Source organism: Ahaetulla prasina, chromosome 6 (assembly GCF_028640845.1).
Source record: "Ahaetulla prasina isolate Xishuangbanna chromosome 6, ASM2864084v1, whole genome shotgun sequence".
NCBI classification, from domain to species: Eukaryota; Metazoa; Chordata; class Lepidosauria; order Squamata; family Colubridae; genus Ahaetulla; species Ahaetulla prasina.
In genome coordinates this window covers 25,004,836-25,248,628 of record NC_080544.1, presented here as the reverse complement: position 1 = coordinate 25,248,628, position 243,793 = coordinate 25,004,836, and the positions used below count along the sequence as shown (strand labels likewise).

Below are 243,793 nucleotides of genomic sequence, written 5' to 3'. Positions count from 1 at the left end.
AAGAAGAGGAAGAGGAAGAAGAGGAAGCAGAGGACACAGAGGAAGAAGAAGAAGAAGAAGAGGCAGCGGCGGAGGAGGAGGTGGAGAAGGAGAAGAAGAAGAAGAAGAAGAAGAAGGATGATGATGATGGTGTAGCATCTGTATGGGAAGGGAACAGGACAGATGCTATCTGGGGATCATGCCGGTCCCCCGTTCCTGACTCCCTCTTCTCCGCCGCCGGGATGGGCTCCTTCCCCCCCCCTCTTTTTTTCTTCCTTTTTTTTTTACCACCAGGTACCGTGATGTCAAACGTGATGCGGCCGCTCCTGTGACTTAAGCCAGCCTCTTTTGGCGCAGACTCCGTCAATCCTCCCCGGTGCTGGCGGAGCTGGCTTTCCGAGCGGCGCATCTGCAAAGCCGGTCGCCTTTTGCAAAGCGGGGCTCTCCCACCCTCCATCCTCGCCTGCCGGAGTCCGGGGAGGGGGAAGAGAGATTGGAGCCCGAAGGGTGGGAGCGGGTGGTCCGGCCGGATAAAGAAGATCCGAGGCGCTTTGGCTTGGCCGCCGATCCAAGGAGGAGGCAGCTCCAGCCGTCCCGAGATGAGAGCCCCGGGCTGCTGTCTGGTGGTGGTGGTGCCGCTCCTGCTGGCCGTGGCTTGGGCGGAAGGAGACGGCAAAGCGGCTAAAGAAGGCGACAGCCCGGGCAATTTTATGGAGGACGAGCAATGGCTGTCTTCCATCGCCCAGTACAGCGGCAAGATCAAACACTGGAACCGCTTCCGAGACGTGAGTTTCCCCGAGCCGAATCTGCTTATCTCTCTCCCCCCACCTCCCCCCTACACACACACACACACACACACTCCGGTTTCTCCCGGGCGATGCACCGCAGAAGCATGTGCAAAGGGCGGGAGGCTGCCTTTCGCTTCGCAACTTGCCACAATTTGCTCCTTTGGCGGAGCTGGGGTTGAGCGGAAGGTGAATTGCGCGCAAAGGAACGGACCCGACCCGCTTAGCGGCTGCAACACTCCGGTCCGGGCTCCGAGCGGCGCTGCGGTTGAAACCAGCAACGGGCGGACGGGGAAAGGATGGGGTGGGGCGTTTTTTTGGGTACCGGTGCCCGGTTTGTCCCCGGGAAGGCAAACCTTTGGGGAGGGGGAGGTAGCTGGAAGTGGGGAAGGAGTTGGAGAGAAGCCTTATTTCTGATGAATTCGTTCCTTATTCAGCCTCCCGTCCTTCCCAGGTGGGTCAAATGAGGACCCGGAATTTTTTGGGGGTGGTGGTGGTGGGGCAACAGGCTGACTCTGTAAACCGCTCAGAGTGGGCTGGAAAAAGCGCCGGGAAGCGGTTTATAAGTCCTAAGGGCTCTCTGGCTCTCTTTTTTTAAAAAAAATTGTTTTATAATCTTCCATTGCTATGGGGGTTTTTTTGAAATTTTTTTAAATTTTTTAAAGACATACAAACATAAAAACATCTTTCATTCAAATTTCTATACAACGTGTCGGTGCGTGGATTACATTTTTTGTGCAAAAACAATTCTCTATCTTCCATTGCTATGTTGAACAGCGCGTTTTCTAGGGGTCCAAAGTGTTCACACATAAACAGCATCAGCATTATCAGCATCAGCATCGTTATGATCGTTGGGCTCTGGCTCTTGCTTACCGTCGTTCATCGGGATAGCGATCGGGCGGAAAAAAAGGGGACTCTGGATGCAGCCGCCGGAGGGGGAGGGAGGGAGGGAGGGAGGGGGGAGCCTTGGCGGCGTGTCACTTTGCGAAAAAACTCGCCCGGCTGCAGAATTGGCGATGCTGGGTTTCGCCAGAGGGATCCGCCCTGCCAAGGGGTGGATGGGCGACCGGGCGCAAGTGGGGCAGGGGAGTGCAGTCGCCACCGAGACCTTCCTCCCCCACCGCCTCTCGGACGTCTCCTCCATCTCTCTCCCCTCTTTCACCCCCCCCCCTCAACCCCAGACGTTTTTAAACCCTCTGGGCATGGCATGCTTCGCCAACCCAGTGCCCGCCTGGCCACAAGAGTCTTACTGACGGGGATGCGGACTACCTGAGGCTTTTTTTTTTTTTTTGGAGGGCGCCAGATCTTTTTGGGGGGGGGCTGCCCACCCCTGGGAGGAACGGGGAGGGGGGGGCGAGGGGGGGACGGACGCGGAGAATAGGCTTCACATGGTGATGCCTTGGGCCAGGCGGGGCTCCCGGTGCTGCAGTGGTGAAGAACTCGCCTCTCTCTCTCTCTTTTTTTTAATTTCCCTCTGGTGACTGCTGAGAGGGGCGAGATGGGGCAGGGAAGAGAGAAAAGCCTCCAGCAGTAGGAGAAACCGGCCCCTCCTCACCATCAATCGCCAGACTGGAGCAAAAAAGTCATCTAAGGCAAAAAAAAACACCCCAAAAACCCATCCATTCAATAAATGCCTGCTGGTTTCCAGTTGCCCCTCTTTCTTGGGAATTCAGCCTCAAGTCTCTCCTACTGCAAAAGGATCTCTGAAGGAAACAGCTCTGAAATGGGGGACGGGAGGGAGGGAGGGAGGAGGACTGTTCCTCAGCACAGGAGACCTTGAAGAAGGTGGGAAAGCTGCAGGGTGAGACTCCTTCAGTGGAGAGCTTTAAGATGGGACCCAGACTGTGTGGATGGGATAAGGGAGGGGAGGGGAGGGGAGAGAAGCAGGATGCTGATAAAAGACACCCAAGCAGTTATATGAAGAGGTGCTTCTTTCTCTGTCCTTCCCTCCCTCCCTCAGAAATTCCCCTGCCTGGAAGGCAAAGGAGAAGTTTGAAATGCCACCCCCTCCGCCTAAAATGATTTGGCTCCCCTTGGTTGCAACTTAGAAGAGATGAGCTGCCCCTTTTTGTGTAATTTTGCTTCTTTCCGAGGCAAGCTGGTGGCCCTTTTCCTACCGCACCTGGCTCAGCTGATGCCCTGCAACAAATTAAAACAGCCTGGCTGCGACTGTTGGTGCTGAGAAACGCTGGAGCTCAGGGATGCAAGTAAGGCGAGGGTTGCTACGTTTAATAACCAAATACACTTGCACCAGCTTGATCCCCGTTGCAGAAAGACTACCCTGGATTTGGCAAGGTTTCTTCCTAGATTTGCTCCCCTAGGATAGGAAAGCTGGATCTCTCTTGATTACTTCCGTCCACGTTCTCACACGAATAATCTCTTTAGCATAAAGGGATGTTTTTCTTTTAAGTTCTTTGTTTGTTTATTTTTGGAACACTAAAAGGCAACTTGGCTCAGACTCATGCAGTCGTATTATTAATTCGCATCTCCTCCCAGTCTCTGAAGATGTATTCTGTAGGATCTAGAACGGAATGAAAGACAGAGCAATCTAGAAAAAAAATGAGCGGAAGGAAGATCTTGTTTCTTCTTTCAACTGCTTGACAGTCTAATTCCGGTTACACTTTCGTGCCGATAAAACCATAAAATGCATGAGTTTTCAGACCTTTTTAAACTTGTCTTAAGCCAAATCGGATCTTCTTCCGCTCTTAAATTTAGCAAATGAAATCTCGGCCGCGTTTCGTCATGCCAGGTAAAATTTCGCCTGCATAATTTCTTGAGTGCCGAACGCTAGAGACATAGAGGGGCCTTGAAAAAAATGAAGGGAGATCCCCCATCTAAGTTGTTTTCAGCTCCTGGAGGGGAAAAAAAAACAATGAATAAAGTTTGCAATTTTATTCATGGTCCCGGACTTCTGCAGCAGATGGTTTAACATCTGTACTAATAGACGAAAACATACTAGCAATTCCTGCGGGCAGTAACCGAAGCCCACTTAAGATAGAAATGCCTTTCTCCCTCAAAAGATTTTGCCAGCCCCGCTCTTGATTTTGAATCACGTTATGGTTAAACGTTGGATTTCTCCCAGCCACAAATCAAGATCCAGCTGCATCCTTGTGAGCATCGTGGGAAATTTAATCCATAAGGGAGAGAAGCAGCGAAACATTGCAGAGAAACCTCGAGTGCAGCCAGTTCAGCCAGCTAGCTAACTGTGCTACCTTCGAGAATATTCTCCTCTGTTAAACGTCTTCTTTTCTCCTCCACTTCATCCAAGACCGAAGTCTTTGACCAGCCTTAACTGCCGGTAGTCCAGGTTGGCTTGTGTTGGGTTGCTTCACCTCCATATTTATTTTTAACCCCATACATTTTTGCACTCGTGCAAACCTAGAGTTGCCAATTGCCACCCCCCCAATTGAATTTAACAACTAGGCCCGTGATGGCGAAACTTTGGCACGCGTGCCACAGGTGGCACGCGTAGCCATATCAGTGGGCACGCGAGCTCAGCTCCAGCGCCTGCATTTCAGGCCTTCTGGGCCCACCAGAAGTAGGGAAACAGGCTGTTTCCTGCCTCCAGGGGCCTCAGGGAATGGTGGGGAAGGCCTGTTTTTCTCTCTCATCTGGCTCCAGAGCTTCTCTCTAAGTCTTGGGAAGTCCCACCGGAAGTCCCACCAGTCCCACTGGAAGTTGGCAAACAGGCCATTTCTGGCATCCAGAGGACCTGGGGGGGGGAGTGTTTTCGCCCCCCCCCCCGACTCCTAGAAAGGCTCTGGAGCCAGGTGAGAGAGAAAAACGGGCCTACCAGGCTATCGCGTGCCAGGAGCAGGGAGAGTGGGGAGGGGTCACATGTGCATGCATGGGGGTGGGATGCATAGAATTATGGTTGTGTGCGCACGACCCCCTCCGACCCCCTCCTTCCTGGCATGCGATGACAAAAAGGTTAGCCATCACTGAACTAGGCATTCAGAATCGTGAGAACTTATCAGCTCCTCCGTTTCAATCCCTTCCTCTTAAGTATTAGGAAGGCTGGGCGTTTGAGCAGATATTTTCCAGCCTCATCCCTGGTCATACTTGGTCTGGTCTGTGTAAAAGCTCATCCCAGAGATGAGACTGCCTGCTCAGCTAATGGGAAGAAAGGCCTGGAAGCAGCTGTGGTTTCACTTGATGGCAGCTTCATCCATAGGAAAAAGGCCATTTTATTTAAGCAGTAAAACTCAGAAAAGCTCCCTTTTGCCCCTTTGACTGTATCTGGAGAAAGACTTCATTTTTTCAATCACTGCCCTTCCTTCCCTGATTTATTAGCAAATGCTTTCCATTAAAGGGGTGGGGGCAATGGTGAAATGCAATTTTTTTTACTACCGGTTCTGTGGGTGTGGCTTGGTGGGCGTGGCTTGGGCGTGGCAGGGGAAGGATACTGCAAAATCCCCATTCCCACCCCACTCCAGGGGAAGGATACTGCAAAATCCCCATTCCCACTCCACTCTAGGGGCAGCCGGAGGTGGTATTTGCTGATTCTCCGAACTACTCAAAATTTCGGCTACCGGTTCTCCAGAACCTGTCAGAACCTGCTGGATTTCACCCCCGGGTGTTGTGGGGGAGAGGAGACATTAAGCAGATTGGATCCCATTCAGTCAAGATCACGAACATTACCCTGCCATAAAAAAATAAAAATAAAAAAAAGACTACGAAAAGCAAACAACATGCAAATGATTTGAGCGAATCTTTAGGATGGCTTGGCATGCTTGCCCGCTTTGCAAAACCCCTTCTTTGCTTAGGATCGACGTTGTGGGGTCGCTTGCAGGTTTCGACAGCCTCAGCCTGCCTTGCCGCTGCAGAGGGATGTTGAAATAGGGAGAAGGCATTTAGACTCGCAGTGGTGGGATTCAGCCGGTTCTGTCCAGTTCGGGAGAACTGGTAGGGGAGACCGCGGAAGGCTCCGCCCACTCACCTGGACTTAATGCGTGAGCACTGTGTGTGCATGTGCACGCGCACGCGCTCACATTTTGCGAACCGGTAGGGAAGGTAAGTAAATCCCATCTCTGATTCGGAGCCATTCACAAGTCTTCCCAGCTGCAGTATAGATTCTGAAAGACAAAGCTAGGATCCCACCACAGGTAGTCCTTGGCTTACAACAGGGGTGAAATCCAGCAGGTTCTGACAGGTTCTAGAGCCTCTGGTGGCTCAACAGACTAATGCAGTCTGTTATTAACAGCAGCTGCTTGCAATTACTGCAGGTTCAAGTCCCAACAAGCCCAAGGTTGACTCACCCTTCCATCCTTTATAAGGTAGGTAAAATGAGGACCCAGATTGTTGGGGGCAATAAGTTGACTTTGGATAATTGGATTACAAATGGATGAAGACTATTGCTTGACATAGTGTAAGCCGCCCTGAGTCTTCGGAGAAGGGCGGGATATAAATGCAAATTTTAAAAAAATGCAAATAAAAAAAAAACACCGGTAGTGAAAATTTTGAGTAGTTCAGAGAACCGGCAAATACCACCTCTGGCTGGTCACAGAGTGGGATGGGAATGGAGATTTTGCAATATCCTTCCCCTGGACTGGGGTGGGAATGGAGATTTTGCGGTATTCATCCCCTGCCATGGCCACCAAGCCACACCCACTAAGCCATGTCCACAGAACCGGTAGTAAAAAAAATTTGATTTCACCACTGGCTTACAACACTTTTTTTTAGTGACCGTTCGAAGTTACGACAGCACTGAAAAAAAGTAACTGATGACCATTTTTCACACTTACAACCATTGCTTGGCAACTGGTTCATATTTATGACCGTTGCAATGTCCCAGGGTCGTATTTTCTGATCAGCAAAGTCAACGGGGAAGCAAGATTCACTTAACAACCTTGGGACTAACTTAGCAGCTGCAGTGATTCACTTAACGACTGTGGCAAGAAAGGTCATAAAATGGGGGGGGGGCAAAACTCACTGAACAAATGTCTCGCCTGATAAGATTATAAGATGCCAAGATTACAGTTGGAAGTATTAGGAGGATCATGCAATGTCGATACTTTATGCACCGTTGCTCTGCAAGAGATCATACATTAAGAAATATAAAAAGAATAGGGAAAATCTCTTTTAATTCTTTCTTAACTAAATCTGCCCTACTATTAATCTTCTCATTGTTCCCATCACCCATCTCCTTCCACTTGTGACTGTATGACTGTAACTTTGTTGCTTGTATCCTTACGATTTATACTGATATTGATTGTTTCCTGATTGCTTAATTGAAGCCTATGACTATCATTAAGTGTTGCATCATTAAGTGTTACATTAGTACCCTATGACTATCGTTAAGTGTTGTAAGTGTTATACCTTGATGAAGGTATCTTTTCTTTTATGTACACTGAGAGCATATGCACCAAGACAAATTCCTTGTGTGTCCAATCACACTTGGCCAATAAAAAAAATCTATTCTATTCTATTAAGAGGGTTTTTCAATTTCTTTTCATGCCCTCAAGTCAATCTTGACCTTTGGGAAGCACCTGAGCAGTTTTTCTTGAGTTTTCTTAGCAGCTTTTTGCTTTGCCCTTGTAGGATAGAGAGAGGGGGACTAGCTCAAAGTCAGCCAGTTAGTTTTATGTCTAAGATGGGATTAAACCTTACAGTCTCCCAGTTTCTGTGATGGGCTGAAGGGGTGACCTTGATAAACAGGAGAAAGAACTGCAGTCAAAACAACCATCAGATAAAAGAAACTCTGAGCCGGAGGCAGAAATATAATTTGAGAAAGTGGTTCAGACTAGACACGCCCTGGTTCTCATGTGCAAAAGAGAGGGGGGTAAATTATTCAGATTTGCAAGATTTGTTTACATATATGGGTAATAAAAGTAGTATTCACATTTATAACTTTGATTTTCTAGTCTGATCTACCTTAAAGGACTATCAGTTTCAAGGTTTGTGCCTTAACCACTACACCAAAACTGGTTCTCTAGCAGCTGCCAAAAAAGCCAACACAGTGCTGGGCTGCATTAACAGAGGGATAGAATCAAGATCACGTGAAGTGTTAATTCCACTTTATAATGCCTTGGTAAGGCCACAGTTGAAATACTGCATCCAGTTTTGGTCACCATGATGTTAAAAAAGATGTGGAGACTCTAGAAAGAGTGCAGAGAAGAGCAACAATGATGATTAGGGGACTGGAGGCTAAAACATATGAAGAACGGTTGCAGGAACGGGCTATGTCTAGTTTAATGAAAAGAAGGACTAGGGGAGACATGATAGCAGTGTTCCAATATCTCAGGGGCTGCCACAAAGAAGAGGGAGTCAAGCTATTCTCCAAAGCACCTGAAGGCAGGACAAGAAGCAATGGGTGGAAACTCATCAAGGAGAGAAGCAACTTAGAACTAAGGAGAAATTTCCTGACAGTTAGAACAGTTCATTAGTGGAACAATTTGCCTCCAGAGGTTCTGAATGCTCCAACACTGGAAGTTTTTAAGAAGAGATTGGATAACCGTTTGTCTGAAATGATATAGGGTTTCTTGCCTAAGCAGTGGGTTGGACTAGAAGACCTCCAAGGTCCATTCTATTCTATTCTATTCTATTCTATTCTATTCTATTCTATTCTATTCTATTCTATTCTATTCTATTCTACTCTACTCTACTCTACTCTACTCTACTGTATTTATAATGCTCTCATATATCTATCCCTCTATTCTGTACCTCTTTTTGAATTCAATTTATATTTTCTGCTGATCTACAAGGTGGGAATCAATCTCCTGCACCTTGGGTATAAGGCATTCTCTACCCTCCCACTATTAAAATATGGCCTGAACTAAACCCAATGTCCTTGCAATCAACCATCTAATAATTTTAATTTTAAAAAAAACCATAAAGGACCTTCAAGCACTTTTGTCTAGCATTATGATAAGCATGAATATGATAAAAATATAAAACTGCAAGGGAAGGCACATCAAAGCTATAATGAAATGACACACACAATGAAAATCTTCCTTTTTAAAAACAACAACTATTTTAAATTTACTATCTTTGGGCAGAAAATCAAACATGATGATTTGGTGTCCCTATGAAATCAAAGTTAGCACTCATCATACAATTTTTGGGAAGACATTTAAAACCAGATATTGCAATAAGAAGGACCTGGTTGTAAATGTGTAGTATGTTTAGCCTACAAACAAATTTTGGAGAAAAGTATCTCCTGAAATACTATAACAGGTTTGGTGAGGTGATAAAGGACAAGTCATACTGTCAAATATTTTTAACTTCAAGTTCTAGCACTTCAAATGAGAACCAGTGTTTTGAATTGAGATAGGTGGCAGAGACAGCCAATAAGTTTTCCAAAGGACTGAAGTCACATACCTCTTGTAGAAAAAGGCATACAATCTGTGCCCCCAACACTATCTGTAAGATTAGAAATGTTGAACACCATCAATTCTTCCAAAACTGCCCCCACAATGCACATTTTACAGTGACAGAAGAGGAAAACTATGAAAACACATTAAATGTACATTAATATTAAATGTGTTTTAATGCTAACTAAAATTAAACAGATATGAAAGTAATTGAAGTTTAGTTTTTGACTGGGCCCCAACCATTTAGTTCTCCTGCTGATGTTTACTTTTTGAGATATGACTCTGGAAAGTCAAATACAGAAAAATGATCTTGAGGGTTTCACTTACTTTTGCTACTGGCTGAGGAACTCTGGGAGTTGAAGTCCACAAGTCTTAAAAGAGCCAAGTTTGCAGACTCCTGCCCTAGACCAACAATAAAGAAATGGTTTGAATATGCTGCCTTCTTCTGGGGGTATGTAAAATGTAAATATTAAAAGAGCCAAGTTTGCAGACCCCTGGTCTAGGGGCAATGTGAATATCACATCTCTATTCAGTCACTAAGAGCTGAGTTTGACTCAGAAGAATCTATCCTTACCCATCCCTGATATAATTGGTACTAATTCTAGTTTCTGAATCATTACTGAAAATGTATTGAAGATGTCAGAATAATCACATCCTTAGTAGGAGCATTCTTAATATGTGATGAATCATAGGCTAAGGAAAGAAGAACATTGTTAAAAGACACCCCAAATTTTGGAGTTCGCAAATTGTTATATTTAGGGAGTCAGTTTAGAATAGAATAGAATAGAATAGAATAGAATAGAATAGAATAGAATAGAATAGAATAGAATAGAATTCTTTATTGGCCATGTGTGATTGGACACACAAGAAATTTGTCTTTGGTGCACATGCTCTCAGTGTACATAAAAAGACAAAATACATTTGTCAAGAATCATAAGGTACAACACTTAATGATTGTCATAGGGTACAAACAAGAAATTGAATCATACTAGGAAACAATCAGTATAAATTGTAAGGATACAAGCAACAAGTTACAGTCATGCAGTCATAAGTGGGAAGAGATGGGTGATAGGAACGATGAGAAGATTAATAGTAATGCAGACTTAGTGAATAGTTTGACAGTGTTGAGGGAATTATTTGTTTAGCAGAGTGATGACGTTCGGGAAAAAACTGTTCTTGTGTCTAGTTGTTCTGGTGTGCAGTGCTATATAGCGTCATTTTGAGGGTAGGAGTTGAAACAGTTTATGTCCAGGATGCGAAGGGTATCCTGGTAAGTGCAGCGGTTGAGGCATCAGGGAAGAAACCAGGAGATACTGTGAGTTCTAGTCCCTCTTTAGGCACAAAGCCAGCTGGGTGACCTTGAGCCAGTCGCTCTCTCTCAGCCCTAGGAAGGAGACAGTGGCAAACCATTCCAAAAAACCTTGCCAAGAAAACAGCGGGGACTTGTCCAGGCAAACTCCAACAATTGGACACAATTGAATGGAAGCTGGGGGAGGGGGAGAGGGAAGATATATTTACCAACAAAGGTATTGGAAGAATTCTTCAGAATCAGCTCTGGTTGATATGGGCACTGAATCCATTAATCTGGGTAATTTTCCAGTATATCTGAGAACACTCACCTGTTCATGGATATACGTAACACAGATACTTTCCTTCCTGTGTGAACGATGTTACTGCTGCTTTGTCATTGACTTTTTTCATTGTTAAGACATGCTGTAATTCTGCTGTGCTTTGTCAACGTGTTTTCCTTTCATCAAAGGAATGTAGAAGGAAAAGGTTGTTTTACCATCACGGTTTTGTGTTTAACTTTGAGAGAGTAGACAAGCAAATGTGTCTTTGTGCTGGATGTTGTGGTCCACCAGCAGCCTGCAGAGCTGGCAATGGAGTCAGACAGCGATGAGACTGAGGTGGGGCAAGAGCCATCGAGAAGTGAGGTACGGACTCCAGAGCCTGCAGAGCCTGATAGTAGTGAGGCAGAGGAACAGGAGGAGCCTGTTCCTAATGCATGCATGAGAAGAGCTGCCAGAAGGCAAGAGCAGCTCAAGCAAAGAGGACATCTCGGGAGTAGGACCAAGAGATGATTGGCCCCTCCCATAAGACTTAAAAGACCAGCAACAGTGTTTGGGCTCTTTGCCAGAAAACAATGTTGGTAGCTTCGTCTTCTTGCATTTATTTTTGTATTTGGGACTTCTGAACGTTTGCCAAGAAAGGCCTTTGGCAGTTTGCCTAATTGGACCAAGGTTTGCGATAGGACTGAGGAATTTGTGTTGGGAGGAATTTGATTTAATATTTAGTTGAACTACGCTGAGAATGAAGTAATTCTCAGCTGTTCGAATAAAGTTTACTTGGGCCTGGGTCACAACACTGGATTACAGCCATGGTGCCTACAGTAGCTGCAGGAATTTTGTGGTGAATAGTTACTGGTGAAAGTGTCACACACACAATTATTTCATGTGTAAAGAGTTGTCTTTCCCACACTTACATGTAAAGCCCCCTCGAGCTATGAACAATTCCCAGAAATCTTTTTAAGCAGAAATGAGAGGAAATAGTGGCTGGTGGGTATAAACGGAAGGTAAACGTAAGAAGCAGACACCCTCCAGAGCAGGGGTCTCCAACCTTGGCAACTTTAAGACTTGTGGACTTCAACTCCCAGAGTTCCTCAGCCAGCTTTGCTCTGGGAGTTGAAGTCCACAAGTCTTAAAGTTGCCAAGGTTGGAGACCCCTGCTCCAGACTGTAATGTTACAGTCTATAGCAGGAGTGATACTAAGGACTGGATCTGAGAGAGCTTTGGGGTTTTGTAGTACAGCTAGTCCTCAACTTAAACAGTTCATTTAGTGACCGTTGGAAGTTACAACTGCACTGGAAAAAGTGACTCATGGCACTACGACCGCTACAGCATTCCCACACTATTTATTGTGATCGGCATGTAAAGCACCGTGATTTGCTTTCGGATGCTTCATATTTATGACGGTTGCTTTGTCCCCGGGTCATATGATCCCGTTTTGCGACCTTCTGACAGACAATGGGGAATCCAGATTCACTGAACAACCGTGTTACGAATTTAACAACTGCAGCGATTCACTTAACAAATCTATCAAGAAAAGTCATAACATGACTTTGCTAACTTACTTAGCAAAATGTCTCACTTAGCAACATCAATCTTGGGCTCAACCGTGGTCGTAAGTCGAGGACTATTGTATTCATGTGGGTAGGAAATCCATAAAATGATGATATTTACATCCTACATTTCCCGCCGAAGACAATTTAAGGACTTATTTTTATTTATTTATTTTATTTATCACAACAGTATATATAGGCATAAGCATGAAATAACTATACGATATATAAGCATAAATATAATCATAAGTGTGTAATAACTATATGAAATTGGATATAATCAAAGGGACTTGTCCGCATGGAGCATGGTTTTGCTCTATAAACTTTTAGAAAAGTGATTGTGCCCTCCTGCAAAGGTTTTTAACCATTTTTGTGCCCAATAATAGATTGGCCGGTCAATACCAGGTTGCAAAAAAATGGCTATACCAGTCCATGCCTTGCTCTGCTTGTTTTAGCAGCAAAGCAACATGGCGCTGGATTGCAGGAGGGAGGGGGATACCTGAGGAGGCAGAGCAAGGGAGCATCTTCAACCAATGAGGAACCGACCACCCAATAGGAAGCCCGGTCCTGAGGACAAAAAGCTCTGTAATAGTGTCCTCTGGAGAAGCAGCTGAACTACATGTTACTCCTCTCTGTTCCTGAAGACCTGTGAAGCTGTGAGAAAATGGGTGTGGCATTGATGCTGAATCTGCGCAATGAATTCCCTCAATGTGGAAGAGAATCGAGTTTCTGAACAACCAGGGCAGGGAGAGGCAGTTGTACAATACTCAGAGAATTGGTGCGGTTGTATTTCTTCAGGAGATTGTCTTCCCTACGTTAAATGTGGCTTCATCTTCATAGCAATGTCGTTTTATTCTTCCTTGTAATACTTCAGTGTTATATGTTCACTTCAGTGTTATATGTTCACTTCTTCCCTGGGATGTGGATAATCCACCGATCCTGGAACAGAATGTTTCAGAATATTCTATGGAGCACCAGACCATGCTGTTTCAAGGATGGCTCAGCAGTTTTCCAGAAGTACAGCTTCTGAACCAGGCTTGTTTCATGGTGATCCAGAGACATCCTGGATAAACCAGGTCCATTTTGTACCAAACCCAGGGGTGGGCTTCAAATTTTTTAGCAAGGGGTTCTCTGCCTGGTTGCTGGGTGGGCATGGTCATGGTGGGCGTGGCCTAGTTGGCCTCCTGCACCACAGCAGGGGAGGGGGGTGTTTTTGCCCTTTCCTTGAGCCTCCAGGAGGGCAAAAATGGCCTCCCCAGGCTCTGGAGACCCTCTGGAGTTCCCGAACTTCCAGTAGGCCCGTTTTTCGCCCTCCCCAAGCTTCCATGTGCACCCTGCACTTACCTGCATCTAAAACAGGCCACATGGGGACTTCTGGGAGGGGTGGGGTGGGCGGAGCCAGCCAGGAGTGGGATTTGGAGGTTCTCTGAACTGCACAGAATCTTAGCTAGAGGTTCTCCTGAACCCCCAGCAGCCCACCCCTGGCCAAACCACTCCAGAAATATATCCAGTCTCTGAGGTTTTATGTCTGGCAAGCTAGTAAATCATTTCCTCCAGAACAGAATGATCTGGAGAAGGTTGGTATGGTCCAGTGAAAGAATGCTCTTTTTCTATCTATCTATCTATCTATCTATCTATCTATCTATCTATCTATCTATCTATCTATCTATCTATCTATCATCTATCCGTCCATCTATCATCTATCATCTAAGAAGATTTGTATGACTGTCACTCACTCTCAGTGATTCTGGTCAGCTTACAAAAATAAACACCCAATATACAAACAATAGAAAACGATAACCCTCCACCCCCCACCCCACCCCGGTGACAGCCATCAATCAAACAAGCCACTTGATGGGCTCCATCCAGTAGTGGGTTTCAAACGCTGTCGCTGCCTGTTTGCTTGTGGGTGCTCATGTGCAACACTTCTCAGATGCATAGAAGCTTCTGCGCGTGCGCAGAGACATCCAGGCGGGTGGGCGGAGCCTCCCGCCGCTGCCACTGCCACTACCGGTTCACCCGATCCAGGGCGAACTGGTAACAACCCACCACTGGCTCCATCCCACTCTGGCTTCCTCAGGCCCATTGGCAAAACCAGTTCCTTTTTCTGAAACTCTTTTGCATATTCCTATTTTATGACACTTTGTGTAGATTAAGTATTGTGATTCAGGACAAAAATCCAAGTAGATGGCTAGAGATGACCATTGAGAAATCAGGATCAAGAGAAGGCACACATACAGCGTGTATCTAAAACCAGCTCTTTCCGATCTACTTCACAGTAAAAATAGAAATTCCCCCATGTAGCAATGTTTGCTCTGGTCACATGGGAGTTATAAACCAGAACTGGAGATGATAATCTCTCATCTGTCTTTGCAGTATCTTTAGCAGCTTTCCCTTTCTCCTATTTTCAAGTCATTGGAACCCATAGAGAGAACCATGAAATCCCTCTTCTCTATTTTTTATTAAAGATCACCCGGAAGACAGACATTGTGCAATTTGGAAACTGACAAAATTGGCCTGAAGTGGACAATTTTCTCCAGGAAAATTTACCACACACGTCTCTAGCTAGAATATAGCCTTTTATGTGGTTAACGGGCATACCGTATTTTTCGGAGTATAAGACGCACCTTTCCCCCCCCCCAAAGGGGGTGAAAATTTGGGTGCATCTTATACACTAAATGTAGCTCTGCCCACCCATTGGCACCTACCCTTTGGCCTCTGCCTCCCAGCAATTTACCTCCTTGTAGCAAGCAGCAAGAAAAAACAGCCGATTTCAGCTTCAGCACAGCCTAATTAGCACAAGTTTATTGTTCCCGACTCTCAGCTGTTTCAGGCTGCAGGGATTGCCATTGCCTATTGCTGCACAGACCTCTGCTGCTTGCTGCAAGGAGGTAAATTGCTGGGAGCAATTTTTTTTTTCTTGTGCTAATCAAGCTATGCGGAAAACGAAAATGAAAGTAAAGCAGGCTGTTTGCTGTTTGCTGCAACAAGGCAAAATTGCTGGGAGGCAGATTTCTTTTTCTTGTTATCCTCACCAAAAAAGGTAGGTGTGTCTTATAGTCCAGTGCGTCTTATACTCCGAAAAATATGGTAATTATCTTGCTTATCGTCCTTCGAATAAACTCAACATCCTGACATATTCAACCTGACAGATGGAAGTGTGTGGAGCAGCAGTGGTCACGACCTTTTCATTTGGTTAAAAGGAAAACAGATCACTTCTGAGGATAGCCTCTTTTGAATCTTCCCAGCCTTAGAATGTCCTGATGTTACAAAAAGCATCTTCTAATGGTTTCAACCTTTTGAAGTTCAAGCTGTTCTTCTGACCTCCGAGAGGAACATTCAAAACAAACAAAGGCCCCTAGGATACTGTTCAGCAGCTGTACTATTGCAGCTCCAAATGTTCTTCTCCAAGGAGATTTGCCTACAGCAGGGGCATCAAACTCAAGGCCTGGGGGTCGGATGTGGCCTGCAGGGCTGCCATGGAAAGAGCAAAGGACCAGCCCGCAGTGCCTCTGCCAGCAAAAAAAGAGCTCGGGAGGGCCGTCCTGAGCTCCGTTTTCATTGGCAGAGGGTTGCGGGATGCCGTTGCAGCCAAAAATCGAGCTTGGGAGCCAGTGGTGAAATCCTACCTGTTCACACTGGTAGTGAGAAAAGCTGGTCCGAACCGGTATTTCAGACGATCAGCTGTGCCGTATGATTTAAAATCGCTGGAAAGGAGGAAATCCTGCTTTCTAGTGGATCTAAATCGAACGGCAGAGCTGTTTCCCTCCCCTTGCTGTTCTACTTACCTTAACAAGCCTCCTTTTTCCGCACGCAGCACGTGTTTGCTGCGTATTGTGCATGTGCGCACAGCGTGCATTTGGTGTGGATTGCACATGCGTGCGCAGCACGCATTTGGCACACACCACGCATGCGTGGGCAGCGAACCGATGGCAAATCGGGGAGGATTTCACCACTGTCGGGAGCCCGTTTTTGCTGGTAGAGCGCTCAGGCCACCACAGGTATCCCCACACATGAGTGACGTTGACCCCCCCAGGCCCCCTGAGATCAAACACAACCCTGATGCGGCCCTCAATGAAATTGAGTTTGGCACTCCTGGCCTACAACATGAGTAACTGCCTTGGAATATAGAAAGCTGCCTTATATTGAGCCAGATCATTAATCCATCAAAAACCCCTGGTGTTTCCATACTGACTGGCATCAGCAGTGCAGGCCTTCAAGTCGATAATTGAATCTGGGATCTGCTCTTCAGAGGCATGCTCAGAATGAAGGACTCCTGCAAACTCAAACAGGTAACGGTTTATTCTTTCGCACTCGGTATGTAACTTATTTTGGTTGCGAGGACAAAGTGTGGCTCTGCAAGGCTAATTAAGGAAAAGTGTCCCATTTCTCAGGCTTTGAGGAAGTCCAAAAGCGGAACAAGGGAAGAGAATAACTTCTGCAGCTATTTTTAGATCAAGTGTGGAGAGCCTGCGGGTTTCATGATTTCACTGGATTTCTCATTCAAATGCAGCAATATTTAGCAGGCTTGTTATCCTTTGAACAACCCCTGAGTGGTCACCCATCAGGTTCAGGCAGTGCTGAAAGGCAGTTTCACTTGTATACTGGTCTTCATTGCTCCAGTTGCATTCAACTGGTCTGACTATGTTTAAGGTCAAATTGAGGCACATCGAAAAGCGTTAACGTGAGGTTAAGCGGATTCAGCAATGCAAAACTCTCCTATATCAACAATATCTGTGTTCCTGATACAATCAGTAATGGGAATTTGTGAGGTTTCTGTCTCCGCTCTCTCCATGTTCCCTTCCTGGTTCTAGACACAACAACATTCTTGGTGGTCTGATTAAGCAGAGCCAATGCACCCTGCTTAGTTAATTTTCAGTTTTCAGTGTTTAAAAATGACTGCCAAAGCTAGTTGGGTGCCATTGGGTCAAGTCCAGGGGTGAAATCCAGCAGGTTCTGACAGGTTCTGGAGAACCGGTAGCAGAAATTTTGAGCAGTTTGGAGAATCGGCAAATACCACCTCTGGATGGCCCCAGCTGCGCGGGTGATAGAGGGAGTCACGCGTAGCTCACATGTGACACCTCTCCTGCGCAGACTGCACTGGCTTCCTGTTGCCTTTCGGGTGCATTTCAAGGTCTTGGTAACCACCTTTAAAGCGCTCCATGGCTTGGGACCTGGGTACTTACGGGACCGCCTTCTGTTACCTCATGCCTCCCACCGACCCGTACGCTCGCACAGAGAGGGCCTTCTCAGGGTGCCGTCTGCCAGACAATGTCGGCTGGCGGCCCCCAGAGGAAGATCCTTCTCTGTGGGGGCCCCCACTCTTTGGAACGAACTCCCCCCTGGTTTACGTCAAATTCCTGACCTTCGGACTTTTCGCCGCGAACTGAAAACATATTTGTTTGTTCGTGCGGGGCTTTCTTAAATTGTTTAATTTTAAATTTTAAATTTTCTCTCTGGTTTTAATTGGGGGTTTTAGATTCTTAATTCTTAATTATTTCGGCCATACTGTATAATAAGTTTTTTAATTGTATTTTAACTGTATATTGTTCTTTTTTATCCTGGCTGTACACCGCCCTGAGTCCTTCGGGAGAAGGGCGGTTTATAAATCCAATAAATAATAATAATAATAATAATAAAAGAATGGGGTGGGAATTGAGATTTTGCAATATCTTTCCCCCAGGAGTGAGGAGGGAATGGGGATTTTGCAATATCTTTCCCCCAGGAGTGAGGAGGGAATGGGGATTTTGCAGTATCCTTCCTCTGGAATGGGGTGGGAATGGAGATTTTGCAGTATCCTTCCCCTGCCACGCCCACCAAGCCATGCCCACAAAACAGGTAGTAAAAAAATGTGGATTTCACCACTGGTCAAGTCATACCCAAAGGACAAAAGCCTGCCATCTCAGTTCAATGTTCTCTTTCAAGAACTTTCCAGTCATGTCCATCCACCAAGTCATTGTCTTTTCCTTTTACATCCCTCCCCTTTCTGAGTGCAGCCATTTCGTCCCCCCCATCCCCACCCCACTACATCATGCACTCACATCTCATACCCAAAATATGCATATTTCTCCTTGCTGATCATGGCTCGAAGGGAGCAGTCAGCCTTTTGGTTTGGTGGTTAAGACACTGGACTAGAAAGTGAGAGACTGTGAGTTCAAGTCCCGTCTTAGCCATGAAAGCCAGGTTGGTGACCTTGGCCTAGTCCAGGGGTGAAATCCAGCAGGTTCTAACAGGTTCTGGCGAACCGGTAGTGGAAATTTTGAGCAGTTCAGAGAACTGGCAAATACCACCTCTGGCTGGCCCCAGAGTTGGGAGGGAATGGGGATTTTGCAGTATCCTTCCCCTGCCACGCCACCAAGCCACACCATGCCCACCAAGCCACCTCCACAGAACTGGTAGTAAAAAAAAATTGGATTTCACCACTGGCCCAGTCCCTCTCTCCCAGCCCAACCCACCTCACAGGGTTGTTGTTGTGGGGGGGAAATAGGAGGAGGAAGGTGTCTTGGATATGTTCTTTGCCTTGCATTATTTGTAAAAATAATAAAGGAGGCATACAAATAGATCAATGAACAAAATACTTGGTTCTTTTTGTGGTTCCTGGTACCCATAGTAACCGTCTCCAAATCCACAAATGGAAGGGGTCTCTCTTCTGCCGCTTGCTCTTAGCATCCAGCTTTCACAGCCATCAAGTACCACAGCTGATAAAAAATACTGCTTTAACTAGTCCGTCCTTGTTGTCATAGAAATATCCTCATCCTTCTTGGTCCTATGTTTGCATTGTTTTCCTCTGTTGGATTTATCTTTTTACTCCTCCAACCCACTCTCCTTCTATCTAATCAGAAACCAAAAAGGGAAGAAAAAAAGCCCGGTGCCTGTTTCACTTCTCATGTCAGATGTAGTTTTACCAAACTGTTGAATCCGATGATGGAAGAGACGGACACAGCTCTTTCAGTAACAACAGCTCTTTATTAGTAGACCAGTACAACCCAACAGAGTGCTAGTCTGGCAGTGTCCTCTTTATATAGAGCAGTGGTCACCAACTAGTGGCCCGTGGACCACTGGTGGTCCGTGGGAAAATGTTGGTGGTCCGCAGAAAAGTTATTTGCATTTTTTATATTGCACTAAATGCTACTTAACTTTTTAAAAAATTCATATTAGTGGTCCGCAGGATTTAAAATTAGGAATTTAGTGGTCCCTGAGGTCCGAAAGGTTGGTGACCCCCTGATATAGAGGGCTGCCAGGCAGCTTAGCCAATGAGATTCAAGTGTTTTCCCGCCTTTTTGGAGGACCTGAGTGAAAACTATAGCACACTCCTTATATGGTATATAACACAAACCTACAAGGTGATATCCCTTTATCTTTGGAATACAGGTAATCCTCAATTAGCAACCAGTCGCTTAATGTTTTGAACTTATGATAGCTCTCCCAAAAGCCACTTAAGCAATTTCAAAGTTATAATGGCCATGTGTACGCACACACGCACATACAAACGCACACCCACACCCACACCCCACAGATGCACACACAAAAGCGATCACATTTTGGGCACTTGGCAACCGGCTCACCTTTTGGGCTGCTTGCAGCATCCTATAGTCATGTGACTCAAAGGTGCTTTTTTTTTTTTCAAGAGGCAACTGGGCCTTTTTTGTTTTTCTTTGAAGATGTTTCATTTCTCATCCAAGAAGCTTCTTCGGTTCTGACTGGTGGAGAAATCAATCAGAACTGAAGAAGCTTCTTGGATGAGAAATGACATGTCTTTGCTGGCTGAGGAACTCTGGGAGTTGAAGTCCACAAGTCTTAAAAGAGCCAAGTTTGCAGATCCCTGACTTAAGTCATGTGACATTGAATTTTTGAGGTTTGTTTTTTTTTGCAACTTTCCGGCATTGACTTATGATTTTGGTAAAAAAAAAAACAGAACACCCATTGGATAAAATGGATTGAGTTAATGATTACAGCATTCCCTTAATAACTGCTGCAACCATCCTACCAGGGGTGAAATCCAGCAGGTTCTGGAAAACCAGTAGCGGAAATTTTGAGTAGTTCAGAGAACTGGCAAATACCACCTCTGGCTGGAATGGGGTAGGAATGGGGATTTTGCAGTATCCTTCCCCTGCCACACCCACCAAGCCACACCATGCCCACCAAGCCACACCCACAGAACCGGTAGTAAAAAAATATGAATTTCACCACTGTCCCCCGCCCCTGAAAAATTAGATACAATCACATGATGCTCTGACTTACTAGAGCAATGGTTTACAACCATAATTCCAGGCTCAGTTATGGTTGTAAGTCGAGCAAATTGTAGTCAATCACGTTTTGTTCTTTCTGTGTTTAGTGTCAACGAGGAAACAAATCAGGAAAGAATGCTTTTATTTTCCAAAGGATTTCAGGGAGACCTGCTCAGTTCTGTTTCGTCTTCTCTGCCGGACTGGATGCTGAGTTACCAGATCAATTTTTCCTTGCCATATGGAGTTCTAGAATTCTCAGTCAGCATTTGTAAAGGATGTTTTGCTGGGAAAAGTTGCCGCAGAGTGAATAGTGGGGGTGGGGGTGGGGAAGAGAGAAAAATTATATAAAATTAAAATTATATGTAAATTATATAATTATATAAAATTAGGAGCGAATAAGTATTTGGCTAAAGAAACCCTGGTGCTTACAGTTAAGTCTTTATTTTTTTTTCCCCTTTCTCCGAGATAGACATTTTATCCTCCTGTATTTGATAGCTTGGGTTTTATTTCTCTTTGCTAATGCTTAATAGACACAATTGCCCTCCGATGCCTCCTTCCAAATAAATTGGATGTACAGTATGCTGAGAAACTGCAGTGGGCTGAATGGAGGACTGACTTGGAAGAGGCTAGTGATATATCTGGGCTTCAGAATTATGCAGGAGCTGGGTTGACTATGATTACTTTATTTGTTTTTAATCTGTGGGAAGAAATTTATTGTGTTTACAGGCTTTTGGCTCTGCAAGGATAATCATTCCTCATCCCTACCCACTGAGTTAATCACTTCTTCTTGCGATCCAGATGGTTTTCTTATTCTTCTTCCTTTTTCGGTGCAAGAGTAGTCAGCTTCTAAATAGCAGAAGGAGCTGCATTATTATTATTATTATTATTATTATTATTATTATTATTATTATTATTATTATTATTATTATTATTATTATTATTATTATTATTATTATTAACTTTATTAATTAAACATGAAACTCAGTCAACTTAAGATTGAAAATGCATCACAAATACCATTGACTGATGCTAAAGGTTGATACGGGTTGCTGCCAGCATCCTAGGTATCAATCAAGTACCTTCTTAAGATGTACGATGTTCCAAGTAGCACAGTTTTTTGCAGTTCCGCTGGTGTTATTGCAGGAAGCTGCAATTTGTTGATGTATCTTATAAAATTCTTAGACATGGTACCAAGTGCCCCAATGACAATGGCTATCACTGTTACATGTTTCATCCATAGCTGTGTAATTTCAATGGCCAGGTCGCGATATTCCATGATTTTTTTTCCAGTTCTTTTTCTTCGACTCTGGCATCTCCTGGTACCGCGATGTCAATAAATTGTATGTTTCGGTTTTCAACAATTGTGATATCTGGTGTGTTGTGTTCCAAGTGACAATCTGTCTGTATTCGAAAGTCCCACAAGATCTTCACTTTCTCATGTTCTATAACTTTTTCCACTTTATGTTCCCATGACTTTTTGATTACAGGTAAGTCGTATATTTTACATAATGACCATATTACATATTATTATTATTCTTTTATTCATTAAATGTGATACTCAGTCAACTGAATGTGTCACAAATATGACTGACTGGTGCTAATGGTTGATACGGGTTGCTGCCAGCACCCTAGGTATCAACTATTATATTTATTATTTATATTTATTATTATTATTTGCAGTAATGGATATTATTGCAGAAAGCCTGGAGCTTCTTTTGTGTTGTGAATGCTCCAACACTGGAAGTTTTTAAGAAGAAATTGGACAACCATTTTTCTGAAATGGTATAGGGTTTCCTGCCTGAGCAGGGGGCTGGAATAGAAGACCTCCAAGGTCCCTTCCAACTCTGTTCTATTCTATTCTATTCTATTCTATTCTATTCTATTCTATTCTATTCTATTCTATTCTATTCAGAAATGACTGGTAAGACGAAAAAAAATCTGCCCTACAGGTATTCCATGGTGTAAATTCCATTCACATTGATGGGGCTGACTTCTAAATAAGTAACCTTAGGTTCATTTATTTATTTATTGTTATTTTTACAAATAACCCAAGGCAATTAACATACCCGACACACCTTCTTCCTCCAATTTTCCCCACAACAACAACAACCCTGGGAGGTGAGTTGGGCTGAGAGAAAGTGACTGACCCAAAAGTCTCTCCTCTGGCTTTTATGGCTAAAGTGGGACTAGAACTCCTGGTCTCGTGGTCTCCAGCTTGCTGCCTTGACACCCAAAACCAACTTGACTCTTTTAGCTTGCATTGCAATCCACCATCACCCGGGGTAAATATGCAGAACCCATCATTATTTAAAGGTAGCATCTTTTCCAAGCTGATCTCGACTAATGCAGAGCAGCAACACGGCTATATAGTGTCACATCTGTGTGGACTTTTGTGGCAACAATAAGGACACAGATTGCTAATGCCTTTCTTTAGAATGGTTTTCTAAATTCCTCACCTTGTTTCCATTCCTAGGATTTTTCTGGTAGCGTCCCTTCAAACTATCAATCAAGGCCAATTCCGTTTAGCTTTCGGAGGGCAGCAAAGAGCCGCCAACTGATTGGGCTCATCATTAAGCAAACTCTGTTAGATAATCAATACAGGGATTGAAGTTGGATTTTATTTTAATGGACCAGGGTGATTGATTAAGCAATGGATTTTGTTCCATCAAGTTATTGTTGACTCTTGATGATCACACAGATAGACGTTCTCCAAGACAATTTGTGCCTAACCTGGACCTTCCCCTCTTCCAACAGTGTTCTCATTGCTGCTGGTCATCCTCTTCTTCTTTTTCCTTTCACTTTTCTCAGGATTGGAACTTCTCCTGAGTGCTGAGCATTCACATCATGGGTGTGGTAATATTGAGCCTGGTCATTTGTGCCTTGAGTGAGAACTCTGGGTTCCTTTCTTTGATGATCTTTCTGGTTTTCAAAGCTGTCCACAAATATTCTCAGGAATCTTCCAAAGTTCAAAAGTATCAACCCCCTTTCTACCCACAATCCAACTTTCACTTCCATGGCGTTTCAGAGGGAATACCAAGGCTTGCATGATTGCGGTTTTTCCAGGTGTAGTCACATACAGGGGTGGGCTGCTGGGAGTTTTCAGGGGTTCGGGAGAACCTCTAGCTAAGATTCTGTGCAGTTCGGAGAACCCCCAAATCCCACTCCTGGCTGGTCCCGCCCACCCCTCCCCTCCCAGAAGTCCTTACGTGGCCCGTTTTGGATGCATGTAAGTGCAGGGTGCATGTGGAGGCTTGGGGAGGGCGAAAAACAGGCCTACTGGAAGTTCGCACCTCCGGGGCCTGGGGAGGATGTTTTTGTTCTCCCGGAGGTTCGAGGAAAGTCTCCGGAGCCTGGGAGGGCAAAAACCCCACCCGCTGTGGTGCAGGAAGCCGGCTAGGCCACGCCCACCATGGCCCACCCAGCAACCGGGCAGAGAATCCCTTGCTAAAATTTTTGAAGCCCACCGCTATTCACATTACAACATTGGAATATTTTTTGTAACTCTGTTGCTTGTATCCTTACGATTTATATTGATATTGTTTGTTTCCTGATTGCTTATTTGTACCCTATGACTATCATTAAGTGTTGTACCTTAGAATTCTTGATGAAGGTATCTTTTCTTTTATGTACACCGAGAGCATATGCACCAAGACAAATTCCTTGTGTGTCCAATCACACTTGGCCGATAAAAAAAATCTATTCTATTCTATTCTATTTTACACAAAAATGGCTGCTTTATTAGGCGTTAGTCTGCAGTGTATTTTTTGACTGCTTGTTCCTCTATTGTTGATGAAGATCTTAAAAGGCAGAAGCTAACCACCACTGATGTCTTCATGGTCAATTCTAAACAGATGAGTGTAGCTGGTTGGCTTTTTTTTAATCTTAAATCTGTTGCTTTAAAAGTCAGAATAAAACAACAAGAATCACTGCTAAAAGAGAGCAAAAGACTAGGAAAACCTATTATACCATTGTTATTTTATATTTCACGTTAAAGGCTTACAAATAAGTCGAATTGAAATGTGCATAGCCAATACTGGTGGATGACACAAGATTCCTTTTGCTTTTTTTTTTTTTTTTTTAACCAATATAGCTTTGAGTTGTACTCAAAATATAGATAATGCTTTAAAAAAAATAAGGCAAGGATTTGTGTTGCATCTGGATTCTGATAAATGGAAGTTCTTATCATCTCCATGCTTTTAATCATTAAGCAACTAACCAGGGGTTCAAAAACACCACATTTTTTGTCCAGATGTTCCAAGTGTCCTCTCCCTTCTTGCATGTACCATAGCGAAATTTGGATTCTATAGGTTAAGGGTGTCCAACCTTGGCAACTTTAAGACTTATGGACTTCAACTCCCAGAATTCCTCAGCCAGCTTTGAAGTCCACAAGTCTTAAAGTTGCCAAGGTTGGAAACCTCTGACCTATAGGTGGAGGGTGTCCTGTTACCAGTAGATAAGTGAGAGGCAGTCTGAATAGCTGGTGAGGTTCCAAAATTCACTCTGAATTGTGGGAAATCTAAAATAATATCTGGGAGCTGCTGCCACCCATTCATGAAAGGAACCAGATAGGATCCTTGGTCAAAGTCTTCTCAAGATAGGATCATCTCTGTTTGAGAATTCTATAATGAGATCATTTGGTGAACTATGATGGACTTCTTTTGAACTTGAGTCTTATATTTTTGGGAAGATTAATTTTCATGGATTCACCATCCAGGGTCTACATCCTATATTCCAACATTGTTTGGTCATCATCCCAGGGCACCTCTGCAGCTGGGTAAAGCCAATGTGTTCAATTCCCCCCCCCCACATTTCATTGGGTGTGTTGGGATTTAACAAGAAAAACCAGTCCTTAAAGCGTCTCCCTTTTGCCTCCCCTAAAATCACAAAGGATACCAAAACGTTGCACCCATCCATTCTGACATCACCTTAATGTTGCAGCCATTAGCAACAAGATAGACAAACACTCCTGAGAATCATCATCATCATCATCAAAAAAATAATGATAATACATTTGCCAGTTGGCCCTTCCATCTGTTCTGGAAAAGTGCCAGTGCTAATAGGGTGTGATTCAAGGCACGCAGGATGTTTTTTCTGCACATACACTAATGTGAATAAGATGGAGGATTATGATATGTTTCCATGGCATCTCTTTGATAAAAGTACTCTGATCATAAACACGGTTTAAAAAAAGAAAAACAAAGAACTGGCAACTATGGGTTTATGGAAGCTTGTTTGTATTAAAAAGAAATAATGGGTGCATTTTTAATGTTTGTATCAGGACAGCTGTAGCAGATGGCGATGGAGTTATTTCTGCAAAGTCTTTTTCTCTGAAGTCGTTTAAATTGGATCTCTTTAATATCTCTTCCCCCCCCCGCCCCCACCTCAACCTGATATATTCTCTCAGGGTTTTAATTTTGCAAAGATGTGAAATTCCCTTCCACTTCACTTTAGCTTAAACAGATGTAAATACACCTTTCCTTCATTTGTATGAATAACCACTCAGATCCATGCTAGTTCTGCTTTGATTATAATAATTGTTAGCCCAGGTTCAACAGCTCCCCATACTTCTGTGAGAAGGCATTGCTTTTTATACCCAGGAAGTCTAAATCCCTAATTTAGCATCCACAACATACCAATTCACAGTAGAAATGGCACCCCGACAACTTTGTGCACGGATATATTATTAAAGCAGGTGATGGTTCTAGCTAGAAGGCAGGTGTTTTTATTAAAGATTTTCCTGGTTTCCTTGTTCTGCTGTAAAAAAGCAATGCTTAGATGTCTCTCTAGGGGACTAGGTGAAGGATGATCTTTGTGGTTTGCATGCCCGTTCCAGAATTACCTCACTGTGGAACTGTGGTTTGCTTGGGTTGCGCTTACTGTGTTGTGTGAATGCATCAGAGGTGGGTTTCAGCAGGTTCTGACCAGTTCTGGAGAACCGGTAGTGGAAAATTTGAGTAGTTCAGAGAAACGGTAGAAAAAATTCTAACTGGCCCCACCCCCATCTATTCTCTGCCTCCCAATTCCCAGCTGTTTGGGAGGAAATGGGGATTTTGCAGTAACCTTCCCCTGGAGTGGGGTGGGAATGGAGATTTTACAGTATCCTTTCACTGCCATGCCCACCAAGCCAAGCTACACCCACCAAACCATGCCACACCCACAGAACCAGTAGTAAAAAATTTTGAAACCCACCACTGGAATGCATCCTTGTCAGTAAACCATGGTGGGCTTTGTGTGAACTGGGACATTGTAACTTATTCTGATCAGAACATGGAATCATAAGGCTGGAAGAGACTTTGGAGATTTTCTTTTTCTTTTCTTTTTACTTTTTTTTATTTATTTATTCTCTTTTTTTTATTATTCAAAAAGTTTTACAGAAAATTTTTCCCCCTTTCCCCCACCTCCCCTCCCCCCTCCCTTCACAACCCCCCTCCCCACCCCCGACTTCCCAGAACGAGCACAAGGTACAGTTAAAAATAAAACAAACATATGCTAAAAAATTTTCGTCCCAACTTAATTATACCCCTACAATCATCAATTCCTAACTTCCCCCGAAAACAATAAAAAATAATACATCATAATCATTCAAAAACAGTCTGATAACTCTTAGTCTGATATCTACGTTGAATATAGTCAATCCATTTTTTCCATTCCTTTAAGTATCTTTCTTGCGTATTGTCTTTCAAAAAGGCTGATATCTTCGCCATCTCAGCCAAATTGGCAACTTTCAATATCCATTCTTCTATTGTAGGTACTTCTTTTTTCTTCCAGTATTGTCCTATTAGTAATCTTGCTGCTGTTATTAAATTTAAAATCAATTTAGTCTCAATTACTGTATAGTCCGTAATAATTCCCAACAAAAAAAATTGCGGCAGGATTCTCTTTTATTTCTTCTCTTATTTTCTCATTATTATCCATCATCTCCTTAAACTTTTCTTCAAAAACTTTCCCTTGTTCTTTAATCAAATCTTCTAAAGCTGGTTCAGAACCCCTTCCACCCCCAGTCTTAGGTGGTTTAGTAGCCATTTCAGTTTTTAAGATTCACAAAATATAAGTCTAGAAACTTCTCTTTTCCCCTTTAAGTATAGGAGAGCTCACTTCACTTCATTAGAATCCACAGATAACATTTCTTAGCTTCTTAGTTACACAGGCTGTTTAGAATTCCATTCTTCACTTTCACTCCCTTTCAGGCGCCATCTTAAAGAGTCAGTTGAAACAAAGAAAAAAAAGTTTCTCTTTTTAAAAGGGTAGAAGTCAGGAAATCAAAAATACTTGCAATCCAGTAGTTGTTCACTCCTGCTCATTTCGTCTGCTTATAGAAATCCATAAAGATAAGACAATTAGCAGAGATGGACACTTTCTTCTTTTCCAGCTTTTGCAGGCGCGCACTGAAGAACGGAGCTTGGTAGGATGATTTATGGGACTCGACCCTCAGGGCTCTGCTTAATAAAAAACAAAGCCCCTGGGGAGGTCTACCACACCCCCGCAGCTCTTATCTTTCCCTTTCATCCAGGGAAAAAGATTAAAGCCGGCGTTTTCCTGGCTTTTACGAAGTTCAGTACGGAGCTCCTTAATTAGGAACTCATCGAAGAAGGTGGCGCCACCGGAAGCCAGACCGTGGAGATTTTCCAGTCCAACCCCTGCTCAACGCACCTTATACCATCCTGGACAAATGGTGGTCCACTTTTTTCCTTGAAAATCTCCAGTGAGGCAAGCTATTCCATTGATTAATTGTTCTTACTGTCAGAAAACTTCTCCTTAGTTCTATACTGGATTTCTTTTTAATGATCTTCTACCCATTGCTTATTGCCCTGCCCTCAGATGCTTTGGAGAACAAGTCAATCCCCTTTTCTCTGTGACAATCCCTCAAGTACTGGAAGACAGTCACCGTGCTTCCCTTAATCCTTCTCTTCAATAGGCTAGACCAGGGATCTGCAAACTTGGCTCCTTTAAGACTTGTGGACTTCAACTGCTAGAGTTCCTCAGCAAAGCTGGCTGAGGAACTCTGGGAGTTGAAGTCCACAAGTCTTAAAGGAGCCAAGTTTGCAGACCCCAGGCTAGATCAGTGGTGAAACCCAATTTTTTTTACTATTGGTTCTGTGAGCGTGGCTTGGTCGGTGTGGCAGGGGAAGGATACTGCAAAATGTCCATTCCCATTCCACTCCAGGGGAAAGATACTGCAAAATGTCCATTCCCATCCCACTCTGGGGCCAGCCAGGGGTGGCATTTGCCAGTTCTCCAAACTGCTCAAAATTTCCACTCCCGGTTCTCCAGAGCCTGACAGAACCTGCTGGATTTCACCCCTGGGCTAGACATGCCTAGCTCCATCAGCCATCCATCCTGCAATCTAGCCTTCAGACCTCTAATCATCTTAGTTGCTCTTCTCTGCACACTTTCTAGGATCTCAGCATCGTTCTTAACATCATGATGGCAAGAACTGTACGCGGTTCAGTGGATGTTAGTTCAGTGTATATGAACCCTGTATATGAAGCTGCTGTGGTTTTACAAGGAGGATCCTGTGCAAATTATGTGATGGCATCAGCATTTTCTCATCCGCACAATAAAAATGAAATATTATTTTTTTTCTCATCTGAAATGTGCCAGGAGCAGGAGGGGAGGAAAGTATTTTTTGAAAAGTCAAAATGGTAGCTGCAACTGCATAATTGAAGCCAGCCAGGCCCTTTGTACAAGCATCTCCCACGCAATGAACGTTAGAAGAGATGCGACTTCAGTCACGTATCTGCAGCGGCCATCTTGTCTTTATGACCCTCCCTGCAATGCAGCCTGTAGAAAGAGAGGCCCACTCTCTGATCTGATCAAGCAAACGGTTCGGAAAACGTAGACATGTTTTTATTAGATTTGCCAATCATTTTGTTGGCCCTCTACGACTGTAACGCTTTTAAGAGCAATCCAAGATAAAGATGTCGATTTGTAGGCCGTTCGAAGTACAACCTCTTGAGTTGCTGAGCGTCCAAATCAGGCAAAGAGGAACCAGCGGAAATAGCCAATAAGTCTTAATTCCTCTGGCTCCTATCTTGTCTCAGCAATACTTTGCCATTCAATAACACTTTACAAAACTTTTCAGGAGAATTAAAATCGACTGTGCCCAGCAGGATCTGCCACCTGATTGAATTAGTTTCATTGCTCAGTTGAATTGTACAGGAACGAGCTGCGGTTGTGAAGTAGGAAAAGGGATTGAGGGGGGGAAAAAAGCACAAATGCAAATTAGGGGAAAAAAGCACTTAGGGGATAAGGGAGTCTTGGCTTGGCAATAATAATAAATAATGAAGGTTCTTGGAACCTTCTTGGTGATTGGAGGCTCTGTCAATAGAAGTACAGTTGTGTAATCCTGGCAAATAGTATTTCCGCTTCATTAAATTTTGGTCAGAATCCAACTTGAATTCTGTCTCCAATTTTGGCCTGCTGTGTTTCAAAAAAAGATGCACTCTTATCAGAATGGGTTCAGAAAAAAGTTATAAGGTTATCAAAACTGGAAACTAAGCATACAAAGAAATAAAGGAATGTACAGAATACCAAATAACAGAATTGGAAGAGACCCTAGTCTAATCCCATGCTCAAGCAGGAGACCCTATATTATTCTGGATAAATTGCTGTCCAATCTCTTCTTAAAAACCTCCAATGATGGAGTACCCACAACTTCCACACGCAAGCTGTTCCCCTAATTAATTTTTCTCACTGTCAGGAAATTTCTCCTTAGTTCTAAGTTGCTTCCCTCCTTGATTAGTTTCCACCCATTGCTTCTTTTCCTGCCTTTTCGTGCTTTGGAGAATATGTTGTCCCCCTTCTTTGCAGTCTTCAAGTCTTGGGAGACTGCTTATCATGTCCTCCCATTCCAGTGGTGGGTTGCTACCAGTTCGCCACGGATTCAGGGGCTGTGTGGGGCGAATCGCTGGCCCCCAGGGAATCGGTGCGCAATTTAGGCATTCTCCTGGATGTGTGGCTGTCTCTAGAAAACCATCTGACAGCCGTCACCAGGGGAGGTTTTTTATCAGGTTCACCTGATTCGCCAATTGCGCCCTTTCCTGGATTGGGACTCGTTATGTACAGTCACTCATGCCCTCGTTACTTCCCGTCTGGATTACTGCAATGCTCTCTACATGGGGCTCCCCTTGAAGAGCACCAGGAGGCTCCAACAGGTACAGAATGCGGCCACGCGGGGGATCGAGGGAGCTTCTCGTAGCTCCCATGTAACACCTCTCCTGCGCAGGCTGCATTGGTTGCCGGTGGTCTTCCGGGTGCAATTCAAGGTTCTGGTTATCACCTTTAAAGTGCTTCATGGCATAGGACCGGGATATTTACGGGACCGCCTACTGCCGTCAGTAACCTCCCATCGACCTGTGCGCTCTCACAGAGAGGGCCTCCTCAGGGTGCCATCGGCCAGACAATGTCGGCTGGCGACCCCCAGGGGGAGAGCGTTCTCTGTGGGAGCTCCGGCCCTGTGGAATGAACTACCCGTTGGGCTACGCCTTCTCCCTGATCTTCGGACCTTTAAGCGCGAGCTCAAAACCTTCTTCTTTCACCAAGCAGGGCTGGCCTGATATAATTTTAAATTGACTGTTTTAATGGGATTTTAAGGGGATTAATTTTATTTACTATTTTTATTCAAAATTTTTAATTTTCAGCTTATTGAATTAGATTTTTAATGGTTTATTGTATTTTAAATTTTTTCCGATATTTATGTTTTATTTTTGCTGTACACCGCCCTGAGTCTTCGGAGTAGGGCGGTATAAAAATACGAATAATAAATAAATAAATAAATAAACTGGTAGCAGCAGCGGTGGGAGGCTCCGCCCACCCACCTGTCACGTGCGTGCATGAGCAAACCAGTGGCAAACCAAAATGAAACCCACTACTGCCCCGTTCCTTCTCTTTGTTAGACTAAACATACCCAGTTCCCTCAAAAGTTCATCATAGGTTTAATTTGGAAAATGAAAGCTGAGAGAATATTGTAAGAGATGATGGTAGTAAAAAAGGCAAGATAGTAATCATAGCAGAATAAGGAAGCCATTTGTCAAAGTCACACACACACCAGGGTGGGTCATTGGTCGTGCTGCTTTGATCACTATTTTTTTTTAAAACCTCTGGTGGGTATCAACCAGGAGGAGATACTGATTCTTAAGGTTCCTGAAAGACAGAACAAAAAAGCACAGGAGAAATTCAAGGCCTGTTGTTTTTTATTATCCCAGAGTGCAGAACACAGTGATAAAATAGATTTAATTTAAAGTAAAGGTAAATTCCAAATGAATGTTAGGGAAAATTCTCCATCCGCAAGACCAGTTGGACAGAAAGTCCAGTTATCCAGGAAGGAGGTGGGTGGGCTGTTGATGGGGACAAGTTAGATGCTCTAGATCAGGAGTGGGGAACAATGGGCCTTTTATGAATTGTGGACTTCAACTCCCAGAATTCCTGAGCCAGCCATCCTGGCTCAGGAATTCTGGGAGTTGAAGTCTCCAACACATAAATGGGGCCATCGTTCCCTACCTCTGTCATTGTTTGTCAATCTGAACAGCTTTATGATGCATGGACTTCAACTCCCAAAATTCCCCAGCAAAGCAAAGCTGGCTGGAGTTTTCTGGAAGTTGAAGTCCATGCCTCTTAAAGTTGTACAGGCTGAGAAGCACTGCTCCACATTAAAAACCTTTTCCAGTTGTCTGCTTTTATAAAGATGTTCTCCTCTGAAGCAAAGCTTCTCTTCTCCATAAACATGCCCATTTTTCATCTTGCTGGGGGGTGGAAGAGTTGAAGTGACGGTAGTGTGACAGTGGAGATTTCTCCCATCAAGATAATGTCTTGTCTCCTTCAAAATTGCAACCCATAAAGCCGCTTTGAGATGGAGTCTTCTGCCCAGGAGGGGCTGTATTTCTACTGTCTTCTATTTCCCTTCCAGGGCCCTGCAGCTTTTTCTAAATTTGCCAAGTAGATGTGCCGCAAGAAAACGAAAGCGCTATAATGTTCCCCCTTTGTTTTTTCCATAGCTGGCTGTGCTGTTTACTCTTGTGACTGTGTGGCTGTTTTTATTGAAAGGGAGATGTTTGTGGTGTAAGCATTTTGTGTCTATTTCTGCCCTCTTTAATGATCTGACGGCAGCAGGATAGAACTGTGGTGCCGTGTTAGGGCCTCAAGGCACTACTTGATTAATACAGCAAGTCTTTTGGAACATACTTCTCTGCTGAGAAAGATTCTGTGCGTTGTGAATCACAGTTCGCTGTGTCACCAGAGTCACTGAGGTGGCATTTCCAAAAATTTTTTTTAAAAAAATCCCAACTCAAGGTCTTGCCTTCTTGTAGCGCAGAGTGGAAACAGAGGTGGTGGGAATCTGGGAAATTTATTTATTTATTTATTCAATTTCTATACCGCCCTTCTCCCGAAGGACTCAGGGCGGTTTACAGCCAAGATAAAACAACATGGACATAAAAATTAAAACATATTAAAAAACTAATTCTAAGATTGGCCAAGTAAGTTAAAACTATCCTAAAAACCTTCATAAAATCTTCATAAAATCCCCATTAAAATTTAGTTAGGCCAGCCCCGCACGGTGGAATAAAAAGGTCTTGAGCTCGCGTTTGAAGGTCCGGAGGTCGGGGAGTTTTTTTTTTTTTTTTTTTTTTTATTTGCATTTATATCCCGCCCTTCTCCGAAGACTCAGGGCGGCTTACACTATGTCAGGCAATAGTCTTCATCCAATTGTATACTATATACAAAGTCAACTTATTGCCCCCCAACAATCTGGGTCCTCATTTTACCTACCTTATAAAGGATGGAAGGCTGAGTCGACCTTGGGCCTGGTGGGACTTGAACCTGCAATATTGCAGGCAGTTGCTGTTAATAATAACAGGCTGCATTAGCCTGATGAGCCACCAGAGGCCCACCAGTTGACGCAACCCCGGAGGCAGCTCATTCCAAAGGGCAGGAGCCCCCACAGAGAAGACCCTCCCCCTGGGGGCCGCCAGTCGGCATTGTTTGACTGATTCAGTTTTTTAATATTATAATCTTTACTGAGGCCAAATAACTCATCGAAACAATGAAAACCACTCCTTCTAGCCAGTCTCTTACCAACACATTGTACCAGAGATGGGTTTCAGCAGGTTCTGACCAGTTCTGGAGAACAGGTAGCGGAAATGTTGAGTAGTTCGGAGAACCGGTAATAAAAATTCTGACTGGCCCTGCCCCATCTATTCTCTGCCTCCCAAGTCCCAGGTGATCGGGAGGAAATGGGGATTTTGCAGTATCCTTCCCCTGCCATGCTCACCAAGCCATGCCATGCCCCCCAAGCCACGCCCACGGAACCAGTAGTAAAATTTTTTGAAACCCACCACTGCATTGTAGCCATAAGTGTAAATTCAAAAAGCAACTAGCTCCTTTGAAGAAAGGTTGAATTAAAAGCCATGCTTCCATGGGTTCAATACAACAACAGTAGGCAATGTGGAAATACTCAAAATTCTGTTATATGCCCTCTCCCTCCCCCCCACAAACCCCCCCCCTGTAAAGATGGTGAACCAGGAAGAGTCATTTGCATGAGCAAGAACAAAGTGGACAGCCTATGACAGCAACTGACAAATTTAACATGAGGAATGTTGATAAGCGGACTAAGGACAATCACCAGATCAATTCAAAGCGAAACTGCTGTCAAGCTTGGCATTTCATAGGAACGTGCGGGTCACATTTTTGATGTTCTTCAGCAACAGAAGGCTTGTACAACATGGGCTCCTCGCACGCTGACTGCATAAAGAGAAACTTCAAGGGTTGAAATTTGCCAGCAATTATGGTCACACATCAAGAATTAAGAGGAGGGATTTTTTTCATGGCATTGTGACAACTAGCAAAATGTAAACTCTTCCGTATACTCCAGAAACAAAGCATCAAGCTTCTTACAAGGCTGTGTGTCTGTGCGCATGCAAGTGAACATGGGCAAGAGTGGTGGGTATTGGTGACGGCAACGGTGGCAGCAACATTGGCGGTGGTGAATAGAATTCCAGGCTTCAGCAGGAAAGCTCATGGTTACAGTTTCTGGGGATATAGATGGATTAATTTAAATTCATGGAGATCGTCTTGAATTTGGGACCACTATTAACTCCAACAGTTACATTAAAACACTCAAAACTTGGATGTTTGCGTGGTTTTTGCTTATTCGTGTCAGAAGCATGACAGTTAAAATAAGGCAAACTATAAGTCGTAAAATTTATAATATAATATACAAGATTAAAGTATGGACAAATAGAATAGAATTTTAGAATAGAATAGAATTTTATTGGCCAAGTGTGATTGGACACACAAGGAATTTGTTTTGGTGCATATGCTCTCAGTGCACATAAAAGAAAAGAAAAAGAAAAAGAAAACTTTCATCAAAGGTACAACATTTACAACACAAATGATGGTCATAGGTTGCAATTTAACCCTTAATGAAAGCAACAAAAAGTTACAGTTTATTAAACGGATCTTGCCCGGAAACTGGCAACATTAATTGTGTTCTGATGTGTTACCATGGGATCCTAAAGTGTACACTGATCGGGGCACAAGGGGCAGGTATACCTATGTATTGTTGTCTTCATGACAATCAGAAACAGCAGAAGCAACCAGATAGCCCAAGGGTCGGCAACCTGAAGCTCCAGAGCCACATGTGGCTCTTTTATCCCTCTGCTGCGGCTCCCTTCTTTCATCCTTCTGCTGTGAGCCTGCTAGCCCCATTTGTTCAGAATTTCTCTGGAACTTATGGTGATACCCGTGTACAGTCTATTCAATTATTTCTATACTTCCTAGCTTTCGTCTGATCCAGGTGCTGCTCTTCCATTGGTTCTATCCAGTGTTGGTTCTTTGTAGCATTCCATAGGTCCGTTCTGCTTGCAAAACCTTCAAAGTCTTCCGTTAACCTAAGGAAGCTTTTCCTGGATTTTAGTCTCTGTTGAGCTGGTTGTAGGCCATAGAGTGATTAAACAATGATTAAGCAGTGTTTGGAAGCATAAACAGCCATTTTGTTGCAACATGACATGACAATCTTAAGCCAACCAAGAGGCAATTGTAAAGTTAGATCTCACCATCTTTTCCATCTGTCAGGCAGCCCAGCCTTTGCATCATGCAACTTCCACATTTTCCTAAAACCGAAGGAATTCTTTTGTGGGCGTCTGTTTGACTCAGATTAAGAGGTAGAAATGACTCAGGACCTAGTTAAAAAGACAAAATATGTGGTGTTCTTTTGTGACAGCTTTAAGAAGCTTGTCCATTGTTGGCAGAAGGAAATAGTGAATAGCGGGGATTATGTAAAGAAGTAAATATGGTTAACAAAGAAGCTCATTTCAAGGATTACTTTCCTGTTTCATTAAATTACCCCTATTTAAACTAAGGCTATGAGGTAGAGACATTATTTTTCATCCAGTTATATTTTTCAGCAATGTCCCAAGCTTCCAAACACACACTTCAAGTGGAGAAGATAGTTTTGGAAGAGAAATAATGGACTGGAAGCAGAACTGCAGAAAATTGGATATTGGGACAAAAGAGAGGGCCTGCTTATCATACTGCCAACACACACATATATTATAGGTGTTGCTATGCATACGATTTTAATTATCCTGCTGTCAACCCTGAAGCTGCCCTGACCAAAGGCATCTTGGACGCTTCAGTATTGCCACAATGGATTGTGAGGGATAAGGAGGGGAGATTTTAGATAGCTGGGATTTTGTAGCCAAAACAAAATAGCTTCTCTTGGGAACCAAGGACATTCTCACACCTGGGCAGAGGAAGGCGGAGTGATGTCACCAGGCAACTAGACAGCGCTGTGATTGGACCATGTGACTGATTATTTTGAGAAAGTGACAAACTTTTTACTTTTAATTAGGTGAAAACCGCGGAAACCTTCAGAGTCAGTTTTCATGCCAATATCTGTGCCAATATCCGTTTGCAATGGGTGTATTCTTTGGAATCCTGACAGATATATCCAATAAAGTTATTCTTTGAGGAATCTACTTGCCTTGGATTTTTGCTTTCTGTGGGTCTATTACTTGGAACCCTGACACCTGTGCTTTTTCAATTATGTTTCCTTTTCATATTTTACAACTATTTTAGGAGTTTGGGTAACAAATGAGTTCAGAATTTTCTGCTGGGATTTGTTAACCTAGCATGGGTTTGAAGCTTGATCTGTCTGCAGATGATAGAATTTGATTGAGTTTGTTAGGGCTTGGAAACTCCATACTGTAGCACTGGATTAGTTCGAGGATACAAGACAATCTGGAGATACTGGATTATAGGCTAGACTGGGAAGTTGAAAAAACCATCCCAAAAGAAAACAGAATCTAGCCACTTCTGCAAAAATAACCAGATAGATGGGTCTATGAACTCGCCATGAGTTAAGCTTAACTTAACAGCATCTTTGCTCTTTGACCAAAATCACACTTCTTTCCACTAATCCCAGGGGTGTCAAACTCACGGCGTCACGGTGGCGTCACGTGACGTATCGGGACTTTTTCCCCCTTCACTAAACCAGGCGGGGCCAGCACATGGTGCGTCCTGCCCACGGGCCACAAGTTTGCCGCCCCTGCACTAGTCCATGTGATCCTCCCAAGATTTAGGTTGCATTGGTTGAGTTTAAACAGTGTCCAAGATACAGCAATTAGCAAGCTGTTGTCTTGCCAACCTGGAGCAATTCAATTATGTTGGGAGAACTACTTTGAAATTCTGCGCTGAGAAAAAGCCACACTGTTTTAGAGAATTTTAGGAATTTCTATTTTATGTAGTCGGATGCTCCAAGGCTAAAGTAGAGAAAGGGAATTTTGAGAAATGGTACCTGATTTAGTGCTTCCTGCAGTGCTGTATGGATACCAACCAAATATATCAGTTGGCAGCTCCCATATTTTAGCTGAGACTAATGTCATATATCAGGTTTTATTCCTTATGTGTGCACATAAGGGGATCCCAAATAGAAAGTTCGTAAATAAATAAATAAATACATTTTGATGGGCTTGATTCCCATTAACCACAGATACTTTTTTGAATGGGACACCAAGAAAAAGTAGAGGTTTTAGACACCTACTAGAAGCATCAGTGTGCAACAGGTTCTTTGCATCAGCTGACTTGTATACTTAAAAACACTATCCAGATGTTTTGATTACAACTTTCACCACATACAACCTATAGGCATTGATGATAGGATCTGAAGTTCAATACAACTAGAGGACTTCAAGTTGGACAAAACTGTGTTGAATATTCTTGCTGCTCCACTCGTTGTTGTCCTGAATCTCTTTTGAGTCGTTTGCCATTTATCCAATCTTGATCTAAATCATATGAAGCAGCTTGTTCTTCTCTTCCTTCTTGTTCTGTGCCCAACCTTCAATCTCATTAATTCTGGGTTATTCACTCTTGCTCTACCATTAGCAGTGATACAAAGATACAAACTTAGATCTCATTTCCATGGATGTTTTCCTTTCATTTTCCATGATTCAACAAACCCATTTTGTTGCTGTTAATTGTTGCTGATCATCTCTTCTGTGGTTTATCCCTGTACCTTTCCAAGCTAGTGTCACTGTTAAACTGAGTTTGCTGATCAAAGGATATTTTATTTCCAGAGTGTCTAGAGATGGGAAAGAAAAATTAGAACCAAGAAAATGTTTTCACGCAGAAGTAAAAAGATAGAGACATCTCCCTCTTTTGCTCAGGAACCTGGAAATGGTCCAATGAGACGAGTCATTGCTACTAGTCAAAGGACCCATCTCAGTTCCTTTCTAGCCAAGCCCATCTGGTAGATTTTGGGATTGTTTTAAAATCTATCTGACCCCAAATAAGACTGGCATATGTGCTCCTTAAGGGATGCAGTAGCTCAGTGGCTAAAACTCTGAGCTTGTTGATTGAAAAGTTGGCAGTTCAGCGGTTCGAATCCCTAGTGCCACATCATGGAGTGAGTTCCCGTTACTTGTCCCAGCTTCTGCCAACCTAGTTGTTCGAAAGCAGGTAAAAAATGTGAGTAGAAAAATAGGGACCACCTTTTGGTGGGAAGGTAACAGCGTTCCATGCGCCTTTGGCATTTAGTCATGCCGGCCACATGACCACGGAGACGTCTTCGGACAGCGCTGGCTCTTTGGCTTTGAAATGGAGATGAGCACCACCTCCTAGAGTCAGGAAGGACTAGCACAAATGTGCATGGGGAACCTTTGCCTTTACCTTATGCGCTCCTTGGGGTGTTTGCCTGGACAGGAACATTGGTGAGCAGTGTTACATATCATATTGTGATGGGCATCCAAATCTTTGGACTACCCTTCAGATCTCTCAAGCCACAGAAACCTCCTGAAAGATGGACAGGGTGAGAGAGAGACAGTCAGCAACACCCCGGCTTTTTTAGCCTGCTGGAGGCTTCCTCTGAAAAATTCCATGTTTGGCTTTGAAGAAGAACTTGAGCTGCAACAAATCCTCGATTCAGAAAAAGACACAATAGCTCAGAAGTGCTGCTAGCTGATGTGACCAGATTTATAATTAGATTACAAAGCTGGGTTTGTTGCTTGCTCCTTTTTTTCTTTTTTCTTTTTTGCATAAAGTTTTTTATTTTTTCAACACGTCAAAGTTTCATTTTCAATTAAACAGTGTTTTGTCTGGGTATAAATAGTTTGAAAGATAGTAATCAGGATGTTTATAACAATATTCGTTACATTGATATTAATGCTATAGTAATAAAAATAGCAATCATAACATTTACTTGTCTATTTTAACAAATCTCTCTTATTTCATTAATCTTTATATTAATTAATTATAATTAATTAATTATATTAATATAATCTTATATTTCCATATTTCTTACTTCTGTTTTTGCTATCTAACTATTGATAAAATAAATCCTTAATTGCAAGTGTTAATCTATTCATTTCTGCACATTTTAATATTTTTAATCACATTTTCATTTGTAAAGATCTCTTCACTTTTCCATTGTTGTGCAAATACAATTCTGGCTGCAGTTAATACATGTAGGATCAAATATGTATTCTTTTTATTATAATTATTCAGTAAAATACCCAACAGAAATATTTCTAGTTTTAAACCAATATGTTGCTTTATCATTTTTCCAACCATTTCTCCAATATTTTTTTGCTTTTGGGCATGTCCACCACATATGATAGTACAAACCAGGTATCTGATGGCATTTCCAGCATTTAACCAACATATTCTTTGCATATATAACATATAATTTTGAGGGTGAGAAGTGCCATCTATAAACATTTTATGTAAGTTTTCTTTATATGCAGTTGACTCATTAATTTGTAATTCCTATCCCATAATTTCTGCCACTTATCTAACTCTATTGTATAGCCAAAGTTTTTAGCCCATACTATCATTGTCTCCTTTACTTGTTCATCTTCCATTTTAATACTTAATAGATAACTATACGTTTTCTTTATTAGTTTTTCATCTGTCCCTGTTAGCATCTGATCTAGTTTTAATTCTTTATAAAAACCATACATTTTAGCATCTTTCTCATATCTAGATTGTATCTGCACTTGTGGTCACCATGCTATATATCAATCCCTTGACCACTCAGTTCCTGTTCAGTTTTGAGCTCCCCTTTTTCATTCAAAATATTTTTGTATCTAGTAATATTTCCCAGATTAATAACGTTTGGATGGATCAGTGCCTCCATTGTGGAGAGCCAGACTGGTATTTTCAAATAAGGTTTTTTCTTTGATTTTCTCCCATACTAATAATAATGCATTTCTAATATAATGTTTTTGAAAATAACCATGTATTTTGTTTTTCCCCTCCATAAAAAGGCATGCCAACCCAGTTGAGGATCATGTCCCTCCAAAGTCAATAATCTTTTATGCCTCAAACCAATCCATTCTTTCACCCAAGTAAGTATCGAGGCCTGGTAATACAACTCCCAATCTGGCAACACAAAACCACCTCTATTTTTCAACAACCTTGCAACATTTTCAAGCTTATTCTTGTTTTTTCCCCTTACCAAATACAGTATTTTTCGGAGTATAAGACGCACCTTAGTTTTCGGGGAGGAAAATAAGAAAAAAGCTGATTGGCAGGTGGATTGGCCTCCTGGAATATCCCCAATCAGCTGTTTCAGAGGTGAATTTTAGCAACAAGTTCCTTGTTGTGAGCTCTGTGCCTTGCTTTTTTTTTGTTGCTTTTTTTTCCTGCCTCTGAAAGCTTCCAAAACAGCTTTGGAAAAAAAGTCTCTGAAGCTCCGTTTGGGGGCTTCTTTTCTGAAGCTTCATTTCTGATGCTTTTTTTCAGCCTCTGAAACCTCCGTTTGAGAAGCTTGGCGGGGCTACATTTGAAGTATAAGACGCACCCAGATTTTCACCCTCTTTTTTGGGGGGAAATGGTGTGTCTTATACTCTGAAAAATATGGTATATCTTAATATTATTTTATTTAGTTATTCAAAATATCTTTTGTCCAGCTTTATTGGAATTGTTTGAAATAGATACAATAATCTCGGCAGGATATTCATTTTTATAGTAGCTATTCTTCCGGTCAGTGACAGTTGCAGGTTTTTCCACTTCTCCAAGTCTATTTTAATTTGTTGCATCAGTTTATAGCAATTTTCTTCTTTAATAGTTACACATCTTGCTGTTGCTTGCTCATTGATACTGTCAGATCTAAGGCATTTTCTTATTTGCCAAGGTTTCTCTCCCCCCACCCGCTTCCTGACTGCATCAGTCTCTAAATAACATCTTCAGGATGTACTAGTCTTTCTCTCACACTGTTCTCCTTTTTTAAATTTCTCACACTAATGCTGAACTCTTCTTCCCACTGGTGCTATGAAGCATGCCAGAGACTAAGTTGGCTTAACACCCAACATTAAGAAAACTAAGATCATGGCATCCGTCCCTCTCAATTCCTTGCAAATAGATGGGGAAGAAATGGAGGTAGCGACAGTTTTTATTTCCTTGGGCTCCAATATCACCACAGATGGGGACTGCAGCCAAGAAATTAAAAGATGCTTGCTCGTGGGGAGGAAAGCTATAGCAAATCTAGACAACCTACTAAAAGGCAGAGACATCACCCTGCCAACAAAAGTGTGTATAGTCAAGGCTATGGTTTTCCCAGTTGCAATGTATGGCTGTGAAAGTTGGAGCATAGGGAAGGCTGAGTGCCAAAGAATTGAGGCTTCTGAACTATGGTGCTGGAGAAGACTCCTGCGAGTCCCTTGGACTGCAAGGCGATCAAACCGGTCGGTCCTAGAGGAGATCAACCCTGACTGCTCATTAGAAGGCCAGATCCGGAAGACGAAACTCAAATACTTTGGCCACCTAATGAGAAGGAAGGACTCACTGGAGAAGAGCCTAATGCTGGGAACGATTGAGGGCAAAAGAAGAAGGGGACGACAGAGAATGACGTGGCTGGATGGAGTCACTGAAGCAGTCAGCATGAGCTTAAATGGACTCCAGAGGATGGTAGAGGACAGGAAGGCCTGGAGGAACGTTGACCATGGGGTCATGATGGGTCAAACATGACTTCGCAACTAACAACAAAGCTCTCCAGATTTGTAAATATAAAGCCTACCTCCTCATATAATGTTAAGCTCATTTCCTGCTAATGATGTAGACAATTTCCACATGGCTTTCTGGGCATGATTTGCCCTTTTGAGATATTTTTGCACCTTCCCAATCCACACTATAATCTTGGGTCCAATCATACTTAGCTCTAAGATTAGGTAGGATAGCCCCAGACATCCGTCATTACTAGGGATGTTTTCTAGGGATGATGGGAATTGTAGTTCAGCAACATTTGGCTCATCTTGGAGCTGAAGTCACAAGTAGCCACCAGATTTGTATTAAATAGATAGGAATTGGGGAATTGTAGAAAATATGTAGCAATTAATTATTCAGGAATTGGATATGTCTAGTTTAATGAAAAGAAGGACATGGGGTGACATGATAGCAGTGTTCCAATATCTAAGGGGCCACAAAGAAGAGGAGGTCAAGCTATTCTCCAAAGTACCTGAAGCAGGAGTGAAATCCAGCAGGTTCTGACAGGTTCTGGAGAACCGGTAGTGGAAATTTTGAGCAGTTCGGAGAACCGGTAGTGGGAATTTTGAGCAGTTCGGAGAACCGGTAGCGGAAATTTTGAGTAGTTCAGAAAACCAGCAAATACCACTTCTGGCTAGCCCCAGAGTGGGGTGGAAATGGAGATTTTGCCATATCCTTCCCCCAGGAGTGAGGAGGGAATGGGGATGTTGCAGTATCCTTCCCCTGGAGCAGGGTGGGAATGGAGATTTTGCAGCATCTTTCCCCTGCCACACCCACAGAACCAGTAGTAAAAAAAAAAGTTGGATTTCACCACTGACCTGAAGGCAGGACAAGAAACAATGGATGGAAACTAATCAAGGAGAGGAGCAATCTAGAACTAAAGAGAAATTTCAGTGGAATGATTTGCCTCAAGAAGTTGTTGGTGCTCCGTCACTGGAAGTTTTTAAGAAAAATCGAGCAGGGAATTTGACTAGGAGACCTCCAAAATCCCTTCCAACTCTGTTACTCTATTCTATTAATGTGTGAGTCATTACTGAGTAGACTCTGATATGTGTGCTACTATCAGTGGTGGGATTCAAATAATTTAACAACTGGTTCTCTGCCCTATGACCAGCTGGGTAGGTGTGGCTTGGTGGTCATGTGACCATGTGGGTGTGGCCAACTCAACATCACTCATGTCAATGGGCACTTCGCCTTAGCTGTTACAATGCCAAAATGGTTAACCAGAGAGGCAGTTTCTGTAAGCAGGGCAATAAAGATTAGGCTAGAAACAACACCAGAATGTTTCCTTCCTGCCTTCCTTACAGGATTAGCCCTGTAAAGTGGGAAAAAACAAAATAGAAACTGCTTAGAAAGTTAACAACCGGTTCTCCCGAATAGGTGCGAACCGGCTGAATCCCACCACTGGCTACTATGTTGGATAAGAGATTTAATAGTGTGAATTGTGTGTCTTCTGGTTTGTAGTTTTAGAGTGAAAGGCAAGAAGAGAGGAGTAAGGGCAAGTGTGGAGTTATTACAGCCTTCCTCTGGGTAATCAGTAATCAGTATTCCAGTAGATGCAGACACATCTTGTGTTGTTGTCTCTCAAGACAGACTCAAGAGAGGATTGTTATGCTACCTACTTGTTTTATTTACTCCTGTTGGGAGCCAAGCCTTCCTCTGCCTTAATGAGTGGCATCTGTTCTCAGTCCTTCATTGACAAGAGAATGAGGAATGGACCAAACAGGGCAGGCTTCAGTCAGAGATGACCCACGGTTGTGTCTTTTCCTAGCTCAAGATCCTGCAACAGGATTTGCTTCAAAAGAACAGACCTGGCACTAATTCTCCTACATTGAAACGGAATGCTGACAAGGACTTTATTCAAGACTGTGTAATGAGGTAGCTTCTGGAGGAAAAGAAATTCTGAAATTTCTGCCAATTGGAAAAGTTTTGAGGGACATTAAGCAATAGCAATAGCATTTAGACATATACTGCTTTACAGCCCTCTCTAAGCGGTTTACAGAGTCAGCATATTGCCCCCAACAATCTGGATCCTCATTTTACTGACCTCGGAAGGATGGAAGGCTGAGTCAACCTTGAGCCTGGTGAGATTCAATCTGCCAAATTGCAGGCAGACGGCAGTCAGCAGAAGTAGCCTGCAGTACTGCAGTCAAACCACTGTGGCACCGCGGCTCATTAAGAGGCTGGATTTCCTTCTCCTATTGAAAGCTTCAGCTACATCATCATCATCTCCTATCTTAGAAATATGTGTTTTTTGTGCTGCGAACTGGAGGATAAGCACCCATCCGCAGATCCTTTGAAATTTAGTTCCCATCAGGTTCAGAGAGCATGGAAAGGGATTGTGGGAGTTGTAGTCTAAAACATCTGGAAGGCATCACATTGCTTCTCCCTGCTGAATTGCCCATCTTGCCCAACCAGTACTAGGAATATATACTTGCACAGAGCATGACTGATTCGGTTCTTGATGAACAGAAATGCTGGCAGAGGAATTCTGCTCATAGGTTTGGAGTTCATGAGATAAAGATCTTAGCTTGAGATTATTGTCAGGGAGGTCATTTTTGAAGGACTGAAGGCAGGATTAGGGTTGCAGGGGTTTTAACCAATGGTGAAATGTAAAATCTGTTACTACGGGTTCTGTGGGCATGGCTTGGTTGTGGTGAGGGTAATGTGACTGGGTGGCCATGGACAACTATTTTTTTTACATTTAAAAGCATTTTTTCTACAACCTCTTCTGCCGAAGAGGTTCTTAAAAAAATGCTTTTAAAAGGCTCCTCTGACGATCCCAGCTGAGTTGCCTGATCATCAGAGGCTTTTCTTTTCTTTTAAAAGCATTTTTTTTGCCTTTAAAAGAAAAAAAAGCCTCTGACGATCAGGCAACTCAGCTGGGATCATCAGAGGAGCATTTTAAAAGCATTTTTTCTACAACCTCTTCGGCCAAAGAGGTTGTAGAAACAATGCTTTTAAAACCCTCTGATGATCCCAGCTGAGCCACGCAATCATCAGAATTGTTTTTTTTTTTTACTTTTAAAAGCATTTTTTCGGCCGAAGAAAAAATGCTTAAAAAAACCCAACCCTCTGATGATTGTGCGGCTCAACTGGGATCGTGCGGCTCAACTGGGATCGTCAGAGGCTTTTAAAAGGGGGGTGGGGCAGGGATTTTTGCTACCGGTTCTCCAAACCACCCGCCACCATCACCCGCCACATCACTACCACCCGCCACCATCACACCACATCAGGCGATCCGGTCCGAACCAGGAGCATTTCACCCCTGGTTTTAACATGGCTCAATTCCAGTCCAAAATGAACAGACCAACTCTTCCCAGAGTAATTGAGATGGGGATGTCTCCTTCAATTTCTTCACTTCTTCAAATAAAATGTGGGTGGATTTGACTCAAGAAGCTTTTGTGTGTGTGTGTGTGTGTGTGTGTGTGTGTGTGAAAGAGAGAGAGAAAAAAGCTGGATAAAATTACATTCACATGGGGAGAGGGGACACATAATTGCATATTCTTTTGTGGGATTTTTTAAAGAACCAAAAATCTCAGAACAATATAGAAGAGGGTTAGAACCAGTTAAGGGTAAACATAATAACCAAATAAGCAGACTGCTTCGGACATTTCCGGATTGGCTGCTTCATCGGAAGTAACTTTTGAGCAAAATAGGAGAGTTCTGTTATGCCGAAATAATGCACTCATTCTACCGGAAGGTTAGATTTGTTTTCATTCTGAAAATTATTAAGGTTGCCTTAGGCAGAAACACAGGATCAAATTTTCAACAGGGAAACTTTGCTGAGAGATAAAATGAATCCATTATGTACTGTGGACAATGACTCTGTCTCAGGATTGGCTGTTAGAATTGTGGAGTTCTTGGGATTTAATTCACAGCGTGTGACTCAAAATGCTGGAACATTGACCAAATCCCGATCTGCAACTCTCAAATGCATTTGTGTATTTTTTTGAGTTCTTGCAATTGTCCTTTGCAATTGCTACACAGCCCCCAAAAAAGGTGCAACCGATAGGAGAAGAATAGGCAGAACTGAGGGTGGGGTGGGGTTAAACAAGTCATCAGCTTAGAATTGTTACATTCCTACAAATGGTCAAAGTCTAACAACCTCTTGAAGTGTATTGACCCTTATCTGGCACCAATTTAGTGTCGATAGGCTTGAACAATACATTTCAGAACTGCTATTTAATGTATGGGCCTGCTCCTTTGAACCTGACATAACCCTGGGTGATCCAAAAGGTCTTCTTATGTGGTATGTGTGAAGCCTCCTGATACTGACCAGGATAATTCTTTCATTCAAAGTGTGCTCTTGAATCTGCAGTCTTCTTAATACACCTTGACGGCAGAGGTGGGCTTCACATACTGTCCCCACTGGTTCACCCAGCCCCAGAAATGTGCACGTGTGCCATCCGCGTACACGTGCGGCATCACCAAACATGGCAATTCGCTCACGTGTGTCATCCACGCAGGCGTGCGACGTCAAGCAACACAGCAATTTGTTCACAGGCGCTGTTTGCACATGAGTGCGGCATAACAAAAAACAGCGATATAGGATGAGATTGTTCCCAGGAGGGTGGGCGGGCCCCCCTACAGGTCACTAATGCCGGTTCACCCGAACCGGACCGAACTGGCTGAATCCAACCTCTGCTTGACGGGGAAATAAACCAAACCTAACTACCCTGTCCCAACCCCCAGGCTATGCTCCTTCATAAACTCACAATGCCTTATTGTTCTTCTGGTTCTCCAAATTGATGTGGAGCATCTGTGAGGTGGTGATGGCACTTAGCCCTGCATCCATCTGAGATTGTTCCTGTTGGATCAGCTGTTAGAAAGAGAGAAGAATATTAACCCACGCACAAGCATACCTATTGACACAGTACGGCTGCAGTGTAGAAGCAGAGAGCTGTTATTCATGCAAGCATTCATTGGAACACCTGCATCAGTGATTCGGTCCTAGTTAAGTACAAGCTGCTCCACCACACATGAGGCCAGTTTCATTATGACTCATCTTGCAAACAAATGATGGTACAGAACATATGGAAGGGATCTCGGCCAAATAGGCTGCATTAACAGAGGGACAGAATCAAGATCACACGAAGTGTTAATACCACTTTATAATGCCTTGATAAGGCCACACTTGGAATACTGCATCCGGTTTTGGTTGCCACGATGTAAAAAAGATGCTGAGACTCTAGAAAGAGTGCAGAGAAGAGCAACAAAGATGATTAGGGGACTGGAGATTAAACATATAAAGGACAGTCATTGGAACCGGGTATGTCTAGTTTAATGAAAAAAAGAACTAGGGGTGAGATGACAGCAGCATTCCAATATCTCAGGGGCTGCCACAAAGAAGAGGGAGTCAAGTTTTCTCCAAAGCACCTGAAGGCAGGACAAGAAGCAATGGGTAGAAACTAATCAAGGAGAGAAGCAACCTAGAACTAAGGAGAAATTTCCTGACAGAACAATTAATAAGTGGAACAACTTGCCTCCAGAAGTTGTGAATGCTCCAACACTGGAAGTTTTTAAGAAGAGATTAGATAACCAGTTGTCTGAAGTGGTGTAGGGTTTCCTGCCTAAGCAGGGGGTTGGACTAGAAAACCTCCAAGGTCCCTTCTAACTCTGCTATTCTATTCTATTCTATTTTATTCTACTGTATTTATAATGCTCTCATATGCCTATCCCTCTATTCTGTAGCTCTTTTTGAATTCATTTTTTTAAATTTATATTTATATCCCGCCCTTCTCCGAAGACTCAGGGCAGCTTACACTAAGTTAGCAATAGTCTTCATCCTATTTGTATATTTATATACAAAGTCAACTTATTGCCCCCAATAATCTGGGTCCTCATTTTACCTACCTTATAAAGGATGGAAGGCTGACTCAAACTTGGGCCTGGTGGGACTAGAACCTGCAGTAATTGCAGGCAGCTGTGTTAATAACAGACTGTCTTACCAGTCTGAGCCACAGAGGCCCATTTTATATTTTCTGCTGATTTCCAAGGTGGGAATCAATCCTCTGCACCTTACTCTTAATCCTTACACTTTTACTCTTAATCCTTGTACAGAGTTTTCACTGGCAACAAGTTGCAGGAGGCCATCACAGCCAAAAACGGAGCTCGGGAGCCTGTTTTCCCTAGCAGAGTGCTCAGGCCACCACAGGTGCCCTGATATGAGTGATGTCTAGGTGGCTATGCCCACCCTGGCCACACACACACCCAGCCCCCATGAGGTCAAACACAACCCTGATGCAGCCCTCAATGAAATCGAGTTTGATACCCCCGACGCCCTTGCCCGTAACTCTAATAGAAGGACAGAGGTTCTCTGTCTAGCAGACCTAAGAGCGTTCCCATTTTGTCTAAGGGGCATTTAAGCTCACCTCCATGCTCCATTGTATGAGAGAGGAAGGAGGGAGGGAGGGAGAGTTACTTCCTTTGAAACACACATTGCTTTCATCTCTTCTCTGCTTGGGAGCTCCATGCTGTGACATTTAATAGAAGTTACTGGCCATTCTCAGCCTTCCCCGCCCTGCTCGGTTGCCATTTCAGCTTCTCTTTTCTTTTTTTTCTTCCTTTTAACGGGTGACCCTACAAGGAATCAGGAGGGTCATCTGGAGGGCCTTGCGTTGGGGGGGGGGGTGAAACCAAGTGAGTCATGAGCCTCTGTTATGCACCTTTTCTACTTCTCCCTCCATTCTCTTCCCTTCAAGTAAAACGTATTAATGTTTCCTCTAATGGGCCTGGCAGAGCCGGGCTGTAATGGATACATGCCGAATGGGGTGACCTCATTCTGGCGGAGCTCGTAAGCTTGGAGGGGAGCAGCTCCTGCAAGAGGGTTAATTGCTTTTCCTGAACTAATGATGGCTACTGAAAGCTAATGCAGGGAGCTGCGGCTCGGCCCTCTTTTGTGCTCTCTCATTCTCTTCCTTCCTTCCCCCATCACCCGCCCAATAATTTTCAGTATTATATTTATGCAGCCAGGAATTTTGGGGAAGGAAGAGGGGACATGGGCAGCAACTCTGTTTTGCCTGAATCTATGGATCTCCGCCGATCGTACTTTTGAGGACGTTGCATGGCTCTCTCTATTTCTTTCTGGTTTTGCTTGGGAAAAGAGAAGTTGAGCAGGATCAATAGGTCATGTGGAAAAGGAAGCCCACTCCGCTCTATTTCAACAATGCGGTTTGAGGTCTTCACTTCACTTCTTTGACAAAGACATAAACCAGAAGGTGCTTTCAGGGAAAGAAAGAAAGAAAGAAACAACAACAGCAAGACAACAACAGACAACAAGTGGTCAAAACTGGCAACACTATATCAAATCCTGTTCCTGTCAAAAGTGGCGTTCCCCAAGGTCGTGTTCTTGGACCAACACTCTTCATACTATACATAAATGATCTCTGTGACCTCGTCTCAAGTTATTGTGTTCTCTTTGCTGACAATGTCAAACTATTTAATACTACTAACAATACTTCTACTCCGTCAACTTCCGGACCTCCAAACCTTTCGTCGCGAGCTTAAAACTCACTTATTTATCTGCGCTGGACTGGGTTAGTTTTTAAATTTATGGGTTTTTAATGGGTTTTTTATCTTAAATTTTTAATCTTGGCCAATTTAATAAGTTTTTTAATTGTATTTTAATTGTATTTATATTGTATTATTGTGTATTTTTTATCTGGCTGTGAACCGCCCTGAGTCCTTTGGGAGAAGGGCGGTATAAAAATTTAAATAATAAATAAATAAATAAAAATACCCTTCAAGAAGACCTCGACTTTGTTTCCGATTGGTCTAAAACTTGGCAACTCCAAATCTCAACCAGCAAATGCTCAGTCTTACATATTGGAAAAAAGAATCCTATCAACAAGTACAAACTTGATGGTCATTACCATACTGACGACCCTCACCCTGTCAAAGATCTTGGAGTTCTCATATCAAATGACCTAAATGCCAAAGCCCACTGCAACTACATAGCAAAAAAGGCTCTAAAAGTAGTAAACCTAATTTTACGCAGCTTCTTTTCCAAAAACTCTACACTACTAACTAGAGCATACAAAACATTTGCCAGACCTATTCTTGAATACAGCTCATCCGTCTGGAACCCATACCACATCTCTGACATAAATACAATAGAACGCGTCCAGAAATATTTTACTAGGAGAGTTCTCCGCTCCTCCGAAAACAACAAAATACCTTATACCACCAGGCTTGAAATCCTGGGATTAGAAAACTTACAACTCCGTCAACTCCGACATGACCTGTGTTTAACACACAAAATCATCTATTGCAATATCCTTCCTGTAAATGACTATTTCAGCTTCAATCACAATATTACAAGAGCAAAAAATAGATTCAAGCTTAATGTCAACCGCTTCAAACTTGATTGCAGAAAATATGACTTTTGCAATAGAGTTGTTAATGCTTGGAACTCATTACCTGACTCCATAGTCTCTACTCAAAATCCCAAAATCTTCAACCAAAAACTGTCTACTATTGACCTCACCCCATTCCTAAGAGGACTATAAGGGGCATGCATAAGAGCACAAAAGTGCCTACCGTTCCTGTCCTATTGTTCCCTTTATTATATCAATTAATATAGCTGATGCATATTCTTTACATATATATATATATATATATATATATATATATATTCTTCATGATATGTTTTTTTACTGCTTCCCAGTGCTTTACAGCCCTCTCTAAGTGGTTTACAGAGCCAGCCTAATGCTCCCAAAAATCTGGGTCCCCATTTTACTGACCTTGGAAGGATGGAAGGCTGAGTCAACCTTCAGTCGGTGAGAATCGAACTGCTGAACTGCTGGCAGCCAGCAGTGCTATTCAGCAGGTTATAACAGGTTCTGGAGAACTGGTAGCTGAAATTTTGAGTAGTTCAGAGAACCGGCAAATACCACCTCTGGCTGGCCCCAAAGTGGGGCGGGAGTGGAGATTTTGTAATAATGTTTTGTAATGGGTGTGTCAGGGGAAGGATACTGCAAAATCTCCATTCCCACCCCATTCCTGGGGGAACGATGCTGCAAAATCCCCATTCCCTCCCCACTCCTGGGGGTAGGATACTGCAAAATCTCCATTCCCACCCCTATTGTGGGGGAAGGAGTCTGCAAAATCCCCATTCCCTCCTCACTCCAGAGGAATGATACTGCAAAATCCCCATTCCCTCCCCACTCCTGGGGGAAAATACTGCAAAATCTCCATTCCCAACCCCACTCTGGGACCAGCCAGAGGTGGTATTTGCCGGTTCTCTGAACTGCTCAAAATTTCCGCTACTAGTTCGCCAGAACTGGTCAGAACCTGCTGGATTTCACCCCTGCCCCAAAGGTGTTTTTTGAAGAAGCAACTGGACTTTCTGGTTTTCAAGAGGCAACCTCTTCAGTTGCCTCTTGAAAAAGAACCTTTAGGACAACCATGACCTGGATGATTGAGAATCTCCATAGATATCAGAGACAGGTATTTTCAGAGTAATCATCTAGAACTCCCAGTCCATGGGCAAACACTGATCTGTGGCCTGTCAGAAACTGGGCCGCACAAACAAGCAAAGCCCCATTCTCAGGATGAAGGCAGCACATAAAACCATGCCCACTCACAGATAAGGGCCTCTGTGGCTCAGACTGCTAAGACAGTCTGTTATTAACACAGCTGCTTGCAATTACTGCAGGTTCTAGTCCCACCAGGCCCAAGGTTGACTCAACCTTCCATCCTTTATAAGGTAGGTAAAATGAGGACCCGGATTGTTGGGGTCAATAAGTGGACTTTCTATATAAATATACAAATAGGATGAAGACTATTGCTAACATAGTGTAAGCCGCCCTGAGTCTTCGGAGAAGGGCGGGATATAAATACAAATAAAAAAAAACAACCCACCCCCTCTGGTCCACAGAATAACCTCTCTCCTTGGGACTAGTCCCCGGTGCCCAAAATGTTGGGGGCCATTGATCTAGAATAAACCTGCTGTCATTGCACTATTTCCATGCTGTGAAACAAAACAGAACCCTGTACATTTAGAAGGGAAGTTATAGTTAGTATTCTAGTGCTAGTTGTCTAAATGCAATTTTTAAAAAGTCAAATTGTGTGGTCGTCGTTGTTATGATTCTTTGGGGGGGGGGCAGCGGCCTTAGAGCCGCTGAGAGCACCGCCGCACGGTTGCTGTGATTCTATTCCTACGAAGCCATATTACTGTTTCTGCGGCAATTAGAGAGGCCAGCTTGAAGCGGCTGAATCAGCGTGCCCTTTACAGCTTGCCAGAAGTGGCGTCCCCGTCCTTGCCCTGAAGAATTAGTTCTGAAAAGCAGTGACTGCGGGTCACCGTGAATTGTGTCCCTTTGCAGAGATGGTGCCGTCGCAAGAGCTCTCGATGGCCGATTGCAAACCAGAGACAGACACGCAATTAAGCTGAAGAGGAAGAAGAAGAAGAAGAAGAAGAAGAAGAAGAAGAAGAAGAAGAAGAAGAAGAAGAAGAAGAAGAAGAAGAAGAAGAAGAAGAAGAAGAGGAGGAGGAGAAGGAGAGCAATGAAGATGCTCTCAGTGCTGGGCCCCGCGTGGCCTTCCCTGAATAGGAGAGTGTCAAAGTGCCTCTGTTCTCAAACACACACACACACACCCCACACACTGTTATCTGGATTGTGAACTCAGATCCATCTCCTGGCTGAAAGCACCCTTCTGCTTGTGTGTGACTGTGCAGTCTTGTTGTGCTTCCAAAGCAGCGGGAGGATGCAGCAGCCGAATCCCTCTGCAGTCTTAGTCAGCAGGGCAAGAAACGAATCTGTTCATTTCAGCTCGGAATGTAAATGTTGCCTCACAGATCTAGACTGTTTATCCTGACAGGGATTAGGATTAGCTCTGCTGTACTGCACAATTTCAACCTACTTGGAGGGAAAACAACAGATTATCGTATAGGGAAGAGAAGATGGTGGGGTGTGGGGGGGAGGAATTAATTGAAAACAAATGCTGGATCTTATTGGCTATGCAAATGTTCGCCTACAGTTTCATAGGACGGTGTTATTTTCTTTTTAGACTTTCAGTCAGGCTTGAATTTAAGATGGCTGTCTTGGACAGAGATAGTCAGCCTAAACCGCTAGAGTATACCTGGACATTTTACAGCCCCCTGACCACATCTGGCCCTGTGTTGCTTTTATGTTGAAGGCAACTGAGATATATATATATATTAGTTTATGTGATGTGCGTGCATGCATGCCTCTGCATCTTCATGGCCCTATTGATTTGGGGGCCCCATAATAGTTGAAGTTTGTTATGTGCCCCCTTTAGGAAAATTAATTGACCTTCCCTACCTTCTAGGCCAGGGGTCTCCAACCTTAGTAACTTTAAGGCTTGTGGACTTCAACTCCCAGAGTTCCTCAGCCAGTTTTGCTGGCTGAGGAACTCTGGGAGTTGAAGTCCACAAACCTTAAAGTTACTAAGGTTGGAGACCCCTGCTCTAGGCCATACAATTCTTAATATCTGCTATCCAACTTCCTCTATCACTTAATCAGCCATCCCTTGAATAGCAGATTATTAAGAATTGTTTGTAGAGAGTTGACTGAGGAAGCAACGTGGGAGAATTTGTGCGGCCTAGTAGTTAAAAAAGGCATTGGGCTGAGATCGGAGGAAACATGGGGCCTCACTGGATAGTTTTGAGGGTGCCACACTCAGCCCAAACTATCTGACAATGTTATTGTAGTAGGGAAGAAATTGAAGAGACAGTGCTTAGCATACTGCCATCAGCTCTTGAAAGAAAAGGAAGATAGAAACCAAATAATTTAATACGGAGATGAATATGGCTTGGTAGAATTCTTCAGAACTTACCTGATTTTTTTTTTTTTTTTAAAAATGGGCTTAGGTATTTACAATACCAGTTGGCTTGTTTCCAGAAGTTGTGGGTGCTCCATCACTTCTTGTTGTTAATTGTGAAGTTGTGTCCGACCCATCACAACCCCATGGACAACTTCCCTCCAGGCCTTCCTGTGCTCTACCATCCCTCGGAGTCCATTTAAGCTCATGCCAACTGCTTCAGTGACTCCATCCAACCATCTCATTCTCTGTCGCCCCCTTCTTCTTTTGCCCTCAATTGTTCCTACCATTAGGCTCTTCTCCAGTGAGTCCTTCCTTCTCATTAGGTGGCCAAAGTATTTGAGTTTCGTCTTCAGGATCTGGCCTTCTAATGAGCAGTCAGGGTTGATCTCCTCTAGGACTGACCGGTTTGATCGCCTTGCAGTCCAAGGGACTCGCAGGAGTCTTCTCCAGCACCATAGCTCCAAGGCCTCAATTCTTTGGCGCTCAGCCTTCCTTATGGTCCAACTTTCACAGCCATACATGGCAACTGGGAAAACCATAGCCTTGACTATATGCACTTTTGTTGGCAGGGAAGTTTTTTAAGAAGAGATTGGATAGCAATTTGCCTGAAATGGTATAGAGTCTCCTCCTTGATCAGGGATTGGACTAGAAGACTTAGGTTGTGACCCAGGTTCCTGGACCTGGACTCCTGGACTCGGATGATTCAGAAAGTGAGGGAGAAGACCTGGCAAGCCCTGCTTCTCTTGGGCCCTCTCCCTCCCTGGCACCCACTCAAAGGGAGGAGGAGGGGCCGGCAAGGCCTGATTCTCTCGAGCCTTCTTCTGATTTGGCAATGCCCCAAGAACAGTTTTGGAGTGATGCAAGACTGCGCAGACGTGACCGGCGCGCGCAGCAGAAGAAGCGTTGGGATACAGCCAAGGAATGATGGTCATGCAGTGACATCTGCAGAGACTATAAATAGGAGGTGGGACTTCCTGGTTTTTTGTCTTGGACAAAGCAATGAATTTGTGCGGGCAAACTGTATCAATGGAGGGAAGAATATATTCTTGAGTAATTCTGGCCTTATCTATAATTTCCTCATTATCTCCAGAAACCTGGCAGGCCCGTGGGTAGACGTGGCCAGGACATTTATCTATGTAAATAAAGTAGAAGAGGAAGCCTTTGACTGACTCTTTGTTGGGAGTATTGGGGGAGGGAAACAGAACAACTTCCAAGGTCCCTTCCAACTCTGTTATTCTGCTAATTAGGCATGTTGAAAAAACAGGGGATATTTTCTTTTTTTACAATATTTTAACAAAATGTTTCACTTCTAGTACTTCCTCCTTTGAAATGATTCAAAGAATCTTGCTCCTATTCAAGAAGAGTTATTGATGTTTGTTTTCAGACCATAGGTAGGCTTCACATGAGTCCTAGTGCTCCTGTGTAGTCTGCAATTTGCCGTCAACATTTGACGATGGGGTTTAAAATTTTTAAATCCTTTTATGGTGTTTGAACATTATTTTCCCCTCTCTCTTTTTTTTACGGATTCTTGTAGAGGTGGAACTTAATTGCCTTCATTGAAGAAATCAGCTCTTTTTTTTTTTTATTGAAAGAGTTTTAAAAAACAAAAACATTTTCCCCCCTTTTTCCCCCCTCCCTCCCAAAAAAAAACAAAAAACAAAACCCCTCCCCCCCCCCCGGCTTCCCGGGTCAATCACAAGGTATTGTTATACATAAACCAAGCATAGAATAAAATTTTCCCTTCCAATCCAAATAACCACATCCAAAGCTTTTCATCTCCCAACCCCCTCCCCATTACATAAAATAACTTTCTAATTATTCAAAGGCAATCTGATATTTTCTTAATCTGATATCTGTTTTGTAGATAATCAATCCATTTTTTCCATTCAATTAAATATTTTTCCTGCATATTGTCTTTTAAAAACGCTGAGATTTTAGCCATCTCAGCCAAATTAATAACTTTCAATATCCATTCTTCTATTGTAGGTATCTCTTCTTTCTTCCAGTATTGTCCAATCAACAGTCTTGCTGCTGTTATTAAATTCAGAATCAATTTAGTCTCAATCCCTGTACAATCCGTTATAATTCTCAAAAGGAAAAATTGTGGCAGGAACTTTATCTTCTTCTTCAGTACATTTTGAATAATCCACCAAATTCTTATCCAAAAGACCTTAATTTTCTTGCAAGTCCACCAAATATGAAAATATGTAGCATCATCACAATCACACCTCCAACATTTCGCTTGGATATTAGGATACATACATGATAATTTTTTGGGATCTAAGTGCCATCTATAAAACATCTTATAAAAATTTTCCCTAAGTTTATATTGTAATATCACAACCTGATCTTCATTTTGATCCACTTTTTTCTGAACACCTTTCATTTTGTCTTCTAAATGCTTATTTGACTGAGAGATCTGTTGCATTTCCACTTCCAATCCCTCAATTTTTTTACTCAGTCCTTGAACTGCCATGAGAATATCTTCTCTTATTTTTGCATTAAAATTCTCCATCATCTCTTTTTGCCTATCTTCAGAAAGTTTTAATTGTTCTTTCAATATTTCCTCAAGACTTGGTTCAGATCCCCTTCTTCCAGAAGGCTTTAAAGGTTTAGCTGTCATTCTGTCTTCAAAGAATCAGGAATTCAAACTTAATAACTCTCCTTCCCTCCTTTCAGTATAAAAACTCCGTTTGTAACAATCCACAAATAACGCTGCTTCATCGTACTAAAAATTTTTACTTTCACTTTCAGACGCCATTTTAAAAGTCAATTAATCAAAGACAAAGAAAGGTTTCAAGTTTCAAAAAGGGAGTCGGTACTTGCCGTGCTGATTCTTCATCAAAGATCGAACGCTTGTGAAATTCCCGTCTGCTTAGAAAATCAATCAATTTAATAAGTCCTTTAGAGCAGAAGCGACATTCCCACTCCTTTTTCCTGATAAAAACAGGAGCGTGCTGAAGTTGGAGGGAGTGGAATTCGGTGGGGTCATAAATCCAGGAAAATTCGCTCTTGAGAGCAAACCCCCTGTCAGACCTGCCACTCTTCCACAACTCTAATAACCTCTTTCACCCAGAGATTATGCTAAGCTCAGTGAACAGTGATTTTTTTTCTGTTTCACTGACTTTTACAATCTTCTAACACGGAGTGCTCTGTTAGAGCACCCAGCAGGAGGGTGACGTCACTGGAGCCCGAAATCAGCTCTTTTGAGTGCATTACTAGATGCAGCTTTCAGAAGTCAAAGTCCTGACCAGAAAAATAATTGTCTCCCAAAGATTTAGGCATGAAGTTTGGTATGGGATGGTCAATGGTTAGATGGATAAGCCTCAAGTGAATTTCTTCACAGAAGCTGGTAAGAAAGAAAGTGGATTATGTAGGCAATAAATGAGAAGGGAAAGGGGGAAATATTTTCTGGTTCAAGAGCTGAATTTTGGTAAGAGGGACAATGCCATTGTAAAATTTTGTTTATGGTGCAAATACTGTACCTATAGTCCTTGGCTTAGGACCATTTGTTTCACAACCACTTAAAATTCTATGGCAATGAAGAAAATGACTTAGGCCTTTTTCCTCACACTTAGAATGGTTACAGCATCTCTGCAGTCACATGAACAATGTTTGGGCACTTGACGCATCGCATTGCACTTGTTGTGACCCAGGCCCAAGTAGGTAATAGAAAACTCAGTCAGTGTAAAAACAAACAAACTTTATTCAAACGGCTGAGAATTACTTCATTCTCAGCGTAGTTCAACTAAATTAAAGCAAATTCCTCCCAACACAAATTCCACAGTCCTATCACTAACCTTGGTCCAATTAGGCAAACTGCCTAAGAACTTTTGCCTTTCTTCGCAAAAGTTCAGAAGACACCGATACAAAATAAATGCAAGAAGATGAAGCTATCAGCGTTGTTTTCTGGCAAAGCCCAAATGCCATTGCTGGTCTTTTAAGCCTTATGGGAGGGGCCAGACATCTCTTGGCCCTACTCCCGAGTCATCCTCTTTGCTTGAGCTTCTCTTGCCTTCTGGCAGCTCTTCCAATGCGTGCATTAGTAACAGGCTCCTCCTGTTCCTCTGCCTCACTACTCTCAGTCTCTGGAGGCTCTGGAGTCTGCACCTCACTCCCCGATGGCCCTGGCCCTACCTCTGCCTCCGACGCAGAGCCCTCATCCGGGCTTTCCCCAGCCTCCAGAACTGGCCCGCATTCTTTCTCAGCCTCATCACTGTCCGACTCCATTGCCAGCTCCGCAAGCTGCTGGCAGACCACAACAGCACTAATGTTGGAAGCACTGAGGCACCTCCAGGTTGAAATGATTAGCCGGTGACATCAATGTTGCCCAGGGGATGCCCAGTTGGAGGCTCCTTTCAGGTCCCCAGCAGAAGCTGGAGTGAAGGACAGGAGCTCACCCTGTCCTATGGTAGCACTTGGATGTTGAACGCAGACTTGCTAACCTCCAACCCAGTGGCCTAATCACGTGAGCCACTGGGGCTCCGAGCGAGCCACCAGCATGCATTTATGATAGCTGTAGCATTCCAGAGTCATGTGATTGCCATTTGCAATCATTTAATAACCACCTTGCTTAGCCTCAGAAGTTGCAGTCTCAACTGGGGTTGTAAGTCAAGGACTACTTGTACTGGAGCTTCTGAAGGTACTCTTATGCCCAGTGTTACTCATAACTCCTGTCTGCAACAGAAATGATGCTCACAGCAGGTGGGACAATACATTTCCATTTCATCGGTCAAGGAATCTTCATGCTCCTTGTTCTGAAAGCATGATAGAAATTTGGGGAATATTTTGCTTGAAAATGCAAGAAGCTATGTTTCTTTGACATTTATGCCAGGATACATTTTGTCAGGGAGTGCAAAGAAACAAGGAAGCGAATGAAACGTTGCCTCTTTTTATCTCAAACCTAGGAATTGGAGCAGCAAAGTGGAAAGAAGCAGTAACTATGATTAATGCCAGATTGAGCAGGAAAAACCTGCCCACAAAACTCTCAGAAAATCAGGGTATGCATTGGCAGGTCACCTTCACGATAGGCAGTGGTGAAATCCAAATTTTTTTACTACTGGTTCTGTGGGCCTGACTTGGTGGGCGTGGTGTGGCTTGGTGGGTGTAGCAGGGAAAGGATATTGCAAAATGACCCATTCCCTCCCCACTCCTGGGGGAAGGATATTGCAAAATCTCCATTCCCACCTCACTCTGGGGCCAGCCGGAGGTGGTATTTGCTGGTTCTCCAAACTACTCAAAATTTCCGCTACTGGTTCTCCGAACTGCTCAAAATTTCTGCTACTGGTTCTCCGAACTGCTCAAAATTTCCACTACCGGTTCTCCGAACTGCTAAAAATTTTTGCTACTGGTTCTCCAGAACCTGTCAGAACCGGCTGGATTTCACTCCTGACCATAGGTTATAATGAAGTTTGAGACTGCAACCCCAGACTTCTCTTGCCCATCTGGTGCTATGTTCAGACTCTCACCCTTGGTTGGTGTGGCTGATCATGTTGTCTGCCGAAGCCAACTCTAGCCATTTTTATTTATTTATTTATTTATTTTATTTATTATTTAAATTTTTATACCGCCCTTCTCCCGAAGGACTCAGGGCGGTTTACAGGCAGATAAAATAAACAGTACTATTACAAAATAAATACTATTAAAATACCACTAAAAAACTTATTCAATTTGGCCGCAATTAAAATTTAGCAAATAATAAAACCCATTAAAAACCCATTAAAAACCCATTTAAAACCCCTTAAAAACCCACGAATTTAAAAACTAATCCAGTCCTGCGCAGATGAATAAATGTGTTTTAAGCTCGCGACGGAAGGTTCGGAGGTCCGGAAGTTGACGAAGTCCTGGGGGGAGTTCGTTCCAGAGGGTGGGAGCCCCCACAGAGAAGGCCCTTCCCCTGGGTGTCGCCAAACGACACTGTCTCGCTGACGGCACCCTGAGGAGTCCCTCTCTGTGAGAGCGCACGGGTCGGTGAGAGGTATCCGGTAGCAGTAGGCGGTCCCGTAAGTAACCCGGCCCTATGCTTCCTGAAGTGAGGGAAATGATGGCACCCCTCCCCATCTCTTCTTTTTACCACATAAATCCACTGAATTGGTAGTTGAAGTTTCAGCCCTAATGTTAGAATGGTATCTACCACCATCATGTCCAGGGGCGGGCTTCAAAAACTTTAGCCAGGGATTCTCTGCCCAGTTGCTGGGTGGGCGTGGCCATGTTGGGTGTGACCTAGTCGGCCTCCTGCATCATGATGGTGTGTGTGTGTGTTTTTGCCCTCCCCTGGCTCCGGAGGCTTTCCTCAAGCCTCTGGGAGGGTGAAAAACGGCCTCCCCAGGCTCCGGAGGCCTTCCCAACCTTCCAGTAGGCCCTTTTTTCACCCCCCCCACTCAGCCTCCATGCACACCCTGCACTTACCTGTATCCAAAACAAGCTGTATGGGGACTCCTGGGAGGGGCAGGGGGGCAGCCAAGAGTGGGATTTGAGGGGCTCTCACAACTGCACAGAATCTTAATTATAGGTTCTCCCAAACCCCTGTGAACCCACAGCAGCCCACCCCTGACCATGTCTGATGCAACAGATTATTTTAAGTGATCCTGCTCTGGCAGAAAAGCAGTGTCTCCAGTTGATGAGAAATAACAGAATAACAGAGTTGGAAGAGACCTTGGAGGACTTAGTCCATCACCTGCTCAAATAGGAGATGCTATACCATTTTGGACAAATGGCTATCCAATCTCTTTAAAAAAAAAAAAGCTTCCAGTGATGGAGCACCCACAACTTCTGAAAGCAAGCCATTCGACTGATTGTCAGGAAACTTCTCCTTAGTTCTAGGTTGCTTCTCTCTTTGATTAGTTTCCATCTATTGCTTCTTGTCAGCCTTCTGGTGCTGTGGAGAATAGGTTGACCCATCTCTTCTTGGTGGCAGCCCCTCAGATATTGGAAGACCGCTATCATGTCACCCCTGGTCCTTCTTTTCCCCTTGTTCTTCCCTTAACATCTGACGTAGTTCTTTCATACTTCCTAAAGGTAAAGCCAGCACTGTCATCTGACAACAAAACAAACCTCAAACAATACATATGTTAGGGTTCCAAGGAACACCCCCAACGAAATAAAGCTCTGAGGCTTGAGGTTCCTCAAAGTTCCAATTTATTAGAGATGTCATGTTGGCACAGCTGGGAAAACCTGAAACTGAAAGCTTCCAGGTTTTCCACATTCAGCTGACAGTTCACAGCCCTGCCCCACACCCACAAGTTCATCACATTGTCCAATCAACTCTTCACACTCAATTGGATAAAATCTTCAGGCAGTCTCCATCAGACACTGGATGTCCTTGAATACGGAATGTTATTATGAGTAACTTTTTACTGCTCCAACAACAACCCCCTCCCACTTCCCCAGCTAAATTATGTGGCAGTTAAGAAGCAAAAAGAAAATTGCCTTCCAAAACTGACACATATTTCTTCTCTGTCTTTTTCTTCCTCTTCTCCCTCTCTCCCCTCCCTTTCTTTCTTCAGCCAGTACAGGCAGAAAGTAGAACACTGTCTGCTGGTGTTTTGCAGCAGACTAGCCAATGTTGATCGCTCCCAATACTTTTCACACCAGCAAGCAAATAGATGGGGGATGGAAAGCACAAAATAAAACACATTTCTCTGTGCTTTGACTTGCTTTTTGCTAATCACTTCTCTCTTGCTCTCCATGTTCTTCATCTGTACTGTAAAATAAGGGGGATAAATTGAGCTGTTTGAGCCGGCCTTTGTATAGGAACAGTTTTGTGTTTAAAAGCACGAAGGGTTTTTTCACATAGAGATTTAAATTTGGAACAATAATGCACAATTGTGGCCCACTGTATAACTTCACAATCCCCTACTGTTATTTTATGGCTGGTATTCTAGCAAACGGAGAAAAAAAAGAGCAGTAGTTTCAGTCCAAAGCCAACTTCCCACCTCGATGTTTTATGATATGATGGTCATGATGCAGTGGAAGTCCTTCTTAATCTCTTTTATAAATTATAATCTTCTGTTATCTTTCCTCAACCTGCTGTCCTCCAGACTTATTCACATTGGCCACCGCTACAAGCAATGCGGAGGTCTGTGTTTTCTGTTTATCTCAGAGAACTATAAAATATTAAGGAAGGTTGAGCTGACATACTTCTTCTCCTTTTTGATTCCTTTTTTCACTTCAGCAGAACAGTTTCCAGCGGGTCTTGATTTACTCAAACCCATTAGACTTTAAAGGACTTCGAACAGATGTCAGACTTGCTGGAAAACAATTACTGGAATCTCTCCGGTGTTCCATAGTAGCTGGAAATGTTGTAGACACTTTGGGTCTGTGCCATAAAAGAGCCAAATTGCGTGTCCTTCGCCAAGGTGATGTATCTTTGTGAGAAGGCTGCAGTCCAAAAACTGGCTAGGTTGTTCAAATCAACACATTTAAATCATCACTATAATCTCTTGTTCTGCCTCCTCCACTCCCATGTTGCTATCCATGTCATAGCCCTGCACTGATTGAATTCTTCCATTGATGGTCAAGGCAGCCAACCCAGAAAAATCTCATGCTCCATTGGTCCTTTTTCTTACCATGTTTCTTAGTCCTTAGTGCTCTCCACTCATGACTTTAGTCACTCAATACATTTTAATTCAAACCAGCTTTCTCTCTAACCAGATTCATTGAGGACCTGTATACTGCACGAGTCAAAAAGAGGGCTGTGAAAATATTTACAGACCCCTCACATCCTAGACATCCTAAGGCCTCTGGTGGCTCAACAGGCTAATGCAGCCTGTTATTAACAGCAACTACTTGCAATATTGCAGGTTCAAGTCCCACCAGGCCCAAGGTTGACTCAGCCTTCCATCCTTTATAAGGTAGGTAAAATGAGGACCCAGATTGTTGGGGGGCAATAAGTTGACTTTGTATATAGTATATAAAATGGATGAAGACTATTGCCTGACATAGTGTAAGCTACCCTGAGTCTTTGGAGAAGGGCGGGATATAAATGCAAATAAAATAAAATAAATAAATAAATAGACGTAAATTGTTTCAATTCCTACCCTCAAAATGACGCTATAGAGCACTGCACACCAGAACAACTAGACACAAGAACAGTTTCTTCCCGAACGCCATCACTCTGCTAAACAAATAATTTGCTCAGTACTGTCAAACTTATTTACTAAGTCTGCACTATTATTAATCTTCTCATCGTTCCCATCACCCATCTCCTTCCACTTAAGACTGTATGACTGTAACTTTGTTGCTTGTATCCTTATGATTTATATTGATATTGATTGTTTCTTGATTGCTTTGTAGCCTATGACTATCATTAAGTGTTGTAAGTGTTGTACCTTGATGAAGGTATCTTTTCTTTTATGTACATTGAGAGCGTATGCACCAAGACAAATTCCTTGTGTGTCCAATCACACTTGGCCAATAAAAAATTCTATTCTATTCTGTTCTGAGTTGCCTGATCATCAGAACCTTTTAAAAGCATTTTTAATGATTTTAAAAGATTCTGGTGATCAGGCAACTCAGCTGGGATTGCCAGAGGAGCCTTTTAAGAGCTTTTTTTTTTTTTACAACTGAAGAGGTTGTTAAAAAAATGCTTTTAAAGGGTTCTGACGATCCCAGCTGAGCCGCACGATCATCAAAGGCTTTTTTTTTTACTTTTAAAAGCATTTTTGGCCGAAGAAAAATGCTTTTAAAAGTAAAAAAAAAACCTCTGATGATCATGCGGCTCAGCTGGGGCGGGTGGGGGGGGAGGGATTTTTGCTACCGGTTCTCCGAACCATCCGCCGCCATCGCTACTGGATCGGGTGATCCGGTCTGAACCGGAAGCATTTCACCCCTGGTGCAACTCTCATAAAAATATGCCAGTTGCCAAGTGCTTGGATTTTGATCACGTGACCATGGGGATGTTGCAACTGTCGTAAGTGTGAAATCCAGCCATCAGTCACTTTTTCGGTGCCTTGTGAGTTCAAACCACCATTGGATGAATGGTTGTACGTCAAGGACCACCATAGTGCAAAATCAAATTATCCAGCTGTCTAATTTAAGGATGAAGAGGTTATTGACTGCATTCTGCTTTCAAGTACTTTTGAGCCCCTGACTTTGCAATCGTTGATAATACTCGAGATATGCATCCCTGCTATGTTTCTTATAACCTGCCAAGCAGCTTTCAAGATTACAATTTCAAAATGGGCGAGTTGGCCCAATGAATCGGCAGTTTCTGAATGTCCTCTGCTCCACTGAAATCATGTGGGAGTCACAAAGTGACTTTCGTATGCAAAACAAGAGGGGCTAATCTTCCTTTTTGCACCAGATGGATGAAAAATTAAAGTCTTGTGTTTAAACTTGTATGTTTATAAATGCTTATGGGCAGAGGTGGGCTTCACAAAATTTAATACCAGATTCACCCAGCACTGAAAATATGTGTGTGCGCCTTCTGTGCATGCATGCGGCCTTCCGTGTATGCCCTTTGCTCGCGTGCGTGGCTTACACGCATGCACACGGCTTAGAAAATGTGGCTAAATAGGACAGCATAGCGCCAGGGCAGGGTGGTAGGTGGATGGGTTAGGATTGCTAGTACCGGTTTGCTTGAACCGGTCCAAACCAGCTTAATCCCACCTTTGCTTATGGGTTTGAGGCTGGATGGGGGAAGATTATATCCATTCAGGTTCATCTCATAACTCAATAACCATAAGTTCTCCGAGATACACAAAACAAGGTAACCTATTTCTGGTCAAAACCTCTCCTTTGACTGATGATTGGCTATCTGGAATCTGAGATGAGAAAGGATTTTGCATTTGTTCCTATCAGATCTTGTTATCTAGCAGAACTCTTGGGGCAGAACCTTGATTCTCAGGGTCCATAATGGTATGTAAAGGCTCCTTGCTACATCTCAGAAGTACCTAGTTGTCTGAGAAAAGGCTCTATTGCTTTTCTTTTGGTCCCCTCTTGTTCCCCTTGTTTAGCATTTATTTAAAATATCTCCCCAAGTGCCCATAAAATGGGGGAATACACCAGTATTTTTCAGTTTAATGACCTGAAAAAAAAGCTGAACAAGTCAGGCCTAGTTAGTACTCAAAGAGGAGAGTGCCAGGAGAATCCTGGAGCTGTTGGCTAGACTTGGGATTTGTAATATATCTTGGAAAAAACAATTGGCAAACTACTTTTGTAATTTTCTTGAAAAACTGGATGCATGCCGTTATTAGGAATGATATTCAACTTGAGATAGTAGGCATTCTAATGTCAGACAATAGGTTTCATCATAATAAGCATGCAATTAATTGCTGAAACACCAGAGTTTGCACAGTATAGTAAGCCTTAGAGATGGTTGCCAGGTGACTTGTTCTTCTTCCCAGGTAAGAACAATGATGCAGAGTTGAATTCTTCTGTGGATTCCCAAGAAATGGGACCTTAAGTTAATGGTGAAGCACAGGCTTAGAATCCATTTCCTGGTCTTCAGTTGTTCAGGTTAAAAATAAATAAATAAGGAAACGGGTTGGCATAGTTGATAAGAGTAGGCAACACAAAATGGAGAAATAAACTATGCTGTACTATGGTCAGAACACGATAAAGAAGAAATTTCCATCTTGTGAATTCCCAAGAAAGCTATATTGTATTCATTGAATCAGGGCGCTTTTTAAAAAATCTCTTTTAGCTTTGCTCAGTTCTCTTAAACTATAATTGTGAGTTGTTTTTCTCTCTTCTCTGTGTCTGTAGAAAAATGGATGCGAATGTTCCTCCTGATTGTTGTGTTGTGCTAATCCGTTGCTTGACCTTCCTTTCAAAAATGTTTGGTTTGGCCCAGTACATTGAGATAAATAAAGAGGTGGGTGTCAAAACCTGTGGCAAATGGTGAACTGGGGCAGATGGTAGCAAACCAACTTCTGCATTTTTAATCCCCAAATGTTTCCAGGGGGATAAGAGGGCTTATCATTAGTGATAGTTGGAGGCTTTTTCCTCTTTTGTTTTTGAATCCTGTAATCCTGATGTGGTTGGTGGAGCAACAGAGCTTCAACTGCAGTCATCCCTGCATTCTACCCTTTATCCATCCATCCATCCATCCATCCATCCATGAAAATGGCAATAAGAACCACACTCAACTTACAGCTGCAAAATCTCTTGTCCCTGAAATGTACTTCAGGAGTTGTTTTGCTGGACAGCTCCATGGGGAATAACTTGTTAGACTCTTGAACAGCTGAAGATTTTGAATATTATTATTTCAATATTAGGTGAGCCTTAAGACATGCATTTAATATGCCTTCTCATATAAGGATGTCTTCAGTGCAAGGTCCAGAATCATGAAAAGGGGGTACCAAATGGATATTGTTAATGTGGCAGAAAGAGAAACTATCAGACATGATTGGAGAGGAGAGGAGACAAAGTATGTTTAATTTGATTTTATTTCATATATTTACGTATTCATACTTTACCTTAATAAATATATGAAATGAAATCAAAGTTGGGATTTCATAGAATCACCAATAATAAGGGTTGGATGGGATCTTAGAGATCATCTAGTCATGCACAGGAATCCGCTACTGAAGGATCCCTGACCAGTGATTATCCTCAGATTTCAAGCAAAGTACACACACACATACACACACACACACACACACACACACACACACACACAGAGAGAGAGAGAGAGAGAGAGAGAGAGCAGTCTGCTATGTGTCATGTAACTTAAACCTATTGTTTCTTGTGCTGTTTTTTTGGAACAGTATTGGGCAATTTTGCCCATGTTCAAGTATCCTTCAAATACTTGAACACACAACTCAAGGACAAAATGGCCTACCAGAAGGTAGACATCCTTGTTTTATCTAGTTTTTATGAAGATTTGTATGTAAGAAAGATGGTTTTTCTTGCACTTTCTGATTTAAATCTTAGGTACTGCCATTCATAACCCTTCTTTGCCATTAAAAGGGAACCCTTGAAGACAGTGGTGAGATTCAACTAATTTAAAAAATGGTTCTTCCTAATGACCGGGTGCGCATGGCTGCAGGCGGTCATGTGACTGAGTGGGCGTGGCCAACCCGATGTCACTCATGGCAAGGAGGAGCAGCACAGTGGGTCAAAGTGGCGGTGGTGATGGCCGGAGCCTTAGACTTATCTTTATGCAGCAACAGCAGCGGTGATTCTCCGATGCCTCATCTCTTGCTGGGTCTTGCTACCTGACAGTCAGGGTTTTTTAAAAAAGATTTTTGCAGCAGGAAATGGCAGGCAGCTACTTCCATTTGGGCATGCAAGGAGGTGGCAGCTGGAGGTCCCTCATGCTGGCAAAGAGGCGATGGCTGCCACCTTGGTTCAGGCTGGCAAAGAGGCGGTGCCTGGAGGCCTCTCTCACCAGCAAAGAGGCAGCGGCTTTCACCTCAGTTCAGGATTGCGTCTGGAGGCCCCTCACACTGACAAAGAGGTGATGGCTGCCACCTTGGTTCAGTCTGGCAAAGAGGCAATGGCTGAAAACCACTCACGCCGGCAAAGAGGTGTCAGCTGGAGGCCGTTCATGCCAACAAAGAGGCAGTGGCTGGAGGCCCCTCCCATCAACAAAGAGGTGGTGGCTTGAGGCCCTTCGTGCCAGCAAAGAGGCAGCTGGAGGCAGCTCGCGTCAGCAAAGAGGTGGCGGCTGGAGGTGAAGGAAGGCTCATCAGGCAGGTGGACCATGTGGGAGGCAGCAGAGAATGGCGAAGGAAGGATCGGTAGGGAACTGGGCCATGTGGGAGGCTGGGGCAAAGGCAGGCAAGTGGGCTGGGTCACGGAGGCCATGTGATTAAGGCAAGCAAGCAAGCAAGGGAGCCAGAAAACAGCAGCTGCTATGCCATGGCCAAGGCAGGTGAGCTGAGATAAGGGGTTGCGGGGTGGGCGGGGCACGTGGAGCGGGGCCAGCCAGTGGTGTGATTAGCTGGTTTTCTGAACTTGCAAAAATTTAACAGCCAGTTCGCTTGAACCGGTTCAAACCGGCTAAATTCCACCTCTGCTTGAAGAGTATCTCACAGTTGGAAGGAATCCTGCTTATTTCTAACCACAATGTTAACTCATTTCCTCAACAGATATTTGTATGTCAATCCCCAGTATTAAGTTTAGTTCCCAGGTTGACTGGAAGCTATAAAAGTCAACATATCTGGGAGACATTATATTGGAAAATGAAAGTACCATTAGTGAACTGTAGCATGTTGGTGTATGTTTGAGAGAGGGGAAGGTTTACGAATGGGACAAGGCCTGTCAGCTTTGCAAAGGTTCATTTTTATGCTTCTTGATAACAAAGTCATGATGTCTGTGAGTTGTCATGCTGAATAGTGAATTTTTTAAGACAACCTCCTGGAAGGTTGAAAGAAGATACCAATTAGCATTTCAAGTAGTCATTAATAAATAACCAGCCCAAGAGATGGCTCCCAGACTTTTCACACTGATGTGTATTTTCTTCTTGTGTGTAAAGTTCAGCCTTTGAAAAACCACCATTACAGAAGGATTGTCACTCCTGAACCAATCTTCAACAACGGTATGTGGTAATAGAGTGATGAGTCTTGATGTGACTGATGGTATGGAACTTCAAAAAATGAAGGTGGCTATATGCTCTGCTCTGGGAGTTTGTAATCTCTCACCATTCATACATCTTTCCTCCATTTCATGCTACTTTCTAGAATAAGACTTTTGGTAGTCAATTTCGTCTTTTTGCTTTTTGGGATGACACATTTTCTCTCTGGGCTTTGGTTCATTACCTTTAGTTTGAAAGCATTTGCCTGAAGGAAGAAATTGGCTGGCTTTCTTTTTAGGATGATCTGGTGCCCAAGTTAGCTCTCCTGTTGCAAATAAAAGGATGGAAATGTGCTGAAGCTCATAATAGATTATGAAAGACATCCATCCCTAACCTGTTATCATCTAGAGGTGTTTATATCTGCTATTTGGCTTGGAGCAATATTTCTCAGCCTTGGCAACCCTTAAGGTGTGTGGACTTGAATTCCCAGAATTCCCTAACCATCTGGCTTAGGGACTAGAGCTGCATCCTCATTATTAACGATGAAAAGGCTGCTAAAAACCAAATACATTTAAGCAGGTATCTGCAAAGTGATTTGCAGATAGGACTGGAAATTAGAAATTTAGAAGTTTGTGGCCCTATTTATGTTGTTGTTGTTAGTTGTGAAGTCGTGTCCGACCCATGGCGACCCCATGGATAACGTTCCTCCAGGCCTTCCTGTCCTCTACCATCCTCTGGAGTCCATTTAAGCTCACGCTGACTGCTTCAGTGACTCCATCCAGCCACCTCATTCTCTGTTGTCCTGTTCTTCTTTTGCCCTCAATCTTTCCCAGCATTAAGCTCTTCGTGCGCACGCATACACACACACACAAATACACACACACACACACACACATATACACATATACATATATAGCTACATACAGAGATACATACACACATCTCCCTCAACCTATGATTCCTCGTCACCGTTTTCCTCCTTCCCATAGGAAGGCCAAGCTGCACCCATAAATATGCTGAGCTTAGGTAACCATATCCTCTAGTCAAGCACTAACTGCATCCTGATATCGTGATGAACATCTTGTGTTTCCTCCCTTATGTCTGGTATCAGTTCCCCAATGTCTAGTTCTTGGAATTATAACCATATATGGAATGTAACATGCTAAACAATGTATACGCTGCCTATACTTATTTATTTATTTATTTATTTGATTTTTATACCGCCCTTCTCCCGAAGGACTCAGGGCGGTGTACAGGCAAGATAAAACAATACAATATACAGATTAAAATACCATTTAAAAAACTTATTTAAATTAGCCTAACATTAAAAAATTTCCATACTAAAAACCCCGTTTAAAAATTGATAAAAAATAAAATTCAAGACAGCCCCGCGCAAATAAAAAGATGCGTCTTCAGTTCGCGACGGAATGTCCGAAGGTCAGGTATTTGGCGTAAACCCGGGGGAAGTTCGTTCCAGAGTGTGGGAGCCCCCACAGAGAAGGACCTTCCCCTGGGGGCCGCCAGCCGACATTGCTTGGCGGACGGCACCCTGAGAAGTCCCTCTCTGTGAGAGCGTACGGGTCGGTGGGAGGCATGTGGTAACAGCAGGCGGTCCCGTAAGTACCCAGGCCCTAAGCCATGGAGCGCTTTAAAGGTCGTAACCAACACCTTAAAGCGCACTCGAAAGGCCACAGGCAGCCAGTGCAGTCTGCGCAGGAGCGGTGTTATATGGGAGCTACGCGGAGCTCCCTCTATCACCCGCGCAGCTGCATTCTGGACTAACTGAAGCCTCCGAGTGCACTTCAAGGGGAGCCCCATGTAGAGAGCATTACAATAATATACGTAACCAAAAAGTATATATATCCGTGTTGGAAAGTCCCTGACTTTCTTCAGACCCTCAGCATTGTTCTGTTCCCTGAACCTGCGCATATAATAAACCTTTCCTTCCCAGAAGAGCTGGCTTGTGTCTCATCATCCTACAACAGATATATAGCTACATACAGAGATACGTACACACATCTCCTTCAACCTATGATTTCAATTGAGACTGCAGTTTCAGTCACTTAGCAATGCATTTGTTAAGGAAGTCATCACATGACTCATTATACCACTATTTTTCCATTGTTGGTAAAAATCATGTGGTTATTAACTAAATCCAACTTCCTTTGTGGAAGTTAAAATGAGATAACGGATCATGTAGTACAAGATGTGCTGCAACTGCCAAAAATGTGATCTGGTTGCCAAGCGCCTGAATTACAATCACATGACCGCAAAGGTGATATGATGGCCTTAACTTTTAGGATGGGTCGTAAGTCGCTTGTTTGAGGCCGCTGTAACTTTGGACCCTCATTAAACAAATGGCTGTAAGTCAAGGACTACCCGTGGAAGGGCTACCACAGCTGAAGTGCCATTTCGAGAATCCCCATGGTTGCTGCAAAGGGTAGTTCTGCCATTACATACAGAGTAGATCCTTTGGCAAGTCTTGAGGGAGATCTACTTCAAAGGTGAGTTGCTTGATGTGGCTGGCAGGGCGTGAACCATCGTTTGAGCTCCCCACATACTCTTGCTCAGCAGGGAAGACTTCTCTTCAGTACTGTGAAGCAGGGGTCTCCAACCTTGGCAACTTTAAGCCTGAAGGACTTCAACTCCCAGAATTCCCAACTAGATTGGATGTTCTATCGCAGATAAGAAAGAAATCATACTTCTTGTTGTGGTCCGCCAGCAGCCTGCAGTTGAGTTGGACAGTGAGGTGAGGACAATGGGTCAGTCCTGGAGTCAGGGGAAGGCCCGGATGAGGGCTCTGCTTCAGAGGCAGAGATGGGGCCAGGGCTATCTGGGCGCGATGTGCGGACTCTGGAGCCTCCAGAGGCGGACAGCAGAGAGGCACACATGCGAAGAGCTGCCAGAAGGCAAGAGCAGCTAAAGCAAAAAGGAAGACTTGGGAGTAAGGCCAGGAAATGATTGGCCCCACCCATAAGGCTTAAAAGAGCAGCAACGGCTCTTGGGTTCTTTGTAGGAAAGCAACATTGCTACAATTGTTTCTTGTTGGTGTCTCCTGTTTCTTAACTTTGTGAGGTTCTTGCTAAGAAAAGCCTTTGGCAGGGTGCCAAAGAAGACAAAGGTTTGTGATAAGGCTGCAGGACTTTTTCTGAAGGATTTTGTTTTGGAATTAATTTGGACTAAGCTGAGAATGATGTAATTCTCAGCTGTTCTAATAAAATATGTTTGTTTAGGACTGATTATGTCTGTTAATAACTTCTTGGGCCTAGGTCACAACACCTGTGTAGAGGATTTACCTGCTGCAGGACACAACAATACTTCAAGCTTTGAGAGTTGGAAACTTCTGTTCCATATTTACAATGTCAGTTGTGTCTGGCCTGGAATATTGGATAACATTATCTGTGGAATTCAGTTTGCAGTTTCCATCACTAGGATCTTTCTACCTTTCTCTTAGCCTCCCCTTTTTTGCATTAAAACAAATAGAATAAGGTTAGTATCTGTTACCATATTTTTTGCACTATAACTTCCCCCCCAAAAAAGTGGGTACATCTTATAAAGCGAATATTGCAGCAGGGGGAGGGAGCGTGTGGTGATAGCATTTGCTGCCTCAGGGGAACATTGGAGCCTTTGCTGCTGAACAGCTGATTGGCAGTTTGATCGGCCTCCCAGAATACCGCTTATCAGCTGTTCTAGGCAGGGTGGATCACTGCCGCCTATTGCCGCCGCATGTTTGCCGCCACCTGTTTGCCAGCACCCATTTCCCGGTGGTGATAGATGGCAGTGAACGGGCAGTGGTGATTGACGGTGGCAATTGGCAGCTGTGAATGGGTGGCGGTGAACAGGCGGCAGCAAATGGGCAGCAGCAGCGATTGGTGGCAGCAAATGGGTGGCGGCAAAGAGGTGGTCATAGGCGGCGGCAATCCTCACTGCCTAGAACAGCTGATTGGTGGTATTCCTAAAGTGACCAGATTTCAGCGATGGCAAAGCGGGACACCATTGACCGGGGGGGGGCGCACTGCGCATGCGCGCTGAGTCTTGCCACCTGCCTGAAGGAGGAGAAGCAGCTGCTGCTTCTTCGCTCTTCCAGGCAGGCTCGGCTCTCCTCTCGGCTCTTCCAGGCAGGCTCGGCTCTCCTCGGCTCTCCTCTCGGCTCTTCTCTTTCTCTTGGGTGAAGTCAAGCGGCGTCTCTCCTCCCTCTCGCGCCCCCTTCTCCGCCACTCCCCCTTCTCCGCCTCCTCCTCTTGCGTTGCCGCCTCCCATTTTCAGAATGGGAGTGAAACAAAAAAAAATCGGGACTTTTTGGAATTGCCGTGGGACGTGGGACAAATTATTAAAAAGCGGGACTGTCCCGCCAAAAGCGGGACGTCTGGTCACTATAGGTATTCCAGGAGGCCAATCCAACCTCCAATCAGCTGCTTGGCAGCGAAGGTTCCAGTGTTCCCCAGCAGTGGCAGCAGGTCAGCTCAGTTGACCGGTGGTGGGTGCAACGAGTGGAACCCTGATGAGCCATGAGGCAGTGATAATGTGCTGAAGCTAACCAGGCTGTTTGCTGTTTGCTTCAAGGATGCTAGCCAGATGAATACTGGGAGGCAGAGGCAGATTTTATTTTTCTTGTTTTCCTGCTCTAAAGCTAATGTGCGTCTTATAGTCCATAGCATCTTTTAGGGCGAAAAATACGATATATGGGAAATCATGTTGTATCTGCCAAGTGGAGACAGCAAAGGTTTCTCTTCTTCCATATCTTCTTGACGTTCAGAGGTTTCCTCTTCTTCCATAGCTTCTTGACATTCAGCATCTAGGAAACTCTAGGAAACTCGATTAAAAATCTTGAGTTTCTTTATTTCGTCTGCATGTCTTTAAACAATCGGTGTGGAATTGGAACAATCGCTGTCTATGCAATATTGTGTCAACACTGATATTCCAGAGAGAAAAACTAAGCAAGAGAGTATCAAGATCGCCCAAGAACAGCAGACAGAAGGATGGATCGCCACCTCTCTCCCATCACCTCAAATCTGTCTTCGGGGTTACTTTTTTCCTAAGGGTATTTTGACAGGGTGCCAGATTTGACAATGCAGAGTTTCCTGTTGGGCAGAGATGGGAGAGAGAGGGAGAGAAGGAAGGAAGGAAGGAAGGAAGGAAGGAAGGAAGGAAGGAAGGAAGGAAGGAAGGAGAAAGAAAGAAAGAAAGAAAGAAAGAAAGAAAGAAAGAAAGAAAGAAAGAAAGAAAGAAAGAAAGAAAGAAAGAAAGAAAGAAAGAAAGAGAAACAGGGTTTATATGCTCACTTTGGGTTGATGTTATTGAAAATGCACCCAACGGGAGTGCAGCAGGCTGAAAGGCTCTAGTATTGTTTTGAGCGAACTTGTTTTGTTCTCTGGCTCAGAAAAAAAAGCTGGGAGGGCAGATAGGGACTCCTAATGCATTTGAAGGATGCCATAGCATGGCTTTTTCCAGCTGCAAGGATCCTTTGTCTCACAGTTTGGGAATTCCAGCTGGGCTAAGAGGACTGTGGCGGAAGATGGAGGGAGATGCCACCATGGCATTTTAAAAGGAAAACAATGGGAGAAGAGCTATTACAGGAGTGAGTCAGGGAGATAAATGGCTTGGCTAGACAGTCCTTTACAGAGTGGCAATGAAAGAGGCGATGATGTCTCTGTTGAAAAGAAAACTTGCCCGGCTGAAAATAAAGCCCTGGGAAAGACTAAGAAAAATATGAACCTCGCTGGAATGGAGGCTTGCTGTTTTTGATTTGTTGTCCATGTCCAAGTAGGCCATTCTGTTTCCTTTGAGGCACACTTGGCTGATCTCATAATTTGGTTATTTTATTGGGTTGCAAATGTCTTAGGTTTCTGAAGTCCCAAATAGCATCGCAGGGAAGGGATAGGGTAGTGGTGAAATGTAAAATTTGTTACTACCGGTTCTGTGGGCGTGGCTTGGTGGTGGTGGTGTAATGTGATTGGGTGGGCGTGGCCAACTTTTTTTTTTACTTTTAAAAGCATTTTTTCTACAATTTCTTCGGCTGAAGTGGTTGTAGAAAAAATGCTTTTAAAAAGCTCTGACGATCCCAGCTGAATTGTCTGATCATCAGAGGCTTTTTTTCTTTTAAAGGCAAAAAAAATGCTTTTAAAAGCCTCTGATGATTCCAGTTGAGCCGCCCGATCATCAGAGGCTTTTTTTTTTACTTTTGAAAGCATTTTTTTAGCCAAACAAAATGTGCTTTTAAAAGTTAAAAAAAAAAACCTTGGATGATCACGCTGCTCATAGGGGTAGGGCAGGGATTTTTGCTACCGGTTCTCCGAACCACCCGCCGCCATCCCTACTTGATCAGGCGATCCGGTCTGAACCGTGAACATTTTACCACTGGGATAGGGGAACTTGTTCTGAGGGAAGAAATTTTTTTTTTTTTTTTAAACTGGGACTAGATTTGGGGATTCAGTTCCTGGCCTCTCTTAGTTCCAAGGGGCGCAGAGGAAAAGATTTTCAAAACTTTTAATGTGAAGGCAAACCAGAGGTTAAAAGCATCCAATAGAATAATTCATTTGACTGTGGGGTTTGGCCTTTGGTTGTAGCAATGGTCTTATCTCTCTCTATGTATGAATCTGCTCAAGGAAAATCGCATCAGGTGAGATGTTAACTCTGATGGTGCCTTATCTTCTAAGGACTATTCATATGTTCCTATGATCAGGAGTTGCTGCTATCCTTTTTAAAAACATAATTTTATTTTATTTTATAAACAAACTAACATACACTATATAATCAATCATTCAGTGTATCATTTGGATGTTTCTATTGTGTCTTCTTCTTATGCCTCCGATCTTCATCTTTTCTTTATTTTTCCCATTTCTTTATAATACCGTTCTCCCCATACTTCATTTATTATAACATTTTTTTGTTTACTATTAATACGTTTAACTATATCTCTTCTCTAACCAATTGTAAAATTGTCTCCATACCTTGTAATATTTTGAATCCTCCCTTTCTTTAATTATCAAAGTCAGTCTATTCATTTCTGCACAATCTAATATTTTCATAATTACTTGGTCTTCTGGTTTTCTCTACTTTCCATCTTTGCGCAAATACTATCCTCACTGCAGTTATTACATGTATAATCAAATATACCTTTTCTTTGCTAATTTTCTATGGAAGGATACCCAATAGGAACAGCTCACGTTTTAAATCAATATATTTTTCAAGCATTTCTTCTAACCATGTTTTAATTCTAATCCAATAATTTCTCGCTTCTGGACATGTCCACCACATATGATAGTACGATCCTGGTATTTGATGGCATTTCCAACATTTAGCTGATTTGTCTTTAAACATTTTTGCCAATTTTTCAGGCAGCATGTGCCATCTGTAAAACATTTTATAGGCGTTGCTGCGATCCTGAAGTGCTGAAGCTATATCAGGAAAACAGTTGCTAGGATCGGCTTCCTTAGGAAAATCTAGGAAAGAAGCTTTTTCTAGCTGGATTTTTTTTTTAATCTAATTGGTTCCTTGGTGTAGCAGCTAATTATGGCTGAACTAGATGACCTGCTGAGGCCATTAGACTCTAATCTAGAGTGATATTTTTACAAAAATAGACAGTTTCATTTTGCAGACAGAAGGATAAGCTTTCCACTTTAGTGCTTGCTGAAAAAAACACTCCTCTTAGCAATGTTGGTGGTCCTCTGCCTCTCTGCTGTCCAACTCTGGGGGCTCCGGAGTCTGCGCATCACTCCCAGATGGCCCTGGCCCCATCTCTGCCTCTGAGGCAGAGCCCTCATCCGGGCCTTCCCCAGACTCCAGGACTGGCCCATGTTCCTCCCCAGCCTCCTCACTGTCCGACTCCGCTGCCAACTCTGCAGGCTGCTGGAGGACCACAACACAGAGTGGCAACAGGATGCTCATGAAATGCTCACTAGCTGGGTAGAGCATCATTGCCTCCTGTAACCCTTCCAACAGCTGCTGCTCTTGCTGTAGCCTAATAGCTATTCTATTCTAATTGACCAGTTCTTCTAGTAATGTTATAGATATTAATTCCTATGGAAGGATACAGGAGGAAGTATGATTGGAGTAGATACAGATAGTGTTATGTCCCTGGTATCCTAATATACTCGCGCCTGAAGTCTAATAGCCAATCGGAGCGCAGCGGCTTCTGCAGACCGGAGTGTAGCCTGGACACAGCAGATAGTCCTCGAGTTATGATTATGGTTGAGCCTGGTAATTACAATCGTGCATTGCGACTGTCATAAAGTGGATCACCATGTGACCAGACCTGATTTTACGACCTTTTTTGCAGTGATCATTAAGCGATTACATTAAGCCATTAGTTGAATCCATTGTTCGCTATAGGGCAGGGGTGTCAGACTTGATTGAGGGACGCATCAGGGTTGTGTTTGAGCTTCGGGAGGTAGGGGCGTGGCCAGGGTGGGCATGTCCAGCTCGACATCACTCGTGTCGCAGACACCTGGCCCAAGCGCTCTGCCAATGAAAACGGGCTCCAGAGGTCCGTTTTTGGCTGTGACCGCCTCCTGCAACACTCTGACAATGAAAACGGAGCTTGGGAGGGCCTCCCAGACTCTCTTTTCATTGGCAGAGGCACCATGGGCCGCTCCTTTGCTGTTTCCAGGGTGACCCCATAGGCCAGATCTAAGCACCCTGCAGGCTGGATCTGGCCCCTGGGCTTTGAGTTTGACACCCCTGCTATAGGGTTGTTGGGTTTTTTTTGTCAGAAATTGGAAGTAAACGTCACTTTGTTATAAATTGTGATCCTGTGACTGTCGGGCACTGCAAAAGGTCACAAAGTGAGGCCAGTTGCCAAGTGCCCAAAATCCGATCACATGACTGGGAGACCAATGTTGAACTTCAAAACTGGTTAATAAGTAGCTTGGGGAAGGTCTGTTGGAACTTCAAATAGTTGCTAAACAACCTGTCGTAAATGGAGAACTACCTGAAGATAGAAATAATACCAAAGAAATATGTATCTATTAATATACATATACATATACATATATATATACATATACATATACAAGGTAAAGGTTCCCCTTGCACAGTCATTCCTGATTCCAGGGGGCAGTGCTCATCTCCATTTCAAAGCCGAAGAGCCAGTGCTGTCCGAAGACATCGCTGTGGTCATGTGGCCAGCATGACTCAACGCCAAAGGCACACGGAAGGCTGTTACCTTTCCACCAAAGTTGGTCCCTATTTTTCTACTTGCATTTTTTACGTGCTTTCGAACTGCTAGGTTGGCAGAAGCTAGGACAAGTAACGGGAGCTCACCCCGTCACATGGCACTAGGGATTCGAACTGCTGAACTGCCGACCTTTCGATCAACAAGCTCAGTGTCTTACCCACTAAGCCACTGCGTCCCTATACATAAACATATACTTATATATAGACACACACACATATATAGACACATACATACATACTATATATATATATATATATATATGTAGATCTTTGGTTATTCGGGTTTTCTCCCGTGTAAAATTGGAAGTGTCTTGGCCAAGACACTTCCAATTTCGTGAGAAACCAATAACCAAAGATCTACATACAAACACCCGTGAAAACCTCAGAAAACAAATACATATATATATATATATATATATATATATATATATATATATATATATATATAAACATATATATATATATATATATATATACATATATGCACACATACATACACACACACACACACAAACAAACACATATACACATGTGTGTGTGTGTGTGTGTGTGTGTGTGTGTGGGGCTGAAAAGTTTACTGGGAAAAAATTTATGACTCATATTCCTCTATATACAATTATTTATATAGGTAAAGCCTATTTAGAGATTATGCAATCCATACATTACAATTTCATGTCTGTTTCCTCATGCAGTACATTGAGCTGGTCCTGTAATGCTTTGGTGTTATTTGCAGAGGAAAATGGAGAAATAAGCAAGTGTACACATTATTGGGACTTTCAGAGTATGAAATATGTTGCACAACTTCAGAAGAGCCTGCTGGGAGTCCGTACTTCACACCCCAAAGGCAGGAGAAAACCTCTGGAGGAAGTTGTTGCTGCTTAACAAATGTCCTGTTTTGATTAATATTCCTTTCGACTTCAAGACCTCACTGCAGTTGTTACAAATGACTTAATGCCTTTCAACTGGACAAACAAATCAAAGCAAACCTTGATTTATTTATTTATTTATTATTTCAATTTATATAGCTGTCCATCTCAAATTCATGATTCCGGGTGGCCCTATAAAATAACCCCAGCAGAATGGTTAATAAAAACATCATTTACGGAGAATGGATTTTGATGTTAATAGAAATTTACGCTGTAGGAAAAAAACCCCGATTGGTTACTCTGCCCTGCTGGTATGCATTTTAACCATATTGTACTTGCTTTTTTGTGCACAAAGAGTTGGATTTCAATTTTTTTCACTTCTCTTTTTCTCTCTCTCTCTTTCTGCTGCCCTTCTGCTGCGGTCTGAATTTTCCAGGAGGTGGAGGTCAGTATAGATTTCTTTTTTAAAATCAACTTTTCATTTCATCAGTCCTGTACCATCTTCCTTCCTTTCGTCTTCTTTAACAGTGCTTTGAATTGGGTTGCTTTTAAAGGTCATTCTCAGTGGTGGAACATTGTCCATAAAAAATGGGCCAGAATCAGGAGTGGGATTCAGCTAGTTCGAACCAGTTTGGGCAAACCAGTAGCTCCGACGATCAGTTGAGGGTGAACTAATTTGCTCCAAAGATCAGCTGGGCCCACCCACCTGCCCCTGCACTATACCAACCTATATTTCCTTTGTTTGAAACCCAGCTGATAGGCACGGCAATCTGCTCTTCTGCGCCGCAGCAAATCGGCTGTTACACAGGTTGAATCTCGCCACTGGCCAGACCTTCCCGCCTGCTGGGGCTCGCCTATAAATTCTGATAAAACACAAATTGCTAAAAGTCTATGTGCTGTCTCTAAATCATCTCCACAGCCAATTCACAGATGTGAGTCAGGTCTCTCGCTATTTTCTTTCTATCCAGTCCTTTTAAGAAGCAGCAATTTTGACACTTCCCGAAAAGCCGTTTGGATGGGAACAAAAAGCTTCTCTTTCCAAGCCAGCCTCTAATTTTAAAGATTGGCAGGAAAAACAGAGAGCGATGTGCAGCACCTTGTCATCTTCCCTTAAAGAGGCTGCTGCCTGGAGTCAAAATATCTCCTTTTTATACTCAAGTCCACCCACCTCCTTCTCCCACCTCATCCCTTCAAGGGAAATGGTGCTTGGCAGAAATGCCATCTTTGAGTGATCACAAAGAAAGCTTATTTTACACATCATACATTCCTTTGTTTTCTCTCATAAACCCTTAAGACGGCATGAAAAACCAGCGCAGACATCACCCTGTCTCACTTACAAAAGCAAACAGCTGTGAATATTATGACATGTTATGTAGGGCATCGCTTAAGATAAATGCAACTTTTTCCTTTCAGACAACCGCTTGTCTCTGTGATCATTTTTCTCATTCCAGGTTTCCCATTGCAAGTTCCTCACCGAAGTAGACGGTTTACGTTAGCGTTTTTTGTTGTAATGCCTGGTTCTCTTAAAATACATTGCTGGCTGACAAAGCTGTCAGTATGTTAAGTGTAAATCAAAAGATCTTGTAGACTGGGGCCTTGTTCTACAAGGTTGTGCCGATCCTTTGCAAATATATTCCGCAAGCATGTCTTGCCAAAAAATTAAAAAAAAAACATTTGCATGTTTCTGGCTGTCCTTTGCTGATTGACAATTTTCTCCTTTTACCAGTAGACTCATAAAACTGTTCACCACCCTGGCAAGGTTATCAATTTTCATCATATAGAAATTAAATGAGGAAATGTGGATTTTTTTTACTTCACAAGATCACATCAATGCTGGGTTTCAAATGGTTTTGCTACCGGTTCTGTGGGTGTGGCTTGGTGGGCATGGCAGGGGAAGGATACTGTAAAATCTCCATTCCCACCTCACTCCAGGGGAAGCAGTGGTGGGATTCAGCCAGTTTGCACCACTTTGGGAGAACCGGTTGTTAACTTTCTGAGCAGTTTGGTGAACTGGTTGTTGGAAGAAATTATGAGGGCAGAGAACCGGTTGTTAAATGACTTGAATCCCACCACTGAGGGGAAGGATACTGTAAAATCTCCATTCCCTCCCCAATTCAGAGGAAGGTTACTGCAAAATCCCCATTTCTTCCCAATCAGGTCGGACTTGGGAGGCAGAGAATAGATGGGGCGGGGCCACTCAGAATTTTTACTACCGGTTCTCCATACTACTCAAAATTTCTGCTACCGTTTCTCCAGAACTGGTCAGAACCTGCTGAAACCCACCTCTGGATCATATGTGGAAATTGAGGAGAGAGAGAGAAAAAAAACCCACAATGATGTTCCAGAAAATATCACGTCAATCAATTCTAAGCTTCAGCAAAAAAGATTGCTGAGATTGCGATGAAACAGAATAGCCATCCTGTACCCCAAGGGCCGCGGCATTAAACCATTTTTATTTTGTTCCTCTGGCGGAGTGACTATGTTTATCTTTAATTGCACAAGACTTTCAAACCAGAAAATGTCAAATTGATTTTCAATGGGTTGTTATTTTGTTTTGTAGCTTGCCACTTTGGGAAAGTCTCATTAAAAATTGTAAGAGGGATGAAGGTATGGTCAGATGTTCTGGAACTCCTGGCTTAAACATTTTAATTGAACCTGGGCAGATTCCCTGGGTTAGATTTTGGTCATTTCCTTTTCTTTGTGCAGTTTCTTTTTAATCTCCTTTACATTCATTTATTTATTTTATTTATTTATTTGTCAAATATTTGTCAAATACATATTAAATAAAATATAAGTATAAGCATGAAATGAATACATACAACTAAAGGGAACATTAGGACAGGAACGGTAGGCACGCTGGTTCACATTCTTCTGGTGCAACAAAATGAGATCGGACAGAAACCATAGGCAGTTCGTGGTTTCTTTTTTGGGAATTAGGTCTATCCAGAAAGTACAGATAGTCCTTGACTTATGGCCACAGTTGAGCTCAAAATGTCTGTTGCTAAGCGAGACAGTTATTAAGTGAATTTTACCCTATTTTGTGACCTTTCTTGCCACGGGCGTTAAGGGAATCACAACAGTTGTCAGGTTAGTAACACGGTTGTGGAGTGTATCTGGATTCCCCTTTGATTTTGCTTGTCAGAAGGTCGTAAAAGGGGAACACATGACCCTGGGACACTGCAACCGTCATAAATATGAGTCAGTTGCGAAGTGTCTGGATTTTGATCACGTGACCATGGAGATGCGGCAACAGTCGTAAGTGTGAACACAGGCACTAGTCACTTTTTTTCCCCAGGGATGTTGTAACTTCAAATGGTCCCTAAACATAATGTTGTAAGCCAAGGATTACCTGTATCAGATATTGCACCCTCTGAATTAATGTTCCTTCTAATGCAATGTATCCCAATTCAGTACTCCTTGAATGTGTTAAAACTAGAGATTTCCCCTTACTTCCAGTCCAGAGGTGGGTTTCAGTGGGTTCTGACCAGTTCTGGAGAACCGGTAGTGGAAATTTTGAGTAGTTCGGAGAACCGGTAGTGGAAATTTTGAGTAGTTCGGAGAACCGGTAAATAACACCTCTGACTGGCCCTGCCTCCATCTAGTCTCTGCCTCCCGAGTCCCAGCTGATAGGGAGGAAATGGGGATTTTGCAGTATCCTTCCCCTGGAGTGGGATGGGAATGAAAATTTTACCGTATCCTTCCCCTGCCACGCCCACCAGGCCATACCACGCCCACCAAGCCACACCCACCAAGCCACACCTACAGAATTGGTAGTAAAAAAAAATTGAAACCCACCAATATTCTAGTCCTATAGTGCTGTGCCCAAGAACACTTTTGATTTACCTGGCATTCTGAATAACAAGATTTTTTATTGCTGACATTTTCTATAGTCTAACAGCTTAACATGTCTTTTTTCCTTCTCCCTAACAGGATGACTACATCAAGAGCTGGGAAGATAATCAGCCAGTAGATGAGGGTAATTTCCCCCCCCTTTTTTTATAGTGCTTATTTTTTTTTTTTTAGTGCTGTTAGCTCCAAGAAAATAATGGCTGAAGTTGTTTGGAAAGAAAGGTTTTTCTGCAAATTACTGAGAGCTAGGAGAAATGGAACTGCTTGTTATCCATTCTATAAACATTTGAAAATAACTGCATGCCAGGACGATCCTACAGACAAATGTAAAGAAAAATGTTCTTCTGTTTTATCAGCTAGGAGTGCATTTTACAAATTGCAACATTCCTTGTGGATGAAGGCTATTATTTTCCTTTTTATCTTTAACGTTTGGTCTTTCTTTTCTTTTCTTTTCTTTTCTTTTCTTTTTTTTTTGGGAAAAGAACCAATTTAAATATTAGGACATATTGAGTGCCAGGAGTCAAGAATGGATTCCAATTTTTCTTTTCTATAGATAAAAATCCATCTCTCTTGAATGGCATCCTTGGTAGTTTTATATTTTCTAGTAATAGACCTGTGTTCCATTTCTTTTTCCAATTGCATTGGAAAACGTCTTGTTGTATAACATATATTACAACAGAACACAGAGGCTTGCAGTTCTCCCTGTGTTCATTTAATTATAGTGCCCTCTAACAATATGCTGTTGAATATTTGTGTTTAGGATTTGCTATAAACAATAATAAAAAAAAATCCTTTGGGGGTAAACATTGCATTTTGAACTCCAAAGTTCCAACTGTTACAACTTCCATTCATATACAATCTACCTGCTATTGTGTATCCTCAAAATGATTGAATTGGGACTTGGACACAGGATGTTTTTACCGTTTCTTTCCCTGCTCTTGAATTCAATAGACTTGGCTGTCCATGGCTGTTCATACATTGTTATTTTCTGAGTGAATTTAGATTGTGTTCCAGGTTTTAATTAACTGCGGTGCAATCCTACGCAGGTCTATTCAAAAGTAAGCCCTGTTGTTTTTAATGGGGATTATACTCCCTGTTAGATAATTGTACAATTGAAGTGCTAGTCTTTTGTTTGTTAAGTGGGGTGGGGCTGCAGTAAGCCATTGATTTAGTTTTTGGGTGGGGCAGGTGTTTAGTAAGGCGGAATGTCTGCTAAATGGCAAAAACAGAGATTTTCGAGACCAAAAACAAATTTGCTCATGGCAAAGCTTACTTTTTTGATAAGTCAATACCAATTTTTTTTTTAATTTGAATTTATATCCCGCCCTTCTTCGAAGACTCAGGGCGGCTTACACTGTGTTAAGCAATAGTCTTCATCCATTTGTATATTATATACAAAGTCAACTTTTATTGCCCCCAACAATCTGGGTCCTCATTTTACCTACCTTATAAAGGATGGAAGGCTGAGTCAAACATGGGCCTGGTGGGACTTGAACTTGCAGTAATTGCAAGCAGCTGTGCTAATAACAGACAGACTTAGTCTGCCGAGCCACCAGAGGCCCTTTGAAAGGAAGAGAGAATATTCTTCAGACAGTTTAATCAAATAAGTAACTGTCTCTTGTTTGGAAAGAATTCATTGTTGCCTAAAATTGGGACAAAACTCGGTTCCAGTGAAAACAAGCAGTGGTGGGATTCAGCCAGTTCACACCCCTTCAGGAGAACCGGTTGTTAACTTTTTGAGCAGTTTGGCAAACTGGTTGTTGGAAGAAATCATTAGGGCAGAGAACCGGTTGTCAATTTTTTTTATTTTTTTTTTGTTTAGTCACACAGTATATATAAGCATCAGCATGAAATAACTATACAATATATAAGCATATATATATAAGCATAAGTATGTAATAACTATATTAATTGGATATAATGAAAGGAAACAATAGGACAGGAACGGTAGGCATGCTGGTGCTCTTATGCACGCCCCTTCCAGACCTCTTAGGAATGGGGTGAGGTCAGTGGTGGGATTCAAGTAATTTAACAACCGGTTCTCTGCCCTAATGATTTCTTCCAACAACCAGTTCACCAAACTGCTCAGAAAGTTAACAACCAGTTCTCCCAAAGTGGTGCGAACTGGCTGAATCCCACCACTGGGTGAGGTCAATAGTAGACAGGTTTTGGTTGAAGCTTTGGGGATTTTGGGAAGAGACCCCAGAGTCAGGTAGTGTATTTCCAAGTATTAACAACTCTGTTACTGAAGTCATATTTTCTGCAATCAAGATTGGAGCGGTTAACATTAAGGTTAAATCTATTGTGTGCTCGTGTATTGTTGCAATTGAAGCTGAAGTAGTCTTCGACAGGAAGGACATTGTAATAGATGATTCTATGAGATAAACTCAGGTCATGTCGAAGGCGGCGTAGTTCTAAATTTTCTAAACCCAGGATTTCAAGTCTGGTGGCATAAGGTATTTTGTTGTATTCGGAGGAGTGGAGAACTCTTCTTGTAAAATATTTCTGGACACGTTCAATTGTATTGATGTCAGAAATGTGGTATGGGTTCCAGACAGTCGAGCTGTATTCAAGAATTGGTCTAGCAAATGTTTTATATGCTCTGGTTAGTAGTGTAGTGTTTTTGGAGAAGAAATTATTTGAATCCCACCACTGAAAACAAGTCAAATTGACTCAAGCATAAGGTTAAACTAATGAAACCAGTCCATCATATCGGGCAATCTCCAAAGTCCCAGTCTTTGTCCTCCAAAAGAAAGAGGTGAAGAGAAAGAACAACTGAAAAAGCAAGTTTCTCCATTACAGAAGTATCTTAAGGCCCACCAAACAGAAGAGACCTCTTAAGCACTGATTGATTAGAGTGGTTCAACCAACCTGTTGCTTTCTACCAGAGCAACAGGAAAAGTTTGTCGATGCAATGTAATTTTGCTAGCTCTGTTCTGGTTCTGGAGCTCATAAGGTGCTAGGATTAGGTCAGTGGTGAAATCTAAACCAGTTTACTACCAGTTCGCTGGCTGCGTGTGCATGCTGCGCACCCGCATGTGCAGTGCACACCACACACCAAATGCAAGGTGTGCACATGCAGTGCACACCAAAAGGAGGCACGGGATAAGTAGAACAGCGCGGGCGGGGTGTGTGTGATCAGCTGTGGCAATCTTTTTTTTTACCTTTTAAAAACATTTTTTTACAAACTATTCGGCTGAATAGGTTGTAAAAAATGCTTTTAAAAATAAAAAAAAGGCTTTGACGATCATGCGGCTCAGCTGTGATCATCAGAGCCTCTATTTTTAACCTTTAAAAAGCATTTTTTAAAAGAAGTGACAAGCGGGGAAGCGGACGACCGGGCATTGGGTGGGCATGGGCTGGGTGGCCAGGGATTTTTGCTACCAGTTCTCTAAATCATCCGCTGCCATCACTACCTGATTGGCTGATCCGGTCCAAACTGGGAGCATTTCATCCCCTAAACTAGGTGCTTTGCTTATTGAAAACATATGCATGTACTTTGAATTCAGAAAACATTCTCAGTGTATAAGACAGTGTTGGCAAACCTACGGCAAACGTGCCGGAAATGGCATGCGAAACCGTCCCGTGCCGAATGCGCGGCCTCGCCAGCTCGTCATCGCATTCCTGCACTCAAACACATGCCAGTCAGCTGGCCATCGCGCGTGCAGTGTCAGCAGACCCCGGAAGTGCGGGGGTCCATCGCACATGCGCGAGCTGGCACCCAGCCTTCCAGGTTGACATCGTGCAATGCATGATGGACCACCGCACTTCTGAGTCGGTGGCATCGCGCGCACAATGGCCAGCTGACCAGCGCATGTTTGAGTGCAGGAACGCAACAGAAGTCAGCGAGGCCGTGCATTTGGCATGGGATGGTTTTGCATGCCACTTCCGGCACGCGGGCTGGCTTGCAAGAACACTAAAGGTTCGCCAACACTGGTATAAGAAATTATAAGCTGGGGTAGCCATAACTACAAGTCAGCCAATGGGAACTGTTTGGTGGCTAAGAAACAGGGTCTGTTGTGAGCCATGGGAGATGGCTCGGAGCCTGGGCATGGCTTAGTTTCACTGATCTGTATATACATAAGTCTTCTGTGATTGCTTTTGTGATTATGGGTTCTGGGTTCTGGTTCTGGCTTCTGCTGCACAGGTATTGTATACATGCATCATGCTTTATATTACTATATATAAAGAAGTTTCTTCTATAAATGAATCCTGCTGAATTTTTTACTTGTGTGCTGGCTGGATTGCTGCAGACTCTGACAAATATTTACTGTGATCATGGAAAATGTCCGCTGAGGAAGGTTTGACAAGGCTAGCGGCTGTGGGAACGGGATTATGATTTGTGTGAGTGGTGGAAGCCAACCATTTTGTATATCTGTGCAATTTATATTTTTATACAGGTTACAGTTTACGATACTTGGCTTCCTTTCCTGCTGCCATTTATTTGCTAGCATCTTGGAGTTGAGATTTCACAATCTGTTGGTCCAAAAATACTGAGCGGGTGTACAGTGTAGGAAATGAGAAGTTTACTCAGGAGAAGTAAAGCACTGGATTTTGAGTAAATGCCCATATTATAATTAAAATAAAAAATAAAAATAAAACAGGGTGGTACATTTTATGGAAGAAATGAATTTTTTTTTTCACCATTTAGTTGTGTCCTGCTCTGGGTGACTATAGGCAAGTGCTGCCCTCTCAAGCACAGCTTCTTTCAATTGTTGTATGTTCAACTTTGCATCAGATTTGATGTTATCAAGCCAGCATGTTCTTTGCTTGTCCCCTTCTTTTTTTTCTTTTTTTTCTTTTCTTTTTTTTACAAACATATCACATCAGTGTGTGAACAGTGTGGCACCTGAGTGTCATACATTCTAATACAAATAAAACTAGTAAAATTAGTCATAGTTACTACATTCAATCCACTTTTGTGTTTCTAATAATAATACACAATGATAATAAGTTGCAATCTATCATTATTCAATTATTCCATGTTTTCTCTTATTGTTACTTTTATTTTATGATATAACAGGGTATTGTTACTTTTATTTTATGATATAACAGAGTCTACACTAACATCCCCCCTTCTCTTATTTCTATCACATATTCTAACTTTTAATCATGTCATCTTTTACTGAAAAGCATTTTCTTTCTATCCTACCTAACTTTTAGTTGTGCCACCTACATTAAAAAAAAGAAATCTTCTATCCATCGTCTCTTGCCCGCTTCAATACTTTGCTATGCTATGCTTTTTAAAATTTGCTTCCCACATTCCTCTCTGGAATCTTTATCTCTATCTGTAACTGCTTCTTGATTATTCAGTCTAGGTATTTCTCCCACCTCTACCCTCTTCCACTGCCTAATTTCCAAAATTTCTGCCTGGGCCCCTATCATTTTGCCCCTTCTTCTTGTTCCACTAACCACACACAAGGAGACAATGCAATATGAATGGATTGTTTGATGATTTCCTTAAAGGTACAATTGGTCTGTAGGATAGTGTTCTTGGGAGACACAATGCCATTGGATACCCACTTGGCCATTTTTCCTTTTTCCTGTTTAGCTTTTGATTTAAAAATAAATATTTTCATTTTTTAAAAAAATGAATACTTAATGTAATATAAAGTAACTGCATCGTACAGTATTGGCTTTCTGTATATGTACAAGAGCTTTACTGTTATATACATTACATTTCGGTCAAATAAGCTTCAGTTTTACTGTTTCACTGTTTAGAAGGGAGGAAGGACAGAGGACGCAGCTATATTTATTACTTTATATTTGTTTGTATTTTCTCTTTCATTTATTTCTAAACTACCTTTGATAACTTGGCATGTTTATAGCACAACAAACAATTTCTTAGATAGTCCAGCTTAAATTTGTTCAGGGCTTTATATCCTAAATTGAATACAACTTTGAGCTGAACTTGGAAAACCACCGACAGACATTTATTTTAAATATAGGTAGTCCTTGACTTAAAACAGTTCATTTAGTGACCGAAGTTAGAAAGGCACTGAAAAAAGTGACTTATGACTGTTTTTCACACTTAACAACCATTATAGCATCCCCATGGTCACATGATCAAAAGTGAGATGCCTGGCAACTGACTTATACTTATGACGGTTGCAGTGTCCCGGGGCAGGCAGGGTCATATAATAATAATAATAATAACAACAGAGTTGGAAGGGACCTTGGAGGCCTTCTAGTCCAACCCCCTGCCCAGGCAGGAAACCCTACATCATCTCAGACAGATGGTTATCCAACATTTTCTTAAAAATTTCCAGTGTTGGAGCATTCACAACTTCTGCAGGCAAGTCGTTCCACTTATTAATTGTTCTGTCAGGAAATGTCTCCTTAGTTCTAAGTTGCTTCTTTCCTTGATCAGTTTCCACCCATTGTTTCTTGTTCTACCCTCAGGTGCTTTGGAGAACAGCCCAACTCCCACTTCTCTGTGGCAGCCCCTGAGATATTGGAACACAGCTATCATGTCTCCCCTAGTCCTTCTTTTCATTAAACTAGACATACCCAGTCCCTGCAATCGTTCTTCATATGTTTTAGCCTCCAGTCCCCTAATCATCTTCGTTGCTCTTCTCTGCACTCTTTCTAGAGTCTCAGCATGTGATCATGTGATCCCCTTTTGTGATCTTTTGACAAGCCAAATCAATGGGGAAGCCAGAGTCACTTAACAATCGGGCTACTAACTTAACAACTGCAGTGATTCACTTAACGTGGCAAGAAAGGTCATAAAATGAGGCAAAACTCACTTAACAACTGTCTTACTCAGCAAAAGAAATTTTGGGCTCAATTGTGGTCATAAGTCAAGGACTACCTGTATTGGGAATGATATAGTCCCTTAGCAGCTAAGATACTAACTGTTATACTGGTTAAACCTTCTGACTGCTCTTCAGTATTAGTCTCATATAAAACCCACTGCAGTAGTCAAGACAAATTATAACCAGGTCTGGATAACTGTTGGCAGGTGCAGTTCTCATAAAGTTTATCAGCACCATTGAAATTTAATATCTGGCTAGTACAATTTTGGTTCTGTAAACTGAAAGACTGTGCAAACATTTCAGTCATTTTTAATAAGTAATTTTTTTTCTTTATTTACCATATTTTTCGGAGTATAAGACGCACCGGAGTATAAGTTTTTGGGGAGGAAAATAAGAAAAAAGCTGATTGGCAGGTGGATCGGCCTCCCGGAATACCCCCAATCAGCTGTTCCCAGAGGTCAATTTTAGCAACAGGTTCCTTGGTTGTGAGCTCTGTGCCTTGCTTTTTTTTTTTTTTTTTGCTTTTTTTCCTGCCTCTGAAACTTCTGAAACTCCAATTGAGAAAAAACTTTTTTTCTGCCTTTGAAAGCCTTTGAAACAGCTTCAGAAAAAGAGCCTCTGATGTTCTGTTTGGGGACTTTTTTTCTGAAGCTTCGTTTCTGATGCTTTTTTCAGCCTTTGAAACCTCCGTTTGAGAAGCTGAGCGGGGCTACATTCGAAGTATAAGACTCACCCAGATTTTCACCCTCTTTTTGGGGGGGAAAAGGTGCGTCTTATACACCAAAAAATACGATAATATAAAGAAAAAAATCTTTCTGAAAAGGTTGGTTTTTAAGATGTCTGAAGAAAAGGAATATCTTGTAGATGATAGCTTCATCTCCATTAGTTCCTGGATTATATGGCAGAGCCAGAAGAACAACTGATTGCTTTTAAACAGTTTGGAAGTTCCCAATAAAATGAAATATCATAATCTGCCAATCAAGTCCAGTGTTGTATAACTGCATTTGCCATTGTTGACTGGCTAACTAAATTCCTAGATACCTATGACCGTGGTGCTGGGGATGATGGGAACTGTATTCCATCCAGGTACTATTAGGGAAGCTACTTAGAAAGACCTTACTGAGCTAGACAGACCAAGGTTTATCTTACTACAAAGCAGCTTCATATATTCACGGGGTGAGAATGTCTAGGCTCATCAATTACCGGCATTGGCAGACTTGGTACATGAGATGTCATTTTTTTAAAAAGGAACTTCCAGGGCAAAATTGAAGAGGAAGCATTCAATCACTAATCCTTTCATAAACTTGTGAGATTCAGTTCAATCTAAAGCATGTCTTGGCTTTCCTGGAATATTAGGGTGGGTTGGTTTGTGGGTTTTTTTTGAGCTTCAGAAAATTGTGCGAGAGCATCTGCCTGACAGCCTTTCTCTGCCTGTGATATTTGCTGGCTACAAACTCACAGATTCATTTATTTTGCCCATGAAATTGGAAAGTCTACAACAAGATCGTTTGCGATCCAAATCTAGCAATTATTGCAGGCAATTAAGTGGTATGTAACTGGAGGCCCATGCAAATTAGGATTATTGGTTCACCTCAAGAGATTTGTGCTGTCAGTACAATACGATATTATGGGTAAGCACTGTCATTCTGTGGCAGATATGTCCTCTCAGTCAGTGGCTACATGCCTTTGGGAGACTTCTGCTAAACAGATTGGTCTTGCTGGATCAGTGCAAATGGGGGATTTCTAGATCAAGTCATGATGATTACTTACAGTGCTTAAATTTTGAGCCTAAATGTCTCTGATCCAGATTCAGATGATTGTGACCATGCTCAAGGTGGTTTGGCTTTTATCCATAGTTACTGTTTCCTCTGGGTTTTTTTAAATCCAAACTATAATATGGGTTATGATTGAAGATGGGAAACAATATAAGTTGTTTTCATTAATTCTGGTTGTCAGACCTGCCACCACTTACACCTCTAAATAGAAATTGGCTCCATTTGCTAAGAAAAGCATAGTTTTATTAGAAGTCAAGTGTATTGCAGCAATGCATAACCAGAGCTGTGTGAATTGCGCACCAAAATCTCTAAGTTCAGCTACCCATCGCTGATCCACCACCACCTCCATGACCAATCAGTTTCAAGCAAGATGTTTTTTTGAAATGGTCAGTTCAAGCACAGATTGGTAAGCAGCTGCCTTCTCCCAGCTGGGTGACCTTGAGGCAGCGTCTGGGGAGATGCAGTAGTTACTTTCATTTTCCCCCAAGCATTCCTCCTCCCATCCACTTTCCCCAGACTTCATGGCAGAATGTCACTGCAAGATAGCGAAGCACAAACAAGCATAAGATGGCAGCTGACGCTGGTGGAATTTGGCCATTTAGTGGCTGGGGAATTCTGAGAGTTGGAGTCCACGCATCTTAAGGTTCCCAATTTTGAGAAACAGTGGTTTGCAGATATATGCTCTTTGCAAAACCAAGAAACCTTGTGAGTGAGCATCTCCATGTAAGGATGTGGCTCCACTTATATACCTATTAACCAAATATTCAGAGGTGCACTTAGCTAGCGAATACAAGTCCTTGAGTCCTCCTACACTGAACAAATGCGATTTCTTCCACAGCATTTTAGCGTACATTGAAATAGGATCAGGATATAAATTCAACACATGAATAAATAATGTGGGTACATCATTTGAATATTATAAATGGCAGCCGGGGTATTAGAAAAGGGAAACAAAATTGACAATCAGACTGCTTTTAAAACAAATCTTGAGGTAACTTCTAGTTCCTGAGATTGTTGTATAAAACAGCATTGCACTATGTAACTAGGATTGCCTTTAGTATGTTAGATGACAGTCTAGGTCAGTGGTTGCGAATTTTTGGCACGCCTGCCAGAGGTGACATTCAGAGCCCCCACTGTGGGCACACGTGCTGTTGCCCCAGCCCAGCTCCATCGTGTTTCTCCCACAGGGGGGAGAGAGAGAGGGAGGGAGGGAAAGAGAGGGGAAGGGAGGGGAAGAGAAAGAGGGAGGGGAAGAGAGAGAGAGAAAGAGAGAGGGAGGGAGGCAAAGAGAGAGAAAGAGAGAAAAAAGAAAGAAAGAAAGAAAGCAGGAGGGAACAAGAGAGAGGGAGGGGAAGACAGAGAGAGGGAAAGAAAAAGAGAGGGGGGAAAGAGAGAGGGAGAGAAAGAGACATGATATTACAAAAGTTTTTCTTTTTTATTGTTGCTAAACGTAATATTTCAAAAGCAGGGGGAAAAATGAAGGGGCATAAAAGTGCATTTATCACGTTTTTCTTAGAACAGTTAGCTGAACTCTGCCTTGTTTATCCTTATTTTAGGTAGTAAAACCTCATTAATAATAATAATAATAATAATATTTTAATTTGTATACCGCCATTCTCCCGAAGGACTCAGGGCAGTGAACAGGCAGATAAAATATAAATACACACAATAATTTAAAAACAACCCTTAAAAAACTAATTTAAATGCCCAAAACGTTAAAAAACATACTCCCCTGTAAAATAACACAATTTTAAAAACCCATCCAATAAAAATAAAAATCAGGCTAGTCCAGCCATATGAAATAAATAAGTTTTAAGTTTAGGTTATTATTTAGGTTAAATTGCCATGTTGGCACTTTGCAATAAATCAGTGGGTTTAGGGTTGCAGTTTGGGCACTCGGTCGCTAAAAGGTTCGCCATCACTGGTGTAGGTGAAGGTGCTCCAGGAAAGATTAAGCAGGTCAACCTATTCTTCAGAGCACCTGAAGACAGAATAAGAAGCAATGGATGGAAACTAATCAAGGAAAGAACCAACCTAGAACTAAGGAGGAATTTCCTGAGAGTGAGAACGATTAATGAATGGAATGACTTGTCTCCAGATGTCTCCAACACTGGAGGCTTTTAAGATGAATCTGGACAACCATTTGTCTGAAACGTTATAGGGTTTCCTGCCTGAGCAAGGGGTTGGACTAGAAGACCTCCAAGGTCCCTTCCAATTCTGTTATTCTGTTAGGGAGAGTGATATTTTGGATCTCAAACTTAGTGTAGAATGACACATGTTCTCTTTGCCTCTTGCTTTAGGTCTGGACACCACAAAAGATCCTTGCCAGAAGATCAAATGCAGCCGGCATAAAGTGTGCATTGCCCAGGGTTACCAGAGGGCCATGTGTATCAGTCGCAAGAAACTGGAGCACCGGTAAGGAATCCATTAAGTTATACATTAATTCCTGATTGAGTGATTTGGCTGTTCAGATATTTTTTTGATATACAAGATAGTCCTCGACTTACACCGGTTCATTTAGCGATCGTTCAAAGTTACAACAGCACTGAAAAAGGTGATTGTGACCATTTTTCACTCTTATGACCATTGCAGCATCCTCATGGTCAAGTGATCAAAATTCAGAATGCTTGGCAACTGACTCACGTTTATGACGATTGGAGTGTCCAGCGGTCACGTGATCCCCTTTTGTGACCTTCGGGCAAGCAATGTGAATGGGGAAGCCATATTCATTTAACAACTGCGTTACTAATTTATCAAGCACAGTGATTCACTTAACAACTGCGACAAGCAACCTCATAAAATGGGGCAAAACTCACCTAACAATTGTCTGGCTTAGCAACAGACATTTTGGACTCAGTTGTGGTCGTATGTCGAGGACTACCTGTAAGCAAATATTTTAAGGCCAGTTGGATTTATAATCACTCTAGAGAAGGTGGAGTTATTGTTATTCAGGGCAGAAATAACCAAATCCTTCATGTAATAGTCTAGACCAGGAGTCTGCAAACTTGGCTCTTTTAAGACTTGTGGACTTCAACTCCCAGAGTTCCTCAACCAGCTTTGCTTTGCTGGCTGAGGAATTCGGAGAGTTGAAGTCCACAAGTCTTAAAAGAGCCAAGTTTGCAGACCCCTGGTCTAGACCAATGGTTCTCAATCAATGTGTTGCAGCACACAAGTGTGCCCATGGGCTTGTTTCTTGTATGCCAGGAGATTTTCATCTTGTGTTATTTTATTTTATTTTATTTTATTTTGTAGTATGCATATTTTGTATAATCGATGTTTTCAATACAATGCAGATATTCCTTCCTCCTGAACTGTGTCTTGCTCATTTTAAAATACATGTATATGCAATTAATAATTTTCTGGTATACCAAAGAACTCTTGCTACATTACATATTGTGCCATGGATTCGAGAAGGTTGGAAACCATTGGTCAAGGCAAGGAGAAAAATCAGCTTTTGTCTCTGGGATTTGAGGATTAGATTGAATTTGTCCACAGATGTATTGTAGCTTTTGAAATATAAAATTATTTACACTTAACAATTTATTATATGTCAGATGGAAATTGAGAGAAGTGTTTAAAGGTTTTTTTAAAAAAGATTTTGTTATTTGTTCAAAATTAGAGAGCAGTTGTGGCACCGTTATTGGTTGGGGTGAGGTAGAAAAGTGATGGATGAATTAATGATTGAATGGATGAATGAATGGATGGATGGGTTAATTAATTAATTAATTCTGGGTTTACAGCTGATGTTGAGCTTCTATTTCATTACCCTTTAGAGAGATGTATGCAACATTAGCCAGATTAAGAGTTAGCATATTATATCAAAAGCCACATTTTATGCCTCTTAAACTTTCCTTTCCCTTCCCACCTCAAATTAGAGGACTGATATTTTTGGTCCCATCCCCCCCCCCGCATGACTTAGAAGAAGTGCTAGGCTTTTGATGCCTAACATCTGAGGAACCAAGATTGGGAGACCCTAATCTAAGAAGTTCCAAATTATTCCTTCTGTTTGATAAAAGTGTTGATGATGCTTGTCATCTAGTGCTGTTGGTCTTCCATGACTTGGAATCTGGGAGCACGTACCCTTTTACTGAACAAGGAAATAAAATATTGCCACATCCTGTCCTGAATAAATAAAAGGAATGTCAACCTCTCATCTTTTGTCTTTTTAAAGAGAAGAAAAAAATAAGTCACAGAGAAAGAAAGGTGTATGCTGCACACCTTTACCTATGCGTGAGACATGGAATGGGACAATTTGTCATGGCCAACTCACTGTGGCCAACACGCCGTGGGACAAATCACAGCAGGACAATTCAACAAATACAAAAGTTAAATTAAGTTCAACGGAACCGCGGCCCATAATAATAAAATTCAGAAAGACAGTCCATAAGTACAAGAGTTACAATAACTTTGAGAAAAACGTGGTCCCCAATAATAAAAGCAACTAAATAAAACAATTAATATAGGATTGAATTGTCCTGTGGTGAGTTGTCCCATGGTAACCCCTAGATCTCTGAGATACCTTCTACTTTCTTCACATGACCTGCCAGATTGATTCAACGAAATTCACTTCCCTTCCCTTTCTCCTTAAAGACATTGTGGTGTCTCCTTAAAGACATTGTGGTGATTAAATCATGTGGTTGAAAGCTGAGACCTTAATCGTTGCCTTTTGCTTCTGTACGAAACACTTCCCTTGATATGTGTCTGTTCTCTTCAGGACCACGAAGAAACTTTAGTCAACCTTTGGAGGTGTCAAGATTAACAGCCTTCATAATTCCCATTTGCACCGCTGGTTGGGAATCTGTAAACTTGTGTTCCCAACACCTCTGGAGAGCACCAGCAGGTTAGGGAAAGACCTTGGTGATTTCTCTTCAAGGGTGTTAACATTGCAGTAAGATCCTCTGTGCCTTCCTCCTCTAGCCTGTGAATTTAGGGGCATTTCACCTTCTCAAAACCCCAAGAAGGAGAGAAGCATGATCTTAGCCATGCTTTTTTAATGTGTGTTGCTCTTTCTCTTTTCTCTCTGCCTGGTGCACCGGCACAGAATCAAACAGCCTGCCGTGAAGCTCCATGGAAACAAGGAGAACTTGTGCAAACCTTGTCACATGACCCAGCTTGCCTCCGTCTGTGGCTCCGATGGCCATACTTACAGCTCTGTGGTAAGGAAGACAACAATATTTGACCCTGAAAATGAGCAGGGATGGGGAGCAGAGGGAGGGACAGCTTTGGGCTTGCAGAAGATCAGCCTACTTTATAACAGATGGGGTTGGTTTTCTGGGGATCAGTGAGAGGATCTGAACATTCGCATGTACAGTACAGGTAGTCCTCGAGTTACGGCCACAATTGAGCCACCCCCCCAATTTATGTTTCTAACTGAAACACTTGTTGAGTGAGTTTTGCCCCATTTGCTTGCCACAGTTGTTAAGTGAATCACTGGGTTAGATAAGTTAGTAACCCGGCCGTTAAGTGAATCTGACTTCCCCAATGACTTTGCTTGACAGAAGGTCTCAAAAAGGGATCACACGATCCAGGATGCTGCAACCGTCATAAATATGAGTCGGTTGCCAGGGCATCTGAATTTTGATCATGCGACCATGAAGATGCTGTAACAGTTGTGGTGAAAATGCCCATATGTCACTTTTTTTCAGAGCCCGTTGTAACTTTGAACGGTCACTAAATGAACTGTTGTAAGTGGAGGACTACCTGTAGCTGGTACCTGTTGCAAAGGCCCATCGGTTAGAACTAATTCTGTAAAGCCGGTAAAGCATTCCGTTTTTAACAGAGTCATGTTATCCTTACCACACCTGTCCATTCTACCCTCATAACAACCGCTGTGAGATGCATTTGGCTGGAGAAGATACCCAAAGGGAGATTGGAAGAAAAAAAAACCCATTACCCTCAAGCTGCTTGGATTTCAACTCCCACTAGTCTTGAGTAACATGGTAGAGAAATTTGGGAAATTGGTACTCAAAATACCTGGAGGCTCCAGATTGCCTGCCCAGGCAGGCACTAATTGCCTCGTGCATTGTCTCGTTCCCTTTGCAACTACCACCGAAGTTACCCTGAGGTAATGTTTAGCTTGCTTCTTTCAGCAGGCTATTTACGCTACTAAATGCACTACTAGATGCGTGGATTTTGATAAGGGGAATCAAACCTCTCTTGCAACTCTTCATTCTTAGCAGCAGCAGTATATTAAGGAAAAGCTTCATCTGTTTAATCTTTGCAGCCTCGGCTGTATTTTGAGGGCACAGAAATGACAGCATTGACATCCTGATAACGAATTACCACAACCTTTCAGTTTAGAGTGGTTTAGAGTGGCCCGTTGAATTTAATCTGCCTTTTCCTGGGGCAGTGGCTGCAATGATTGCTTGTGTCCTGAAATTGGATCAAATGTTTTCTCATGAGCTAGCATCTCACAAAGTTGCTTTAAGAGTAAAAACATGATCCCCGGGAGGAAAAGTGCTATATAAATGTAATAAATCAGCTTGATCTGTATCTCACAAGCTCTTGGTCATATGGAAAGCTTGGTTCTATCACTTGTTAAGTTATGAGAAAGGAAACTCAAGGGAAATTGATATTTGAAGTTTTCTTCTGAGCTATGACACTGGGAAGGATTTTTGGCATCCAAAAATATGAAGCATTTGATCAGCGCTAAATAAATGATTACTTTTATATTAGCAGAGACACCGAACTGATGTTACCCACATAACCACATAAGATAATACCTATTGTATTTTTGCTTATAATAAAAATGATGATTCTTTTGTCAAGAGATAAGCCATGTAAAGAATTTTATATATGTGTAATAATAAATAAAGTGTTAATGTCAGGGTTCCAAGTAATACCATCAAATGAAATCAAACTCCGACGCTTGAATTTCCTCAAAGCTAATTTTTATTAGAGATGTCATATTGGCACATCTGGGAAAACCCAAATCTGACAGCTTCCAGGTTTTCCTCACCCAAAAGAAAATTCAAGTCCTTGCCTTTCACCCACAAGTCCATCACATGAACCAATCAGGTATCCTCCGGAACAGAAGATATCTCCTCATTCTTCTCAGCACAGCTGCAGGGCACAATGGCCTTGACTTTCTGGAAAGAATGTTATTTTGACTACATATCATCTTCACTCCATACAATCCAATCTACATTCAGTAGAATTTGTGGCAGGCCTGAAGGCTCAAAGGTAAAAGTGGCTTCCAGGTCTGACATAAAATGGGGGAGGGAATATAAGCTCCTTTAGATGTCTTCAATTTTCTAGGGAAAATTGCAAATGACCATCAGTGATCTTGATTAGGAAAAAAATAAGGAGTTTATGTTTATATGTTGGCATCAAGATGGCAAACATCATCCCTTGGTGGCGATAGCAACAATTAAAAATAGATTTACTTGACTGGACTACATTGTAGGTAAAGCTAATTCTTTTAAAATGGTTGGATAACAATAAAACATTGCCAGATATTCTTTTGGGCAAAGCAAATACGTTGGATAATGATAGAGGGGTATAGTTAAATGTGGTAAAAATGTGTTTTGCATGCCTTACATTATATTTAGGACAATCCGCCTTATGTTATAATGGGACTTCCAGAATCAAAGCTTATTTGGGTAACCCTGCTGTGCTGTCCTGTCCTATTTTTTTCCTTCTAGAGCAAAAAGTCTAATAGAGTGAGGGGGTAAGCTTTTAATTCCTGCTATCAATATGGAGTCCCTTGTGAAGAATTATCTTCCCCTGATGGAAAACTGAAATTAGTGTATTCTTCCTAGTACAAAGACCCAGATTCATTTAATTACCATATCAAGCTGGGCCATGTCAGTCTAATCAAAGTTCATTCTAAGCACTGGAAGCTTTCAAGGAGAGACTGGATTGCCATCTGTCAGAAATGGGGTATGACAGGGTGAAATCTACTTAACTTCCTTAGTGGTTTGGAAGCGCACGTCACATGCTATTTTGGACCCTCTGCGCATGCGCAAAACCTTCTGCGCATGCACAGAGGGTCAAAAACAGGTTACTTCCTGGTTAAAATCAGGAAGTAACAACGTCTAGGTGGGTGGGCGGAGTCTCACGCTGCCATTACTACCAGTTTGCTGAACCGCATGCTGCTGCCGCTACCGGTTTGCCTGAACTGGTGCAAACCCGTAGCATTTCACCACTGGTGTAGGGTCTCCTGCCTGGGTGGGGGGTTGGACTAGATGACCTACAAGGTCCCTTCCAACTCTGTTATTCTGTTAAGCTACTGGCCAAAGCAACCATTGGATTACTTTTTATGGGGCTGAAGATTCTTTTCAACCAGTCAAAGGTTGGGCGGGGAAGTGGCTCAACAGGCTAATGCAGTCTGTTATTAACACACAGCTGCCTGCAATTACAATTACTGCAGGCTCGAGTCCCACCAGGCCCAAGGTTGACTCAGCCTTCCATCCTTTATAAGGTAGGTAAAATGAGGACCCAGATTGTTGGGGGGGGCAATACAAGTTGACTTTGTATATAATATACAAATGGATGAGACTATTGCCTTACACAATGTAAGCTGCCCTGAGTCTTCGGAGAAGGGCGGGATATAAATTCAAATTTAAAAAAAAGGATTATGATAACTTTTGTGCTCACCAGCTCGTATATGTTTCAAAATGGAGCAGATATGGGCTTCCTTCACATTATGTCTAATACTATCCCTATACTTTCCCCTTCTTGTTCTTTTTTCCTGAGCTAAAAACACCTTAATATACATGCATTTCAGGCAGACAAGGTCGGTATACTGCTTGGCAATATGTCAGAACCTTTTTAGTCTAGTGGTTAAGATACCAGGCTAGAAACAGGTTGACTGTGAGTTCTAGTCTTGCCTTAGGCATGAAAGCCAACTGGGTGATTTGGGGACAGTCACTGTATCTTTCAGCTCAGGGTTGTTGTTGTGAGGAAAAATAGGAGGAAAAAGGGTACAACTAGTTCTCGACGTACAACAATTTGTTTAGTGATCGTTCAAAGTTACAACAATTGTTAAGTCAGTTTTTCACAGTTATGACCTTTGAGGCATCCGCATGGTCATGAGATCAAAATTCAGGTGCTTGGCAATTGGTTCATATTTAAGACCGTTGCTGTGTCTCCCAAGGTCCTGTGATCCAGTGGTGGGTTTCACATTTTTTTACTACCGGTTCTATGGGCGTGGCTTGGTGGGCATGGGCGTGGCTTGATGGGCCTGGCAGGGGAAGGATACTGTAAAATCTCCATTTCCTCCTGATCAGCTGTGACTTGGGAGGCAGAGAATAGATGGGGGGCAGAGCCAGTCAGAATTTTTACTACCGGTTCTCCAGAACTGGTCAGAACCTGCTGAAGCCCACCTCTGATGTGATCCCGTTTTGTGACCGTCTGCTAAGGAACACCAATTGGGATGCCATTCATTTAACAACCGGGTGACTAACTTACCAATTTCAGTGATTCACTTAACAACAGTGGCAAGAAAAGTTGTAAACCTGAGGAAAAATTCACTTAACAACTGTCTCACTTAGCAATAGAAATTCTGGGCTCAATTTTGGTCGTGGTTTTGGTCAGTTTGAGGACTACCTGTATGTTCACCATCTTGAATTATATAAAAAATAGATAGATATTTGTGAAAGAAAGAAAGGAAGGAAGGAAGGAAGGAAGGAGGGAAGGGAAGGGAAGGGAAGGGAAGGGAAGGGAAAGGAAAGGAAAGGAAAGGAAAGGAAAGGAAAGGAAAGGAAAGGAAAGGAAAGGAAGAATGAAGGAGAGAAATAATAAAAGAATAAAATAATATAAAATAAAATAACAAATAATAAATAAATATAACATAACAAACAGAACAGAACAGAACAGAACAGAATATCCCGGCTACTAGTAAAGGCCCCTCTTCCCATACATCCCATAGAAGGAATGTTTTGTCCTATGCAACCCATCTACCATCTCATTCAATGTAATCGACTTGTCATTTTCCAGGTCTGACACCCTTCCTCTGAGCATCATCATTTCTTAAAATGCTTGTGCTCAGGTCAACCAATGACCGGAAGTCGTGTTTATAGCTTGCAGGAAAGGAGTCGTCAGTTTGCAATTATGCATCTAAGAATGATGGGAAGCCTTTGCACGATTAGTTCCAAATTGAGGCCACAGCAAGAAATTTCATTTGGGAAGATTAACTTTTAAGAAGATCCATTATGCCTTGCTTTGAGTTTCTCGTGGCTTGAAATTTAAATAACAAAGCCATAACAGGATCAAATAGCCAGCCTGCTATACTAAATCCTTCCTGCACAATCTGCTCCTGCAATTTAAAAAGTCTGAGTGAAGAGTGATCCATATTGCCGAAAACATGGAAGGAGGAGAACTGGGTTACTCTTCTGACATATTGCTGGAGAGTAAAGCCTCAGATCTATCCATCACCTGCTGTGTCAAGAAACAGGGCATTTAATGTGTTTGGACTGAATTATAAGCAGGGCCACCTTATACCAGGGGTGTCAAACTCGATTTCATTGAGGGCTGCATCAAGGTTGTGTTTGACCTCGGAGGGTCGGGATGGGTGTGGCCAGGGTGGGCGTGGCCAGCTCACTAATGTTGGGGGTGCCTCTGGCGGCCCGAGCGCTCTGCCAGTGAAAATGGGCTCTCGAATTCCGTTTTCGCCTGCGACGGCCTCCTGTAATCCTCTAGTAGCAAAAACAGAGCTCAGGAGGGCTGCTTGCAGCCCTCACAAGCTCTGTTTTCGTTGGCAGAAGCACCGCAGACCGGTCCTTCGCTGTTTCCAGCACAGCCCCCCTTCCCAGCCAGATCTAAGCACCCCGCTGGCCGAATCCGGCCCCCAGGTGTTGAGTTTTGACACCCCTGACCTATACCGTGCTTTAAAACTGCATTATGGTGACGAACGTTCAGTGAAGACGCAACTTGGATTCTGCAAATAGTATACACATTGTACAATCTTGGCATGTCTTGTAAGTCAAGAGGCAAGCAGTTCTTCAGGGCGCTGAAGCCTGGTCTCCAACATCTAGGAGGTCCCATTCCTTAGCTCCGTCTTAGATTTTGGAAGCGGTCACTCACGTGCTTGTGAATATATTTTCACCCTACCAGAAGAAACAGAAATATGATCTTACAAAGACTAAAAGCTAAGAGTTGAGATTCTCAGGTTGAGTGTAGGAGACCTGATATTTACCTGGTGCCTTTGGAAGATCCATAATCTTAGTCACCTACAGTCTGCTAGTTTTTTCTCTCTGCAGTTTATGTCTTCAGTCTGGAAATGAAGCGATGATTTGAAAAGAATACCTTATAACCCTTTTTATCTTCATAATATGATTTTTCTACAAGTTTAAACAAATACCTCCTTTATCCTTCATCTGAACGTGATCACCTTCGGTGAGATAGTTCGGACCACTATGTCTGAAAAAGATCTATATCCTTGGTGTGTCTCATTGTATATTCTACTTCTTTGACCATTTTGAGAATAATTGTTTGCTTGGAGTGTTTTGCACTAATCCCTTTGGCAGTGTCACTGTCACTCCCAAACCACCAAAAACTAAGATCAAAGAGAGGGGTCACACACACACACACACACACACACCCCGCAGGCAAACTGAGCAGAATCTTTATAATTAAGTTTCCAGATCCAAATCAAGGCTTAACCTATAAAGTCTTCTACGGCTTGGCTTTTTTTTTTTTTTGGACCTTTTCCTCCAGTTTAAATCTGTTCATCCTGTGCATACATCCCAGTGGGATTTGAAAAGAGGAGGCCCCACATCACACGAGGTTAAGCTGATGTGCATTTAGAAGTGGTCCTCCCCCAAATTTCAATGGAGTTCCCCTGAAGTTAATATCAGTATCTTGGCTTTGGTTGCAAAACCATTAACACAACAGACTTCTGGACACAAAGGGTGACATTAACCTAACTTTTCATTTTAGTAGATTTACTGCTTTTAAGTGGATGGAATTTCATATATTTTAGCAGGGGTGGGCTGCTGGGGGTTTGCAAGGATTCGGGAGAAACTCTAGCTAAGATTCTATGCAGTTCGGAGAACCCCCAAATCCCGCTCCTGGCTGTCCCCGCCCATCCCACCCCGCCCATCCCCCGAGTCTCCACGCGGCCCATTTTGGATGCAAGTAAGTGCAGGGGATGCATGGAGGCTTGGGGAGGGCAAACAATGGGCCTACCGGAAGTTTGGGAAGGCCAGAAATGGGCCCAGAGCCTGGGGAGACTGTTTTAGCCCTCCTGGAGGCTCGAAGAAAGCCTGTGGAGCCCGGGGAGGGAAAATAGCGCGCGCACACACACACACACCCCCGTCGTGGTGCAGGAGGCCGACTAGGCCACGCCCACCATGGCCACGCCCACCCAGCAATCAAGCAGAGAACCCCTTGCTAAAATTTTTGAAGCCCACCCAGCCCTGAGGGTAGTGTGTTTTAGGACTGTTCATGTTGTTATGTTCTGTTCTGGTAAACAACCTTGAGTTTTAGTTTGGGCAATATATAAATATGTGTAAGAATAATAACAATGCTGACAGAGAACAAAAAGTCACAAGAGATACAGAATCAATGCGGAACTGATTTATAAAGATCTTTATGGGTATTTATTCTTCAACAATATAGACCTTTTCTGGACATAGTGGTATCTCACCGAAGATGATTACATTCAGATGTAAGGAACTATTTGGTTAAACTTGTAGAAAAATCATATTATGAATATAAAAAAAGAGCTACAAGGCATTCTTTTCGAACCATTGCTTCATTTCCAAACTCAAAGAACCAAGAATCGCTTTGAGATGGCTACATAAATAAATAATTATTCCAGGAAGACTAAAGTTAGGGTAATATTTGTGGACCAGAATGTGGGACAGAATACAAATGCTGCAAAGATGCGCTCTCAAGGACCCTATGGATCTATGGCATTGCTGATACAACCAAAGAAATATTGAATATATTTCAGAACTCACTGTACAGTAATGTCCTGCTGCTCTGAATTCTGCAAGCAGAGATGCTTACTCACCTTATTTTATTTTTATTTTTATTTATTTATTTATTTATTTTGTCACACACAACAATATATATAAGTATAAGCATGAAATAACCACACAAAATGAATACAACCAAAGGGAACATTAGGACAGAAAGGTAGGCACGCTGGTGCGCTTATGCACGCCTCTTACAGACTTCTTAGGAATGGGGTGAGGTCAACAGTAGACAGTCTTTGGTTAAAGTTTTGGGGATTTTGGGATGAGACCACGGAGTCAGGTAGTGCATTCCAGGCATTGACCACTCTGTGGCTGAAGTCATATTTTCTGCAATCGAGACTGGAGCGGTTCACTTTAAGTTTGAATCTATTGTGTGCTCGTGTATTGTTGTGGTTGAAGCTGAAGTAGTCTTTGACAGGAAGGACATTGTAGCAGATGATTTTATGAGTTATGCTCAGGTCACGCCGAAGGCAGCGTAGTTCTAAATTTTCTAAATCCAGAATTTCAAGTCTGGTGGCATAAGGTATTTTGTTGCGATCAGAGGAGTGGAGGACTCTTCTTGTAAAATATTTCTGGACACACTCAATTGTATTAATATCCGAAATGCAGTGTGGGTTCCAAACAGATGAGCTGTAATCGAGAATTTTTCTAGCAAATGTTTTGTATGCTCTGGTTAGTAGTGTAATCTTTCCGGAGAAGAAGCTACGCAAGATTAGGTTTACAATGCTTAATGCCTTTTTGGCGATGTAATTGCAGTGGGCTTTGGCACTTAGATCATTTGATATAAGAACTCCAAGGTCTTTGACAGAGTGAGGGTCATCTACAAGGTCACGTCCATCAAGCTTGTATTTAGTATTCTGATTCTTTTTTCCAATGTATAAGACAGAGCATTATACAAAAAGTCAGTCAGGCGAACTCTTAAAAGTAAATCTACCACAACCTTTGTGGGCTCTTTCTTATAAAAGCAACAAGAATGATTTTTTTCCCCTGGCATTTGTAGATGATTTTTCAAAACATGTATGTTTGTTTATTTGTTTGTCAACTTAATGAAGCTACCAATTCCATGAAGACTCTGGTGTACAACATTAAAAAAAGCAAGGAACAAATTAATAAAGCAAAGGATGATACATGCTCAAGGAGAAAAAGCTATTCTAATTAACTTGCAGTTTCCTATTGTTGGAAGAAATATCCATCTGGGTTCAGTTCCAAGTGGGGAAAAAGACACTGGAAACATGGAGACTACTTGGAAAGATGGTTTAATGGTGGTCACATGTTCAAGGTGTTGGGTGAAGAACCAGAGAGGAAAGGAGAAGAAGAGAAGAAGAGGGTAGAAGGGCAGAAGGGATGCTGAGTGCATGAGTTTATACTCTCTGTGGGGCCCCACCTTGGTGTTTCCTGTTCCTGTATAAGAAATGTACCCTGATTGGTTGTCAAACTCCCAGGTGGTCTAGGGGTCTTAGCTAACGTTGTAGGTTGTCTCTCAAGCTTGCTTGAGCCTTGCCATGTGGTGAGTTTCTTTCTTTTTTTTAATTTGCATTTATATCCCGCCCTTCTCTGAAGACTCAGGGCGGCTTACACTATGTCAAGCTAGATGAGTCCTATTGTGTTGCAAATGATGGTCCATTGACAAAGGTGGGGGGATTGAGTGAGCTTGGCTGAAGCCTTAATTGCCCATTGACAAAGGTCAAAGCTGCTTTCTTTAAAACAGGTTTCTCCATTTCTTATCCAGGGTAATATAATCTTCTGCCCTTTTTAATATTTTCTAAAATATTTCATTCTTCTAGGAGAGGAGTGAGTGCTAACTTCCTACACTATCAAGAACTTTCCACTCACTGTAGCCCAAAGCCAGAGGGGAAAGCAGGTTTTTGAAAGACCTTATAAATGCAATTGTCATCTAAAGGGGGAAAGTGCAATGGGTATGTGGCCAGAGTGAGCAATAAATTTGGAAGAAAACTTAAGATTTCGCTTACTAATTATTTTTATTGTTATGTTGTGATCTGCCACTGTTGCCAATAATATAACCAGTACATTCTGTAGGCATCATAAATAGAATATAAAAAAGCATTGTCACTATTCATAAAGACTTGTAGACATTGAATTGAGTAGTTCACCTGTGCCTGAACCAAAACACATTAAGGTGCTTGGATCCAAGAGGTGTGCTTACGTTCCCAAAAGAAATGAGGGGTGAACTAAATTATAGAAGTCATGAAGGGGTATATTTCCTAACACTGATGATGTTATCTAGTTGGGTTGTGAAATGTCTGCAAATAAACAACCAAGCTAAAAAAGCACCAGAGACCCCACAGTTCAACCCTGAGCTACAAATATTCTCTTCTGTTGGCATATTTCTGAATTGGGCTGCAAAGGCTATGCCAACCTTGAACTTTTTTTTTTTTTTTGCATTTATATCCCGCCCTTCTCCGAAGACTCAGGGCGGCTTACACTATGTCAAGCAATAGTCTTCATCCATTTGTATATTATATACAAAGTCAACTTATTGCCCCCAACAATCTGGGTCCTCATTTTACCTACCTTATGAAGGATGGAAGGGTGAGTCAACCTTGGGTCTGGTGGGGCTTGAACCTGCAGTAATTGCAAGCAGCTGTGTTAATAACAGACTGTCTTACCAGCCTGAGCCATCAGAGGAACTTGTTAACAGAAATAGTTAGATTACATAGCATGGTGTGCTTTGATAACAGCCAACAATGTAGATATCTCAACTGCAAAGAAAGAATACAATAGTCTCAGGAAGAGTATGAGGCAGCCATTAATGGAGAAGCCTGCATCAAAAGAGGGTGGACTGTTTTTCATAAAAGTTTTTAAGCTGAAGAGGAATAATTACTGTTCAGGGATGATATTGCAGTGGCTTTCCTGCAGCAGAACTGAGCTTGTCTGGTTGAACAGAAGTCTCTTGGTGTTCTAAGAATGAATCCAGAAGCAGGCATATCTTAGTAGGAACATTTGTAAGATCTACTGTGACTTGAATTAATGGCAAAGGGAAATTGTCAGCTGTGTGAATTTATATTTCTATTGTGTATCAGTATATTGATATTGTGTCAACCTATTGATTCCCACGATGAATGTATTTTATAGTAGGAAGATTTAGCAACTAGGACTGTGATGGTGAACCTGTGGCACGCAGAGGCATACCTGTGGACACGCGAGCATTGCCCTAGTTCAGCTCCAGCACGCATGTATGCGCTGGCCAGCTGACTTTTGGATCTTCTGGGCCCACTGGAAGTTAGGAAATGGGCCGTTTCTGGCCTCCGGAGGGCTCTGGGGGGTGGGGGGTGGCAAAGGCCATTTTCGCCCTTCTCAGGCTCCAAGACTGCCTCTGGAGCCTGGGGAGGGCAAAAAACAGGCCTACCAGGCCCATTGGTAACCTTTTTGCTGTTGCATGCCAAAAGCGGGGGGGGAGCACAGGAGGGTCATGTGCACATGGGGGGGCACGGGGGGCATTGAATTATGGGTGTGGGCATGCATGGGCATAACCCCCCCACGGTCCCCCCGCTTTTGGCATGCAACGGCAAAAAGGTTAGCCATCACTGAACTAGGATGATTAAAAAATAATCTGTTAGGTGCTTATGCATGAATTTCTAGCTGTTGCATTAAATCTTTTATCTTTTTTCTAGAATTTAGATAAAATTTATAATCTGTTGAATTCATGTCTGGGCACTAGAGGACCAGGTGAGTTGAGTCTAAGGTGATCCTGACAGGCTTTACAAGAGAACCAGCCAGGTCCCTTACCTGGAAGTTATTCTTATTTGATGGTCAGTTGCTTCTTGCTCGTGTGACTTCTCTGTTATTCTTTTGCAGTGTAAACTGGAACAACAGGCCTGCCTGACCAGCAAGCAGCTGACAGTGAAATGTGAGGGTCAGTGCCCATGCACAAGTGAACATAGTCCAACTTCAGCCACGGATCTCAAGCAAGGTCAGAGATCATTTACTAAGAATTTGAATAATTGTTATATTCAATTGTTAATAACTGTTCTCCATCGTATGGCTCTATAGAGCAGTGTTTCGCAACCTTGGCAACTTTAAGAATTCCCAGAACTCCCAGAATTCCCTAGCCAGAATGTGGATTCTGGTTGGGGGATTCTGAGAATTGAAGTTCATGTACCTTAAAGTTGCCAAGGTTGAGAAACACTGCTCTATAGACATACAGAATAAATAAGAACACTGGTCAAATTAGACAGTGCATTGTATTCCATGGCTGACCTTTTCTGTCACACGACACTCTTTGTTGGTATCCTGAACAACATCACCATCTGAATTTGGATGAGGTCAGTCCTTGAACATAAATGAAGTCAATCTTCTAGTAACACAAGAGAGCAGATATTTTGAGGTTAAGTTCAACATTATTTGCAACACGGCCACGATTTATCACATAATTTAGTTGCAAACTGGCTAAAGCAAAAGCAAAAGGAAAGCTTTAAAGTAGAGATTCAAACCACTAAATCTGAGGTTCAGTTTTCAGTTTAGGTTTCATAGTATTGGGAGTTCAATTCTAATTCAAGCAACAAAAGATAAACAAATGAGCATCAAGAGATCCATTCAGCTTCATACAATAAAATGTGTTGGTTGTAATTCACAAAATCCTTTTAACCTACCATAAATATTTGTGGATAAGCTAAGAATGTTAGGGACCAAAATACACCCCAAAAATAGGATTCAGCTTACCTATGATTATATACAATAATCCTTTAAGTACATACATAGTATGCATCTGATATACATGTAAAATTAAAGGTTTTTTTCCCCCTCAATATATGATACAAATAGAAATAAAGACAATGGCAAAACAGGACAGGACAGGACAGGACAGGACAGGAAAGGAAAGGAAAGGAAAGGAAAGGAAAGGAAAGGAAAGGAAAGGAAAGGAAAGGAAAGGAAAGGAAAGGAAAGGAAAGGAAAGGAAAGGAAAGGAAATAGAGGACATAAAGGGAGGGAAGGAGGAAAAAGACATCTAAAAAAGAAACAAAAAGAAGTGATTTCTGACTTTTTTGGTAGGATATATAATAAAGTTATAGTAATTTTGGTTATGCCAAATAATGACGATTAGCCATTCTATAAGAATAACCCACTTTATAATGCCTGGGTAAGGCCACACTTGGAATACTGCATTCAGTTTTGGTCGCCGCGATGTAAAAAAGATGCTGAGATTCTAGAAAGAGTGCAGAGAAGAGCAACAAAGATGATTAGGAGACTGGAGGCTAAAACATATGAAGAACGGTTGCAGGAACTGGGTATGTCTAGTTTAATAAAAAGAAGGACTAGAGGAGACATGATAGCAGTGTTCCAATATCTTAGGGGTTGCCACAAAGAAGTGGGAGTCGGGCTGTTCTCCAAAGCACCTGAGGGTAGAACAAAAAGCAATGGGTGGAAACTGATCAAGGAAAGAAGCAACTTAGAATAGAATAGAATAGAATAGAATAGAATAGAATAGAATTTTATTGGCCAAGTGTGGTTGGACACACAAGGAATTTGTCTTGGTGCATATGCTCTCAGTGTACATAAAAGAAAAGATACCTTTATCAAGGTACAACATTTACAACACAATTGATGGTCAATATATCAATATAAATCATAAGGATTGCCAGCAACAAGTTATAGTCATACAGTCATAAGTGGAAAGAGATTGGTGATGGGAACTATGAGACAATTAAGAATTTCTCCTTAGAACTAAGAAGAAATTTCCTGACAGTTAGAACAATTAATACGTGGAACGACTTGCCTGCAGAAGTTGTGAATGCTCCAACACTGGAAATTTTTAAGAAAATGTTAGATAACCATCTGTCTGAGATGGTGTAGGGTTTCCTGCCTGGGCAGGGGGTTGGACTAGAAGGCCTCCAAGGTCCCTTCCAACTCTGTTGTTGTTGTTATATTAATTGTCAAAATCCAAAGTCAAAATTTCATTTTTTCCCCTCTTTCACACAGAAAGTCCACAAGTGGATTCCAAATACCCACAAAACTATTTATTTTTCTGTCCCTAATTAATACAGTCAGCTTTGCCATCTCCACCACTTCCATTATCTTTTTAAAGATGAGATACCATTTCACTGTGGTGAGGATTGACACGTCTTTCCATTTCTGGGCATAAAAGATTCTTGCAATTGAATACAAATAATAATACTTTATAAAATACCTATGGAGATTCTTAGTCATCCAGGTCATGGTTGTCCCAAAGGTGCTTTTTCAAGAGGCAACTAGACCTTCTTGGACTTTTTTTTTTCTTGAAGACATTTCACTTCTCATCCAAGAAGCTTCTTCAGTTCTGACCGCATGGTGGGTTCCTTGCTGTTTTTAAAATTACCTGTACTTTATACCCCGTATATACTTGCATATAAGTCCATCTTCAAATAAGCAAACCCTCACATTTTTAACCAAAATGCAATGAAAAATGTGGGACAACTCAATGATGGGTGGTACATTTTTCATGATATTTTGGTGAAATTGACAAGGATCATCTTATCTGCAGATGGGCTTATACACAAACATAATCAGGGGTGAAATGTTCCTGGATAGGACCGGATTGTATGATCCTGTAGCAATCGTGGCCAGTGGCTCGGCGATCCGGTAGCGATGGTGGAGCAAAGCTCCGCCTACCCGCCTGGGTGTCATTACTTCCTGGTTTTAACCAGGAAGTAATGTGTTTTTTACCTTCTGCACATGCAGAAGGTTTTGCACATGTGCAGAAGATCTGTGCGTGCACTTCCGAACCGGTAAGGAAGGTAAGTAGATTTCACTCCTGGTACTTATGAAATTAAAAAGTGAATGCTTAACATGATCATAAAATCTTGATTTTAGCGGATTTCAGATACAACAGACATAAAGTTAGCTTTGGATTCACAGTACTACCAAATAATGATTGTGGTGCAGTGTTTTTGGAACTGTCTGGACCACTGATGTAACTTACCTCTTTTTCATCAATTTGCATCGTTAGCAAATGACACAGATGACACAAATTGTATAGATTAAGATTTAAGAGACATTCAGCTTTCATAGACATACCCTTTCCGCTCCTCTTCATGAGGTCTGTAAAGTTGACATTTTATTGCAATTTTCTGTCACCAGATCAAAGAAGGTGAGTCACTTCTTGTGACCCTTAGATCAATTTCATTGCAGCCCTAGAGAATTTTTCCTCTGTATTCTTGTCCTCCTACCCTAACACTGAGCATGCATTGTATGGACAAGAAATATTGTATCATGCTCTTACCATCACCACAGATGAAACAAAGTTTTGGTATTCTTTGAATAATTGTTTGCGAAAACCTTAAGAAAGAGTTGTGTACTTACTTACTTACTGTCTTCCCATCTGGGATGCTCACCTGAGTTGCTACCAATTGATTTGCAGAAACCTGCACTGGGCAAGACTTAGCAGATCTGGGCGATCGACTGCGGGACTGGTTCCAACTGCTGCATGAGAACGCCAAGCAAAACAGCTCTGGGAGTGTTGGCCTCAATCCTGTGAATGGTATGTAGAGTTCTACTTTTCTCCTTTGGGTGCATGGACAGAAGAAGTGGCTAGGTGGCTCAGCGGCAAAGACGCTGAGCTTGCTGATCAGAAAGCTCGGCAGTTCGGCGGTTCGAATCCCTAGTATAGTTCTCCTGCATGAGCAGGGGGTTGGAGTAGACCAAGGGTCTCCAACCTTGTCAACTTTAAGACTTGTGGACTTCAACTCCCAGAATTCCTCAGCCAGCAAAGCTGGCTTTGAGGAATTCTGGGAGTTGAAGTCCACAAGTCTTAAAGTTGACAAGGTTGGAGACCCCTGGATTAGATGACCTCCAAGGTCCCTTCCAACTCTGTTACTGTTACTGGGAAACTCTCAGGCCATTTGTATTTTCCAGAGGGGCCCTAGATTGCTGCCAGAATTTGACAGCAAGTGGCCAAAGGTGAGTGGTGCAATTTGGTTGCCGAGTCCGGATTTTTGGGCAGCTCTCATTAAGAATGAGAGCAAGATATCTCCCTTCCCTTCCAATCCCATCCATAACTTCCCACCAGAAAACTGACCCAGAACAGGCTGAAAAATGCCGCCAATATCAGATGTTTTCCTGAACTTGTTTCAAATTCACACTTGGAATACTGCATCCAGTTTTGGTCACCATATTATAGAAAAAGTATTGAGACTGGTATTAAGTGATAAAAATGTATTGAGCACAGAGAAGAGCAACCAAGATGATCAGGGGGCTACACGATAAAACTTATGAAGAAAATGGGTATGTCTAGTGAAATGAAGGACTAGGAATGACATAATACCAGGGGTGAAATGCTCCCAGATTGGACGGGATCGCGCAATTCGGTAGTGATGGCGGCGGCTGGTTCGGAGGACCGGTAGCAAAAATCCCTGGCCCCGCCCCCCCGCCTCTGCTGAGCCGCACCATCAGCAGAGGTTTTTTTTTTTTTTACTTTTAAAAGCCGGTTTTGCTTCAGCAGAAACAGGCCTTTAAAAGTAAAAAACAGCAGAACCTTACTTGTACTCTTACTTGTAGAAAACATGTTTTCTACAAGTAAGAGTAGAGATTCTAAGGCACTTACCTCATTACTGATGAACGCATGGCCACAGCCCGAAAGCAGTTTCAGTTTTAGCCAGACAGAATCAATCGCTCAGCTAATCTATTTCCTTGGTGATCAACTGGCTGCCTTTGCTGACTGAGGAACTCTGGGATTTGAAGTCCACAATAAAATAAAATAAAATAAAATATTTGTGCAGCTTTCTGAAATTTGGTGTGTTTCTGTAGTGTTTCACTCTAACTACACAAACACACAAAATCTCAGAAAGCTGTATGTGGCATATTGTGAAAGCCTCTGGAGCCTGGGGAGGGTGAAAAATGGGCCTACCAGGCACCTTGGTAACCTTTTTGCTGTCGGGTGCCAAAAGCGGGGGGAGCCCCGGGGAGGGAGTCACATGCGCATGGGGGGTGGACAGCGGGCATTGAATTATGGGTGTGGGCATGCACGTGCACAACCCGCCCCCCCGCTCCCCACGCTTTTGGCACGTGACGGCAAAAAGGTTAGCCATCATTGATACAGGGTCTCCTGCTTGAGTAGGGGATTGGACTAGAAGACCTCAAAGGTCCCTTCCAGCTCTGTAATTCAAATGTTGGGAGACTCAGCTATGCCCCCATCCCCTAATCCTGTGGAAATTGCCTTCCTCATCTGGAAAAACTGATTAAGTTTGCTGTCAGATCAGAAAGTTAAGTCTGTCTTAAGCTGGATTCTCGTCAGAGGAGATGTCCTTGTTGCTTTACTATCAGCCAAATTGCAGTGGCTTGGCACTGTTTTCTTCCACAAGGTATGAGGGCGGGGGTGGGGGGGGAGAATCACAATTAAAGTTTTATTTGTTGTTGTTTTTAATGTCCCTTGCACGGCTCCACTTCCGGAAAGTACATTTTATTTATTCTTATATTACTTGTTACATTTACCACCTTTTCTCCAAAGGTTCAAAAGTGGATCTCCATTCATTATATATATCCACAGTCCTGTGAGATAGGTGGGGGTAAGAGAGGTGGCTGGGCTGATGGATCGGCTGTCCTGGTGGCCAGGTTCTTAGGATCCATCGGAATCAATCACACTAATGCCAGCCCTGGGCGTTGAATGTCTTATTTTGGGTAGCTGAAAAATCCTGATATTTGAGCTGGACCCTGCGGAAGAATGGAAGACTGTGACTTGTTCTTGGGGAATTATTGCGATTACAGTCATGCCCAAATAGGACTGAACGAACAAGCCACTTTTTTCCCCCGGTTGGGCGAAATGTGGGGGCTATAGATTCTGCCCAGTTGTTAGGTGAGCACCAGACAGCAAACATTTTTGTGTGCATGTTACCAAAATAAATACCTCTCTCCGGTCCCTGAGCAGAGTTGGCAGATTGATCCCAAAGCACTTGCAGACTTCGAAGTGCCATAATTCAGGAAGAAGATCATTAGCTTAAATGTCACTGAATAGAAATCGCTTCCCTGGGGAGGGAGATGGATAAAATGAAGTCTGCTTGCTGAGTTTCATGCAGATGCTCTTCTGCTATCCTTGCCAATGCAGCCAAAAAAAAAGGGGGGGGAAATATATATATAGATGATCATTGTGATGGTGTGATTTTAGTCCTGCCCCCTCTTTTTTAATGGAGGTCCCTGCAGATTTGGGGAGGGGGGGCATAACATCAGCAAGCTTTTGCAGATAAGTGCATTAGCTATAAAGACTTGCCTCCAACTGCTGGGAAGTTCATGGAGAGCAAACTGATCCATATGGTGAAATGAGAAGAAGGAGCAGGCATGGTTGTCTGATCTCAATGCTCCTTGACCTGTCACATCTCTACCACATCTGTTTTCCTGGAGAGTCATATTTAGAACAGAGACTAGGCGTGATGGTTATGGTGGTATAGGAGGTCGGCATTAGATCGCAATCTTTTTAAGCGATCTACGGCTCCTCTGCAAACCCAAAATTGTATTCCTTTCACCTCCAGCTTGAGAGAACGACAGGCAATTGTCAATTTGGCCTTCCGGGCTCACAGTTGTGGGTCTCATGCTTAAGTAGGCATACTTAATTAATATATTCTCTTTGGATTTCCAGTGCAGAATTTCACACTGTATAAAATTCCCTTTAAAGCCTCAAGTTTGAACCTTGCCACTCGTTAGCGGCGCCTGTCAATCTTTCCCGGGGATAATACTTTTCATTATGTAGACTCTGTATCACCTTTATATAATTAACGTTGCACACTCAGAAAAGCTGGATCTTATGACCTGCGTGACGGATACAAAGGACTGCGTTACTGGAATATATATTAGTTTCTTCTGGTGGTTTGGATAATAGAATAGCACAGTACACAGTTTTGCAGGAATTCTGCTATCCTAAGTAAAGGATACTTTACGTCAGTGGTCACCAACTGGTGGTCGGTGGGCCACTGGTGGTCCGTGAGAAAATTTTGGTGGTCCCCAGAAAAATTATTTGCATTTTTTATATTGCACTAAATCAGGGGTCCTCAAACTATGGCCCCTGGGCCAAATACAATGAACGCTTGTGTTGCTGCAGAGAGTCTCTCCCTTTGGGGTCTTTTTGTTTGGGTCGGAGTGGGGCAGAAATTCCGACTTGGGATCTGCTTCAGCCTCCTGGTGTGGGGCTTTGGGCGAAGGATGGAGGGAAGAGCCACTGCTGGCGAAAAGCCGGAGGGGCTTGTTCCAGTGGGACTGCATCATGGCCTGGAACTGGCTGACCATCTCGTCCGCTGAGCCTCCAGGCACTGGTACCTGGCCTTGCACTCCCGCAAGTCTTCCCTCTGCTTGGAAAGCCTATGCTCCTAGTCCTCAGTGAGGTGCTTCTGCTGAGTCTCCTTCTCGGACATATCCTATTTGAACTGAGCTGTTTTGCCAACTCTTTCTCCTGGTGGCTGCTTAGCTCCAGCAACTGCTTCCTGTTGAGGCCCTAAGGAGCCCAGGCAGGGAGGCGAGGAGTGGCGAGTAGAGGCTGGCAAGGTGCCCCTCGATGTGAGTGACATTGAGTTGGCCACACCCACCCAGTCACATGAACACCTTGCCACGCCCACCCAGCCAGTCATTAGACAGATTATATTAGTGCTCTGTGGGACTTAAAATTATGAATTTGGTGGTCCCTGAGGTCTGAAAGTTGGTGACCCCTGCTTTACGTAGAAGTTTTTTTAAAAAACTTGGTTTTAGAAAGGTGGCTTTGGAAAGTAAATCAAGGGTTGACTATTCAGTTCTCTCTTCATCACCAGTAAGGATGATGGCTGGAAGTCGTAGTTCAGCAATACTTGAAGAGCCTGAGTTTCTCCATCCCTTGGTAAGGAGAAAGCGCCCTCCTTAAAAATAGCAGTAGGACCTGCAAATACCGCAATGTATCTGTGCAATGTAGCCTGACTAGGTGGCTCAGTGGCTAAGAAACTGAGCTTGTCGAACAGAAAGGTCGGCAGGTCGGCAGGTCGAATCCCTAGTACCGGTCTCCTGCATGAGCAGGGGGTTGGACTAGATGACCTCCAAAGTCCCTTCCAACTCTGTTACTGTTAAAATGGTCCTACCCAAAGATCCCCTTTTTTTCAGTGTTCTCCACTCACATATGCACATGTACAAACATACATACATACATATTCCAATGTATTGCTTGCTTTCCGATTTGCTCATTACATTCAATGACTACTGTGATTAATAAATGCTCATTCTTAATTTGTGTGTGTGTGTGTGTGTGTGTGTGTTGTGCCTTCAAGTCAAGTGTTGAGTCCTAGCAGCTGCCTGGACAAGTCCTTGCAGAGAAAAGATGCCTCCTTTTTAAAGGACATTTGAAACTCCTGTGAAGGTTGAGTGACTCATACATGCTGATGTGTCTCGTGATCCTGTTATGAACTGTTAAGTCTGTCTCTCTCTCTTTCTCTCTCCCTCCCTCCTTCCCTCCCTCCCTCTCCCTCTCTCTGTATCTGTCTGTCTGTCTGTCTCTCTGTTTCTCTGTCTCTCTCGTCTCCTGCCTGAGCAGGGATTGGACTAGAATACCTGCAAGGTCCCTTCCAAATCTGTTATTCTGTATTCTGTAGCTACCAATCACTGGGGTTAATTCTTAGAGGACTAATGAAAGTTAAGATTTTCTGGGTGCGAAAATCTGCATCCCATTTCGGCAATTTCTGCAATTTTTGCAATTTCTGCAATTGCAGAATACCGACTTCAAAATTCTGTGAATGGCAGAAGGACAAATACATACATTCCCTACTCTTCTGCCTCTCCAGTTATTTAAATTATGAAGTTATTTGAAGTATGATTGTAACTTTGTTGCTTGTCTCCTTACAATTTATACTGATATTGATTGTTTCCTAATTGCTTATTTGTACCCTATGACTATCATTAAGTGTTGTACCTTATGATTCTTGACGAACGTATCTTGTGCGCCCAATCACACTCGGCCAATAAAATTCAATTCAATTCTATTCTATTCTATTCTATTCTATTCTATTCTATTCTATTCTATTCTATTCTATTCTATTCTTGATGAATGTATATTTTGTTTTATGTACACTGAGAGCATATGCACCAAAGACAAATTCCTTGTTTGTCCAATCACACTCGGCCAATAAAAAACTCTATCCCATTCTATTCTTGAATTTTCATTTTATTGCAGCACTGGACAAGAACCTGGTGGCCAGTTGCAAAGACTCCATCGGCTGGATGTTTTCCAAGTTGGACACCAACAGTGATCTTTTCCTGGACCAGGCAGAATTGGCGGCTATCAACCTGGACAAGTATGAGATCTGCATTAGGCCTTTCTTCAATTCCTGTGACACCTACAAAGATGGCCGTGTCTCCACTGCCGAGTGGTGTTTCTGCTTCTGGAGAGAGAGTACGTCACAAGATTTTTTTTCTTCTTCCTGCTGTGATATTTAAGCAGTGGTGAAATGTAAAATTTGTTACTACTGATTCTGTGGGGGGCGGTTATGTGACTGGGTGGGCGTGCACTGGCTTCCTGTGGTCTTCCGGATGCACTTCAAGGTGTTGGTTACCACCTTTAAAGCGCTCCATGGCTTAGGACCGGGTTATTTACGGGACCGCCTACTGTCACCGTTTGCCTCCCACTGACCCATGTGCTCTCACAGAGAGGGACTCCTTAGGGTGCCGTCAGCCAAGCAATGTCGGTTGGCGGCCCCCAGGGGAAGGGGCCTTCTCTGTGGGGGCTTCTACCCTATGGAACAAACTTCCCCCTGGACTCCGACAAATCCCTGACCTTCGGACCTTCCGCCGCGAGCTGAAGACGTACCTATTTTTCCGCGCAGGACTGGCATAGAATTTTTAGACATTATTATTGGGTTTTTAATTTTTAATTGGGTTTTATGGTTTTTAAATGTATTTTAAATTGGGGCCAAATTCGAATAAGTTTTTTAGTTATTGTTTTATCTGTATTGTGTTATTGATTGTTGTTTTTACTTGGCTGTAAACCGCCCTGAGTCCTTCGGGAGAAGGGCGGTATACAAATTAAATTATTATTATTATTATTATTATTATTATTATTATTATTATTATTATTATTATTATTATTATTATTATTATTATTATTATTATTATTATTATTTCACCCCTGCTGTACAACCATTTGACTGGCATAGTATAAAGTATCCTGCCTTGAGCAGGAGGTTGGATTGGAAGATCTCTGAGGTCCCTTCCATTTCTATAATTCTATGTTCTATATATCTAGGTCAGCGGTGAAATCCACTTACTTTTGCTACCAGTTCAGGAATGGGAGTGTGCGGGAGTGTGTGGGCGCCTAGCGTGTGCGTGCCTCTTCTGCACATGCGCAGAACCTTCTGCACATGCGCAGATGATTAAAAAAGGGGCGTAATGACATCCCGGTGGGTGGACGGAATCTCCTGCCACCGGTGCTACAGGTTCGGCGAAACAGATAGAATGGGGGGCGGATTTCACTGCTGATCTAGGTGTACATTGATGGCACCACCATTAGTTTCAAAGAACAAAGCAAAGGCCGGTGGACTGAGGTATGTATTAAAGCTTGAGCTCTGTTTCAAACAAAATAATAAAATATATATAATGCATTTTTCTAAATTCATAGATCTATTTGCATATATTATTACAGTCATCTTTCCAACAAGCTTGTCGAATGGGTGAATGCTTTTGTCCCTCTACTCCAGATTGGGGAAGAATTGCAGGAAAAGTACTTGCTTCCTTCATATGCTCAGAAAGTCACGCTGAGTTGATTTGGCACTGATGAATTCTGCTTTGACTATTACAGAGCCTCCATGTCTGACGGAGTTGGAGAGGATTCAAATCCAGGAAGCTTCAAAAAAGAAACCTGGTGAGTTACTGAAATGACAGCAGAAAAGAAAATTGTTTTGGAGACTTGTAGAAGAGCAGAGGAGAAAGTTCTTGTTTGTCTATAACAGGGGTGTCAAACTAGATTTCATTGAGGGCCACATCAAGATTGTGTTTGACCTTAAACAAAAGTCATACATTAAACTTTTTAAAATCTAACACAATTATAATCTTTCTCTCTCACATAACCTGACTGTTTAAGGAACTATATCTTGTGTTTGCTCCGGGAAGTCCGGGGGGGGAGGGGGGTTTAGGAGGGAGGGGGGGAGGGGGAAAAATTTAATTGTTGTAAAACTTTTTTAATAAAAAAAAAAAAAAAGATTGTGTTTGACCTCGGGGGGGGAGGGGGCAGGGGGTGTGGCCAGCTTGACATCACTCATCGAAGCTCCGTTTTCAGCCTCAATGGCCTCCTGCAGCCCTCTACCAGTGAAAACGGACCCTGGGAGGGCCACATGTGGCTCTCCTGAGCTTCGTTTTTGCTGGCAAAGGCCCCACAGGCTGATCCTTCGCTGTTTCCAGGGCGGGCCCACGGGCCAGATCTAAACACCCTGCAGGCCAGATCCAGCCCATGGGCCTAGTTTGACACCCCTGGTCTATAACATTTCTTTTTTTATTATTTATTTATTTATAATATATACATCCATATTGTATGTGGACAGTTGATTCTGGGCATCATTCATTTTAATCCAAATTACAATAACAATATTAGTAATCTTTATCACATTTATCAAACTTAGGTGATCCTCATAATATTATTTAAACAGCAGGGGGAAAAATCCCTAACATCTATAAATCTCTAATCTTTCTATCTATTATTTTTGTTTATTCTATTAAAATATATGTTCTAATATTTCCCCTGTCTAATTTTATTTCTGTCTTTATCAGCTTACAACAAGCTCCCTTAATGTTTAAGAGGCTAGAAAATTCTTTCTAGCCATCATCTCTTCTCCTCTTTAGTGTTTCAATTTTTATCCATTTTTTACTCTGCTCCCACACTCCTTATCTTTATCTCAATCTCTATCTATATCTTTCTTTTTTTATTTTTAATAAGTTTTTTATTTATAACACAACACAACATAACAAACACAAAACACATAACGTACATCCCCTTTTTACAACTGTTTCAAAGCAGTGATCCCCTAATATTTACATTTTCTCCCAATTCCCTTTATAATATTTATATCCTTGTCCCATTATCCCTTATTACTCTATAATTCCTATCACTTATAATACTAAATTTGTACATTTTATACACTATCTTACATACATCTTGCACTTATTGTTTCTCCCCTTTCATCACTATTCATTTTTTCTAGTCTCCAGGTCTATAACATTTCTAAGAGGCAGCAGAAGTCTTGATATAATTTGGCTCTCTATTAAGAATCTTGGATTATTCATGTATATTTCAATTCTTCAGATATATCACATACAGTTTTCAGTTCTTAAAATATTATGGGAATAATATATAACATATTTTATGAGAATGATATAACTTGGCTATATATTAAAAACCCATGAGTTATTTTAATTATTTGTTTTCCTGTATCCCACATTTATTTATTTTTTACAAATAACTGAAGGCGGCAAATATACCTTGATGAACGTATCTTTTCTTTTATGTAAACTGAGAGCATATGCACCAAGACAAATTCCTTGTGTGTCCAATCACACTTGGCCAATAAAATTCTATTCTATTCTATTCTATTCTATTTTATATCCAGCACATCTTCCTTCTCCTATTTTTCCCACAACAACCCTGTAAGATGAGTTGGGCTGAGAGAGAGCGTGACTAGCCCAAGGTCACCCAGTTGGTTTTCATGGCTAAAGTGGGACTAGAACTCACGATCTCCCACTTTCCAGCCCAGTGCCATAACCACTAAACCAAACTGATTCTCTATGCATATCAGACATACATTTCCTTTTCAATTCTTAAACAAAATATTTAGGACCAATCATAGATCTTATCTATTCATGCTGTTTTTATGGAATCATGAAAGTAGTCTCAAACCACAAGCTTCATCTCGTGTACATACCTCAATGAGGTGGTACTTGTGTCTGAACACCAGAAGGTTATTTTAATCATTCTGCTTCCCTTTGATACTCAGGGATACCACCATCTAGCCCTTATCATTAGATATTGTACATTGAGGCAACCCATCCTTTGCTTCTGAGATTAGCTTACTTGCTTTCACCTATGGTGAAAGATGCAGAATCTGAACTGGGGATATCTAGACCCACAATGACTTGGGAGCCAAGGCTTTCCATCAAGTTTGAGAGTTTTCTTCAAAGATTTTCCCAAGACAAGTTGATGCGGAGCTGGCAGCGGAGTCAGACAGTGAGGAGGCTGGGGAGGACAATGGGTCAGTCTTGGAGTCAGGGGAAGGCCGGGACAAAGGCTCTGTGTCAGAGGTAGAGATGGGGCCAGGGCCATCTGGGAGCAATGTGCAGACTCCGGAGCCTCCAGAGGGGGACAGCAGAGAGGCAGCAGAACAGGAGAAGCCAGTTCCTAGTGCACACATGCGAAGAGCTGCCAGAAGGCAAGAGCAGCTAAAGCAAAAAGGATGACTTGGGAGTAAGGCCAGGAGATGATTGGCCCCTCCCATAAGGCTTAAAAGAGCAGCAACTGGGTTCTTTGTAGGAAAGTAGATTCTTCTTGGGTTCTTTGTAGGAAAGCAACAATTGCTGCAATTGTTTCTTGTCTCCTGTTTCTTAACTTCGTGGGGTTCTTGCTAAGAAAAGCTTTTGGCAGGATGCCAAAGAAGACAAAGGTTTGTGATAAGGCCAAAGGACTTTTTCTGAAGGTCTTTGTTTTGGACATAATTTGGACTAATTTATTAGTATGTTCTAATAAAATATGTTTGTTTAGGACTGATTGTGTCTGGTAATAACTACTTGAGCCTAGGTCACAACAGTTGAACTATATAACCTATGGTGTCCTTTCTCAGGATGAGCTGCTCTGCTTCCAATGCTCAGCAATTTTTTTTCCCTGCATGGGAGCATTGATGTGGGAGTAAACCCTGAGCCATGGTTTCTCTCTGTCCTGCTGAGAGAGATCCCACTTCCCTGCATCGTTTCACAAAACAGCTTATCTCAACCATCTATTGTGCCAGACTTGAAATCCTGGGTTTAGAAACTTTAGAACTCTGCCGCCTTCGGCACGACCTGAGTTTAACTCTTAGAATCATCTATTACAATGTCCTTCCTGTTGAAGACTACTTCAGCTTCAACCGCAACAATACATGAGCACACAATAGATTTAAACTTAAAGTGAACCGCTCCAATCTTGATTGCAGAAAATATGACTTCAGTAACAGAGTTGTTAATGCCTTGAATGCACTACCTGACTCTGTGGTCTCTTCCCAAAATCCCCAAAGCTTCAAGCAAAGACTATCTACTATTGACCTCACCCCATTCCTAAGAGGTCTGTAAGGGGCGTGCATAAGAGCACCAGCATGCCTACCATTCCTGTCCTAATGTTCCCTTTTATTGTATCCAATTCGTATGGTTATTTCATGCTTATACTTATATATACTCTTGTGTTTGACAAATAAATAAATAAAATAAATAAAACTCACTAAAAAAAGTTGGACCATAAGGTACGCCAAAGTATTGAGGCCTTTGAACTATGATGCTGGAGAAGACTCCTGCGAGTCCCTTGGACTGCAAGGTGATCAAACCAGTCAGTCCTAGAGGAGATCAACCCTGACTGCTCTTTAGAAGGCCAGATCCTGAAGATGAAACTGAAATACTTTGGCCACCTAATGAGAAGGAAGGACTCACTGGAGAAGAACCTAATGCTGGGAAAGATTAAGGGCAAAAGAAGGGGCCAACAGAGAACGAAGTGGCTGGATGGAGTCACTGAAGCAGTCGGTGTGAGCTCAAATGGACTCTGGGGGATGGTAGAAGACAGGAAGGCCTGGAGGAATGTTGTTCATGGGGTTGCGATGGGTCGGACATGACTTCATGACTAACAACAACAACAGAGATGCACAGGAATGAAGAAGCTAGTTTTAAGAGAGCTTGAAATGGTTTGGGAAAGGCTTCATTTCTTGAGCTTACAGACCCAGCTGTATGTCCCTGTCAATTCTGTTTGGGTAGCTCTTATGAAATAATAGCCAAATCTATCAAACTCATTTATCAGAGGCAAAGAAAAATAAGCTGAGGGCATCCATCTGTAGCATTTGATGAATTCAAACTGCCTTCAGTTTGTCATAGTCTGTCTCCAGTCTATGTGAATTCAGGGATTGGAGGCAAACAAATGCCTATGTGTGCTTGATTTCAAAAGGACAGAAGATACTTTGACAAAGACCTGTTTCCTGTAACGTGCATACTTCACCTAAAATGATAACCACTCATGTTTTCTTTTAATGTTTGCAAATTTTAGAGCTGTAGTTATACCGGTAAAAAACTTTGGCAATCAAAATTGTGGTTGTTATGTCCTACTAAGTAAAAGTAGGACGTAACGTGCCTAAGTAAGGGACGTGGTGGCTCAGTGGCTAAGATGCTGAGTTTGTCAATCGAAAGGTCGGCAGTTGAGCAGTTCGAATCCCTAGTGCTGCATAAAGGGGTGAGCTCCCATTACTTGTCCCAGCTTCTGCCAACCTAGCAGTTCGAAAGCATGTAAAAAATGCAAATAGAAAAATAGGGACCACCTGGTGGGAAGGTAACAGTGTTCCGTGCGCCTTTGGCATTTAGTCATGCTGGCCACATGACTATGAAAATGTCTTCAGAGAGCGCTGGCTCTTCGGCGCTGAAACGGAGATGAACACCGCCCCCTAGAGTCAGGAACAACTAGCACATATGTGTGAGGGGAACCTTTACCTTACCTGTCGTGTCCCACCCCCACTCCGACGAATGAGTCAAGGAAGTCCGTTACAAACTTGGCAACGAAGCCTCTGCAGCTTGCCAAGTGCCTTCGAGGTTTATCAAGGCAGGCAGGAGTCCAAGTTGTGACTTCAGCGATAGGGTCCGATATCAGCAAACTAGATAAGACTTTGCTTGACTCACGGTTGGAATGCCAAAAGCAGGTCCTTTATATAGGCTGTGGGGTGTGGCTCCATGACTTAGCATTTATCCAGGCCTGCCCCACCCTTCCTTCTGCTGGCGTCACCTCTCAGATCTCCAGAAGCGAGGGTCCACCCCCATCTGAATTGTCTTCAGCTAGATCTGCTGTCAGCGTCTGGGAAAGGGAGGGGTCAGAGGGAGTAGGCCTGAGTAATTCTACCACCTGGCTGGCTTCCTGCTCTGAAGGCTGGGCCAAAGGAACACACGCTGTATGAGTGAGGTTTATTGGGCTTCTCCTTTCACTCCTTGAATCCTCTCTGGGCATGGGGCCAGGACCGGGGGCTGGAGTCATGACAGGCCGTTCATCTTCATTATCAGACTCGGAGTCTGATAAAAGGCCCGGTTGGAGACGGGAGGGGCCCGGCTGAGGAGAGGAGGGAGGACGAGTCACAACATTACCTTTATTAAGTAAAACATATATCGTACCCCTTGCCCATAAACTCATCGTTTCTTGTGAAATGATGACCAGCGCTTAATTTATTTACTGTATTGTTACCCCTCCATATTCCCCAACGGTTCAAGAACCATTATGGAAGTACGACTTGAAGTTCCTGGAATTTAAAGATGTTGAAGAGCTGTATGGATCCATATTTTCTCTGACTAGAGAACACGCCAAGACATCCAGCTCTCTCACATTCATCAGAAGAGCCTGGCAGATGTAATGGATCCCCCAGGCCTGATCCATTGTGTGGGTGTATGACTGATGGAGGAGCTCCACATAATAAGCCATCGGAGTGAGGAAAAAGACTTAGCAATTTGGAATGGCTTTACTCCTGCTAATGTAATGCCTCATTTGCTTGTTGACAATTAGAACCTAAATCACGTAATTATGCATTGAAGCGGTGCATGTTTTCAAAAACAGTACCTTGCAATTTTTGTGTTTTTAAAGAAAAACCACAGAGATGTAATTGTGGCAAATTTAGCCCTGATGGTTGAGCTCTTTTTCTTGTGAAAGTATTTCTTTCTTTACAGTTCCAGAGGGAGGGGGAGAGATGGAATCTAGTTGAGGGGTAGTGTGGAAATATTAGATCTCCAGGGAGAATGTAGCTCTCCTTCCTGAAAACAAATACAATTGTTGCAGTAGAATAGAACAGATTTTTTTATTGGCCAAGTGTGATTGGACACACATGCTGCATATGCTCTCAGTGTACATAAAAGAAAAGATACTTCATCAAGGTACAACACTTACAACATTTAATGATAGTCATAGGCTACAAATAAGCAATCAGAAAACAATATCAGTATAAATCATAAGGATACAAGCAACAAAGTTACAGTCATAAGTGGAAGGAGATGGGTGATGGGAATGATGAGAAGATTAATAGTGCAGATTTAGTAAATAGTTTGACAATGTTGAGGGAATTGTTTGTTTAGCAGAGTGATGGCGGTTTGGGGAAAAAACTGTTCTTGTGTCTAGTTGTTCTGGTGTGCAGTGCTGTATAGCGTCGTTTTGAGGGTAGAAGTTGAAACAGTTTATGTCCAGGATGTGAGGGGTCTGTAAATATTTTCACAGCCCTCTTTTTGATTTGTGCAGTATACAGGTCCTCAATGGAAGGCAGGTTGGTAGCCATTGTTTTTTCTGCGGTTCTAATTATCCTCTGAAGTCTGTGTCTGTCTTGTTGGGTTGCAGAACCAAACCAGACAGTTATAGAGGTGCAAATGACAGACTCAATAATTCCTCTGTAGAACTGAATCAGCAGCTCCTTGGGCAGTTTCAGCTTACTGAGTTGGTGCAGAAAGAACATTCTTTGCTCTCCTTTTTTAATGATGTTTTTGATGTTAGCTGTCCATTTTAGATCTTGCGATATGATAGAACTAGAAATTTGAAGGTTTCTACTGTTGATACTGTGTTGTCTAGTATTGTGAGAGGTGGAAGTATGGAAGGGTTTCTCCTAAAGTCTACCACCATTTCTACGGTTTTGAGTGTGTTCAGTTCCAGATTGTTTTGGTCGCACCATTCCCCATTCCCTCCCCACTCTTGGGGGAAGGATATTGCAAAATCTCCATTCCCACCCCACTCTGGGACCAGCCAGAGGTGGTGTTTGCCGGTTCTCTGAACCACTCAAAATTTCCACTACCGGTTCTCCAGAACCTTCATAACCTGCTGAATTTCACCCCTGTTTCAGGGGGGACTTCAGAAGAAAATAGAGTTGCTTATTCCACCCATCCCCCCACTCACCCCCATTCCATAGGGGAGTCGATATGCAAGCAAAGAGGCGATTTCAGTGGCACAAAGCCACCGGTGCTGCATTGCAGTTCAGCCCAATCTCCCTGACAGAGCTGTTGCTGGGGGAATAGAATGAGCAGAGACCATCACGTAGGCTACCTTGCACTCCCAGATGAAAGGCAGGATATAATTGTAATAATACAAGCTTCTGGCTGGCAGGGATGATAAAAAGACAGTTAGCCAGCCAGCCAGCCAGCAATTTGGCAGCCAGAGGCATTACCTGGTAGCTCTAATGGCGGGAGGCTACCAGGACTGGAGTGGAGGAAGTGGGGGAGAGACAGGAACGGCAGGGTACCAGAATGGGGCGATGAGGGGCTGTGGGGAAGGCGAAGGGAAGACTTGTGGAGAGAAGCAACAAAAGTCATTTCACTCTCCAGTGCACGCAGAAGGGGAAGAATGGCAGGCAGCCACTCTCCTCCATGAGGCAATAACCCAGAGGAGAACAAAGCAAGCCAAGCTTTACATGTCCTCACCCTGTTGAAGAGGAAAGGGAAGGACACAATCCTTGACAACGACAAGCCTTTGCTACAGGAAGGAATTGCAGTTTTCTGCCTGCCTTATAAGCTCTTCCAGTCAATCCTTGGGTTTGTTTTTAAGCAGAATGTTTACTAGCCCTGTGTGTGCATTTGTCCGGCTGGATGCAAAAAAGGCAGAGCAGTGGCTGGGGGTGAGGGGTGAGACTGCCCAACCATCAAGACCCCTTTCTCCTTTAAGGACCCTTGAAAAGCATGACAAGCCTGATGTTACTGGGGCGGGGCATGAATGGTTTCCTGCCAGTCACAAAACTGACATTTTGCAATTTCTACGGAGCTTTATCAGAATACGCAAGAAAATAAACCTGTCTGCTCAAGTTAGTCTGGAAATAAAGGTAAAGGTTCCCCTTGCACATACATAGTAGTCATTCCTGACTCGAGGGGGCGATGCTCCTCTCCATTTCTAAGCCAAAGAGCCACTGTCTAAGCCACTGTCCGAAGACGTCTCCATGGTCATGTGGCCGGCATGACTAAACGCCAAAGGCGCACGGAACACTGTTACCTTCCCACCAAAGGTGGTCCCTATTTTTCTACTTGCATTTTTTACATGCTTTTGAACTGCTAGGTTGGCAGAAGCTGGGGCAAATAACGGGAGCTCACTCCGTTATGCGGCGCTAGGGATTCGAACCGCTGAACTGTCGATCTTTCTGATCGACAAGTTCAGTGGACTGGAGCTGTATTCAGAGAATCCTGAAAAGGAAGTGCCCTGAGTTCTCAGCGCCTGTTGTTGTTTTTTTAAACACAAGGGGGCCGTTTTTTCTTCCCCCAGGAGTCTTCATTCCAAGCTGTGATGAGGATGGATACTATCGGAAGATGCAGTGTGACTCCAGTAGTGGGGAGTGCTGGTGCGTTGATCATCTCGGCACAGAGCTGACAGGAACCCGGATGCATGGGAATCCAGATTGTGGTAAGGAAAGGGAAAGTTCTGTGGGCGTGGCTTGGGGGGGTAATGTGACTGGGTGGGTGTGGCCAATTTTTTGTTACTTTTAAAAGCATTTTTTCCACAACCTCTTCAGCAGAAGAGGTTGTAGAAAAAATGCTTTTAAAAGGCTCCTCTGACGATCCCAGCTGAGTTGCCTGATCGTCAGAGGCTTTTTTTCTTTTAAAGGCAAAAAAATGCTTTTAAAAGAAAAGAAAAGGCTTTTTTTTGCCTTTAAAAGAAAAAAAAAGCCTCTGACAATCAGGCAACTCAGCTGGGATCATAAGAGGCTTTTAAAAGCATTTTATCTGCAACCTCTTCGGCTGAAGAGCTTGTAAAAAATGCTTTTAAAAGCCTCTGATGATCCCAGCTGAGCCGCACGATCATCAGAGGCTTTTTTAAAAAATTTTACAAGCATTTTTTTGGCCAAAGAAAAAATGCTTTCAAAAGTAAAAAAAAAAAAAAACCCTCTGATGAGCGCACAGCTCAGCTGGGCATGGGGGGGGGGCAGGGATTTTTGCTACCAGTTCTCCAAACCACCCGCTGCCATTGCTACCGGATCAGGTGATCCGGTCCGAACCGGGAGCATTTCACCCCTCAGTAGGAGGGGCATTGGGAATACACCTTACATGTGAAGGACATCTTCATATCAACCTCTAGGTCATTACACATAGACCTCGACTTACGACCATTCATTTAGTGATGATTCAAAGTTACAGCATCACTGGAAAAGTGATTTATGACTGTTTTTCACACTTATGGCCGTTGTAGCATCTCCGTGATCATGTGATCGAAATTCAGATGCTTGGCAACTGGTGTGTATTTATGATGGTTGCGGTATCCTTAGGGTCTTGTGATAACCTTTTGCAAACATCTGACAAGAAAAGTCAGTTGGAAAGCCAGTTTCATTTAATGACCATATGATGCACTTAACAACTGCACAACCACGGTAGCAAGGAAGGCCATAAAACGGGAGAAAACTCACTTATGTCATGGTGGCACAGTGGTTAAAGTGCAGCATTGTAGGCGGCTTCTGCTGACTGCCAGGCTGACCGCCATTTGGCAGATCGAATCTCACCAGGCTCAAAGTTGGCTCCGCCTTCCACCTTTGGCGCGCACATTTGCGAACTGGTAGGGAAGGTAATCCAAATTTAAAAGAATCCTATCGTGATGGTTTTATTATTTATTTATTTATTTATTTGATTTCTATACCGCCCTTCTCCCAAAGGACTCAGGGCGGTCTCCAGCCAGATAAAACACAGTTATACATATAATGTAAAATTTAAAAAATATATTAAAAAACTAATTCAATTTGGCCGAATTTAAAACTTAAAAACGAGAATAAAACTATGATAAACCCCTATTAAAATTACTAATTATTTCAAGCCAGCCCTGCGCGGTAGAATAAATACGTCTTCAACTTGCGACGAAAGGTCCGGAGGTCAGGAAGTTGTCGTAATCCTGGAGGAAGCTCATTTCAGAGGGCAGGTGCCCCCACAGAGAAGGCCCTCCCCCTGGGGGCTGCCAGTCGACATTGTTTGACTGACGGCACCCTGAGGAGGCCCTCCCTATGGGAGCGCACAGGTCAATGTGAGGCTATAGGTGGCAGCAGGCGGTCCCATAAATAACCCGGTCCTAAGCCATGGAGTGCTTTAAAGGTGGTAACCAACACCTTCAATTGCACCCGGAAGACCACAGGAAGCCAGTGCAGCTTGCGCAGGAGAGGTGTTATATGGGAGCCTCGAGTTGCTCCCTCTATCACCCGCGCAGCCACGTTCTGGACCAGCTGGAGCCTCCGGGTGCTCTTCAAGGGGAGCCCCATGTAGAGAGCATTGCAGTAGTCCAGGTGGGAAGTGACGAGGGCATGAGTGACAGTGCATAGAGAATCCCGGTCTAGAAAGGGGTGCAACTGGCGTATCAGGCACACCTGATAGAAAGCTCCCCTGGAGACGGTCGTCATACGTTCTTCAAAGGACAACCGTCCATCCAGGAGGATGCCTAAGTTGCGAACCCTCTCCATTGGGGCCAATGACTCGCCCCCAACAGTCAGCGATGGCTTCAACTGACTGTACCGGGATGCCGGCATCCACAGACACTCAGTCTTGGAGGGGTTGAGTTGAAGCCTGTTCTTCCCCATCCAAACCCACACGGCCTCCAGACACCGGGACATCACTTCAATGACTTTGTTGGGGTGCTTAGGGGTGGAAATGTATAGCTGAGTATCATCAGCATACAGATGGTATTGCACCCCAAAACCACGAATGATCTTGCCCATTATTACAATAAAGATTGATTTTATATGAATATTTCTGCACACCTGGCTTGGGACAAGGGAACTTAAATGCCCATCAATGCCATTATCCCAATGCCATTATCCCATATTAATATCCGACTGGGGCAAAATGATTTTGAAAGAATAAAAGAGCTCTCCATGGTTCAATTTTGGCATTTCAGGTAGTCCTCGACTTAGGACCACAATGGAGACCAAAATGTCTGTAGTTTAGTGAAACATTTGTTAAGTGAGTTTTGCTCCTTTTGATGACTTTTTTTGCCAGCGTTGTTAAGTGAATCGTGGCAGTTATTAACTTAGTAACATGGTTGTTAAGTGAATCTGGCTTCCCCATTGACTTTGCTTGTCAGAAGGCTCTAAAAGGTGACCACATAACCCGGGACGTAGCAACCGTCATAGATGTGAGTCAGTTGCCAAGCATCTGAATTTTGATCACACGACTAGGGGGGATGCTGCAATGGTCGTAAGTGTGAAACACGGTCATAAGGTTTTTCCTCCCGTGTCATTGTAACTTCGGTCACTAAACAAACAGTTGTAAATTGAGGGTTACCTGTACTGTAAGAATTTGCATTCTGAAACAGCTGCCCGAATCTTTGCAACTAATACTGAAGAATATAAAAATTTCTTTCCTAGCACAAACCTAGAATTAGGCGAAGGGCTGTCAGTGCTCCCTGAGGTTGGTTTTCTTCGTGCAGTTGTTTCTGCCAGAAACCCAACAATTCATCCCTAAGCTACCTATATTCCACACGAATGAAGAACTGGGAAATGTTCCCCTCCAACTGCGCTTCCTCTTGCTCTCGTTTCTATAGACGACATTGTTGGATTCTCAGGGGACTTTGGGAGTGGTGTCGGATGGGAAGATGAGGAAGAGAAGGAGACGGAAGAAGCCGGCGAGGAAGCTGAAGAAGAAGAAGAGGGAGAAGCAGATGATGGAGGCTATATTTGGTAGAAGTCACCAAGGGGCACTGTTTGGCCAGGATGCAGGCTGTAGGGCTGGGAGGTAGCAGTCAACACTGAATGGAGAGGAACAACTGTACAAGTTGATCAGGAAACACAGTTGAATGTAACTAACTATGGCAGAATGTGGGAGTGCGTGTATGTGTGAATGTATGTACACTTGCCTGGGTGGGTCCATCCTCTTTATCTGGCTGTGGAGATCATCTCTTTCTTCCCAGCTTATCAGAAATCAAAGCTATAGCCGAGTAGAAGGGGAGGGTGGGGAAGTACTCTGCACTGTAGGTTCCAGAGAATCTTTTGTTAATATTACATTTTTTTTTTAAAAAAATTAATGACCAGTGACACATTTCAGTTCCTAGCCAGGCTCAAAAGATATGAAAAGCACCTGTCTCCTTCATCGCTTTGGTTATGGTGCCCAGCAAATATCCTGCAGTATATGTCCTGTCCAAATGCTTGCCAAGCAATCTGCCAACCATTTGTGAGTCCTCATCGTGGTGGATCACCAGAATTTGCCTAACAGGGTCAGAAATCAGGAACAATCCACACTCCTGTGACTAGACATTTAGATCTAGGACCGTATTGAAGAGGGACAGCTGAGGTATTGCTATTTACAAACAGAGTTCCGCAGCGGTCATTTCTTAGATAGGTTTCCAAACTCTTGGAAACGTTCCCCTGGAAGATTGAACATCCATGCACTGAGTTAATGTACGATCACCTTTACTGGACTTCTGCTTCCTGGTTAGGAGAGCTTTCAAATGTGTCTGTCTTTGCTTCTAATGTAGTTGGTGTTGCTAGCTAGCGCTGTAGAATAAAGGGCTTTACAGTCATCCCAATGGAAAAGCAAGGAGTTCTGGGACAGAGATTGCTGAGAACATCAGTTAAAAGAATAAAGTAATTAGTAATCAGCAGACTAGATACAGCAACTGCAAGAAATGGTTTCCCATGACGAAAGGTATGATAAAGATAGGTATCTCAGTAACTTTGTTATTATATTGCTCTGTGCCTTGGGTGTCGGAAATCTGTATCTAACTGGAACTCATTGTTCTCCTCCTACGTTCTGCAGTACAAGTCTTTACCTTCACAACATAGGAGAAGAAAGCTATTAGGCATCACCTACAGGAATAAATAGAAAATTGCATTATCCATTTTTTTTTTTTTAAAAATGAGCATGTGATTTAGTTAATGATGAAGATGATAATGATAATTCTATTCAGCATCCTGAAATCGTTTTCTCTCTTTCTTTTTTCTCTCTCCAAATAAATTAGGTGTTGTTTTTCAAAAATTAGTCAGTGGGAAACATCTGGAAAAAATAAATATTGTCATTTTCTCGGTTAGTGAAATGTCAGGCTTTTTAATCCCAAGAAGGCCAATTCAATTCTTTTTTTCGGGAGATCATTTATCCACTTCCCCCTCGTTCGGATACCCTCGCCCTGTTTGTGAGCATGTATGCTTGCAAGTATTTTGAACACCTGTCTCACCATCCTGTCCAAGTTGTAGCTGTGCATGTCCTTGGGTGGCATGAAGAAATGTTGAGTGCTAGATTGTGTGAGTATGTGTGAAGTACACACTGAGAAGTGGGCAGGCAGTTTGGCTTATATCGAGTACCCCAACGTTTATGTAGATACTGAGCTTCTGGCTGAACCCTTTGGGACAGTGGGCAAAGCTCATTAAGCAAATCAAGGGATTTTAAGCAGCCTCACTTCCCAAGTATGTCCAGCCACCTTCATAACAGACATTTCTTATGTAGTCCAGCTGTGATAATAAATGAGCCTTGCTGTATTGAATTCTCTTATCTTCCTCAAATTTACTCCTCCTCCTTCCAACTCTCACACTCCGAACCACACCCTTGCACACTTGCGGGTCCTGTCTTCATGTATTTCTTGATCTTTTCTCCTGAAAGGAAAACAGATCGTGGCTGAACAAGACTTGATTTGATCCTTAGCAGGAGAAGTTACTTCAGTCATTGATCTCTGGGGAGGAAGGGGAGTGGGGTTTCATTGTTGTAAAGATTGCAATTTTCATGTCCTCCAATGCTCCCTCCCCCCCCCCCCCCGCCCCAAGATCTTCTTAGCCTATATTTAAGTGTCATGCTGAAGTTGTCTTCCTTGGTTTTTAGTCATGGCCTTCCCTTCCAGGTGATATGAGTGTGGCAAGGTCCAGGTTTGCACTTCACAGCTATGCATGTTTAAGGAGTTGTAAATAGATTTTTTCCCCACACTAAAATACACTCATTTGTTGAGGGTAGCCTGCTTGGTAGTAAGACAAAAAGCAGCATCTTGTCTCTGTTAACTAATTAACACAGTTAACTTTAGTTAACACTAGTTAACTGTGTTAACTAGTCTTGCCATTTAGACTTGCTTGTCAGCTTTTGAAGATTCCATGGCTACCTACAGACAATTGTTTGTTGGTTTCCCTTCAGATAATTGAAGGTGATACAACAAGCGAGCACTCAACTCTGCTGGTAACTGTTCCCTCCAACCTATAAGCCTTTCCTCACAGCCTCTTGTAGGTTTTCATTATCAAAAACATAATTATTCATTTACCTGGAAGAGCATAAATAACAAAGGAAGAAAAAAAAAGGGGGGGGGGAAACAGCTTTGTGAAAAATAAGACAGTAGGATGCTTGCTTTCATCTCTTTTGAGAAGGAACCCCAGTGAGATTCCTCTGAAATTGCTTTCAAGTCTCTTAACCCAAAAAAAAGGGGGGGGGTGTTTTTGCTTAGCTCCAGTCTTAATTTTACCTTAAAAGAACCCCGTTATTTGCCTTGCGTTTTCAGCCAACTCATTGCCGGGTTGCTAAGCAAAAACAATAATATCCCTGATAATATCCTCCATTAAAGAAGCTCAAAGGAGCCACGTTGGTTCACCTTAACAAAGGGATATGAACGCAGAACCATCCAGAGTTGCGATCTGATTTCCTAACACAAGTCAGAGATATATCTAGAAGTGGGTAGTAACATTCGGACAGACTAAAGCATTTTTTATTAGTAACATTTTTTTTCCTCACTATATCTTAGTCCTTAATCAATACCCACGCAGACTCTTTTACTAAGGCTTCACCTCTGGGGCATTTTCCAGAGGGTTCAAAGAAGACAGATGCAGTCCAAAACCTTGCGGCCAAAGCCCCACCCTTTTTCTACATTCATTGAGGGTACAAAATACATTCGATCACACAGTTGCAAACTCTGTCTTGATTTTTTTTTTTTTTTGGACACAAGCATTTCCAAGCAACCTGTTTTCTCTGGGGAGGCCTGGATTAAAAAAAGAGAGAGAGAGATGAATCGATCCCATCCCCCAAATCAGCCGGCCTCGGCTTTTCCCCATATAGGGACTCTGTGGTAAAATTTGGGTGTTTTTCTCCAAAAGAGGCCTCCGATTTTGAAGGCAGACTTTTGAGTCCTAGAACTTCTGCTTCTACAAATGAACCGTCGTACAAAAGAGCCCGTATGAAGGGAAATGTGGTTAATTAATGTTCATTAATTTCCCTCACTTTCTGAAACAATAGAATATTTCTTCTAACTTGTAAAATAAGAAATTTAGCTCGTTCATTTTTAACTCCTTTTCTACAGCTCTGTGGTCCATGATGCTCTCATTCATCACTACTATTGTTTTCCATAAGGATAAGCTGCTGTATCTAGGCAGCTTGGCAATTCAACACCATATATCAGCTCATTTTCAAAAATAAAGATTCCCTTTGCTGAGGCAAGCAAAATAGACTAGGATATCATCATTTCTCTCTCCTCTGAGCATCACATCTAACTCTAGGGTATTGCATATTAGGTAGCAATTCCACTGCATTTAACATCTTTGTGCTGATGGAACTAGAAAGAAGAGATTAGTCAAGGAAAGCATTAGTTTCAACCAGATATTCAGCCCAGATTTTGGGCTTTTGGAAAACCAATTTATACATTTCTATTCCTTTTTTGAGATCAGAATAATCAACAGTTCCTTCAAAACTCTAGGCAACGGGATCATCAGAGTTGATAGGCATCTAAATAACTATAATGCAAATAAAGGACAGCAAAACTAATCTACTGACCCAAATTGTAAACTTAGTGCAATTGACTGCATGCCCTGCTGAATTAATGCTTTTTGAGCTTTCCCCTTAGGATGTTTACCTGCCTGTAGGCGGGAATGTAGTATGTCTCTATAACATGTTCTCAAACCATTTTTATCATAGAGGTAGTTTTATGAGGGAACTATGATTGCCTGCAGCTTCCCATTGATCACATATTCAGTAGCAAAGCTAATCTACTCTTTGTAACATGAGTGAAAAGTCACTATAGTTTTGGTCTTAACGTTCTGTTTTCTACATTCCGAACTTTTAAGAACTAAACTTCTCTGGTTATTTTCCCCAACTTTTCTTTTTTTCCTTTGAATTATGACACCTATCAAGAAACAGCTCAGCTAGCACTTAACTGGGTGAAAAGTTGATTCCGCTGGAGCATTAGGTCAGAATACATTAAATTAGCTTCCATTAAATTACTGAATAGAGATTGCTTCCTTCTTCCTTCCATGTGTGCCAGGACTATATATTTCCCTTTGATTTGCATCACTTGTAGATAATTTGAGGGAGGTAATGATGCACCTGAACCGTTTCACAGTCAAGGGGGGGGGAAAAAGACATTGCAAGCATGAAATGCAAAAATGAAATTACAGCTGCTCTCCGCTGTGGGAGATTAGGAGATAATCATCGTGTGTATGTTTTCTTCCAGGAATGGTTGAAGTTGAGTTTGATTGCCGTTTCCTTGGTTAAAAAAAAAAATATGATAGTGGTTTCGAGGCCAGTTGAGAATTATTTTATGTGTCTCGGTCCAGCATTGATTGGGTTCAACAGCTATGGGGTTAGGTTATGGCTGCATGTTGCAATCCACATTAAAAATGGTAGTAACCAATTCTGGAGCAGTTACATACCACCCTTTTCCTTCCCAAATCCCACCAAGGTTGTTTTAAAGATAGTCCACCATCATCTTCACTTGGGCAGACTCAACACCCTGGCAACAAATGAAAATCACCAATCCCTCAAGCTGTTGGCTGTACAGCAACAACAGCCATTAAAAAATGCTATTTTCTTCATGCCAGTCAGAGGGGAAAAAGAAGTCTCATTACTTTCATCTTTATTGGCTTGGCTTGGTTCTGTTATGGGTAGGCAGTGAGGTTCTCCAGCCACCAATCCCCCTGATGGAGTCAAGAGTGAACTCGTCTTAATGTGACTCTGGATAAACAGTACAAAGTACTTGATTGGAGTGTCCAAAGGTGGGAGGAAGGATGAAGCAAAAATTCCCCTCCAATGAGAAAATCAGCTGTTTCCCCCCGCTTGCTCTGCAGAGCTCCAATGGTCCAGCTGGAAGTCAGGGCAATTCAAAAAAAATGCTCAGCAGCTGAAGAGAGACAACAGTATGGACTGCGTGGTCCCAGGTCCAATCCAGTAGCGGCTTGACCAACCTGTTTTCAAGTTCCCAAAGTAGACTTTTGAGATGTGGTTTTGTCCAAATTTCAGTCGCATTGATTGTGAGGTCCACAAAAAATCAGCTTCTCTGAGTGAATTTCCTCGGTTAGGGTGTTAATGTGGTGCTTTATTAAATCTGTGCCCTAGAGCAGGATTCTCCAGAGTTGGCCACTTTAAGACTTGTGGACTTCAACTCCCAGAATTCCCCAGCCAGCATGGCTGCTGGGGAATTCTGGGAGTTTAAGTCCACAAGTCTTAAAGTGGCCTACTTTGGAGACCCCTGCCCTAGAGAAACACATACCCAGCTCTTTGCTGCCATGTTGAAAGTTAAGGTGTCTACCTATTTTATTGTGGGACTCCCAGTTTGCTCATTAAAAAAAAAAATATGATAGTGGTTTCGAGGCCAGTTGAGAATTATTTTATGTGTCTCGGTCCAGCATTGATTGGGTTCAACAGCTATGGGGTTAGGTTATGGCTGCATGTTGCAATCCACATTAAAAATGGTAGTAACCAATTCTGGAGCAGTTACATACCACCCTTTTCCTTCCCAAATCCCACCAAGGTTGTTTTAAAGATAGTCCACCATCATCTTCACTTGGGCAGACTCAACACCCTGGCAACAAATGAAAATCACCAATCCCTCAAGCTGTTGGCTGTACAGCAACAACAGCCATTAAAAAATGCTATTTTCTTCATGCCAGTCAGAGGGGAAAAAGAAGTCTCATTACTTTCATCTTTATTGGCTTGGCTTGGTTCTGTTATGGGTAGGCAGTGAGGTTCTCCAGCCACCAATCCCCCTGATGGAGTCAAGAGTGAACTCGTCTTAATGTGACTCTGGATAAACAGTACAAAGTACTTGATTGGAGTGTCCAAAGGTGGGAGGAAGGATGAAGCAAAAATTCCCCTCCAATGAGAAAATCAGCTGTTTCCCCCCGCTTGCTCTGCAGAGCTCCAATGGTCCAGCTGGAAGTCAGGGCAATTCAAAAAAAATGCTCAGCAGCTGAAGAGAGACAACAGTATGGACTGCGTGGTCCCAGGTCCAATCCAGTAGCGGCTTGACCAACCTGTTTTCAAGTTCCCAAAGTAGACTTTTGAGATGTGGTTTTGTCCAAATTTCAGTCGCATTGATTGTGAGGTCCACAAAAAATCAGCTTCTCTGAGTGAATTTCCTCGGTTAGGGTGTTAATGTGGTGCTTTATTAAATCTGTGCCCTAGAGCAGGATTCTCCAGAGTTGGCCACTTTAAGACTTGTGGACTTCAACTCCCAGAATTCCCCAGCCAGCATGGCTGCTGGGGAATTCTGGGAGTTTAAGTCCACAAGTCTTAAAGTGGCCTACTTTGGAGACCCCCTGCCCTAGAGAAACACATACCCAGCTCTTTGCTGCCATGTTGAAAGTTAAGGTGTCTACCTATTTTATTGTGGGACTCCCAGTTTGCTCATTAAAAAAAAAACAAAAAAACACAAGATTCTTGCCAAACTGGCACCCTTCATATGTGACTCCCATAACACAAACCAATATAACCAAGGGGTTTTTGCTGACAGGAGATTATGGGCAAGGCGAGTCTAACATCTGGAGCTTAAATACTGAGGATGGGCTGTTCTAAACATAAATCTGTTTATGCCATTAATCCTTTCTCCTTTATATTCAGTATTAATGGACAGAGAACGCGTTTAAAAACAACCACCTATAGATAACTATTCTAGTGTTATGAGTGTTGTTTTTCTTTCTTTCTTTTTTAAAAAAAGAACATTATATGCTTAATAAATCAGAATTGAGGAGAAACAAATCTGCCTGTAGCCTGGGAAACCTATTTTACAAGTCTGATGTGCAATAATAACTTCTGAATTTTAGAGTTAAAAGATCGTGTTTCCGTGCTTCAATTTCAGTTTGTATATTTAAGTGCTATAACTGTATCTCGATAATTCTAGATGTTGAATACAAAAACCAAGTGTTAGAATGTATGTGTGCGTCTCATGGGGTGCTAGGACACTGTGGGCACGATCCTACAAAGTTCATCGCCTATGTGCTTCCTTTGGGAGACTTAACCTTTAAATCTACCCATCGGAAACCCCTGATGGGATGTTGTTTCTTTAAAAAAAGCTAAACTTTGGCAGGATCCTGCCTCTGATTTTTCTGTTCCTAGAGCTTTTCTTCCTTATCACCCAGCTGTGACATTCTTGTGCTGCTTCTCTATGGCTCCCTGAAAAAATCGATTTCACCTTTGTGGTGTCTGCCTAATATTTTACTTACTTACTTACTTACTTTAACGACTTACTTACGCTAAGGAAACGAATGCACACATACACCGGTCCAAGAAAGGAAATTATGACAATATTTTTTAAAAAAAGGAATAAACATTTATAAACACCATTCTCTTCACGTCTTCGCTTTTGTTGGGGTTGTGGGGTTGAAACAAATACAAGGTGGATGAGAGGGTTGAATGTGAAGAAAATGGATGAGACTGTCACAGATTTAGACTGTTGTCCCCAGTTCGGGTCTGAGCCTGGTGCCGAGGCCAATGAAGGACGCCAGACACGAGGTGAAGGTTTGGTTGCTTTTTATTGAGGTACCCCAAGGAAAAGGGCTCCTGGCCAAAATGCCAAGAGAGCCAAGAACAAAGGATTAAGAAAGCTCTACACATTTTCACTAAAGAAGAAGGCAGGACAAGGCAGGATAATAAGAGATATCATCTAATAAACATTTTAGTAATAATTCTACAATTTGTTCCATTGGTCTCTAGCTGTCCCTATTCCTAAGCCTTGGCTAATGAATGCTCCAGGAGTTATCTAATACACATTTTATTTGCTGCAGGCCATCTCTATTCCTAATTTTTAGCTGAGCTCTACAAGTTGCCTAACTCTTTGTTACTTTTATCAGCTTTCTAACTACCCAGAATTGTTACAAGTGTTACATGTCATATTTCTTGTGAATAAGTAGTCTTTGTTCTTGTCAGACACACTCCACAATTACAGGCTTCCTGATTTACTTTCAAGTGTGTGTCATGACCTGGCTTTATTTTAGCAGACAGCCCATCAGACTTCACGATAAACTCCCAAGTTAAGGAAAGGTAATTCAGACAAGAAACACACTTAACTCTATCTTTAATATAAGGTTACGCAAACAGAATCTCACTAGTTTGAAAATACATCTGTCCCCTTTCCCCTATATAGGCCAAATAATGAGGGAGTGTCCCTTCTGAGATATTTTCCATGCCCACATTCGTTCTGGAGATTTTGCTGCCTCTCATCTGATTGTTGTCTAGTCTGTGGCTCTTCCTCTTGTCTCCAAAAATCATTTTCACAGGCCATTACACAGTTCTGCCTACATGTTAATTTACAAAACTCATTTATGAATGGGAGAAAGCAAAAAAGAACCTTGGAACAAATGTATTATAGTGTACAATTTTGTGGACACTGGCTCACTGTTGAATCCACCACAGTTTCTTCCATAATAAATTTGATGAAGAAAATGCCATGGTTAATGAAGATGTCATGACCTGGTTTTTGCAGCCCTGGATTAAACTGGTTGGTCCTCTTGGCCAATGAGGAACCGAACGTACTCTCGAGTCAGCCTCAGAAATATTTTTTCAGTGCTAAAGTAATCCATACAGAAAGTTGCTGCCTTGCCTTCCTGCATAATGTTTTGGATTCTTGCTCCATATACTCTTGGCTAGTCAGCAGGTGATTCCATCCTAATGAAAACCTTAGTAGAAAAAATGACTCTCGTTTGGTTTTTTGCTCGGTCACAACTGTGGTTGGCTACACATGCCCGTTTCTTTGAGATGCAGCAGTTAAGGTTTCAGAAAGCTTGCATCCCTTTTTATGTGTTCTTTCTAAAACTATAGCATGGGAATGCCATCAAGATAGAAATGAGGCATTTGTAATCCAGGAACAACTATAGTTTACATTAGAACATAGAATAACAGGGTTGGAAGGGACCTCGGAGGTCTTCTAATCCAAACCTGTCCAAGCAGGAGACCCTATGATACCATTCTGAATAAATGGCTGTCCAATCTCTTCTTGAAAATCTCCAATGATGGAGCGTCTACAGCTTCTGAAGGCAAGCCATTCAGAGGTAGCATTCAGCTGGTTCAGACCGGTTCGTTTGAACCGGTAGTGGAAATCACGGATGGCCCCGCCCACCCACCCCGGCTTTATGCCGTCCTATTTAGGCATGTTTTTTGAGGCCGGGTGCATGCATGGACGGCATGTGCTCCAGCAAAGCACATGCGCGGAAGGCCAGGCACTCACATATGCGAACTGGTAGGGAAAGTAAGTGAATACCATCGCAAAGCCATTCCACTGTTTGTTCTCATTGTCAGGGATTTTGACCTTAGTTCTAGGTTGGATCTCTCTTTAATGATCTTCCACCCATTACTTACCCTGCTCTCTGGTGCTTTGTAGAATAAGTTGACTCTCTGTAACAGCCCCTTAAGCAATGGTGGGATTCAGCCAGTTCTGTTCTGTCCCCCCACCTCAGTCCAGGAGGCATGTGAACTGACTCAATTAGCCAGCAATTTAGTCCATGGCGGCTATCAGCTCTAGCAGCAGACCAGCGAACATCTGCCAAGGTTTTCCTTGATGTTACCGGAGCAACCAGGAAGTCAGGAACAAACAGCAATCCAGGCCAAATGCTCAGTCAAATAGTTCAGCTCAAGTTTTCTCCAGTCAGTTTGTTTGTCCGTCACGAAGTAATAAAGCAGCCCCTCCTGCTTTTATACCCTGTGGGGTGTGGCTCCGTGACTCAGCACTTTCTAGGCCTGCTCCACCCCTTCTTCTGTTGTTCCCACCTCTCTTGTCTACGAAACCAGGGATCTAACCAAGACTGATTGTCCACAGCTGGGTCTGGAAGCATTGCCTGGGTGGGGGGGAGATACAGGAGACAGAGGCCTCATCACCTCCTCCTCCTGGCCTGCCTCTGGTTCCTTGAGCTGAGCCAGAGAGGCCAGCCCTGCAGAGGGGAGCCCTGATGGCCCTTCCCCCTCACTCTCTGAGTCACTTTCTAGCAGGGGGCCAGCCCCGTGGGGGACTGGAGCCACAACAAGTTCACACCACGTCAGGAGAACCGGTTGTTAACTTTCTGAGCAGTTTGGTGAACTGGTTGTTGGAAGAAATCATTAAGGCAGAGAACCGGTTGTTAAATTATTTGAATCCCACCACTGTCCTCAAGCAATGGAAGACTGCTATCATATCACCTCCTAGTCCTTCTCTTCTTTAGACTAGAAGTATGTAATTCTTTCAAACTTTCATCACATTAGCAACCTGGGGGAAATGGGCAGATTTATGTAGAGGGAAAAAACCAATCTTGATGGTTGCTGGGACTTTTTTTGTTTGTTTGTTTAGGACAGGTCATCCATCTGGAACAGTGCTCACAAGACACAAACCAAGCAGTGATCTATCTATATATGATCCAGTGATCATGTGATCATGTGATCCAGTGATCTATCTATACATGATCCAGAGCAGGGGTCTCCAACCTTGGCAACTTTAAGACTTGTGGACTTCAATTCCCAGAGTTCCTCAGCCAGCTTTGCTGGCTGAGGGACTCTGGGAGTTGAAGTCCACAAATCTTAAAGTTGCCAAGGTTGGAGACCCTGGATCCAGAGCATCTTCTGTGAATCTGAGCTGACAGTCTTGGCAGGAGAGACTGGCTGGCAGGTGCATTCACAACAGTTTCATTATTGCAGGTTTTATTTGAAAAGCCTTATTGCTCTTTTTGAAAAGAGTTCTGGGAAAATCTGGAAGGAGAAGTGGTAAAGTGTAGGGATACTTCAATTCTTTTGATGAAGAATTTAGCGTCCTGGGATGAAAAGAAACAAGCAAGCAGAAGAGCAAAGTTTGTGTTCATAGGACGGCCTTCAAAGAATCTGAACTAAAGCAAGAAGGGAGTAAATTGCAAATGAACAGGGAGAGATCCAAAATAGGGAGTCACTGCTACACTTTTTTTTTATTTCATTTTGTCACAACAGTATACACAAACATCAACATAAAACAACAACACATCATAAAAGAAAAACATATATACAAGCAAAAGTATGCAACAACTATGTTAATTTGATATAGTGAAAGGGAACAATAGGACAGGAACGGTAGGCACTTTTGTGCTCTTATGCACGCTTCATATGTTCATATGTTCATATGTTCCGATTCAGCAAAGGAATCCATCTCCCTAAATTTTTCCATGGAGTCACACTTCTGGTTCAATGTGTTTATTTGTAGAAACTTTGCACCCCAAAAAGAGCCTCAGACTCAATTGAAAGACATAACACTACAATATTACTCTCACTAGATGGCAACCCCAATGTCATCTTTGGAAGCCATACTAGGCCGAAGGCTTCCACACGCTGCCACTTTCTTCTGTGTGGGAAAGGGATGGGTTTGATACAAGGGGCCATTAGACATAATAACATTCTTCCTGCCGGTCAAGGTCAGGCCAAGACTGCATTTGGAGAAGGAGTGGTCGGAGTGATGTCTCGAGATGGGACGGCTGGTGATTGGAGCACGAGATCGGCAGAAGAGTCAAGGGGTGGTGGTCTGGGGTTTTGTACTACTGAGGAAAAACCCGGCTCTCCAGATTCGGAGTTGATCCAGATGTGCCAACTTACCTATGCTAGTAAAAGAACTTTGAAAGATGTTTGCCTCAGAGTCTTTTCTGCAGGAAGGGGTTTTCTGAAACACTGACATCCAACATGTACCGTGTTTCCCCGAAAATAAGACCCTGTCTTATATTTTTTTGAACCCAGAAATAAGTGCTTGGCCTTATTTTCAGGGAGGGCTTATTATTTTGGGGCATGTGGAGCAAGATGGGGCCCCTCTTGCCACCTTACCTGATTTCCAGCTCTGTGTTTAAGTATTTTCGGGGAGGGCTTATTGTCAGGGGGAGGCTTATTTTAGCACATGCGCTCAAAAGCCCGATTGGGCTTATTATCAGGGGATGTCTTATTTTCGGGGAAACGGGGTAGGTGAAGCAAAGAGAAATGATGATAATAACAACTGGAAGGGCCCATTATTTTTTTTGCAGGTATGTACAAAGATTGGCTGTAAGGCGGCGCCTAACGGCAATCACCAAAACCTCTAGTCTGTCCTTCTAACTAAATCATAAGGTTTAAAAAAAAAATGAAGAGGTTTGAGGATACAACCGAGGTCAGAAATTAAAAGGTTGCACTATTTTCCTCTGTCATAAATTCACTGAATGGTATAGTACAAGCTTTGTGCAGAAGACATGACCGTGTGCTATTCCTGTAGCGCTGACAGCCTGTTTGCTTCCTAACTTTGACATAAAGATAAAAACAGGCTTAGCCTCAGGAGCTCTTCAAAGAACCACTTCCGCCACGATAGTCTCTTACTGCAGATTTTAAAGGCATCACTTGCCAGAAAAGATGGCCTCCAGCAATGACTCAAAGCCTTCATCCTCACGATAAGGAATACAGCTATTATTTTTGCAGGGAATGGGGGTTTTTTTTTTCCATTCTGCAAATGCCCAGGCATCCATATAGAGATAAAGAGGGCTGGCAATAGGACTTTCTTGGCTCTGCAGAAGAGTGGCAGAAAAAGCAGGGCTTTTTAAAAAAAAATTTCCAGTTCACTAGTTGCAACTGAATTCTCTGATTCTGCCAGAGCTGAGGAAACAGGAGCTGAGCCAACTTGAAATGGGCAAGAAGTGCTGAATTCCTCCCAAATGGCAAAGGCCTTTTCCTGTGGTTAGCAAGGGTGTCGCGCAATGTCAATCTGTGACAGCAGTTCTTAAACCACAAGCCAACAAGCCACAAAGGTTTTTCTTCTCTCCTTTTCTTTTCCCATTTAACATCAAGGAATCGCTCCGGGATGGGCCTTTCGCCAAGACTTTGCAAATTGCAGCTGTCCCTTCAGCTGCCAGCATTCCTTGGTCCGTTTTCAGGAGACCACAATGGTGAGCCTGTTCAGTGGGTTTGTACGCTCAGCACCTGCTGGGCCTTCAGGGATCACTCTCATTTCACACTCCAAATACTGCTTCCCAAGTTCAAAGTACTGTACATGCAATTCCCTTCTCGGTGTTCTTCATCAACATGGCTGCCCCTGTTACATAGCACCCATGTAGGTCAGCGGTGGGTTTCACATTATGTTACTACCGGTTCGCCTTCCGCACATACCAGTTTGTGCGCATGGCTGCCTTCTGCACATTTGCCCGGCCTTCCATGTGTGCGCTTTGCTCACACGTGCGCCTTCTGTGCATGCGCCTGGCCTCAAAAACATGCCTAAATGGGCATAGATGTCAGGGCGGGCCCACCTGCAATTTCTGCTACTGGTTTGGGTAAATAGGTCCGAACCGGCTGGATACCACCTCTGATGTAGGTGGAATACACCTTCACAGAGCAGGTGGGGCAGAAGAGATTCTGCAGTGTCATCTTGCTGAAGGGGAGGCATCACTGGAGATTTGCCTCAGACAGACAAAAATATTGGGACAATCCAGAGGTGAAATCCAGCGGGTTCTGACAGGTTCTGGAGAACCGGAAGCAGAAATTCTGAGCAGTTTGGAGAACTGGTAGTGGGAATCTTTGAGTAGTTCAGAGAACCGGCAAATACTACCTCTGGCTGGCCCCAGAGTGTGTTGGGAATGGAGATTTTGCAGTATCCTTCCCCCAGGAACGGGGAGGGAATGGAGATTTTGCAGTATCCTTCCCCTGCCACCCCCACCAAGCCATGCCCACCAAGCCACACCATGCCCACCAAGCCACGCCCACAGAACCGGTAGTAAAAAAAAATTGGATTTCATCACTGGGCCAATCTGAACAAAATATCAAGAAAAGTAAGGAAAAGTATAGCAATAATCTCTGTTCTCCTCATGACAGTGCAGCTGCTGATTGCGTTTACTCGCCATTCAGGAGGAGAAAGGCAAGCTTGAGAAGAAGACTATGACTTGAAGCAACCAGAATCCATCTTTGCCACACCTTCCTTGAAGAAGAATCTAAAATAAAAGGTTGTGACATAGAAGATTCTAGAACCAATGATACTCCATCCTTCACCCTTGGCTATGCTTTCCAGAAGGATAGATTGATTTACAGTCAAATCAACCTAATCATAATTCTTATCACTAGTGAGGAATATTTCATTCAATGAATTAAAACCATGGGTTTTTTCCTAGTCTAGAAAGAGTCTATAATCACAATCACTAATAAAAGTGCAGGCTTGTCTGCCATACTTTGGTCCTGAATAGAAATTTTTCAATTATCAGAAAACAAGGAAGATTATAATTTTAGAAGGTACCTATTACATAAAGCAATTGCGTGCTACAATTTTTTTTCAGATTAATTTTCATCACAACATGGATTGATGACCTTACAGCCAGCAAACAAGAAGATGCTTCTGAAATGATTAGGAGCTGAAGAGGCTCGGTTTCAATTAATTGCTGGGGATATTTGGAGGACATTTTTACCATTTTCAGCCGCAGCACTGCATCATCTCAACTTTTCCATTCATTGCCTTCCTTGTCTCTGCATATGTAGAGAGATGATGTAGCTTTCATCTCCATGATGGCAAGCAGAATTAATAAACATTAAGTTCGTAATGGTATCTTTGAGATCTGTTAATCTTCATGAAACACAATACTTTTAAGTTTTACCATACTTTGTGTTTGTTTTTTTAAAACAATTTTTGAAAAACTGGGATTTAATTTTGTTGAACTCCATTTAATTTTTTTTTTTTAAAAAGAGCATTGAACTTATACCGGTAGGTATGGATTCAGTGAATTGTGGACTTTCCTATCTCTGTAGTTTAAAGCAGGGGTTTCCAACTTTGGCAACTTTTAGTCTTGTGGACTTCAACTCCCAGAATTCCTTTGCTGGCTGAGGAATTCTGGGAGTTGAAGTCCACAAGTCTTAAAGTTGCCAAGGTTGGAGACCCCTGGTTTAAAACAGCCCACTGCTTTAAACTACAGAGTGTGTGTGATCCCACACATCATAGCTCATTTCCAAGGCACATATCACAATTCCAATAGATGGGAAGCCTGTTCAGAAATATCTTTTGATGAACCCTCTCATGGAACTAATCTATGAGAAGGAAATGTTTGGGTAGAAAAATTGGATGCAGTGGCTATAGGAGATAGACCAATTTGATCTGGAGAGGATAACAACTGTCCTTGGACTTTAATAATTCACTACTGCTTGCTCTAAGTAAAATGTCATGTTAGCCGGTTTACTTAGAGAAACGCTCTGGCTCAAAATAGCGCTGTTCAAAATTCTGTATGCATCGCCTTTTGCCATCTCGTATGCTGGATATTTCAGCACAAACTGAAAAGCAATTCAACCTTGACAAGACTTCCAAGCCAATCACATGATGGCTGTTTTTTAAGTCTCTGTATCTCCCAGCAAGAGTTGACATGACACCAACTCTGGAAAACTCCATGTGGCCAGCTTCCACAAATTCAGTCAGATGAGGCCTGTCCCTTTCTGCTTCGATGGGCTCTCTAAGGAATTTCCAATAGGAACTTGAATTTGGCCATTGTTTCTAATGTCTCTTACTTGCTGTATCTCCAAATGTCTGAGCCAGCTAATCAAAAGCAACAATGGCGGATAAAACACTCTTATTCTATAATGCACACTTTTTTCACCAGCTGATGGATGATTTGGCTAACTTGTGCAGCAGTGGGAAGAGGAACAACAAAATGTGGGGGGTTAGGTTTGCTAACCAAAGTTAGCAAAGGATGGGTGTGATATTATTGAAATTAGCAGGGCTAGGAGTTATAGGCAGGGCTGGTGAGTTGCGTGGGTGTACATGGATTGTGTTTTAAGTTGAAAAAAGGGACATAGAACATAGAACATAGCTGTGTCTATCTAAAAGGTACTTTAGGAAGTTAGGTAAAGAGAGCAGTTATCCAATGATACAAATTTGGGAGAGCTGGATGATAAATGGTTTACAGGTTGCTTCTCTATTGGAGTGGAGAAAGATGCTGACAGGAGCATCTGCAGAGAAGAAGTAAAGATGGCGGCTTCTGTCACATGATCAAAACTTGCATATTGATGTCTTGGATGTCTTTTCCTCTGTGAAAACCCCCGATCCTTTTTAAATTGAAGAGAAAAGAACTCCAGCAGGCTATTTGCCAATCTGAACACAAACAGGACTTCAAATTTGTTTCACCCCAAATATCCTTGTGCTTCTTTCACTATAGGGCTGAGACAGGGAAGATCAGAAGGGCAATTATTACCTGCTTTCTATGCAGTCAGATTTTTTTCGCTGGATTTGCCTCTTTTACATTACATTTACATTAAAACAAAAAACATAAGGGAAAAAACAACAACCTCCAACTGATTTCAATAGACAACAATCGATCCATAACAAGTCTGAAAAACAAAAATCCCATTTCAGGAAGGTTTTTGGGAAACTGGATAGCTTTGTATCCTTTGAGTGTAAGAACTCTCCTGGAATACCTGATTTTTTTCTACTTTTCTATGAGGAGCACTTCTCCAGTTAGAAAATGTCTGTGTGTGTGTGTGTGTGTGTGTGTGTGTGTGTGTGTGTGTGTGTGTGTTTGTGTTCCCCAAACATGATGCAGTGCCCTAGATGCTTTCTCAGGAATGTTTTTGCTAGCATTCCATATATAAAAGGAGTTTTTAAAAGAATCAATTAACAAAAAATAAAATGTACACACTGAGAGAAAATGATTGAATGTTGTTGATAGGTTCCAACATGAACTAACCAGGAAGTTTCAATATAATATATACATATATTTCAGTGGTGGGTTGCCCCTGGTTTGGACCGGTTCATGCGAATCGGCCCCGCCCACCAACCACAACATCATCAGGACGCGTGCTTGAGGATGCGTGTGTGATCCTGCTACGAGCCGGTAGTAAAGGTAAGTAGAACCCACCCCTGATATATTTGATGATAGCAACTGGAACCTATGAAACTCACCTTTACTATACAGAGATCCCTTTTGCCTTTCTCAATCCTCTACTCAAGAGAAACATATAGGTGCATAATTCCTTAATAAGGTTAAAAGGTTTGGAGAACACAAGCACAGAGTCCTGACATCGACTGCTTAGCATTTGTGAGCATTAATTTTTGAAGACATCGAGATATTGTCAGAGTTTGTTGCAGCACACACAATCAGACGCACAATTAAATAATTCTGCAGGATTCATCTACATAAGAAAATGTCTTTATGTACAATACCCTTGTAGGTTTTTCCATATTGTAGAGAAGAGAAATAGCAAGTACAAACACAGCACAAAATTGGAAGCACAAAATGGAGAAGGCAAAATGGAAGAGAGAGAAGCTAGTCCCATCAAGCTTATATACAAAACAGTTAAGCCACGCCCAGGCTCCAAACTGTCTCTTATGGCCCCATACAACAAATACTATGTTTCAGTTACCAAACAGCCCTCATTGGCTAACCTGTTGCTATGCCCTATTCCAGTTCATGAATATACTCTGACAGATATGTTCGTCAGTGTATGCCTAGTTATTTTCTAGGAGACACTTGGCAAGCTTTAACAAGTTCAAACACAGCAACTGCAAATAAGCTTTGATGAGCTTTGCATCTTTTGGGGGCTGTTTTATGGAGTTCACCACACAAGAACTTCAGAGCATCACCGAATGGCTGTGATCTGCAAGCCAGAGTCCAAGAGGGTTAATATTTGGGCATCGTTGTATCCCAGAAATGTGCTAGAGTAAGCAAATGGATGCAAAAATGTAAGACGCTTTTTATGGGAATAGGGTGCTTGAGTAACTATCTGCTGCGAACTCTGCATTGGCAACAGGAAGGGCACCTGGCCAGTAAACACTGAGCTTCATTCAGTTGCTCCAATTCCATCCCAGTGCAAGGGATTAGGGGGTCATTAAAAGACAAAAAAAAGGTGTATCATAAAGTTCTAAGGATCCTTTGTGCTATCACCAAATCCTTGTGTGTCTCCACCACCACAAACTGGAAATTGGAACAAGGTAATGGCTGTAGCCCACCCTTTCCCAACCTAATATACTGGACATCATTGTGAGCACAAACACACATGTGTGTGCACGCACGCACGCACACACACTGCTTTGGTGCCTAACAGATTTCCAATGTTATCTGACTTGCTTTTTTTTCTCCCCAAAAAGATTCTTCTAAATAGAAAATACATGGGATGTTAGCATGTTGTTAAGTGCAACAGCAGCTTCTACCATCATATCTATTTAGTGGAATGGCTTTAGACCCCTTCTAGGTTCCAATGAGGTAGCAGATGAGATGGCCTTCTGTAAAAATGTTCTTTGGCATTGTCCCATGTCCACTAGAGCGCCTGTTTTGTGGACAGGCAAGGCAACCAATTGCAGTCTCATGTGTGTACATCCACCACAGAACCCTGACTTTCAAATAGGCTTCTGGATTTTCAAACATTACCTGGCTTTGCACTGCAACATCCCCAGGAAGCAGGAGTTACGGCTAAGACTGTTGTGGTCTGCCAGCAGCTTGCGGAGCTGGCAACGGAGTCAGACAGCGATGAGGCTGAGGAAGAATATGGGCCAGTCCTGGAGGCTGGGGAAGGCCCAGATGAGGGCTCTGCATTGGAGGCAGAGGTGGAGCCAGGGCCATTGGGGAGTGAGGTGCGGACTCCAGAGCCTCCAGAGACTGACAGTAGTGAGGCAGAGGAACAGGAGGAGCCTGTTCCTAATGCACACATGAGAAGAGCTGCCAGAAGGCAAGAGCAGCTCAAGCAAAGAGGACAACGTGAGAATAGAACCAAGAGATGATTGGCCCCTCCCATAAGGCTTAAAAGACCAGCAACAGCATTTGGGCTCTTTGCCGGAAAACAACGTTGATATCTTTGTCTTGCTGCATTTGTCTTCTGAACTTTTGCCAAGAAAGGCCTTTGGCAGTTTGCCTAATTGGACCAAGGTTGGTGATAGGACTGAGGAATTGTGTTGGGAAGAATTTAGTTTGGACTACACTGAGAATGAGTTAATTCTCAGCTGTTCTAATAAAGTTTGTTTGTTTTTAAACTGACTGAGTTTGCTACTACCTACTTGGGCCTGAGTCATAACAAAAACTGTCTCTGATATCAACACACTATCTCTTCCTCTTCTTAAGGCGTGAGTGTCAAATTTGCATCGTCACGGCAGTATCATGTGATGTATTGTAACTCCCCTCCCCCTTTGCTAAACCGGGCATAGCGTGCCCAACGCATCCAGTCCACGGGCCACGAGTTTGACAGTCCTGTCTTAAGGGATCATTCATTCCCAACTGTGCTTTGATCTCCGCTTCTATTTATCAACAAATTACCCTAATGTGTTTTGTTTCAGTTCCTGTGTGGGAGCCCTGACTGTGTGTGGGCTGTCATATAGTGGCAGTGACAGTTGTCCCGAGACTCTAGATGAAGTCTAGATGAAGAGAATAATCCGTCACCTAGAATCTAGATGAAGAGAATAATGAGTGAAATGTCCAAGAAAACCGTCACACACTGCATTACTCCAGGAAATTGTGAGAAATAAGATGGAAGAAAAAGGTACTTGTGTATGAACAGCTGGAGACTAGGCAGAGGGAAGCTGCTGGGATCAATGGCGGTCAGTCTGCAGATGTCTGTTGACACAGGAAGACATTCAAGAGACTCTTCAAGATTGCTTCTGATATTAACTGAGCTAGAATAACAGGCAGCCCTTTGTAAGCCTTAAAAATACAGGCCTTGAGTAATGGGAGGTGCCATTAATTTGCTTCTTCTTGAATGGATTACTAATCTTATGAAGACGTTGGAAGGGAAACAGCACTTGTGGATTGTATAAATACTCCTTAGGTTAGCATATTTGCTTGGATCCTTTGCCAGTGTTGCAGCTGACTGCTAGTTATGTTTTCTATTTTGACATCTTAATCTCAAAACGACGCTACAGAGCACTGCACACCAGAACAACTAGACACAAGAACAGTTTCTTCCCAAACGCCATCACTCTGCTAAACAAATAATTCCCTCAACACTGTCAAACTATTCACTAAATCTATACTACTGTTAGTCTTCTCATCGTTCCCATCACCCATCTCCTTCCACTTATGACTGTATGACTGTAACTTTGTTGCTTATATCCTTCCGATTTATATTGATAGTTTCCTGATTGCTTATTCTTGATTGCCTATGACTATCATTAAGTGTTGTACCTTAGAATTCTTGATGAACGTATCTTTTCTTTTATGTACACTGAGAGCATATACACCAAGACTAATTCCTTGGGTGTCCAATCACACTTGGCCAATAAAAAATTCTATTCTATTCTATTCTATTCTATTCTATTCTATTCTATTCTATTCTATTCTATTCTATTCTATTCTATATAGCTTAATAATTCCATATCCAACTATGTGCAAATTTGTGTCCATCTGTTGGGGATCATTTCATTTGTCTTTCTGGATAGAATAGGGCTGGTTTCTATGGTCTAAAAAGCCCCCAAAAGGCAACCTAATTCTACAACTTGTGCTGTGCCAGAGATGTGTGATGTCTCTATACAACTAAATTCTTAATTATTGTCCTTTCTTAATTAATGCTTGCTGCATTCCTCCAGGTTATTTGCCTGAAGAGCTAAAGGCTGTTCTCCAGCAAGTGATACTCCAGAGAGCCAAAGTGTAGAACTACCAAGGGGTTATCCCTGCCTTTATTGAACATAACAGGTCACAGATAAGGTGAGCTATATTATCTCTGGGTGATGTCACCACCCAGATAAAGCCCGGTTTATTAAACAGACCAAATTAAGGACTTTCAAAAATGAATGGCATTTTGTGAATTTACCTTTTCAATTTGCTTCATTCTCTGTTTAGCTTTTGCCCATCCTGGGGGTGGGGGGAACAGAGATTCATTTCCAGCTTGGTTCATTGCCGAGTTTATTACAGTAGCCACAGGCATTTGCCTACATTTGCTAGCGTCGTGATGCTCCCTAGGTAACATATGCCAACACCTTGGCAGCAATAAACAACTCCTGGGCCAATTCATATGTTTGTTTCTATAAAGAGAAAATCACTGCAGGCCAAGAAAGAAGCGGGGAAGAGCTATTTGACCATTTTTGGAAACTTGCATCTGATTTAGAAGCAGCCAAACAGGCTAATAGAATATGAAAAAGTAAGCCTCCTTTGATGAAGGTTTTCTTGATTTTCTTAGCAAGGATACAGAAAACATTTCAGCTGCCTTCTGAAATGTTTTTGATTTGGCCAGATTCCCCCGCATGGATCGCCCCTATGATTATGTAGGCAGATGGGGAGGAAACTATCCACCAGATTGCAAGAAGTGGTCAGAAGAGGAGACCTGAACTCATTGGTCACCTCACACTGCAATAAACAAAGACATACAATCAATTTCCCAATGCTGGAAATGATTGAGGGTAAAAGAAGAAGGGGACGACAGAGAATAAGGTGGCTGGAGGGAGTCACTGTAGCAGTTGGCGTGAGCTTAAATGGACTCCAGAGGATGGTAGAGCACAGGAAGGCCTGGAGAACATTGTCCATGGGGTCGCGATGGGTCAAACACAACTTTGCAACTAACAATAATTACAGAATTCAATTTTACTGCTATTAAGATTGTTGGACGAGCAGGTACAAAAACAGCCAGGGAAGTGATTGAAGCCTGGGAAACTGGTCCCTTGTCAGTCAACAGGAGTGCTGATTTACCACCAGCTTATCAAGTACTTAGGAGATGAGGGCTTGGCAGCACAAGCAAACAACAGCCAATGACTTAATAGCCAGCCACCAACACGCCAATCAATATCTAAAAAGCCACACACAATAAGCACCATATAAATACCACACACAGAACAGCCCAAAGTACACACTCTGATAAAGAGAAGTTCCCTAAGGATGGGCTCTAGCCTGAGTCTGAAAGCTTGGAAGATTAAAACTCTGGTGCCAGTGACCGACCCGGATTGGCTCCTGGTTTTGATTTCCCTGGTATCCTCTTAAAATCTCATTCTAATCTGTCCAATCTCTCTTTAGTTTCCCAGTTCATATCAGGTAACTATCTGCATAATATTGCTACCTACCAGAAATGAACATCTCTAAGTATTCCATTCGAAAGAGGTAACATCCTATTTGAAGCTCAGTCTGTTGATCCTCACAGTTAGCCCTGAAAGCAGCACTAGGGACCTCATTTTCAGCTAGCGTGTACTCTTTGCAGGTACCAGAAATCTAGAAGGATGGTATTAGTCAGATGGTCCAACATCCTGAGGCTCTCAACTTTCTTGTTGGTTTTGTTTTCTAAGAGCAGTTTCCAGGCCTTATAGCCACGAAAGTATTTAGGGTAATATAGTGGTGGGATTCAAAATATGTTACTACCGGTTCTGTGGGTGTGGCTTGGTGGGCATGGCCAGGGGTGTGTGACAAGTAGCATTTGGCCTCCTGATCGCCCCCCCGGGAGTAAAAACAGGCCATGGGGGATGCGCCTCCCCCCCCATGTCCCGTTTTGGGCTTAGGAAACCTCCATGAAGCCTCCTGGGAGTGAAAATGGGCTGCAGGGGGGTGGCGCTTAGAACAGGGGTCTCCAACCTTGGTCCCTTTAAGACTTGTGGACTTCAATTCCCAGAGTCCCTCAGCCAGCAAAGCTGGCTGAGGAACTCTGGGAGTTGAAGTCCACAAGTCTTACAGCGACCAAGGTTGGAGACCCCTGGCCTAGAAGACCTCCCTGCACTTACCTGGGAGTCAAAATGAGGTGCATGGGGACTACTGGAAGAGGCGAGGCCTGCCAGCAATTTAACTACCAGTTCACCCAAACTGGCCCAAACCGGCTGAATCGTACCACTGGAGTAATGTCTAATTAAAGCTCAGAAACCAGGTTGAGCAAGATATGGAATAGATAGGAAAGAATTTCAAGCTGCAGCCCTAATCTATTTATCTGAAGATCAACTCCATGTCACTCAGTAAAGGTTTCTTACTTCTGAGTAGATATTTATAGTCACACTAAAAGTGCCTATCTCAAACTTCACTAACCTCAGCAGAACTTTGATGCATTATGTAAATCAGTAGAATTCCCTGAATATATTATACAAATATAAAGGAAATTATGGACCCTTAGGTAAAGGTAAAGGTTCTCCTTGCACATAAGTGCTAGTCGTTCCCAACTCTAAGGAGCGCTGCTCATCTCCATTTCAAAGCCGAAGAGCCAGCGCTGTCCGAAGACGTCTTCATGGTCATGTGGCTGGCATGGCAAAACACCAAAGGTACACGGAACACTGTTATCTTCCCACCAAAGGTGGTCCCTATTTTTCTACTTGCATTTTTTACGTGTTTTCGAACTGCTAGGTTGGACCCTTACCTAACATATAATATATGGAGGACACACAATTAACCTTCTCTAAGAATGAAGGCAAATGATAATATTCTCACTACATAAGTCTGGGGGGGGAAGTGAGGATCTAATGCAGCATCAACTACATGAGAGACTGTAGAGGGGCCTAAAAATAATGAAAAAACAATGAAAGGTTAGCCATAAACTAAGGTGACCAACTTTTTTACAATGAGAAGGAGGACAGAAATAAATTGAAGGGAAAAAATCGTATATAAAAGAAACATTTTATTCATTACAACAATAATACAGAATACACTATAATATGATAAATGCATAATAAAAAACATTTGTAACAATAACATTTTATATTGTAATTATGCTTACATGCCTATTATTATTTAAACCAATACTTTTCCATTGAATAAATAAACTTGTAAATAAAATTATACATATTTGGAAATTATTAAATAGATAATGAATTAATAAAACGTGAATTATTGTGCTCACCTATGTATGATTGAATATTCACTGAGAAAGAAGTGAGTCTAATGTGTGCGTGTGTGCTGTGTTGTGTTTTGGTAAGAAGTAAACAAAGCCACTTGCGTGTGGCACACACTTGCGCGCGGCGCACTCTCTCAGAACAATTCTTCTATGCGGAGTGCATGTGTCTCATAATCGTGTCTCACCGCACTTTACCAAGCCTTGACAAATCATCATGTCAAATACAAATACATCACATCACACGCAACGGATCAGATCAGCATCGATCGAATACGGAGATTTACAGATTAGTCTTCAAATATCAAAAAGGAGGACACTTTTCGAGAGAGGACAGAACTTACAAAAGAAGGACTGTCCTCCCTAAAGGAGGACAATCGGTCACCTTAAGGGGCTGGGAAGTGGCTCACCAGGATAATGCAGCCTGTTATTAATACACAGCTGCCTGCAATTACAATTACTGCAGGCTTGAGTCCCACCAGGCCCAAGGTTGACTCAGCCTTCCATCCTTTATAAGGTAGGTAAAATGAGGACTCAGATTATTGGGGGGGGCAATAAGTTGACTTTGTATATAAATATACAAATAGGATGAGACTATTGCCTTACACAATGTAAGCCGCCCTGAGTCTTCGGAGAAGGGCGGGATATAAATTCAAATAAAATAAATAAATAAATAAGCAATCAAGTGGCAAGGAGAGTTCCTTGATGGCTTATCTTGTAAAAGACAACTCAGCCCAGGTGGCAAGAAACCTAGGAAGAAATATTTCGTATCATTCACAGAAATTCTGCCTGAATGCTTGCAAGATTCTGTATTTATCCCAAGACTCGCATTACAGATACATTAGGGGGGTCCTTAGAAGGGTCTGAAGTCAAGGTGGCAGCTGCCACTGTTCGGTTGAAGTCACCAGATTTTGTTTTTCTTTTTAGAACACATATGTAAACGAGCAGGCTTTGCTTTCAGACGCCATTTTGAGTTTTTTATGCTCCGCCCTACGGGAGCAGCTGCCCCTGTTTTCTCAGTCTTGCCCAAGTTTGTGGGACTTGACAAATTAGTACCGTTTATAAAAAAAAAAAACTTGGCAGCTTTAATATGTATAGCAGTGGTGGTGAATTTATAGCACGAGTGCCAGAGGTGGCATTCAGAGCCCTCTCTGTGGGGCACATGTGCTGTTGCCCCAGCCCAGCTCCATCACGTTTCTCCCACAGGGGGGAGAGAGGGAGGAAGGGAGAAAGAAGGAGAGGGAGGGAGGAAAAGAGAGACAGAGAAAAAGAGAATGAATGAATGAATGAATGAATGAATGAATGAATGAATGAATGAATGATTTAATTTCTATACCGCCCTTCTCCCAAAGGACTCAGGGCGGTTTACAGCCAGGTAAAAAACACAATAAGAAAAAAAATACAATATACAGCTAAAAACCGATTTAAAAAACCTATTCAATTTGGCCCATTAATTAAAATACACATTAAAACCATAAAAAAAACCCATTAAAATTACTAATAGTTTTTAATTTTATGCCAGTCCTGCACGGAAGAATAAGTACGTCTTCAGCTCGCAGCGGAAGGTCTGGAGGTCAGGGAGCTGTCGAAGTCCAGAGGGTAGGTGCCCCCACAGAGAAGGCTCTCCCCCTGGGGGTCGCCAGCCGACATTGTTTGGCTGATGGCACCCTGAGGAGGCCCTCCCTATGGGAGCGCACGGGTCAATGGGAGGCAAACGGTGGCAGCAGGCGGTCCCGTAAGAGAGAGAGAGGGAGGGAGGGAGGGAGGGAAAGAGAGAGAGGAAAAGAGAGAGAAAGAAAGAGAAACAGAGAGGCGGGAAAGAGAGAGAGGGAGGGAGAGGAATGATATTACAAAAGTTTTTCTTTTTCATTGTTGCCAAACATAATATTTCAAAAGCAGGAAAAAAATGAAGGGGCATAAAAGTGCATTTATCATGTTTTTCTTAGAGCAATTAGCTGAACTCTGCCGTGTTTATCCTTATTTTAGGTAGTAAGGCTTCATTATTCAGGTCAAATTGCCGTGTTGGCACTTTGCGATAAACCAGTGGGTTTTGGATTGCAGTTTGGGCACTCGGTCTCTAAGAGGTTCACCATCACTGATGTATAGATTTCAACTCCCAGCACTGTCGTTTCAATTTTTAAGATGCTAAAATTAAACTCAGTTCAGCATACTGAAAAGTCACTCCCAAAATAAGCAAGGACATCGGTTGCTAGCATTTCTGTTACACATCAGTTGCGCATTTCTTCTTGCGTTTCTTCTTGCGTTCTTGCGTTACTCCTCTGAAGTAAGTGAAGCTATGAGTTGGGGGGGGAAAGTGCTTCTTCAGTTTCTTTCTATCATCCTCATCCTCCCCAGATCAATACAAACTCTCTATGCAATCAGGATTTTGTTTTTCTGTTTTGAAGGTGTTTGGTAAACCGCTATTTGTTCTGCATTATCTTAAGCAAGCCTATATCAGATTAGTCCAACGGAATGAAATGAAACTTACTTACTTACTAGTAAGTGGGTAATAGAACCACAATCTTCTTATACAGAATTAAACAATCCAAGAGGAATCTAACAGCACTGATTACATTTGCAATGGCTTCCGAGAAAAGACAAACACTATTATTCTGTTCATTAGTTATCTTCATCATCAACATCTATTTTGATCCTAGATCAGTTATTTCTTTTTTCTTTTAACAAACTTATAATCCAGGGCTGTCAAACTCAAGGCCTGTGGGCCACATCCGGCTTGCAGGGTGCTTAGATCTGGCCTGAGGGGCCACCTTGGAAACAGCGATGGAGCGGCCGGCGAAAGCAGCCCGCCGGCGAAAACGGAGCTTGGGAGGGATGCAAGTGGCCCTCCCGAGCTCTGTTTTCGCTGGCAGTGGTTTGCAAGAGGCCGTCCCAGCTGAAAACGGAGCTCGGGAGCCCATTTTCACTGGCAGAGCACTCGGGCCACCACAGGCGCCACTGACATGAGTGATGTCAAGCTGGCCACACCAACCCTGGCCACACCCAGCCCAGCCCCCGAGGTCAAATATAACCCTGATGTGGCCCTCAATGAAATTGAGTTTGAAACCCCTGCTATAATCCCTTCCATTGAGGTGGAGTCAATGGGACTGAATGGAGCTGAGTATTTACTGGCTGGATGCCCTTCCTGATCCTAGATGAGTATAAACTATATGAAATAACAAGCACCGTAGGAATAGCTATTTAAGATATAGAATAATAAATGAATAACAAAGTTATAAGGATTACTAAAACAAAATTGCAAACCTTGTCAACGTTCGGAGCTCATCATAATCACTGGACTTGCTACTGATATTAAAATTATGAAGCGTTATAATGTGATATGGCATGTATGTGAATGTAGACAATAAAACAAAGCAGCGTAAAATAAATGAAATGAAACCAAAAGAGAATAAAAAATGGTCAGCAGATCAAGCATTCTAAATTATGAGGTGTAATAAACTAAAATTTTATATTACTAGCATTAAGCGGGATATTCAGTTTGTTTATTCAGGCCAAAATCAAAGACATAAAGGGGAGAAGAAAAATGTAAGACGGCAGGAGCACATAAAAAGATTGTATAATGTGTTACTTGAAATAGATTCTGAAAGGGACTTGGTAAAGGACTGTATGATAAAGTGGGCACAAAATTTTCAGGAGCCAATATTATTGGAAACGTGGGAAAAAATTTGGGTTAGAAATGTTAAATTCACGCAGGCACAGAATTTGAGGGAAAATTTTTATAAAATGTTTTACAGATGGCATCTAGATCCTAAAAAATTATCGTGTATGTATCCAGAAATGCAAGCAAAATGTTGGAGATGTAATTGTGATGACGCTACATATTTTCACATTTGGTGGACTTGTAAGGACATAAAGGCCTTTTGGATAAAAATTTGGTGGATTTTACAAAATGTTCTGAAAAAGAAGATAAAGTTCCTGCCGCAATTTTTCTTGTTGGGAATTATTACGGATTGTACAGTAATTGAGACTAAATTGATTTTAAATCTAATAACTGCAGCAAGATTACTAATAGGACAATATTGGAAAAAAAAGAAGTACCAACAATACAAGAATGGATATTGAAAGTTGCCAATTTGGCTGAGATGGCGAAGATATCAGCCTTTTTGAAAGACAATACGCAAGAAAGATACTTAAAGGAATGGAAAAATGGATTGACTATATTCAACGTAGATATCAGACTAAGAGTTATCAGACTGTTTTGAATGATTATGATGTATTATGTTTGATTGCTTTGGGGAAGTTAGGAATTGATGATTGTAGGGTATAATTAAGTTGGGACGAAAATTTTTAGCATATGCTTGTTTTATTTTTAACTATACCTTGTGCTCGTTCCGGGAAGTCGGGGGAGGGGTTGCGAAGGGAGGGGAAGAGGGGGAAAGGGGGGGAAAAATGTTGTAAAACTTTTTGAATAAAAAAAAGAAAAAAGAAAAAAGAAAAATGTAAGACGGAAAGAATAGCCACTGTAATGGAAGAAGGAAAATCCAAGGTTAGAATAGAGGGAAAGCATATTTTATAGCATCTGTAAAATCATTTGTTACTGATTTCTTACCACCTTAATTCCCTTTATATGGCTTTGTAGTCCCTTAATTCAAGGTAGGGTCAGGATGACTGGATGTAGCTGAGCATTTACTGACCAGATGCCCTTCCTGATGCCTATGAGGAATTCACAGCAGATCTTTGCACCCTAAGAGAGAAACATCTGCCACTACTTAGGACTGAACTCTCAACCTTCTGAGTGGGAAGTCTGAAAACATCAGAGAATTCCTGGATTCAGACAAATTGGCCATCAATAGACACCTAGCGATAAACAGTATCTACATATCATTCAAAAGAGACAGTCAAAAAGTCAAAAAGGAAACAAAAGAATCTAAACACTTTCTCACCAGCAATCAACACCCAGATGAGCAGAGATTAACATCAAGATTAAGATCAGACCAACAATCAGGAAGCAAACAATACCCCAATCATGAAACTACTAATACTAACAATAAACAAGCTAACAATAAACAATAGCCCAATTAAGGAGCCAAGTCCATTTCCACCAACACTGACAGGGCAAGCCTGTACTTGTACAATATATAAAATGAGAACAAACCCTGCCCCCTTAAACTTCCCTTGATAATGTCATCTATGAAACATCTGCAAGAAAACAGCCAGGTTCAGAGAGCATCAAGGACCCCAAAGCTGACATAAACAATATTATTTCTACCTGGGTGTTTGCAACGAAGAGATGTTATGAATAAATGCTGGGAATCCCCATAGAATTAAAAATTACAACATGGTTACATAGATCAAGACTTTATCAAACATCACCAAGCTCATTAGTTAATTATCCTAACCATTGTTAGAATTCATTGCAAATAAAAATGAAGATGGCCACCGTGCTAATATAATTAAAATTCTGCCCAATTTTTTGCGGGTGAAACTTTAATTATATTGTCATGACTTTGTTGACCATACTCTGCTGGGAAGTAGGATGTAATTCTGTGCCAAAAGTGTTCTGTGGCAAACATTCTACCCCACTGGACTCTTGAAAAAATACAGTTCAAAGGGTACAACAAGGAAGGGTGGGATTAACTTGGTCATCCACATAGACAGTGGCCATAACTAGTTTTTGATATTCCAGCCAAATCTACATCACTTTTCTTCTTGTTTACTTCCTGAGATGTCAGAAAACCTGTTAAATATTTGATTGTTAAGCACTTTAAAAAGTGTTTTTGTGTATTGAGTTTTTCTATTTTTATGATTTTATCTCTCCACTTGCTTTTTTATTTTAAAGTTATGCTGTTTCAATCCAGAGGTGGTATTCAGCAGGTTCTGATCAGTTCTGGAGAAACGGTAGTGGAAATTTTGAGTAGTTCAGAGAACCAAAAAATACCACTTCTGACTGGCCCCGCTCCCATCTATTCTCTGCCTCCCAAGTCCCAGCTGATTGGGAGGAAATGAGGATTTTGCAGTATCCTTCCCCTGGAGTGGGGAGGGAATGGAGATTTTACAGTATTCATCCCCTGCCATGCCACCAAGCCACGCCCACCAAGCCACGCCCACAGAACTGGTAGTAAAAAAATTTGAATCCCATCACTGTTTTAATCATTTAACAAAGACTTGACAAAGCAACACTGGATTTGGGACTGTGAAAAAAATTCAACAGGGTGACCGCAACTTGATCTCAATGTGACCGTCCTGACTTTTTAAAGCCCCTTCTCTGCGGGATGCTCCTGCTGCCATAGAAAAATTTCCCAAATCCTGGGTGGGGGGCGGGATTTTACAGATGAAAACATAATTTAAAAAATATTAGACTGTGCGGAAATGGATAGGCTAACATTAAAGATAAAGGATAAAGAGGATACAGGATACTATTTAAATGGGATTTGTTTTACAAATGGTTACACATCAGAGGTAGACATTAGAAGTTGGAAGAAGTAAAGATTGTTATTATTGATATTATATACAGGTAAATTGACCCAGACATTGCACTGTTTATTCAGCACTCATCTATGTTAAAGAAAAATGTACAAATAAAATTTATATAAAAAAAGAAAAGCTCCCCAAATCAGGGGTAAAATCCTACCGGTTTGGACCGGTTCGGGCGAACCACTAGGGATTATGGGTATCAGTTTGCTGAACCGGTAGTAATTATACCTCCTTGGCCCTACCCATGCCCAGCCGGTTGCCGCTCACCTCTTCCGGCTGCTCGATATTCCACAGAATTCAGTGTTAAATGCCACAGAGAGAATGCTAACTTTTCTCTCTCCATTCACAACGGAGATGCTGTAGCCTGTCCCTTTTAAGGTAGTCCCGAGGAGGGAGGGGGATGGGGGGGAGCAGCTGGAATGGAGCCGTTTTCATGAAAGGCAGGAAAATCGGGAAGGGAATTTTCCTGCCTGTCATCCATTCCTCAATCTCAGCACAGACTGAGGGAAGGTTGGTAGGCAGGAATATTCCCTTCCCCATTTTCCTGCCATTCGCGACAAGGAATGGCTGGGAGGGGAGGGGCCGGTGAGGAGCCCCTCGATGTGAGTGATGTTGAGTTGGCCACGCCCACCCAGTCACATGAGCTGATAGTGCCGGCTAATTAAGCCATCGCTCAGACGGAGGCGAGGGGGGACAGAACACATAACCTTTCACTATGTAACCGCAACACAAGTTGTAGAATATACAGCAAAACCAGCAGACTGGAAGTGAGGTTGGCTGGTAGCAGCTTCCATTTCCCTCAAGCAAGGATGGCCTGTCATCTTCTGAAATCGCCATCTGGCTGACATGACTAACTCCTCCAATGCCCAAATCATGGCAAGACCAAAGCCAAGGACGCTAGAAATAATTCTAATCAATTTCAGCTAGGATTTGGATTCCTTTCATTTTTGGGAATTTCCCGAGCCACTGACTACTCTGATGCATCCTTCTAAGCAAGGGTGAAATGCTCCCGGTTCGGACCAGCTTGTCCGATCCGGTAGTGATGGCGGCTGGTGGTTTGGAGAACCAGTAGCAAAAATCCCTGGCCTCACCCCCTGCCAAAGCTGAGCCGCATCATCATCAGAGGTTTTTTGGTTTTTTTTTTACTTTTAAAAGCATCTTTTCTTCAGCCGAAAACATGCCTTTAAAAGTAAAAAAAAAAGCCTTTGTTGATCCCACGGTTCAGCTGGATTGTCAGAACCCTTCAAACACTCTTTTTAACAACCTCTTCAGCCAATCCCAGGTGAATTGCCTGATTGCCAGAACCTTTAAAAGGCATGTTTTCTACAAGCTCTTCAGCTGAAGAGGTTGTTAAAACAATTCTTTTAAGAGGTTCTGGCAATGAGGCAACTTCAGCTGGGATCGTCAGAGGAGTTTTTTAAAATCTTTTTTTCCTCTTGTGATCCCAGATGAGTTGCCTCATCATCACAGGCTTTTAAAATCATTTTTTAACAACCTCTTACAATAGCCCCCGCCCATGCCCACCCAATCCCCCTCCCCACTTACCTAATTGGGCTGGCAAAGCCATGCTTTACTTCGGCTGCTGCAATCAATTGCACCAGCTAGCAACTGAATCTGCCTGCCTGCAATCCATCCCCTCAGTGAGCAACTCAATCTGCCTGCTTTGCTGGCTGGGGAACTCTGGGAGTTGAAGTCCACAAACCTTAAAGTTACAAAGGTTGGAGATCCCTGATCTAAAAAATAGAAATAAAATAAAATAATAAAATAAAATATTTGTGCAGCTTTTTGAGATTTGGTGTGTTTCTGTTGTGTTTCACTCTAATTACACAAACACAAAATCTCACAAAGCTGTATGTGGCATTTTGTGTGTGTGTGTGTGTGTGTGTGTGTGAGAATCAGTTGTGTTGTGTTGTGTGTGTGTAAAGTGTGAAAGTGTGAAAGTGTGAGCTTCCTGCTTGTTGCAGGGGCCATTTTGGGTGAAGTACAGCTGCTTTTACATTGTGTGTGTCAGTTGTGTTGTGTTGTGTGTGTGTAAAGTGTAATAGTTGGTTTTTGGTACCTCTTATTGTTTTTTATACTTTGTTTATTATTTTTATTATTTATTGTTATTGGCCCCGCCCACTCATTCATCTGACCATCAAGCCATGCCCACCAATTAAGCCACGCCCACAGAACCGGTAGGGAAAATTTTTAGATTTCACCCCTGCTTCTAAGCGATGCTAATGTACCTTGCGTAGTAATTTAGTCCAAACCAGGGGTTAGCAACCTGCGGTGGCTCCCTGTCACTCAAAATATGTGTCACAACCGCCAATGTGCAACACCCACCGGCACGTGATTTATTGAGGTTTTCAATCCCTGGTAGGCCAACCATGGATAAATAAAGTTTCAGAAGAAAACAGAACATTTAATTCAACTACATATGCTAGTTTTGTGGCTGCTTAAGAAATAGTCAGGCATGGGAAGGGTTTTGTGGCTCCCAGTGTTTATTTTCTGTGAGAAATGGGTGCAAATGGCTCTTTGAGTGTTTAAGGTTGCAGACCCTTGGTCCAGACAGAATATCAACACTGATCGTTCAACTGCATTCAGGTGGAGAATTCTTCCTCCACTCTGCCTTGTGAAGTTTGTTTGGTTCTGTTCACTAATCTGTTGGATGATTGCACAATATGTTTATGGATTACTTGGCAACAAGGGAAAATCAAGACTGTGTTGTTTTGCCCTGAAGGTGGATGCCAGCTAAAAGTCTTCTTGGCTGAAAATTCTGTTCAAATACATCAGGTGTGCTCCGAGCCACAATAACAAGTGGTAAATTCACTCCAAAACTCAAATTTAAAATAGCTCTCTGGCAGAACGATATGCTGGCGTGCTTTCCTGAGCGTGAATGTTATTCTGCCTGGCCCCTTGCAATGTGAAATATGAACAGTATTATCATGCAGAGGAAAATAATGAAGCTGAGGATCCCATCAGCGGAGGAGGCAAGAAACGAGGGCGCGAGGTCTCCGAATTTTACAAGTGATCTCCACGTCAGATTCTTGGCAACGGCAGGGAAAAACAGAAATCAATTTTGACAGGCTGAAGTAACACAATTGTGGGAGAACATGGTACTTGAGGCCAAAAGCCGCTTTACACGCTTAATAGCACGTCTGCCTGTTCATTTCTGGGAGGTGATTTCATGCATCTACTAAAAGAAAGGCCATTCAATGCTCCAAGTTCAATGTCAGTCTCCTTGGAAACGCCTTTCTTACAAAGTGGGGGAAGCAGGCCTTCTCCTCACCAAAGGCCGGTCCTTCCCCTTGAGCTGGGCTGCCAGCGGACCAAAAAACAAACAAACAATAAGGGTTGCAACTAAGCCTTTAGCCATACTGCAATCTCCAGAGATTAACAATGATCACTTTTGATCCCATTTGTATTAGCATTGTGTGCCTGCAGTTGGTAGGTACCTGCTAAACAATGCTAATACAAATGGGATCAAAAGTGATCATTATTTAATTTGAGTTTAATGCTGTTGTGTTGTTCTTCACTGTGTGTGCATGTGTGTGTGTGTGTTTATTTTGTTATTTTTTTAAGTTTTTATAGTTAAAGAATTCTTATTCACCACTTACACGTGGCTGTGATCATTTTTATATCCTCCTATTAGTATTCACCTATGTTCTATACATTTATACTAATTTTACATTCTTGTTGTGTCTTGCCCGCCCTCAGAGCAGCCGGGGCCTTCTTACCTGCTCCCGAACACTGAGGAATGTATGCCTCCCGGCCCAAGTCCTGGCTCCATGCCCACACAAACTGCAGAAGAAGGAGCATCTCCCTGCCCCAGCCCTGACTCCATGCCCAGGCAAACGGAGCAGCTAGACCCCTCCCCCTCCTCCACAGCAGGTGAGCCTGAGGAGGGTTTACTCCCAACAACAGCTGATTGGAGTAATCCTCGCATCAGAAGATTGGAGAGGCGGAGGCAACAGAAGGAAGGGAGGGGCAGGCCTTAATGAGTGCTGAGTCATGGAGCCACACCCCATGGCCTATATAAAGGATCTACTTTCTGGCAGTCTCTGAGTCAGGCAAAAGTCAAACTTATCTTGCTGAAGTCACTTACTGGTCTCCTGCCTGCTCTGAGGACTTTGCTAGGACTTTGGGCAGAGCTGCAGAGGCAAGCCTGATTAGTATTCACCTATGTTCTATACATTTATACTAATTTTACATTCTATTTAGAGTTCTATCCCCCTTTTTTCCTTCTATTTTCGATCCAACTGTACAATTTCTCCCATATTACATAAAAATCCAAATCCATCAATCCTTTCAATTCAAGAGTCATTTTGTCCATTTCGGCGCAGTCCAATACTTTGTTTAATTATTAAATCTTCAGAAGGTATGTTTTGACTTCTCCAACTTTGTGCGAAAGCCAATCTTGCCACAGTTGTCATGTGTAGAATAATATATGTTTTTTTTTTCATATTTCCTTTTCATTATTCCTAGAAGAAACAATTCTGGTGTATATTCTATCTTGAATCCTGTTATTTCCTGTATCCAACTATGTGCCTTCCTCCAATATTTTTTCATGAAATGTGTGTTTTAAAATAGCATTAGCTATCTTGGACATCAAATCCCAGTGAAAAGCTGGGATATAATTCAGTTCCATCAAAGAAATAGTGGAAGTGGATTAAGCAGCAGTCAAAAAACACCAGCGGGGGTTAACAACCAAGCGGCTTGATGTTTTATTTTAGAGAAGAAAGTGTGGAAAGTTGAATGTGCTTCTCCAGGATTTAGCTCAGGGGCAACCTGGTACCTATCAGATCCTTCGGATCTCTCAACCATGGTTATTTATAGCCACGTAATTAACAGCAAAGATGATGGGAGTTAAAGCCCCAAACATCTGCAGGACATGAGCTGTGTGCTAGAACTTCTCCTTGAGCATCATTGACCTTCAATAAAGCAAACCCTAGAGAGTGTATATATGGCTCATTCACAAAATAAAATGGCCGTACTAAGCATCCATTCTCAAAATGACCAATTAGATGGCAGACATAAGGAGACTCTTAATAAAGAAGGGCACAGAACCTTTGTTCAACTCCTCCAGAATCTCAAAAGCTGGAATTTAGCTCCTTTCCCTTTTTTGCTGGTTCAGACTGCTGTTTGTTCCCATGTTTTGAGAAATTCTCCAAAGCTAAGCAAAATCTTTCCGCTTCAGAAGATTATAGGTCAAGGTTAAGCGAGTTATCACTCCTTGCTCAATCAGACCAAGCAAGCAGAAGACGTGTGTGTGTGTGTGTGTGTGTGTGTGTGTGTGTGTGTGTGTTCCAAACAGAGCATCTCAAGATGTTTCAAGGTGGACATCTCATTTCGTAAATACAAGTGGCTGGATTCAATGTTCAGCAATGACAATTCCCGCCCTTTCCTCAGATACCTGCCATCTGAAGAAGTCACGTAATCCAACCCATGCTGAGGCCCACCAAGTTCCAAAATGAGGTTTACTTCCCCTTCAAATTTTACAGTGGAGCAACAGATGTGGCTCAGTGACTAAGACGCTGAGCTTGTCGATCAGAAAGGTCAGTAGTTCGGCGGTTTGAATCCCTAGTATATGTTGTGGTCTGCCAGCATCCTGCAGAGCTGGCAATGGATTCAGACAGCGATGAGGCTGAGGAAGAGCGTGGGCCAGTCCTGGAGGCTGGTGAAAGCCCGGATGAGGGCTCTGCGTCGGAGGCTGAGGTGGGGCCAGGGCCATTGGGGAGTGAGGTGCAGACTCCAGGGCCTCCAGAGACTGACAGTAGTGAGGCAGAGGAAAGGAGGAGCCTGTTCCTAATGCATGCATGAGAAGAGCTACCAGAAGGCAAGAGCAGCTCAAGCAAAGAGGACGACTCGGGAGTAGGGCCAAGAGATGATTGGCCCCTCCCATAAGACTTAAAAGACCAGCAATGGTGTTTGGGCTTTGCCAGAAAACAATGTTGATAGCTTCATCTTCTTGCATTTATTTTGTATCGGTGTCTTCTGAACTTTTGCCAAGAAAGGCCTTTGGCAGTTTGCCTAATTGGACCAAGGTTAGTGATAGGACTGAGGAATTTGTGTTACGAGGAATTTGCCTTAATTTAGTTGAACTACGCTGAGAATGAAGTAATTCTCAGCTGTTCGAATAAAGTTTGTTTGTTTTTACACTGACTGAGTTTCCGACTACCTATTGGGGCCTGGGTCACAACAGTATAGGTCTCCTGCGTGAGCAGGGGGTTGGACTAGATGACCTCCAAGCGGTGGTGGGATTCACCAGTTGTAACAACCGGTTCACTGCGCGCTCGCTTCACTTGCATGCGCGCCAAACTCACACTTCCACGCATGCACATTACGATCGAAAGTTACCTGCTACTGAATCCACAGTGAGTAAAACAGCTGAGGCGTGGCAATCTGCTCTGCTGCACCTATCAGCTGGGCTTAAAACAAAAGAAATCTAGGTAGGTTATAGCAGGGTTCACCAACCTTTAGGACCTCAGGGACCATTAAATTCATAATTTTAAATCCTGCGGACCACTAATATGATGTGCCTAATGACCAGCTGGGTGGGCGTGGCTAGGTGGTCATGTGACTGGGTGGGTGTGGCCAACTCAATGTCACTCACATCGAGGGACGCCTCAATGGCCTCTGCTCACCCCTTGCCTCCCAGCCACTCCTCGCTTTCCTGCCCAGGCTCCTTAAGGCCCCAACAGGAAGCAGCTGTTGGAGCAAAGTTGCCAACGTGAGAAAGAGCTGGCAAAAAAGCTCAGTTAAAATTGGATCTGACTGAGAAGGAGGCTCAGCAGAAGCACCTCACTGAGGACTAGGAGCATAGGCTTTCCAAGCAGAGGGAAGACCTGCGGAAGTGCAAGGCCAGGTACTGGCGCCTGGAGGTTCAGTGGGCTGAGTCAGCCAGTTCCAGGCCATGATGCAGTCCCACTGGAACAAGGCCCTCCGGCTTTTTGCCACCAGCGGCACTTCCCTCCACCCTTCACCCACAGCCCCACACCAGGAGGCCAAAGCAGACCCCATGTCAGAATTTCTGCGCCCCTCTGACCCACACAAAAAGACCCCGAAGGGGGAAAACTCTCTGCAGCAACACAAATCTTCATTGCACATATCCGTCCCAGGGGCCGTAGATTGAGGACCCCTGATTTAGTGCAATATAAAAAAATGCAAATAATCTTTCTGCGGACCACCAAAATTTTCTCACGGACCACCACTGGTCCACAGACCACCAGTTGGGGACCGCTGGGTTATAGCACAGGGGTGGGGGTGGGGGCATCTGATCATCGGAGCTACCGGTATGGCCAAACCGGTCAGAACCGGCTGAATTCCACCTCTGCCTCCAAGGTCCTTTCCAACTCTTTTGCTGTTAATGTATATGTCCTTGTTGAGAACTTGAAATCCAAGTTGGCCATTAGAATAGGAGCAGCTAAAGAGCCAGGCTGTCCTCTAGTGTATGTTCAAGGTATTTTTTTTAAAAAAAATCTCACGGTTAAAATTTTTTTTAAAAGGCTTTTTCATACATTACATGATTAGCACAAGAACCTTACCTGCTGAGCCTATATGCAAGAATTAGGAAGTCCTTGGCCTTAAAATCTGATTACTCATTAACTTTATCCAAACTGGATAAATCTACAATAATCAGAGTTATTCAGACACCAAGAGGGGGGGGGAAGTATTAAATGAAAAATTTGAGCTTTTCATTTCTGAGCAATGCAATATTTTCCTGCCACAAGAGAATTATCTTCCCCAGGTCCCATTTCTTTAGGATCATTTATACATGCTAGGTTAGGATTTCTCTCTTGTAAAGCAGGTACGGAAGAGATGAAATCCATCTCAGAGTTACCGTATTTTTCAGAGTATAAGACCCACCCGTTTTGACTCTAGTAGGCCTCCTGGGAAAAAAAACAAGCTGCGGGCAGGCCACACCACCCTGCACCCTGTTTTGGGCCTAGCAGGCCTCCTTGCAGCCTTTTCGGAGCAAAATTGGGGTGCGTGGGGACTCCTGGAAGTGGTGGGGAGAGGAGGGGTGGAGCCAGCCAGCAATTTAACCACCACTTTGCCCAAACCGGCCCCCACCACTGACTGTTGTTGTGAATTGCTCAGAGTTACGGTATACATAAGAAGGACAGCCACCCGAGTTTATGAAAATAAATAAAATCCACCTTAATGGGCCTTATTTCAGGGAAGCGCTTTTCATGTCTGCTAAATGAAATCAGCTAAAATAACCCATAATACATGGCAACGACCAGTTACTGAAAAACTGTTCAAAGTGTCCATTTAATCCAGGGGTCTCCAACCTTGGTCTCTTTTAGACTTGTGGACTTCAACTCCCAGAGTTCCTCAGCCAACTTTGCTGACTGAGGGACTCTGGGAGTTGAAGTCCACAAGTCTTAAAGGGACCAAGGTTGGAGACCCCCGATTTAATCTGTGTAATCTTACATTGCTTCGTTAATTTAATGTAAAGAATTTAGAAGACGGCTTTTTAAATTCTTTACCTTTGATTTGGTTTATAGCGCTTTGGCTTCCCAGCAGAAAGGCAGTATTAAATAGGATTCCTAAATAAATACTCATTTTGAACATGTATAAACATTGTTTATTCACTGCTTGGTACAAAGTTCATTCCATCTATGTGCAAATCTTCATGTGTTTTGTCTTTCTGTTATAGAGCGCAATAACAAATTATTAGGTTGATCTCATTCTGTCTTCGATGAATGTTTATTTATCCATGACTGAGATTGCCAATTTGCACTCAAGTGCATTTTAAAATGTATAACCCTTTCCAAGCAACATAATAGAAATGTAAAATACATTTTAAATGTAGATAATCCTCAGTTTACAACCATTCATTTAATGGCTGCTTGAAGTTACAAAGGCGCTGGTTCTCACATTTACATCGTTTGTAGCATCCCCCCAGTCAAATGATCAACATTCAGGCACCTGGAAACCAGAATGTATTTATGAGAGTTGCATCATCTTGAGGTCATGTGATCACCATTTGCAACCTTCCCAGCTGGCTTCTGACAAGCAAAGTCAATAGAGGAAGCTGGATTTGCTTAAAGACCACATGATTCACTTAACAACCGCAGTGATTTGCTTACAGCCATGACAAGGTTGTAAAATCAGGCCCGACTCACTTAACAACTGTCTTGCTCAGCAACAGAAATTCTCATCATAGTTGTGCTTGTAAGTCGAGGATTAGCTGTAAACCTATATCCATATTCATTTCATACTCCATTCCCAATGCAAAGCATGATACGTACCGTACAGTTAAAGTGAATCTAGAAATCTGGATTCATCGAGTTGGCATTCAACATAAGATAAATGAAAATACCCTGTTTGCATAAATTCTTCAAGTCAAGCAGTTCCCAATACTTACATTTATTTATCATATTTTTTTTTCTTTTTATGACCCTGTAATCCCTTGCTTCGGGGTGGGATCAAGATGACTGAATGGAGCTGAACATTCACCGGCTGGATGCCCTTCCTGATGCCCATGTGAAGTTTGCAGCAGATGTTTTCTCTTTGTGCCTTGGCAGAGAAACATCTGTTGCTGCCTAGGATTGAACTCTCAACCTTCTGAGTGAGAGGTGAGCGTCTTCATCTCTAGGCCACCATTTATTTATTTCATAATTACGACAAACAATTACTTTGGTTATTCTGCTTCAACTAAAGAAGTTAAGTTTGACAAAGAACCCATACTTCACTTGGTCCTGCTAAATCAGGGGTGTCAAACTCAAGGCCCGTAGTCTGGATCTGGCCTGCGGGGTGCTTAAATCTGCCTCACAGGGCCGGCCTAGAAATACCAAAGGACCGGCCAGCCGAAACAAGGCCCGTTTTCAGCCTCCCTGGCCTCCAGCACCACTCTGCCGGCCAAAATGGGCCGCATGGGGGCCTCGCGGGGTTTCCGTGCAGCTCATTTGCAGCTGGGAAAGTGCTGCAGGAGGCCACGGAGGCTGAAAACAAGGGACGGGGGCAGGGGTGAAATGTAAAATTTGTTACTACGGGTTCTGTGGGTGTGGCTTGGGGGGGTAATGTGACTGGGTGGGCGTGGCCAATTTTTTTTTTTACTTTTAAAAGCATTTTTTCTACAACCTCTTCGGCCGAAGAGGCTGTAGACAAAATTCTTTTAAAAGCCTCCTCTGACGATCCCAGCTGAGTTGCCTGATCGTCAGAGGCTTTTTTCTTTTCTTCTAAAAGCATTTTTTTTGGCCTTTAAAAGAAAAAAAAGTCTCTGATGATCAGGCAACTCAGCTGGGATCGTCAGAGGGGCCTTTTAAAAGCATTTTTTCTACAACCTCTTCGGCCGAAGAGGTTTTAAAAGCCTCTAATAATCCCAGCTGAGCCGCGCGATCATCAGAGGCTTTTTTTTTAACTTTTAAAAACATTTTTTTGGCGGAAGAAAAAATGCTTTTAAAAGTAAAAAAAAAACTCTGATGACTGCGCAGCTCAGCTGGGCATTGGGGGGGGGGCAGGGATATTTTGCTACCGGTTCTATGAACCACCCGCCATCGCTACCGAATCGGGTGATCCAGTCTGAACCGGGAGCATTTCACCCCTGCACGGGGGGTCCACGTGCGGGGGCCCCCCATGCCCTGCTTTAGCCAGTAGGGTGCTACAGGAGGCATCTGTCCCATCTCTCCCCCTGCTCCACACCCACTCGCAGAGAAGAACCACAATGCTGATCCGGCCCTCGAAGAAATCCAGTTTGACACCCGTGCTAAACTTTGCTGAAATAGGACAGAGGAAATAAAGTAAATATTTCCAAAAATACCATCAAGATTTCTAAAAATTGCAGTGTTCATCTATAGTTAAGAGAGTATAGGGGGACTAAGGAGAAAAACAACATTATTTAACAGAAAATCATAACTGAAGCTGAATGTTTACCTACATTCACCCATAATTCTAAGGCAGGAATTCTAAATTCAGAAATTTCGAAACAAACCACAGGAGCCTGATTTATGCAATACGATCTAAACAAACCAAGATGCTTTATATCAGTGTTCCTCAACCTTGGCCATTTTAAGATCTCTGAACTTTTAACTCCCAGCTAAGCTGGCTCTTAAAAGTGGCTAAGATTGAGAAACGCTGCTTTTATATTGTATGAAACAAATGGGCATTTGCATTTGACAGACAAGTTTTATACATCTCTGATGATCGAAGTTTTTGGTTTTTTTAAAAAAAAAAGCTCAACAAACCAAGCAAAGAAGAAATTGGACAGTATTTAAAATGGTGATTAGTTAAATATACAGTGGCTAGAGAAAGATATTAAATGCACCAGTACGTAAGATAAAGCACTCTCTGTTATTATTTATTTACATAGCACCATAACAAAGAGGAAGATTGTTCCCCCAAGAATTAACCTAAATTTCGGTTAATGTGGTACCTAGGTACTCCACTGCTTTGAAACTCATCGAATTTGGTACTCAACGCACTCTGATGTAAAACCTTTATCCCGGTACTCATTGTTTGTTTGGTACTCAACACACAAGCTAGAATTTGTCAGTGTCACTTGCCTTGTGACTCACTATATTACTCCTTATGGGAAACCTCTGTTTGGTATGCATCGTTTTTGCTATTCATCTCACCTCCCAGAACAAATTAAGGACGACTACCAAGGTACCACAGGAAGACAATGGGAAGCATAAAAAGCACAGGCTGCATATGGAATGGGATAATAGCAAAGCAAGCTTTTACAAAGGATTTGAAGGATGGGATATTCTAAAAGAGAATTCCAGGCATAATGGAAAAATGCAGGACGTACTGTAAGAGAATAAGCAGGGCGCTTGACCAAGATAGACATAGACACTGTCAGGGATTACAGGTAACCCTTGCCTTACGACTTTCATTTAGCATTCAAAGTTACAACGAAGCTGGAAAAAAATGACCTCCAATTGATTTTGTATTTACAACCATTGCCGCATTTTGTGATCAACATTCAGGTGCTTGGCCACAAACTCAGCCGAGAAAGCTGGATTCGCTTAACTGTGATTCACTTAATGACCAGTGATTCACTTAACCACGGCAAAAAAAAAGTTGTAAAATAAATAAAGGAGAATTTTTGTAGCTCAGGGTTGAAATGAGGATGTTTCATTGCCCATTACCCAAACTAGAACACAAGCAAACTCAGACAGCACAGGGACGTCTCTGGTTGTAAAATTGTGTGCAACTCACTTAATGACCATCTTGCTTAGTGATATTTAAATATAATTTTGGTTGTAAGTTGAAGTACCACCTGTAGTGGCAGATTAGAGCAGGAAGACTAAGTATGTGTTGTTAAAATCAAACTAAATGCCTAGCTGAGAAAGCTACAAGATGAGCGTTGTGGCATAGTGGTTAGAGTGTAGTTCTGCAGGCCACCTCTGCTGACTGCCAGCTCCCTGCAATTTGGCAGTTTGAATTTCACCAATCTCAAGGTTGACTCAGCCTTCCAACCTTCTGAAGTCGGTAAAATGAGGACCCAGATTGTTGGGGGCAAGAGGCTGATTCTGTAAACAGCTCAGAGAGGGCTGTAAAGCACTGTGAAGCGGTATATAAGTCTAAGTGCTGGTGCTATTAACTGTCTTGCTCAGCAGCAGAAATTTTGGAGTCAACTGCGGTCATAAACTGAGGACTACTTGTGCTATTGCTACTGAAACAAATGAAACTCTCTCTTTTATTTGTACAACCTTGTAATCCCTCAATTCGGAGTCAATTCCATAAACTGAGCTGATTACAACAGCAATAGAAGCACTCCAACCCAGTATAGTGCAATCAGGACATACTGTGTTTTATTATTTGTTAAATGTATATGTCGCCTATCTTGCAAGTGGGGCTACTCTAGATGGCTCACAACAATAAAAACAGAAAAATGAAAAGAAGCCCAAACATAACAGTAAGCAAAGTAATGGAACAATGGAATAAAGAATGGAAAAGGAGACATACGATACAGCGATATGAAAATAAAAGATGGATGGGTAGAGAAACGGAGCAAGCGCTGAGGTGGGGTTTTCTATCAATCTAACAGCCACCTCCAGTGTGGAATACTCCCCCAGCCAGATCTTCACAGTCTTAGGGAAGGATAAGAGGGTGGGGGTAGACCTCAGTTTGAAGGGTAAGATATTCCAAAAGGCAGGTGCTGCGGCAGCAGAGAAGGCTCTTCCAGATCCCTACAGTTGGAGTTCTTTGACCGATGGGATCCAAAGTAGGCCCTCTCTGTAGGTATAAGTGAGACAAGGCTTGTCCTAGCGGGATGAGACAGTTCAACAGATAGCCTGGACCTAAGATATATGGAAGCCGATATTCTTCTATTCTTCTTCATTCAGTGAAAATTCTCATAGTTTGCTGAGTGGCATCTCCACAGGTTCTCTTTGGAGTCTCCAGACAACCTGAATTTTTTCTCCTACTCTGTCTAGTTCCTGAAAGCCGCGCAGATTTCCGTGATGGATATATTCCAAAATGGCTGACTGCAGTACTGTAATGGGAATGCTAAAGTTTAGGTGAGGGTAGGTCACCCCAATGCTGTTATCCCTTGTGTTGCTGGCAACGATTCCTGCGAATGGAAGACAAGAGGACGAAAAGAATGGAATTCAATATCCCGACTTACACACAAAGGGGCAAAAATGCAACTGTAAAGGAGACACCGTTAAAAAGAATCATTCAAAGAGCTGAATAATTTGTAGGAGCTAACGTGAGAAATTGTGCTAGAGCAGGAGTGCCAAACACAAGCTCCGAGGGCTGAATCTGGCCCGCGATGTGGTTGGATCCAGCCCGGAGGTCCGTCCTGGAAAATGTAAGGGACTGGCCCAAATGGCTTCAGCCCAGTCTACCCTGTGCTAAGAGAAAACATCGGGCCAGCGTGGCTTCAGTCCGGTCTACCCTGTGCGAAAATACTGGGCCAGCGTGGCTTCGGCCCAGTCTACCCAATGCGAAGAGAAAACACCGGGCCAGCGTGGCTTCAGCCCAGTCTGCCCTGTGCGAAGAGGAAACATTGGGCCAGCGTAGCTTCAGCCTGGTCTACCAATGCATAGAGGAAACACTGGGCCAGCGTGGCTTCGGCCCAGTCTACTCAGTGCGAAGAGGAAACATGCCAGCAGTTTGGGGAGTAGCATCAAGCTAGCCATGTCCACCCAGTCAGCCACGCTCCGTGAGTGGCATCAAGCTGGTCACGCCCACCCAGTTTGCCACACCCGGCCAGCCCCCCAAGGTCAACAACAGCCCTGATGCGGCCCTCAATGAAATGGAGTTTGACACCCCTGTGCTACAGGCATCTGGTTGCGTCTGCTGAGAATTGTAGTTCAATAACATGTTAAGGATAACAATCTCGCCTTTCTTAAAACTGAAAGCTAGAAACTTATTTCCTTTAAGCCGATATCCTCAGGAAGTGAGATCAAGGACAAAGAAAGTGTAATCATTATAAACCACGGATTTTTCTTTAAATTACTGCTTTGGATGTTCCTATTTTGGGTTAACAGTTGAGAATTTGGTTGGTTGCAAATTGATCTCTTTATCTATTCCTTACCTAGAAGTTTCCCACTGTGGGTGCCAAAGAGGGCGCCTCCACTTGAGCCGCCATGAACCGCACTGGTTGCCTGGAGCATCACTGGCTTATCTTCCACGGTGATCACAGCCGAGAGGATTCCCGATGTGACAGACGGTCCACAGGCTTGGCCGAAGACACCAAAGCTCACAATACTCACATCTTCTCCTGATTGAAGAACACACAAACCAGACAACAGTCATCAAGGACCTTCTCATCATGTTCTGCCCGCCGCCGCTATATTTTTGCAGTGTAAAATATATTTTACTCTTTGTCATTTTTGGGGTACCTTAACTCAAAAACTCATTAAGAGAAAGGCAGATAAAATATACAATACCTGCTCTGTCGGGAGACTGAGGTGAACAACTGAGGCAACAAGAGAAGTTAATGTCAGAGCTCTTTAATGGAACACACTTTGCTAACAGGCAACTCCAAGAACCGGCGACAACAACGGCTTCTGACAGCTTTTATATAGCGGCTGTCAGACCGAGTAACCAATCAACAGCAAGAGAACTCCCGCGCGTGGAACAATTATGCGCATCGGCCAATAGGGGAACAGCATCTGAGTTATCAGGGCAGCACGCCGAACACAACAATACTGAATTGTTTTTTGCTTTTCTAAAAAAAGCATCCTTGCACATAATTTGCAATTTGGGACTAAACATTTGTTGTTATCCGTCTATGGAGATTCTCAGTCATCCAGGTCATGGTTGCCTCAAAGGTGCTGGAAGGTGGTCAGAGCTGAAGAAGCTTCTTGGATGAGAAGCGAAACGTCTTCAAAGAAAAACCAGAAAGTCCAGTTGCCTCTTGTAAAAAAGCACATTTGTTGTTGTCATTCATAAGTTTCAAGATGGAAAGTATGGGCAGTCCTTGACTTGTGAGCACAGCAGCAACTGGAAAATGTATTGCTGAATTGGTGCAGCCATTACGTGAGGCATCATATGACCACACCTGATTTTACAGCCTTTTTTGCAGTAGTTATTGAGTCACTGCAGTCATTAAACGAGACATCATTTGACAGAATAACAGAACAAGAGAGTTGGAGGGGACATTGGAGGTCTTTTAGTCCAACCCGCTACCAATCAGGAGACCCAATACCATTTCAGACAAGTGACTGTCCAGTCTCTTCTACTGTTCCACTGTTCTCATTGTTAGGAAGTTTCTCCTTAGTGCTAGACGAAATTTCCTAATTAACTAACTACCGTATTTTTCAGAGTATAAGGCACACCTTTTTTCCCCCTAAAAGTAGGTGAAAATTTAGGTGCTTCTTATAGACCGAATACGGCAATTTGGGCCTCCCGAACCCTCCGCGCATCACATTTTCACCCTCCCAGGCCCCCAGAAGCATTCTGCAGCACTCCGTACAGCCCATTTTTGCCAAAAACAGGCCCACTTTCATCAAAAACAGGCCGTTTTTGGGTTTCCAAGCTCTCCGCGTGTCGCGTTTTTGCCCTCCCCGGTCCCCAGAAGCACTCTGCAGGCCAAAAACGGGCCGTGTGGAGCACTGCAGAGTGCTTCTGGGGGCTGGGGAGGGCGAAAACGCAACGCATGGAGGCAAAAAAATATTTTTTTTCTTGTTTTCCTCCTGTAAATTTAGATGCGTCTTATAGTTCAAAAACTATGGTAACTAACTCACTCACTCGATTTGCAACTTCCCTGCCAGCTTGCCCATTGATTTCGCTTCTCAGAAGCCACTTGGAAGATTGTAAGTGGTGATCACATGACCCTGGAATTTTGCAACTATTCTAAATATATGCCTGTTGCTCAGCAGCCGAGTCATAATCATGTAACCACAGGGTCACTGTGATGGTCATACTGTAAAAGTGCAAGGACCACTCATAAGTCACTTTTTTCATTAGACACCTCTTTCACCTGCTCATGCAGATCTCCATAAATAGCTGTGCTGTGAAAAGCATGGCAGCTGTAAACCACTTAAAGCATAAACTCTGAATATGAAGTAATTAGTGTGTGTACAAAACACTTATTTAGTAAGAGCTCTTTTGAATGCTTTAGAAGTATTTCAAGATCTAAACAATTCTGTTGCAAGCTCCAAATATTTCCAAAATGATTAAAATAACCTGCTCCAAAGGAGAAGCAATGGATTCATCTTGGAAAAAACTGCTTTACACATATAGCATATGCACATATATGCTTTACAGATATAGACCGGGTGAAATTCAGGCTTAATAGCAGTAACTATAAGAGGGATCTTGGAGTCTTAGTGGATAACCAATTAAATATGAGTCAGCAGTATGTGACGGCAGCAGCCAAAAAAGCCAATGCAATCCTAAACTGCATTAACAGAGGGATACAGTCAAGATCAAGTGAGGTAGTAATACCACTCTATAAAGCCTTAATAAGACCACACCTAGACTACTGCATCCAGTTTTGGTCACCACACTATAAAAAAAAAATGTTGAGACTCTAGAAAGAGTGCAGAGAAGAGCAACCAGGATGATTAGGGGATTGTAGGCTAAAACATATGAAGAACAGTTGCAGGAACTGGGAATGGCTATTCTAGTGAAGAGAAGGACCAGGGGAGCCATGATAGCAGTTTTCCAATATTTGAGGGGCTGCCATAGAGAGGAAGGGGTCAAGCTATTTTCCAAAGCAACTGAAGGCCAGATAGATGGAAACTGATCAAGGAGAGATTCAACCTGGAAATAAGGAGAAATTTTCTGGCAGTGAGAGCAATCAATCAATGGAACAGCTTGTCTTCAGAAGTTGTGGGAGTTTCATCACTGGAAGCTTTCAAGAAGTGACAGGACAGTTGGAGTAGATGACCAATAAGAGCCCTTCCAACTCTGTTAATCTGTAATCTGCTTCACTCAAAGGAATTTTTGGAACTCAATTTCAGGTCAAATTTAATTTAAAATATATTTGCCTATCTCTTCAAAGATGGTTTCAATATGTACGGCTTCATGCTTTCCCATTAAATGTTTGATACATCAATGCCAGCTTCAAAATTAATTGTTTAATAGTCCAATGTTAAGTAATGGACATCAATATTTAATACAACAATATTTGAGGGGCTGCCACAAAGAAGGGGGGGGGCAACCTATTCTCCAAATCACCTGAAGGCAGAACAAGAAGCAATGGATGGAAACTAATCAAGGAGAGAAACATCCTAGAACTAAGGAGAAATTTCCTGTCAGCGAGAAAAATTAATCAGTGGAATGGCTTTCCTTCAGAAGTTGTAGGTGCTCCATCACTGGAGGTTTTAAAGAACAGACTGGACAGCCATTTCTCTGGAATTGTATAGAGCAGTGATGGCTAACCTTTTTGCCATCGCGTGGCATAAGCGGGGGTAGCGTGGGGATGTCACGCACGCGCATGCGCACACCCATAATTCTATGCACCCCGAGCCCACACATGCGCCCCCCCCCGCATGTGTGTACACCACCCCATGCTCCCCCTCGCTTTTGGCATGCGATGGCACGGCAGGCCTTTTTGCTCTCCCCAGGCTCCAGAGCCTTGCTAGGAGCCTGGGGAGGGCGAAAACGGCCTTCCCCACCCCCCACCCCCGAGGCCCTGTTTCCCTACTTCCAGTGAGCCCAGAAGGCCTAAAAATCAGCTGGGCAGCACACGCATGCAAGCTGGAGCTGACTCACATGCCCACCGATATGGCTATGCATGCCACCTCTGGCACACATGCATAGGTTTGCCATCACGGGTATAGAGTTTCCTGCTTGAGCAGGGGATTGGTCTAGAAGACCTCCAAGGTCCCTTCCAACTTTCTTATTCTGTTATTCTTCTTTACAGCCCTATGTAGACAAAATAACAAAAGAAGAGACACCAACCTGGATGCATTACTCTGTTCTCACCTGGATGAAACGCTGATGCTAGAGGAAGCTCTGGCAATGTGGATAAACCTTCTTCCAACTCCACCAATGCAATATCATACGGAGAAGTGTCCTTGGTTGCAAACACTACCTTTCCTTTCACTACTGAATCCCTAGGAGGAAGAAGAAGGGGGAAAAAAGGGAGACTGAAAGCAAAACATAATTTGGCACTGTTCAGCTGGTCAAAATGAGCATGCAACAAACAAAATCCATCAGGGAAGTTTTGAATGTAACAGCAGTTGAAATAAATCAAAATATTTTTGTTTGTGTGCCAGACACTTTTGGTAAGAGAGCGGGATCATGCCTTCCTAAGCCATTGCCCATTGCTGTTCCGGGTTCTGGCGCACCTGCCAGCTGGTCTTCACACGTGGGAGGGCCGGAAAGTGGAAGAGCAGCCACCCATTGCGCATGCGCGCACTGGTTAGATGATCTTCTGATTTCTGGTGCACGCATGTGCACCATCCACCAGTCTCCGTACGTGCCAGAAACTGGAAAACCAGGTGGCTGGTGCGCATGGTTATACACTTGGTAACTGGCATGCATTTATGCAGGGTTGAAATGCTCCCAGTTCGAACTGGATTGCCTGATCCGGTAGCAATGGTGGCGGGTGGTTCAGAGAACCGGTAGCAAAAATCCCTGCCCCACCCCCCATGCCCAGCTGAGCTGTGCGATCATCAGAGGGTGGGTTTTTTTTACTTTTAAAAGCATTTTTTCTTCGGCCGAAAAAATGCTTTTAAAGTAAAAAAAAAAGCTTCTGATGATCGCACAGCTCAGCTGGGATCATCAGAACCTTTTAAAAGCATTTTTTTACAACCTCTTCAGCCGAAGAAAAAATGCTTTTAAAAGTTAAAAAAAAAAGTTGGCGAAGCCCAACCAGTCACATTACCCCCACCAAGCCACGCCCACAGAACCAATAGTAACAAATTTTACATTTCACCCCTGCATTTATGACAGTTGCAACCTTCTGGTCCCAGACGATCTGACATTTGTGACCTTCCTAGCCAGTGTCTGACAAGCAAAGTCTTCGGGAAGCCAGATTTGTTTAACTGTATGATTCATTTAAGAACTGCAGTGGTCTGCTTAATAACACGTGGCAAAGATCATGAAATTGGGCATGACTTACTGAATTAGCAAATGCTTTGCTTAGCTATGGGAACCCAATTGTGGTCACAAGTCAAGGACTACCTATAGTGGTCCCTAACTTTGCATCAGGAGCCTTCATCCTGCAGTGAATTGATTCAGACTGATAATTACACACACTCCAGAGCTGTGGGTTACAAGCAGAGGTGGCATTCAGCCAGTTCGGGTGAACCGTTAGTGGCAACCTGCGGGTGAAGCGAAGCGAGTGTGTACACGCATGTTCGCATTTCTGATGCTCAGCGACCCGGTGAAAAAATTATGTAAAACCCACCTCTGGTTACAACAGGCACCGTTCTGCTATTATCAAGCCTGTCCATCTGGTAAGGACATCTTAGGAAGTGCTGTGAAGAGGCGTTCTTCTCTCTGAAGTGTCAAAGTAACAATTGTCTCTGTGGAAGGACCTGTAGTTTTTTTTACCTGCGGAAGGACCTGTAGGAATTTTTTACCTGCAAAGGTCCATAAAGTTCCCTTGCTCTTCACTTTAAGAAACTTTTTGTTAGAAAAAAACAAAAACATTAAGGGACGCGGTGGCTCAGTGGATAAGGCGGTGAGCTTGTCGATCAAAAGGTTGGCAGTTCAGTGGTTCGAATCCCTAGTGCCGCATAATGGGGTGAGCTCCCGTTACTTGTCCCAGCTTCTGCCAACCTAGCAGTTCGAAAGCACATAAAAATGCAAGTAGAAAAATAGGGACCACCGTTGGTGGGAAGGTAACAGCATTCCGTGCGCCTTTGGCATTGAGTCATGCCGGCCACATGACCACGGAGACATCTTCGGACAGCACTACAGTAACTCTTCGGCTTTGAAACGGAGATGAGCACCGCCCCTTAGAGTCAGGAATGACTAGCACATATGTGCGAGGGGAACCTTTACCTTTACCTTTTTAAAAACATTTTTAGAAACTCTTTAAAGTTTCATTTCATTGGTCCGTCTTCAAACCTTGGTAAATTTCTACTGGTGTCCATGTATGGAGAGGGTTGATTTATTATTACTGTTCTTTTTATCATTTTAATTTGTTATTCTCTTCTTGTGTTTACATTCTTAGAACCCACCTGGAATCTTTAAAGTTGCTCTTAGATTCGCCTAAATCTTTAAAGTTATATATTAAAACTGCAGGGGAGGCTGAAACTCCCTCAGTCTGGGAATGAGACCGTGTATGCTCACATCCTAAAGAGTGTCACACCTACACTCTTCCAAACTTCACCCACGCTCCTCCGATCAGCATGTTCAGGTTGCATCAGAGACACCCAAGACAGTGGTGAAATGTAAAATTTGTTACTTCCTGTTCTGGTAGTAACTTCTGCTTGGTGGTGGTGGGGGGGGTAATGTGACTGGGTGGGCGTGGCCAACTTTTTTTTTTTTACTTTTAAAAGCATTTTTTCTACAACCTCTTCGGCTGAAGAGGTTGTAAAAAATGCTTTTAAAAGGTTCTGGCGATCCCAGCTGAGCCATGCAATGATCAAAGGTTTTTTTTTTATTTTAAAAGCATTTTTTCTACAACCTCTTCAGCCGAAGAGGTTGGTAAAAAAAGGCTTTTAAAAGGTTCTGGTGATCCCAGCGGAGCCGTGCGATCATCAAAGCCTTTTTTTTTACTTTTAAAAGCATTTTTTCGGCCGAAGAAAAAATGCTTTTAAAAGTAAAAAAGAAAAACAACCTCTGATGATCACACGGCTCAGCTAGGCATGGGCGGGGGGCGGGGAGACAGGGATTTTAGCTACCGGTTCTCTGAACCACCCGCCGCCATCGCTACTGGATCTGGTGATCCGGTCCGAACCGGGAGCATTTCACCCGACCCAAGAGAACAAAGAAACACATAAGCAAATATTAAAATTCAGACTCACCTGTTAGGACTGGTTAGAAACCTGATACAGACATTTGATGATCCGCTGACCACATGCCGACAGGTTAACAACAGCCTTGAATTCATCATCACCCCGGACCCCCAGGTCGGTCCACATTCGACCAGAACCACAGCATCCAACAGGTGCCTGTCCAGTCCATTTCCGAGTACCATCATAGAGTGCGACCTGGTCACAAGTTCCATGGGGAGCAACCAAGGAAACCCAGAAAGGACCCCCGCAATACTCTCCAGAATGGAGTCAATGGCACAAACCAGAGTCAAGCCAACCCACTCGGTGGATTTCCAGCAAAGCGGTGCTACGATGATTCCGACCAGTTGGGGACCCATTCCTGACATGACAAAGACACCGCCGCCTTCGGTGCCAGGCAAGCAACGGGCATCGATCAAGAGGAGGGCATTGTTTGCTCCTGCCAGGTTGCTGACTATCCCTTTACTAAGAGTGTTCATGAATATCTCTGGGCACAACGAGCCGAAAGGTGAGCCACAGGTGAAGACAGTATCCCCCTTACTGAGGGATCCGGCGGGGATGCAGCTCGCCCAACTTGCCCCAGAGGAATCCGGCTCCAGGATCCTCAGCAGAGCAAACCAATGCAGGCAACCCAAGTCCTGCTGCTCCAAAGAGTTGACTTCTTGCTCAAAGTCGTTCCCTCCAAAATGCCACCCATCTGAAGCCCTGAAGATTTTGGAGAAGGCCTCCTGGAAGGGCGGGCAGGCGGCTACCATCAGGAGCTCAGCTTCGCAGCTCCTCCAACCGTGGGGAGATCCAGGCCGATTCGAAAGCGGATTAAACCTTAGCACGGGGCTATTTTCCCCCAGGTCTCCAGCCAGGCGATTCCGGTCCACTTTGCTGCTGCTGCTGCTGCACCCATCGCTTGCCTTAAGCACCTGGATCTGGAGGCCCGGGAAGAAGCGATCGGAGAGCAGGACTTTGCCCTGCGACCAATCGGGGCGCTCGCTTTCCAGAAGGAAAGGGGAAAAGAGGATCCCGGGGCAAAGAACGAGGCCCGGGGGATCTGGGCTCAAGAGGACGCCGCTGCCGCTGCAAGATCCGCCGCTCACCCGGGAGTGAGACACCGAGATCACGCAGCCAGCTCGGGCGGCGGTGGATCCCAGAGTTTCGGACATAGGGGAAAAAATGAAAAGTCGAGGTCCCCCTGGCCGGCGGATCTCTCTGGGCTGATCGTCCGGCGAGAGGGCGAAAGGGGAAGAAGCCCAATTCTGCAAAAACGCCCGGAGGCTTTAATTGCGAAGTCTGCATTGCCCGTTCAGTGCTGCATTGCTCCTTCCTCGCCCCCTTCCGAGAACCGGGAAGATCGGAGCCCAGCAGCAGCAGCAGCCCGCTGCAAAGCCCCAACCAAGTCCCGGAACGCGCCGAACCAGCCGAGACAAATCACCGAAACAGAGAGGAAGCATCGGGCAAAGCCGGAATTAAGTAGAGAAGGCGGGGGTAGAAAAAGAGAGCTCAACTCGCTCCCATTGGCGGATCCGTCAACTGCAGCGTTATGATTGGTGGAGGAGACTCGGGCAAGGAACGTCCTCTCCCATTGGCTGCTTTTAGACGTTTGGTTTTTGTTTTTTTTTGCATAGCAGAGCGCTTTGAGGGGGGATCTGTTTGATTACCAGCGGGGGAGTCTCGGCTTGAAAGAACTGCGACCCTAAACTCAAACTTTGGCTGAAAGAAGGGAACCTTCTTTGGATCAAGCGCCAGAGAGTCATTCGGCATCAAGATTACAGGGATAAGCGCAGACTGGGATTGAAAAAAAGTTCTGAGCGCTGCATAAATTCGTTGCCTCGATTTATGTGTCAGAGTGGTCTAACAAGCGGCAACTTCAAATCTCAACCAACAAATGCTCTGTCTTGCACATTGGCAAAAAAATAATAAATGAAAACATAAAATACAAATTAGATGGACATGACCTTATAGATGACCTTCACTCTGTCAAGGACCTTGGAGATCTAAGGACCATTTCTAAAGATCTAAGTGCCAGAGCCCACTGTAACAACATTGCCAAAAAGGCACTAAGAGTTGTTAACCTCTTGCCTAGCTTCTTCTCTGGTAATATTGTACTACTAACTAGAGCAGTGATTCCCAAACTGTGAGCCGCGGCTCCCCAGGGAGCCGCGCTATCGTCATGGGGGCGCCGCGGAATATCTGCGCCCGCTGGGTCCGGCGCTGATGCGCCATTTCTGGGGCGTCTGGTGCGCATGCGCAGTTGCAGGTCAGATTTCCGGGGAGCCGCGGGCGCGTCTGGTGCGCATGCGCAGTTGCAGGTCGGATTTCCGGGGGAGCCGCGGGCGAAAAAGATTGGGAACCTCTGAACTAGAGCATACAAAACATTTGCTAGACCAATTCTTGAATACAGTTCATCCAGTGGTGGGATTCAAGTAATTTAACAACCGGTTCTCTGCCCTAATGATTTCTTCCAACAACCAGTTTGCCAAACTGCCCAGAAAATTAACAACCGGTTCTCCCAAACTGGTGCGAACTGGCTGAATCCCACCACTGAGTTCATCTGTCTGGACCCCACACTGCATATGGGACATAAATACAATCGAGAGAATCCAGAGATATTTTTACGAGAAGAGTCCTCCACTCCTCTACCCACAATAAAATACCTTATGCCACCAGACTCCAAATTTTAGCCTTAGACAACTTAGAACTATGCTGACTTCAGTCTGAACTAATCATAGTACATAAAATTATCTACCACAATGTCCTACCTGTCAGTGACTACTTCAGCTTCAACCACAACAATACATGAGCAAATAATAGATACAAACTCAAGGTAAACTGCTCCAAGCTCGATGGCAGAAAATATGACTCCAGTAACAGAGTGGTCAATTCCTGGAATGTACTACCTGACTGTAGTTTCTTCCCCAAATCCCCAAAACTTTAAGCTTAAACTGTCTACTGTTGACCTCACCCCATTCCTAAGAGGTGTGTAAGGGGTGTGCATAAGTGCACCTGCGTGCCTACCGTCCCTGTCCTAATAATCCTTTTTACTTACTCTTTTCATGTATCCAAATTATGTTTATTCTTTTACTTGTTATCTTATATATGATTGTCAAAATAAATAAAATAAAAATCTTTAGGATATGGGATTCCTTATTTAATTCAGGGGGGGAGGGGAAGGAAGCAATAAAGAAAGCCGTTGAACAAATGCAAGGTTAATTCGGGGGCTGATAACCATCCAGCTCCTGATCTTGACTCTCAATTGCTATCTAAAGCAGGGGTCTCCATGCTTGGCAACTTTAAGACTTGTGGACTTTAATTCCCAGAGAGTTCAAGGTTGGAGACCCCCTGTCATAGAGTATAACTGAATTGGCACAGTTACCTGAAAGTAGAAAGCACCCCTGAATTAGGTAGAGTCAACAACATATTTTCATCCAGGTCAATCACAGTCCTTAACCAGCAACCAGAAATGCAGTGTGGAGAGTCCTGTGAATGAGTTATTGTACAAACCACTACTAATAAAAAAATCTTACCTCATCACAGACAGCAATAATTTATCTTCCTCATTCCCTCCTCCACTATAACGAACTGCAGTAAATCTTACAGGTCATTTTAATGTTCTGTTTTAGTGATTATTGTATTTAAAGTAGAAAGTTTCAGCACTTCTGTTCTTAAAAAAAAAGCCTTTGAATTCGTTTTGGCTAAGCGCCATCACATTACTCCCCAGTACTCATATCGAAATATCTTAGACATCAGTCTATAGGGCGAAGGATACCTGCTTAATAATAGTATGTATCATCCGAATCTTAGACTTCTAGCTGATCACATGAAGTTAGCAAAGTTTTGGAACAGCCAGAAAGAAAAGGAGAATCCAATATTAGGATGCGTTTATAGCATTTCTAAATGGGGGATGTAATTCTTCTTATTTATTCTGCATCCCTCAGATCCCACCACATATACTGTGTCTAGTTTGTGTGGGGAAGTGTTTAAGGAGCTAGATCGCAATAGAATGACCCAGACGCTAATCCCAGCTCAGCCAGGGAAATTCACTGGCCCTGGAGTCCTTGGTGCTCTCTGACCCTGGCTGTTTTCTTGAAGATGTTCTATTACCCAACTAGGTAACATCTTCAATATAATCTGGTTGGGTAAGGAAACTCCTGCAAGAAAACAACCAAGCTCAGAAAGCACCAAGTTCAATCATGAGCTACAAGTATTCTCCTCTATTGGCATCCATTCTCTCTCAGCCCAGCCTACCTTACGTGATGCTTGTTGGGAACAAAATGGGAGGAGAGCTATGTGTGACACCATGAATGTGAAAGTTGGGCAGGGATTTGGCTGCGATGCCATACCTGACATCTTGCACGTTGTAATCCTTTCCGTGTGGGTGCCATTGCACACAGCTTAACAAATACACAAATGACTATGTTAAGAGTGCAAGCAAACACGGTCAAATAAAGGCGCCAATGCAAATTATGAAACTGAGGTTTAGCAAGAGCAACAGAGATTAGGCCTCATTAGGTATTTAAAAGTGTCTTATGGTAAAGGTGGCCTCTTTTCAACTTTCTTACATCTTGAGGTGCATGAAAGCAAGAGAACATACTGTTGCATGTTTGAGAAAGCTTGCTAATGTGCTAAAAGCTGATTGTGAAACCAACTCGCTAGGAACGGAATGAGCCCTACTTTGCTATTGGCAAAGGACACAGAGAGAATTATTGGGGACGCTTAGAGCTGGATTCTTGCAAGGAGTGGACATTGGACTACCGCACTTTTTGGTGTATAAGACACACCTTAGTTTTTGGAGAGAAAAATAAGAAAAAAGCTGATTGGCAGGTGGATCGGCCTCCCGGAACACCATCCAATCAGCTGTTCCCAGAGGTGAATTTTAGCAACAGGTTCCTTGGTTGTGAGCTCTGTGCCTTGCTTTTTTTTTGCTTTTTTTTCTGCCTTTGAAAGCCTCCAAAACAGAGCTTCAGAAAAAAAGCCTCTGAAACTCTGTTTGGGGGCTTCTTTTCTGAAACTTCATTTCTGATGCTTTTTTCAGCCTCTGAAACCTCCGTTTGAGAAGAAATGCGAGGTTACTTTCAGAGTATAAGACGCATCCAGATTTTCACCCTCTTTTTTGGAAGAAAAAGGTGCGTCTTATACTCCGGAAAATATGATATTTCCTCCTTTCTACCTCCAACAGTTACTAATTTTGTTAGCTTGTAGGTCTGTCTGGTTGGCAATCCAGAATTTTCCAGTGTCGTTTTGAAAAAACTCCAAATCAATGTAGTTTGTCAATCCATTAAAAATATATATATATTTCTGAATTCCAACAAAGACATGAAAAGCAAGCATAATTAACCAAGTATGTGTTATTTATTCTAGTTGTTTCATTTCCTGCTGTTTATTTCCATTTTGAGATCCCTTGTTTCAGAAATATGAGAGGAAAACATCTGTCCTGCCATAACTGTCACACACCTGTATCTTTTCTTTTATGTACACTGAGAGCATATGCACCAAGACAAATTCCTTGTGTGTCCAATCACACTTGGCCAATAAAATTCTATTCTATTCTATTCTGTATCATGTCCATCTGCCCAGTTGTTAAGTTTCCCAGCAGGGGAACTGTTTTAACATAAAGTAGTTAGAGGTAGCCCTCGACTTACGACCACAGCTGAGCCCAACATTTATGTGAGAAATTTATTAAGTGAGCCTTGCCCCATTTTATATCTTTCCTTGCCCCATTTGTTAAGTGAATCACAGCAGTTGTTGAATTAGTAACACGGTTGTTAAGCAAATCTGGCTTCTCCATTGACTTTGCTTGTCAGAAGGGGACCACATGACCCCGAGACACTACGACTGTGATAAATATGAGTCGGTTTCCAATTGTCCGAATTTTGATCACGTGACCATCGGGATGCTACAATGGTCATAAGTGTGAAAAATGGTAAGTTAGGTTTTTCAGTCCCGTTTAACTTTAAACAGTCACTAAATGAACTGTTGTAAGTCAAGGACTACCTGTACATATAGAGTGGCCCATTCTATGTGTTCTGAAGGTCTACAATATTCTTTCTTAAAGTGACATCATCCCAAGCATAATATAAGGAGTGTGGCAATTTGATTTTTTGTTCCAATTAAAAGGTACCCTTTTTCACAGTAGTTACAGCTTGTGCTTTCCTTATGTTGAGAGAGCATGGGAAATGCTTGAAGCTGCTCCCACTGACTCTAAAATAAAGGCACACTCTGTGCTTGTTCTTGGGTAAAATGAACCATAATATCCTTTGAATTGATGTACATCTGGCCCTAAAGAGGGCCAAACCAATTTAGCATTTTCATGATCAGGTAGTGGCACTGGATATAACCTTGAGTGATCTAGATTGAAAAGTAAAAACCAAACAAAATAAAAAAGCTGGAAGGCAAGGACAAACTCTTCCTGGATTACTGTCAAGAAATTATACAGACTCGTCTGTGAATCAAGCTTACTTTCAAAGCATCTTTACTTTTTTTTTTTTTAGCTTAAAGAGAACTGCATATATTTTTGTTTTTTGAAAGAAAGTTCAAAAAACCAGAACAGCCTTGAAATCTGCTGGCTTTGTGTCTGTTCTAAGGACAATCAATGAAGAAAGGGCTAAACTGCAGGGGTGTCAAACTGGTGGCCCACGGGCCAAATGCGTCACCTGCAGGCCATGTCCACCCCAGCTCCGCGAAGAGAAAAAAAAAATGTCATGGAAACATCATGAGACGGCAACGTGACATGGCGAGTTTGACAGCCGTGGGCTAAAGGGAAGCTTTACATTAGAGCAAGTGTGTAGGAGGAGTGACAAGACCTTGGGGAGAGGGGTGCAGAGTCAAAACAGGAATCAGCCTAGAGTGATTATGTAGCCACAAATGAACTAAGTTTAACCCTTCTTGAATTCTGTTGAACCTTATCTCGTGCTAAAATAGCGCCAACCGTTGAGTAAATTCCACTACTTAGGTCGTGAATAGTAATAAATCAGTTTCATTAAAACTTCAGGTGCAGCCCAAGGTTTTTAATGCCTGACAAGGTTTAATAATCAACTGTTGGGCCAGAGTCCCATAATTTCCATCCTATTGTTGTGGTCTGTCAGCAGCCTACGGAGCTGGCAACAGAGTCCGACAGCGATGAGGCTGAGGTGAGACCAGGGCCATCGGGAAGTGAGGTGTGGACTCCAGAGCCTCCAGAGACTGATAGTAGTGAGGCAGAGGAACAGGAGGAGCCTGTTCCTAATGCACACATGAGAAGAGCTGCCAGAAGGCAAGAGCAGCTCAAGCAGAGAGGACAACTCGGGAGTAGGGCCAAGAGATGATTGGCCCTTCCCATAAGGCTTAAAACATACCAGCATCGGTGTTTCAGCTTTGCCGGAAAACAACGTTGTAGCTGCATCTTCTGCTTCGTCTATGTCTTTGTTTTTGTGGCTTCTGGACATTTGCCAGGAAGAGCCTTTGGCAGTTTGCCTAATTGAACTAAGGTTTGCGAGATAACTGAGGAATTTGTGTCAGGAGGCATTTGTTTTACTTTGAGTTGAACGACGCTGGGAATGAAGTAATTCGCAGCTGTTTGAATAGTTTGTTTTTCCACGGACTAAGTTTATTACTACCTACTTGGGCCTGGATCACACCTATCTCTTTGTGCATCGAGAGAGATAACTGACGACACAGCTAAATCCTGTCTACTTCCCTTCAAATACTCACTATCCATATAGTAATCAAGTAAACAGAAATGTAGGAAACCTTGAACACTTTGGGGGTTTTGTTGTTGGGAAGGAATAGGCCTGTAGAAACTGCTCATCTCTTGTTAAAAGGCACTCCTCGTTCTCTTGATGGCAACATTCACCTGGACTGGTTTTGTCCCCTTTGAAAAATTAAAAGTGTGTCCAAATCAGAGCTAGGCGTGGAGTGTGCCAGCTGAAGTGCCCATAATGCCTCTAGACGAGATGGTTGGCACACAAATCTAATAAATAAAAAAATAACTTGGGCTCTTGCACCTTCAGTGAATACTTCCAGGCCTTGTAAAGACCAATTCAGGTGACTTGAAATTATCCATTGTTTCCAAAAAAAAAAAAAAAGAGGGTTAGATCTAGAATCCCTATTGCACAACCAAACTTAGCAACACTTTTAAGTTGCTAAGAGTTAAATCTTTTAATTCTTGAGACCTTGGCTCTGTGCCTGGAACTACCATTGTACTTTTGAAGCCAGAGAATAGACATTCCCTTCATTACATTGCAATGGGGGGGGTGTGTGTGGAGAACTCTCCTTTACCAGTTTCTTGACTAGCTTTCCTTCCTATATGAACATATGAAAGTATATCTTTGCTTGAAGAGAAGCAAAGCCCTTTTCTATTGAAAAACACCTTTTCCTCTTCTTCATTGTTCCTCATTTTTGTATCTAGTTTCTCCTGCCCTTCCTCTCTTTCCTAGTTTTCTATCCACAGCGTTTATTAAAATGCTCTAAATTGTGTCCACAGATGCCAAACACTATGAATACAAGAGGAAATTAAACTCAAGATCTAAAGACTTCTGGGCACCAGCCAGACTGCAGAATATAGTCTGAAAATCTTTTCATAAGCCACGACCAGACACAATCCACCACTGGGGATTGAGTTTTCAGCTTTTTGTTCCGTTTTTCCTAAATCTTTCTTGGAAGTTGCTCTCACAGATCAGCTGCGAAAGGGGTTTAAAATCGAGAGGGAAATCTTAAAAGTAACAAACCGAACCTATCCATATGAATGGAAGCCCTGGCTCCCAACTCTTTTTAAGACTTGGATAGGCAGCGTTCCTGATGGATGAAGATGACTTGCATAAAACAGGTTCTCATTTGCTGAAGCACAGTTCTCAGGCTAGGGGTCTTACAGCAAAAATGGCGAGCAAAGGAACATTATTTTAATATATTCCTAACTCTTTTATGCTGTCAAAATTTATTAAACTATAGCATCTAGCAGTTATTTTTCAATTTATTAGGCATCCTTATTTTCTTCTCCCTCGTTTTTCCATAACAGCAAACTTCTCCCTATGATCCTCAATGTGTTCAGTTACTAGAAGCTGTGTTTTTTTCTTAATTACTTAAGGATGAAAAGATATCAAATGATTCACTCCCAATTTGACATTGGTCAAGAGTATCTTTGTGGCCTAGGACATGGATAACTTCTACATCTGCCCCTGGATTATGTTAGGGCCAGATTCAACCCAAGTATATGTATATAATTTGGTGTTTTTTTAAAAAAAAAAACTTTATTAAAATGTTTTGGATACAGACAAACCATCTCTGCAAACATGTTCCTCATTTCCAGAAATTGGAAGATAAAACATTTTGCTAACAGAATGATGTTTACTCTATTTTCCAATCTGCAACCCAGTTCCTACGGAATATATTAAACTTTATATCCAGACATTGCAAGGAGACTTGTCCAAAGACAGAACACGGCAGGCAGAAAACAGATGAGCCATACACAACCGGTTTCTCCAGTGGCTGAGATGCCACTTTCATAGAAGTTGTTCCTTTGGGCACCATCTTATAGCTCTGCTTACCAGGGCCTTCTGTTTTTAAGCATGTAGTTGGAGATAAGGGTTATCACATCTCATGTTGATCCAAGGTGAGCCATCCATCCATATCCCTTGATCTAACAGCCATTAAGAGAATTACAGGTGTTCAATGGAGCAGATGCTACATTATTTACACCCAATCAAGGTTGGGGTTTTTTTTGTAGACTCCTATACACTTATAGATTTCCATATCTCCTTGGCACCATATGCACAGGCACTTTGGCCTAGGAAATATTCACAAGTCATTGAAAAACTTCTTACATAAAACCCAAAGGTTTTACAAACCACAAATGAACTCAACAATGATGCTGCAAGTAATCATTTTGATGAAGGTACTGCAAACAGTTCAAGAATAACCACATCAGAAAAGAGCCTGGTTAATTATAATGGACTCTTCCCCAATTATCCCTTTCAGGAACTGGCTACTCTGTCATAGCTCTTCCAATGGAATTATGAGACTTAAATTACCTCTGGAATTGCAAGATTCTGGACTCTTTCAATCTGTACAGTTTTAAGATGCTTCATATTTGTAAAATAAGTCAGCTCTTTTTGCAGGCGAAGTAAAATATTTATCCTGATGTCTGCATTACATACTTCAGAAGGCTTCATTAGTTTTTACCTGAAATGTTAGTAATTTTAGGTAAAGACCAATGCATTCTGACCTGCCAATGCAATGGATGAAACTGACAATTTAGAAGTTATTAAAACTGATGTCCAAAATCACAGAATTATTTCTGGGATGTCCAACTATTAATGATTCACTTTCTCTCCCCCCGCCCCTCAATGAAGTTGCTGCTAAGACAAAAGACATGAAACCATAACTAGCGTTTAATTCAAGAGGTGGTGAACTGGCTCCTTTATAACTGGTAGACTTCAACTCCCAGAATTCCTGAACCAGCATGGCTAGCTCAGGAATTCTGGGAGTTGAAGTCCACCAGTCATAAAAAGACCCTAGTTTCCCAACCCCGATTTAAGTGACTACACCCATAACCCTAATAGTGTTATCATTCCCTGAAGTTAAGTGCCTTTAATGTACTGCCATTTTGCATTTCCGTTTTGCAACGGGAGTCAGAAAGCCAGTGTCTTCAGACATGGGGTCCCTTGCATTCACCAAAGCAAGTCTGTCCACGAGCACTAAATAGTTTTAATTAAAAGCATCTTCACGCTTCCAGCCAAGGAGAAGAATGCCTGTTTTAAGTGAAAATGAAGTAATGAAAATTCAAACACAAGCTCTGTTGAGTGTAAAAGAAACAGGGTTAGTTTACAGTAACAGCATCTGATACGCACTTGTTGGAAAAATTTAATGCTACAATAACCACCCCCCCAAAAATAAATTCATGATTTCTACGGTGTTTTTTTGTTTTTTGCAGTTGCCTGCAATGTAGAACATCGTGTATTGTTAGGTCCAAGACAAACTTTCTGCTGGTGCTGAAAAGAGGAAGAAGAAGAAATAAAAAAGACTGCCATTAAGGAAAGTGATCGTAACTTTTAGAGGTGGGGCAAAAAAGGGGTCAACCACATTTCAGACTCCTGCACATGACAAGGAAGGCTAAATAAGCTGTGCCTGTGTGTATACTCCATCCCCCATCCTCCCCCCCAAACTAAATTCCCTGTAAATTAAAGAAAAATATCATTGCACAAGTCAGTCCCAATAGCACCATCTTCATGATTGAGCAGTGTGACAGCGCAACCACCTTACAGGGCTATGAAAGCCATCTCTCTTTGTTTGCTAAAGATTTTGAATATCATGATAGCTGGTTCGGTCATTTGGGAACCGCCTAAATACCATTAAATATTTTTTTTCCTTTAAAAAAAAAAAAATCCTAACAGACTCTGGCCTGAACAGGATGAAGGCTAAACTTAAGAAAAATCTAAAGGGACACCATTTACATCAATACACTTCCTTTAAAAAATATAGTTGCTTTCTTTGAAATCAATTGGCCACAGTGGTGAGACATGTCCTCTTTTCCAGCCGCAAAGAGTGCCGCGCGCAGAGCTTGGCATTCCAGCTTCGCTCATCCCATTTGTAACTGAAAGCCAGGGCTTCCCTAGGAATCCGTGGCCACCTGGAAGTGACAACCTGCACCAGTGTACAGAATGTTATCTCCCAGACGCAGGGAAAAGAATTGTGTCACCACTGTGATGTAGGGTAACTGAAGAAAGGAGTCTCTTGGTCGTTGCCAGGATGCAGATGGAGAGTCTTCCATGTTCTAATAGAAAAGTCCATAAGGAATTTGCGAACAGGATCAGTCCAGGAATAGATCTGTCTCTCCAGTATCAGTCAATGTACTGTGACAGCCAACGGAAACCTTCACCGTAGCCTTGCCTCTTCAGTATACTGCACATGAACACTTCCATAGGACGCGTATTCAGGTCCTTTAGTGGCACATTCCCCTGGAGAATTAAACAGAAATTCATTCAGAAAGGAGTCCATCGCGGAGCCTTTTAACGGCATTGGCAGAAATTCCGGGCATTTAATCCCAGAGACCAGGACAAACGCAGCTTTGTATATAAACACATAGTCACATCTGATTTTATAGCTGCAAGATGATGTTTTTAATTTAATTTCTACCCAAAAAAAAAATATATTAAAAAAAAGACGGGAAAAAAATAGGAAAAAATAGAGATGGAAAAATTGCAAGGGAAAAGGGGGAGAAAGAAAATGAAAAACTTTGGATTTTCTTTGATACGGTTACAAATATAAAATGCATTAAGCTTTTAATTTGAAATTCGGCAATATATAGTATTTCTGTAATCATGAACAATTCGAACAGTCAAAGCCCACAATATAGCATTTCTTTTGGTTCCAAAGTTGAAAGATCATTCTTGATTATATGTCAAGGCATATCAGTTTTTGATACTGATCCAAGAGCTCCAATGAAATTAACAAAAAAGATTGCCCAAAAACATTCAGAACCGTGCACCTGAAGGAAAGGTAGAGGGGAAAAAAAAACAGAAACTTGTTGGGCAACCTTCACCTTGTGTCCCCTGAGGTTATGCAGTCTCTGGACATTTTAAGAAAAAAGCATGCTTCAAAAAACTTTGTCCAGTTTAATATATTTTTTGAATGGTAAAACACACTGGTTTACTCTGGCAGGAAAGGAATATCACAAATAATCTATTTAAGCCTACAGTAAAGGGCATATGCTACTATTTTTTCTTATCTTATCATCTAAGGATACTCTTATGCTTCCCAAGACAATCTCTCAACAGAATGAAAAAAAATACTAATCAGACCCCAAAAATGGTGATGTTCAAAAAAACTGTGTGAGAATATTTTAGTTACTAAGATATAAGTGGAGGCTAAATTAATTGAAGTCTTTCCAAAGGAAAGTACAAGTATAAAACTGATTATGCCCCAATGGGTATTGGTCAATATATCCTTCCTAATTCTATTGTTATTATTAGTGCCGCTGTCCACAATCAGTTTGGTTGTCTTGTATCCATTTAGACACCAGTATATATGTCACACCTAACTGCACTTGATTCTAATCTAAATTCTCAATGCACCAACATATAATCACAAAGTTAACAGTTCAGGGTTCCAAGGAAGTATACTCTGATTTATAAAAACTAAGTATGTTGTTTATTAACTAACCACACAAAACATCCATTGATAAACAGAAAGAATGTTATGTTATGTTAAGTATAAAATTAGGCTATTCTATATTAATCTAAGAAATTCATTTGTACCATACATGGATCTAATACAAATTGTTACTTGTGTTCCTGTGGTATTTTAAGAGCCAAAGTTAGAATCTTGATATACCTTAGTATTCAGAAAAATATATTTTGAAAAATAAGGTACATTAATTTTAGAACCAAGCTTTGATTCCTTACCTTTCCTGTTGTCTGTCCATAAAGACCAAAAATCTCTCGCAGTTTCTCCTCGCTGATAGCTTCTGGTCGGTCAATCTTGTTACCCAAGATAAGAATTGGCACATTGGATATTGTCTCATCAGTCATTAGTGCCTAAGGGAAAAAAGGGCGGAAATGTGCAACTATGTAAATATAGAAAGCAACTAACAATTTTAAGTAAGAATTCTAAACCCAATTTCTGAAAATGCTCTTAATAGACGATACATAATATTTCGTTTTGATTGTATTTGGACTATTTTAAGTCACAACATGACCTCGTAAATCTAAATATCGTAATGGTGGCATATAACTTGCAACTCAAATTTATGAAACATATTCCAAATTATGTACAAATACTGCTTTATATTTGTCTGCTTTTAAAAGTTTTTTAATTCCACCTTTATTATTTTTTATAAATAACTCAAGGTGACAAACATAACTAACACGCTGTCCTCCTATTTTCCTCATCACAACCCCCCTGTGATATGAGTTGGGCTGACAGCATGCGACTGCTCTAAAGTCACCTAGCTGGCTTTCATACTAAATTCATACTAGTATTTAGTTTCCTTTCTGCTCATAGGTGCATATTTTAAATTAACTTGTCCGAGACAGAAAAGGGTTATATAAATACTACAACTAGTACTAGTGCATTCAAAGGAAAAAGTTACCCACATTCAGCTCCACTTTAGATTCCAAAAGACGAGAGTGATCTGCACAATCCACTAAAAAGACAATCCCATTAATTGCTGGGAAATAATTCTTCCAGACACGCCGCGCTTCAAGGAAAATAAAAGCACTTGTGAAAATATAGCAACACCAAAGCACCAACAACAATAAAGGGATGAAAAATGTATTTTGAACATCCTCAGCTAATTTCATGTTCCAGCTTGATATCACAATTCAACCTATATTGCACTTAGTCTTCTACTAATTAAGCTAAGTCAGTGGTTCTCAACCTTTATAGTGCTGCGACCCCTTTAATACAATTCCCCACGATGTGGCGACCCCTTTAATACAATTCCCCACGATGTGGCGACCCCAACCGTAAAATTATTTTCGTTTTGAATTTATTGCGCCTGCAGCCGTATTGGCTAGCGATCTGAACTGCTTGCAATTGCCTTGAGGACAGAGACATTAAAGCGGAGACTCCTCCCCTATTAAGTTTATTGCGCCTGAAGCCAGATTAGGCTAGCGATTGGGAGTGATTGCAACTGGCTTGAGAGGGAGACATCAGAGCAAAGATTTCTCTCTTTTTTAATTCATCATGCGTGAAGCCGAATTCAGCTAGTGATTTGAAGAGCCTGCAGCTGGCTTGTGGAGTCAACCATTGGAGCGCGATTCTTCGACTCATAAGTATACTTCCCATATTTCCGATGGTCTTAGGCGACCCCTGGCAAATCGTCATTCAACCCCCAACGGGGTCCCGACCCACAGGTTGAGAACCACTGAGCTAGGTGGTTTGATGTGTGTGCTTAACACAGTACTTGAGGATTTGGCATACAGGTAGTCCTCAACGTACGACCACAATTGAGCCCAAAATTTATGATGCTAAGTGAGAAATTTGTTAAGTGAGTTTTGCTCCATTTTATGACTCGTCACCCACGTTTGTTAAGTGAATCACTGCAGTTCTTAAATTAGTAACACAGTTGTGAAGTGAATCTGGTTTCCCCATTCACTTTGCTTGTTAGAAGGTCGTAAAAGGGGATCACATGACTCTGGGACACTGCAACTGTCATAAATGTGAGTCAAGTTGTGAACCATCCGAATGAATATCACATGACCATGGGGAGGCTGCAGTGGTCATAAGTGTGAAAAATGGTCATCAGTCACTTTTTTCAGTGCTGTTGTAACTTCGAACAGTCACTAAATAGTGACATAGTGTAAGCCGCCCTGAGTCTTCGGAGAAGGACGGGATATAAATGCAAATAAAATAAAATAAAATAAAAATAAATGAACTGTTGTTAAGTTGAGGACTGCCTGTACTTGTGCACACTTATTTTACCTTAATGCCAATATATAGCAATATATTGACATGTCCCTTCATGAATGCGAGAATAAATAGGGACCACACAGACACTCAGTGATCTCCTAATGCGATCAAATGCCATCTCCATAAGTAAAACATTTTATCTGCATAAAGGACACTTTCTCTCAGATTAGCCAGGGATAAGAGAATAACAAAATAACAAATATCGATATTGATTACCTTGCTCATGGCCGCCAAGATCAAAAGTGGTGAAAGTCATTCCTGCAATTGTTAATTCTTCTGATGCTAGGAGAAAAAAGTGTACAATGTCAATTACCATAAGGCATAAACTATTTAAGATATGTTAAGATCAGCCTTCCCCAGTTTAATGCCCTTCAGAAATATTCCTACAAGTAAAGAACTGGAAGGGTTTATCAGTGAATCCAACATCTGCATAGTGCAAGAATAAACTTAGAGCACCCCTCAATAAATGTCTATTTAACCTCTGATCGAACACACCCAGTTTAAAGGATTTCACAGCTTACTTTGGTAACTGACTCCATATAAATATTGCCTATTTTTTAGGAAACCCCAAAATTCAAAGCTTCTTGATAAAGATGATGCTGATTAGGAATTAAAACCCAAGAAATGCCCTGCTAATGGCATGGGAGAAGGTTAGAGATAAATACTATATGAAAATTCTAACATGGTTATCAACAATGGAGGTTTTAATATATCCAAATACTTTGAATCTTAGAAATATTGTTAGGTATAGGGACTTGTTAACAGATGGGGGAATTGAAGCAGAAACAAGATTTGGAAGAACAGGGGATTGAGTTCGATTGGTATATATATATGTATATGCAAATACAAGCAAGATATCAGAAAGATGTTAATAATTAATAATAATAATAAATTAATTATTATTATTATTATTATTTAATTTGTATACCGCCCTTCTCCCGAAGGACTCAGGGCGGTTTATAGCCAGATAAAAATAGCATACATAAATACAATACAATAAAATCAGAATTAAAAAACTTATTCAAATTGGCTGATAATTCAAATATAAAATACATAACACCATAAAACCCCATTAAAATCCTAATAAAACCCATTTTATGCCAGTCCCGCGCGGAAAAATAGATATGTCTTCAGCTTGCGGCGGAAGGTTCAGAGGTCAGGAAGTTGACAAAGTCCTGGGGGAAGCTCATTCCAGAGGGCAGGTGCCCCCAGAGAAGGCTCTTGCCCTGGGGGCCGCCAGCCGGCATTGTTTGGCTGACGGCACCCTAAGGAGACCCTCTCTATGGAAGCGCACTGGTCGGTGGGAGGCATGTGGTAGCAGAAGACGGTCCCATAAGTATCCCGGTCCTAAGCCATGGAGCGCTTTAAAGGTGGTAACCAACACCTTGAAGTGCACCCAGAAGACCACAGGCAGCCAGTGCAGCTTGCGCAGGAGAGGTGTTATATGAGAGCCACGAGTGGCTCCCTCTATCACCCGCGCAGCTGCATTCTGGACCAACTGGAGCCTCCGGGAAGGGAGGCCCCATGTAGAGAGCATTGAAGTAGTCCAGGCGAGAAAGACTCGCCTGGACTACTCTATGGTTTTCATTTAGAAAAGACTGAGCTTAAACTCTATGGTTTTCATTTAGAAAAAACTGAGCTGGATAGGATTCTCACAGGAACGGAAGACAAATTAATCAAAAAAATTTATAACTTTTTGTTGGAGATTGAGTTAGAAGAGGAACAAGTAAAGGAAACTATGATAGCTTAGGCTAAAAATTTTGGATATTCAACAGACTTAGACAAATGGCAACAGTTATGGGAGAGGAATTATAAATTAACAATGTCCACTGCATATAAAGAAAATCAATATAAAATGTTTTATAGATGGCATGCCACCTGAGAAACTGGCAAAGATGCTTAAAGATAAATCAGCTAAATGTTGGAAATGTTATCAGTTACCAGGATGTTATTATCATATGTGGTGGACATGTCCAGAAGCCAAAAACTATTGGGAGAAAATAAAGGGTTGGTTAGAAGAAATAACCCAACAACATATTGATTTAAAATTGGAGTTGTTTTTATTGGGGATCCTACCAGAGAAAATTAGTAAAGAAAATATTTAATTGATTATACATGTAATTACAGCAACAAGAATAGTTTTTGCGCAAAACTGGAAAGCAGAAAAAATACCCTGAATTTTAGAAAAATTTTAGATTGTGCAGAAATGAATAGATTAACTTTGATGATTAAAGAAAGAGAGCATGTAGAATATTTTAAGATATGGGATAATTTTTACCATTGGCTAGAAGAAAGCTACAGATAAGCAATGGATAATTATGTAAGAAAATGATAATAATGTATTTGGTAATAGTTTAGTTTGAAGTGAAGAATGAAGAAACAACAAAATGATGGAGCCAGGAAGAAAACATTGAGACATCACACAGAAGGAATTGCTGATGTTTTAAATGTACAGGTGAAACTCAAAAAATTAGAATATCGTGCAAAAGTTCATTTATTTCAGTAATGCAACTTAAAAGGTGAAACTAATATATGAGATAGACTCATTACATGCAAAGCGAGATAGTTCACACCTTGATTTGTCATAATTTTGATGATTATGGCTGACAGCTCATGAAAACCCCAAATTCACAATCTCAGAAAATTAGAATATTACATGAAATCAATAAAACAAGGATTGTACATAGAACAATATCGGACCTTTAAAAAGTATAAGCATGCATATGTACTCAGTACTTGGTTTGGGGCCCTTTTGCATCAATTATTGCCTCAGTGCGGTGTGGCATGGATGCTATCAGCCTATGGCATTGCTGAGGTGCTATGGAAGACCAGGATGCTTCAATAGTGCCCTTCAGCTCTTCTGGATTGTTCAGTCTCAAGTCTCTCATCTTTCTCTTGGCAATGCCCCATAGATTCTCTATGGGGTTCAGGTCAGGCGAGTTTGCTGATCATCAAAATTATGACAAATCAAGGCTTGAACTATCTCGCTTTGCATGTAATGAGTCTATCTCATATATTAGTTTCACCTTTTAAGTTGCATTACTGAAATAAATGAACTTTTGCAAGATATTCTAATTTTTCGAGTTTCCCTTGTATGTTTGTCTATAAAATAAAAAAAACTTTTTTTAAAAAAAGGAATTACATTCGATACATTCATAAAAAAATGGAAGGAGGAAAGCTGCATATGGCAAAATAGATTTAGGTTAATTTGACATGTCAGATGTTGGAATGTAATTCCCATAATTCAATCACTTCTGCTAGGACAGGTGGGAACTGAAGTTCATCAACCTCTGGAACTATGTGTTGCCTTCAGCTACTCTAAAAGGTCACCAATACTGAAAATCATATCTTGAATCTTCCAATTCTCCTAACTCAAATGCAATTCATGAACTGTAACAGGTAATATTTGCATTTAATATAATACACCGAATCATAATCTTGAGCCTAATCTCTCTTATCTTTTCCAGGTACTAAGGCCCACAGAAGATACTGGGATTAGGGATAAATTTAAATGTCATTTTCAAAACAATTAAGCACAAACATGAAGCAACTTTATTTTTTTAAGTATACTAATCTTCAGCATTAATTATCATACAATAATGTTCTAAAATGGCATCAATACACAATTCCATAACTATATGGTCCTTACTTGGATATAATGTGGGAACATGTTGACCCAATCGGTCATCCTTTAGCATGTGAAGAAGGGTAGTTTTGCCTGCATTATCCAAACCCAAGAAAACTAATTTCCCAGACTTCTTGTACAATCCTGTGGAGAAAAAAGCATGTATGAAATAAAATGAATTATTTATTGGGTTAAATAATCTAATAATAATCTAATAATCTAATCTATTGAGCATTCTTATTCACCAAAGTGAACAGAGAGTGCAGTTTGCATCATGACTCCTACAAGCAGATATTAGGAAGGGAAAATTGTGGATGGAAGTATGTGTGCTGCACTGGACATTGGCAATAAAGGAAATGTATTAGGAAGGATCCAGTAAGCACAAAGAATATGCCATGATGCTTTGGCAGCAGGCGGGTGAGAGAAAGGCACAAGGAAGATCAAGGGAGTAAGTCAATCAGTGGGATATATCACACTGGCAGCTATTATGGGGGTGTTGGTGTTATTGTATTTTAGATTACACCTCCCAAATGGATTTTCTATCACTCCTAATGTTGAAGTACCAAAAGTTTTAGGCTTCATTTCTGTCCCTTTGTGTCTGAATCAAAACGGTTTAGCAAAATGTATGAAATGCACTATTTTGGGGAGGGGGGAAGGATTGAAATATCTCCATATTATGTGTAACACTAAGCTAAAGTTCCCTATATTTCTAGAAGGATGCAAATATAAAAGCAAAGTAGACTGATTTTAAAGCTTTAACTTCACTATTTTGCTAGCCATGCCATTCATTTAGCTTTATAAAATAAGGCAAATACATCATAAACGAGTGTAATTTGCATCTCAATCACTTATAGAACGATATGATACAAAAAATGAAAAGATAAAACTGGCAGCTGACGACACAAAATTAACATTTTAGAGGCATTATTGCCTTCTTGCTATAGCAATCTAAAAATCCCTCATTTTTAAATTAATAAATCAATTCATTTATCAACTACTCATTGATAAACATTTACAGTCTTACCTAGGAACTGCAGCACACTGCTGAAGCCATTATAGATCCATTCAAACAAGAATGACATAATGGAAGAATTGTACCTGGAAAAAATAAGCATATTTAATTAAATGGTCTTAATGCCATATACGAAAACACTATAATGTTCACCTGTGAACTAGGAACCAATAGAAATTCTATATTCAAGTCCTGACAATAAATATTGCAATTCAGTTCTGAAGTTAGCAGGAACAAATCACACTTACAAAATAGCTTCAGTGTCATTCTATGCAGTATCAACAGGATTGTGATACCTAACCTCAGATGAACAGAAATCAAGTTCTGTTCTGAGCAGAGGAAGGAGAGAATTGGCAAAAGACAGGGCAATAATCTTAGCTATGACCTTTTAATAGATCACACTGTTTGTGCTGCCATCGGTGCACTTGGCTGACAATATGGTAGTCAAGCAAGACTTCAGTGGCAGTTCCTAATTAGGAACCTGTTTCCCATGACATGTTCGGGTAGCCCTCACACGGTTTTCTTTAAAAACAAAAACAAAAAAAACCAGAAAACACCATTGCTCCCACAGATATTAGTAAGATAACAAATTGCCCAGAGTGATGTAGTGGCTTAAAATGCCAGTTTTTCAAAATGGATTTTATATTAATATATTATTTCTAAAATGTTTTTGCTTTATTTATTTTTTTCAAGGTTGGTTTACTGCTGTTTCATAAACAATGCTAGACTCCCCTGGAATGAAAAGCAGGTTTGAAAAATGAAAAAAATATCTACAGGAGCTTCTTAAAACTGTAAGAGCATGATTTGATTAAAACGAAGGGAACATTAGCACAAAGCCTGGAGGTTTCATTATTATTCGCCTACTATATTCTCTCCATTTTGAATTCTAAATAAAATTCTCACCAGCCTTTTCTGTCTTTTTTTTAAAGAATTAAACATATTGATAAGGCATATAATTCTTTAATATAATTATCCAAAATCAATCCCAGACTTAATCCAGCTCCCAAAATGATTTTTACCGTTAAAACACAATCTTGAAAGCCACTAAATAGTTAAGTACGTATTTCTTAGCAGAGTTTTTTTTTGTTTTCAATTAAGAAACTGACACCGCAAAATAATTAAATTTCTGAATCACTCTAAGGAGTTAACTCTACTCGATTAGAAGGCCAAGAGAGAGAATGGAACCTTTGTTTTTAGAAATGATATTGCACACTTCTAAGAAATGTCTCAATGAACCATTCTTAATTTGCGCTAATGAAAGAAACTGCATTCTTCTCTTTACACAAGATTTGTGGGGGGAAGCTTATTCCGCCAAAGATCAATTGAGTATTGGACAGGCACACAACAAATAGGGTGTTTCCAATCACTGACAGCTAAACAGAAGAGCTGTTTTAATACAGAATACATTGCAAATGGCAAGGCAAAAAGGGTAAAGCCAAAATCAAGGATTAAAAAAAGCAACCAATCTACTTCAGTTACATGATCCTTGCATAAAGCACCTAACCTGGTCAACAACTACCGGGTAGTTGCATAAACCAGAAGGTGGCAGGGAGTAAATGGATGCTTCCAAATCTACCTACCCAACAATTTGCTCATTCCCAAAAAACAAGGAAGGCCATTATTGGCTTTTGGAGCTCCCTTATCCATCCCACCCAGTTTGCCATAATATTGAAGCGTCGGTATCTTTTATTCTATTTATTTCCATTACGTTGTGGTGGGTTTTTTAAAAATTATTATTATTATTATTATTATTATTATTATTATTATTATTATTATTATTATTATTATTATTATTGCCTTCCCCTCCAGCAGAATCCCCAAAATTAAATGCTAAGCTTAAAAAAAAAATTAAAAACATAAAAAAGACCAAAAAAAAAATTGAATTGAAAACAGTCATTAAAAAGAGCACACCAGAAGAACTGCCCCATTTTTAAAAATTTTTTGGAAAGAATAATTATTGTACGCCGGGGTGGTGGTGTCCCAGCATACGTGGGGGTTGGTGGGGGTGAGAGGGATTCATCCTCGATCTTGCCCATTTCTAAACAAAGCGAGAGAGAATCTCCAAAAGAGAAACCGACAAAAGCGAGAACCGAAATCAATCTCGCCCCCAAATTCAGGCGCAGGGGAGCGGAAAGCGGCACCCCAAAAACAGGTTCGGGGCGGGGGAGAGAGCGAGGGAGAATCACCCTACCCCCACCCCAGTTTCCCACCTCTTAAGACGGGATCGGATCAGCACCCACCAACCGGAGACGGCGAGGGGGGCTCCGGGAGGCAGGATTATAAAGGCGGGGGGGGGGCGGGAATCCCAAGAAGACCAGAGAGAGCAGAAGACCCGATCGGCCGAGTCTCAAGAACGGGAGAAACCATCCGCTTAGAGAAAAGGGGGGGGCAGGGCGGCCTCCCCACCTTCATTTCGCCTGCGTGTCACTTGCTCGCGTTCCGCCCGTTTTCTCTCCACCCCCCCGCGCCGCTCGTTTTTTTATCTGCCCACCGGCCGGCTCAGGCCGAAAACCCATCGGTCGCCGCCTCTCTCCCTCACCTTCCTCACGGACAAGCAGCGGCTCCTTTCGCCCGGCGGATTAAAAAAAGGCCTTTCACGACAGTGGTGGCGGCGGTGGCAACGGCTCTCCTTCTCTTTCTCTCTCTCTCTCTCTCTTCCCGGCGAAGCCTCCCGTCGCTCGCTCTCTCTCTCTCACTCCCCAAGCCGCCACCTCCACGCCGGAAATACGTAGCATCTCCTCCTTCGGCGGTGACGGCGTTCGGCCGGCAGCTTCCGGTTGGAAAAAAGAGAAGCGCCGGCGACGAGCTTTTGCCACGCGCTAGGTTTCCGCCTTCGAGGCACGTGACGGCGAGCGCAAGCCACGCCCCCCTCTGACTCTCCCTGGCTCCCGAGAGGCCGCTTGGGTTCCCGGGGCTGGATGCACGTGATTGGTTGGTTCTTTTTTGACGTCAGAGGGGAAAAATGTTCTTCCTCAAGATTCAATCCCTAGTTGAGCGATTTAACAAGTTTCGGTTGGCAGGTTTCGAAAAGAGCGGGAGGGGGATTTTCTTTTGGGACCAAAGAAAAAGCGGGATTAACCTACGGGGAACAAAACCCCAACCACTTCATCATCTAAAATTTGCCCAACAAAGAAAGGTGGTTTTAGTTTTAATATTTAATATTTTAATATTTCCCCAAGAAGACTTAACGTCAATTTCTCCAGCATTCCTTCATTTGCTGACTTCGTCATTTTTCTGAAATGGAAAGAATTCCGGAAATGGGAGCGAATGGGTTTTTGTTTAAACCGTTTACATAAAGCAATAAAATAAAATTATATGTGTAATTTAAATAAAATTATAATGACTATAATTCAATTAAGAAATAGATTCCCAAACGCCATTAGTCTGCGAAACAAATAATTCCCTCAACACTGTCAAACTATTCACTAAATCTGCACTATTATTAATCTCATGATTCCCATCACCCATCTCCTTCCACTTATGACTGTAACTTTGTTGCTTGTATCCTTACAATTTATATTGATATTGTTTCCTGATTGCTTATTTGTACCCTATGATTATCTTTAAGTGTTGTACCTTAGAATTATTGATGAATGTATCTTTTCTTTTATGTACACCGAGAGCATATGCACCAAGACAAATTCCTTGTGTGTCCAATCACACTTGGCCAATAAAAAAGTCTAGTCTAGTCTAGTCTAGTCTAAGACTATCATTAAGTGTTGTACCTTAGAATTCTTGATGAAGGTATCTTTTCTTTTATGTACACCGAGAGCATATGCACCAAGACAAATTCCTTGTGTGTCCAATCACACTTGGCCAATAAAAAAGTCTAGTCTAGTCTAGTCTAAGACTATCATTAAGTGTTGTACCTTATGATTCTTGACGAAGGTATCTTTTCTTTTATGTACACCGAGAGCATATGCACCAAGACAAATTCCTTGTGTGTCCAATCACACTTGGCCAATAAAAAATCCTATTCTATTCTATCCTATCCTATCCTATTCTATTCTATTCACACATGCACATACATATCCACACATAGAGATACCTATGGTATTGAAGTACATAGATAATCCTCGATTTAGGACCTGTTGGCAAATGACTGAAATTACAATAGGCTCAGAATAGATGGGACTCTTTTGGCTTCTTAAATTATGCACTTACACACACAAACCCACTGATGGCAACTGCTTGCCTTTATGAGTGGTTGTAATGGCCTATGGTCACATGACTGCAATTTGTGACTCTTTTTGCCGGTTTCTGGGAAAAAACCATCGGTTAGAAAAAAATGGGTTCATTTTTTTCATGGGTACAGCATTTGCTTAATGACCACTAAATAACTGCTGAAAACAAATGTTGCAAAATCGGATCTGCTCATATGGGTGCCTCGACTTGTGACTGTAATGACTTACGACTTAATCTGGTCTCAATTGCAGTTGTAAGTTAAAGGCTACCTGTACTTGGAGTTCAGTCAATAAAGTCAGATCTAATACTGAGTTTGGGAATATTTTTTAAAAAATGTTTCCGGTCTTAAGTACTGATCTGAAACCCATAACCAAAAAAGGCTCACTCTTTCTCTTTCCTGGAAACTGTAGGAAGTTAGCACCCACCCACTTCCTTAAAGAATGAAATATTATAGGAAATATTAAAAAGACCAAATATTATACCTCCTTGGATGAGAAAAGGAGATACATGCTCTTGGAAAGCAGCAGGTTAAATTATTTGAACCCCACTACTGGATTAGTGTTCAATGTACTTCTGGGTCCAATTTGGGAACTTCCAGTTTGAGGATCATGCAATCCCTCTGGTGCTGGATGTGGTTGTGCTGCTCCAGCCAGACCTGCTATGCATTCTGTAGGTCCTCTTGTCCTCACCCGATACTAGCGTGAAGTGCAGGTAACAGCCGCAGCTATCAGGGCGTTTGCATAGCTTTGTGTTGTGAGCCATTTGCACCCATTCCTGGGTCAGAGGGCTCTGCTCAACACCATTCATACCCTAGTCACCTCCTGTTTGGACTTCTGTAGTGTGCTCCACATGAATCCTGTCCTTAAAAGAGTATCTGTAAGCTTCGCCTAATGCAAAGTGCAGCACCATGGGTCATTATGCGTTTTCCTAGAAAGGCAATATCACCTCTGCATCCTGCGAGGGGATTAATTCAGTGGTGGGATTCAGCGGGTTCACACCGCTTTGGGCAAACCAGTTGTTAGATTATCCTCCCCATCAACGCGGATCCTGGGCACTGTGCTGCAGTGGAGAAACAGGCAACAGAGTGGACGGCATGAGGGAAGGAGGCTGTTTTCCCTCTTTCTTCTCCCTGCTCATCCTCCTTTCCTTGTGCCGGCTGCTCCATTGCCGGTTTCTCCATTGCAGCGAACCGCCCAGGATCCACTGATAGCGGGGGAGGGGGGGAATAATTTAACAACAGATTCGCCCAAGGTCAGGTTGGCTGTCGAGGGAGGCTCATCCTGAATGTGCAGCGGAACTGGAGGACGGGGATGGGCTACGCCTCCCATGACAGCCAACCTGACCCTGGGCAAACTGGTTAACTTATTTGAATCCCACTACTGGATTAGTGTTCAGTGTACTTCTGGGTCCAATTTGGTTGGTTGCTGGTTTTGACTATTAAAGCCTTTCATAGCATGGAACCAGGTTATCTGAAAAGCCATCTCTCCCCGATTATGTGTCCCACCAGAAATGGCAGAGAAGGCATGCTGCAATTTGCTGCAGATCCCATCTGTTAGGGAATTATTGAGGGGTACCAGGAAGTGGGCCTTCTCTTCTTTAGCACCTGCATTATAGAATCTTCTCCTCACCCGAGAAACAAGGTTAATTTGGTCCCTTTCAACATTCCACAAAATCTTCCAAGACTTGGCTCTGCTGTAAGGCTAGGAATCCCAGGGGACCAGAGATCCTGTGACAGCTCCCTTACAACAACTAATATCCTCTCTGCTTGTGGATTTTTTAGTTTTTAATGACCGTTTTTATATTTATTGGGTTTTCTTAATTCACTCTTGTACATTTCAAGAGTTATGTTTTTGTAAATGGGTGGCTATATAAATGACTAATGCTACAGATACTCCTCAATTTACAACTATGTACTTAGTGGCCAATGGATCTCCCCAAGGGTACTTACAACTTGTCCCCAAAGTTACAATGAACAACCTCCCCCACATGGTCAGGTGACCACATTTCGCGTGTTTTAACAAATAGTCCTCATGTGAGAACTCTGGGTTGATTTGTTAGATGATCTGTTTTCTTGGTTGTCCACAATATTCTCAGAAATCTTGTCCAACAATAAAGTTCAAAAGCACCAATAGTTGTCTTATCTTGTTGCTTTAAAGTCTTTAAACTTCTGCTTCCATGGAGTGTGACAGGGAATACCATGGCTTGCACGATTCTGGTCTTTGTAGATATTGAACAAGCTATGTTTCAAGAGCCCTTTAAAAGCTGTTTCTTTTCTCATCTCTTTCCCCTTCCTTTAGTGAATTCAAAATAAAATACAGGTTAAAAAACTGCACATAAGAAATCAAGCTAACCCGTTCCATTAAAATATGGTTTTAATGTTTATTGCCATCTTCAATTTCTAAAAAAAATAGCTTTATTTTATATTAAGATCCTTTGAGTTTTGCTTGATAGAATAAAATTATGAAATTTAGCAGCATCTTTCTTTCTCACCCATGATTCCAGTAAATAAGCAGACCCTAATCCCAATGAAATCATGCAGAAGTTGCACAAATTCATTTTATTATTTTTAGGCAAACTCGTTGCACGAGTTTGAAAATGCCTCTTACAATGCAAGATGTAGAATCAAAAAATTCAGGGGATATCACAAATAGGCAGCAGAATTATTTTCATAGGAAATAGTTCATCAGTGCTATACCAGTGTCAGCCTAGGTAATGATTAAGAGACCATCAAAGCTAGGGAAAATCATATTCTGAAGCCTGAGTTAGGAGCAGGAACATTCCCTTCTGAGGCGAGCTTTAAACAGCGACACAGAAGATCCTTGTTGCCTTCCATCCATGAACGAAATGGAATATCTTCCCAGACTAGCTTTAATCAGATTAAGATTACTGCCCGAAACTACAAAAGGTTGGGAGAATTAAAAGAAAATGGATGTGGATGAAGTTCCCTTGATCGAATTATTTTAGGGATTAAACTGAAGTGTTCCCCTGCGTCGAGTTCTATTTTGTTCTGCCTGCAATGCATTATGTCCATTAATGTGTATTCCTAGTTAGCAGAACAACTGCTAAGTCAGGGGTAGTCAACCTTTTTATACCTACCGCCCACTTTTTGTATCTCTGTTAGTAGTAAAATTTTCTAACCGCCCACTGGTTCCACAGTAATGCACTGTGTATCATCATCTGCGCATGCCTCTTGTGCATCATGGATTGGGGTGGGGTGGGGGCACTGGCTACTAGCTCTGCTTGTCTGTTACAGCTGGGTGGTGTGGAAGGAGATGCACGAGTTATTTTGGGATGAGGCTCTTTTGTTTGCGGCTGCACTATAGCGCCATTTATTTTCACTTACGTAACGTGAACTAAACTTATGCGAGGACGATACAAGTAGTATATTTTCAGAAATTTAAATTGTCACGGGAAATTTTATGAAAACCTAATGAAAATGTTTTTAAATAATGCTATGAATTTTTTTTAAAAAGTCAATTAAGTTAAAAAAAAGGAAAGTGCTTCAGTATCGGACAAAACCCCTACCGCCCACCATGAAAGCTGCAATGCCCACTAGTGGGCGGTAGGGACCAGGTTGACTACCACTGTGCTAAGTAAAGCCTGCAAAAGTCATAATTCCCCCCCCCACTCTGATAAGTTCTGAAAAAGGCAGAAAAAGCCCAGAATTGTCAAGGATGTGGGTGGCTGTAGGGAAGAGTATGCCTTTGCAAGCAGATGTTCTGGATTTAAAGAATCAGAACCTGGACCACATAAATGAGATCTTGGAGGCAACATTTGCTCATCCCTGCATTGGTCTCATCCCATTCGTAGACATCATTAGAAGAGGCCAACACACCACTGAAAATTCCAGTGCTTGAGGGGCTGCCACAAAGAAGAGTGGGTCAAATTATTCTCCACAGCATTGGAGGGCAGGACAAGAAAACAATGGTTGCAAACTAACGGAAGAGAGAAGCAACCTGGAATTAAGGAGAAACTTCCTAACAATGAGGACAATTAACCAGTGGAACAGCTTGCCCGCTTTTTAAGAAGAGTCTAAACCAGGGGTGTCCAAACTTGGCAACTTTAAGACTTGTGGACTTCAATTCCAAGAATTCCTCAGCCGGCTTTGCTTTGCCGGCTGAGGAATTCTGGGAGTTGAAGTCCACAAGTCTTAAAAGTTGCCAAGTTTGGACACCCCTGGTCTAGACAGTCACTTATCTGAAATAGTACAGGTTCTCCTGCTTGAGCAGGGGGCTGGACTAGAAGACCACCAAGGTCCCTTCCAGCTCATTCATTCTAATAAAGAAACACAAACAGTACGAGTGATGTTACCTAGTTTGGTAATGAAATGTCTGCAAGAAAACAACCAAGCTCAGAAAGGAGCCCTCAATTAAAAAAAAACAAAACACCACCACTGCTTTGAGACCAGATGGGCAGTCTCAGGCTATTATTTTAGCTTATTCACTGTTTTATTTGATGACTGGAACCTAGGTCATTTTATATTGGTTTGCCATTAAATTTTAGCACACTGCTAATTTATTATCTACTGCAGGGGTAGTCAACCTTTTTATACCTACCACCTGCTTTTGTATCTCTGTTAGTAGTAAAATTTTCTAACTGCCCACCAGTTCGGGGGGAGATGCGAGAGCTATTCGGGGACAAGGCTCTTGTTTGCGGTCGCACTATAGCACCATTTAGTTTCACGTACGTAACGTGAACTAAACTTATGTACGGGCGATACAAATAGTATATTTTCAGAAATTTAAATTGTCACAAGGAATTTTACGAAAACCTAATGAAAATATTTTTAAATAATGCAATGAAATTTTTTTAAAAAGTCAATTAAATTAAAAAAAAAGGAAAGTGCTTCAGTATTGAACAAAACCCCTACCGCCCACCATGAAAGCTGGAACGCCCACTAGTGGGCGGTAGAGACCAGGTTGACTACCACTGATCTACTGACTGCATCAGTGAACGGAAGCAGCCATAAGCAGCAGCAAATTACGTTCTCTGGTTCTACATTTAATCTCAGTTCCATGGTTTGTTAATTTTGAGGATGTGGCTAAGCATTCGGAATCAGTGTGGGGCTTTCCCCCCCACATCTGTTAAAATAAACATGTCTGATAGGGGAGGGGGGGAACCTAAAATTTTATACTGGAAAACATTGAGATAAATCTAGCAAACAACAAAATAATATTGGTACAGAATGGGTAGGTGAGTTTCATGATGTATATTTGAAGACTTTAGTTGGTGTTTTACATCATCTAATCTCATTTTTTTTAATGTATACAGTGCACTGTGAGTCATAATTTACTTATTTATAAACATATGGTTTTGGATTCTCAGATAATTCTTCACAAATGTTCTGCACAAATATCTTGAGGAGTAGGCAGCAGCTTCTTGTAATGTTTGTCTTTTGGTCAAATTTCAATGGCAAAAGAACCACCGGTCCACTGGTTGGAGAGAGAGAAAAAAAATAGGGGAAAGAGTACAAAACGTCAGCACAATCTGTTTCAAGCTATAGTAACTTATTGTGGCTTCACAGAAGTAAATTATTCAGAGGCAATTTCTCTGAAAAATGACAGAAGCAGGGAAAAGCCTGAGCAAAAACACTCTTATTGAATACACTTTTTAAAAAAAAAATTTTTTGGAGTGGACATGATTTTTAGCTGAACAGCCTTTGCCAGCACATGATCTGGACCTCTGACAATCTGCATATCAGAAAGTCATTCCTTTGATGATGTATGGGGAAACTCCTTCCATGAATATTAAGAACATAAAGGGAAAGCATCTTTAAGTGAAGAGATTATAAACAACAGATGGTAAATATATGGGCTGAGCTTCGGTAAGGTCCACAGGGATTTCAATGTGGGTAGTTTTATAGCTATGGTTTTCTAAATAATTAGGAATACATACTGTAGCACTATAAAGCCACAGAATGTACATTTGGCTTTCAATATACAGTTTCCAGAACAACAATCATGCTAAATTGCCACAGTATAATCAAAGTTGCATATATGATAAATCAGATTTTAAACCTCATGAACTTACTCTCTTGTAATTATTAAGCTTTTAAAATACCTACTTCTTTCTTAATGAAAAAACAAGACGTCTTAGTAGACATCAAAACCAGTACTCTAACCTAAATTGTGGTGTACATACTCTTCGGCATAGACATAATGGATAAATATCTTACTCCGGCTTACATTTAGTCAGGTTTAGTATCCCAAACCAAATGATTTGACTGTTTCTGTCCTTAAATCTGTTTTGTAATGCGCAGCAAGGTACAAATATATTCTTTGCCTATTCAGGTTAATATGCAGAACAGAAATTGTCAGTCTTGTCAGTCCCCAATACAAAAATACATATATTCATATTTCACTCCAAATTAAGATAATTTACCTTCAGCTGGTAGTGGATGACATGTCTCACAAGGAGGTAGCTGAAACAGACATTTCATTCAGAATTTTTACTTAATTCAGAACTGCCTATAAATCAGTATTAAATATTTTATAATAAATATTAAAAAAATCAAATTTTGATAGTTTTGGAAATATCTTTGCTGGCTGCATGCTAACTGGAAGAAGCTAGATGGAGAATGAAAGTGCCTCTAAAACTTAACTTTTATGTCTGAAAATTTGAATCTTCTTTATTAGCCTGTGAGTTTTCTTCTGCTTTTGTTTCCAATATTACTGAGAAAATGGGGTACTAAGATTATTGCAAGCCAATTCTAAGTAAAATCAATTAAAAATTATTTTACATTTCTGCTAACAAAGTTCCTTATATTATTTTTTGAAACAGATCAGCCAGATGAACCAAGATGAACAGAATTAGCATAGACAGCCTGTGTAAAAGATCAGAGAGGCAACTAAATTGTAAACCGCCCAGAGTCACCTGGTTGAGCTGGCCAGGTATAGAAACTGAATGAATAAATACAATAAATAAATTGAACTGACTTAAAAGGAGTTTGTGGGGAAAAGAAAACCTCACAGCAAAGTATACTTTTATCTGTTGTGCCCTCACTTAACAAATGCCCTGTTTAACAAACGTCTGAAATTATGACTGCGCTGAAAAGTAACTTTATGCACTTCCTTGCAGTTACAACTCTCACAGTGTCCTCGTGGGTGTGTGATGGAGATTTTGGCCCTTTGCAATTGGTGGGCATTTACAACTGGCACAAAGTCCATGGCCACGCAATCACCATTGGCATGCTTTACAGCCAGATTCTGACAAGCAAAGTCGGCAGTAAAAACTTGCAAGCTATGGTCATGTGATATCTGGGCTGATGTCACTTAATGACCAAATGGGAACTGATGTCATAGATCCATCGCGGTCCCATGATCTTTTACTTGGTGATGGAGCTACTGGTTCCAAATTGTGGTAATTAAGCAAGCACTTTACTACCTGTAAAGTGGATTACTAAGATACACACTAGATCCTCACGGGGCTACATTTTGCAACCAATACCTTAGGGGTAGAAGGTCAGGCTATCAATACTGACTAATCACAATAAGGGTAGCTGATCTTCAGCATCAGAAATGGCGCTGCGATCCCTACAATGATAAGTAAGAGGAATGCTTCTGACTTCAGGCCTGGCTTGTGGGCTTTCTCCAGCAATTGTGGAGTCTCTGGGAGCAGAATGTTGTTGTAATTAGACCTTGGATCTGATCTGGCATTTTCCTTTCTTAGTTTGCCCAGAATACACACGGCAGATGTCCCAAGACATGAAGAGAACAAATGTTTATCACAACTGCTTACCTCTGTCACAATGGCTGCCGCGGCATTTTGACTGCAACAGAAAGGACTATCTGTCAAAGCTGTATTTGTGCTGGGGAAGCAAACAAATAAATAAGTAAATAAATAAATAAATAAATAAATAAATATCCAGGTGTTTCTCCAATGAATTTAAGTAATATATCTTGAAACATAATTTTAAAATGAAACATATTTAGGGAATAAAATAGGATATAAGTTCCGTAAGACAGTGTTGGTGAACCTTTTCGCCGAGGGCCAAAACGGGAGCGCGCATGCCCCTGGCATGCACGCACGCACTGGGAAGCTGAGCTTCTGGTTTCTGGTGTGCGCATGCGCGCCTATCACCTGGTCTTCTGGCATGCAGGTGCGTACGAAGGCCAGCTAGTGCACCGGAACTGGAAGCTCAATTTCCCGGCGCGCGCAAGCACACCAGGGCCCTGTTCTTCCAGTATACAGTGGTCCCACACGCGCAAATACCAGCTGGCATGTGTGCCGGAACCTGGAAGAACAACGGGCGACGGCTGACATGCCCGGAGAGATGGCTCTGTGTGCCACTTCTGGCACATGTGCCATAGGTTCGCCACCACAGCCATAAGATATTAAAGCATTAATTTTATACACAGGTTAACGCATTCATTTAATTCATTTCTCCAAGGCACTTCTGAAAGAAACAGTGTAACAACTTACCAACAAATCTCTCCTGCATCTGTTTTTTTAATTATTAGAGCCCTCCAGTAGTTATGAGTGCTTTTAATGGTATCAATTGCAAAGTCCTGGGATTTAAAAGGGGAAACAAATTCAGTCTCTTCTCAGCAGCCTGATATAATAATATGCTGTGATTATTACAACATACACAGATACATACGTACATTTTATTTAGCATATTATTATACTGCACTATAAGGTTTTGGATTGGGACACTAACAGTTTAGTGAAGCATCTCTGGCTAGTTAATTTGGGGAAAAAAGCTCTTTTTTTCTTGTGCAGTCTTCTGTAAAAAGGTAAAGGTTCCCCTCACACATGTGCTAGTCGTTCCTGACTCTAGGGGGCGGTGCTCATCTCTTTTTCAAAGCTGAAGAGCCAGCACTGTCCAAAGACATTTCCGTGGTCATGTGGCCAGCATGACTAAATGCCAAAGGCACACGGAACGCTGTTACCTTTCCAAAGGTGGCTCCTATTTTTCTACTTGCACTTTTTACGTGCTTTCGAACTGCTAGGTTGAAAGAAGCTGGGACAAGTAACGGGAGCTCACCCCGATATGTGGCACTAGGGATTCGAACCGCTAAACTATCAACCTTTCTATCAACAAGCTCAGGGCCTTAGCCACCGAGCCAGTGGCTCAGCCACTGAGTCAGCCACTTAGTCTTCTGTAATTAAGAACAATTTCTAAATGCGGTTCCTGAACAAAAACAGCTGCAGATGTACTTTCATGCACTTGCGGTATTGTTTGCATTAACAAGAAAAGCGATGTTCTAACCCAGCTCCCCAAACATGACTAACCCGCTTGTAATTGAAGCAATTCCTTTATTAGGAGCACCAGCAGCCCCAGCAAAAAAGTTTCTCTCTCACCGCAGGCTAACAAGTCTGTCTGGCAGGAAGATGAAGAGTTGTCTGCCACACCTATTCATCTCCATCCCCTGGTTTTTATCTGCAGAGGTAGGGTGGGACTTTGCTAGCAGTGGTGGCTCTTCTATCCCAAGGATCAGCCCATAGATTTCCACTGCTCTCCTCTCCTCTCCTCTGCCTTCTGTGCATCTGCCCACCAGGCACTGGACCCAGCTGTTTCTCATCAGCTATCTCCAGACCTGGGGGCTGTTGAGTCTCCATCTGAGAGCTGATGGGACGGCCCAGGCTCCGCCTCTGTCTCTCTCTCTGACAGCTCCTTTTCCTCTTCCCACTCGGAGCTCTCAGATTCCCTTGATGCTGACCCTGACTCCCATGCTGCCTCCTCATCTTATTTGGCTCCTGGAGGAGCCGGCGGCCAACAGGCTACAACAACCGTAAGCCGCTTCAAAGAGTGGCCAGCAGTAGACAGAATATATACATACCCTATCTTTAAATTCTCCATTGAATGCAAACTTGTTTTCTGGCTTCCCATCAGGTACTTTGTATCGTCTAAACCAGTCCACAGTTGCTTCCAGGTATCCAGGCTTAATTCTTCTGACATCATCAATATCTTAAATTTTTAAAAGGCATACATTCAGAACTTTTGCTTGAGTGTCCCAGCATATTTTATTCTTAGATTTCCCTGGGGAACATCTTGCAGAAGAAATGTGATCATTTCCGTAAAAATCAGCCTACGTTCCATCAAGAATTCTACTGTACATCGATGGCATCAATTAGGGACATTTCAAATTTAAGAGCAAGGAGCCAAAAGGAAATTAGATCAATATAGTACTCAAAAATGAAGTTCAACTTTGCATGATAGCTATTTATATACAGGTAGTCCTCAACGCAGCTGCGCGGGTGATAGAGGGAACCACTCGTGGCTCCCATATAACACTGATCCTGCGCAGGCTGCACTGGCTGCCTGTGGTTTTCCGAGTGCACTTCAAGGTGTTGGTTACCACCTTTAAAGCGCTCCATGGCATAGGACCGGGATATCTTCGGGACCGCCTTCTGTTACCACATGCCTCCCACCGGCCGGTACGCTCCCATAGAGAGGGCCTCCTCAGGGTGCTGTCAGCCAAACAGTGTAGGCTGGCGACCCCCAGGGGGAGAGCCTTCTCTGTGGGGGCACCTACCCTCTGGAATGAGCTTCCCCCAGGACTTCGACAACTTCCTGACCTCCGGACCTTTCGCCGCGAGCTTAAAACATATCTATTCTTCCGAGCAGGACTGGCTTAATAGGGTTTTTAAACATAGATTTTATTGGGGTTATTTTATATTTTGTATTGTATTTTAAATTTAGGCTTTTGGAATAAGTTTTTTAAATAGTGTTTTTATTGAAATGTATTGTATTATTTTATCTGCCTGTTCACCACCCTGAGTCCTTCGGGAGAAGGGTGGTATATAAAAATTAAATTATTATTATTATTAACTAGGAAGTGGGAAGTGGCTCAGGCTGCTAATGCAGCTGGGAAGTGGCTCAGGCTGCTAATGCAGTCTGTTATTAACAAACAGCTGCCTACAATTACAATTACTGCAGGCTCGATTCCCACCAGGCCCAAGGTTGACTCAGCCTTCCATCCTTTATAAGGTAGGTAAAATGAGGACCCAGATTGTTGGGGGCAATAAAGTTGACTCTGTATATAAATATACAAATAGGATGAGACTATTGCCTTACACAATGTAAGCCGCCCTGAGTCTTCGGAGAAGGGCGGGATATAAATTCAAATAAAAAACAAAACAAAAAACAAACAAACTTATGATCACAACTGAGCCCAAAATTTATGCTGCATTGAATTAAATGAGTTTCGCCCCATTTTACGACTTTTCTTGCCATATTTGTTAAGTGAATCACGGCAGTTGTTAAATTAGTAACCAGGACGTTAAGTGAACCTGGCCTCCCCATTGACTTTGTTTGTCAGAAGGTCGCAAAAGGTGATCACATGACCCAGGGACACTGCAACCATCATAAATGTGAGTCAGTTGTCAATCATCCAAATGTAAATGACCATGGGGATGCTGCATTGGCCGTAAGTCTGAAAAATGGTGGTAAGTCACTTTTTTCAGCGCTGTTGCAACGTTGAATGGTCACAAAGTGAACTATTATTAAACTGAGGAGTACCTGTAATCCTTAAAAACAGAATGGCACGAAAAATATAACCTCAGTTACACACTTTCCACCTGTGGAATTTCAAAACTGGAAAAGATAAGGCACAAACGTGCCTGAAGCCTGACTTCAAAGCTATTGTTGTGATCCGCCAGCAGCCTGTGGAACTGGCACCTGAGTCGGACAGTGATGAGGCCGAGGAAGAGCGTGGGCCAGTCCTGGAGGCTGGGCTCTGCGTCGGAGGCTGAGGAGGGGCCAGGGCCATCGGGGAGTGAGGTGCGGACTCCAGAGCCTCCAGAGACTGACAGTAGTGAGGCAGAGGAACAGGGGGAGCCTGTTCCTAATGCACGCATGAGAAGAGCTGCCAGAAGGCAAGAGCAGCTCAAGCAAAGGACGACTCAAGAGTAGGGCCAAGAGATGATTGGCCCCTCCCATAAGGCTTAAAACAGACCAGCAACGACGTTCGGGCTGTGCTTGAAAACAACTTTGGTAGCTTCGTCTTCTTGCATTTATTTTTGTATCGGTGTCTTCTGAACTTTTGCCAAGAAAGGCCTTTGACAGTTTGCCTAATTGGACCAAGGTTGGTGATAGGACTGAGGAATTTGTGTTGGGAGGAATTTGCTTTAATTTAGTTGAACTACGCTGGGAATGAAGTAATTCTCAGCTGTTCGAATAAAGTTTGTTTTTTCACTGACTGAGTTTCCTACTACCTACTTGGACCTGGGTCACAACAGCTACTTACTATTCATTTTAGCAGCTTCAGGGTCATTAATATTGATTGCAATGATCTTCCAGTCGGTTTCACCCTCATCAATCAATGCCAGTGTGCCCAGAACTTTCACTTGAATTATGTCGCCTCGGTTGCACACCTGTTAGAAGAAATTTAAGTATGATTCAGAATCGCACAATCTGGTCCTACTAAGCCAGAACAGGTGGAGTAACAACAATCTTCTGCCTGACTGCTCGGCAACCTGAACTTTGTGGAAAGAATTCCAGCGTTCCTAATTCACCAAATCAGTAGCCTATTCAGAGGCTTATTCTGGACAACAATTTCTGTAGACAAGCTTTCCTCAGGTGAAGTGGAAAGTCTTACTTGATTATTTTCCGCTAGGATGGGTACTTTTCATTGCGTGTTACATTCTTCCAAGAAATGCCTTCACAATAATGAATTTGAACCAATACTACATAAGCAAAATGTCTGGGCACCTACCAGATTTGCTTTCTACATAGTATTTAAATATTGAGACTACGCATAGAAATGGGCATATGTTTTGCATTCCATGACATTTTAGCTTTAAACGCTGCAGCTGCCCCAAAATATATAATGCTGTATTGAAAGATTAGCCCTTTCTGCATCTGGTAGGCTCTCTATCAACTTCTAAAACAGTTCTTAAAATGCACTGATTTGGACATACCCTGAGGGCAATGGAGCAATTTGTAACTGCTTGTTTGTGAGCCAGAAATCCAGTTTGGACTTGCGGCTTCAAGACATTGTAAAAAAAAAAGAATTTGGCAGTTTTGTCAAAAATGTTGTGTTTTGTTTTTTTTGGGGGGGGAGTAATCAAGATTTAGAGTGGTGGGATGCCCCCTGGCCCTTCTCTTACCCCCTAGATACACCGGGGGGGGGGGGGGGGGCGTTTCTGCTCCTTCACGGGTGGGGGCGGGGGCACTGCCAGGCTACAACTCAGACAGGCCCAGCCGGAAACAAAAGTTTCCCTCTCCAACCATGAGCACCATTTCCTGCTCTCTTCCTGGGGGTGGGGAATAATCACATTATTTGAGATGAGAAAAGGGATACAATTGGAGCAAACAGTTTCAGAATCACTGAAGTAATGGGACACTGGATGGATAAGCCTTTATTATTTCAAAGTATTCCTGCCATTTTGAAATATAATCCTTCCCACCCCAACCAGTAGAATCTGTTCTGAAATGTTAAAACTGCATTGAGCTAATACGCTTCCTATAATAAAGTTTGAAGTTCTTTAAACAGTTTCTGTACAGGTAATCCTCAAAATTACGACGGCAATCAGGACCGGAATTTTTTATTGCTAAGCAATGTACAGGTAATCCTCAATTTATAACAGTCCATTACAACAGTGACCGAAGAAAGTGACTGACCATTTTTCACACTTATGACCACCGTCGCATCCCTATGTTCATGTGACTGATATTCGGATGCTCGACAACTGCCTCACATTTATGACGGTTGCAGCGTCCTGGGGTCGTATGATCCCTTTTGCGACCTTCTGACAAGCCAGTCAATGGGGAAGTCGGATTCATTTAATGTCCGTCTTACTAATTTAACAACTGCAGCGATTCACTTAACAAATGTGGCAAGAAAAGTCGTACAATGGGGCAAAACTCACTTAACAAATTTCTCAGTTAAGTACATAAATTTTGGGGTCAATTGTGGTTGCAAATTGAGGACCACCTGTAGTTATAAAACCCAATGCCATAGGACTGCAACAGAACTGTAACAGGGATGAAATTCACTTACCTTCCCTAAAGGTTTGCAAATGTGTATGCACTATCATCCGCTCTTTGTGCAAAGCCTTTTGCGCATGTGCAAAGCCTCCTGTGCATGCACAGAGGCTGAAAACGTTGCAAAAAAAGGGACATCATGACTCCCGCGTGGCTGGGCGGGGCTTCGCAGTCGGCCCTACCGTATCACGCGATCCGTGTAGAACTGGCTGAATTTCACCCCTGGACTGCAACACTTAACGATGATAATCCCTGAAGCCCCTATTGCCCTCATTAAGTGAGGATCCAAGGATTGGCACCTGTTAAGGGAGTGCTCCTTGCAATTTTTTGCTGGCTTCCAACAACCAAGGTCAATGGGGAGCTTGGCAGAAAGTTGCAAGTTGCAAGTGGTTTGTAGGCAAGCTGGTTGAGTGGGAGAAAGAAAGAGGGGGGGAACAGGCTTGGGGTGCCTGCTACTGGGGCTGGGGAGGGTGAGGGTCTGGGAAGACACAAGGAGAGACGTTAGGAGAATTTGTGGATGAGTGAGACTTATTTGAGCAACTTGCAACTTTCCCTGCTGCCTTCCCCACTGACTTTGCTGGCAAACTGGCAGTGAAGGTCATTTATTATTGATCATGTAATCACGGGATGCTGCAATCATTCTAAGTGCAAGCCGATTACTGAGTGCCCAGATCATGATCACGTGACCGCAGAGGTGCTGGGACAGCTGGAACTTCAAGGATCAGTTGCAACTATCACTTGTTCAGTGCCATCGTGACTTCAAATGGGTGCTGAACAAGTGGCTGTTAATCAAAACTCTCCTACATGTAAAAATTAGCCACTCTTGTTTTCTGCATATATATAGTGACAGCTAGATGAATAGCCTGATTGCAAATATATTCAATGTGACGTATTAGCAACATTGCAAAGATGGTTAGCAAACCCCAAATTTCTACCTGGAAAAGGTTTAGTTACCTTGTCTCCAATTTCACAAACGTCGATTGGATCGTTGTCTCCACAACAGTTGGTATTTTCGTCTTTGTGCTTTGGATCTTCCCACGTCTACAAAATAAAATACTGTTTCCTTTAAGTATTTGCTGCACAAGCTTCCTTTCATCTCAGCATGGGGCCAGTCAATTAAAATTTAAAACTGTACCCTATTAAAATATTTTGCTCTTTACGTATTCTATGAAGGAATTCAAAACTGTTCTTTGTCCACTGACCACCATACAGAATTGGGGAGCTGGTAGTTGTGATGTCTTTGCTAGAAGAGCAAGAAAACAAGGAATTCGTAACTTTTCAAAGATATAATGCAGGGGTGTCAAACTCGATTTCGTTGAGGGCCGCATCAGGGTTGTGTTTGACCTTGGGGCCAGGGTGGGTCTGGCCAGCTTGACATCTGTTGTGGTCTGCTAGCAGCCCACGGAGCTAGCAGCGGAGTCAGACAGTGAGGAGGCTGGGGAAGACAATGGGCCAGTCTTGGAATCAGGGGAAGGCCCGGACATCAGTTCTGCGTCGGAGGCAGCGGTGGGGCCAGGGCCATCCGGGAGCAATGTGCGGACTCCGGAGCCTCCAGAGGTGGACAGCAGAGAAGCAGAGGAACAGAAGGAGCCTGTTCCTAGTGCACGCATGCAAAGAGCTGCCAGAAGGCAAGAGCAGCTAAAGCAAAAAGGACGACTCGGGAGTAAGGCCAGGAGGTGATTGGCCCCTCCCATAAGGCTTAAAAGAGCAGCAATGGCTCTTGGGCTCTTTGTAGGAAAGCAACATTGCTACAGTTATTTCTAGCTGTCATCTCTTGTTTCAGAACTTCGTGGGGCTTTGCAAGAAAAGCCTTTGGCAGGGTGCCAAAGAAGACAAAGGTTTGTGATAAGGTCGAAGGACTTTTTCTGAAGGACTTGGTTTTGGATTTAATTTGGACTAAGCTGGGAATGAAGTAATTCCCAGCTGCGATAATAAAATAGGGTTGTTTTAACACTAAGTGTGTCTTTTATGCCTAAGTGAGCCTAGGTCATAACAACATCACTCATGTCAGGGTGCCTGTGGCCTGAGCGCTCTGCCAGAGAAAACAGGCTTTCAAGCTCAGTTTTTGGCTGGGCAGCCTTCTGCAACCCTCTGCCAGCAAAAACGGAGCTCGAGAGGGCTGCTATTTCCAGGGCGGCCACGCGGGCCAGATCTAAACACCCCATGGGTGAATCTGGCCGGGGATCCAGATTCAAAGTTCTGATGTCAGACCCCCCCACACACAGTGTCATGACCACATTTTGAGCACTTGACAACTGGCCTGCGTTTACGACCATTTGCAGTGCCTTGTGATCATATACTGTGACTTATGACCATTTTGCCAGAAGCAAGTGCATAGTGAACAAGTTTAAGTTTCTCGACAGGATAATGCAAGTATTGTTTATGAACAATGTGGAAAACAATTTGAGATAGAATCCAAGGTACCTTTTTGTTTTTGTTTTGTTTTGTTTACATTTATATCCCGCCCTTCTCCGAAGACTCAGGGCGGCTTACAGTGTATAAGGCAATAGTCTCATTCTATTTGTATATTTACAAAGTCAACTTATTGCCCCCCCAACAATCTGGGTCCTCATTTTACCTACCTTATAAAGGATGGAAGGCTGAGTCAACCTTGGGCCGGGCTTGAACCTGCAGTAATTGCAGGCTACTGTGTTCTAATAACAGGCTGTTAACAGCCTGAGCTATTCCGGCCCCTTCACATGAAATCAGAGCTACTTCAAAGTAAAGAGGTTATCTCGCATCCAATGTGATTGCAGGGGCAACACTTGCTCACAGGAAGTTATAGTTCAGGATTGCTTTAATAGAAATTGACCTAACTTCCTTCCAGTTGAGAAACAGTGTTATGAAAATCTGGCAGAGACAGCTATGGAACACTTCGTATTTCATACAACAGCACATGCTATCTGGAGCACCAGGGATACCAGCTTGGGGAATACAAGGGATAACAGGGAAAAAAATCCTTAATAGATGAACAGAAAGCCAGTTATGTGCCTCTTTCTACAGAAAAGCAAACTTATTATCAAGACAGCTTTGAAATCTAAGAAAGAGGTTAACAGTAAAAAAAGAAAATCACAAAGTCAACAAGTCAAAAGGAAAAGGAAAGGCTCATTATGTCTTCCCATAAATAACAGAAGAACCGTCGTGGTCCGCCAGCAGCTTGCGGAGCTGGCAACGGAGTCAGATAGCGATGAGGCTGAGGAAGAGCGTAGGCCAGTCCTGGAGGCTGGGGAAGGCTTGGATGTGGGCTCTGCATCGGAGGCTGACGTGGAGCCAGGGCCATTGGGGAGTGAAGTGCGGACTCCAGAGCCTCCAGAGACTGACAGTAGTGAGGCAGAGGAACAGGGGGAGCCTGTTGCTAATGCACTCATGAGAAGAGCTGCCAGAAGGCAAGAGCAGCTCAAGCAAAGAGTAGGGAGTAGGGGCCAAAAAATGATTGGCCCCTCCCATAAGGCTTAAAAGACCTGCAACAGCATTTTGGCTCTTTGCCGGAAAACAACATTGATAGCTTTGTCTTGTTGCATTTGTTTTGCATCGGTATCTTCTGAACTTTTGCCAAGAAAGGCCTTTGGCAGTTTGCCTAATTGGACCAAGGTTGGTGATAGGACTGAGGAATTGTGTTGGGAGGAATTTGCTTTAATTTAGTTGAACTACGCCGAGAATGAAGTAATTCTCAGCTGTTCTAATAAAGTTTGATTGTTTTTACACTTTCCTACCTACCTGGGCCTGGGTCAAAACAAAAACAGAAGGATCAGTTAGAAGGAAGTTGACAGAAAAGACATTAATAAAATATTTCATTTTAATGTATCTCGGGTTACTAGCCTTTGGATGCAGTGGAAGTAAAATCTATCCACCATAGATTCTGTGCTCCTTAAGATGCTCCTTAAAATACCTAAACTATACATGTGTAAAATCCCAGATGTTCTGCTCTGATGGACACTCCTTTCTATTAGTCTGTTAAATAGATTTATTATTAATTGCATTTTAATTATAATAAATCCATTAAATGAATTGGATTAAAGCATATTAACTATGCTTTAATCCATAGGTGTCAAACTCAAGGCCCGTGGGCCGGCTCCAACGGGGTGCTTAGATCTAACCCTGGAAACAGCAAAGGATCAGCGGTGCCTCTGCCAGCAAAAACAGAGCTCAGGAGAGCCGCATGCAGCCTTTCTGGACTCTGTTTTCGGTCATCGCGGCTGAAAATGGGGCGGGGGGGCGCATGCAGCCCCCCCTGCTCCATTTTTACTGGCAGAGGGCTAGCAAAACAAACTAAAAACAAAAGGAGAAATGTTTCTCCTTTTGCATTTCAGCATTCAAGGGACAGGAAAGGAGAAAGGGAAAGAGGAAAGAAAAAGAAGTAAAGATGGGAAGAGAGCAAAGAAGGAAAAATAAGGAAAGAGGGGAAGGAAGAAGAAAGGAGAATGAAAAGGGAAGGAAGGAAGGAGATTATAATGAGTGAGGAAAGGCCTGAGGGAAGTCCTGCCTTAGCACTTGGCCACCACAGGTGCCCCCGAAATGAGTGACATCGAGCTGGCCACGCTCCCCCCCTCGAGGTCAAACACAACCCTGATGTGGCCCTCAATGAAATCTAGTTTGACACCCCTGCATTTAATCCAATTCATTTCATGTGCTTTAATCCATTTAATGGATTTATTATTATTAAAATACAACAGTCATGCCACAGCAATAAATGTTAAGCGTTTGATATGATTTCCATGGACAAATTTAAAAGGCACCATCGATTGAAATAAATATTAAACCAAAATTGATTCACGGAGCATTCCTATCAACATTAGTTTAATTCAGGGGTCTCCAACCTTGGTCCCTTTAAGACTTGTGGACTTCAACTCCCAGAGTTCCTCAGCCAGCTTTGGACTCTGGGAGTTGAAGTCCACAAGTCTTAAAGGGACAAAGGTTGGAGACCCCTAGTTTAATTCATTCAATCTATGCTGGCTTTATGAGAGCTCTTTGTGTTTTTAAGGCTTCTTATGCTTTAATAAAATGATTCTTTTTATTATAACACAGGCAGCTTGCTTGTTTACAACCTAAGGTGTTTTCTTCTTCCTCCAGAGAATTTGCCCACAGTTGTGTATGCAGTGGTACAAAGTTCCCCTTCATTAGTGTTGTTTGTTACTGGAATTCATAAAAAAAGATTATGAGCATTACAGTACCTGTGGAATAGCGCCGTAGTTCCAGATATATCCCTTATGGGGAAATACATTAGCAACGTAACGTAGCTTTCCTTTCTTCACATCTTGTTTAATTGGGTTGAGAGGATCCTTAGTTGCAATCTAAAACAGAATTTACTTAGTTTGGTACTCAAATTTAAAAAAAAAATTAAGAAAAAATGTAACTTTTTTTGTAGATGTTTTATTTAATGTTTCCAGCAAGACCAATTTCTATAAATATATAAGAACCAATTAACAGACACACACAAATACAGAGAGAATGTCTCATTGGAAAAGGTTCCATGTAAATATACATAGGACATTAAAACACTTACTAGACTATATATTACTAATAGGAAATTTGAAATTTAATTAAACCAGTCCTCGACTTACGACCAAAATGGAGCCCAAAATTTCTATTGCTAAGCGAGACAGTTGTTATTGAGTTTTGCCCTATTTTACAACCTTTCGAGCCACAGTTAAGTGAAACATGGCAGCTGTTAAGTTGGTAACACCGTTGTTTAGTGAATCGGGCTTTCCCATTGACTTTGCTTGTCAGAACGTTGCAACAGGTCAGAACGTTGCAACGTTGCAACAGTGTCCCTGGATTGCATGACCAGTTGCCAAGATGGAGACGAAACAGCGTACAGGTGGTGGTGGTCAAAAACTATCCACATGGTGCTTAAAAAACAACCTGCACCTGAACATCAGCAAAACCAAGGAGATGGTGTTGGACTTCCAGAGGAAGAGAGAGGAACCTGTGGGGGGGCTGTGTAGAGAGAGTTTCCTCCTTTAAATTCCTGGGAGTCCATCTCAGCGAAGACCTCACCTGGAGAAACAACATGATCCAGGTGGCCAGGAAGGCTCAACAGAGACTCCATTTCCTTAGGGCCGTGTTGGCGAACCTGTGGCATGCGAACCATCCCGTGCCTAATGCACGGCCTCGCCGGCTCCTCGTCGTGCTTCTGTGCTCAAACATGTGCCGGTCAGCTAGCCATCGCACACCTAGTGCCAGCAGACCCCGGAAGTGCAGCGGTCCATCATGTATGCGCGAGCTGACACCCGGCCTTCGGGGTTGACGGCTTGTGCATGCACGATGGTCCGCCGCACATCCGGGGTTGCCAGCAGCGCGCGCACGGCGATCAGCTGACCAGCGCACGTTTGAGCACAGGAATGCGATGGGAGCCGGCAAGGCCACGCATTCGGCACAGAACGGTTTCGCGTGCCATTTCTGGCACGCGGGCCAGCACGCGAGAACGCAGAAGGTTCGCCATCACTGCCTTAGGATCTTGCGTAACAACAGGGTAGAACAACAATTTGATGACCTCCTTTTACCGGTCCACAATAGGAAGCGTCCTCACTTATTGCATCTCGGTATGGCATGCTGGTCTGACAGCCGCAGATAGAAAAACATTATAGAGGGTGGTGAAACATCTTGGGCTGTCCCCTTATACCACTAGATGAGATCGCTAGGGCTCGTTGCCTTAGAAGTGTGAGGAAAATTCTCAGGGACGACTCTCACCCTGGTCATCACTTCTTTACCCTCCTACCATCGGGAAGGAGATATAGAAGTATAGCCAGCTGCACAAACAGGCTGAGGGAAGAGTTTTCATCCGTGGGCTGTCAGACTCCTGAATGAGAAATAATATCATAACTATGTAGTATGATGGACTGCAGGGCCGGCACAATGTGTAACATGTTCACACTGGTGCAATAGGACTGGGTGTTTTGTTAATATGATTTATTGGGTTAGGGATTTTCTGTCTTCACTGTGAGTTGTATTGTGTTTGGGTGTGTGTGTACTGAGGGAGCTCAACCAATCTCATCGTAGGCATGTTGTACACTGACAATAAAGATTTGAAGTATCTGAATTTTGATCATATGACCATGGGATGCTACAATGGTCATAAGTATGAAAGGCAGTTGTAAATACTATTTTCAGTGCCACTGTTACTTCGAACAGTGACTTAAATGAATGGTTGGAAGTTGAGGACTACCTCTAAAGTAAACAAATTTTGATTGAGTAATCAATGAAGCCATAGATCACAGCGCTCTACTTGCATTACCTCCATCTTAGCATTGGTCCATCGAGGTATCTCCACAACCATGTTGAAGATGTGCTGAAAAGAACATAAATTCAGCAAAGTACATATAAAATGTAACCCAGAGAAATGTGCTGTCAGTTGTCCTTCCTGATTTGTTGCCCAGCGACTATCCATCCATGGAGCTCCCCGAAATGTTTCCATTCCCATGAATATTATAACTATGCTTTTTTCTCCTTCCTGCCCACAAAAAGTTATTTGTGGCTATTATCCAAGCGTAAACTGGCCCTATTATAACTTTCAATTGTGAGGGGACGCTCATTTTCCCTTACCTAGGGAATGGGAAGAAACCCTTGACTTTTAAGAAAAAGAAGATGTAGAAGAAAATTTCTCTTGGGGGGTTTGTTTAATTAATTAAGGGAGATGGCTCTCTGGATATTCAGACACAACATTTTATTGACACTGCAGCACTGGGGACAACCTCAAAATCTTCCCATTTGCTAATGCGGCAGCAAATATCTTTCATACACTAGATAAGGTAATAATACATTATTGGAATACAGAACTATGTACATCTGGTGCCATTTCCTACTTATCAGTTTATTCTTGCATTATTCACTGTCCCTTAAAAGGATTGAAGCAGTCCTGAACCCTAATCCTGGTTTTCTGTGAGCTTAAGGACAAGAGGGCAGATCAGCTTACTTTAACACAACCAGCTTAGGCAACTGATTTTTTTTTTCCTTCAAAGATTAAGTTATTTAAAACAGGGGTCTCCAACTTCGGTCCCTTTAAGACTTGTGGACTTCAACTCCCAGAGTTCCTCAGCCAGCTTTGCTGGCTGAAGGACTCTGGGAGTTGAAGTCCACAAGTCTTAAAGGGACCAAGATTGGAGACCCCTGATTTAAAAGACCTTTTAACTGTCTAGGTCCGTCCATTTATGACAGAAGCTCAATTCTTGCTGTTAAGCAACTGCTGGACAGAAAGGCTTCACAAAACCATTGAGAAGAATCACCATCAAATTCTGCAAGTCAGAAAAGATAAGCAATTTCTTTCAGCAAAAAATTCAGAAGAAACAAAAGGTTTTGAAGATTTGTCTATATAAAATTTCAGATCATTTTTACATGGTTCAGTGAAGCCATATGCATTTGGAATATAATGATGGAAACAATGCAGGTAGGAATAAATTTTAAACGTCTCCAATTCCAGAGTGAATGACGCTTTATAATACTATTAAGTTTGTCAAGACAACGTGAATACTGGAAAGTGCTGGAGACAAAAGATCATAATATTTTGTTCTAGGTAGAATTTTGAATTCTGCTTCCTGTTTCTGCATTTTACCTAACTCTGACTTGCAATAAAAAAAAAAGCTCTTATAAGCTGCATTGGGGTTATGACCTTGCAATTCTAACTTTAAAGCTGGCTATTCTTGTTTATCCTCAGAACTCATCTTTGCTTTAAGCTGCTATCAGCGCATGCAGATTCTCAGCCTTCCAAACACTTGCATTCTTTTCTCACATCTGTTTTTCTACTTATTTTATTAGTTAAACTGCTGTTGTCAAAGAATGTGGCAATAATAAGTTCATTTGAGGCATTTACGTTTTTGAAATATAAACATAAATCCTGATTATTGTTCTGACCTAGGCTTCCTGAGAAAGCATAAATCACAATCTTAGTCCCCCAAAAAACCTCTTTTATTGAGATGGCTGTGAATTATGGTCATTCTAGCCCCTCACGATTCACAGTCTGTGAAGATTCCGAAAGATGTCTACTCGAGTTGACACAGTCTTTCAGGGTAATGTTGATAAGCACCCACCTTCATCTCCCTTGAAACTCTGCCAGAGACCTAACTGTCAATTAGTTTTGCAAGGCCAAACATAGCACAGAGTCCAACTGATTTCTCAGAGCTTGAATTGACTATATGAACTAATTGCTCCTCTTTTATGTCTTATAGGAGGGGCCAATCATCTGGAAGCCTTACTTCCAAGTCACTCTTTTTTTAACTGTTCTTGCCTTCTGGCAGCATGTGTACTCTAGGAACAGGCTCACACTCTTCTTCTGCCTCGCTGATGTCAGATTCCGGAGGCAGCACATAACTATCAGATGGCCCTGGCCTCCTCTCTGCCTCCAATGCAGAGCCCTCGTCCAAGCCTCTGTGGAGGGGCCTCTGTGGCTCAGACTGGTAAGACAGTCTGTTATTAACAGCAGCTGCTTGCAATTACTGCAGGTTCAAGCCCTACCAGGCCCAAGGTTGACTCAGCCTTCCATCCTTTATAAGGTAGGTAAAATGAGGACCCAGATTGTTGGGGGCAATAAGTTGACTTTGTATATAATATACAAATGGATGAAGACTATTGCTTGACATAGTGTAAGCCGCTCTGAGTCTTCGGAGAAGGGCGGGATATAAATGCAAATTAAAAAAAAAAGCCTTCCCCAGACTCCAGGACTGGCCTACGTTCGTCCCCAACCTCCTCACTGTCTGAATCTGCTGCTGCTGGCTGCTGGTGGGCCACAATAATTATCTCAACTGGTTGTCTATGCAGTACTGATGTCTAACCTGGAGGCCATGTGTTCATAAGAACTTTTCTTGTTCTATCTGAAGTCCAAGTATTTTATTTAACTTGACACTTTCACTGAACCAATAAAACATAATGTCTGGGGCTTCTTTGCCGAGTTCCTATAGTAGCTGGATTAAAAGGTCTGTAAAGTCCCAATGAAGCATAAATCAGGCCTTTAGCTAGTCTAGACATCTGGCACAGCACTGTTTTAAGCCAGCCGGGGACACCATTTAATCATATTGGGGAGATGAAAGAAATTAAAGGTATTCTCCCTACCCACAGCTCTTCTAGCTACAAGCTTGAAACCAGTCCACTCCAAACTAAATGTCTAATGGACAAAAGACATTATATTCAAGCACCAAGGTGGATAAAAATCGATGTTTAAAAATAAATAAATCAGGTTTAAAAAATTTAAATTGGATTTTTTTGATTTTTATCAAATTTATTTTAATAAAACATTTTTGGAGTAAAAATCTATCTAAAGATAGTTTTCTATTTAAGATACGTTAATAATTCAGTTTATTCAGCATGAAATGGAGCTTAGCTATGTAGCACGAGACTATACATTCTGCAATACTGGGACGGTCGGTGAGTGAAAAGTGGGTCAGAGGAGGAGCTGCTGCGGGACAGAGATGACAGCTGCTGTTTAAAAATTATGGTTTAAATCAAGATTTTTTACTTGTGATTTAAATCATCACAAATCCACCCTGTCAAGCACTATTTTGTTTTGTAAGCTAATGATAAGAATTTCCCAGTTCAGTTGTGCTAAAATGTGGATTAGAAAAAGCACACTACATGGGAAACCAGAGACAGAAAAGATGAAAACTGAGCCCTATATGATGCAGTTTATTGGATATTATAACATCTGAAGCAGCTAACATTAGATATGTTTTTAAACTAAGGATACAAATCATCACGAGATTCAGATGGCCCCAACTTTGTTAGCCTTTCATTAAGGACCTGGCTGTTTCTTCAGATGGAACGAAACTCTGCTGCATCGTTTTTCCTTCAGGAAAAGGGGTCGTAAGAATTGACGAGGACTTGATGACATATATTCAGTCAATCAGGGTTATTATTTATCCTGGTTAAATAGTTACATGTTTTGGGGTTTTGAGTGTGTGTTTTTAATCCTTGTACATCACCCAAGGTATAAGACAGGCATCCACATAAATCATATAAATAAAATAAACTGGTTAGTAGGATGAGAAAAATCCAGATAAAGAGTAAGGAAATGCCTCTTATATACCAACAATTTCTCAAAATGTGGAAGCCAAATACCAACACAAACTTTGGAAATCAAATCAGCTTAAAAAAATTAGCAACTAAGTTTTCATTTTGTCTGTACTATGCAGTAGAAGTTGAACTAAAAGCAAGGAAACACTCCCTTTAGTGTGGGAAGACGGAATTATTTCATACTTTTCTCCCTTGGAAGCAGTTTCTGCAGTAAAACAAGCAAACTTCAATCTATGACTAAAATAACTATTTATAACCAGCAGAATAAGGTAAATTAAGATTCCCTGCTCTAATTCAGAATTTCTTTTATTCTACAGCAGAGCACTTAATTCAGACTCTTTCTAAAGCAATGAAGGTCAATAAAACTACAGGTAGCCCTCGACTTATGACCACAACTGAGCCCAAAACTTCTGTTGCTAAGTGAGACAGTTGTTAAGTGAGTTTTGCCCCATTTACAAAATTTCTTGCCACCCTTCAGTGAATCACTGCAGTTGTTAAATTAGTAACAGCGCTGTTAAATGAATCTGGATTCCCCATCGACTGTGCTTGTCAAAAAAAAATTGATCACAAAAAGTGATCACATGACCCTGGGACACTGCAACCATCATAAACATCAGCCAGTTGCTAAGCATCCAAATTTGGATCAAATGACATGGGGATGCTGCAATGGTCGTGTGAAAAAGTCATTCTTTTTGGTGACATTGTAACTTAAAACATCAGTAAGTGAACATGTTGTATGTTGAGGTCTACCTCTGCAGCAGTTGTCTTGTATGGCAAATACAAAGGTTAGATTGTGATTAAAATATACAGTAGTGGCCAAAATTGTAGAATCCTTTTGGGAAAGGTATATTTTCTAAAATTAGCTAATAACACTATTTTTGGGGGGGAGTAGTACCATAAAATTACATATCAATGGAAAGATAATTTAATCAAGAATGTAATGCAATAACTTTTATGAAGGTTATTAGAATAGCAGTTACGGTATAAAGAAGAAAAGTGGAACACGTAGAAAAAACGAGATATACAAAAATTACCACTGCTTCAGTTAATACTTAGTTGGGTAACCTTTAGCATGAATTACAGCCTTACAATGTCTTCCCATGGAGTGAACCAAGTCATTTAGTTCTGCAGCTGTTATCATGTGAAACCAAGGTTGAAGGATTGCTTCTATTAACTGGGTTTTGTTGCTGGGTCGCTTCTGACTAACAAGTTTCTTTAGGCAGCTCCATAGATTTTCAATCTGGGCTATTCCTAGGCCATTCCAGCAGTGGAATATGATTATCTTGAAACTCCCCCCAAAAGTGGTGTTTTTAGCCATCAAACCTCAAAAATACACTTTTCTCAAAAGGTTTCCACAATTTTGGCCACTACTGTACACAATACAAGCAATTTCTTTTATGTACACTGAGAGCATATGCACCAAGACAAATTCCTTTTGTGTCCAATCACACTTGGCCAATAAAAAAATTCTATTCTATTCTATTCTATTCTATTCTATTCTATTCTATTCGTTTCCTTTAATATGAACTAATTGCCTATCTAGCACTTAATCATATAGTTCAGAGGAATAGGTGAAAGAAGAAAAGAAATCATATATATTACCTTGTCAGCATCTGCAAATATTGGAATGTCATGGAAAGGCGAGAGGTACTGTCCTTTATCATTTTCTGGAAATGAAAGAAGATGCCTATGATTTTTATTAAATAAATTCAGCGCTAAGATAAAAGTCCCTTAATAGGGCATTTATGACAAGAAACCATTTCTGTTCTATCAATAGGATAGGGAGATGGGTCCTCTACCCTCCCCTTGGTAATCTGCTCCAGATTGGGTAAAATCTCATTTGAAGGATTCTGCACATCTGTAGCAAGAGGGCAAAAGAGGAGAGAACGCCAACATTCCATTAAAAAAGATTTGAATTAATACGATGAACATCTCTAGGAAGACAAATTTATAGACTTGACAGTCTCTGCAGTTAGTCTGCATTCCAATTAAGTCAAAACTGAAGTCTTACACAGAATTCCCATCTGCTTCATCTCAAATTACTCAATGTAATAAAGAGGAGAGTGGCACTTATGATCAAGTCTGTAAAAATCCTTAAGGATGCCCTTTTGGCTGCCAGATGTTCTGCTCAGATGACTCCCGGTGATAATGCTGATTTAAACTCTCCTAACCAAAGACTTATAAAATTAAACCTGTGGCATTTAATGCAACCTTGGAACAACACAGAACCTGGGAAAACTCTTTCCATTTATTTATGTGTAGACACAGAATAGCAAAAGTAAACAAGCATCTTTATGTCTCAGCTAATCACTATTCTGCCCACTCAACAAATTTCTGATTTAATGGAGAAGATGAAAGTATTAGTGACATACCCATAGTTACATTTAACCACAAATTACAACATGAAGTTTTCATAAGTTAGAGCAGGGATGTCAAACTGATGGCCTGTGGGCCAGAAGCATCACACACAGGCCATGCCTTGTGTGATGTATTGCCGCCGGGGTGGGGGTGGGGGCTATTAATTATTTTATTAATGTATTATTTGATTACTTTCTTCTATTAGTTTAATTTTTTACATATGATGTTTTTATATTGCTGTAAGCCACCTTGAGTCGCCATGTGTGAATAGGGGGCAATATAAAATTTCTAAATAAATAAATAAATAGTACAAGTGGATTTACCATGTTCCGTTCTTCAAAGACTTATTGGAATAGGCGCCGTTTCAGCAATCTGCTTAAGGAAACCAAAAATTCAGCCCAGAACTCAGTAGAAGTTCTTTTCCATGGGGGTCACATTGATTAGTCGCAGCGTAAGTTATTTGGAAATCTCTTACCTTAGTATAAAGAGCCAGTCTTAGGCTTCATGCAGGAAATATAACACATTTTACAGAAGTTACTTTCCTGCCTGGAGCTGAGAGCATACAGAGCCGTGATGGTGAACCTATGGCACACGTGCCATAGGTGGCACGTGTAGCCATATCGGCGGGCATGAAAGCTCAGCTCCGGCGTGCATGTGCACGCTGGCCAGCTGATTTTTGGGCCTTCTGGGCCTACCAGAAGTAGGGAAACAGGCTGTTTCCTGCCTCTGGAAGGCCTTGGGGGATGGGGGTGGTCGGTTTTTCTCTCTCCCAGGGCTCCAGAGCCTTTCTAGGAGTCTGGGGAGGGCAAAAAAGGCCTTACCCACCCACCCCCAGAGGCCAAAACGGCCCATTTGCCAACTTCTGGTCCTACATAGCATTATGGGTGTGGGCACGCATGACACCCCTCCACCCGCTCCTGGCACATGATGGCAAAAAGGTTAGCCATCACTGATATCGAGTTTTCAAACCACACTTTTATAAACCATTATATGCCCCCAAGTTACTATTAGATTTTTATCATGTGTTTGTGGTGAGAGAGAGAGAGAAAGAGATTAAGATGTGTGTCACATGGCCAGACTCACTTTTACAACTTTTTTGCTGCAACTATTAACCAAATCACCACAGTCATTAAATGAGACATCCCCATCCCAACATCCCATGCTGTAACTTGTGACCTTCCCTGCTGGGTTCCCCATTGACATTGGATGTCAGAAGTCAGCTGCTGGGATGCAGGTTACAGATGCAGGTTGCTTACAAGTGTGTGAGTTGGTTGCCAAGCACCCAGATCACAACTATGCGACTCTGGGGACACTGCAATGGTTGTGTGAGGACCACTTATAAGTCACTTAAAATGTCTGGTACTCCTGTGTGACTTTTTACTTCGATGGTATTTTTCCAGCTGTTTGCCGATAGTCAAAGTTCATTCAGAATGGCAATTCTGGGCCCTATTCGGGACTCGCCTATCATACCACACCAATTGCTGCAGGTAACCTTTGGATAATCTCACCAGACATTTCCTGTATGGTGAACACAGAGATTCTTGCGGTCGATTGTTGCTAAGAAGTAAATTGCCTTAAAGGATTATACAGAAGGCGGTTTTAATTTTACAGCTAGTACAGTCAGACTTTAAACTCAACTTCTGTTGCAGAATGGGGGGGGGGGGAGGAAATGGGTGTGGATAAAAATCACCAGCCAACCAAAAGGAAACTAGAGAGAATGCTTTAAAAAACTACGAGAAAGGCAATATTCAAGCTATTATACTACAGATACGTGGACCAACTTTTATTTTTCTTTTCCTCTCAAACCGAGTAGTCTCTGTGGTGACTTCATAGATGCCCCCACATAGTTTCTTGGCAGTAATATAGCAGTATTTAGTTGGTGCCTCCTTCCAGGGTGCTTTTTTAAAACTTCTCCAAGTGTGGACTCCCTTCACCCCAATCTCTATTCCATGGACCCTTTCCAACTGCACCAAAGGAGTTTCATTTTATCATACAAGTCAACCAAAGCCAAGGAGAGGGGGGGGGGCTCTATCTGTCCTAAGTCTAATATAAGCTGATATTACTCTGCTGTAATATTTTTACAGTGCTTGTCAAAGAGAAAAGCCATAATTGAGCAACACAGTTTAGCAAGATTTTAAAAATCGCTTGAGGATGTCAGTTTTAGAAAAGTGTCACCCAGATCATTCATGGGCTATTTAAAATCTTGCTACATCATGTTGCTTAATCTTAAAGACCAAGCCTTTTCTCTTGGGATCAAATTTAAAAAACATTACAATGGATTTTTTTTTTTTTATTAGAGAGTTAAAGTTTCTGGTTTGAACCAACCAGAAAGATGGAGTTGTTAGCTGTCAAACAAATGTTCTACTATTTGGACAATAGCAATTTATAAATTTAGAATACAGTTGCTGTATTAGACCATTTTCCATTCGTTGACCATTTACTTAGTTTAACGAGACCTTTTTTGGAGTTCCTCCTTATCTCTTTAGTTTATATCCCCCACCCCAATTTAGTATCTGCAAACACAGCCAATTTACGTAACCCAAGGTTACAAATAGTTTACATAATCCAAAATCAGTATTTCACAACAGATATTTCATGCAAGCATTATACCAGTACTTCACTTAAGTGATTTCCCCTTTTCTATACCCAAAATCCCCTCCAGTGATTACAGGCAAAATAATTCTGGAGTCTCATCTCCTATTGCTGAGTGGTCAAGTTTCATTTCACCTCTAGGTACGGTAATTTTTCAAAATAGCCTGATGCCTACCCTGTTTCAATTCTTTTTACTAATTGAAAGCACTGCAGTAAAAATACATTGTATAATATCACCTTGGAATTTAAGTCCATCATAAAACAATTTACATGAACAGCAAGTATAGCAGGTAGCTGCTTTTAGCCAAACTTTGGTTGATCTCAAAAAACTAATCAGGATCGGACTTGGTTGAGAGATAAACAGGCTTGTGGGCTATACCTGAACAGTAAAGGGCAAACCAATTCTATAGTGCTGAGGATAAAAAAACCTAATAAGCTGGGAGTTGAACTTGTTTCAAAAGACTGTATTTTGACACTACTTGTGTAATCTCTTTGCATGGATAGTAATAGAGGTCACTGACATTTTGAATCCCAAGATACAATTTTCAAATAGTCATTTAAGGGCTGGGAGAGAGAGAAAAGGGTAGCCTTAAAAATGTAAAGAACTGAAAGTAACATTGCAATTGCAACACATTTACTGTCAAAGACATAAATCCAATTTCTTCCCCTTCACCATTTCCCCAGCCTGTTCTGGTCTTAGAGAACTTATATATCACTCTGATTTTCCCCATACTTGTATTGGCTTCTCTTCTTAAATAAATCATACTAGTACGAGGCACACAGGCATATGAAAGTAAACTTTCACCCAGCCCCCATCTATTGCTTTGGTGACATTAACAAAATGGTCCTTGGAGGGAAGGTTTCTATCACCATCCTTTTTATTTTTATTTATTTTTTAACAAAAGCAAGCAGAAAACCAACAAGACATAACAAACATTGACATAAAACATATAGTCCTTTACATCAGCTTCGTTTCACTATTCTTCTAATATTTACATTCTTCCCCCCCCCCTCTCATTTCATTTAATTATACTGGTCTTTTTATCCCATTCTCCCTTGTTTCTGTATATTTTCTATCTTTATGACTATTCAATTTCTTTCATACACTGCCATTTTATATATATGTATATATGAGCTTTTCACCTATTTCATCGTTTACTATTTCTGATCTCTAGCCAATTATACAATTTGTGCCACACTATATAATATTCCGAATCTTCTTTTTTTTTAACTCCTTTGTTAATTTATCCATCTCAGCACAGTCCCAAATTTTCCTTATCACTTCCTCCTCCGTTGGTATATTCCCATTTTTACTATCCTTTTTCTTTTTAATAAGTTATTTATTTATAACACAACGCAACAAATACAAAAAACATAACGTACATTCCCTGTTTACAACCGCTTCGTAGCGGTGATCTCCTAATATTTACATTTTTTTTCTCCCAATTCCCTTTATATTTATACCCTTGTCCCATTATCCCTTATTACTCTATAATTCCTATCACTTATTAAATTTTCTACACGGAAGAAGCCGAAGGTACGAGATAATAGAGAAACGAGAACCCACCAGGGATGGGTTTGAGATGCTTGAGTAAGTGGGGGGGGGGAGGGAGAGGAGGGCTGGACTAGAAGACCTCCAAGGTCCCTTCCAGCTCTATTTTAAAATATTGAGCTATTACGAACGGGTTTCCCATCCACACTCCCTACTTAAAAGCTGCAACTAAGCTCCAATGATGGATTCAAACCTGGCTCATTTCTGAGGATGCGCAACCCAGAAACTTTTGGTTTCTTTTTTTTCTAGGAGGCACACACCCAGGTTTACTCAGCTTCTTGGAAAGGCGCTCCCGACCAACCCGCTGGATTAAATAAAGGACCGATGCAACCGTCCCAGAGGAAAGCAGACACGTTAGTTGCATTTATCTCCCGCTTGAAGCCCGGTTCACGCCCTGAATAGCCGCCAGCGCCACGCAAACGGACCCCTAACAATGCCTTATCTCAATGAGCAGCATGCATGCATTCATTGACCGTGCCAAAGGACGGCTGGCACTGGAAGGGTCCCCCGCCACCACTACCACCAAGGCTGGCTGCGCACCACCAGCCGCCTCCGGGGAAGGGAAGCGGCTCTGCCGTCCTCCCGCCATGGACTCACTGAAGAAGAGCCTGTAGTCGACGCTGTTGGGGGCGCCCCGCTCCTCCACTCGGTAAGCAGCCATGTCACTCAGCCGGACCGGCTCCTGCAATGAGCCACACGGGGAAAGAGCAAACTCACCGCGCAGCCGCTCAGGGCGGGCCTTGATTTGTCCGGCTGGCTCCTCCCCCTTTGCGGCCCCGCCTCCTCGCTGCAGGGATTAAAGCACGCCGCCCGCCGCCTGAGGCCTTTCATCATCCAGCCAGCCATGCCACGCTGCTGCCGTACTGCGCAGGCTCCGTAGCTTTCTCTTGTCACAGACGCTCCTCCGCCACCTCCCGTTCGCGTTATAGAAGTAGGAAAAAATGTAGACCGGCTCACACGCCGTTCGCTTCTGACTCCCGTGTTTTGGAAAGCTGAGCTCATGCTTTTGGTCCAATTTCAACACGCGGACGGAGAGCGGGGCGGGGACAATTATATATCCAGCATTGACTGGGTATTGTTGCGTGGTATATTTTGAAGAGATAAGTTAGTCGTGGATATCCCAAAGGTGCTTTTTTTCAAGAAGCAACTGGACTTTCTGTTTTTTCTTTGAAGACGTTTCGCTCCTCATCCGAGAAGCTTCTTCAGTTCTGACTCAAATCAGCAGACTTAGTCAGAACTGAAGAAGCTTCTTGGATGAGGAGCGAAACGTCTTCAGAGAAAAACAAGGCAGTCCAGTTGCCTCTTGAAAAAGCACCTTTGGGCAGTGGTGGGATTCAGCCAGTTCGCACCACTTCGGGAGAACCAGTTGTTAAGTATCTGAGCAGTTTGGCAAACTGGTTATTGGAAGAAATCATTAGGAAAGAGAACCGGTTGTTAAATTACGTGAATCCCACCACTGCCTTTGGGACAACCATGACCTGGATGAATCTCTATAGACATTTTCTTGTGGATCTGATTGTAGCTTTCCTCCCCCACTCCCAACAAAATAGTAAATTACTATGGACCTAATCATACCTGCAAGATGGGCACGAGACCGTTTCTTCATCTGTTTATGACAGCGTTTCTCAATCTCGGGAACTTTAAGACGTTTGGACTTCAACTCCCAGAATTCACATGCTAGCATGCTGTCAAGAGAATTCTGAGAGTTGAAGTCTACACATCTTAAAGTGCCAGAAGTTGAGAAACAATGGATTATAAATTAAATCACAGGGGGACCTGTCTCTTAATTAAAGTTTGAGCTTCTTTTAACACCAGGTCATAAAACGCTTATTTTTTAATTGGCCTAAATAGTACTTGCTTCTGATTAGTTAGAATTTGTTATTCATTCTTGCTATGTTATTACTGTATTGTTATATGGATATATCATTTACCCATCTTAAAAAATAAAAACAGAGGACATATGGATATATCATTAGTTCAGGTTTTCTTAGGCCTCACAACCGGGAGAACTTGACTTGACTTTTTTCAGTGCTACATGACAGACATGATTTATAGTACCCATAGTTTTGCTCTCCCTGAATTAGGCCCCTAACTTTCCCTGAGTTAGTTTTACATTCCTGAGTTGGGTTTCTATTCAGGTAAAATGCATGATTTCCTGAAAAACACGTGGTATTTTGCTAATACGTATACTCTAAACGCTTGCTGATTGGTGATGTTAAGTTTCTATATGCTAATTCCCTCCTTGCTGTAGTTACCCCTCCCTGCTAAAACTGCATAATAAAAGAGACTGTTGCGATCTAAAGGGGACCCTTTTAACTAGAGCTTTTTACAACCCCTTTCTTCGTGCTCTCTCATCTTGAAAAACTCCTGGTGTGGTGTCTTTTATTTGGCTTCTTTCGTCCTTGCGAGGACCTCCTAAATTGTCTCAGCGAGGGCTGAGACCCGTTCCTGCGGGAACCCAGGACAACATCAACAGGGAACCTTGGACTACAAATAAGTGTTGCAGACCAACAGCAACATCTGGGGGCTCGTCCTGTCCTGTTGTGTTGTCCAGAGGCGCGATCGTTGTCTAGCGGTGCGTCACCTTCACCCTCATTGCTTACCCGTCGGGACGCGACACGTGCACACGTAAGTAATGGGCTCCTCGAACTCGAAAGTCTCATCATTGATAGGAATGAGCTTTACTCTCTGGTGAAGAAGGCTAATTGTTTGCAAAAAGTTAATGGCACCACTGTCTATCCTCTTTCAAAGAAATCTCTTACCTCTTTTCTAGTCTCCTTCTGTCTCTGTAGCTGCCTCTGCTCCCCCAGCAGACACAGCTCTTTCTCCTGCAGCGTCTCCCCCTCCGCCGGAGGATACAGACACGGCTGCAGGCACTCTTTCTGCCTTGGTTGCCTTTTCTTCTCTTTCTCTAAGAACTGAACCCCCGATATTGGCTTACCCTTTAAACCTCAATCCAGCAGGAGGGGGACAGCCGATACACGAGAACATCAATGTACGGGTGCTTAAAAATTTAAAAGAAGCTGTTACTTCCTACGGCATTTACTCTCCGTTCCTTCAGTTCCTATGCCTGCTCATTCCTTTCCCTCCTCCTCCCTTTCCCCCCACTCTGAACCTTCAAAGCATATTGAGCTAGAAAGCATATTGTACCAAATACCTGTTTCTTCCATCCCTGCTTTGAAAACTGCCTCCTTTCCCCTGCCTGCCTCCCTTCCCCCAGAGCACCCCTTCCTTTTCCCCATGGGTGCGATCGCTCAAACTAAGCAACTGCTTTGGTTCGATTACTTCTCTATATCTGGAAACAATCTGGCAAAAAATTTGCTCACAGTGACTACATGGGAAAAATTGGGAACCTTTTTCCATGAAAGTCCAAGAGCCCCTGTAAAAATTTTGTCCATCTGGCACATGATCTTTGAATGCCTCATTTTACTTGCAGACGTCACTTAGAGAATCAGGACCTCTGCCTTATCAAAAATGACTTAAAAGGATCCACAATCACAGTCATGATTTAAACTGCTGAGTTTTTTCAGACAATGTTCCCCAGGTCTGTAAATGTTGTTTGATGATGTGTGTGCTTGTGTATGTATGTATGTGATCATTTTCAGACCTGCATAAGAATTGTAGAGATAATTGTGATGCTTGATTTGCATGGAATGTGTGTATGTGCAAAACTCATTGAGTCTTTTGGATTTGCAAGAAATGTATGCATGTGTGAGAAATTGTCTCTGTATGTGTGTGTGTGCATGTGTGTGTGTCTGTGTGTGTATCTGTCTGCATAAATTCCGTATGCAAGCAGCCAGGTACTTTTGGAAAAGAAATAAAACATTTTTTTTTCCTTTTGCAAGCAAGTGAGTTACTTTTGGACATTTTTTTTTTTTTCTCTTCATATGCATGAGAATGTCTTTTCAGTGAGTTACTTTTAACTTTTTTCTCTGCCCTCTGGCTTATCTTAACTACTCCCCCCTTCGTTCCTTGCTGTGCCAGGAAAAAGGGTGGGCTACGGGGGGAAAACCATTCACCCCCACTCCATTTTTTTTTCTCTCTTCTTTCTTGTCTGAGAAGGGAGGGACAATTAGGCTCTCTGGAAGCATTGCTTTTGTAAAAAGCTATGTAAAAAACTATGCAGATATATTTTCTTTTTCACCATGAAAACAATTTTGATTTTAATTTTTAATCATGCATACAATTTTGATTTTGCTTTTAATTTTTATTTTTTATCTTTTCTGGAACTTTTTGAGGTTTAACCTGCCTGATTAAACCTATACCTTTATAAATGTTTTCAAAGCACTGAGTTGACTAAAAATGTTTCATTTAGCTTTGTATTTTTGCAGCTGTTCACATACATCATAAGAGTTGGAAGGGACCCTTGGAGGTCTTCTAGTCCAACCCCCTGCCCAGGCAGGAAACCCTACAGCATTTCAGACACATGGCTATCTTCTTATGTATGGATGCATTTTTTTTTAAGCGTAAATCTGTTTTTTGGAAAATGCACTCAGGTTTTCCACATAAACAGCCTCACCCAAAACCTTACAAAATGTTTTTTTTAATCAGACTCAGTGTGCCCCTTATTTGCTGTTTGTATTGTTTCTTTTTCTTTTTTAGCAGCACAATATGTGCCCTGTTTTAGGAACTATTTCAGAGATGAGTTAGAAAGTTATAGGATGTGATAAGTTAGAAGGTTATTTTGCTAAGAATGTGGTTTGTTTTTGGAAGTTTTTGATAGCATGGATTTTGTTAGTGACCAACTTCCACACATGAATAAAAAGGGTGGGAGTTGGGTTTTTATTGATTGATTGTCTTTTTCTCTGTCTTCCACATAGTACCTTTCAACCTCATCTTAGACAGTCTATATGTTACTCAAATAGTAAAAACTATTTTTCAATCTTACTTGTCCCCTTCACTTGATTCTAATCTCACTTTCTTTTCACCATGAAACAATTTTGATTTTAATTTTTAATCATGCATACAATTTTGATTTTGCTTTTAATTTTCATTTTTTATCTTTTCTGGAACTTTTTGAGGTTTAACCTGCCTGATTAAACCTATACCTTTATAAATGTTTTCAAAGCACTGAGTTGACTAAAAATGTTTCATTTAGTTTTGTATTTTTGCAGCTGTTCACATACATCATTAGAGTTGGAAGGGACCCTTGGAGGTCTTCTAGTCCAACCCCCTGCCCAGGCAGGAAACCCTACAGCATTTCAGACAAATGGCTATCTTCTTATGTATGGATGCATATTTTTTTTAAGCGTGGATCTGTTTTTTGGAAAATGCACTCAGGTTTTCCACATAAACAGCCTCACCCAAAACCTTACAAAATGTTTTTTTTAATCAGACTCAGTGTGCCCCTTATTTGCTGTTTGTATTGTTTCTTTTTCTTTTTTAGCAGCACAATATGTGCCCTGTTTTAGGAACTATTTCAGAGATGAGTTAGAAAGTTATAGGATGTGATAAGTTAGAAGGTTATTTTGCTAAGAATGTGGTTTGTTTTTGGAAGTTTTTGATAGCATGGATTTTGTTAGTGACCAACTTCCACACATGAATAAAAAGGGTGGGAGTTGGGTTTTTATTGATTGATTGTCTTTTTCTCTGTCTTCCACATAGTACCTTTCAACCTCATCTTAGACAGTCTATATGTTACTCAAATAGTAAAAACTATTTTTCAATCTTACTTGTCCCCTTCTCTTGATTCTAATCTCACTTCTCTTTTCACAACTTTACAGTCTCTCATTTACAAACGTACACATCCCTATTTTGTCACACATATACGTAGCTATCAACCTTTTCCTGGTTTTCTCCAGGAAGGGAACAATGTAGCAGACGCTGCGGCCTCTGCCTCCTCTCTTTTGACACTTTCTCCTGTCTCTCCTTGGGACAGTCACTCCTATTTTCATCAAAACAAAAAGGCGCTCATGAAACAATTTGGCTTCACGGCTGCTGAGGCATCTGATCATACATCAATGCCCTACTTGCAGCCGCCAAGGTAACTCTCTTCCG

General features: G+C 42.4%; 4 protein-coding genes across 5 annotated transcripts; 1 reads left to right on the top strand and 3 right to left on the bottom strand.

Annotated features, from left to right (window-relative positions):
* Positions 1–366: 366 nt before the first annotated feature.
* SPOCK2 (SPARC (osteonectin), cwcv and kazal like domains proteoglycan 2) lies at positions 367–131,437 on the top strand. Its single transcript, XM_058188267.1, has 10 exons — positions 367–764; positions 82,118–82,163; positions 92,870–92,984; positions 95,611–95,725; positions 107,309–107,423; positions 110,847–110,966; positions 116,598–116,816; positions 118,218–118,280; positions 126,891–127,028; positions 130,140–131,437. The coding sequence occupies exons 1-10, from the start codon at positions 579–581 to the stop codon at positions 130,277–130,279; spliced, it is 1,257 nt and encodes a 418-aa protein (XP_058044250.1). The 5' UTR covers positions 367–578; the 3' UTR covers positions 130,280–131,437.
* Positions 131,438–171,099: 39,662 nt separating this feature from the next.
* Positions 171,100–183,628, bottom strand: TYSND1 (trypsin like peroxisomal matrix peptidase 1). 2 transcript variants are annotated; one of them, XM_058188786.1, is made up of 4 exons: positions 182,182–183,628; positions 179,186–179,349; positions 175,344–175,529; positions 171,100–174,374 (listed from the first exon to the last, which is right to left on the bottom strand). In XM_058188786.1, exons 1-4 carry the CDS (start codon positions 183,324–183,326, stop codon positions 174,157–174,159), a joined length of 1,713 nt encoding a protein of 570 aa, XP_058044769.1. In that variant the 5' UTR covers positions 183,327–183,628; the 3' UTR covers positions 171,100–174,156. The 2 variants fall into 2 exon arrangements, with proteins under 2 accessions (XP_058044769.1, XP_058044770.1); XM_058188787.1 differs by having other exon boundaries at positions 171,102–174,374; positions 179,186–179,316.
* A 9,355-nt stretch (positions 183,629–192,983) lies between these two features.
* On the bottom strand, positions 192,984–204,900 carry SAR1A (secretion associated Ras related GTPase 1A). Its single transcript, XM_058188830.1, has 7 exons — positions 204,721–204,900; positions 202,194–202,267; positions 201,194–201,313; positions 197,761–197,826; positions 196,227–196,330; positions 195,537–195,668; positions 192,984–194,090 (listed from the first exon to the last, which is right to left on the bottom strand). Exons 2-7 carry the CDS (start codon positions 202,249–202,251, stop codon positions 193,974–193,976), a joined length of 597 nt encoding a protein of 198 aa, XP_058044813.1. The 5' UTR covers positions 202,252–202,267; positions 204,721–204,900; the 3' UTR covers positions 192,984–193,973.
* A 6,660-nt stretch (positions 204,901–211,560) lies between these two features.
* On the bottom strand, positions 211,561–238,522 carry PPA1 (inorganic pyrophosphatase 1). The gene is made up of 11 exons (XM_058188634.1): positions 238,394–238,522; positions 232,897–232,961; positions 227,531–227,584; positions 225,468–225,587; positions 221,251–221,337; positions 218,558–218,684; positions 216,149–216,276; positions 214,788–214,873; positions 214,104–214,173; positions 212,748–212,787; positions 211,561–211,798 (listed from the first exon to the last, which is right to left on the bottom strand). Exons 1-11 carry the CDS (start codon positions 238,455–238,457, stop codon positions 211,773–211,775), a joined length of 867 nt encoding a protein of 288 aa, XP_058044617.1. The 5' UTR covers positions 238,458–238,522; the 3' UTR covers positions 211,561–211,772.
* Positions 238,523–243,793: the final 5,271 nt, after the last annotated feature.

Excerpts from the sequence above, each read along its gene's own strand:
- PPA1 (XM_058188634.1), bottom strand. The coding sequence starts at position 238,457 with ATGGCTGCTTACCGAGTGGAGGAGCGGGGCGCCCCCAACAGCGTCGAC. Across the intron at positions 227,585-232,896 it reads TATTTGCAGATGCTGACAAG|CACATCTTCAACATGGTTGT; the intron begins GTAATATATATG and ends TGTTCTTTTCAG. Across the intron at positions 216,277-218,557 it reads TGAAGCTGCTAAAATGAATA|ATATTGATGATGTCAGAAGA; the intron begins GTAAGTAGCTGT and ends TAAAAATTTAAG.
- TYSND1 (XM_058188786.1), bottom strand. The coding sequence starts at position 183,326 with ATGTCCGAAACTCTGGGATCCACCGCCGCCCGAGCTGGCTGCGTGATC. Across the intron at positions 179,350-182,181 it reads TTTCTAACCAGTCCTAACAG|TCTCCCTTTTTTCCCCCTTC; the intron begins GTGAGTCTGAAT and ends TTTTGCTTTCAG. Across the intron at positions 174,375-175,343 it reads CCACAGTGGGAAACTTCTAG|GAATCGTTGCCAGCAACACA; the intron begins GTAAGGAATAGA and ends TTCCATTCGCAG.
- SAR1A (XM_058188830.1), bottom strand. The coding sequence starts at position 202,251 with ATGTCATTCTTGTTTGAATGGATCTATAATGGCTTCAGCAGTGTGCTG. Across the intron at positions 197,827-201,193 it reads TGTTCCCACATTATATCCAA|CATCAGAAGAATTAACAATT; the intron begins GTAAGGACCATA and ends TTTTTCTCCTAG. Across the intron at positions 196,331-197,760 it reads TCTTGGCGGCCATGAGCAAG|CGCGGCGTGTCTGGAAGAAT; the intron begins GTAATCAATATC and ends TTTTCCTTGAAG.
- SPOCK2 (XM_058188267.1), top strand. The coding sequence starts at position 579 with ATGAGAGCCCCGGGCTGCTGTCTGGTGGTGGTGGTGCCGCTCCTGCTG. Across the intron at positions 107,424-110,846 it reads AGCCACGGATCTCAAGCAAG|AAACCTGCACTGGGCAAGAC; the intron begins GTCAGAGATCAT and ends ATTGATTTGCAG. Across the intron at positions 127,029-130,139 it reads GCATGGGAATCCAGATTGTG|ACGACATTGTTGGATTCTCA; the intron begins GTAAGGAAAGGG and ends TCGTTTCTATAG.